Below are 240,761 nucleotides of genomic sequence, written 5' to 3' on the forward strand. Positions count from 1 at the left end.
AGAGATGAGGATGGCTAGCAGTCCTATTATACCATCTTCTGCCGAGCAGCCGTGAGATGTGGATGGCTTGCAGTCCTTCTGCACCGTCTGCTGCCAGCCAAAGATGTAAAAGGTAGATGGAGTGGATCAAAACAAGAAATAGACCAGATTTGTTTTGTACGCATTTGCTTCCCACCCCCGCCCCGTCTAGGGGACTCATTCCTCTAGGTCACACTGCAGTCACTCATAGAGAAGGTGCAGAGAGGTAAATCTAGCCATGTATCAATCAGAGGCCAGACCAATCTGCTTGTTCCAATAAGAACAATTACTTAGGTGCACCATTTCTTATTGGAACCCTCCGTGAAGTCCTGCCTGAAATACTTCTTGATGTAAAGCCAACCCCTTTGTTGATTTTAATTCCCTGTAAGCCATGTCGTCAGTCGCCCCTCCCCCATCAGAGCAACGGCAGACAATCATTCTGTGCCTTTTTTCTGTGCGGACGCCATACCAAGACAACCATGGAGGCTGCTCAGCTCACTTTGGCAATTAGGAGCACATTAAACACCACATGCATTATCCAGCAGTATATGCAGCACCAGAACCTGGCAAAGCGATACCGGGTGAGGAGGTGACGTCAGTGCGGTCACGTGAGTGATCAGGACATGGACACAGATTTCTCTGAAAACATGGGCCCTGCCAATGCATGCATCATGGTGCTAATGGGGCAGGTTCATGCGGTGGAATGCCGATTCTGGGCTCGGGAAACAAGCACAGACTGGTGGGACCGCACAGTGTTGCAGGTCTGGGACGATTCCCAGTGGCTGTGAAACTTTCGCATGCATAAGGGCACTTTCATGGAACTTTGTGACTTGCTTTTTCCTGCCCTGAAGCGCATGAATACCAAGATGAGAGCAGCCCTCACAGTTGAGAAGCGAGTGGCGATAGCCCTGTGGAAGCTTGCAACGCCAGACAGCTACCGGTCAGTTGGGAATCAATTTGGAGTGGGCAAATCTACTGTGGGGGCTGCTGTGATGCAAGTAGCCAATGCAATCAAAGATCTGCTGATATCAAGGGTAGTGACCCTGGGAAACGTGCAGGTCATAGTGGATGGCTTTGCTGCAATGGGATTCCCTAACTGTGGTGGGGACATAGACGGAACCCATAGCCCTATCTTGGCACCAGAGCACCAAGCCAGCGAGTACATAAACCGCAAGGGGTACTTTTCAATAGTGCTGCAAGCTCTGGTGGATCACAAGGGATGTTTCACCAACATGCACGTGGGATGGCCGGGAAAGGTACATGACGCTCGCATCTTCAGGAACTCTGGTCTGTTTCAAAAGCTGCAGGAAGGGACTTTATTCCCAGACCAGAAAATAACTGTTGGGGATGTTGAAATGCCTATATGTATCCTTGGGGACCCAGCCTACCCCTTAATGCCATGGCTCATGAAGCCGTACACAGGCAGCCTGGACAGTAGTCAGGAGCTATTCAACTACAGGCTGAGCAAGTGCAGAATGGCGGTAGAATGTGCATTTGGACGTTTAAAGGCGCACTGGCGCAGTTTACTGACTCGCTTAGACCTCAGCGAAACCAATATTCCCACTGTTATTACTGCTTGCTGTGCGCTCCACAATATCTGTGAGAGTAAGGGGGAGACATTTATGGCGGGGTGGGAGGTTGAGGCAAATCGCCTGGCTGCTGGTTACGCGCAGCCAGACACCAGGGCGGTTAGAAGAGCACAGGAGGGCGTGGTACGCATCAGAGAAGCTTTGAAAACCAGTTTCATGACTGGCCAGGCTACGGTGTGAAAGTTCTGTTTCCTTCTCTTTGATGAAACCCCCGCCCCTTGGTTCACTCTACTTCCCTGTAAGCTAACCACCTTCCCCTCCTCCCTTCGATCACCGCTTGCAGAGGCAATAAAGTCATTGTTGCTACACATTCATGCATTCTTTATTCATTCATCACACAAATAGGGGGATGACTACCAAGATAGCCCAGGAGGGGTGGTGGAGGAGGGAAGGAAAATGCCACACAGCACTTTAAAAGGTTACAACTTTAAAATTTATTGAATGCCAGCCTTCTGTTTTTTGCGCAATCCTCTGTGGTGGAGTGGCTGGTTGGCCAGAGGCCCCCCCACTGCGTTCTTGGGCGTCTGGGTGAGGAGGCTATGGAACTTGGGGAGAAGGGTGGTTGGTTCCACAGGGGCTGTAGCAGCAGTCTGTGCTCCAGCTGCCTTTGCTGCAGCTCAACCATACACTGGAGCATACTGGTTTGATCCTCCAGCAGCCTCAGCATTGAATCCTGCCTCCTCTCATCACGCTGCCGCCACATTTGAGCTTCAGCCTGCCACTTACTCTCTTCAGCCCACCACCTCTCCTCCCGGTCATTCTGTGCTTTCCTGCACTCTGACATTATTTGCCTCCACGCATTCATCTGTGCTCTGTCAGTGTGGGAGGACAGCATGAGCTCAGAGAACATTTTATCACGAGTGTGGTTTTTTTTCTTTTCTAATCTTCACTAGCCTCTGGGAAGGAGAAGATCCTGTGATCATTGAAACACATGCAGCTGGTGGAGGAAAAAAAAGGGACAGAGGTATTTAAAAAGACACAATTTATAAAACAATGGCTACACTCTTTCAGGGTAAACCTTGCTGTTAACATTACATACATAGCACATGTGCTTTCATTACAAGGTCGCATTTTGCCTCCCCCCACCATGTGACTACCCCTTCAACCATCCCTCTTCCCCGTGGCTAACAGCGGGGAACATTTCTGTTCAGCCACAGGCAAACAGCCCAGCAGGAATGGGCACCTCTGAGTGTCCCCTGAAGAAAAGCACTCTATTTCAACCAGGTGACCATGAATGATATCTCACTCTCCTGAAGATAACACAGAGAGATAAAGAACGGATGTTGTTTGAATGCCAGCAAACATACACTGCAATGCTTTGTTCTACAATGAGTCCCGAGTACATGCTACTAGCCTGGAGTGGTAAAGCGTCCTACCATGGAAGACGCAATAAGGCTGCCCTCTCCAGAAACCTTTTGCAAAGGCTTTGGGAGTACATCCAGGAGAGCCGCGAATGCCAGGGCAAATTAATCCTTTCACATGCTTGCTTTTAAACCATGTATAGTATTTTAAATATATGAACAAGAGGCTATGAACAATATGAACAAGAAGCTGCTCGGCAGCTCTCCAACACGAGTTTCTACAAGCCATTACCCTCTGATCCCACTGAGAGTTACCAAAAGCAACTACAGCATTTGCTCAAGAAACTTCCTGAAAAAGCACAAGATCAAATCCGCACAGACACAGCCCTGGAACCCCGACCTGGGATATTCTATCTACTACCCAAGATCCATAAACCTGGAAATCCTGGGCGCCCCATCATCTCAGGCATTGGCACCCTGACAGCAGGATTGTCTGGCTATGTAGACTCCCTCCTCAGGCCCTACGCTACCAGCACTCCCAGCTACCTTCGAGACACCACTGACTTCCTGAGGAAACTTCAATCCGTCGGTGATCTTCCTGATAACACCATCCTGGCCACTATGGATGTAGAAGCCCTCTACACCAACATTCCACACAAAGATGGACTACAAGCCGTCAAGAACACTATCCCCGATAATGTCACGGCTAACCTGGTGGCTGAACTTTGTGACTTTGTCCTTACCCATAACTACTTCACATTTGGGGACAATGTATACCTTCAGATCAGCGGCACTGCTATGGGTACCCGCATGGCCCCACAGTATGCCAACATTTTTATGGCTGATTTAGAACAACGCTTCCTCAGCTCTCGTCCCCTAAAGCCCCTACTCTACTTGCGCTATATTGATGACATCTTCATCATCTGGACCCATGGAAAAGAAGCCCTTGAGGAATTCCACCATGATTTCAACAATTTCCATCCCACCACCAACCTCAGCCTGGTCCAGTCCACACAAGAGATCCACTTCCTGGACACTACAGTGCTAATAAACAATGGTCACATAAACACCACCCTATACCGGAAACCTACTGACCGCTATTCCTACCTGCATGCCTCCAGCTTTCACCCTGACCACACCACACGATCCATCGTCTACAGCCAAGCTCTGCGATACAACCGCATTTGCTCCAACCCCTCAGACAGAGACAAACACCTACAAGATCTCTGTCAAGCTTTCTTACAACTACAATACCCACCTGCTGAAGTAAAGAAACAGATTGATAGAGCCAGAAGAGTTCCCAGAAGTTACCTACTACAGGACAGGCCTAACAAAGAAAATAACAGAACGCCACTAGCCGTCACCTTCAGCCCCCAACTAAAACCCCTCCAACGCATTATTAAGGATCTACAACCTATCCTAAAGGATGACCCAACACTCTCATAAATCTTGGGAGACAGGCCAGTCCTTGCCTACAGACAGCCCCGCAACCTGAAGCAAATACTCACCAACAACCACATACCACACAACAGAACCACTAACCCAGGAACTTATCCTTGCAACAAAGCCCGTTGCCAATTGTGCCCACATATCTATTCAGGGGACACCATCACAGGGCCTAATAACATCAGCCACACTATCAGAGGCTCGTTCACCTGCACATCCACCAATGTGATATATGCCATCATGTGCCAGCAATGCCCCTCTGCCATGTACATTGGTCAAACTGGACAGTCTCTACGTAAAAGAATAAATGGACACAAATCAGATGTCAAGAATTATAACATTCATAAACCAGTCGGAGAACACTTCAATCTCTCTGGTCACGCAATCACAGACATGAAGGTCGCTATCTTAAAACAAAAAAACTTCAAATCCAGACTCCAGCGAGAAACTGCTGAATTGGAATTCATTTGCAAATTGGATACTATTAATTTAGGCTTAAATAGAGACTTGGAGTGGCTAAGTCATTATGCAAGGTAGCCTGTTTCCTCTTGTTTTTTCCTACCCCCCCCCCCCCAGATGTTCTGGTTTAACTTGGATTTAAACTTGGAGAGTGGTCAGTTTGGATGAGCTATTACCAGCAGGAGAGTGAGTTTGTGTGTGTATGGGGGTGGGGGGGATGTGAGAAAACCTGGATTTGTGCAGGAAATAGCCCAACTTGATTGTCATGCACATTGTGTAAAGAGTTGTCACTTTGGATGGGCTATCACCAGCAGGAGAGTGAATTTGTGTGGGGGGATGGAGGGTGAGAAACCTGGATTTGCGCTGGAAATGGCCCACCTGATGATCACTTTAGATAAGCTATTACCAGCAGGACAGTGGGGTGGGAGGAGGTATTGGTTCATATTCTCTGTGTATATATAAAGTCTGCTGCAGTTTCCACGATATGCATCTGATGAAGTGAGCTGTAGCTCACGAAAGCTTATGCTCTAATAAATTGGTTAGTCTCTAAGGTGCCACAAGTACTCCTTTTCTTTTTGTGAATACAGACTAACACGGCTGTTACTCTGAAACCTTAAAAGGTACACTCACTGGAGGTCCTTTCTCCGCCTGCCGGATCCAGGAGGCAGCCTTGGGTTGGTTCGGGGGGTACTGGCTCCAGAGGTCCAGGGTGAGAAACAGTTCCTGGCTGTCGGGAAAACCGTTTCTCTGCTTGCTTGCTGTGAGCTATCTACAACCTCATCATCAATCATCATCATCTTCTTCTTCGTCCCCAAAACCTGCTTCCGTGTTGCCTCCATCTCCATTGAAGGAGTCAAACAACACAGCTGGGGTAGTGGTGGCTGAACCCCCTAAAATGGCATGCAGCTCATCATAGAAGCAGCATGTTTGGGGCTCTGACCCGGAGCGGCCATTCGCCTCTCTGGTTTTCTGGTAGGCTTGCCTCAGCTCCTTAAGTTTCACGCGGCACTGCTTCGGGTCCCTGTTATGGCCTCTGTCCTTCATGCCCTGGGAGATTTTGACAAAGGTTTTGGCATTTCGAAAACTGGAACGGAGTTCTGATAGCACGGATTCCTCTCCCCATACAGCGATCAGATCCCCTCTGCTGATGAGCTCTGCATGGTCACCTGCAGCTTGCCACACTGGCCAAACAGGAAATGAGATTCAAAAGTTCACGGTTCTTTTCCTGTCTACCTGGCCAGTGCATCTGAGTTGAGAGTGCTGTCCAGAGTGGTCACAATGGAGCACTCTGGAATAGCTCCCGGACGCCAATATCGTCGAATTGTGTCCACAGTACCCCAAATTCGACCCGGCAAGGCCCTGGGCTTGACAAGGCCCTGGGCTGGGATGATTTAACTGGGAATTGGTCCTGCTTTGAGCAGGGGGTTGGACTAGATGACCTTCTGGGGTCCCTTCCAACCCTGATATTCTATGATTCTATGATTCTATGATTTAAGTGCTAATCCACTTGTCAGGGGTGGAGTAAGGAAATTGATTTTAAGAGCCCTTTAAGTCGAAAAAAAGAGCTTCATTGTGTGGACGGGTGCAGGTTTACATCGATTTAACGCTGCTAAATTTGACCTAAAGTCCTAGTGTAGACCAGGGCTTAGTTTCCATTACAAGGCTATCAATTTTATATTCTCTCCATTTCTTTTTAAAGGTGGCATAAGAGATGAGGCAGCCTCTGATGAAGGCTTTAAAGCAGGAGTGGGCAAACTTTTTGGTCCGAGGGCCCCATCTGGGTATGGAAATTGTATGGCGGGCCATGAATGCTCACGAAATTGGGGGTTGGGGTGAGGGCTCCAGCTGGTGGTGTGGGCTCTGGGAGCCAGAAATAAGGAGTTCAGGGTGCAGGAGGGGGCTCCAGGCTGGGGCAGGGGACTGGGTTGTGGGTGGGGAGGTGCGGGCTCCAGCTGCGGGCTCTGGGGTGCAGGAGGATGGGACCAAGAGGTTTGGAGGGCATGAGGGGGATCAAGGCTGGGGTTAGGGGTTGGGGCATGGGAGGGGGTCGCGGTGCAGGCTCTGGGCAGTGCTTACCTCAAGCAGCTCCCGGAAGCAGCGGCATGTCCCCACTCCGCCTCCTACATGGAGGCATGGCCAGGCAGCTCTGCACACTGCCCTATCCACAGACACCGCCCCTGCAGCTCCCATTAGCCCCATTTGCTGGCCAATAGGAGCTACGGAGGCAGCACTTGGGGCAGGGGCAGCATGCGAGCCTCCTGGATGCCCCAACACATAGGAGCTGGAGGGGGGACGTGCCACTGCTTCCGGGAGCGGCATGGAGCAAGCCCCTGACCCCATTCCCTGGCAGCAGCTCAAGGGCCAGATGCAGCTCGTAGTTTGCCAACCCCTGCTTTAAAGGCTTCCCAAAGTGTGGCAGCTGATGAAGCGACTGTGGCATTTGTTGTTTGAAAAAAGGTCTAACTCTTCTGTATGGAGTTAACAAATGAGGTACCAAACAGCAGAGAGGTATTTCAACTCCACCTTTTAGTTGCAGATGCATACGCTGGGGGCCTAAAAGACATATGTTTAGGACCATGGTCAGATACAATAGTATCAATGTCACAATTAGTCACTGAATTGATCAAGTCTTGTGACACAAAGAAATAGTCCAATCCTGAATATTTTAAATGAGCTTCAGGTAGTTGAAGGCTGCTATCAAATCCCCTCTCACTCTTCTCTTCTGCAGGCTAAATAACCCCAGTTCCCTCAGCCTCTCCTCCTAAATCATGTGCTCCAGCCCCCTAATCATTTTTGTTGCCCTCCGCTTTGCCCATATCTCCAGAGCCAGTTATCTCATCATACCCTCTGGACTATCTTCTTGCCGTTCTTAACATGGAGCATTACTGGGTATTTAATGAAATGTTTCAAGTCCATCTTTCTGGCCAATTGTTTGCTTGGTTAAAAGCAGCCCTCATTGAACCACATCATGGGCAGACTTTTGAAAGAGTAGTGCTCTCATTACTGGCTCTCCTGATAGCAGCTCGTTTTTCCCCCTCTGGATTTCTGCAATATAAGCTCCTTAGTAGCAAACTTCAGGAACTTCAGAATCAGTGCTCTTGGGCAACCTCCTGGAGCTGGCTTGAGGGCAAGGGCCTGTGTGCCTGTTCTATATCAAAACAAATCTACTGGCAGATCCAGCAACTTAGCTAGCAGTTTAGGGACAAATTCAGAGGGTCTCTCTATTCCCTCAGGGACACCCACAACCCTGATGTTACATCATCGTGAGTGGATTTCTTGATCAGTTAGCTTGGTCTTCACGTTCTTGATATCATTACAGTTCTTCATAAACTGTAATATGTTCTCTTTAAAATCATCTTCCACTCCAGAAATCCTGGGTTCTGCTTCACCCAGCAGCCTGGACAGAGCTTGTTGTGCACTCTGAATCTCAGTCGTGATGGCCTGGTGGGTGGAAACTGTAGATTTAATTTGAAGAGTATTTGTGGCCAATGGCTGTAGTACAGCCATCAGCTGTGCTCCACCAGGCTCATGCACCATTGTGTTTGTAGAAGGGGAGGAGGCAGATCTCTTCTATTTTTTCAGTTCTTTTGGATTCGGCGAGGAAGATGCAGAGCTAGAGGGCACGGTGGGGTTTCTCTAGTCAGTCATATTTCTCAGGGCCGGGTGATGGGGTTTAGGGTACAATGTTTGGGGATTCTCTGTAGGCTGCTTTGGAGCTGAATCAACCTGCATCCACCTTACTCCCAGTGCCCTCTGGTGTCCAGTTTTCTCTTCTCTGAATACCCATCAGTTTGCTGATATTCGGGCACCGAAATGTGGCTGATTGTGGGCAGTGATCTAAACATGGTCTCACAGCACCATCTAGAGTTCCCACTCTTACCACCTCCCTACCTCATGGTGTCTCTGGACACAGAGCCCAAAATTACACCAGCTGATTTGCCTCTGTATTTGTATTGCAGACTCAGATCCATCTATTTTGCTATTCCCATGTTTTTTAGTGTAATAGAATCATAGGACTGGAAGGGACCTTCAGAGGTCATCTAGTCCAGTCTCCAGTACTCATGGCAGGACTAAGTATTATCTAGACCATCCCTGACAGCTGTTTGTCTAACCTGCTTTTAAAAATCTCCAATGATGGAGATTCCACAACCTCCCTAGGCAATTTATTCCAGTGCTTAACCACCCTGACAGGTAGGAAGTTTTTTCTAATGTCCAACTGTTGTATCAACCATGCAAGGTACTAACAAGCTTCAACAGGACTTTATTTTCAAAGTGGAAACCTCTTTACCAAGCTGCTGCTGCTGCACCCTCTGTAGCTTTCTCCCAGCCTCTCAACTCCTCCCCCCTCCTTCCTGTTTCCTGTCCTTTCAGATTCCCAACAGCCAGTGCTCCTAATTCTCATCATTACAAGCAACATCTAAACACCACACCAACCTAAATCTCCCTTGGTGCAATTTAAGTCCATTGCGTCTTGTCCTATCCTCAGAGGTTAAGAAAAAAAAATTCTCCCTCCTCCTTGTAACAACCTTTCATGTACTTGACAACTGTTATGTCCCCGCTCAGTCTCCTCTTTTCCAGACTAAACAAGCACAATTTTTTCAATCTTCCCTCATAGGTCATGTTTTCTACACCTTTAATCATTTTTGTAGCTCTTCTCTGGATTCTCTCCAATTTGTCCACATCCTTCCTGAAATGTGGCACTCAGAACTGTACACAATCCTCCAGTTGAGGCCTAATCAGCGCACAGTAGAGCAGAAGGATTATTATTTGTGTCTTGCTTACAACACTCCTGTTAATACATCCTAGAATGATGTTTGCTTGTTTTGCAACAGCGTTACACTGTTTAGCTTATGGTCCACTATGACATATTTAACTTGTGGTCCACTATGATCTCCCGATCCCTTTATGCAGTACTCTTTGCCAGGCAGTCATTTCCCATTTTGTATGTGTGCAACTGATTTTTCCTTCCTAAGGGGAGTACTTTGCATTCATCCTTATTGAATTTCATCCTATTTACTTCAGACCATTTCTCCAGTTTGTCCAGATCATTTTGAATTTTAATCCTATCCTCCAAAGCACTTGCAACCCCTCCCAGCTTGGTATTGTCTGCAAACTTTATAAGTATACTCTCTATGGCAGTAGTGGGCAACCTGCAGCCCATCAGGGTAATCCCTGTAGCCTGCCGCTTCCTGCAGCTCCCATGGGCTGGGAACAGCGAACCATGGCAACTGGGAGCTATGGGGGGTCGTGCCTGAGGACCGTCAATGTCAGCAAAATGTCTTGCGGCCCGCAATCAGATTACCCTGATTAGCCAAATGTGGCCCATGGGCTGCAGGTTGCCCACCACTGCTCTATACCATTATCTAAATCATTAATGAAGATATTGAACAGAATTGGACCCAGAACTGATCCCTGCGGGACCTCACTCGTTATGTCCTTCCAGCATGACTGTGAACCACTGATAACTACTCTCTGGGAATGGTTTTCCAACCAGTTTTACAGCCACCTTATAGTAGCTCCATCCAGGTTGCATTTCCCTAGTTTGTTTATGAGACAGTCATGCAGGACAGTATCAGAAGCTTTACTAAAGTCAAGATATACCACATCTACAGCTACCCCCATCCACAAGACTTGTTCCTCACTGAGTATCTCCAACCACTTACCTGTATTTTGGATTCTTTTCCCCTAGGTGTGTTAGTTTGTAACTGTCCTCAAATGAAGAAGGAACTGGCCACTTAGGGGTAGAGCTCAGAACAGAACCCCCATTTCTGGTGTGGCCCCTCCCCAAGATATGGCTTAACCTTCCTCCCTCCCTTTTCTCTCCCTCCTGCTTGCTATCACCAATATCTGATGTGGCTTCTCCCCTCTCCTGACGTGGGTCAGCTGCTAGGTCCTTTGCTGCTGCCACTGCCTGTTGCCTCCTCTCAAGTGACTTTGCACTGTGCCAGGGTGGCGTCCCTTGCAAGCTCAGCGATCACACTAACAGATGGCAAGGCGTGTAATGGCCGGTACACGAGGGACAATAAAGTAAATAGCACAAACCCCAGTGATGGGATGACATACCCAGAATAGCAATGAACGGAGCAGGGAATTACTGGGAACAGGAAAATAGGATCTGGGGAAGGCCATGGTTCAGGTTAACTGAAAAGTAATAAACATTTATAAATAAGTCCCACCCCCTAGCACTCACAAACTCCTCCAATCCCACCTCCCTCCCTGGCATTTTCCCCAGGCGGGTGGCATGGCTGGGATGGCATGTCCCGAGATGGAGTGGTGCAGCGCTGTGGCACTGGCCAGCTTAAACAAAAGTTAGAGCTCCGCAAATCCGCTGATATCCGCGGATATCCATGGACCATTTTTGTGAATAGTGGATTGGATGCAGATATAGCCATGCAGAGCTCTACTTACCAGCAGCGCCTGGCCCAGGGTGTCTGGCTCGGGCAGCCCAGGGGGCGGGGGTATGGTTGCCAGGTGTTCAGTTTTGGACTGGAATGCCTGGTCGAAAAGGAACCCCTCTGCCCCGCTGTGAAGCGACACACACTGCTGCTGCCATCACTCGCGAATCCCAGAGAGCAGCATGTGATGTGACGCCCTTTCCCCACAGCCTCTGCTCCCGTGCTGCCCCTTCTCCTCGAGACCCCACCCCCACACCACTCCTTACCCCAAGCCCCACCCTCGCATCACCTCTTCCCTGCAAGATCCCACTCCCCCCACTCACATAAAAGATTCGTAGAGACACATAAAAGATGCCTAGCAGATTGCAGATCGGATGCACATTGATTCTAATGGATGCGAATCGGATGCGAGTCCACATTTTTGTATCCGCACTGGGCTCCAACTATAGTTTCAACCAGTTTGCCCAGTACTGAAGTGAGGCTTACTGGCCTGTAATTGCTGGGGTCACCTCTGGAGCCCTTTTTAAAAACTGGCATCACATTCGCTAGCCTCCAGTCATTTGGTGCAGAAGCTGATTTAAATGATAGGCTACAAACCACACTTAGTAGTTCTGCAATTTCACATTTTGAGTTTCTTCAGAACTCTTGGGTGAATGACGTCTGGGCCTGGTGACATATTGCTGTTTAATTTATCAATTTGTTCCAAAACCTCCTCTAATGACACCTCAATCTGAGACAGTTCCTCAGATCTGTCACCTAAAAAGAATGGCTCAGGTTTGGGAATCTCCCTCACATCTTCGGCCTTAAAGAATTCATTTAGTTTCTCCGCAATGGCCTTATCATCCCTGAGTGCTCCTTTAGCATCTCGATCATCCAGTGGCCCCACTGGTTGTTTAGCAGGCTGCCTGCTTCTGATGGACTTAAAAACATTTTTGCTACTACTTTTTGAGACTTTGGCTAACTGTTCTTCAAGTTCTTTTTTGGCCTTCCTAATTATAACCCTGGTAAAGGTTGATAAATCAGGCTCAAATTCCGCTCACAAATGAGGTATTGGGGAAAGGCAGTGGATGTCAATGGGATGGATAAAATAGTCTCCAATGCAATTCTTTTTCAGCCTGTTTCAATTACAGCATATTTATTTGTAGGACAAGATGAGGTCTGGGGGATAAAAAAGTCTGCAGCCTCCTCAGTGTATTGTACAGGAGTTGGCACATGCCAAGCTAAGCTTCCAAAATGCTACACCGGAAATGAACTACCACACAAATGAACTGAAAGCTTACCCCACTTTTGTCAAAACCAGTCACATCTGAGAACACTGCAGGGTCACTATACCTGGCTGGGGGCCATTACATATTTATTTCTGGTATTACACTTAATTTTGTTAAGTCCCAATTACTTACAAAGCTGGGTTATTTATCTGTCTCTGTTACAGCACAATGAGTTCATTTCTGTATTAATGAATCCAGGACCATAGACAACCAAATTCATTCAAGGTCATTGAGGTGGCTTTTCATGGTCTTTATCGAGGCAAAACACAGAGCTGGTATGGTTTTGGTGCATTTGACCCAAAATTCGTCACTGGAGTTATATCAACGTCCTTGGGTTCAACGAGAGATTTCAAGGTAAAATTCTGCAAAATCGTTGTCAGTAACAAAAATATCTCCATCCGAGCCAGACCCTCTCCCATGCAAATCCGTTTCCCTGCAATGAAAAAGCAATGTTGAGGAGATGCAGGAGATCTTTCTTTGCAACATATGTTAAATATTGTTACAATGAAACCAAACCTCCGGATTAAAGTTAGATGCACAGAGTGATTCAGGGTAATGACATGGAGGATAATGGCCATCTGCCAGAGTTCGGGAAGGTATGGAAGTGTTTGGGGGCTTTAGAAGCCTCTCACAGATTGTTTTAAAGGCTGAGTTCCATATAAAAAGTGGCCTCTTAAAAATCAATATGTGGAGACCGGTGGGCAGATGTGGGGTTTGAGGAACAGTTAATGCAGGTCCCAAGCCAGTTAATATGTTTATGGGGGGAATGACAGTGGTTCTCGAGTGGAAGGTGGAAGTAACAGGTAGGAAGGTGCAGGCATACGGAGTAGTAGGATGGAGAACAGCAAACAGGGTTTTTTAACAGAGTGACGGGATCTTCATTGATGGGAGTAAAGTTGAGAAGTTAAGCAGCCCCTACTGATCTCTCTCCAGGTGACTATGCAGACGACTTCTGCCCTCTTGCATGTTACTCCCTTCAATTTTACTTTTGCATGCACATTCAATCACAATTTGTCCACTGCAGGCCGACACAGACAGACAAAGGAAGGTGTGAAGTTGTCAGGCAGAGCGGAGTGTGAAGTTGTCAGGCAGAGTGTGTTCAATAAGTTAAAAAAAGACACTGGAGACCAACAGATGCTTCACTGTTGTGAGAGGCTCTGCTTTGTGAACGGCCTGAAAAGTCTCTGCACACTACAGTTTGAGAATTCTGTGTTTACTCAAGACAAAGCTAAGAGAGAATTGTCTGGGCCCTGAAACAAACATGGCTTCTTTTACCTGCAGAAAAAGGCATGAAGAAGTCACTCTTCTTAAAGGCACCATTTTCATCCAAGAAATGTCCCGGGTTAAATTGCTCTGGTTTTGGAAATTCCCTGCTGTCATATAGGACCGATTGCAGGACAGGGATTATAGAGGTGCTCTGAATTAGCAAACACAGATAAAGAGAGTTAAAGTGGACACTGTCCACAGCAGAGAAGCGTCCAGAATTCACTGGGCTGGGTAGTGGGACATGTTTTTCTTTCCTTCATTTTCCTGCATCCCCTGGAACCAGAACCAGAAATATTAAAATTCCATGAGAAAAGGGAACCTCACCAAATGGGAGCCCACCTTCAACAAGGAGATCCTGGAATCTTATGAGAAAGGCTCCTCGCATTAGACTGCCAGCCCGATTTCTACATCTAAGAGATTTGGAAAAGTCTGGTTAAGATCCAGAAGTGTTAGGTGCATCTCTCAGCTGCTGTTTGGAAGCATTTGACATTCCCTGGTCTTCATAATTTAGTCATTGCACCAATGGTTTCCACATCACTATTTATAAGAAATAAAATGTATTATTATTATTATTATCATCATAATTTTATTAAAGCTAAAAAGTCCTATACAACTCCCACTAACTCAATTAGCAACCTAGAACATGGTCACTGTGAGTTGTGGTGCACATTAACACATCAGCAGGACTAAATCTTGGTGGAGAGATGAAACCAGCTCAGAAACTGACCTCCCAAAAGAGGCTCCAAAAAGAGGGAAAGCTTTGCACAGCCTGCTTGAAACGTTGAGAACTAACCTTGGAGATAACATATTGTCTGAAACGAGTGTCTCTGGTCACTGCATGTGGGACACCCATCGGGGCAAGGTTAATGAATCTCTGCATCTCATGTATCACAGCATCTGTGTAGGGCATCTGGCTTCGGTCCGCCATGCAGGGGCTTCGGCTTCGGCCAATCACACAGTCAATCTCTTCATGAACTTTTGCTGTCATCAAATGAACAAGGTTAACAATAAAGCTAAAGAACAGGATTCCCATAATTTTGCCCCCATTCTGTCACAGTCAGAAATATACACATCTCAGCAAATACATGTTGGGAATATAACAAGTTATAACAATATAACAGTTAGTTTTGGGTTACTGAAACTATTGTACGTGGTATCTAGGATAAAGTGCCAAAAATGTAATTATTAGGGCAGTGATATGGCTCATGCCTGGTTGTGTACTAAAAGAGAATGCAGTGTGATGTTATTGCCAGAGCATATAACTAACTGCTACGCAAGAGACTGAGGCCTAAAATTTCCCCCCATCAAAGTCAATCATCCACATGACCTTGGAGGAAGCCCATGAGATTGGAATTAGCACTGGATATTAGCTGGGTGTTGATAAATCTCTAACACTTGCCTTTATTTGAGGGGAGGGTGTAGCACTCTGTATCTGAAAGCAGCACCCTGGAACCCCCATATCCACTCCTGTCATAGGATTATGATATATTTCATACACAGCATGCCATGTAAGATATTATATGAAAGGTCATGATCTGCTGAAACCCACTGTTCTGTCCAAATATGTATATCATTAGTGAGTATGAAGTTAGGAGATTTTGCTCTATGGTTGTTACTGAAATATGTTGTACACTTGAGAGTTGGCAACTGCCAGTTCTCCAGTGACAACAAAGGAGGGGATCCACTCCCAGGAGGGTGTTAAACTACCATTAATCAGCGAGGGACTTTTAAACAAGGGATTTACAGTGCTGTAAGAGAGCTGCACAAGCATCACACAATGGGGGATTGCTCCACTCTGTGACTCAGCAAAGCCCACCAGGACATATCTGAGCTAGTGTTTTCCAGGTACATGGACTGCGGATATAAAATAGGGGACAGTGGCTTCATGCTTTTGCCTTTCTCCTCCCCCACCTACACTGGAAGCAAAAACAATGCTGGGAAGACCAAGCCTTGAACTGAGGAGACTGGTCCCAGGCTTAAAGGGGAAGCCTATGTGTTAAGGATTGTAACCTACCTGCAACATCCAGTGGGGTGAGAACAGCTTGATCCAAACACTGGACAGTCTAATGAGGTTCAGGATTTAGACTGCGTGCTTACCTTTTATTTTCTTTTGTAACTCTCTCTGACCTTTTGTGCCTACCACTTATAATGACTTAAAATCTATCTTTCCGTAGTTAATAAACCTCTTTTATACTTTACCTAAAACAGTGTGTTTTGGTTAAAGTGCTTGGGAAATCTCAGTTCAGTTTACAAAGGCTAGTGCATGTCCTCTTCACATCGAGGGAGGGCTGGACTGGGTAATGAACTTACACTGGTCGGGCTTCTGACCACAGCAAGACGGTACAGCTCTGAGGTGCAAGGCTGCGCGTTTGGGAGATTTGCTGGTGCTTTTCTCTGTGTGATTCATGAAAGGCTCAGGGAGCATTCACGCTATGTATCTGCCTGTGGGACTCCACATGCTGTTGTACTCAGCGATAACAGCTCACAAAGGGGGTTGCTGCTTGTCACTAGCAAAGCATTATGAAAGACAGCCCAGGCTGGAACGTTAAGGGAGGATCAATGGTACCCCAGTTCCAGGTTGTATGGTGGGAATCCCATCACAGAGGGGGCCATCTGACAGCCCTGGAATGCGAAGGCTCCTGTTACCCATAGACCAGGCACCTTCTTGTCAGTGGCAGCAGAGGTTTCTCCTGCACAAACACATACACTTTCCCCCAGCCCAGTAGCCTTAACTTGGACTGGAGGTGAGAAAGGAATCCAGTCACAATGTCTTACTCAGGCTGAGGACCCTGTGCTGAGACCGCCCCTGAGGAGGCGGAGTAATGCCAGTTGTGGTGGTGCTTTTCAAATGTGGACACCTGTCTATGCAAATTGAAGTAACACACCCATCCCCAAACACCTCTCAGTTTCACATAAACCAGTGAACAGCTTGCACACAGCGCTAATGTGGGTTACGTCCAGCCCCAGCCAGATTTGGTCTGGTGACTTAAGGGACAGGGGTCTGTATCCATTAGAGATCCCTTGAGCCATGTAATCCCCTCATCTCTCCAAAACTTAAAATTGCGTGTGTCCGTGGGGTACCTTCTATTTCTGGGTATTTCAGAAGAATCAGGAGTCCATGTCTCAGGGTGAGGCTCGATGTCCCTGTTCCAGCAAAGAATAAATCCATTGTGCTTCCTAACAAGTTATCAGTGTTAAATTCTGACTGGCCGTTCTGTCGTTCCTGCAGAGAGAGACTTGTTATAGTTGTTTGATCATTGACTGTAAGTGTGGGATCTATTCATACAGGCCCAAAGTCTCTCATCTTCTACCTGCTCTGTGACCCACTCGGCATCTATATAAAAATCCTTACAGAAAATGGGCCACAGCCCTGGAGATTGCAGTAGCACTGCTGGGGTGTTTTGGGTCATTGCTGTGGAAATATATGGCCTTTTCTATTAGAGGAGAATTGGAGCATTACTTTTACCTGGTTAGTTTCCATCTGTATTTTTAACTGTTATTGATTCCCTTTGCTTTCATAGTTTGTTTGATTGGGCAGCAATAATGCCCTTGAAAACTTTGAACCAGAAAGGAAACCAAATGTTTCTAACCAATTTTTAGCCTTCGAGCCAGAAGGATTGAGTCTGATGTTCCAAAGAAAGTGAGATCCCCATTGAAAAGGCAGATGCCTGGCTACCTGCTGACCGAGAGGTGCAGTGGTAGAACATCGAAGAGGCTGTTGCTGTAAAATATTGCAGGAGATTAGCAGGTGGGGTTTCCAAAGAAGCTGGTAATAGCTTAGGTCTGTGGGTGTCGGCATAGGAAGCCATTAGAAACTGCTTTCTTCTACTAATCCCACTGATGCTAACACAGGCCAGTAAAAATGCTTCTGTCCACCTTGTAAATAAAACCCTTTCAATGGCTAACCTCCAACAGAGCCAGCCTATACATTGCCAAATGCTGTTGATACCTGCATTGGGTGCTCTGTCCTTTTAAGACATGTATACACTGCAATAAAAGACCCACGGCTGGCCTGGGTCAGCTGACTTGGGCTTGTGGGGATCGGGTTGAGGGTTGCTATAATATTGCAGTGTAGACATATGGGCTAGGGCTGCCGCCCGGGCTCTGAAGCCCACAAAGAAGGAACAATCCCAGAGCTTGGGCTGCAGGCCAAGCACCAACATCTACACTGCAATTTTATAACCCTTCAGCCTGAGCCCTTCAAGCCCAAGTCAGCTGACCTGGGCCAGCCATGGCTGTGCTGTGGGTCTTTCATTGCAGTGTGCACATAAGCTTAGATTTGTCTTACTCACTGGTGTAGTCCCATTGGCATCACCGGCACTACTCACACAAATGAGGTGAGCAGGGCTTGCCTTTCAGAATGTAAATCCCAGGGGCAGAGACCAGGTCTGCCTTTGGGTCTTGTACAGAGTGATAAATACCCACGATATGTATAACCCACTCCACAGCAAAGGGAAGGGCGGCTGCCCTCACATACCTGTTCCATTTTGATGAGGAAAGCATCGATGAAGTCTCGAGGGCAGCTGAGATCCAGAGACTCTTCGTGCATCTTCACTCTCTCCAGAACAAATCTTTTAAACTCCTCAGAATTTTTAACTAACTTCTGGTGAGGCCCAGGTATATAATCCATGAGAGTTGGGAAAAAATTGTACAGCTAGAATGATGGAAGGAAAAGCACATCTTGGTTTATCTGGACACACCAAATAATCAATTGACCCAACTGACTCAGTTACAGCAGCACAATACAATACTTTTGTGGCACGTTCCTGTGCAAATGCATTCGAAAGAACGTCTCATGCTTCACTAACTCATTCTACTCAATACACACATATTCCTCACAGAAACTGCAGTGACACTCAGTTCTATTTGCTACAATAATCTCCATTATTTCCAACACAAAAGCATCACCAATACAAACGTGCTGTTCTTGAAAATCACACTCAAGTTCCCAAACCTAGCTCAGATTTTCATAGGCAGAAATAAAACGTAAAAGATATCTGAGTCTTCCTCAGGTTGGAGTCAAGGGGCCAAATCTCTGCTGCTGGAACTCCATTGATTTTGACTGAGTTCAACTGTTGTGCATTTGGTGAGATTTTCAGCAATGGGATGTGTGGGTGGCTGTGTACCAGAAACGAAAAGGAGTTTGCTTTGCAGGTGAGGAATGTGACCACATTCAGGTATCCCATTGTGAATATACTAAGGCATGTGAATTGCAATGATTTGGATGCTAATGTTTTAATTGGCAGTTTCCTTGATTTTTACCAAGAGTGTTGAAAGGGAAAGTCCTTGAGCAAACGTAATTCTGAGGAAATGAAGTGGTTTGTGTGGGAATTTAAATAATCCTTAGAAACAAGTTTGAGGCTGGGATTGGTAATAGCTGCCGCCTTATGAGGAGAACAGGAACATTATGGGAACGAAATAATTATTTAAGGAAAAGTAATAGTGAAAGAAAGAAAGATCTATCCCTTCCCCCATTACAAAGGAGAAGAGTGGAAAAAACCACTGAACACACCTGTCCCAGGAAAGAGCGGAAGAGTTCATTGTTTTCCTCTGTGAGACTAATGAATGCCAGAAACTTCTGATCTTCATAGTCAAACCGGTTCCCAAAGACAATGGAGCAGATGATGTTGGAGACAGCATGGGTGAGAGGGATGGTTGGGTCAAAGGGTCGCTCTGCAACAAAACCAAACCAGAGTCCAATTTTTAATTCAGTATTTTCACCTACAGCATCACATCCATTGATGTTACTGGGAAGTTCTGGATGTCCTGGCCCCAGACCGAGAGTGCAGTCCCGAATATTCATTGGGGAGGGTGAGTTCTGGTGTCACAGTTCCAGGGTGAGCTGGGCTTTAGACCCCTCTCAGCCCCTCTCCAGACCCCACCTCAGGTGACAGGCTGAGTTCCTGCCCTGCTCTGAATGGGAGGAACCCCGCAGTCTAACCACCCTTGCCTGGATAGCTGAGCGGCAGACTTGCTACTTCCCAGCTATATTAGCATGACAGGCTGCTCCCTGTTGGATGCTAGTTTCTGTCTGGGAAGACAATACTTTGCCAATTAACTGAAGCTAAGCTGGGGCTGTTCTCAAACTAACAGCTTCTCCATTATTACCAGTGGCATTCTCTCTGATCATACTTATCTTTGCCATTATTTTATTTCCTCTTGCTGTTCCCCTTTCAGCCTCCTTTTTGCTTAATTCTGTACAGTCAGGCAGGATAATATCACACAGGTAAACTGAGGCGCACAACCTATTTATGAAAAATAACACAGATATTTCCCTCATTCTCCACCTAGGGCTTCCCCAATGCTATCGCTGTAAATTTATATTAAATGATTGTCCCCATTTTGCTGGGAATCAGTTTTCACACTGTCTCCTTTGGTGCTCTCTGCCTGACACACTCTGGTCTGACCAGGGACCATCAGTCCATCTCCGAGTGAGGCCTGCCTGTCTGCCGCGGGCTCTTTACACAGGCCTGACAGACAGTATCCCATTCAGAACAGGATCCTGCATTCAGAGGACTCTGCCTGAGCCATTGCTTGTAGCATCGTCACAAACTCCTGTAATGCAGCAGGGCCTATGCAGTATTCAAGGGAATTGTCTACAAGATTTCACCCCTCTGACTTGAGACCACTTTGCACAGAGAAAACATCCAGAAGCAGCATTTTCTCCATGCAGTGTGTTCTCGCCTCACAGCAGACTCCTGCTCCTGGCCCTCACCCAGGCAGATTTCTTTTGGGTCATTATCTACAGGAGCAGCTGCCCTTGGCTCAGGATACACACGTGGCAACAGCAGTAAAGTGGCTCTCCCTTGTTTCTGAATCACGGGTGGGGAAGGTTCTCCGTGTATTCTCCTCTCATACACACAATTCACCGAGACGGACAGTCAACTTCATTTTAGCCCTTAATGGCATACTGTATATTGCAAGAGGTGGGATGGTCTTGTGGTTAAGGCAGTGGCCTGGGTCTCAGGAAATCTGGATACAATTCCCAGCTCTGCCACAAACTTCCAGGTGTGACCTCGAGCAAGTCGCTTAATCTCTCTGTGTTTCAGTTCCCCATCTCTAAAAGAGAGAAAATAATTCTTCCTTTCTCCACTTTTTCTTCGTCATGTGTATTTAATATGTACGTTGCTTGGGGCAGGGACTGTCTCAAACTGTTTGTTAGCACAACCCATAGGCGAAGGAGCCCCAGTCTTGGCTGGGACCTCTAGAAACGAATAGAACATAAATAAATAAATAATAAAATCATCATCTCCTCTTAGGAAGCACTGTAAATTTACACAGTGATTTCAAACTTTCCTCGGGAGACCATCCCCATGCAATGTAGGAGTCAGACTCGTATCAGACATCTAGCAGAGAAGAAAATCAGAATAAGCAAGCTGTAGGCCTCAGTGTCTTATTAGCCCAACACACGGAAGATAAACTAATCCACTCTAACATGGTTCACTGTGTTAGCTTCTGCCTACTCTGGACAAACATTTTCCATTTGCCCGTTGGCCACAGATCAGAGGGTCGAAAACATGGGAAATAACAGCCAGGAAAAAGGTCATCTCGGGAACTTTTCTCACATATTTTTCCTTTATATTAAACACAGGTTGTTATATGTGCAGCTAATGGCTTGAGTTATAAGGTGTTTGAACCAAAGTTAAGATCACAAAATAAAGGAAGACAGGAGTCTTTAGCTGACTCCTCAGTTTCCGAATTACAAGCAGCAATTCCCCACCGTGTGTTTTTTTGAGCCTTTCCACCAGAAAACAGGCTTCCTCCTGGATCCGTTCCTCAATGCTTTTCTTCCCCATCCCAAAGTTTCTGAGCGTGGTGAGGGCAAATCGGCGAAGCTGCTTCCAACGCTCCCCATTGCTGAATATAATGCCTGGAAAAGGGAGGAGAATAGGAAAGATGGGTGGGGGCAGACTCAATTTGCTAAATTTCTAACCTAGGGAAACATGGGTCATTGAAAGGTTCAACGTCAAGGCAAACATTATTGTATTTGTGTTCTACTGGAGACCCTGGATTACATTTTTTCTGTATGAAACTCAAAATCCCACACGTTAATCTCATTGCTGTTTATAGCAATTATGAACAAGAAAAATAATTCCATTGATTGCCATGCGCAATGGCTATATTTTGTTCAACTCATCCCCTTGATCAATCAAAGCTTCCTTCACAGCCTCCTGTCCATACAGCACCACAACCCGCTGTGAGCCTAAGCATATTGTGAAAACCGGGCCGTACTTTGCACTGAGCTGTAAAAGATTAACACAAAGGACCAATACGTTTTTACTAAATCCACTTAAGAATAAGGAGAGTGGATCTAATTACAAACTGATGGAAGAGCTCTCCTGCCACCAAGGACTACACTCAAAAAGGGATATAAACACCTAGATGAAAAATGTTGCTCCTCAAAACCCTCAGCTAATCCTCTAGGCCAGCAGTTCTCAAAGTCATTTGATCGCGCCCCCCTTCTTTGTGTCTGTAGTCATTTACGGCCACCCCCACCCCCACCCCACAAGTACATATACCGCCCCCCAGCTCTGAAGGCGAAGCAGAGCAGCAGAAGCTGCTGGCTCGGTGCCCAGCTCTGAAGGCAGCACCATGCCAGCAGCAGCACAGAAGTAAGGGTGGCAATGTGAAGTGACATTCATCAATATAGTCCCTAAGACTTAGCGCCACATTGGCACCCTTACTTCTGCGCTGCTACTGTCACCCCAGAGCTAACAGCCAGAACCCCACCTCTTCCCAGTGAGGGATTGGCAGGGGGGCAGGAAGGAGACCCCAAGCCCTGGTGGCAGAGCTCTGGCTGTCAGCCCCGGTGGCGGAGTTCTATCTGTCCCCTTTATCCTTGCCTCCAGGGTGTGCAGGATCCTTTGGCACGAGCCCAGCCACCCAAGACTGACAGCCAGAGCTCTTTAAAAAACAAAACAAACAAAAAAAACCCCACCCAACTCACACCTCCTTTGACCCATTCCCATGCCTCCCTTGTGTGGTCCACCACATGGTTTGAGAACCACAACTTAGTGGGAATGGTACTCACCTAGGATGTGGGAGAGCTGGGTTTAATTCCCCCCCATACCTGATGTAAAGAAGGGATCAAACTGGGTCTCTCCTCTCTTTGGAGAGTGCCCTAAACCACCTCGCTGTGGGTCATTCTGGAGCAGGACTCTCTCCATCTTTCCTGTTGAAGCTGTTCCATTGCATATCAATGAGTGAACAGTCATTGGGAAAGGAACTTGGGTCTCCCACATCCTGGGTGAGTGACCTAGGCCTAACCACTAGGATATAGAGTCAGTCTCACTCTCTCTCTGGAGCAGCTGCCAAGGAAAGGTGAGTCCACCAGAACGCTGGATCTGAGTCCTCCTATAAGGAATTCCCGGAGGCACTTATAAAATCTGTGGCTGGGCATGCACACGGCTACCTCAGTCCTTATGGCCAGCGCCTAACACACGCCTGAGCCCTGTCTGGATCCTCAAATGCAGTGTTGCCCTCCCTCGCTCATCTGCTCTTAAAGCTCACCTAACAGATTAGATCCATACAACATGCACCAGAAGAGGAGGAGGAGGTGCCTCCCCCCTCTCCCGCCCCAATCACTTTTAGTTTAGTGGGAATGCTACTCACTTGAGATGTGGGAGAGCCGGGTTTAATTCTCCCCCATACCTGATGTGAAGAAGGGATCTGAATCCAGGTCTCCCCTCTCTTTGGAGAGTGCCCTAAACCACCACGCTGTGGGTCATTCTGGAAAGGGGCTCTCTGTCTTTCCCGTTGAAGCCATTCCATTGCATATAAATAACTGAATAGTCATTGGGAAAGAAACTTGGGTCTCCCACATCCTGGGTGAGCGACCTAACCACAAGGATACAGAGTTAGTCTCATTCTCTCTGTAGCCCAATGACTATGTTAACTTGACAGAATACAGCAACAGTGTAGGCCGTACCCTTGTTCTGCGAAGAAGGCAAGTATCATTAGATCAGTTTTACAAGTGGGAAACACACAAATAACTTCAGTGGTTTCCCGAGGCGCACACATGGAATCATTTGCAGAGCTGGGACCAGAACCAAAGCCTGCTGTCTGCCAGTTTACTGCTTAACCCACCAGACCACACTCCCCACTGCAGGATAACCTGTACAGGCTGCAGCACAACTGAGAGGGCATAGTCTGGTTTACCTGTGAATATGACACATTATCATAAAAATAACACATTGCCAGGAACAGGTTGTATCTAGCATTCAAGATTACATATTTCTGTGGAAAAAATATTCAACCTTAAACATGAGGAGTTGAGCCACTGCGCAAACCCCAGAAATTTCAGAGTTCTCTTTCCACAGTCTCTGCTTAAAACCCACCTGAGCCAAAGCCCTGGTTAAGGAGAAAGCCCCCTTACCTCATGTATAGACTGGGGCAAGTTCCTCATATTCAGCTGCAGCGTGTTCCCTATGATGGGAAAAGCAACAGGGCCAGGTGGCAGCTTCCCATTTCCAGACACCTTTCTCCATGCTGAAAGGAAAAGAAGGCAAGAGACACAAATCACCAGGAAAACACTTGTTGCTCCCAGAGGTTCCATTGCAGAGTGTAGCAATTATTCCAGGTTCTGGCAGGGGCTTACTTTATACTTCAGCTTTTATATATTGTATGGTGCAAAATTCCAATTGCAAGTGCAAGCAATTAGCCAATAGGGTCTCAGTTCTTCTGGGTCAACAACACTAAGTATGGTCTAAAAAAGGTTACTGGACAACTCCTTTGAATCTTTGTTTGCATATCATCTGTGTTTGCCTCTTGTGTACTCACTGACAGAGCACAAAAATTAATCATTAAGTGAATCCCTCTAAGTCATGTGACTGTTGTACCCGACCCCCAGAGGCTTGGTGCCAGCTGGAACACTACATACATACAGTGGTGATTGCCTTTCATGCTGTTATACGGGCTTTAGACTAAGGCTGGATGAACAGCATACAGTTGAGATAAGTTGGGCTGGTTCGCACCTCCTCCCCTCTTCCCTGCCAGCCCCTCTATGAGCTGGCCTTTCCCCTTGTTGCCCCCCACCCTCATGCCCACTGGATAACCTGAGGCACAGGTGTGAAGGCTGAAGAGTCTAACGTGCCACTGCCTGAGACAGGTGCTAAGTGCCCAGGTGAAGAAACCTGCAACCGCCAGAAGGAGGGGCAGGAGCTGTCACCACCAGGGTCCTTTTCCTGGGGGAGGGCCAGGAGCAGCCCCACAGCACCCCTTGCAGCCCAGGACAGAGAGAATAAAGCCCAGCATTGCCACAGGGCCTGCAGCAGCAGCCATGGAAAGGTGAGTCCACCAGAGCCCTGGATGTGAGACACCTCCCCCCCGTGTTAACCCCAGCTCTGTGGGAGATATTTTCCCACTATCACTGTCCTTTCTGGGTCTCCACCAGCGAGGGCTACTTTAATTTCCTAAGTAATCTCTCCTGGGTGAAATTCACCCCTACTCTAGCTGGCTGGGTGTTCAGATGTGCCCACCATGGTTATGTTGAGTGCAGAGGAGGGTGGGGTGCCACCAGTGGTGGACAGAACTTGAGAGAAACCCTTCTACCAGGAATTCAAGGGGCTGGTTTTGGCCTCTAAAGGCCGAGGTGGTCTGGGCCTTGGTAACACAAGAGTCCCGCCTTTCTCCCTCACTATTCACCTGTGGCTTAGGTCAATGGAGGCTCTGTCTGAAATGCCGTAATATAACTGGGATGGCCTGACAAGGGCCTTCTCTGCGCACCTTTTACTGTCCCAAATGAAGGGACTTCCCTTGGGATACAATTCCACCGTCTTTTCAGAATTGTTGCATGAGATTTAGCCAAAATTTTACTGGGCTCTATTTCTTCTCATGGTTAATCAAGAGCTGCACTCTCTCCTTGATGGTTAACCCTTCAGTTATTTGTAAATCAACATACTAGATTCATCATAATACACAACACAAATAAAGATGGTTACAATAAAGGGAGGGGAGGGGAAACAATATACCTTCGTTAATCACACACCTGTAAAAAGTCAGCGCAACTTGCTTTGAATTTTTCAGGCATTCTGTTTCTGCCACAAGCCAGTCATTCGTTAGCTGCGAGGTCTACCATATCACCGAGTCAAACACCAATATTTGGCTAGGATTAACCTTTCCATTTTTGCAGGATTAGTTTTTAGCAACCAAAGCTGCACATTGGAACCACACCGGGTATCAGGAATATATTCAAGAATGAAACTTGAGGGGGAGGGCTCCAAGTTAGCATCCAATATCAAATTGATCCTTTGGCCCACCTCATACCAGAAATACTTGATACACTGGCACTCCCAAAACATATGAGTGAACACCAAGGGAGTTACATTTCCAACAGCAGTCAGCGTTTGTGAGAGACATTACCATTAGCCTATTTGGGGACCAGTACATTCAAAAAAGTGACTTTTGGTGAATAAACTGTAGTCTCAGGTCTATAGTTGCTTTTTTAACATTAGATACAATTGTATTCCATTGGATTGGATTGTCATGTATCCAAATATTTATTCCAAGCAACTCTCAAATTATCAATCATTGGCAGAGATTTTGGGGCCAGAAAATCATAAAAGGATACCACTGGCCAAGTAAATCCAGGAAGTTTCCTCCAAAATAACAAAAAAATTGGAGGTTCTGGAGCTCCCAAGGCATTCAATCCAAATACATTTGAAGGAAATGTTTTAACTGGAGATCTTTCCATGCTCCAGAGCAGGGCAAGCGAAATTGCTGCTGAAGATCTATACATGGTTTAAACTTATCATTGTGAATTAGGGGCTGCCAAGCTGTCCTGCAGTAGCTCAAGAGTGTGAGTACCAACCTCAGGGCAGGCTGTTAAGAACTAGGGCAGAAATCCCAAATTGACAGAGTTCTCCAACCAAGCATAAACTCCTCAGGCACTGTAACAGCCTAACCATGGAGTCACAGACAGTCCCTCATGGAGTCACAGACAGTCCCTTGGGGTATGCCAATCTATATGGTCACCAAGGTAAGCTTGCCTTTGTGATAGATGGTCCCTCACAACAAGGGACCAGTTAGTTAGGACCACAAGGACCAGTTAGTTACCCTGGATCAGCTGCACCTTTGATCTCACACCAAAGACAACACTTGCAGCCAATCCTATAATAAGTGATCTAAAGATTTATTAGCTAAGAAAAGGAAATGAGAGTTATTTACAAGGTTAAAGCAGGTAAACATACACATGAGTTACAGTAGTCTTAAGTTTCAAAGTAATAGAAGCTTGTACAATAAGGAAGCTCTATATGTCTCTTAGAGCTAACCCAGGCTAAGCACTGGGGATCATTTGCTTGTGTTTAGTAATCCTTGCCCCTCAGAGTCCAAGCGGGATAAAGATACGGTTTCTCCTTGTCAGATATTTTTAGTCTTGTGTCCTCTGATGTTCCACTACGGTCCGCCTGGTGTTGATGGACTTTCTTGGTCAGGCAGGAGAGTTAAGGCAATAGGAAATAAATTGAAAATAGCCCTTTAAGCCTTCAACCCGAATGAAAGAGAAAAAAAAGAAAAGAAAAGCAACTATCATATCAGTATCAACTCGTACCCATCAACATCTTTAGAGCAGCCATATCAGATATCAGAGAGTAGTACATAAATTCCATATGGTTGGATCATTCCATAGGGATCTCCTCTTGTAAGGTAAGTGTGCAGATTTTTGAGGTATTTTTCTGTTTGAAGGGAACTAATTGACACTATCTTCTTGCCATTCTTAACATGGAGCGTTGCTGGGTATTTAATAAAATATTTCAAGTCCATCTTTCTGGCCAATTATTTGCTTGGTTAAAAGCAGCCTTCATTGCAACCACATCATGGGCATAATCTTGAAAGTGTAGTACTCTCATTGCTGGTTCTCCTGATAGGTGGGTGAGGTCAGCTTTTACTGGTAGAAGGCATAAGCTTTCGAGCTACACAGGGCTCTTCCTCAGGTCCAGGGAAGGAAGTGGAGTCTGGGGGCTGTGCAGAAGAAGCCTGGCTTCTCATTGATCCACTGGACTGCTTCAGTAGCTCGCTCCATGCAGGAATCTCCCTACTGTCCCAAGTATGGGTTTCTACTGTCTAGTTCAGGGGTTCTCAAACTGGCGGTCATGACCGCTCATGGGGGTCATGAGCTGTCAGCCCCATGTGGCTGATAGCCCTGAGCCCCCATTAAATTACCCCCTCTCCTGCTTTTCATTTATGGGGTGGGGGAGAACAGTCAAAGGCTTGCTGTGTGAAAGGGGTCACCAATACAAAAAGTTTGAAAGCCACTGGTCTAGCTCCTTCTGTCCTCACCCCCAACCCAACTTGCAGCATGCTGGCAATGGGGTCAGAGGACTCTGGCAGCCATCTTAGACTGCCAACCTCAAGAGATCAAACACCATGAATCAGACACCCAAAACCCACGAGTTTGACACTAAAACTCATGAGATTTTTCTAACAGCTTATACTGTGGGGTGGGTTTTCTGTCTGTCTATTAATTGTTGAATTGCCCCTATCCCTCCCCAGTGTGTGTGTGACCATCACAATCAGTGTTGGGGTGAGGTGATTTTGGCCCTCACTGCAGGAGCACTCACCCCACTTCTGCCTTGCCCCTGCTCAGCAATTAATTCTGCCCCTGCTGGGGGGAGGGGTTGGGACAGATTTGGGTTCAGACCCGTCATCCATTGCATTTGGGAGGCAGTTGGTACATTCCCTGCCTCTCGGCTGGTGACTCAGCTCCGCTCCCTCTTTGCTCGGCTCCTGCACTGCTCTCCCCTCTGTGCACTCTCACAGTGCTGGGATGGGGCTCAGTATTGCCAGGGCCTGGGGAGATGCCAGGCTCAGACAATCACTACTCATCATCCAACCACCATCCAGTATCCAACCATCGTCCAATCACTGCCCATCATGCAACCATTAGCCCAGCCTCCAGAGATCTGGTGAAGGCTTCAGGAACAAACCAACATACGGAAGGAGAGAGCAGGGGTGCTGGAACCATTTTTATAGTGGTGGTGCTGAGAGCCATTGAACCAAACTATAAACCCTGTATAGTATGGAAACCACTTCAAGCCAGGGGGTTCTGCAGCACCCCTAGTTTCAACACCTATGGGAGAAAGAGAGCCTCTGCAACTCCCCAGCCCATCCTATGCATCACACCAGGATCTCCACAGTACTGCATGCTGCAGCCCTACCCTGACATGCTTCGCTTACCTCCAAATGCCCCATCACTGGGGGGAGCAGGCTGGGGGCTTCGTCAGGCCTTTCCCTTCCCCGTGGTGCTTTGGGTGGAGGTAGGCAGGTGCCTAAGCTGTTTTTGCAAGAAAGAGCTTAGGTGACTAAGCTGTCTGACTCCAGGAGAAGGGTCACTGGCAGTGGATCGAAAGCAGAAACAGGTGCGCTTCATTGCGGGTAATACCACCTGGAAAAGGGAGGTGAACAGGAATGAAAGGAGGGAGGCTCAGACGCCGTTTGCCTAATTTCAAGCCCACCCAAATATTGTCGATTCAAAGATTCAACTTGATCTCAAACTTCATTGTACTGATATTCTTCTTGGGTGAGCACATAATGCTTTATGGGAATATGCTTATGCATGTATATAGGACATAACTGGAATATGTTTTATGCTACATATGCCATGTAACATATCTCTGTAAAGGTTATGATCTACTGAATATATTTATCCTATTTGTATGCATGTATCAATTTTGTATTTGGAGTTATGAATATTGACTATGTACTTGTTTAATTTTAATTAGCCTCAGTGAAGCAGTTGGTCAGCTTCCTGAGAAAAGACTATTCTCAGTAAGTGCCCAATCAAGAAACACTTAAGCTAACAATGAACTTGGAGACACCAATCCACATCTGAGCTTTCCCTAGAATGTGGCCTGGCTGGTAAGGAACTCAGTCATGCATGGACATGTGACTTGCCCATGTGACTCCAAAACTCCATCTTGGAGCTGGATTTTGCATAGGAAAGAGGAGAGGGTCTCCACCCACAAGAGAAAGTCTATTCAAGCCCCTGGGAGACCCCTCCATTTTGTCTTCAGATGGCTCAAGATATAGCCTCTCCACCCCCAAAGGATACCTGAAAGAGACTGGAACAAAGGACAGTAACCACAGGGGTCGGAGTGATTGCTGGACCCAGACTAGAAGGAGTCTAGTCTGTAAAAGAAGCTTACTGGAACATCTCTGAGGGTGAGATTTTATGTGTAATCACTTTCTTACTGTATTGGGCATAGACCTGCATGTTTTATTTTATTTTGTTTGGTAATTTACTTTGTTCTGTTTGTTATTACTTCAAACCACTTAAATCCTACTTTTTGTATTTAATAAAATAACTTTTTACTTATTAATTAACCCAGAGTATACATTAATACCTGACGGGGGTGGGGGGGGGAGGCAAACAGCTGTGGATATTTTTCTATCAGTGTTATAGAGGGCGAACAATTTATGAGTTTGCCCTGTATAAGCTTTATACAGGGTAAAAAGGATTTATGTGGGCTTTGGACCCCATCGGGAGTGGGCATCTGAGCGTTGGAGACAGGAACACTTCTTAAGCTGTTTTCAGTTAAGCCTGCAGTTTGTGGGACATTGTTCAGACCCGGGTCTATGTTTGAAACAAGGCAAGCATGTCTGGCACAACCAGGCAGGGTTCTGAAGTCCCAAGCTGGCAAGGAAAGCAGGGGCAGAAGTAGACTTGGGACATCAGTTGGCAGTCCTAAGGGGGTTTCTGTGATCCAACCCGTCACAATGTACACTGTCGTTACTCTGTTTGCCTGATACGTGGATTTACCATGGCATCCTGCACATTAACCTCAGTGCAGTCACAATGTGCAAGAAAAATAATTTCACTAGGACTCCATTAGTTACTATGCCTGACCCCACATCGCAGGGGAGTAACCTAGCCTAGGCTAGGGGTTACAAGGGCAGCCTCCTTCTCCTCCAGCTGGTTTGTGCTCAGCTTGCTCTGAGCACACCTACTGGATTGGGCTCCACAGGAAGATAAGCAGGGACACACCTAACCTCATCTCATTTGAGGAACACGCTGGGGCATAGGCATGAGTTAGGCAGCAGTGTGTATGCCCAGAGGCAGAGACTTGGGCATGTAGGGGACTTTTACAGCAAAAATTGAAGCCCCGAATGAATTTAAGCACTGACAGCATTAAGTGGCAGCCAAGTGGGGATCTGTACATGGCAGTAGTATCTAAAGCCAAGATTTGTGTATCTGTCCGATAATCCATGCTGTAATTGAGGTTCCACTCCCTGACAGCCGTGTCAGAGAGCTAGAGATAGAGGGTCTGTTTACCACTTTCCTCAGCCCATATACCAGCTCTTCAGGAGGCGTATGATAAACCTAACTGGATTCACCTACACTTCATTAAATTCCCTTTGAGCCATTTCTAATAATGCATTAAACAGAATTCTCTTACTGATTTGGAGAATTATCAACTTCAGTTTTAATTTACCGAGAGAAGAATATCCCTACCCAAGGCAGACATCAGTCTTACAAAAGGTGTGTTCATTGTGAAAAGCTTTCCAAAAGAGAGACACAATGGTAGAAATTATAACTGAATTCATCCAGCATTTTATTCATAGATTCATGAATTCCAAGGCAAAAACGGACCATTATGATCATCTAATCTGGCCTCCTGCATAACACAGGCCATAAGGACTTCCCTGAATTAATTTCTGTTTGAACATTAACTGCCTTAACATTAAGTATATTACGTCAACGCTATTACCTTTATCTACCAATCTTTTAATCTCATCACATGAAGTTAGTTTGACAGGATCAATTCTACATAAACGTTGATACACATTAATTCTATTACTCTCCTTTTACTCTTTCATAACTGAGTCCTGTATCAGCTGCTCGTGGGCTTTTTATATATTTAAAGTAAATTTAGTAATTTTGTATTAAACTACCATGGGTTCAGCTCCTGTTGCTACAGTTTCAAGCTCAGAGTGCACACTACCTCTGATGTGTTTCTCAAATTTGGAGACTTTAGGAACATACAGTGTCCCACAGATAGTGACCACAGACAATCACAAGTACAGTTATCTGCACCACATTAAAGCACTAAGTAAAGTTACAATTACCCATGCATAGATACATCCTACAAAAACACATGCAATGACTAAGACCGTAGACATTCTCACTTTCTCAAAGATATTCTAGGGTCCGATGGATCTCTCAGTAGATGATCATTGGTAGAGGAAGGGTTCCTACTGGGGTTTCCCATGGGGTCTTCCATTGGGGTCATTCCATGGGTCACTTTTACCCAACCAGGGAACCTCTTTTTATATTGTATTATGACCACATCTAACATCTTATGCATATGCATGAGGGTTTCAATTTTTTCTTTTCCTTATCTGTACTTCTACACCCCATGAATATTGGGGTCCCTCATTTTTCATAGGTTGCTCTTAGTTCCTCTTAGTCTCATTAGCACCTACACACAACATGGACCCTACGGTCAGGACAGGCCTCTCCATCAGGTGTCTCATGATCTTGGACTGTACCTTACAGTCTATTGCAATCTAGTTTTTTGTAACATTACCTATTGGCACATCCTTTGCATTAATCTTGTGACCTTGATGGCATAGGGTTATCCCTAGGCAACCCACTCACGTCAGGTGTTCTTAAGCCTATGGCCAAGTAGTTAAATCTATTTAGCATACATTGATTATACATGAAATAGCATATGAATTGACCATTGACACCACATAACACAATGATAAATGGATGATAAAATTAACTAATAGACTACATGCTCCACTATCTGGCCTAGGATCAATGTCAGGCTGACAGGTCTATAATTACCTGGGTCAGCCCGTTTACTCTTTTTATTAAATTGGCACAAAATTAATTTTCTTCAGGTCTTCTGGAACTTCGTCAGTGCTCAAAGACTTATTGAAAATCAATATTAACAGTCCAGCAAGTTCCTCAGCTTCTTATTGTCCTGAACTCTGCTGGCCATAGATTTTTCCTTGTGTCCCTTGGCTTTCCTAATGAATATTCTACAATACCTAACTTCCATAAAATGGGAGAGAGAGACAGAGTTAGAACCATGTTGGCTTTTTAACCAGTATAGTCTTCTTCCTGGATTGTGGCTTTTTGGGCATCTAGGAAGGTGTTCTTAAATAATTCCCCCCAATTATCATTCACATTTTTCTGATGTAATTCTTCCTTCCCTCTGATTTGTCTCATCATTGTTATCAGCTTTGTAAAATTGGCCCTATTAAAATACCAAGTATATATATTACTGGTCTGGACTTTCTTCTGATTGCAGATTATAAATGTGATCAAATCATGAGCTATCATTACTTTGTAGTTCTGTGGTCTGTTCTTCATCTCTTAAGATAAAGAATACCCACAGGTTGGTTGCAACACTTTGTGAATTAGGAAACTGTCATCTCTAATATTTAGAAATTCCAAGTAAGTTTTAGTACTGGCAGCCTTAGACTTCCAGCATACATCACTCCAATTGAAGTCCTCCAATGATCATGCAGCTTTTTATCCTCTGTGTTGCGGACAGATGCATAAATAGGTGGTCATCCTGCTCCCTAGTGTGATTTGGTGGGCTGTAGCAGACATCAATTAATACCCCATCTTGTGCTTTCTCTGTTAGGACACTGATCCATAAGCATTCAAGATCATTTTCTTCTGACTCAGAAACAGGTAATGCCTTTTTTTATTATTATTATTAAACATAGTGTGCTACTCCCCCTCCCCTTTTGCCCACTTGATCCTTCCTAGATAGGTTATAGCCATTGATTTTAATATTCCAATTGTGCAAATCATCCCACCAGGGTCCAGTAATACCAACTGATTCAAATTTATGCTCATAAATGAGCAATTCCAATTACTCTTGTTTGCTACCCAGGCTCCTAGCACTTGCCTACAGACAACTCAAGAATTTCTTCTCTTTGTGTTCTTTGGTTTCTTGATCAATTTTGTTCTCAAATCTCAATTTTGTGCTGACTGCTCATATTCCCTCCACCCACCCCGCTTTTGCTACGAGTTTAATTCACTCCTGACTACTCCAGCCAGCCTGTCCCTGATATTGATCCCCCTTCTATGAAGTGGAGGCCATCCAAACTATACAGCCCTCTTTTGTCATGGAAGGTGGACAAACGTTCCACAAAACCAAAACCCTCCACCCTACCCCACCTACCTAGCCAGAGGTTCATATACAAAATCTTCTGCTTTCTTTCACTTGTGGGACAGGCAGGACCTCAGAGAAGACTGCTTGAAAATTCTTCTTGTTCAGCATGCTTCCAAGGGCTTAATGGCAAGGCTTAATGCTCATCTGCTGCATAACCACACAATCAGCTTTTCTTTGCAAGAGACTGATGGCAAGGGGCTCCCCCTGCTCTGCTGAACAAAAAAAAGTGTCCTACAGAAAAAATCCATGTGAAAACTCTGGGCCCAAACTTGAAAGGTTCAGAATATCTCAGTGCCCTCTCACGAAGATCAAAAGATTGTTAAGGGAAGACAAGCCCATTATGATCATCTAGTCTGACCTTTTTTTAAGTCAGTGGTTGAACACAAGCATATATTCTGAATGTGATGGAGAATCCATCCAGTTGTTCCAATGGTTAATTACCTTCCTTGTTCAATATTGAATTTTTCCGATATCAACCTCCTGCTGTTGGATCTTGTATACTTCTGTCTGCTAAATTAAAGAGAAGCCACTTAGATCAGACTTTTTTTCCATGTGAAGGTACCTGTAGTCCACGATCAAGTCACTTCTGGAAAGCTCAATGTTTCTGAGGACTGGGCCACTAGTTTCTTTGCAAAAAAGTAATTTTCTGCCAATTACCTTTTATAGAAATGCTTTATTGCTGCAGTCAATAACCCTGCATATCACAGCACAAATAACCAATTACAGTTTAAGAAACTAATAATAATCCTGCAAGTGGTAATACTGAGAAAGAGATGAACATACAGAAAAGGATACAAAACTATACATTTAAGTTACTAGAAATTTACTAAGTAACTAAAAAAATTCTGCAGAATTGTGAAGTGTCTTGTATAAACTATACAACACATGCCAGTGTAAAGTTGATTAACAGTATACAATTACCTATGTACAAACATTTTATCTAAATACAAGATCAGCTTCAATTTTTAACAATTATCTTCTATACAAAGACAAGTGCTTTCTAGTTTTCGGTTCTTCATTGGAATATACAGATGTTGCAATATTTCAAACTAAATAGTAAAAATAAATCACAAAATAAAAATTCTCCTTTAAAAAAATTATTTTGCATATCTAGGCTAATGCTGTGAAAATCCAGCCAGCAATATCTTTGCTTTTGTATTTGACCCTCAGTGTATCAGAATACTAGAGATGGATCTGAACCAGATTCACAGTTCCAAACACACCTGAACTTGGGGTGGGGAAGAGGGAAGTGTTCACATCCATGGCTTCCTTTCATGGCTAGGCCCATTCTTTACAACGGCCCAAAACAGAAAACTAGGTCTCAACATCCCTTGACTTTAGGAGAATCTGGATCCAGAGCCCACTTTGGAGCAGACTGTGATCCAGCCCAATGCAGTCGTGTAAGGGAGCAAAACTCTACCCCCATGCACAGCCAGTTTAGAGCTTCCCACATCACAGCAAGGATGTGAGAAAGGGCTGCACACCCAGCACTGTCCACCCCAACAGCAGGAGGGTGGGGAGTGGGTGGAGCCAATGCCCAAGTCAAAGGAGCCTAACTAGTGAGGGAGCAGGGAGGGAAATGTAAGGAAGGAGTTTCTCCTTCACAATCCTATCCCAGGGCTCCCCCGGGGGTGTTACATGGCCTACTGCCTTTACAGACTCAGTCAAATTATTTGTGAATTGCCCCGTGTCTACAATGTGCGGAAGGAAAGCCCGGAATTGGAACTCCAGGAATGTTTGGCTCCAGGCCTAGATCCAAAGTTGGCAGCTCAGGCCCATCTCTACTGAATAGAGGGCACCATGTTGTGATGGTGGCAGTTTGTTTCCTTTAAATTTCTCCCCCCATTAAGGGTTAGTTTAGGAGAATCCTGAGACTTCATAGGGGTTTAATACATGAAAATATTTTAAAGATGATCAGCCTTCTCTAATATACATTTATAATTCTAACCTAATGGGTGTTTATGATCCTGCCGCCGTATTGGATATGATGCCGGCGGGAGATTTTCCTTGGCGTAGCCCGACATTTTCTGGACAGGACTTTGGACTGACAAGACACTGGAAAGGGAGCTAGGTGGGGGGGCTTTCCACTAGATCAGAGTGTTTTTATTATGCAGCAGCAATCAACACAATAGTCTATGGATAATGCCGAAGTAGTTAAATTAAGCATATGTCCTCTTTGACTCAAATTCTGCTCTCACTTGCACCTCTGCAACCCCGTTGACTTCAGTGGGGATGAACAGGAGAAAGAGAAAGAGAAGACAATTCTGCCATCATTTTGCTGTTCATTTGGAAGTATGTCATATAAGAGGAGCTTGGAATGTGTATTTTGATGGTAAATGGTCATTATCATGATCCAAATCTAGGGAGAATGACAGGACTCATTAGAACCAGGGTAAAAGCCTTGGGACAGCTGCAACAGATCAACAGAACTTCCTTAATAAGGGTGATAAAGCACCATTCAGACTTGCTTATACCACCAGATGGCACTATGGTAAAGAAGGAAAATGAAGTTTAGGGCTCAGTCGGAAAGAATCAACATGAGAAACAACATCAGGATGCAGAGTAACAGCCGTGTTAGTCTGTATTTGCAAAAAGAAAAGGAGTACTTGTGGCACCTTAGAGACTAACCAATTTATTTGAGCATAAGCTTTCGTGAGCTGCATCCGATAAAGTGAGCTGTAGCTCACGAAAGCTTATGCTCAAATAAATTGGTTAGTCTCTAAGGTGCCACAAGTACTCCTTTTCTTTTTGCGAACATCAGGATGGGTGAAAAACAGTAAGATACAAAGTAAAGGTCCGATTCTGCAGCCCTTACTCTCTTCAGCAGTCCTATTGATTTGAATGGGACTACACAGGATGATTATTTATACCAGTAAGGGTTGAAATATCAGGCCCTAATTCTTCTTATTAAAGAGGAATTGGGGAAAGGCTGTCGATGCCAACTGGATGGCTAACAGTCTCATATGCAATTCTTTTACAGCCTATTTGAATTAGAGAGTATGTATTTGTAAGACAAGATAAATCGGTAGGGTGGGGGACAGGAGTCTTTAGCAGTGTATTGTACAGCAGCTGGCATATGCTAAGCTAAGTTTCCAAAATGCCAAACTAACTCTAGTAATGTTTCTCAAAAGGTCCTGGTCAGATGAAACCGCAGACGGCACCACCCTGGGGATGACTCTGTATGTTAATTTTTAATCCTTGCAGCCTTGCATGCATGAAAATTGAATAAGAATTTGATGAAGACATGTAAGACCTGGTATTTAACCCACCTGAGTTGATTTGCTTAACCTGTTCACCTAACATAAAAAATACCACGTGATCTGGGTTCTAGTGAACAGACCATGGTCAATGCCAGGATGCTGGGAAGAAGGGCGCTCAGAAAGGGGCCCAGATAATTGCACTTTAGAATGCAGCAGACATAGGCAACAGACTGCATGTAAGGGAAGATGAGGACTGCCTAGATGGTAGAAGGGAGGGTTTTCGCCTGCCCTATACTGGCTGAGCATGGAATGTCATGGCTCCCACCACAGCAACAAGTCTATACCAGTGCAGCTTGATAGATTGTCCAGAGGCCCACAATGTTTTAAAGCATCCCAAAACCAGGGTACATGTTATTAACAAAGACCAAGGCCAGTAATCTTGGGGGAAAAAAAAAATGAATGTGCGCGTGCACACACACACATACAAAGGCTTTAGAAACCACTGGTTGATGTCCTCTTAGCATCCTCCCTCCTTTGCCTCAAAAAAAAATCCACAGATTTTTATCAAAAAGATCAAGACAGAAATTATTGTCACGTTTTTAGGGAAATTTCACTGATCTGCAGTTCTTCCCTTCCAGTGTCCAACTATTTTCACTGGGCCAAACCCTTGCTCAGTGGGAGTCTGCCTGAGAAAGGATTGAGTAAACCCTGGATAAAGACCTTGGGATTTGGTCAAATATTCCAACAGGTAAACAGACTTCCTAATGAACTAAGAGGCCCAGTGCAACTCCCATTACTGTCAATAAAAAGATTCCCATTGACTTTATTGGGAGTTGAATTGGACCCGAATGGAGCAAGTCAGCTCTTAAAACTAGGAACCTTGTGCAATACCTTTTAATTATGACTTTTCCATTTCAGTGATGCTGACACTATGGTCTGGTTTAATGAGGTCTGGGATTGAGACAACCTTCACCTTACTCTAGTTGAAAGAATGATTCCCTAAGAAAGCTCATGTACTTTGAAACATTTGGACAACTCTACCCAGCACTCCTCACCCTGACTCCATACATGTTCCTCTTCCCATCAAACTGTTCAGACGGTCAGCCATTCACAAGTTTAACACAAACAAATCAAAATCACTCCGACCAGGGAATATATCAAAATTTGGGCTAAAACAGGAAGGTGGTTTCAACCTCAGCTGTGGAGAGACAGGAGACCCTATGCAATATTTACTCCTTATTAGTTGTTTTCAACACCCCTTCTTCGTGTTGTCAGATTCTTGGGTGATTCACACAGAACACAGCATTAAAGAAGGCAAACCATTTTCAGCTGTATTTTTTTTTTCTAAAGAGCTCACATTTTACCAATACAGTGTCTAAGCCCCTTTGCCAGTGCCTGGAATGACAGTTACATCAGGGATATCTGCAGGTCTATCAACTATGTAATTGATTTAAAACAAACAAAAACAACCACCACCCCCAAAACAGAACACTGAAACCATTACATATTAAAACAAACATTTTACACCCACTACTCTCCATTTACAAGTCACAAGTGCAATATTCTTTGAAAAATTTGCTCCTGAGAGAAACCCCCAAGAAGCAGAGTTTTTAGTGTTATGCTGTGGGTATGCGTTGGAAACCACATTAGATTTTTGTAAGGCAAGAGGTTTAGGACCTAATAGGATGGAAGCGGAGCAAGAGAGAGTATTAAAAAGGGGTATTTTGAAATGAGACATTCTTTCAAGTTTAATTCTCATTGGACACATATATTACAAAATAAAGACTTTAAAAAGTGCTATATGCTTTGTGGGTCCTTTATCGCAATATGTAAAGCATAATCTTATCGCCGCTGCCTATGAGAAATGTTAGTGGCAGTGTTAGCGGTAGATTAGTTTCTAGGTCTCTCATTCCTCTCTCTCAGCTGTTCCTCAGTGTCTGAAGCCATCTTCTCATCAAGGCTTAAATTACCCCACATGCATTCTGGGATAGTTTAGAGCGAGCTGTCTTTTAAAAAGAAGCAAACTCCATGAAGCTGATGATGGTTCACACCGGACTTGCCATACTCTGACGCCTTGCCTCATCCAGTGAAGCCTCCCATGTCTCTTTGTACAGGCCAGTCTGAGAGATGAAACCTCGAGAGATATGGAACCATGATAACATACTGACGGATATGTCAGGGGGACAAAAAAACGTTAAAAAAATGTAATCCGTCAGCGCTAGGCTGTTAGCTGATTTTAAAAAGGTAGAGCAGTTTGCAGTAAACAATGATGCTTTAGATCTTCAGGAACATACAGAGCCCCCACCCTTCCCCAGCCCCCAAAGATCAGACATGAAGGATTTCTGCACCACAGTCTTCAGGCTCCATGTAATGTGAAGAGTTTGTATCCGAATGGTGGATCCCAAGCATTTCTTTATTTTCAACATTTGGCTCCATTAATGCAGGTTTTTCAAAGATACTCTTTTTGCTAGTTTCCGGGCAGTTCTGTACATATATTACTCGGTTATAAGCCTTAAGTCTCTTCCACAGCTGTACATATACTTTGCACTGTACGTACATGAACAGGAGTCCTCCAGTGAAGCCAATAGCCACAACTACCAGCTTAGTCCAAAATGGCCACTCTAGAATCCCTGGAGGAAAGGAAAGGACCACATTAATATTTGTTAGGCTGCACAATATCCTTTAAATGAGAGACACAGAATAGGTCACAATCAGAATCCCAAATGCAACCCCCCCCCCCCTTCAAATTTGATAGGGGATTTGGGTTAAAATCCTTAGCAGTACTGTAAAAGAGCAAACTGATGTGATCACTCCTGAGTTCCTTTATTATTATTGATAAGATGCCATACATGTACAGGGCACTTTACAGAAGAGGTAAGTCAGGTCCCGGACTTGAGCAGCAGATAGTCCAATTCTCAAAGTCCACAGGGTGCAAGCGTGATAGGCAGTTCTCTTTACGAGTACACCATTTTCTGTCACAGGATTCGTTTAATGCATATAGTTCTTGTTATGCCAACAGTTATGTTCTCGTTTTTGAAAGCCTGTCAATTCCAGTTAACAGGTCTGTTCACACCCAACACCCCTGATTTACTCTGTGTACAACCCACTGGGAGTACTGCTCCCTACAGGGTATAACTAGCAGCTCGCGAACAGTTCAGTCTCCTTTATACCTCTTCCTGCCCACTCGATGACCACACCACATACAGATTCACAGGCTTTGAGGCTGAAAGGGATCATCTAGTCAGACCTCGGGCCTAGCACAGGCCAGACAGCTTCACCTAGTAGTCCCTACATCCAGCCCAATAACTTGGAGTGGAACTACAGCATCTCTTTTAGAAAGACACATCTAATCTTGATGTAAATGGTGGAGAATTTACCACATCCCTCGCTGTTACAAACGTGCAGTATTATTTTAGTTTGAATTCGTCCCTAATGAATGTCCGGGCAGTGGATCTTGTTATAGCTTTGTCTGCTGGATTTAGAGACCATTAGTATTGCATACCTTCTCCAGCATAGGTACTATACATATCAAACCTCTCCACTACTGGCTGGTCGGGGCATTGCAGGAAAGGCCATGACATCATGCTCATCCATCCATTTTCAAATTCCATAGAGAATCGGCAATACTGTAACAAATCCATGACCTCCTCAGACGCCACATCTGTCACTGTGCTGCACACACATGACCATTTGGAACTGCTCAGCAGTGGCAGGGGTAGAACTCAGATGCTCTTGCTTGAAAAGCACAGGACCCTGCTACTTGGTTACAAATGCAACCCCATTAGCTGTTAGCAGTGTGGGACCTACGCCACGCAGCTGAGCAGTTCTGATTCTGTCCAACAGAGGCAGTGGTGCGTGAACGCCCACACACATGCACTAGCCAGCTTACTGTAGAAATCATCAGATTGCTCATTTCATTTGAATTCTGAAACGGAGCACAGCATCAAGTACTAAATATTCATACTATTCCTATTTATGCTCATCTACAATATTTATCTAAAATGACCTGAAGGCTATAAATGTTTGAAAGCATACGCCTTTCATAAGCATATTGATCCCTTGCATGAAAAGGCTATGCGCATAGATGATGCTGTCAGATGGAAAAGAGACCAGATGCTTTCATTCAAAGCAGACTCTTTGCCGAACAAAAATCAAGTACAATCAAACTACAACTGAAAATGAAAAATGACAGCAAGTCATGAAAATGTATATTTTGAAGCATGGCTGCACTCTGAAAAGAGACTGTGTAAAAAGGACTGTGGGCTTCCAGGTTTATTGACGCTCAATTATTTCCACAGCAAATGTGCTTTGCTTACAAGTAAAAACATGGGTTATATTTTTGTTTTATTTTTAACTGCTAGCCCTTAAAACGCAACCTCGGATCTAAGAATCAGGCTGGGTTCTTTGTGGTTCATGCATCACCACCAGGAATGAAATTTCAGCAGGACAAATTCTGTCCTTAGTGACAACTGTGTCAACCCATCATGTAACTGACTGGACTTTAATACACAATTCTCTTATTGATGAAAAAGGAGAAGCTGAATCCAGCTCCCTCTCTTTTTAGCTGTGCTAGCTCTCCAAGGCTACGAGGAATAAAAAGCAGGAAACACTTAAGCCTTGTCTACACAGAGGATTTGTACCAGTTTAAAAACAGATTTAGTCGAAGCAGTGCAACTTTGTGTGTGAAAACTTATATTGGTTTAAAACTGGTTAGACTGGATTAGCTCACAGCTATACATTTTACTGGTGCAAACTAAACTGATAAGCCAGGTTTAAATTGATTTCAGAATGTCCACACACAAAGTTGCATTAGTTTAACTAACTTGGTTTTAAATCACACCTTTAGTTAAAATGGTGCAACTTCAGGCCTTATTTTAATGACTGAAGCTGGAGATCTGAACATTTGAAAAAGACATCATCTTGCTCAACAGATCTGTCTCTTTGCATTCAGAGTCACTTAAATAAGAAACAAAATAAAGTAACATACCAGTAGTCTGTCCCTGTTTAATCTCTTCAGCAGTCCTGTCTATAAGGACATACAGAGACCACACGACGCAGGTGATGGCAATGATATGGAATGTTACAGAGCACATGATCTTCCTCCTCTCACTGGCCGTCATCTGCAACTTCTCCCACTAGCAAGAAATCCAGAAGGCAGAGCAAGGGGTTAGAGGTTTGTGGAAGCGAGAGCAGCAGATGAAAGGAACACTAGTGAACACACCTGACAGGCAGAGGCTGCTTTCCTCACAGCACACAGAAGCATTTCTTTTTAGAAGTCATTATGTCAGGTAGTTCCCTCAACCCACTAGTCCATATACCAGGGTGCAAGTTCAAGCAGCAGTGACTGGCACTCCCGATTCTCCCCTGTGACTTTTGGCCCCAATTTTACTCCCATGACTTCAGTGGGAGCAGGAGCACGTCTTAACAATAAATCTCCGTGCTAGGCCTCGGTGCACTGCTGCTCATGCCTTACTTACTTGTACACACTCCAGTGGTGCAGCCGGGCTCGGGCTGATTCAAACCCCAGTTTTGTACAGCCTAAGCAACACTGCCTATTAAGAGTGCCCAACACTCTATGGCTGAATGAGAGGTGGGGAGAACCAGCAGGTACGCCTGGCAAAATGGAAGTTGCTCTGAAAGTTTTGGCACCACTAATATAAAAATGCTATTATAGAAATGAATGGGCAAGCCACTGGTCAGTGTGTGTTACATGCCCGTCTCTGTACCCAACCCAGAGAGGATGGGAGTCTGTTACAGCCCCCAGGTGTATAGCCAGACTTTAGTTCAAGCAGTGGGAACTGATACTTTTAGGTCTAGGTATTCAGTGTGTGTGTACTACACTATTTGATCAAACAATGGAAGTTGCTACCGATGTTTTATATTCAAGTGCATTAATGCGGAACCACATTTCCCCTCTGAATAACTAGAAGAGACAATGAGATGAAGTACCATCTGAAATGCCCAGATTTATGCCGAATACCGAGCCATCAATGGTTCTGTTATAGTCCCATTAGAAACCACAATGTTTTGGCCATTACTAAGTAGGAAGGATGCAGAAAAATTAGACAATTTTACAGACCTTTACCAACTACTGACAATCACTCGAAAAAGGCTTTTATTTTTGATGCATTTGAGAATGGGTCAGGAATTTCAGTCTCATATTCACACTGGACAAACCCTTTTCACACCTTCTCTATGTACACTGTGAGCCACGGTCTCTTCTTCGTTACAGCTATGCAAGCCCACTGTGTTGAATTTGACAATGCATGGATGAATTTGGCCTACAGAGCTTTTTTTAAGAAAAGGAAGAGTAATGCAGTATGAATTCAGTAAGGAAAACCCATAAACCTGATGCATCTAAGAAGTGGAACCAATAACCCAACTTCCACAGGACACACAGGAATGGAGCCTGCTCCATATAAGTGAGTGGAGAATTTGGTCTATGAGTACTTCCAATAGGAGATTCCTTTTGACGAGTCAGGGTTTGATCTTCAGGTCTGCTAGGCATTCTGATCTCAAACTGCAGAGGGAGCCTCCATGTACTCAAACTTTCACTCCATGCATCTGAAGAAGTGAGGTTTTTACCCATGAAAGCTTATGCTCAAATAAATCTGTTAGTCTTTAAGGTGCCACTGGACTCCTTGTCCATGTACTGAGCATCTCTGAAAGTCAGGTTCTAATTTTTACCATGTTGGAACGTTACATTCTTCTTGTTTCAAACGTTTTCCACTGAAACTGCTTTAAGGAGGAAAATTAGGTTTTTGACCAAATGAAATTTTTCACAAAAATGTCTGCTTTCTGCAGAAAATGTTGATGTTTTGTCAAATACCCCAAACATCTGAAAGCTAAAATATTTTACCCAAAACTGGAAATATTTTAATTTGTAAATGCTGCCATGAAGTCTCATAGGAGTTGTAAAAACAACAAGGAGTCCGGTGGCACCTTAAAGACTAACAGATTTATTTGGGCATAAGCTTTCGTGGGTAAAAAAACCACTTCTTCAGATGCATGGAGTGAAAATAGATGCAGGCATGATTATACTCACACATGAAGCGAAGGGAGTTACCTCACAAGTGGAGAACCAGTGTTGACAGGGCCAATTCGATCAGAGTGGATGTAGTCCACTCCCAATAACTGATGAGGAGGAGTCAATTCCAGGAGAGGCAAAGCTGCTTTTGTAGTGAGCCAACCACTCCTAGTCCCTATTCAAGCCCAAATTAATGGTGTTAAATTTACAGTTTGGTTGCCTTATGTTCCCCTTTTTCTCTATAGGTTGAGCTCCCCTGAGGGACCTCATCTTCCATGCTCCATTGTGGTCAGGGACTCCCATGGTGCCCTACCTCTCCCCTCCAAGAGCAGGAGACCATGGTGCATCATGGGAGATGCAGTCCAACCAGGAAGCACAGGCTACAGAAGAGAAAAAGGAGTTTGAGGCTTCCCAACCACAACTTCCATGAGGAGTGGCAGCATTTCCAAATCAAACTATTTTTGTGTTTGACCAAAATATTTCCGTTTCCAAATTCCACCAAAAACCATTTTTTTCCTGCGGAAAACTTAGATGAAAATGATTTTTTATTTCATTTTCATAAAAATTTTCCATGGAAAAAACTCCCATTTTTTGACAAGCTCTACTTCGTAAGCTGGGTTGTTATTTCCTAGCTCTCTCAGAAATCTCAGACTATCTGCTTTACAGACCCAATTCATGACTGCTTTAACTCCACTGGGACTTGAAATTAAACCTGGAATGTTCAGTTTGGTTCTTATGCTACTGGCAAGCACCAAGCCTATGTTTTGGTCTTCTCTTATTCACAGTCCAGCTACAGGTTATTTTCTCCTGATTGACAGGAGACCATACAGGAGGAGTTGAGGATGAGGTGTCAACTTGACTGTAGTTTGACTCAGGAATACTGAGCTTCTGTTTTTAAGGGCTAATTCCATTTTTTCTGTTTGTGTTCCCTCCTCCCCATCCCCCCTGTTTATGGTTCTGTCCCTATTATTTTGGGCATCTGGTTTCTTCATAATAGATTAAATTTTCAGAAATGATGAGTGGATTTTGGATGCCTCCATTTTTGGGTGCCCCATGTGGTATGCCTCACAGGGACCAGATTTTTAGAAAATGCTGAGCATCCACTCAAGGTGTTCCAAATTTGACACCCAAAAAAAATCGAGATGCCCCAAAGCACTAGCCAATTCGTTAATTTAGACTACTGTGTTTTTATCCAAGCCCCCCCACCCTTTTTTTTTGGTCTTCTCTTTGGGGTCCAATATCAGGGATGGCTAAAGCATGACCTGCAGGCCCAGTGGTGCCCAGGAAGTTCCACAGTGCAGCTCACAGCTAACTTCCTCTATAATAAGGAGGCGCAGCAGGCAGAAACGACAGGTCCCAAAATGCAGGTCTCCATCATGATCCAAGAGGTCTCTGTTCAGAACAGCATCATGTCCTGACCTATATATTTTGCAGACTGCATGTCTGTATTAAAGATGAAGGTGGCTGAAATCTGCTCCATTTTCTGCAGATTACTAGTGGCTTTGGGATCCTGGCCAACTACCATTATAGCCCTTGGATGGTTACATTTTGGACTCCCCATGCTAGTGATTTAGGATCCTCTGCTTGATTTTAATCTTTTTTTACTTCTTGTCCCAGATGGAGGTTTCTTTTATTAACCTCAAACATGGGCAGGCACAGCACGATTTGCCAGTGCTAAGAATATTAGTGGTTCCTGTCCAGAAATCCAGGTGGTAAGCATCAACTGCCTTTGAAAGACAGAGGTATTTGGGATAGGAAAATGGATACCAGATACAACAATGGACAGATCTTGTGTTCTTCAGGATCTGTAAGGTAAGTCAGTGGGTGTATAGATGGCAGAAGGTGTTAAATAACAGCTGTTGGTTCTGGCAAGTCAAAGTAGTAAAATGTTACTATGTATGTTCAGTGCAAAAAAAAGAAACAAAAACGTGTTTCTGGGTGAATTTCATTGCACCGTAAATAAGATTTTGGCTTTAAAAAAATCGTTTGCTACATTATTATTTTTTACATAACTGAAGACTTTAATGGAATCATTTTACAAATAAATATGAAAAATACAGAGCCTAAAATTCCCACATTTTCAAGAAAATTCATAAACCATATGGGTAACAGTACAGCAAATTCTGTGCTTTAGAGTGGGCCTCAGCTCTGAAAGGTGACTGTAGAAATGGTAAGTCCTAACAATACAGATCAGCTCCTGGTGTACTTTCAGAGTTACAGCTGCTGACTACAATAAATGTTTCCTCCTTTTTACTTCTGTTAGCCCTGCGGAGCCAACCCAGCCACTGGAGAGGAAAATGGATTCTTTTCTGGCTTGGGCAGCATCAACAGGACTGTCAATTAAGTTCTGACAGCAGATTCTTTATTATTGGTGATGCATGAAACCAGAAAAAATACAGCTTCACTCTCAGATCCCAGGTTGCATTTTCATGTAGAAAATACAGATTTATAAAATTGAACAGACTGGATACGGAATCACAAAGGGATGATAAGCATGGCGTCCCGTTGTGCCATGTTTAAAAAAAAAAAGAGTCACTTTTCCGAGCAGTGCCACACTTTTATAAGGCAAACTATTTCTTTGGAACCAGCCCTTGGACCTACCTTTCGTAGGGGCTTTAATTTGGTCTCCATGATGAACTCATACTTGCAGAGTTCACAACATCGGGTGTCTGAGCTCTTGATCCACTGCTGCAGGCAAGCTTGGTGCACAAAATGAAGACTTCCTGTGCAGTGACAGGGGGTAATCAAGGGGCTCTCGTCATCTCCTTCACAGTGACATATCCTGAATTAGGAGCAAAGCAGCTCATTAGGAGGCAACAGCAGAGACGGGGAAAACCAAAATGAAGTAGAGGAGGCTTTTAAGATTTGTGATCACACACGGTTAACCGGTGCAGATCCCAAACGACATACAGTTCAAACAAAGAAATTTATCAATAAGCAAAACCAACAAATGAAATAAAATATGACACACAATAACTGAGCACAAACACTGCTAACTACACAACTTCTCTCTAGCTCACCAGGCAGACACACAAGATCTGAAAGAGATTTGGTCATGAAAAGAGAAAGAACACGTAAGAAATTACAGCACATCATCTTGTCTACCAGAACAATAGTACTTTACTGAGAGTGGCATTTAAGCAGTATGGACACTTCCCATGGTAGAACATGCTCACAGAGGTGTAAACCTAACTGTGATTTGCAATTAAAAACAAAAACAAAACCACCACCACACACACAAACTCCGAAAGAACATGAAGGGCTGCCTTCTGGGAAGGATTATTCCTAGTAAAAGTTACCAAGAGATAGAATCATAGAATATCAGGGTTGGAAGAGACCTCAGGAGGTCATCTAATCCAACTCCCTGCCCAAAGCAGGACCAATCCCCAATTTTTGCCCCTGATCCCTAAATGGCCCCCTCAAAGATTGAACTCACAACCCTGGGTTTAGTAGGCCAATGCTCAAACCACTGAGCTACCCCTCCCCTCGGACTCAGGCTGCAAAGCTCCAGTCTGCCTCTTGCCAAAGTTGGGAATGTTTAGATCTTCTGCCCCATCTCTACTCATTCACTTTGTAATGGCTGCCAATGACAGTTACAGTAAGGTTCCCCATATTCCCTACTGATTAACCTAGCAGGCACCTCTCCCAATTCGTTGCCACCCCAAAGTACTGCAGTTCCAATTCCACTTCAAGCTCCAGTTAACAGAGACACTTGGTTCTGCATATTGCCAAGCCAGCAGACTGATAATTAGTTTCCTATGAAGTTGTTTTAAAAACTTTGTGAAGAATAACACTGGGGGCACGAATGCAGAGGGCCAATGAGGATGGGTCCAGTATCTTCTGGATCATCCCGCCTACCCACTGTTGAAATCCCTTGCTGAGTTCCTGTGATCCAGCTGCTAGTTCGCACCCTGACTGCTGGATGAGGAGCCAGGTGGTGAAGGTGAGTGAGCTGGCAAGTATCACTGGGGCCCAGGGAAGAGAATCAGCAAGGAGGTGGATTGTGCTGAACAAGGGAGCGGGGTGAGTAGCACTGGGGAGGCAGGTGGTAACAGGGAAGGAGTCAGGAAGCAGGGGGTCCATTATGGGCCTTTGCAGGGCTTGGGTCTGTTGTAGGGGAGGAGAGAGGAGTTGGAGCGGACGGTTGGTATGAGAAGGGGGGCTGTGCCAATTCTCACTATACTGAGTGCCTACCCAAAAGCAGGCTGAGGCAGAGTGACAGACTCCGCACCCTGATGAGGGGGCAGAGCTAGGTAGCTGCCTCTGATGGGGCTTTATATCTTCTGGATCTGGTTAAGATTCTGCAGCTGTACTGTCCATCCAGACCACACCTCACTTGTTTTACCCCACTCGATGGACATGCATCAGGGCCACGTTCTGGCTCATCACTAACACCGAGCCCTTGAATTACACTTTTCACCTGAGGCCCTTTATGAACAGATACATGGAAATGAACAGAAAAGCTTTACAAAAGAATCATACATAAGTTGATCAAATCTGGGAAGCGACGCTTAAATGGCCCATTTTCCAATGACCGTCAGCAAAGCACATTGCTCTTTAAGCTAAGAAAGTTCAGCTTGGCCTTTAATATGTGTAGCTGATTCTCTCAGATATTCCTGGGTTTGGCACCAATAAAACCACCTCGGAACGCGGAGCTGTGAAACAAATTACTTTGGGTTGCAAAGAATCGATTGACTCAAAGGGAAGCTTCCACTCAGCGGACTAATAAAGCATTGGAAAAGCAGCAGGCCTCAAACTGCACATATTAAAGCAAGGTGAGAGAACACAAAGGCAGAGAAAGCAGAGCAGATCACCGCCGAGTATGGGAGGGGGCGGAGGAGGGTGTTCTCTGTAAACCAACCTGCAGGCATCCCCCGACGTGGACAGAGGGGAAAGAGGGGGGAATTTTTCTGACAGGGGAGAAGGGCAGTCTAGGTCACTGTCTTTCTCAACTGAACAGAGTGGTGCCCGCAGCTCTTTTCCTTTCAACCTCACGGAGGCACTGTCCTCAAATACGTCGTCGTCCCCCATGTCATCAGAGCAGAAGCCAGGGCTTTCTACCAGCATGCTGGAGGACTTTGCAGTTTGGAAGTGGCTCGGATAGCTCTCTAGTTCATGGAACTTATGCAGGCTGCTGGCACTTGAGCTGTGGGAGAAGGAGAAGAGGTAGTGCAGCAGCTTTTTGCTTCTTGATGATGTCTCATTGTCCACCTTGTCCTCCAGGAGAGGTATATGCACCGCACAGTGGTTCTTGGCTACTCCCGAAGCGCTCACGTAAGTGGTGGAAAGAGATGGCATGTAGGAGTGCTTAGAATTGCTAAAAGAAGGCCTGAGATTGAGCGATTTCTTCTCTTTCTGATTAAATCTGTTAATCCTTAAACACTGCTCCTGTGGCGGGGTCAGTTTGCTTTCAGAGCACGTTCGCTCCCCATACTTAGAGCCCTCCATGGTGCTCTGTGACTTCTGGTCCATGTCGTTGAGGGACTTGGAGAATTTAAGAGCTCGGGTGGCTTTTGCATTTTTAGCAGACTCGAGCACATGGACCCAATCCTGCCCATGGGAGTTTCTCTTTGATGCCTGTAATGTGTCCTGACAGAGTATTGTCACTGTGACCCCTTGTGTCAGAGAATTCTGGCAGTGAGGATTTTTCAAGACAACAGCAGACTGCACTGGACTGTGATGACAACATTCAGAAAACACTGCACTGGAACTGCATGCAGAACAGTGGAATAAAAGCACAGAAAGTAAGAACAATTATACAAGAGAACACGTATAATCAAAGTGAAGAAACAAGAATTATGGCTAGTGTGGGGATGGTAAACACAGCAAGCAAACAGTAAGTGGATCCCATGGAGCAGCACTAGACAGTATTTGAGAGAAATGAATGGGACATTTAGAATTGGAGCCCTAGATCGCTTACTTCCTGGTGTACATGATTTTTTCATAAACTGGTCTTTGTACAGACCCTATGGCAGCTCTACAAACAACGTATGTTACCTGCAGATGTCCTGATTGGATGGTGTAACAGAAGTCCGAGAGAAGCTATGAGGAGCCGAAATGGAGGTTGGACTGCCAGCCTGCAACAAGAAATCACAGGTCAGCTTTTATGTAGTGCCAGTCTTTAGTATTAAACACAGTTTCTGGGGGCAGGTACTGCATCAGATCCAATGCTCTTGGGTTAGTTGTAGATGTGTGAGGCCTGTGGAGACACATACTGAATGTCAAAGAGCTTAGTTTGAATAATGAGCATACACCATCACAACCCTTGGAAGAGGTCATAATATACCTGGAGCACACCTCTTAACACCAAAATGCAGCCTTCTCTGGGTTGGAACCTGGCAGCTTTTAAACTCTGCAAAGAACAACAGTTCAGGAAATGAAGAATGCCATATTCATTCAAAGGAGGAATTAGACAGGGAGAGAGTATTTACCTAATTAGGATTTAGCTAGCACACAGGAGCTAACACTCCTATTCGAAAATACCACAGGACTTTTAATGACAACAAGAGGCCAAGGCCTTGGCTTTCCAAGAGTCAGACCATCAACAGTTCTGTAACCCAGACACCATACTGGGGCATATGTTCAGAACCAGATCCCAGGGAAGAGCGCCCCATGCTGAAATCAGACCCCTCCCTGATGTGCTCTTTACACTTTGAGGTTTTACATTCTGGGTTTACACTGACAGAGCCTCCCATCTGTGCAGAGGCAAAGCCTGGTGGTGCTTAGCTCGTGGAGACCCGACAAGATCACAGCCTGAAATGGAACAGCTGAAGAATCCAGAGTTCTGCTTACCCAAATGAAAAATAAAGATCATCCATCTGGGCTGAAATAATAGGTTGAATCTCAGGAAAAGCAACAGATTAGACTGTGGAATAATCAACATGAGGAAGTAGCAGCCGCTCCAGTATTTGGTACATTTAAAACTGGAATGGAGAAAAAACTAAACAGAAAAACAGTATGGAGTAATCCTGCCCTGGCAGGGAATAGGAATTGGTGAATATGAAATGTTTCCACCATTCTGAAGTTTCCTGTGAATCTTTAGATGAAGGAATCAGCTATGTGTAACCTCTATATACATGGGTAACCTGTAGGCAGGCTCCCCTATGTTCCATGGCTGAAGAATTTGCTGTGTATTTTCCCCCTTGCTGCAGATTTGTGCTCTAGAGTCCCAACTTTTATTTAAAAATAAAATTATGTTTCTAGCCATTTTCGTTGCAACACAAAGCTTGAAAACCTGAACAGTGCATTGTCATCTGCTGAGTCTACAGGCAGCCCAAAAAAAGAGTTTTGAAAGGAGCTAAATGCCCCATTCATCTCAATACGGTGCTAACTCTGAAACCGAAGGATGACAATTTAAAATGACTGCACTAATGCTTTCATTGCTGAACCTTTAGCAGAAACATCCAGCTAATATGCTTGACCACAGTGCCAGACTGCCTCATATTTCTACATTTCTTCAGCTACCAGATGTCTCAACTGCCCCTTATCCAGCTGCCAAAACTCAAGCTTCCCAATGAAAACTTTTGCAATGCAGTTCTGCAGGGTCAGTGTAAAAATCTTCGGCATAAAAAACTGAAAATGTGGGACTGAGTTAAATACACAGAATTTACTATCAAAATATATAGCACAGGGGCTACTGTACTGAGTGTAATATTCAATTTCATATTTAATTTATTAAAAGTCTCTGTGGTACATTTAAATGAAGTTGCCACAAGGTTTAGGAATTTTGCTGCAGAATTTAGGTTCAGCTTGCCACAGAGTATGCATGACTTTGCTTATAGATAGATGGGTATCCTACCAGAGAGAGTCACCTATAAAATAATAATCACAGAAAACATCAGGCCAAAATCTGTTTGAATTATGTTAAGGGTGTGACAAACTAACTGCATCATCAACAGTGATCAAAGGGGGAAGGATGGTTGGCTTACAGGGAATTAAAATCAACAAAGGGGGTGGATTTTCAGCAAGGAGAAACACACACAACTGTCACACCGTAGCCTGGCCAGTTATGAAACTGGTTTTCAAAGCCTCTCTGATGCGCAGCATGCCTAGCTGTGCTCTTCTAATCTCACTGGTGCCTGGCTGCTCAAAATCGGCCACCAGGAGATTTGCCCCAACCTCCCACCCCGCCGTAAACATCTCTCCCTTACTCTCACAGATATTATGGCACACACAGCAAGCAGCAATAACTATGGGAATGTTGGTTGCGCTGAGCTCTAACCTAGTCAGCAAACAGTGCCAGCGAGCCTTTAAACGTCCAAATGCACATTCTACCACCATTCTGCACTTGCTCAGCCTATAGTTGAACTGCCCCTTACTACTATCCAGGCTGTCTGTGTATAGCTTCATAAGTCATGGGAGCAAGGCGTAGGCTGGGTCCCCAAGGATAACTATTGGCATTTCAACATCCCCAACGGTAACTTTCTGGTCTGGGAAGTAAGTCCGTTCTTGCAGCTGCTCGAACAGCCTTGAGTTCCTAAAGATGTGAGTGCCATCCCACGTTGATGTTGGTGAAACGTCCCTTGTGATCCACCAGTGCTTGCAGCACCATTGAGAAGTACCCCTTGTGGTTTACGTACTGGCTGGCAAGGAGGTCCGGTGCCAAGATAGGGATATGCGTTCCGTCTATTGTCCCACCACAGTTAGGGAACCCCAATGCAGCAAAGCCATCCAGTATGACCTGCACATTTCCCAGAGTCACTACCCTTGATAACAGAACATCAGTGACTGCATTGACTACTTGGATCACAGCAGTCCCCACAGTAGATTTGCCCACTCTAAATTGATTCCCGACTGACCGGTAGCTGTCAGGCATTGCAAGCTTCCACAGGGCCATCGTCACTCGCTTCTCAACTGTCAGGGCAGCTCTCATCTTGGTATTCCTGTGCTTCAGAGTGGGGGAAAGAACTCTCAAAGTTCAAGGAAAGCGGCCTTACGCATGCGAAAGTTTCACAGCCACTGTGAATCATCCCATACCCGCAACATTATGCGGTCCCACCAGCCTGTGCTTGTGTGACGGGCCCAGAATCAGCGTTCCACTGTATCAACCAGTCCCACTGCCACCATGATGTCCCAACTGCCACAGCCCGTGCTTTCTGGAACATCTGTGTCCATGTTCTCCTCACAACATCCTCGTGCTGGCGTCTCTTAGGATAATGCGCGAGGTGTTTACAATGCTCACAACAGCAGTGGCGAGCTGAGCAGGCTCCATACTTGCCATGCTATGGCATCTGCATGGGTAACCCAGGAAAAAAGGCTTGAAACGATGTCTGCCATTGCTTTCACTGAGGGAGGGAGGGGAGACTGATGACATGTACCCAAAATGACCCGTGACAATGTTTTTGCCCCATCAGGCATTGGGAGCTTAACCCAGAATTCCAATGGTCAGCTACCCACAGTGCACCACTCCATGAGTTGATGCTAGCCACGGTATTGAGGATGCACTCCGCTGACTTAATGCGCTTAGTGGGGACATACACAATCAACTGTATAAAATCGATTTCTAAAGATCGACGTCTATAAAATCAATCTAATTTCGTAGTGTAGATATATCCTTAGAAAATCTTAACAGCGTAGCTGCTGCTACTTACTCCAGCTTTAATACATCATAGTATGTCTCTAAGTATTATTAGTTAAAACATGTACAATGGCTGCTAGTGTTTTTCAAAGCATTCTTGACTGTATTAGGTTTTTAGTTATGCTGACATCACAGCACATATCCTACATGTAAAAGACCTCATCACTAACTCCAGTTTTACATGGTTTTACTGCATTGACTTCAGTGCACTTGCTCCTGATGAACACCAGCTTCTACAATCAGATCCAGAGCACCTAGAATGAATACTGGGAATTAAATTAGCAAACTGCTCCATATTGCCATAGCTGTGTACCACAATAACTCAGAAGAAAGGTCAGCACATAGTGAATAGTGTATATCAACATTCCAATCTGATGCAATTCAGCAGGGTCAGTGTGTAATCTCCAGTGTTGTTACTCAGGTAATCACAGTGAGTTTGAACCTGATAATCCCTTGAAGCCCAGTTAGTTCTGGGGTTACTATTAGAAAGAAGCCTGTGATAGCCTGTCATTCTAATTCTTTTTTCTTCTATGAACAATTCTGTTAGCAAAGGAACTCAGCACCATTTTTACAGTAATGGCTGCCCACAGCTAAGTGCTGCACATCTTACCAGTCACATCCCACCCCACCAAACCCAAAACAAAGCCATTTTCTTTGTTGTGCATGATGTAGATCTGGCTATGGCTAAGGAATATTCCTAATTATCTACTCCTCTGAGTAGGTGACTGTGCATACAGTTACTGTCATCCCACTTAAGGCTGTGCTTTGGTAATAGTAATTATCCCTAACTTTAAAGAACAGCTCTTGTCATATTCAAACAAAATGATCAAGTTACTCATTGAAGACACAGATAAAAACAAACCCAGCCCCAGGGTAATTCATCCATTGATTAAAAATGTGGTAGGAAGTAGGTGAAGTTTTTTTCCCACACCTGCCAATGCTGCAATAGTAGGCAAAAATCTTAGTCCTTTTTATTATTTGTGTTACAGTAACACTCAAAGCCTGAATGGAGAATGGGGCCCTAATGTGCTAGGTGCTGTATATATCTATGGATATAGATATAAAGACATTCCTTGCTCTAATCTAAATAGGAAAAATACAGACAAAGAGTTAGGGAAAGGAAGCATCATTACTTCCCTGCTTTAGAGATGAAGAACTGAGGCAAGGAAAGATTAAGCAACACAGAAAGCTACAAAGAAAGTATATGACAGGGCCAAGGATCGAACCCAGCTCCCCTGAATTCCAAGTCAGTGATTATTCACAAAACCTTTAAAAAAAACAAACGAACACTCTGCATTGTGATACTTCTAAACTTCTGAACTCCTGATTGTACGGGACGGGGTGTAGATGGTTTGACCTATTGGTCATGGCTGGGCTGGTGTCCTCAAGGCAAGGATGCCCACGAGGTGGCAGTCAGCAAGCAGGGATCAGATTAATCACTAGAGCCAGGATCAATAGGCAAGAGTCAGGGTCATAGTCAGGCCAGGGTCAGAGCTGGAGATCAAAGGTAGTTACTATGCTGGAATCAGGAGGCAAGAGTCAGGGTCAGGGTCAGACTGGGGCCGGAAACTGGATTTCAGAAAGCAAGGTGAGGTCTGGAGTTGCAGCAAGTCAGAAGTTTGTGTAGTTGCTCAGAAAACTTCCTGGGACATCCTCTATGGTTAAACAGTGAGCATGGCCAACCGAAGGCTGCAGGATGCTCTTGCTCTGGTTCCTCTGGGCAGTATTGCCTGCAGCGCTTAATGGCACTGCATGGCCTCCTGGGGGAACATCAGCTGTCCCACACGCTACAGACCTAGGTACTAGTCCCATGGATCCATACGCTCACTATGGAATCCTTCATGGGCAAAATTCCTATTGAAGCCAACGGGACTTTTGCCTAAATAAGTGCCTCAAGATTTGGCCCCCAGTGTAATATGCCACAGTGATGAGTACAGTAGAAATACAAAGGTTAGACAGATCATCAAAGAAATATTTAGACTCATTATCATCAGGTTTCAAACTTCACAACAATCAACATATTTCTAAATGCCAATGAGCAATTCTAACTCTCTGTTCTAAGAATTACCATGAAACATGCAGCAACTCGTGAGTAAGGAAGGTAGAAGAGGTTTGTGTTAAACCCCAGGGATACATTCATAAGTTATTTGGAGCCACTGCAGAATAAACATAATTGCTTGGCTCAGTCCGGTGCTGTCAACACCTCGCCTTCATAAGCATGAAATGCATTCACAGCTTATTTGAATACAGCAAAACACACAAACAAATTGGCTGAAAACTCTAGTTATGGTTCAAGCCCCAGACACTGATCTGTGTCTTTTCCCAGTGTATCTGTACAGTGCCTAACATGATGGGTACCGATCTTCATGGCCCCACAGTATGCCAACATTTTTATGGCTGACTTAGAACAACGCTTCCTCAGCTCTCGTCCCCTAACGCCCCTACTCTACTTGCGCTATATTGATGACATCTTCATCATCTGGACCCCTGGAAAAGAAGCCCTTGAGGATTTCAACAATTTCCATCCCACCATCAACCTCAGCCTGGTCCAGTCCACACAAGAGATCCACTTCCTGGACACTACAGTGCTATAAACAATGGTCACATAAACACCACCCTATACTGGAAACATACTGACCGCTATTCCTACCTACATGCCTCCAGCTTTCACCCTGACCACACCACATGATCCATCGTCTACAGCCAAGCTCTGTGATACAACCGCATTTGCTCCAACCCCTCAGACAGAGACAAACACCTACAAGATCTCTATCAAGCATTCTTACAGCTACAATACCCACCTGTGGAAGTGAAGAAACAGATTGATGGAGCCAGAAGAGTTCCCAGAAGTCACCTACTACAGGACAGGCCTAACAAAGAAAATAACAGAACGCCACTAGCCATCACCTTCAGCCCCCAACTAAAACCCTTCAATGCATTATTAAGGATCTACAACCTATCCTGAAGGATGACCCAACACTCTCACAAATCTTGGGAGACAGGCCAGTCCTTGCCTACAGACAGCCCCCCAACCTGAAGCAAATATTCACCAGCAACCACATACCACACAACAGAACTACTAACCCAGGAACCTATCCTTGCAACAAAGCCCGTTGCCAACTCTGCCCACCGTGCAAACTGTGCCTAATCACATCAGCCACGCTATCAGAGGCTCGTTCACCTGCACATCCACCAATGTGATATATGCCATCATGTGCCAGCAATGCCCCTCTGCCATGTACACTGGTCAAACTGGACAGTCTCTACGTAAAAGAATAAATGGACACAAATCAGATGTCAAGAATTATAACATTCATAAACCAGTCGGAGAACACTTCAATCTCTCTGGCCACGTGATTACAGACATGAAAGTTGCAATATTACAACAAAAAAAACTTCAAATCCAGACTCCAGCGAGAAACTGTTGAATTGGAATTCATTTGCAAATTGGATACAATTAACTTAGGCTTGAATAGAGACTGGGAGTGGCTAAGTCATTATGCAAGGTAACCTATTTCCCCTTGTTTTTTCCTACCCCCCCCCCCCACCCGACGTTCTTGTTAAACCCTGGATTTGTGCTGGAAATGGCCCACCTTGATTATCATACACATTATAAGGAGAGTGGTCACTTTAGATAAGCTATTACCAGCAGGAGAGTGGGTTTGTGTGTGGGGGGGGGGGTGTGAGAAAACCTGGATTTGTGCTGGAAATGGCCCAACTTGATTATCATACACATTGTAAGGAGAGTGATCACTTTCGATATTAGTGATCACTTTAGCTATTACCAGCAGGAGAGTGGGGTGGGAGGAGGTATTTTTTCTTGCTTTGTGTGTATAAAAAGATCTTCTACACTTTCCACAGTATGCATCCGATGAAGTGAGCTGTACCTCATGAAAGCTTATGCTCAAATAAATTAGTTAGTCTCTAAGGTGCCACAAGTACTCCTTTTTTTTTTTGCGAATACAGACTAACACAGCTGTTACTCTGAGATCTTCAGTTGGTGTCCCTTGGTGCTACTGCAATTAAAAAAGAATAAGGAGAACTCGTGATGCACAGTGTTATACGTCCAAAGACTTCCCCTCCCGTTGCTTGGAGTAGCTAACATAAATACAGGTGGCCTCCAAGTAGACTGGGGCATAGGAGTGCAAGTTGAAAGGTTGTTTTCAAGGGCTCAGATACCATAGTGCTGGATAATACAATAGCAGGATTGAGCATTAAACACAGGGTCCAGTCCTGTAAACCCTTACTATCAGGCATAGGTCCTTTTAACTCTGGTAAGAAGCACTACATCCAGCATGTACTGACGGAAGAGTCTGTACCTGAAATAAATGCCTTGCAGAGATGGAGAATAGTCAAGAACTAAAACAGGAGACCATAGCAGGATAGCGGGAATAACTCAGTCCCACTGCCACAGGAAAATCAGTATCTACTAAGTGTGCTCTGAAGTCATTGCAGTCGTAGTATCTTAGGACTGGACTACACTTAAAATTTAGGTCAACACGAGGGTATAAAAAACCACCCCCGAGTGTCAAAGCTTTACCAACCTAACTCCTGGTGCAGACGCAGCTAAGTAGGCGGAAGTATGCTTCCATGAGTTCAGTGAGATGATGCTCCTACACTGACGGAAAGACCTTTTCCATCAGCGTAGGTTGCATCTACACGTTTTGCTGGCATAGCTACGGTGCCGTAGCTAAGCCAGTATAGTCCCTGTAGTGTAGCCATGGCCTTAGACTATCATTCCTGTCTTTTCAGGGAAGCAGGGCAGGGATTTAGACATCTAATGAAGAAGGAAACACTACATTAAAATAGCAAAAATAAACCGGAAACCTTCAGGGAAGTTAGCTTTACACTGTACTCCTGGCAGTGGTTCTGAAGTAACAGACTTTTCTGGAGTGGGTCACTGGGAGACTATTTTCCACATTTGCTCCTTTCCATACTGTACAATCTACACATCTAAGGCTAAGCACTCTCCTTGAAACTGGAAATCAGGCTGAAGTCAGCTTGCACTCAGGCTTCCCAAAAGGAAACCCTACTGAAGGATTCTGGAGGGAGCTTATTGTTGTGATATCCATTTATAAAGCACTAGGAAGTGGGCCATTTATCTTTCTAAAATCTCCCAGGGCATAAGTCACCATCTTCCCAGGGTATAAGTAACTCCGATTAAAGTCCATGAGAACTACTCATACTCTACAGGAGGAGAATTGGACCCTCTGTCTTTCAAAATACACTTCTTGGATGAGGGAGTATGAAAGGAGAGAGAACTCTACTCTTCCCCTGCTGCTTCCCCCACATTTCCCTTTTGAAGATGCTCTTCCTAGGGGCATAAACAATGAAGTTAATATGGGGAATCCAGTGCCTGAGTGCAGAGCACCAGAGACTGAGGGGATTATTCGACACATGTAAGCGTATTATCACATGGCGCTTGAGCACCAGCTTACATGCCTTTGGGGGGAAAAAAAAAAAAAGAATATACAAACATTTTAATCTTCACATTATAGATTTCTTCCTGCCTGCTTTAGCAGCTACTGTCCCACTAGTTCTAAAAAAACAGGTTTTTTTAAAAAGGCATCCACACATACAAACCCAACACCCACCTTTTTCCAGGGCTCAGGTACTTGAAAAGAATACTTTTGAGTAGCAGTTGTTTTCAGTAAGACTTGGTCATCTGATGGGATATAAGAGAAGCTCAGTGATTGAAAAACCTGGACTGCATTTCTATGGACTAGCATTCATTGAATCCACCAAAGCTTTAGGCAACAGTGCATGTGTGTATTCATATACTTTTCTAAATCTGTTCCAAGCTGATGAACAGCTGAAATGGATTTTAAATTTCATAGCGAGCTTAGGCTACCACTTTGTATCTGCACTGGCTTCCATTCAGCCCGAGAATAAATTTAATACTTTACAGTGTGCCCTTGCTCAAAAGCTAAAGCTGTACAGAGCTTCAGAAAAGACACAGTATTTACATTTTTTAAAGAGCGAACTTTTGATTTCTTTGCTTCCATCCCAGTATTACCATTTTCAAAGATTACCCTTGAAAGGACTATAAAGGAGAGCATCCCCACTGCCTTAAAATTATCCCTCCAGACAAAAGACACAGCACATAGATGACCTGGAGATATTTCCATATATTACATCAGCCATTTCAGGCTACATCAGATACTTCAAAGCGAAACACTATGGTTAATTTGAGGAAAACTGTTTACAGACTAACTTCATTAGTGACCTAATTTAATCGTCTCATTAGTAGAATTCCTTTGTTTGAAGTCAGAAACCCTGAATCGCAAATACAGTAAAAACCTTCCTTGAACTACTGTGCACCATTGACTTTATTTCAGGGTACTAGATATCTGTGTTTAGTAGAAGAGGCTTCCATGAAGTTTAATTACTTTCCTATCTCGCTTGTCTGAAAGGCAGTTATTCATCAAAGGTGGTTTCTAGACAAAGACCTACAACATTGGTTTAATGTAAGATAATGAAATGATCAGAATCTGGCCCACTTATTCTGTATAATTCATAAATAACTCTATTCCAGTTAAAAGAAAAGGAGTACTTGTGGCACCTTAGAGACTAACCAATTTATTTGAGCATAAGCTTTCGTGAGCTACAGCTCACTTCATTGGATGCATACTGTGGAAAGTGTAGAAGATCTTTTTATACACACAAAGCATGAAAAAATACCTCCTCCCACCCCACTCTCCTGCTGGTAATAGCTTATCTAAAGTGATCACTCTCCTTACAATGTGTATGATAATCAAGGTGGGCCATTTCCAGCACAAATCCAGGGTTTAACAAGAACGTCGGCGGGGGGGGTGGGGGGGGAGAGGAAAAAACAAGGGGAAATAGGTTACCTTGCATAATGACTTAGCCACTCCCAGTCTCTATTCAAGCCTAAATTAATTGTATCCAATTTGCAAATGAATTCCAATTCAACAGTTTCTCGCTGGAGTCTGGATTTGAAGTTTTTTTTGTTGTAATATCACAACTTTCATGTCTGTAATCACGTGGCCAGAGAGATTGAAGTGTTCTCCGACTGGTTTATGAATGTTATAATTCTTGACATCTGATTTGTGTCCATTTATTCTTTTACGTAGAGACTGTCCAGTTTGACCAGTGTACATGGCAGAGGGGCATTGCTGGCACATGATGGCATATATCACATTGGTGGATGTGCAGGTGAACAAGCCTCTGATAGTGTGGCTGATGTTATTAGGCCCTGTGATGGTGTCCCCTGAATAGATATGTGGGCACAGTTGGCAACGGGCTTTGTTGCAAGGATAGGTTCCTGGGTTAGTGGTTCTGTTGTGTGGTATGTGGTTGCTGGTGAATATTTGCTTCAGGTTGGGGGGCTGTCTGTCGGTAAGGACTGGCCTGTCTCCCAAGATTTGTGAAAGTGTTAGGTCATCCTTCAGGATAGGTTGTAGATCCTTAATAATGTGTTGGAGGGGTTTTAGTTGGGGGCTGAAGGTGACGGCTAGTGGCGTTCTGTTATTTTCTTTGTTAGGCCTGTCCTGTAGTAGGTGACTTCTGGGAACTCTTCTGGCTCTATCAATCTGTTTCTTCACTTCCGCAGGTGGGTATTGTAGTTGTAAGAATGCTTGACAGAGATCTTGTAGGTGTTTGTCTCTGTCTGAGGGGTTGGAGCAAATGCGGTTGTATCGCAGAGCTTAGTGGAGTTACCTCACACAAACAGCCGTGAGATTGTAATCTGGTCCTCTCTATATTGATTCCTATTACAAATATTCACATCTCATCTTCTAGGTGGCCTAACTAGCTCAATGTGCTCGGAAATGCTGCTAATATTTCATTCAAAACAGAAAAGGAAAGATTCAAGCTAAGATTCACTTTAAGGGATCAGAGCGGATTTCAACGGAATGCTCTAAATCAGTGGTCTCCAACCCTTTTACGCACAAGGTCACTTTTGGAATTTAAGTGCAACCCAAGATCTACCCAACCCCTTCCTTGAGGCCCTGCCCACTTCATCCACCCATCTTTCCGCCGCTCGCTCTTCTCCACCCTCACTCACTTTCGCTGGGCTGGGTCAGAGGGTTGGGGTGCAGGAGTGGGTACAGGGTGCAGGAGGGGATACAGGGTGTTGGCTCCAGGAGAGGCTCAGGGCTGGGGTGCGGGCTCCCGCCAAGCGGCGCTTACCTTGGGCGGTTCCCGGGAAGCGGTGCAGAGAGACTAAGGCTTCCTTCTTGCCCCAGCCCCATGCCGCTCCTGGAAGTGGCGGGCACACCCCTGTGGCTCCTGGGGCCGAGAAACGTGGCTCCGCATGCTGCCCTCCTCGCAGGCACCACCCACGCAGCTCCCATTGGCCGCAGTTCCCCATTCCTGGCCAATGGGAGCTGCGGGGGCAGTGCTTGCAGGCAGGAGTAGCGCGTGGAGATGCCTTCCCTTCCCCATTCCCCAGGGCATGCTGGCCACTTTTGGGAGCAGGGTGGGGTCAGGGCAGGCAGGGAGCCTGCCTTAGCCCTTCTGCACCACTGGACTTTTAGCGGCCGGAGATTACAATCTACCAGTTGATGACCACTGCTCTAAATACTGTACAGAGAAAGCAGAGAGGGGCCTGGACAAAAGCCTCGCCCCCTAGTGGGCAAATGGCTACACAAACCCAAGCATTTCCACATGAGGCTCCTCCCACACCTTGTCCCTTGCTCTCCTTCTGCTGCTCCTGGCAGGGTTCCCTAGCCCAGTGCTCAGCACCCTCTGCTGGCTAGATGCTGATCTGGGACTTTGGCCTCCTGAAAACAACCCACTCCTTTCCCTCCAGCTCAACACAGGAGAGGTGGGCATGGGAGGAGGACGCACAATAAGGTAGCAAGTTTATTATACTGCAGCACGCACCCCTGAAATGGTGAATGGTTTTGAATCAAGGCTTAAGGATAATACCAAGCATAAGTAGCAGGCAGCCAGATCTGGGCCTCAAGAGAACAGTTAGAACTGTGAGCCACTGCAGGAGACGTGCGCATTGTTTCTGTTCACATACATTTCAACATTTGTGGTGACCCAGTGCATAACTGATCAAATGCAATGTTTGCTATTTCAGTTACATGGCTGCTCTAATGCAGCACAGTGTCTGCAAACTCAGAGTGCTACACAAGGGTCAATAAAGGCAGCAAAGCATTTCATAATTTGAATAAATAGGTTTAATCTGCAGCGTTAGTTGGGTTACTATAAAATTTAAAAGCTGTATTTTAAAGAATCAAACATCTGAACAGACTTTTCATACAGGTTAAGCATTCTCTAAGAGTTCCGAGTTTAACATTTTTTTCCAGATTGACAAGGAAATTGCTTACGTCACCCCCCAACATAACACACACACACCCACCCCAAATTTTTCACCATGTAGGACAAGACTGAGGCTTGACTCCATTCTCTGCCTTAGGGTTGGAGGTCTGAGAAGGGGACATACACCTGAAGCCAAGCCCAGAGGGACTGTGCTGGAGGCAAGAACAGTGCTTCTGGGGGCACCAGCATAGTGGAGGCCTGAAAGACCACTGCTATTTTCTTTCATAAGGGGTTGCCCCAAGTGCTCCAATTTGTGCTATCCAAATGCCGCTGCCAGTACCAGAACAAGTGCACAGATCATGCATGGATGATGCAAGGCATGCAAAGATCAATTACTCTAGGTTTAATGCAAAGATGATGTCCAGCTCAGGACACTTATACGCTCAGTGTATGACCTTGTATTGGGGTCAATATGGGCGGCTGATGTGGAGGGATGGTAGAGCCATGTCTCTTGTCTCAGCTGCCTCCATTGCCTTTGTGGAATCTCTATCCTCTCCCTAAGTCAGACTACACTAGCCCTTGCATACCAGGAATGCGAGGACCAAGTTTGTATCGTTTTCCTATGAAGGGATGCCTAGGCACCATCTAGTCCTTTGTGTAAACAGGCGGATGGTTTTACCTATTTTAATAACACCAAAAGTAAGCTACGGTTACACACTCATTAAGGGCCTGATCCTGCATGAATGATGTCAATGAGCCATTGAATCCAATGGCAGCAAGACAAGGCCTTTACTGCACACTATTATAGAGCTGTTTCAATATACATTAATAGATCCAAAGGCCAGAAGGGCCTGCCCTGATCTTCTAGTCTGGTCTCCGGTGTAACACAGGCCATAGGATTTCCCTGAATTAATTCTTGTTTGAACTTGAGCATATATTTTAGAAAAACTTCCAATCTTGATTTAAAAATTGTCAGTGATGAAGAATCCACCACAACCCCTGATAAATTTCAATCATTAATTACCTTCACTGTTAAAAATCAGCTCTTGGAAGTAGGCATGATCACAGCCATTTTACAGATGGGGAAACTGAGGCACAGAGAAGTTACAAGATTTACCCAAGATATCACAGCAAATCAGCAGCAGAACTAGGACTTAAATTAGGTCTCTTCGCTCCCAGTCCCCCACTCTAACCACTAGACCATCCCCAGTCCTTGCAAATGTGATGCAACATCCACTGCTTTCATATTACTAAGGCAGCAATTCTGTAACCCAGTTACTCTTACACAACCAGCAGTCAATCCCACAACAAGCACACACATGAGTAAGTTTACTCAGTAGGATCAGAGTTTTTACAGAATCATACCGTGCATTGTTTGTGCAGTTATCACTTTCCATCGTATCCCTGCATAATATTTAGGCTTGACAAATTTGATTTTTTTTTAAATAACTTTTACAAATACAGATGTTTATTTCTAAGCATTTTTTTCTCCTTTTATTATTTAAATTTTCACAGTGGCGGGGAATTATGGGGGATGTCAGACAATGAGGGGCATCAGACAATTATTGAGTGACAGTAATCGTTGAGATTCAAAAACTTAAAGTTTTATAACTGTTAAAACACAAATAATCAACATCACATGTCAAAGGACACAAAACAAATATCCTTAAATCAAAGTTTGAGAAGGTCTCAGGCAGCAGCTTTCTTGCTTTGTCTATCTTCTACATTTTGATGATCATTGATTGAAATATTTTTTATATTGGTTTGTGTGTGTATGGTGAAATTGATGTTTACTGACATTTACTGATAAAAATGTAATCCTTCCAAGCCTAATAACATTCTTTATCTTTAGCGTTTTCACTTAAATCCACAAGACATCAAATACATCTGGGTGTATCAGCCAAGGCATGGACTAGAATGGAACTGCTTAGAAGCAATACAGAATCAAGTTCTGATCTATTACACCAGTGGTCCCCAAACTTTTTACCTTACACTCCCCGTTACCCCTGTCTGTGCCCCTCCTCACCCCCCGACCCTTAGAGCCAGGGCCGGGAGCAGGGCCGCGGCTCTGGGAGTTGGGGACGCAGACAGGGGGTACAGCCGGGGGGGTCAGGAGTGGAGCAGGGTGGTACTCTCTCCCCACCCTCTTCGGGGGAGCTGGCCTGGGCTCCAGCCACCTCCCCCAACATTCCTCAGCCCCCCCTAGGGGGGCACACCCCACACATTGGGGACCTCTGCATTACACCATGAGTGACTGGTACTGTACAGAGGGACTTCAGGATTAATGATAATAATTTAGAAATCTACAGCCAATGAGGATAAGCTCTTAAATCAGCTGTATATTATTTGACTACCGCACATAGAAAAGCATATTAAAACATTAACAGTTTATGACTAATAAGTTTCCACTAGCCATAAATTAAATGTCACATGCATGAAATGACCTATAAGCATACGAAGGGCCTGATTTACTACTCTGTTACGTCAGTAATTCTACTCACGTAGTTACACTGGTGTAAAACTGATAAATCTGGTTCTAAATGTATAGTGCTCTTTCATCCATAGATCTCAATGTCCTTTAAAAGGGAGGTCAGTATCATTATCCCCATTTTACAGATGGGGAATCTGAGGCACAAGGCAGGGTAATGATTTGTCCAAGGTCACCCAGAAGACCAATGGCAGAAGTGGAAACAGAACCTTGTCTCCTGCATCCCAGTCCTGTGCTCTAGCCACTAGGAAACAATGGCTCCTAAGTACATGCCTAAGGCCTAATACAGTGCCCTTTGCAAGGCCAGACATTAAACTTGGAGTCAGGCCTATAGAATCAAGGCTATTAACGTGGAAAGCAACTTCTCGCGCTCTCAAAATTGCCAAATAAGCTTTTCTTCTGACTTAAGTAAAATTCTATACGCTTCACAATTTTACAAAAGAAAATTTTTTTTATTATAGCAAATCTCTCTCATAAAAGTTGCAATCTTCCGCTTTCTGAATTGTCCATTTGCTAATGAGTGGTGCTCATAACACAGCTCTCTTTGTGAAAATGACAACAGGATTTAGGATCCCACTGATCCCTGTAGCCTTTAGGGACTGATATGGCATTACTAAGGCACCCTAAACTTCCAGTGAAGTCCAAGAGAGTTTGAGAACGTCAAAAGTTCAAGTTTAGATGCTGAAAATACCAAAACATACAGAAAGCTCTATTCAACTGTTAAGATTGCTAAGGACAAATAATGTCCAATTCAAAACCACAAAAGCCATGCAACTATATATTACCATCTCATATATTCACACCCACCCACAATTCCTGGAACAAACACAGTCACCACGGAGACCCCAAGAAAACCTTTACTTTGCTTGGAATTCAAAGAAAACCAGGTCCAGGAACTGAGCACTGATGTGTAAGTAAAAAAAGAAAAACAATGTTTGGTTTCATTTCCGTTAGGTATGTGTCTAGTGCAGGCATCAGCCATTAAATGAATTTAGGTTTAATAGTTAAATAATATAACAAACAATGAAACAAACTGAATACCTGAAATTACAAGTTTGTGGAAATGATAAGTGCTGTGGTATGAACTACCTATTTAGCAATCCTGACAGTACACAGCACCCATTGTTCTATCATTGGGAAAAAATACCTGCTCCTGTGAATAGAAGAGGGCTGAAACCAAAATCCTGAATCCAAACACCCCTGAACTGTGGGGAATTTTGGACCCAGATCTCAACTTTGCAGCTGGCGCCTCTCTCTATTATGAGCAAACCAAAACAACAGACCAGATCACTCCTAAGCTTTGGGGACATTTACACCTGGAATTCAATTTTGCAACTTGGGTCCAGCTCTGCATGCACAACCACAACTGGCAGCTTTTCCAAGTTACCCCATATCTGTTTGTCCCTCTATCTGGGCATGTCGACACTCTGAGCTGGGGGTGTGATTCCCAGATCAAGGAGACAGACTCATGCTACCTCCAATTGAGCTAGCGCACTCGAATAGAGTGTAAACATGGCAGCCTGAGTGGAAGGACAGGCTAGCCACCCCAAGTACGTACACATTTGATACCCTAACTAGCCCTTCCTGCAGTTTGTGTCACAGTGACTACACTATATTTTTAGAGCATTTGCTCTAATAGAGTTAGAGTGAGTATGCATCCTCGAGCTGGGAAATCACACTCCCAGTTCAAAACAAAGGCATATCCTTAGGTGCTGGCAGATGTTCGTGCACCTCTGTACTGATTCAGCTTCCACTGAATTCCATGGCAAAACTCATTTCTGTATTCTGCAACAGGAGCAGTTTTGAGACTTAAGTCTCAAGCACTTGTACAGTATGCATTGATTGCTCTGAATTCAGCAATATATAAAGACCTTCAAAATCAGCCTCTTGCTCACAAACACGTCTAGGGAGAACTTTGCCCCAATGTGAAGACTTTCATACTGCTTTACCACTATTATTAGAACTCTTAACACAGGGCTTAAATTGTGCAGAGGGTATTGTGTAGGCCTTTGGCAATGGACTGAAATCTATCCACAAGTGGCAAAGATATTTTATTGAGCAAAATAAGCTCATGTGCCTGTGGTTTTAAATCTTTATTACTGATGTAAGCAGAGTCTGAATGAGCTCTAGACATGACATCTAGTGATGAGCTGTGGAAGAGGATTTAAGAAGCTGATCTCGTTTGCATGGGCACATGCACCCTGCCTAGGTGCTCAGCATGATGGGATTGCTTGCCCAAATGATCACTTTTGGCTGGTGTTGGATCCCCAGTCTCTTTGTTATTGGGGCAGGAGTAATAAAGGATTGTTATCCTTGTTGATGAGAATCAAGGGCAGCAGAACTGTACTAGGCATTTCCCGCTCAACTAAACAGCACTTGCTAGGCAGGGGGCATGGGTTCCAATGCCCAGTGAGTTGAGAGAGGGTAGGGACAGGTACTTGTACCTGGTGGTGTGGGCCCTGCTTAAGGGTCTTAGGCACCATTTGACCCTTCCATTCCCCACTGTGTAATAAAAGAGTTAATTTAGGCTCAATTGAGAGTCTTGTTACACATCACAGAGCTGAAATCACTGATACTTAGGTCTGAGTATTAGACCTGCTTTGGGACAGTCTCTCTGATGCAAGAGACTGCCGGGTGTGCACCAGCAGTAAGTCTCCCCAGCTAACAGCTGAAATCACTGAGAGCTATGTTAAGTGGTGGGGCCTGAAGCCATCTCGACAATCGGCTGCCAGTGGAGAGGTGTGGCAAGGCGGCCGATGGAGAGGAGCGGAGCCCCGCAGAGCAGTGCGGCGATCAGCCAGCACGGCAGGTGGCGGAGAGGGCCAGAGCAGAGCCCTGCAGAGAAATGTGGCAATAGGGCAGTTGGCAGAGATACGCGGCAAGTGAGTGCCCGGGCAGAGGAGTGAGTGAGGTGCCTTCTTATCCCTCCACCGAGGGTGGGAGGTGAACTCTGCAGATGCACCTCTGAACTCTGAGTCTGCACTGACCAAGGACAGCAACTGTGAGTGGGGTGCAGAGAAGGGACGGGCACATTAAAGGGACTTTTGGTTGCTGGACTTAAGAACCTGAGGGGAAAGGACACCACCCAACTTACTTGGGGGTGGGTCTTTTGCTCATGGTTTATGTTTATGAACCCTGTTTGCGGTGTCTTCCCAAGTTAATGCTGGGTTACTTCCCTCCTTTTATTAAAAGTTTTTGCTAAACTCAGACTCTGTGCTTGCGAAAGGGGAAATATTGTCTCTTAGAGGTGACAACCAGCAGTAAGGGCAACCTATAACATGGATGTAGAGTACTGTGTAATAACTAATTTAAAAAAAATGTATATATGAAGGCCTCAATTGTGATTTCACTATTCCAAATTCCTGTTTTACTCCTGATGTACATAAAACTGTAGAGTATATTGTAATAGTGCTTATCCCAGTTTTTAAAAATTAATTGAAAACTACATCCCTCAAACCAAGTGCCAAACCTAATACTCCCAGGCCCATGATGTGGGACTAAGAACATTTGGAAAAAGAAAACTGTCCACAGGTCATACAAGGGAACATGCAGACCATTAGACATGTGGGGCACGAATGTATGGATGGGTAAAGCAAAACAGCCAGGAAACAGTGTTTGCGACTACTGGGTCATATTCAATCCATGCGTTATGTTTTACCAGGATGATGGGTAAACATCCTCCCCATAAAAAGATAAAAAGCATGGGAATGTGGCAGAGAGAGCCTGGAGCACTGGGTACAAGATCTGAGGCCTGAATCAGAGGCCATGAATTAAAGTTAGACCAAGTATCAAAGTAGATGTTTATAAGTTTATGAATTTGGTAGAGTTGTTGTTAGTGTATTAGGTATTAGATAGTTACATAAATACAGTAGGTGTCAGAGTAGCAGCCGTGTTAGTCTGTATTCGCAAAAAGAAAAGGAGTACTTGTGGCACCTTAGAGACTAACAAATTTATTTGAGCATAAGCTTTCGTGAGCTACAGCTAAAATCTCAGAGTTACGAACACCAGACTTATGAACTGACCAGCCAACCACACTCCTCATTTGGGACCGGCAGTAAGCAATCAGGCAGCAGCAGAAAAAAAAGCAAATACAGTACAGTACTGTGTTAAATGTAAACTACTTCAGAAAAATAAGGGGAAAGTTTAATAAAAAAGATTTGACAAGGTAAGGAAACTTTTTCTGTGCTTGCTTCATTTAAATTAAGATGGTTAAAAGAAGCATTTTTCTTCTACATAGTAGCTTCAAAGCTCTATTAAGTCAATGTTTAGCTGAAAACTTTTGAAAGAACAACCATAACGTTCTCTTCAGATATACGAACAACCTCCATTCCCGAGGTGTTCGAAATGGAGGTTCTACTGTACATTTCAAGGTTAGTACAGATACACCCCAATCTAGTGCAAGATGGTTTGACAGACTGATTAATAGGGATGTTTTGTTCAATGTATCAGGAACAAAGGGAGGTAACAAAGAGATGTCATAAAATACATAAGGTGGTGTGTAGCTGTATATTTCAGTTGTTTGTATCAGCCTATAAATGTCGGGATACTTCACCTTAAGCCTTTGTCCAGCCTAGGGGCAGTAGAAAGTCCTGCTGCTGACTGAGCTGAGTCCACTGTAACGAGCATACATGTGTTAGCGTAACTGTAGACGCTGATCCAGGGAGCAAGTACCGTGCTTCGTTGACAACAAACTTGGCCAATTGCCGTCACCACTGAAGCGTGCCTGTAGTCTTCCTTTAGGAGTAACGTTGAGGTCTGCTAAACTATCTGTTGCACTGTCTACTAATAACATTTACGCTCCAAGGACAGAAGCACTGTGTAGCCTCAACAGCACTATCGTGACAACAACATTCCAGCCTCCCACACTTTACAGCACTGGGTAGCACTATTGAGGTTTGCTGAACCAGCTATGTGTGCAGAGCTGGGACAGTACACAGAAAGAACACACGCATACAAGCCAACTGACAACACCCTGACACTGGGGAGCATGGGGGCACGTGTCATTCACCCAACCCTCGTGAGGGCTATGGAGCTTGCCGCCTTTGTGGGGCTACTTCTTCCTCTGGCCAGGGAGTGGGTGGGCAGGACCACGGACCGAGCAGAGAGCCTTGACTCCAATCCCACAGCCTCAGTTCATTGACCAGCAGAGCTGAGCCAGCATGTTGGGAGGGGACTGCAACCTGCTACTGGTAAAGCCTCTCAGTCATTGCTCCCGCCTTGGTCTGTTCCTCGGGTGGTGCAGTTACATTTCATACCTTATTCAGGGCAGACTGCAAAGTGACAATCTAGTCCTTAGACTGTAAACTCTGTGGGGAAGGGATCATCTCTCCTGCGTCATCTGCAGAGGGCAGAGCATTCAAATATTAAATGGCCACCTACCCGAGCCTCCTGACTCAGTCACATCAGATATATCAAAGGTCTCCACTGAGACTGCCCCTGAGCAGTAGAACAGGAGGAAGAAAACATTGCAAGGAACTGCCCCCCAACTCCACTTGTGTAAGGGCCAATCACAGACATGGTCCTAGTACTGCTTGAATGGCAGGACTCCTCCATCCAACCTATCACTACCAGGGGTATCAGCTACTCCAGTGGGGGAAGGACTGGAGCCTGTCCATCCCAGGAGAAATTCTGGCTGAGTCAGCATGGCCCCTCTGCACTCCCCTAATGCCGTCTGTGGCTTTACCCGCAATCCAGCCCTTTGAGCTGAGATCCCAGATTCTGAAAAGGCTAAAAAGAAATGAAAATACTTTCAGAAGTATTTCATGCATGAGTTTTTTAAACACTATTCCATTATTAGGAACTGTGACAGGTGTAACCCTGTAGTCAGCCCTTGCACGCTATTGTGGTAACCTTTGTATGAGGAATGCTTTGTGAGGTATCATTTGAAAACTCATAATTTGCAGGGCATTAGTGTTCTAGTAAAATATGTGTAGCAACATTGTATGTAAACTTATAAGATTCCACTGTATGATGTCACTAAAACACATTCCAAGTCTGTGGAGTGGCCAAACCAGTTCCTCTGAGACAAAGGGCAAGCTGAAAGAAAAGGAGTACTTGTGGCACCTTAGAGACTAACCAATTTATTTGAGCATGAGCTTTCGTGAGCTACAGCTCACTTCATCAGATGTTTACCGTGGAAACTGCAGCAGACTTTATATACACACAGAAATCATGAAACAATACCTCCTCCCACCCCACTGTCCTGCTGGTAATAGCTTATCTAAAGTGATCAACAGGTGGGCCATTTCCAGCACAAATCCAGGTTTTCTCACCCTCCACCCCCCCACACAAATTCACTCTCCTGCTGGTGCTAGCCCATCCAAAGTGACAACTCTTTACATAATCAAGTCGGGCTATTTCCTGCATAGATCAAGGTTTTCTCACATCCCCCCCACCCCCATACACACACAAACTCACTCTCCTGCTGGTAATAGCTCATCTAAACTGACCATTCTCCAGGTTTAAATCCAAGTTAAACCAGAACATCTGGGGGGGGGGGGTAGGAAAAAGCAAGAGGAAACAGGCTACCTTGCATAATGACTTAGCCACTCCCAGTCTCTATTTAAGCCTAAATTAATAGTATCCAATTTGCAAATGAATTCCAATTCAGCAGTTTCTCGCTGGAGTCTGGATTTGAAGTTTTTTTGTTTTAAGATAGCGACCTTCATGTCTGTGATTGCGTGACCAGAGAGATTGAAGTGTTCTCCGACTGGTTTATGAATGTTATAATTCTTGACATCTGATTTGTGTCCATTTATTCTTTTACGTAGAGACTGTCCAGTTTGACCAATGTACATGGCAGAGGGGCATTGCTGGCACATGATGGCATAGATCACATTGGTGGATGTGCAGGTGAACGAGCCTCTGATAGTGTGGCTGATGTTATTAGGCCCTGTGATGGTGTCCCCTGAATAGATATGTGGGCACAATTGGCAACGGGCTTTGTTGCAAGGATAAGTTCCTGGGTTAGTGGTTCTGTTGTGTGGTATGTGGTTGTTGGTGAGTATTTGGGCAAGCTGACACCTCAGCCAGGTGTAAACAAGGTCAATGGGCCACTACCTGCTAAGTGGCTATTCATTGGCAGGAAGAGAGGCCTGGGCAGAAAATCTACATTTTAGCAAAGAAACAGCAGGGGTTCCTGTCCACACAGTCTACCCGGCGCCATGCTCCCAGCTGGAGATGCTTCTCAAATGGAGGACTGGACTATAAAAAGAAGGGGCAGACACCCCAATGGCCCCCCACCTCCTCCTCCTCTCTCTCTGTCCATTTCACTGCACCAGAAGGAACAAAGGAAGCAGCATTAGACAGAAGAAGGGGTTCTGGCCTAAGAAGTGCAGCCAGTAAGATTGTTGAGAACATGTGGTGAGAAAAACATGGCTTTGAATTTAACGTAGTTTGTTAAATCAGGTTTCAGAGTAGCAGCCGTGTTAGTCTGTATCCGCAAAAAGAACAGGAGTACTTGTGGCACCTTAGAGACTAACAAATGTATTTGAGCATAAGCTTTCGTGGGCTACAAAAGCTTATGCTCAAATAAATTTGTTAGTCTCTAAGGTGCCACAAGTACTCCTGTTCTTTTTGTTAAATCAGGCACTAGTTGTGTTTTATCTCTATTTTTCTTGTAACCATTTCTAACTTTTATACCGCATTACTTGTATTCACTTAAAATCTCTCTCTTTGTAGTTAATAAACTTGTTTTATTGTTTCATCTAATCCAGCATGTTTGAATTGAAGTGTTTGGGAAACTTCAGTTGAGGCAATAAAATTTGTGCATATCATTTCTATTAATAAAATGATGGACTTTATATGAGCTTGTATTGTCCAGGAGAGAGCTGGGCAGTACAAGATGTACATTTCTGGAGAAAATCTGGGACTGGGAGTATGCGGGAGTCACCCTGTAGTATAATTCAGGCTGGTAAATCTTGGGTGTAACTGGCAGGCTGCAAGTGCAAACAGCAACAGCTGGGAGTGACTTACATGCTGGAGGCTGTTTGTGAGCAGTCCAGGAGTGGAGGCAATAGCAGCAAAGCAGTGTAAAGGGCACCCCAGGTTAAGGGCAGGGGTGACCCGGCTGCTCACTAGTCTAGACTGTACCCTGGGTATGTCATAGGAACAGACTATCCACAATTCTAATTTTTAAACAGAGTGCCTTCCTCCATTATAATAAATGCACTTTCTATTGATTACTACAGAATGTATATCCTACATGTTTGAACAAAGAAAACCACACAAATTCAAAATTTACCAAAGACTATAATCCATTGCATACTGTACCTTTGAGATGTTACTGGAACGGCTCATGGAATGTCCCAAAGCCTTCTCATTCTGAAAGAGAACAGAAAAGGATCATTAGAGTGACAGAGAGCTGTTGGATGGAGGTGTTAAACCAGATATTAACAGTAAAATAAACAGATTAAATACCAGAGCAGAAGATATTTATTGGATTTTGCTCCTATTGGAGTCAATTTGAGTTATGCCACCAACTCCTGTGGGAGTATGATTGGGCCCTTTCATCTCTATAATGGCTATATTACCACACAGAACTCAACTAGACAAGACTTGCATGAACTGGGGAATATTAAGATAGTGCCCTCATGTTCTGAGACATTGCAAAGTCATTTTTCTGTACTGCAGTTATTTTGGAAAGGAACCCCACCCCCCTTATCCGCTAAGGAATTATAACCATGACAGGAGAAATCCTACAGTCCTTACTCAGGAAAAGGCTCCCAGTTATGTCACAAAAAACACTGCTGAATAAATCACGTCCATGTCATTTCATAATACAAAATACCACAGAACTGCCTTTTCTCCAGGAACACTGAGAATTACCACACTGGAAACACTATATGTATGCAGTGTTGTTGTAGCTATGCCGGTCTCAGGATATTAGAGAGACGAGGGGGATGAGGTAATATTTTTTATTGGAGCAACTTCCGTTGCAGAGAGAGACAAGCTTTTGAGCTACACGGAGCTGGAAACACCATGACAGCTGGAGTTACAGAAGATCTGCTGATTCCCTTCAGTCATGTAACTGAAATTAATCAGGTGCTGTATTTGTTTCCACAAGTATCCATACAGTTGTATCCACTAGGGAATACATTATGCAGCTTCTTTACCTCCCTCACCTGCCAATCTGACCATTAGGTATTTATATTGTGCTCATCACCATAGTATCTGCACACCTCTGGGTTCCACGCATTCATTCCACTTTCTAAATGTTATGTGATTTAGTCGTGAGTGTGATCGGGCATGTCCGTTTCAATGCCGAGAAACTGCGACAGCTGCTTATCTGGCAAGGAAGTTGCTTGCTTGTTCTGGATGGAATCCAACAGGGAAATTTTTCTTTTAGAAAAATAATAGACATGAAGCCAATCCACAAAGTTAAGATGCAAATCAGGATCCAACTTCCTCAAGCTTTGGGGGTGGTCAGATCTGGTGTTTTGGTTTGAGACTATCCCTCAAATATATGGCACATTTATCAGCCTTTTCCACAACCACTGGTCTGGTGCAAAAGTTGCCAAAAGCGTGCCCTTCTGTTTGACACCTTAGGGACCAAACTGTTTCACTTTCCCTATGTGGCTTTTCACTCCCAAAGAGATACATTTATATTCTACAAAAGGGACTTTGACAGGAAACAGGACACCAGACAGCACTGCTGCTGGCCATTCAGGTGGCTGGGACATTAAATACTGTACCCAAGAGAAAAGGTAAACCTAAATATAGAAATACATAAATCAGGTCAATTTTAGCTACTCACAGATCAGCTGAGACATGAAATCTACATGCATGTTATGGAGGATGCCAGTTGTGATTGGCTACAAGATGACAATTAATGACTAATTACACATCAAGCCAGTGTAAGGTCAGGTTAGTCCCTCAGCAGGTGTGGATTACAGGCCTGCATTAACCCCACACTTTAACACCATCATGCTCCAGGAGGCTTGTTCCATGAGTACAAGCCTAGTGCTGGTCAAAAGCTCGGTGCTGGGAGATGGGAAGGAGGAGCAGGCAACAAGATTTCATCAGCAAGGGCTGAGCTGCTTTTAAATACCAGCAGCTGTTTCTTCCCTCCTTCCATCCAGCTGGGACAATGTGCCAGGGAGACAGCAACTGACTCCTTTTCCATGCTCTCCACAGTCAATGAGACATGCCTGTTTGGCAGGGGAGGAGTTGAGGGAAGCAGTGAGCAGGAAGAGGCAACTGCTTGGTTACCATAGCACTTGCATATACAGAACACAGAATTCAGCTCCCCAAGATCTGCATGTTACTCCATGTAGCAGTTAGAACACCAGGAAGGAGGAGCTATTTCTTTTGCATGGCAATAAACATTCTTACAATGAAGTGCCAATCAGTGAGCCACTGAGATCTTGTAGAAGGCAACTGATGGTCAAATTTAAAATCAGCAGGGGCCAAATTCAGCCCTGGAATAACTGGGCCTAAATCATCATTGACTTCAATGGGAGTTGCATGTGCTGGTTGAATTTGGCTTTACAGTTGGAGAAGTATTTTTATTACATGCAAATTTAGTATTCCTGGAAACTCTGGAACAGGAAGAGGAACAAGCAGCCAATGAGAGAGGACAGACACCAGGGGCATTTGAGAAGTTAACCTTGGATTGTGCTACTGCAAGGAAGCACTGCATTATGTGGCTGGGTATCAAATCTCATCACCACATCAAAAGGAAACGTGACTACAGCAACAGAGAAAGTTCGCTGACACTAGAGATGGCAGAGGAAGGAAGAATGAGGCTGCAAGGTTGGGGGGCACGCTCACAAGCTCTGCTGAAGAGAGAATGGCACAGGCCTGTGATCATGGGGAGAGCTACATAATCTGTGGGGTTACACTCACTTCCCTCTTTAGCGATGGGGTTGGAGGTGAAGTAAAGGAAGATCATGTGGGTTAGGGAGAGAGACTGAGAGGGAGCGTCTGCCTGGGGCACACCATTTATAACTTCACGCAACTGACAGCCTAAAAACTAGGGCTGGGATTTCAAATGCCTTAGAGACAAAAAGAAATGATCAAAGCGCCTTCATGCTAACTCCGTGCTCCCCAACCCTCCCCCAAACACCACTCTTTACCTTCAGCAGGTTCCAAGTTAGGAATCATTACTGAATACACAGGCATGTCTGTGTTAAAAAGAGACAAGGTGGGTCAGGTACTATCTTTTATTGGACCAGCTTCTGTTGGTGAGAGAGACAAGCTTTTGAGTTACCCAGAGCTCTTCTTCAGGTATGTTGAAAAGGACAGGTTGAAATTTAATAAGAATGAATGGGATGAAGCACAGGGACCATATGTGCACAATGTGATAAATGATGCAGAGAAAAATCTGCTCTAACCCACAGCACAGAAACTAAAATTGCTGCTGAATTCCTGGGATTGTGATTTTATCTGCTGGATGCTCTGAGCAGCTGAGACACGGCTGCTCACATTATCTTTATTGATGTATTGTTAGAGAACATACCTATAAAGGGCTTCAACCACTCAGACCAGCCAGTACAATTAGTACTGTGATTTTAAAAGAATCTTGTAATTAAAAAAACCCATGAAACCCTCTTGAATAATTCCTTATGAAATACTGAATGGGAATGTTTATCTTCTTCATATAACATCACTCCCCCGCCACAAAAAAATGTCATTTATGGTATTTCTAGTGCACTCCTCTCCACTACATAGTCACCACACATGCACCTACACCTCCAGTGTTAGCTCTCTAGCACACACTTGCTTTAGTTGGAATATCACTGCAATGCTAGGCTGTCTTGAGATAAGCACGCTGAATCAGAGAGACTTTTGATGCAACTGCTGCACATGTCAGTTTATGTACACACAGAGATCTTTAAACCATCTCAGTGTGTTAGAGTTTGTTTCACGAAGAACAACTTGCTCTTTACCACATGGGGCTTAGCTGAATCACGAATGTTCACATAATGGCTTGGTGAGAAGAAACTCTAGCATGCTCTCCTCCATTTATCAAAAGTGCTGAAAAGATTTTGATCACTAAACATCAACAGAAGCGCCTCTAAATTAGAGATTTCATAACACTAGCTGTGCTGTTTGGTTTTCTTTGCCAAATAAAATGATAAAAATCTTATCATTAAGGAAAAGCACAGCAGTTGCCATTAGAGAGCCGGTGTTTACCACATGGTGGTATACAAAAGAACTGCTGCGTTTCTCCATCATTAAAATAGGAAATAGCTGTGATATCACAGAAATAGCTGTTGGTGAGGGCTGACTTTAAATGGCAACCACTGAGGCTGAGAGAAGAAAATAAACGTTAAGCAGATAATAAAAATTACAAGGGCATCAAAGTAATAAAGTATTGCTCTGTTCCGAGCAAATAAGTCCTCTGATTGTACATTCATCTTTGAATCACAGGAGTTGTTCACAAATTAAAAAGGTCACCAGTGAGAAGACTAAGATGCTATCCAGTTAACATTATCGTGTAGGAAAAAGGCGTTAGAGTGACCTTTTCAGAGCCCTTTCCTCATGCAGCAAGACATGCTCCAGGCTGGTGATTACATCTCTAATGCAGGAAGAGCATTAGGTCAGGCAAATACAGCATCTGCCGATTGTTCACTTTTTTGTACAATTGTACAAATTGTACAATTACCACCCACTAAGGAGCATGCAGTTTTTTTTCTGGTCCAAGTCAGCCCTTCCATGTGGGATAACAGAATCCTGCCTTTTGAAATTCATCCCACTGTATTAAAGCCACTGGGCAGGCACACTTAAAAATCCACATAGTTTAATAGCAGCAAATGCAGCAGGACTTAGTGGAAGCCTCTCTGTAGCCAAAGCCTCCTCTGAGATCTCCACTGGAGATTGGCTCTGGAGGACGGAGACAGAGGAATTAGTGTGCACAGAGAGTACAGCCGCCATTGCCCTGGCTTGCTTCTCTCAGGATGTCCTCACATTCACTTTCCCCATCCCCTTCCCTAATTTAGAAACCTGCTTCCCTACTATTACCTACCATTGCAGCAGCCTTCCTGCCCAACTCCACCTCACTGACTAGCTTCCTTGCTGCTGTCTGCTCTTCCTTCCTACTGCCTTCCTGATCTGCCTCCCTTTGTTGGCTACTCTGGCTCATTTCACTCCATGAATCACAGACTCGGTGCCTTTCTTCCCATTTGCTTGACTCACAAGCCCACTGTCAAAATCAGGGTGTCACAGTATTTTTCAATTTCCCTACTGTAACGAATCCATGGAACGTATACATACACACACGGAAAACCAGGACTAGACCTTTGGTCCCTCAGCTCCCAAACCCCAGCCTTGAATGCTGGAGCCAGAAGATCTCCTGCCACTGATGGCAAAAGTAAGCCCATCACTAGGGGGGCAACTCTTGCTCACTGATACACACAAAGCCAATATGCCACACTGTCCTCTTTCCAAATTCAACCATTTCCTTAGCGCAGCATTAGCAGCTGAGCAGACTAAAGCAACAGGACAAGGTGAGTGAGGTAGTATCTTTTATTGAACCAACTTCTGTTGGGGAGAGAGACAAGCTTTGCAGCTTACACACATTCTTTTTTCAGGTCTAGATGCTTCTTCAGAGCCATTTACGTGGAACAAGTGCTAAGGAAAAAAAAAAAAAGGCAAAACCAAAAACCTCATGGCTCATAAGGATGGCCATACTGGGTCAGACCAAAGGTCCATCTAGCCCAGTATCCTGACTTCTGACAGTGGCCAATGCCAGGTGCCCCAGAGGGAATGAACAGAACAGGTAATCATCAAGTGATCCATCCCCTGTCGCTCATTCCCAGCTTCTGGCAAACAGAGGCTAGGGAAACAATCACTGCCCATCCTGGCTAATAGCCATTGATGGACCTATCCTCCATGAATTTATCTAGTTCTTTTTTGAACTCTGTTATAGTCTTGGCCTTCACAACATCCTCTGGCAAGGAGTTCCACAGGTTAAGGCTCACCTCAACAAGTCTCTAACGGGTACAAAGATGAAGAATAGCATGATAATAATTCAGAAAAGTAATCCATAGCTATGGAGAAGCAAGCATCACCACTCAAACCCCTCAAAAAACAAACAAACAAAAAACAAACACTTAAGAGTCATTTTATGGTAATACCAGTGCCCATCATGATGGGACACCAGCTAATAGAAGCAACAGGCTTGATTCTGCTCTCACACTGGTACTAGGATTGTGTAACTCCATTAACTTCTGTGGAGTTACTCCAGATTTACATGGGTGTGAGTGAAAGGAGAATCAAGCCCATGAAAGGCAGCATTGGTTCCCTGGTTAAGGCTCTGGATGGGGAATCAGGAGTCCTGGGGTCTATTCTTGGCTGAGCTACTAACCTGCTCTCTGTGCCGGTTTCCCCTCCTGCCCTTTGTCTGTCTTGTCTATTTACTGTGTCAGCGCTCTTGAGCTGGATGTGTCTCTCACTGTTTATACATTGCTTTGGACAATGATACAACCTAGGACAACCTGATCCTGGCTGGGGTCTTTAGATGCTATAGTAACACGAAAGTTAATATTATAATAATCAGGCCCATTCCAGCCACGGAGGAGGGATAATTGCAGGGGGCTGCTGTGTGACAACATATACAATAGCAGCAACCACTGCTATACTGCATAACAAGGAACTGCAGAGCTCCCCACATTGTGCTGACTCCCTAGTGCTTGTTCTCAGCAGGCCTGATTCTCTTCAGAATTACACTGACATGAATCAGGAAGTCACGGGAAACACACCTGTGTGAAATCAGTAAGTGAGAGGAGAATGGGATTCAGAGAGCACAAGCACGAAGAGTCTGGTTGCTCCCCATTCGGTGGGCAAGGAGGAGGAAGGAAAGACTTCCTGCACCATCTCCCTATCACAACTATTCCCTGAATGTACCTTACTGTGATTATGTTTCATATCAAGTATTTTCCGGCATTTATTTAAATCTTACATTACAATCTTATAGCTGAACAGCAGAAAACAAGACAATACATGCACATACATCTAATTATCGGATTTAACTGGTGTTGGGGGAAAAGAGATGTGTGCATTATTTTCATCATCATTTTGTCAAAGCCAATGAATTCTCCAATTAAGAGAAAGGTTTCCCAGCATTGCCTGAACTAGGATGTTGTGACTTGATAGAATTCAACATTTTATTACTTCAGCAGAAAATAGCACTTTGCATCATATCTACTGGGCATAGTCTTGCTTTTTCAGTCACTGTATCATCAGAAAGCTCTGATGGGACTAAAGAGCACAGTAGCTGGGTCACAAAACAAGCTGGCTAATATATTACCACCAACAGCTGCTATACCAGAGGGTGGGAGGATGGCCTACTTTGTATCTGTTTGTTTGTTTAAGTTGCCTTGAGGATTGTGGACATCACAGACTTCAGACTGTAATAACCTCCAATCGTTACAGAAAGACCAGGAATAGCAAACAGGAATGGTTTTAGGCCTAAACACCTCACCCCTTCCAGAAATTACTGGGAGAGGGCTGTCTTCCTCTGCCCCAAATTGCTAGCTGGGGGTACGATATTTGTGACAGAGTGGGATATGTCTGTATCAAACTGTGAACTCCATTTTGTTTTGTGACCTCCATTTTTGGACCCTGTCTTCCATTTTGTGTTTGGTGTTGAAAAGCCAACTTAACCTGGACAAGGTCAGTCAATTCCAGACACTGTCCTGCCAGGGAGGGGTTTGGGAGACCTCAGAGAAGACCATCAAGAAGAGAGCTATCAAGGGTCATCATCTCTGAATGACTCAAGCACCGACCCGCCTCAGGGGCACAACTTTTTTTCCCGTGTGCAACTCGCATCAGTGGGATTGGAATTTTCCAGCTGAGGTACAAGGCAAACAGGGTCATAAAATGGATTTAAGGAGATGGCATCTCCACTGCCACATACCAGATGATGAGGCTGCAGAGACACAAGGCATGAGGGACTCTACCTGGCCTAAAATGCTGATCAGCTTTGGACTCGCAGGACAGGTGAGATCAGATCAGGGAGGGGAATCTCAGGACTGTTATTTTACAAAGATCTGTAATCATCTAGTTCTTTCTTGAGAGTAACAGTGTCTGTAGTTAAGAAATCCCTTTACTAACCCTGGGTTCCTTGCTTGCCTGCCATGGCATCCCTGAAGGGGTTAATCATAGAATCATAGAATATCAGGGTTGGAAGGGACCTCAGGAGGTCATCTAGTCCAACCCCCTGCTCAAAGCAGGACCGATCCCCAATTAAATCATCCCAGCCAGGGCTTTGTCAAGCCTGACCTTAAAAAATTCTAAGGAAGGAGACTCCACCACCTCCCTGGGTAACGCATTCCAGTGCTTCACCACCCTCCTAGTGAAGAAGTTTTTCCTAATATCCAACCTAAACCTCCCCCACTGCAACTTGAGACCATTACTCCTTGTCCTGTCATCCGCTACCACTGAGAACAGTCTAGAGCCATCCTCTTTGGAACCCCCTTTCAGGTAGTTGAAAGCAGCTATCAAATCCCCCCTCATTCCTCTCTTCTTCAGACTAAACAATCCCAGTTCCCTCAGCCTCTCCTCATAAGTCATGTGTTCCAGTCCCCTAATAATTTTTGTTGCCCTCTGCTGGACTCTCTCCAATTTTTCCACATCCTTCTTGTAGTGTGGGGCCCAAAACTGGACACAGTACTCCAGATGAGGCCTCATCAATGTCGAATAGAGGGGAACGATCACGTCCCTCGATCTGCTTGCTATGCCCCTACTTATACAGCCCAAAATGCCATTGGCCTTCTTGGCAACAAGGGCACACTGTTGACTCATATCCAGCTTCTCGTCCACTGTAACCCCTAGGTCCTTTTCTGCAGAACTGCTGCCGAGCCATTCAGTCCCTAGCCTGTAGCGGTGCATTGGATTCTTCTGTCCTAAGTGCAGGACTCTGCACTTGTCCTTGTTGAACCTCAGATTTCTTTTGGCCCAATCCTCTAATTTGTCTAGGTCCCTCTGTATCCTATCTCTACCCTCCAGGGTATCTACCACTCCTCCCAGTTTAGTGTCGTCTGCAAACTTGCTGAAGGTGCAATCCACACCATCCTCCAGATCATTTATGAAGATATTGAACAAAACCGGCCCCAGGACCGACCCTTGGGGCACTCTAATCAAGATGTTCAGAGCACCCACAATGAAATGGGAATCTGAGGGAACACACATAAGCCACCAGGGCAGAGGCACTGGTTTTGGGGTGTCAGGTGGCAGGCTGCAGAGCCCCACATCCCAAAGAAGGCTGGCACCTGTGAGTGTGCTTTAGAGACCCAGAGTTAGGAACAGTGACCCGGCTCTGTACAGACCCAACTGGGTTCACTCACAACCAACTGGTGTCAGACCAAGGGGGGAATGGGCCAAGCTGTGACAATGTTGACTTCAATAGGCCCCTATTCACCACAGCTTTGATTTGCATCCCCCTCACCTTCCCAAAACTATAGTTTCCCTTTAGTTTGTGCTGCTCTACTTTACTGCCAGATGGTGCACAGGAATTTCAGATGAATCTGGGTAACCTGCACGCCTCAGCTCCCCCTGAGAAATGGCGAGCCTCTGATCTTTGCCCCCTTTCCTGACTGTTCAGCCCAGAACTAGGCATAAGCTTCCCGCACGCTGCACTGATGCTGCCTGTTCTAAGGATAAATCAAAACTTCAGTTTCCAACATGGCTACAACAACACTGCAAACAGTTTCCAGGATTGTCAATCTGTTACATGTGCCCACATTAAAATTTAAAATGAATGTAGTGATGGTGAAATGTATGTGGCTAGTTTATACAAAGAAACTAAACTGCAAAGACTTTGCATGTGCAAGAAGTTCTATGGATATTCTTATCTCTCTTCTGCCAGACAGCATGCCTAAACTGGGGGCACTTCTTTATGATGCCACACAGAAAATGAATCCTCCCCTCGGGGAACAAAAAGTATGAACTACAAAGGAGATGATCCAAAAATATACTCCTTTATTGCGACAGAATCAATATGCATTAAGCTTACCTGGGTGTTTGGAACAGCACTGCCACTCACAACGTCACGTATTTAACACAGGCAAGAGAGATATAGTGCAGTACAACTCAGTAATTATAGAAGATTGAAAGGACTGACATGTTCTATTTTTTGGAAAGTAATTACATTGAATGTAATTCTCATAGTACACTACACATGTCAACACGCCGAAGCAAGCCACTAAGTGATGCAATAAACTATTTTAAACTTTCACAGTTTTAAAAACCCTCTAGGAAACCAGCAATTTAAAATTCCTCAAGCTGCCAGCAGATGTCGGTAGTTTGTAGCCAGGCCAAACTTTCAAAACATGGCCTCTCCCTGCATGTGCCTAATGTTGCACATGCAGTCTCTGGCAGGTGGACTATTTTGCACGCTACCACCTGTCTCTGTAAAGGATGGAAAATGTGGACACAATTGGTGTATAAATTAAACATGAATGGGATGTGTGCATACAGACCACCAATTTACTATTAAACAGCTAAGATGTGGAATAACCTCACAAGGGAACAGTGGAAGACTATTTGGTTGGGACATTTTAAAACAGACGGGGCAAATTATCTGAAAAATAATAGAAAACAATGCTTGGCAGTGGGATGGACTGTATGCTCTAACAGATCTTTTCTATCATAGATCAAGAATTCGCAAACTTTTTCACATCTTAATAGACAGCATCTAACAGACTACCTTCTCTCCCATTTGTGATTGCATCTGGCCCACGTGCTCACAACATCCCTGCTGCAGCTATATTGCTTACATGCACAACTGATATTGGCAGGTATTTAAGATATTAAACACCATTAAAAAATATGATAAAGCAAATGGAAACAAGAAGAAAGGGTCAGCACTATGTGACCAGACAGTTCTACGAAGACCACCAGCAAGCACTCAGCAGACGACTGCCAATGATCCATGGACCACAGTTTGAGAACATCTGCTCTACATATTAAGGAGACAGTCATTCTGCAGGTCAACAATGAACTACATCAGGACAAAATAAGTGCAAAGTGCTCCTATTCTGATCTGGCAGCATTCTATACCCACTTTGTACTGGTGGTGTCCATTACTATACAATGTGTAGGCCAGGATAAACTGGGTCCAAAGATTCTGTCTTGCACACACAGAAAGGCTGGATTGAGGCCTCTGTGAAAATCTGGCTTGTAATGTTCAGAAGTGTTTTTAAGCACGTTTAACACGTTTCTAGCTCAATAGTTTGGAAAAAAACATCAGTGAGTTAATAAAGGGGACTAATGTTTAAAAAATATCAGAAGACCCACATTGAATTTTTTAAAAATAAACCAAATCCAGTAAAACACTGTTCTTGGGGGAAAGGCAACTAATTTAAGAGAAAATGTAAATCTTCTGTTTTAAAGGGTAATGTAATTAAACTGTAACAAGAACCTACTGAGAAATAAAATTGTTAATAGCAAGAAAACATGAGCAGTGAAGTGAGGAATCTTCATAGAATCACTCTGAATTCCAGGCTAATTAATTATACAGGAAATTCAGGTGTAAAATGAATATTTACCCAAACAAATGAACTTTCTGAAAAACACAGGAAGCCCTGGAATTTAAAGGTGTTTTAAAAAGAGAAATAAATGAAAGGAACTGCCTTGGTAGATGTACAATGCTGATTATCAGCGGGCAGGACAAAGTACCTTGCACTACAGCACTAAGGTAGCAGCAAAAGCAGCACGACTGCACACATGGCGTCAGGTTCCTCTATGGTTGGGCAGAAAGTAGAACTATTGCAACCAGTGATATGGTGTGGCTGCTGGGAGCAAGTGGCTTGTGTTATGCAGGAGGTTGGAAAAGATCATCATAATAGTCAGTTCTGGCCATTAGAGTTATTTGTCTTTTAAATGTGATTTTTTTTCCCTAGGCGCCTGGGGCCTGATTCTGCTCTCACTTCCACCTGTGTAAAATGGGGAGTTTATGTATTGCTGGACAACTGGTGTGGGCAAGATAAGAATCTACGTCCGCAGTGGCAAGAGTTGGTGGGGAAAGAGGAGGTGCTGTCCATCCTGCAGATTATTAAAGACAGTAACAGAGCTGCATCCAAAACTGTGCCCTAGACCTGCCACTGCTTCTGTCCTAACAAGGCACATAACTGGTGATGTATTTCTCAAAACCCATCGCTGCTCTTGCTTTAACAAATCAGCCTGATGAACAGTTAGGTCCATCCACTGATTGTTCTGTGTGTAAAATAGTGATTCTTCATGCATCACTTCCCACTGATATTAATTTATTAATATATTTATTAATTCAATCATCTGATATGGGGTAAAATGGCAAAAGTCCATGTTAACACTAAGGATTTAACATGTGCTCATAAGCGTCTTCCCCCTCTCCCAGTGTACAAAGATTTAGGGATATCCCACACTTCGGGTGCAATCCTTGGAAGGGACAGAGAACCTGTAATTCCTGAGATCTCCCACAGGAATTGCTGGTGCTGAACACTTTCAGGATCATGCCTTTGAATTTTACCCCAGTTATTCTGCAAAGAGTTCTAGGCTACAGTTTGTATGAAAGACTGGCTCAGAAGTGTTACATTGTACAATGGAGAGCAGAGACATGGGCACTGCTGCTCATTCAGGAGGGATGTTTGGAGCCTATTACTCATGTGAGGTGAAATTGTGGTGAATTACAATGTTCCTAACTGTTTGGTTGAAACAGTGATGATAAATATATCTTTATCTGCCTGGCTTTTTGTGTGTTATTTATACTACAGTTGTCAAGGGGAATGACAAAACCAGAGTTCCAGAAATCTTCCATTTTTTAGCTCTTGAATATTGCTCACTAACAGCCAGATTCAGCTTCCAATGAAGTCAACCAAAAGATTTCCACAGAGCTGGATCAGCACTACAGTAGAAACTCAACATCCAGCTTTGATTTAGTTAATAACATCCTGCCTCCATAAAAAGGGTGCCTGCTAATTGAAGTTTGTCACTAGCATGAATGTACATCATGTTCCCACCTTCCCCACTGTATCTTATCTTTTCTTGTGGGGAGATGCTATAGAGACATTTACAAGGATCTTGCCAGGGTAAGCCCTCAGGAGATGGAATTGGTGTAAATTCTGGTACGTTTCCTATTCCCAAGAAAGGAGCAGACAGAAACCAAGGGAAGGCAAATGCTATGCGAATATATGTATCCACACAACCTCTGCACTACCCTGCCTCCAAGACACCAGCTTTGTTTTTGTAGTGTCATTTCCCAGGAAAGCCATTTTAATTTAAACTACGTTGCAGACATGACATTAAGATCAATAAATTCTCAAAAAGAGTATAGTAATACAGAGCAAAGCAAAACACTTCCAGTAAGGCACAGTAGGTAAAACACTGGGGCACATCAGCCTCAGGAGTGCCATTTTGGAGTTTTGTCTCTGTTTGGCAGTAGCCCTTCATTAAAAGAGATCAGGTGTTTCAATGAAATCCTCTGCTCAAAATGCAATGGCAGTCAATAAAGCAAACAAAATGCTAGTGTGAAAAAGGCACAGGGTGGAGATTAATACAGAAAACCAATGGACAGCCTCAACAAGAACCCCGTGTTCAGCTCTGGTTACTCAGTGTAAAATTGTGGCCCCAGTGAGAGTTTTGATATTTATTTCACTGGGGACAGGATTTCACCCTCTCTCTTAAAAAAAAAAAAGATACAGCAAAAAGAGAAGTAGGTTCAGAGACAGATGTGGAGACTGATTAGCATAGAGTGAGGCTGAAGAGACAGCATGTCTAGTTTAGAGAGGAGATATGAAAGAGGTATGTAGCTATGTACATGTAAAAGAGTTAATGTTTTCGGTATACTGCACCCCATGGGTATGTCTACACTGCAATAAAAAACCCACAGCACTGAGTCTCAGAGCTCTGGTTAGCAGACTCAGACTTGCAGGGCTCAGGCTCCGGGGCTATAAAACTGCAGTGTAGACATTCGGGCTTATGCTGTGGCCCAGGCTCTGAGACCCTCCCCTCTTGTGGGGTCTCAGAGCCTGGGCTCCAGCCCAAGCCTGAATGTCTACATTGCAATAGCCTGAGCCCTTTGAGCCGAAAGCCATGTCTACACTAGCATTTGTGTTGGCAAAACTTTTGTCGCTCAAGAGCATGAAAAAAACACCGCCCTGAGCGATATAAGTGTTGCCGGTATAAGATGCTCTCCCGCCGACATAGCTACCGCTGCTCATTGAGCTGGTTTTATGATGTTGACAAGGGAGCTTTCTCCCTTCAGCATAATGCTGCTACACGAGAGCTTACAGCTGTGCTGCTGAGAGCTTGTAAGTGTAGACATGGTCCTAGTCAGCTGACCCAGGCCAGCTACGGCCATGCCACAGGTCTTTTATTGCAGCGGAGACATAACCTCAGTGTATGGAGTTTCCCTGCCTATCTGCAGGGCATGGGTAATTCAAATGGGCTATTACAAAGTGAGTAACATGTACTGACTCTTATTGAGACATTATGGGATGGTTTCCAAAGCACTCGGCATTGGTCTAACTGCTCCCACTGACGTCAATGAGCATTTTAGTAAGCATTTTTGAAAATCTTATCCTATAAAGGAAAATGAATAAACGGAGAAAGAACACATAACTTAACAGTCAACTAAACCGAGAAATATATGCTTTGCTCTTGCATGTGGAAACCATAACACTTGTAGTATAAATGCTCACAAGGGAGACCAAGGGAACATTTTAAAGAAGCTCACATACTGGAATGGACAGCAGCGTAATATTGACACAAAGGCACATGGAAGCCAATGGAGTTGCACTCATTCACACTAGAATGGCCAATGGAACTATCTGCAAATGACCAGTGAATAACTTGAGTGAAGCTCTCACAACAGAGCCACCGGCATGACCACAAAGCACAGTGCTGAAAGCATCTACACCCACCACCACATACAGTGCAGGAGCCTCAGCAGCAATATGCCTGCCCATGCCTGTCGGAGGTCATTTTGGCTAACAAGCCTGACTCAAGCCATCAAATCTGCATCATCACGTATTAGATGTGCAATGAAAGCTATCTTAAACAATCGGTCGGGGGGGGGGGGTCTAACACAACCTGTTTGCTAAAGAGGGATAGTCTTCTGATATAGTTGGAGCAGAAATGTACTCCGACCATTCGGGGATCCTTTGAGACAGACAGTCTCTAAAGACAGGTAGCTGCCTATGGTAAAGGTTTCAGTATATTTGAATGAGCTAAATGGCATTTACTGCTTGATGAGATGAAGAGGAGAATTATAAATATACCGCACCAATCCTAGGAATTACTATATTTTGTACTCAAAACAAAATTCTGAGCCATTTGTTTATTGGAATTGTTGCTTATCCATCTAACTGAAGACATTTTATTTTATTTCCCTTTTAAGCTCTCGTGTTCCAGTTACAGTAAATCTTATTCAGGGTGTTCCTGAAGGATTTTATTTGAGACGTGAATTACCTTGCAAGTACAAATGAAAACTAGCAAAATTAAGCAATTAACTTAGCTGGCCTCCTGTCTAGCTCATTTATTTATATTAAAACACAAACAACTTGCAGCTGTCAGAGTGCTTACTGACCTCTAGGGGAATAGATTTCATTCTTGCAAATAAGTTGACATAGCATTTTCTAAAAAGTATTTCCTAGAGGGAATGGGTTACAAATAAATCCCGTATTCGCAGTAAATCTCCTATCCTTCATTCCCTATAGCTTTTAGCTAGAGCAGTTGTATGTCATATAAAATTGCATCAAAGTATTTTTCAAAATCCAAATATTGTATATTAGTTTATATGATCGGTTATTTAAACTGACTCCAAAAGTCAAGAAAAACAGCCAGATTTGTATAATTCAGTTTAGATCTTTACTACATTCATTGATATACTGTACCATACACAATTATTTTGCTTCTGAATTAGATGATTAAGATTGTAAATTCAGTAACAAAAATCCATAAATATTATAGGGGGAACTGGTAGCATAGTTGGTTGCCTAACAGTTTCCATTACAAAAGATTCTTGGGGCCTCTGAGAAGCTCTAACATCTCCAGGATTTGCCACAGCCTCTTGAAAAGTGACAGGTGGAAAGCTCTTTGGCTTTGTCCCATGAAATTTCACTCAAGTTTTGTTGAGATATAAACTTTTTAAAATCTCCATTTCCCTTATGTCACTTGCAGCAGCACAGAATGCTGTCCTGGGGAGACAGCCAGCCAGTACAAAGGCACCTCAAGCTGGGGTGGGGACTCAGAATTTACCTGAAGGGGACGGTTAGAAAAAGCTGTTAGAGAAGGAGGGAAGGAGAAGAACCTACACGCTGAGCTAGCAGATGAACCAGAGCTGGGGTAGGAGGTGAGGTGAAAAAATAAAAGAACAGGGGAAGAAAAGTAGGGGGCTTGGAAGTGAGAGGAGAAAAGAAGGAAAATAGGAAAGGTTTCAGGTCAGGAGAAGCAGAAACACATAGACCTGGGAATGTGAACAGACACTATTAGAGAAGAGAAGTATTGGTAAATAAAATCTATGGACGTACCAGAATGTATCAAGGAAAAAAACCGAAGGAAATATAACTGGTGAAAATGGGAATTTATCAGAAAGTTGTGAGAGATGAAAACAGATCCTGAAAACAGAGAAGTTCACCCACAAATCCCATAAAGTACATGAACAGAGAGAATAGCTGTGGGAACATCTATTCAAGAAATACAGTTCTAAAGGTGCCTAGTGGACAAGTGAAGGCCCACTAGGTGAAGATAAACTTGGTGAAAAGAGTTACAGCCACAGGAACATTGAATCTAAGGCCTGGCCTAAGGCCTACAAAGTTACGCTGATGTAAGCCGCCTTGTGTCATCCTAGTTGCGCATGGTGCCTACACTTAAATTTGTCTCTAACTGCCTCATTATGCAGACATAGTAACACCAGCTTCCTAAGTGGCATTGAGCCAAGGTTGATGTACAAAGGTCAACACAGCACAAGTGTAGACACTGTGTTACCTACTTTGACGTTGCACTCTATATGATTTTATAAAAATATGCTGATGAGTGTGAATATAATGTAACAGGAATATGCTTCATGCAAAAGGTCTCTTGTAAGGTATCATTACAAAGCTTATAATCTACTGAGTGTGGTCATCCTATTTGTGTAAATGTATCACTCACTCTTGTATCTGAAACTAGAAACATGAAATATAACTCTGAGGTCCTATTGTAGTTATGCAAAGTGTGGGCCATTAATGGTGATTTGGAATCTTAATGGCTCCCATTAACCAGGACAATTGACTATGGATGGCTCTGTTTTACTTGTAAGTCTTCCTGTCTACCTGTGTGCTGGCAAGCAGGTAATGAAGTCTTATAGTGACATGTGATCATGTCACCTAGGGTGACCAGACAGCAAGTGTAAAAAATCGAGATGGGGGTGGGGGGGTAATAGGTGCCTATATAAAAACAAAACAAAAAAACACACACACACAAAACAAAATCGTGACCGTCCCTATAAAATCGGGACTTCTGGTCACCCTAATGCCACCTGAACTGGAATCCATTTTTAACCTGATGCTTTTCCACTGAGAAGGAGGAGGTGGGAACCCAGAGGGACAAAGGATTCCTGCCTTATGCAAAAGATATGTAAGTGGGTGGAACAGAACAAAGGGGGCAGCCGTCATGAGAAATCCCCTAGCTACCACCTGAGCTGGAACAAGGGCAGTACCAGGGGAAAGGATTGCGCCCAGACTAGGAAGGCGTCCAGTCTATGAAAGAAACGTATTGAAACATCTTTGAGGGTGAGATTTTATCTGTATTCAGTCTCTTACTGTATTAGACATAGACTTGCATGTTTTATTTTATTTTATTTGGTAATTCACTTTGCTCTGTCTGTTACTACTTGGAACCACTTAAATCCTACTTTCTGTATTTAATAAAATCACTTTTTACTTATTAATTAATCCAGAGTATGTATTAATATCTGGGAGGGGCAAACAGTTGTGCATCTCTGTCTATCAGTGTTATAGAGGGTGAACAATTTTTGAGTTTACCCTGCATAAGCTTTATACAGGGTAAAACAGATTTATTTGGCGTTTGGACCCCATTGGGAGTTGGGCATCTGAGCGTTAAAGACAGGAACACTTCTTAAGTTGCTTCCAGTTAAGTCTGTAGCTTTGGGACATGTGGTTCAGACCCTGGGTCTATGTTGGAGCAGACTGCCGTGTCTGGCTCAGCAAGACAGGGAGCTGGAGTTCCAAACTGGAAGGGGAAGAAGGGGCAGAAGTAGTCTTGGCACATCAGTTGGCAGTTCCCAAGGGGTTTCTGTGATCCAACCCATCACACCTATGTCAACCCTAACAGTCTTCCAACAGCTGTCCCATAATGACCAACATTGACCACTCTGGTCACAATTGTGACCTCCACTGCCCAGGGTTCATGGAGACTGGAAGATTTCCCTCCCCCCACCACCACGAGCAGCTGTGCTCTCTTTGCCTTTGGTACCTTCAGGAGTGAAATATCAGATCAGCTTACCATTATCTGTGGAGAACGGTGCCAGTATTCAGTGTCCCTGCCCTATACTCAGTTTCCGGCAATGGAGCAATTCCCTGCTGCATCATACTTACCATGGCTTGAGCCAAGAGAGGCACCAGGGACAAGCAGGCCAAAGCAGAAGTGTCAATAAGCATGTCTTGTTTAACACTGGAGGGGAGCAGAAGAAGGAGGGAGCCCTGAATCTTAAGTTTTCCCTTCCTACTATACTGACAATGGTACCTCTGAGTGTTTTATCTGCAGCTGCGGCTATTGTGGAGTTGAGGGATTCCCCCTCCACACCCAGACAACAGACCCAGATAAGGAGGTGAACAAAAAGAGGACAAAGGAGGACAGTCAAAGTAAGCTAAAAGAATGTTTGGAACCATTAGGAAAGGGATAGATAATAAGACAGAAAATATCATATTGCCTTTATATAAATCCATAGTACACCTCACCTTGAATACTGTGTGCAGTTTTGTCACCCATCTCAAAAAAGATATGTTAGAACTGGAAAAGGTACAGAGAAGGACAACAAAAATGATTAGGGATATGGAACAGCTTCCGTATGAGGAAAGATTTAAAAAGACTGGGACTTTTCAGCTTGGAAAAGAGATGACTAAGAGGTGATATGAGAGAGGTCTATAAAATCATAACTGATGTAGAGAAAACAAAGAAGGAAGTGTTATTTACATAACACAAGAATCAAAGATCACCCAATGAAATTAATAGGCAGCAAGTTTGAAACAAATACAAGGAAGTACTTCTTCACACATTGGACAGTCAACCTGTGGAACTCACTGCCAGGGGATATTGTAAAGGCCAAAATTATAAAGGGTTAAAAAAAGAATGGGATAAGTTCATGGAGGACAGGTCCATCTGGTGTACGGCTTCATGAGCCTAGGGAGTAAGGGATAGATTGGATCCCCAAGGATCATTATTGGCATTTCAATATTGCCAATGGTAATCGGCTGGTCGAGACAGATGTCCCTGCTTGTAGCTTTCTGAACAGTCCTGTGTTCTTAAAGATGCAAGTGTCACTCACCTTCCCTAACTATCCAACACTGATGTCAATGAAGCATCCCCAGTGAGCCACCAGCACTTGAATAACCACGGGAATAGTAGCCCTTTCTGCTGATGTACTCTGTGGCAAGATACTCTGGGGCCAAAATAGGGATATTGCTCCATTGCAGTTCAGGAATCAAATAGCTGCAAAGCCATCCACTATGCCCTTCCAGCAGGACTGTGAACCACTGATAACTCTCTGAGAATGATTTTCCAACCAGTTATGCACCCACCTTATAGTAGCTCCATCCAGGTTGTATTACCCTAGTTTGTTTATGAGAAGGTCATGCGAGACACTATCAAAAGCCTTACTAAAGTCAAGAAATATCACATATACCGCTTCCCCCCACCCACAAGGCTTGTTATCCTGTCAAAGAAAGCTATCAGGTTGGTTTCACACAATTTTTTCTTGACAAATCCATGCTGACTGTTATTTATCACCTTATTATCTTCTAGGTGTTTGCAAACTGATTGCTTAATTATTTGCTCCGTTATCTTTCCGGGTACAGAATTTAAGGTGACTCATCTGTAATTCCCCAGGTTGTCCTTATTTCCCTTTTTATAGATGGGCACTGTATTTGCCCTTTTCCAGTCTTCTGGAATGTCTCCTGTCTTCCATGACTTTTCAAAGATAATTGCTAGTAGCTCAAATATCTCTTAAGTCAGCTCCTTGAATATACCAGGATGCATTTCATCAGGCCCTGGTGATTTGAAGACATCTAACTTGTCTAAGTAATTTTGACTTGTTCTTTCCCTATTTTAGGCTCTGATCTGACCTCATTTTCACTGGCATTTACTACGTTAGACATATAGTTTATTATCATAAGTAAGTGAGTACTTGGCAATGTTCTATAGTCTTTATGATCCTGGTACAATATTGGGGTTTTCCCTTACAAAGTTCTAAAAAATTTAAATTATTCCTTTTGTCTTGGTTTGCCTCTACCTCTCATTCCAGTTAGCACAGACTAGACTAGCCGGGTCACTGCACTTGTAACTGTAGTCTGTGCTGAGGAGCTGAAGGTTCACAATTCAAACCCTGCTATAAATGATGGAGGGATTGTTAGGGTTGTACATAAACGAATTTGGTATAAACTTTTTCCTTTAAAAGCCTCTAGGAAATAGTATTTTTTAAAAACCCACACCCTATGTTAAAAAGAAGGGTATTTAGATTTCAAAGTTAAATGCTAAAAAATTATGGTTGCCCATACAACCTTAATTCTGTCCCCAAGTGCATATGCACTGTGGTACAGTCTTTAATTACACAATCACATATTAATTTTTCCACAAGACTCTTGCCTCGTTCAGTACACAGAAATAGATGCATAAGGGAGCAGAATTAAGGTTGCATGGGCAACACTGAATCTGACATTTGCTCGACTTTGCACTTGAACTGTAGACATACTAAATACACACACTCACAGAAATTCCACAAGTGACCTTAACTCTTATTCCATTTTTCCATTCAGCTTCCACCTAATGAGGATAGCCCAAACATATTACAACAGGTTTAGAAACGTTTTCCATCACTGACTGTAGGTGATCATGTAACAGTCTATGCATGTATCATAACTGGCTTTGGCAATTATGGAACTTTAGTGTCAGTTTAGAGCAGATGGAATAAAAGTATGTATCAAGCCTATTTCTAGAAGATGAGGTCTCAGAGCTTTATGAGGAAGACATAAACTGACTTCAGTGGTAGGGTTGCCAGGCGTCTGGTTTTCGATTGGAAGCCAAGTCAAAAAGGGACCCTGATGGCTCTGGTCAGCACCACTGATTGGGCCGTTAAAAGTCTGGTTGGCAGTGCAGCAGGGCTAAATCAGGCTCCCTGCCTGCCCTGGCTCCATGCAGCTCCCGGAAGCAGTGACATGTCCGGCCCCTTGGCACAGGGGCCAAGGAGACTCCATGCGTCGGCCCTGCCCTGAGTGCTGCTCCCACAGCTCCCATTGGCCAGGAACTGCGGCCAATGGGAGCTGCAGGGGTTGCGCCTGCAGGCACAGACATCGTGCACCACTCAGAGCCGCCTTGCTGTGCCTCCACCTAGGGGCTGGGCATGCAGGATGTTTCCGGGAGCAGCGCAGAGCCAAGGCAGGCAGCCTGCCTTATCCCTGCTATGCCGCCGATCAGGAGCCACCTGAGGTAAGTGCCGCCCGGTCGGAGTCTGCAACCTCAGCTGCACCACAGGTCGGAACTCCCTCCCGCACCCAAACTCTCTCCCAGAGCCCGCACCCTGCACCCTCTCCCACACCCCAACTCCCTGCCCTAGCCTTGAGCCCGCTCCCGCACTCCAAACCCCTTGGCCCAGGCCCAGAGCTCCCTCCTGCACTCCAAACCCCTCATCTGCAGCCCCACCCCAGAGCCCACACCCCCAGCCAGATCCCTCACCCCCTTCTGCACCCCAACCCCTGCCCCAACCAGCACTCTGAACCCCTCATTTCTGGCCCCACCCTGGAGCCCACACTCCCAGCTGGAGCCCTCACCTGCTCCTGTACCCGAACCTCCTGCCCCAGCCCAGTGAAAGTGAGTGACGGTGGGGGAGAGCGAGCGACGGAGGGACAGGGGCTGGAGTGAGTGGGGGCAGGGCCTCAGAAAAGGGGCAGGGCAGGGGCGGGGCCTTGGGCAGGGGTGTTCTGTTTTGTGCAATTAAAAAGTTGGCAACCCTATTCAGTGTCCTAACATGCTTACATACCTTGTTGAATCAGGGCCTTAATTCTCTGGAAAGTCTCTTTACTGTGAACTTTGCTTGATCAAAAGGGACACTGACAACTTGTTTAGATCTCCAGATTTACCCCTCTGTTAAAGGGAGGTAACTCCATACAGTCTCTTTGGAGGATAACAGATGATATAATTTATTAAATATGTATTTTCAAAAGACTAACAGCTTCTAAAAATGCCTCAGACAACTAAGGACTAAAAAAAACTTTATTTATATATAAAAATATAAATAAGTTCTCACTCTCCCTAAACTTCAAATGCAAAATTAATCCTCTAGGGATGTCAGATGATTTTATTTAGACCCCAATCCTGAAACTGACCTGGCAGGGAGCCACACTGAAGTCCATGGGCTGCTCAGCAAGGGTGCCAGGACGTGCCTATGTGGATTTCATTGTAGGATTAGAGCCTTTGATAGGAAACCCTTGGGGGCAAGGACAGCCTTTTTAGGATGCGTGTGTATGGTACCTAGCGCAACGTGGCTCTGTCACCCAGTGGGGATTGCAGGTGCTACCAAAATACAAATGCATAATTAATGATTCACCCTGGGTTTAGGGAAGGTAATTATTGGCGCATATACACATTGACAAGACCACTGAAATTATTTAAAGAAGATTAAAGAAATTGGTGCTTTGGAAATATTTTTTTTTAAAAGCCTAAAATCAGGCAAGCGGAACTGCTGATTTGGTCAGCAGAAGAAAAATAAATCGTTATGGAGGCAAAAATTCTCCATGCAGCATTAATTCTTGGGGGGAGGGAGGCAGACACACATTTGTGGAGAGGCCTGTTGGAAGAGATTGATTGTAAAAGGAAACTCAGATAATGTGCAGGCAGTCACTGCAAGATTGGTTAGCTGAGCAAACCGTGTTACTATTCTGGGGTGAGCTGCATGAATAACTGGTCTGTATAATGAGAGAAAAGAAACGGTTAAGCATCCACTTTTGGGCTCAAACCATAAATCCAGATGCCAAACACCCCAATTCTGGGGGCTGCTATGAGTTGGGGTTTTGGTATATATCATTATAAAAGAGCAAGGAGCCATGCGAAGAACGCGAGAGATATCTGTATTATTTTTAATAACTACTGTGTATACCCCTGTCTATGGTTACATCGGCACAACTGCTGGGAGGTGTAATTACCAGCTCAGGTGGATGTACATACATTAGTTCTGCTTTAGCAAGCACCTAAAAATAGCAGTGTGCTTGCAGTGGCATGGATGGCGCCTTGGACTAGCCACTGGAGTACAATCCCCCCCAATCCCCTCGTGACCTCAAGTGGTTAGCCCAAACCGCCATAGCTACGGAGCCATTTTTAGCATGCCAGCTCAAGGAGAGCTAGTGTATGACAGTCTACTGGGCTAGGAATTAACACCTCCCAGTTGCTGTGTAGAGATACCTTTAATGATTACATTCATGCTGTCTGTCTCTTTGGGTACAAAGAATTAACTTAGTCCTGGTGGAGGGGACTAAACTCTTCTGCAGGATGGTAGGCAATGACTAACTCTGTAACTGGTGCTTAATAGACAACAGAGTCAATCCACTCGCCAGAAGTCTACTTCCTACCCCTAATGAGGTGCATAAATGGCAGACGAGGGTCAGGGTGCCAGGACAGCCAAAGGAACTTGGAAATGGATAAAGGATGGCCTGTGAATTCAGAGGGGGAAACAGTGAATGAGGCTCAGACTGAGACAGAGGCTGCAGCGGTGCAGTCTGTCTTGCCCTTCCCCAGTACTGGGGTGCCTGGGACAAATGGGACCTACCTAAACTTGCAAAGAAGGGCTAAAGTTTAGTTAAGATCATACGCATCTGGGCCTTTTGTTGTTTTAACCTTTCCTCTCTATTTCTTATGTTCCAATGGATAAATACTACTTTGTTTTGAAGAGGCTGGTCCATGTCACTGTATTTTACACTGATCACAAGCTCCCTAAGGGAAGTTTATAGCAGGGCCCAGATGGAGCTGCTAAGGACTCATGGTTAAGGATAAGATGATGTCACGGAGGTCACAGAATCTATGACTGCAGCAGCGGAGGGACCCCAGTGCTCCCAGGAACCAAGGGAGGTCCCTGCAGCTCCCAGCTGCTGTGGGCAGCAGTGGGGTCCCAAAGCTCCCAGCCCAGCAGCTAAGCTGCCACAGGCGGTGGGGAGACCCCAGAGCTCTCAGCTGCCGCGGGCAGTGGGGAGACCCTGGTATCCTCAGCTGCACTGGGTGGCAGGGGGACCCCAAAGTTGCAGCCGTGATTGGTGTTGGACCCCCCCTTTCCCATTTTGTCACACTTATTTTTAGTCAATGTCAGGGACAGGTCACGGGGCTTCCATGAATTTTTGTTTATTGCCCGTGATCTGTCTGTGACTTTTACTAAAAATAACCGTGACAAAATCTTAACTTTACTTATGATTGGTGAACAAGGCTTGTGACACAGAGACCCCTTGGCAAAGGATCCCCTGTTCTTTGCAAATAACTCGCATCTCAGACCTGACAAACTCACTACTCCAAAGACACATAGAGCAACAAGTAAGGTATCTACAGAAAGCATGTAACTTGTCATTGCAACATATATGTGCCGGTAATATTTATGGAACAATGTATTTTATACTGAAAGTATGCTATGTGAACTTGGAGTAAAAATTAGGCAACATGTCTCAGTAATGACCCATTCCAGCAAGCGGGAGCTGTAATCCCTCCCTAGTCAGCAGGCGAGGTAATGCAAGGTTCTACTGCCTAGCCTTGCCATAATCCCAGAACAGTCAATGGAAAACCATCAAAGACAAATGCAAACAATCAAAACCACTTGGAGGTGAAAAGAAACATTGCAGCAGGCAGAAAGTTGCCCTGGTTCTGAATAAAGATAAAATAGAGGTGCACTCCTGTCACTTGAAAGGGGTGTGCACAGACAGACTGAATGAGGCGTGGAAAATACAGTTCACCCTGGGACTGTAATAAGCCATTTACACATTTTAGATCTGAATTTTGAATGCCCCAAAACTGGAAGGTGTTTGGATCTAAGATTCTGGTTCGGGCATGGGTCTGTTGGAAACACTGGGGAATCAAGTGAAACCTCCCACTAGAATTCTTGGTTTAGCCGAAGATGAGGGAGGGTGAAGATTCAGCCTTTTATACTGAAAAATTGGCTGGCAGAAATTCTTCCAGTTGCTCTGATGAGAACTCCTGGAAAAAAAAAAAACTTTAAAAAGTTCTTTCATGTTCCAGCTAAAAGCAAGGTAATACAGAAAACTGGTAAGTTATAAAGGTCACTGTTCTAAGTAGCAAAATACTCTCAAACCAGTTTTGTTTTTTTTTTTTTTAGGTTTCAGAGTAACAGCTGTGTTAGTCTGTCTTTGCAAAAAGAAAAGGAGTACTTGTGGCACCTTAGAGACTAACCAATTTATTTGAGCATGAGCTTTCATGAGCTACAGCTCACTTCATCGGATGCATACCGTGGAAACTGCAGAAGACATTATATACACACAGAGACCATGAAACAATACCCCCTCCCACCCCACACAGTGAGTTTATGTGTGTGAGTGCGTGTTCCCCCCGGGGGGGGGGGGGGGGTGTGTGTGTGAGAAAGCCTGGATCTGTGCTGGAAATGACCCACCTTGATTACCATGCACATTGTAGGGAGAGTGGTCACTTTGGATGAGCTATTATCAGCAGGAGAGTGAGTTTGTGTGTGTATGGGGGTGGGGGAGGGTGAGAGAACCTGGATTTATGCTGGAAATGGCCCACCTTGATTACCATGCACATTGTATGGAGAGTGGTCACTTTGGATGAGCTATTACCAGCAGGAGAGTGAGTTTGTGTGTGTATGGGGGTGGGGGAGGGTGAGAGAACCTGGATTTATGCTGGAAATGGCCCACCTTGATTATCATGCACATTGTAGGGAGAGTGGTCACTTTGGATAAGCTATTACCAGCAGGAGAGTGAGTTTGTGTGTGTGGTTTTTGGAGGGGGGTGAGGGAGTGAGAGAACCTGGATTTGTGCTGGAAATGACCCACCTTGATTATCATACACATTGTGAAGAGAGTGGTCACTTTGGATGGGCTATTACCAGCAGGAGAGTGAGTTTGTGTGGGGGGGGGGAGGGTGAGAAAACCTGGATTTGTGCTGGAAATGGCCCAACTTGATGATCACTTTAGATAAGCTATTACCAGCAGGACAGTGGGGTGGGAGGGGGTATTGTTTCATGGTCTCTGTGTATATATAATGTCTTCTGCAGTTTCCACGGTATGCATCCGATGAAGCGAGCTGTAGCTCACGAAAGCTCATGCTCAAATAAATTGGTTAGTCTCTAAGGTGCCACAAGTACTCTTTTTTTTTTTAAAATACACTTTTCTTGCAAAATATTTCAGTCATATCTCTTGCCAGTAACATGGAGGGCAGAATGGATGATCATGAGAAAAGGACAACACAGAGCAGAAAAAACTTTCAAATTTGTGATAGGTAAGGTGAGTACCTTGGGTAACTTGTGCCTAAGTCTGCTATGGTTGAAAGTTTAGAGAACAATGAATGTGAATAATGCTAACTTCTTATATTTCAATAGCACCTTTTGTCCTGAAGGATTCCAAAGCATTGTTCCACCCTGTGAGGAGAAACACAGCAGCTCTTTAGCAATGAATAGCACCGTGCAGCAGTTTAAAACAAAAAAGTGCATGACACTTTATCTAATGTAAATTTATGAGAATATTTTGCATTTACATAGCTGCTTGCATCTAAAGATCTCACAAAAGGTCCCTATAAATATTTAAATATTTGAACCTCACATCAGCCCTCTGAGGTAGAGGCAAGTATCATTATCCCTGTTTGGCAGCTGAAGCAGCAGACGTCAGGAGATCAGGTGATCAGCCCAAGAACACAGAAGGTGAAATGCACCCTGACTGTTACAAGTTCACTACGTGTCTTACACTTTTGCATAGGCTAAGTCTACATTACAAGTACTACAGCTGCACAGCTATGGCACTGTAGCGCCATAGTTTAGATGCTTCCTACATCAACGTAAGGAATTCTTCCATTGACCTAGCCATGTCTACACCAGAGGTAAGGCTGGCTTAGCTATGAAGCCCAGGTATGTGAATTTCTTCACATCCCCGAGTGACGTAGGTAGGTCAGCCTACATTTTAAGTGTAGATGAGGCCATAATGCTGCTTACTGTTGAAGAATTGCCGAGTTTCTCCCCAGGGGTATAGTACTTTGGACAAAAAATGGGACTTCAGTGGTGCATAGGGCTTTGACATGACCTTTGCTCAGGGGTGAATTTCACCCACAGCGAAGCCGTGCTGAAGCTGGGACACGGCCCAGGATTCTCCTTTTATTTTTTCTCGATAGGCAGAACGTTAATGGCCAGGACGCTGGATTTAACACTAATATAATGCACAATGCCAGAGTGTGGGAATTATCTGAACAGGACAAAGGGATCTCAGTAGCTGCTTATGGTAGGCCACTGTCTGGGAAAGACTTTGCATCTTAAGAAGAGCTTCTCCAAGGCAAGCAGAACAGCCTCAGACTTCTCCCATATCTTTCTCTTTATCTCTGATCTCCTGTTTATCTCCATTGTCTGTAAACTCAACCCTGAGCTCTTCTTTGACTCTCATGTCTGCACATCTGCCTATTACCCTCTCCACAGATCTACCCAGTTCCAGTACTGCCTTAGACTATAACTCTGCCACAATTTTTCATCCATCTCCTCTCAACTTGAACACTTACCCCTTTCTCAAGTTCCCGCTCTTCAGTCTTGGGCATGTACAGAAATCTTGCAGCCTAGCTTCTCACATGTATAAATATGATAGTTGGATGATGAGTGGAACTGGAAACTAGGATTACATTGGCGCCCTCAAGGATTGAACTCACAACCCTGGGTTTAGCAGGCCAATGCTCAAACCACTGAGCTCTCCCTCCCGCCATGAGCCAGCCACAGGTTTTTCTTTTAACATACCCAGTTAAACATGTCTTTTTGACAAATAACATAGAGGCAGTGATTCTTTTCTCAGCAAGACAATGAATTAAATAACTCTTCTTGTGAGTTTATTTATACTGGGGAGGCAGGAGGGGGTAAAACCAGTGAAACACAATTTATAGAGATTTGAGAAATCAGAAAAAAAATGTGCCAGCTTTTTGGCACATTGAATGATGGTTTAAGGAATCATCTGCCATTTCCTGGTAGGAGAAGCTTAGATTAACTTTGGTTTGACAGAGACATTTGATGTTATAATTAGGTTGGCCTCGTTCTTGTTTTCTAGTGATTATAAACATCCTAATGCTATTGGGGATGTGTTGTGGAGTGTGTAGCAGTAGTACAAATACCATAGAAAAGCTGCAGCTGTTTGAAACTGCATGTCTCAAGTGGACCCAACCTGAGCCTACTCAAACTCTAGGGAAGTTCCACTTTGGACCCAAAGTTCACAGCTGGACCAAGATGGATCCAAAACAGCAGCACCTGGCTCAAAACCCTTTGAATCTTGGGGAAATTCACATCTGGACCCAAACTCTGCAGCTCAGTACAACTTGAGATCTTTGCAATGGCCCCTTCTCCTCTTGCATCATGTGTTATCAGTAAGGACAGAACTCAGGATTTTGAGCGGCAATGGCATGACCCTCTACCTTCTGGACTAAAGAATAACTCCTTAAGCTATTAGTAGTAGTAGGCTCTGTTCTGTATGTGCCAATCATTAAAAGGAAAAGGATGTGATCACATAAGACTTACTAGCCAGTGTGTTCTGCAAGTCTGAGGGATGCAATTTCATTAGTGGATAATTTAGGAGATTCTAATAAAATTTAGGTTTAAATACTGTAAATAATTATTTACTGGACTTTAAAGATCATGTGGAATGCCATGTGCCTCCCTGCTTGCTGTAAATACGAATACTAGTAATTATTATTGTGCACCAGTACTGACCACAGTCCAAAATCAGGATCAAGGCCTCACTGTGCTATGGGTATGAGATATATGATAAGAGAGTCCTGGCCAAGAGTTTACAGTCTAATTCAAGACGAGATACAAGTGGGTGAAAAACAAATGAAAGGGATGCATGCTAGCTTATTAAATATTTTTAGGAGCAGGCAGGGGAAAATAGTTTTCCCTTTTGTCTCAAATGTATTTAAAAAATGTATAAAATGTATAAAATGAAATCAAATTATATTCTGCCCTGAGTTGGGTTCAACTCTGTCTGCAGTAACTGACCGCTTCAAGAACAGCAGCCTGTGCAGCTCTGAAGTCAGATACAGCCACACTTCACCCCTAGGGATATTGTCACTGGAGGAGCAAGAAGGGAGGGGGTCCTGAAAATGACCGCGGAATGAAAAGATGGGTTAGTTGATTTTACTTGTGGCATAGACAGACGCTGTAGTATGAGAGATTGATCTTGCGGTTAGAGCACAGGACTGGGAGGCAGGTGTTCAGAGTTCTGTTTCCAGATCTGCCTGTACCATTTAAAAAGCGGGAATAATACCGCTTCCCTACCTCTCAAAAGTGCTGAGAGGCTAAATTTGTTCTTGTTCATGAAGCATGGAGGAGAGTCTCAAAACAGGGGGGGTTTCTAAAACTGCAACTGTTATTTTAATTACATTCTCCTGCTACATTACTGCTGTTAAGAGCCCATGTCTCCTCCTTTTTAAATTCTAGCTTTCCAATATTACAGATGCTCTTAGCTTCATTTCAAATGTATCTGTGTTCACCTTGTTTTTCCTCTCAGTGAAAAGTATGTTACATCTCCCCTGGAGTCAAACATGTGAGAAGGGTTCCATTCGTGCTTTAACAAATCAAAAACAGCTGCTACATGGCATACAGAAAATGAAAACTTTTTTTAATAAATGCCAGAAGAGCAAAAGGTGAAGTATGATAATGTGTGCAATGAGAACACCTAGCAAAGCAATATGGCCTGCAACTGTGTAGAGGAAAAAAAACTTTTTGAAAACTGTGGCAGTAAGACCCTTTAAACACAAGCACAAGACATTTGGGGACAGGAAATCTAGGTTCACCTCAAGATGGGAGTTTCATTGGTTTGTGTGTAAATTCTTGTTGCACTCCTTCCAGAATGTTGAATCTTAAACCTCTGAAAACCCAGAAACACAAAGCTTCAGTACCTACCAGCCCTGCCCTGCCACCTTAACTCTGCCCCCTGGAGCTGGCAAGGGATATACTGTATGTTTCAGCTAGGGTGGCCCTATAGTAAGGGACATGAGGAATAACTACAGCCTGGTCTACACTACAGAGTTATATCGACCTAATTATGTCAGGTTTCAGAGTAACAGCCGTGTTAGTCTGTATTCGCAAAAAGAAAAGGAGTACTTGTGGCACCTTAGAGATGAACAAATTTATTTGAGCATAAGCTTTCGTGAGCTACAGCTCACTTCATTGGATGCATTCAGTGGAAAATACAGTGGGGAGATTTATATACATAGAGAACATGAAACAGTGGGTGTTACCATACACACTGTAACCAGAGCGATCACTTAAGGTTAGCTATTACCAGCAGGAGGGGCGTGGGGGGGAACCTTTTGTAGTGATAATCAAGGTGGGCCATTTCCAGCAGTTGACAAGAACATCTGAGTAATTACTGCAGTAGCTGTAACTCGACCTAACATAGGTCGACTTATGTTTGTAGTGTAGGCATGCCCTTAGATGTTCTTATCAACTGCTGGAAATGGCCCACCTCGATTATCACTACAAAAGGTTCCCCCCTCTCCGCTGCTGGTAATAGCTCGCCTTAAGTGATCACTCTGGTTACAGTGTGTATGGCAACACCCATTGTTTCATGTTCTCTATGTATATAAATCTCCCCACTGTATTTTCCACTGAATGCATCCGATGAAGTGAGCTGTAGCTCAGAAAAGCTTATGCTCAAACAAATTTGTTAGTCTCGAAGGTGCCGCAAGTACTCCTTTTCTTTTTGCTAATTATGTCATTTATTACCCTACAGCCTTGCTTCCACCGACATAAGTGCCCCACTATACCAGCATCATAACTCCACCTCCATGAGAGGCACAGGGCTTATGTCAGTGTAGTTAGGGTGACAGTTGCTGTGTAGACACTGTGGATTACTTATATCGGCTGTTGGCTGTCATTATTGTCAATTTAATGGCTTTTATTGTCAATTTCATGTGCTGGAGCCATGGCTCCCCACTGGACTGCTGCTGGGTCTACCTGCTCCAAGCCAGGCTGCTGCCCAGGCTCCCCACTCAGAACCCTGCTGCCGCCTGGGGTCCCGGCTCCTCAGTCCAATCTGGGCTGCCAGCTCCCTACTGGGAGCCTGGCTGCAACCGGCAGAGAGATCCACACCCAGAGCCCTGGCAGCTGCCAAGCTCCTGGCAGGGAGTTGAGAGGTGGGGGGCGGCACCCAGCCTCCTGGAGGGGAACTTGGCTCCCAGTGGGAGGCAAGAGCCCTGGGGCAGCTGGGCTCCTGGCAGGGAGATCTGCACCTGGAGCCCAGGTAGCTGCCGTGAGCCTGGGCTCTCACCCCCCCAAACTGCCCCTCTTAAGTCAGTGGAAGCGCTCCTGATGAGGACATGCACCATCGACAGGAGGACAGTAATGTGGACATGTTACCCCTACTGCACTAATTACTGCAGTAGCTGTAACACTTATGTTTGTAGTGTAGACATGCCCTAAGTAAAGTTCTGTGTTGTATCCATCAGAATTGTGTTCCCCATTTATCTGCATGCATTCTAACTGCTCTTCATAGTGGAAGGTATAGCTGTACTGACTGGTGCAGGGGTTACTTGTAGCAGGCTGTCACAGCTCATACTGCAATATGAAGAAGGGTGCATCTGCACCCAAATGGACCAGGGACACCATGTTTCTATGCTGAGTTATGTCTGTTGGGCAAGCAGAGGAGCACAATAGTCTATTCTTGCTATAGGACATTGCTATTGGGGCATTTAATTCATTGGATGAGGTAACCACGTGTGACAGGCAAGTGTAGGACTCATGGATGTTGAAAGGTACGTTCTGGGGTACTGATCATTGTAGCAGTGGAGATAGGTCTACAAGTTTTGCATCCGTTGTTCTGGCAGGGTCTGGTGCCACCTTTGGTTAGTGTGTCATGGTCTGTGGGTAGTTTACTTCTGATAAGCTTGGAGAGGTTGGGGGTTGTTTGAAGGCCAGAGGAGGGGGAATCAAGAAAGATGACCTATAGATATACCTCGACTGCTACTATAATCAATACATCCCCACAACACACCTTCAAGTGCCATGGGTCCTACAAGTGCCTATCACAACATGTGGCATACCTCATCCAATGAACTAAATGCCCCAACAACTAGGTAGGTAAAACAAGACAATCGCTATGCTCTTGAATGAACTCACGCAGAAAGACAAGACAAAAACACCTTATTACCTGTGGGCGAACACTTTTCAAAAATCCACATGCATCCGATGAAGTGGGTATTCACCCATGAAAACTTATGCTCCAATACGTCTGTTAGTCTATAAGGTGCCACAAGACTCTTTGCCACTTTTCAAAAACAATCACTCTATATCTGACCTCTCAGTTCTCATCCTCAAAGGAAACCTGCACAACGCCTTCAAAATATGTGCCTGAAGGGTTAAATTCATAACTTTGCTAGACACTAAAAATTATGGACTGAACAAACACTCTGAATTTATGGCTTATTACAACAATCTATAACCCATTTAACCCTGCCCCCCCAGGTTTTTTTTGCCTTTCCCCACTATGACGGGAGAGGCGTTAACAGGCCACTTGACCTTGAATAGTCCCCTTGAAATGTGTGTTAACTACTTACACTAAACAATCCGTTCCCTATTATGTTTAGGGTGTCACAGCTACATGCATCTCCCAGATCTGAAGAAGAGCTCTGTATAAGCGCAAAAGCTTGTCTCTCTCTCAACCAGAAGTTGGTCCAATAAAAGATCTCACCTCCCCCATCTATTCTTTAATACCCTGGGAACAACACAGCTACACCACTGCCTACAACATATGGGGATTTGTAACAGTCTAGTGGCATTTGTGACAATGCACCACAGAGCAGAGCAAAGTTCAGGTAATGTTCCAGAGGGAAGTCCTTGAAGAAGGGGCATTTGTTTACCTCTGGCAACTCTCGCCTTGGTTTGTGCATAGCAGGTGAAATGGTCAAGTATAGGCCAGGCATCGCCAGCTGGGGCTCACAAAGTCCACCCTAAATTTGCTTTTGTAGTGAGGACATGGTCTAACAGTTTCTCCGACTGCACCCATATCCTAAGTCTCTACAGAGCTCTGTCTCATGTGAAGGGATAGAGTGCTCCTGGACGGATAGCTGTGTATACGGGGTGGGGGAGGGCATGGCTTAAAGAGGGCAGAGTTAAAGTTGCAAGGTGAGGGCGGTGTGGACCTTAACTCTGTTTCTTGGTTTTCAAAGTGTAGGTGCACTCAGTGTTCTAAAAGGGTAGAAGAAACTGCTGGTCAACCTGAACCCTGTATTAAATCAAGTTTTGGGGCAGTGAATTTTCCTTGTTTTTTGAATGTCCCTGTTTTTAAGAAAATTGAGGTAGTGCAAGGGACAGGATTGTGGGGCACAAGGAGGATTCCTGGCAACACCTCACTGCCAACCAGACACCAGCCCTGCCCCTCTATGGCCCCAGTAGAGCTGGAGGGACCATGTGGAGAAGAGAAGGTGGTGAATGATCAGTTGCTACCTGCAAGGACCATATCTACCAGCTAGAGCAGAGGTGGGCAAACTATGGCCTGCATGCCACAACCTGCCTGCAGGACCGTCCTACCCTGCCCCTGAGCTCCCAGCTGGGGAGGCTAGCCCCCGGCCCCTCCCCTGCAGCGACGCCACCATGCCACCAGTGATCTGGCCGGCCGTTCAGCGCAGGCAGCATAGCTGGCTCCAGCCAGGCAGTGGGGCTGCGAGCTCCTGCTGTTCTGAGTGGCATGGTAAGGGTGCGTGCAGCGGGGGTGGGGGTGGGGTGTTTGAATAAGGGGCAGGAGGTTCCGCGGGGGCACTCAGGAGATAGGGAACGGGGCGGGGGAGGTTTGGAGGTTGGATAGGCGTGGGAGTCCCGGGGGGCCTGTCAGGGGTGTGGATAGGGCAGTCAGGGGACAGGCAGCGGGGGGGGGGGGGGGGAGATTGGATGGGTGTAGGGTCCTGGGGGGGCGGTTAGGGTCGGGGGGTCTTGGGAGGGGGCAGTCAGGGGACAAGGAGCAGGGGGATGGATGGGTCGGGAAGTGGGAGAAGGCGGATGGGGGCAGGGGCCTGGCCACTTGAGGAGGCACAGCCTTCCCTACCCGGCCCTCCATAGAGTTTCACAACGCCGATGTGGCCCTTGGGACAAAAAGTGTGCCCACCCCTCAGCTAGAGGCAGCAAGAGAGAGCAGAGTGGAGCCCTAGTCTTTGCACTTCACTTCAGGGGCTAATGCAGGAGGAAGGGGCTCTACACAAGCCTTGAGGACATAAGAGGACTGCAGAAGTGTCAAGCGGCCTGTTCAGCTCCATGGGATTCTCTCAGGTGGATCAGAACATTCCATGGAGATGAATACAGCCTGTCACCATAGCTCTCAGAGGTGTGAACTGACCCATTCATCTCAGTGGGGGTTCTCATTCCCACTCTCCCAAAGTCTGCCCCAGCTCCTGTGGTACCATACCAATTTTCAAGACAGTGTCACCAGGCATGCGGATTTTTGAGCAATTTGAATATTAAAATAATTTCCTTATTGGGGATGCTGTATCTGATGAGATGTATCTGATGAACCCCTTGACCAAATGACGCCAACATGCCTCACCCCGGTTCTGATGTGGCAAAGCAATATTACAGTGCGGTGGTTACACCACTCTAGCTAAGGTTGCACCAGGATTTCCTAAAGACCTAAAAAGAGTCTCTTTTGTGTTACAGTATCACTTTGAAAATATTTATTGCAATTTGTGGACAGCTTGGTTTTTCTGTTGCAGCTTGTGGGGGGTGAGAATATCATTTGAGGGTTGTTTTAAGTGTTTTAAAAATGGCCATATTACTAAATTTTTTTCCATGTCTAACACTTCCTTTGGCTCCCTATTAACAGAAACAATAGCGCTTTGAGGGGTGAAACTGATAGGTCTGAATAACTTTTGAGACTGTCCAACCAAGCAGGCGGATTTTAGAACACTTAGAAAAATTATCTGTTAAAGAGTAAAGTAGAACCAACCTTAAGTATAATGGGGGGTGGGGGGAAGAGAGAGAGAGCATGCGCGCGCATGTAAGAGCAGCTTGCGGGAAGAGACTGTTCTGATATTATTTCAGCCTGTGAGGATCTATTACTATTATTAACCATTTGAACTGAGGTAGCACTCATTGGCTACTAGCAGGTTTGGGGTCTCGCTGAGCTAGTACTTAGCCCTACCACATAGTGGGGATGTACTTGGGAGTTGGACTGCTCTTAGTTGCATTGTGTTGATGAACGGGTACTTTCCCTGCCTGTTTGGCATCTAATGCTGGGGGGGATTAAAGCCTACCCTACACTTGTGTTTTGCCAACATAGCTATGTCAGGGGGGTGACTTTTTGCTGAAAAGCCACAGTCTAGATGCAATTTATAGAGTAAAGAATAATATATTTGTGCCAGTACAGCTTAAACCAGTTCCCCAAGCAAAAATACCAGCACATGGGACTCTTCTGACAGTATAAACTGCACCTGCACTAGGAGGGTTTGGTGGAATAGTTTTACCACTATGGCTACACCAACAAAACTTTTTAAGTGTAGACAAGGGGTAAATCCCTCTTGACCTTATGGTGGTAAGCAAAATCTTCCAAATGCAATCTGATGCAGTGATCCCTGCCAGAGTCTGCAGACAGCCTGAAACAATAGCTCAAAGAGGTGTGAACTTTTATCACTAGTGTGTTAAGTCTGAAGCCTAAACAGTGGCAGTCAGTCACCAGTTAACTTCTCCATGGCTGATCAAGCATATAAGAAAGAGGGACAGTGATATTATCAAGAGCTGTACAATCTAGACATTACAATTGGGCATAGTATTTGGGACACCACCATTGCTTACTCCCCTCCACCCTTTATGTTAACCTGAGAAATGGGAGGCCAACCAATTAGAAGATAAATCCAACATGATATTCAATTATGTTTTTATGGCGAATGATGGTCAGTGCTCTTATGCTCACCACAGTGGAATGGTGCAGGGCCACAATTACACAAAAGGGCAGCAGTGAAAGCTCTATTTCAGTAATATAGAGATCTTGCTGAAGCCCCTTTGACGCACAGGCAATGTCATGATTTTTAGCAGAATTAGCCCTCTAATCTACAGGGCCAGACCTGGATTTGAAGGCAGACCAGGTGTCTCCATTAGCCCAAGGTGTCACATCTGGCTCTTTGAACTAATCTGACCTATACTGAGACACGTGAACAGTTCTCTGGAGACCACAGTCATTATGTTTCAAGGTCCTAATGCTAACCAGTGACTAGCAATTTAAATTAAAAGATATCAGTATCTCCCAATGACTCAAACCAACATGGTATTTTCTATTAGACAGAGAGAAATTGACAAAATCTAATAATCAGCAGACACCAGATAAAATGACAAAACCTGTTCAAAGGAAACTACCAAGTCAATACAAACATTAAGAAATGACAATACAGCATATAGTAACTACAAAAAGGAAAAGTCTTGGTATTGAGAACAAATATCAAGGTCAACATAACAGAGCTTACAGACAGGCAGCTTTCAAGATTGTTTTCCTATTAAAAAAGGCTAACCTGCGAATTTATTGCAGTTTAGGGAGGGTTGCTTCCTTTTTTATGAACAGAAAAAACCCATCTTGACAGCCTGGCAGGAGGTGTTGGAGACAGTGGAGGAAGACTGAAAAGCAGCTTCTTCTCCTCCTCCCCCACACTTTCCAGATTCCCTGGTTCCTTTTCACTTTTTAAACTACTGAAAGTGAAGGATTTGAGCATCCTCATGATGAGGCAAGTGTTGTTCGAGACTGGCGCTTCAAGGCACTTTGCTAAGGAACATGAGAGTGAAAATGCCTGCACCATCACAGAGGTCCTACTGGATGCAGTGTCCAGGAGCAGATTTCAAAAGCAACTATGGCCCCACCATTCCCAGCTGCAACTCTCCGAGGGCTTCCTAGCTGGGCAGATATTTCTAATTTGGCTTCCTTTCAGAGAAGCTGAATCAGAACCCAGGCTGTTCAAATGTCCCAATAGGTACAAGCCGTCCAGTACTGCCAACCGCAGGTGTATAAAAGACATGAGTTATGTCCCCCTCAAAATCACGAGATAAGCACCCACAATCTCATGACTTTTACGCCTGTTAACAGCCTGCAGGTTTCTGAGCTTAAGAGTCATGTTTTCAAGCCTTTCTCCACAACAGTGAAGGGGAGAAACTTAGTTTAGAAAATGATGAAGTTCTTGTGGAATCGCTTGACTTCAAGAGCTTTAAAGATGACCAAGATATCTCCTGATATCTGCTGGGAGAGCAATACAGCGGTGCATAGACAATCCAGGAAGTTTTTGGAAAGCGTAGGGGACAATTTCCTGGCGCAAGTGCTAGAGGAGCCAACTGGGGGGGGCGCTTTTCTTGACCTGCTGCTCACAAACCGGGTAGAATTAGTGGGGGAAGCAAAAGTGGATGGGAATCTGGGAGGCAGTGACCATGAGTTGGTTGAGTTCAGGATCCTGACACAGGGAAGAAAGGTAAGCAGCAGGATACGGACCCTGGACTTCAGGAAAGCAGACTTCGACTCCCTCAGGGAACGGATGGCCAGGATCCCCTGGGGGACTAACTTGAAGGGGAAAGGAGTCCAGGAGAGCTGGCTGTATTTCAAGGAATCCCTGTTGAGGTTACAGGGACAAACCATCCCAATGAGTCGAAAGAATAGTAAATATGGCAGGCGACCAGCTTGGCTTAATGGTGAAATCCTAGCGGATCTTAAACATAAAAAAGAAGCTTACAAGAAGTGGAAGGTAGGACATATGACCAGGGAAGAGTATAAAAATATTGCTCAGGCTTGCAGGAGTGAAATCAGGAGGGCCAAATCGCACCTGGAGCTGCAGCTAGCCAGAGATGTCAAGAGTAACAAGAAGGGTTTCTTCAGGTATGTTGGCAACAAGAAGAAAGTCAAGGAAAGTGTGGGCCCCTTAATGAATGAGGGAGGCAACCTAGTGACAGAGGATGTGGAAAAAGCTAATGTACTCAATGCTTTTTTTGCCTCTGTTTTCACTAACAAGGTCAGCTCCCAGACTGCTGCGCTGGGCATCACAAAATGGGGAAGAGATGGCCAGCCCTCTGTGGAGATAGAGGTGGTTAGGGACTATTTAGAAAAGCTGGACGTGCACAAGTCCATGGGGCCGGACGAGTTGCATCCGAGAGTGCTGAAGGAATTGGCGGCTGTGATTGCAGAGCCATTGACCATTATCTTTGAAAACTCGTGGCGAACCGGGGAAGTCCCGGATGACTGGAAAAAGGCTAATGTAGTGCCAATCTTTAAAAAAGGGAAGAAGGAGGATCCTGGGAACTACAGGCCAGTCAGCCTCACTTCAGTCCCTGGAAAAATCATGGAGCAGGTCCTCAAAGAATCAATCCTGAAGCACTTGCATGAAAGGAAAGTGATCAGGAACAGCCAGCATGGATTCACCAAGGGAAGGTCATGCCTGACTAATCTAATCGCCTTTTATGATGAGATTACTGGTTCTGTGGATGAAGGGAAAGCAGTGGATGTATTGTTTCTTGACTTTAGCAAAGCTTTTGACATGGTCTCCCACAGTATTCTTGTCAGCAAGTTAAGGAAGTATGGGCTGGATGAATGCACTATAAGGTGGGTAGAAAGCTGGCTAGATTGTCGGGCTCAACGGGTAGTGATCAATGGCTCCATGTCTAGTTGGCAGCCGGTATCAAGTGGAGTACCCCAAGGGTCGGTCCTGGGGCCGGTTTTGTTCAATATCTTCATAAATGATCTGGAGGATGGTGTGGATTGCACTCTCAGCAAATTTGCGGATGATACTAAACTGGGAGGAGTGGTAGATACGCTGGAGGGGAGGGATAGGATACAGAAGGACCTAGACAAATTGGAGGATTGGGCCAAAAGAAATCTGATGAGGTTCAATAAGGATAAGTGCAGGGTCCTGCACTTAGGACGGAAGAACCCAATGCACAGCTACAGACTAGGGACCGAATGGCTAGGCAGCAGTTCTGCGGAAAAGGACCAAGGGGTGACAGTGGATGAGAAGCTGGATATGAGTCAGCAGTGTGCCCTTGTTGCCAAAAAGGCCAATGGCATTTTGGGATGTATAAGTAGGGGCATAGCGAGCAGATCGAGGGACGTGATCGGTCCCCTCTATTCGACATTGGTGAGGCCTCATCTGGAGTACTGTGTCCAGTTTTGGGCCCCACACTTCAAGAAGGATGTGGATAAATTGGAGAGAGTCCAGCGAAGGGCAACCAAAATGATTAGGGGACTGGAACACATGAGTTATGAGGAGAGGCTGAGGGAGCTGGGATTGTTTAGCCTGCAGAAGAGAAGAATGAGGGGGGATTTGATAGCTGCTTTCAACTACCTGAAAGGGGGTTCCAAAGAGGATGGCTCTAGACTGTTCTCAATGGTAGCAGATGACAGAACGAGGAGTAATGGTCTCAAGTTGCAGTGGGGGAGGTTTAGATTGGATATTAGGGAAAACTTTTTCACTAAGAGGGTGGTGAAACACTGGAATGCGTTACCTAGGGAGGTGGTAGAATCTCCTTCCTTAGAGGTTTTTAAGGTCAGGCTTGACAAATCCCTGGCTGGGATGATTTAACTGGGAATTGGTCCTGCTTCGAGCAGGGGGTTGGACTAAATGACCTTCTGGGGTCCCTTCCAACCCTGATATTCTATGATTCTATGATTCTAAGTATCACAAGACTCGCAATAGAAATCACAGGAACTGGCAACATTAACTGGGCTCCTGGAGGAATCTGGGAACTGACAGTTGGGTAGGAGAGATCTACAGACTTTGGCATGCACCCACTGCAGGAAGGGAGCCTGCATGTCAGAGGGAGGCTTTAGAGAGGCTGGTGAGCTAGGGTAACCAACTGTCTAGTTTTGGACCCGAACACCTGGTTGAAAAGGGACCCTGGCAGCTCTAGTCAGCACGGTTCACCAGGCCGTTGAATGTCAGGTTCGCGGCACTGCAGCAGGGCTGGCAGGCTCCCTGCTAGTGCCACGGCACCCGAGTCCGGAAGCAGCCAGCATATCCGGCTCCTAGCCTTAGGGGTTGCCAGGGTGGGGTCCAGGGATGCCCCCCTCCCCCGCCCGCAGAGGCAGCTCCCATTGGTTGGGTCAGGACAGGGGAGGAACTAGTGCCACTCGTGAGAGCTCAGCAAGTGGCTGTTGAGGGGTCGTGTGGTGCGCGCTTCTCCCACTGCTTCCCAGCCCTCTTCTCCTCGTGCTCCTCCTGTGGCTGGGCTCAAGCTGCGGCGCATGCCCTGCTGCGAACCGTGGACTGTCACCCCATTACCCGCACCCAGAAGTTGGAGGTATGTGTATCCCTGTCTCTGAGTACTGGGAATGGGGCTGCACCCACATCCCCCGTCATTGCATCCCTCCCCATCCCAACCCCATCCCTGCACCCCTATTCCCCGTCACTGAATCCCTCCTCATCCTAACCCCGCCATCTCCCCGTCATTGCATCCCCCCTGCACCCCCATCCCCCTATCACTGCACCCCCAAGCCCACGTCACTGCATCCCTCCCCATCCCTCATCATTGCATCCCCCTGCACCCCTCCCCTCCTCACTGCATTCCTCCCAGTCCCAACCCCCCCACATCCCCATCACTGCACCCCCATCCCCATCACTGCATCCCTCTTTGTCCCATCACCCCACAAGCCCCTCCTTCATATCATCCCCCCGGCACCCCCATCAGTGCATCCCTCCCCATCCCAACCCCCCCCCGCACTCCTATCCCCAGTCACTGCATCCCTCCCAGTCCCAACCCTTCCTCTTCCCCTGCAAGGAGTAGCTGGGGATGTGTCAGACCCACCCCCAGAAACCTCCCTCGGAATCAGAAAGCTCAGCATCCTCCCTGCGGGAGGAGTCACTGTATGAGGAGTTGCTTCCCCACTGAACCTCAATCCCTGCACCTGGAGCCCCTCTGCAACCAGACTCCCTGCCCCTAGACCCCCCACCTCTACACCCAGACCACCCCCACTGAGCTCCCTGCACTCTAACTCCCACCCCGATGAGTCCCACCCCCTGCACCACCTTGAGCCCCCACATCCAGACGCCCACCCACTGACCCCCAACTAGCTGCACCTAGACCCCCCATACCCAGACACCCCGCTGAGCCCCAACACCATCACCTGGAAGCCCCTGTAGAGTCCCACTCCCCCTGCACCTGGAACCCCCCCACAACAAGCCTCTGTGCATCCAGACCTGCCCCAGCCACTGAGTTGCCTGCACCCAGATTGTTCCACATAGAACCCTCTCACCCCTCGCCTGGATCCCCCCCACAATGAGCCCCTTCACACTTGGATCGTGCCCGGTTGAGCCTGCCTGCCCCACACCTGGTGCACCTGGCACAGAGGGGCAGGGCCCCAAGATATTTCTTGGGCAGGTCCAGACTTTGTGCTGTGTCAGGGTCGGGTGCAGCCTCACCACTGAGCCCATGTCCCAGGGAAGAGAAGTGATATTCCACCTTCATGCAGCCAGTGGCCTGTGCTCCCACTGCTATGCTGTAGCCTCCACATTTATTTATTGACAAATAAAACATGCAGAGTTTTAATATACTGTGCGCAGAATTTTTAAATTTTCATCGCAAAATTTTTCATTTTTTGGCGCAGAATTCCCCCAGGGGTTATGCATTGTATGTGTGTAAGAGACTGTGTGTCTTTGAGTAGGGAGGTGCATGTATTGCCGCATGTGTGTGTATACCCGCGTGAATAAAATCTCCAGCCTAACTCTTTGACTTTTATTCCTTTTGCTGGCACGCACACACAAAAATTGATGATACAAGTTTTTAAAAGAGAAGGAAACTAAAAGAAATGTATTCTTTCTTAAAAAGTGAATGTTGTTGACTAATAATTGCAGAAGAGCCAATGTATCATATATTTTTCCCCACCTTTGTCTAGCTATATTATAAACTCTTTGTTGCAGACTCTCTTTTTATATGTATGTCCAGCACTGACCACCCTGGAGCCCTGATCTTAGTTGGGGTCTCTAGGCACTAAACAACAATTGTAATAATAAATAACGTGGAAGTACTGAGGAAGTGAGCTGTAGCTCACGAAAGCTTATGCTCTAATAAATTGGTTAGTCTCTAAGGTGCCACAAGTACTCCTTTTCTTTTTGCATGCTAGGTGTGTACACATGAATACACGTTTGTATCTGCATGTAGGCATGGGAGTCAGTTTCTATAGATTTATTTTTACAGGTATCTGGACAAGTATTCATTTCTGTGGTCGTGCTCTGTGGATTTGTAGGTGTGTTTCAGGAGTGGGCTTTTAATGGACCCATTGCAGCTGTGATAATATGTGGACCTAATTCCACACACAAAATTACAATAACTTTAGTGTACAAAAAACAGGGAGCTGGTTATGAAAAAGGGGAAGAGGGGAAGGAAAGAATCATGAAAACCTTTGTGAAATTTCATTTCATTTTTTTTTAAATTACCCTTTTTGACTATTTTGCTGCCAGCTTCAGTGTCCTGTAACAAATAAAACCTGATCTGTCAAAAATATGCCTGTTTGGGCCTTGCAGTAAAAAATGAGCATGTGAAAGAGGATGGGGGAGAGCAAGTGACGGAGCGGGGTGGGAGGGAAATGGAGTGAGCAGAGGCGGGGCAAGGGTTTTCTAAAATAGAAAGATGGCAACTCTGTGTGAGCCCAGAAAGAGAGAGGCTGAGTATCCTCAAATCCCATTGACTTTGTGGAAGTTGAAAGTGCTCAACATCTTGCAGGTTCGAGCCCGAAGAAAGGAATAATGAACTTGGTCACAAAGAGCTGCAAGACCCTTCTTTTCCAGCCCTTTCCAAATGATTAGATTCTGGTTTCCTGGTAGACTGAGAAAGCTGCATGTGTTTGGCTTCCCTTCACTGTTTCATCTTAAGCCTTCTAAGATGCCTCCATGCCATGGTGATCCGCACCAAGTAAATGCTTGTAATAACAACAGCTATTAGCAAGCTCTATGTTATGGTAATAAAAAGGACAGGAAAGTCCCTAATCATGATAGGTGCTCTCATCCACTCATACCTCACTGATGAGAGAGAGGTATCACTTACAAAGGGAAATTAGGTTTCAAATATTAAGCACAGACATGAAAAGGGGTGAGGCAGAGAGAGAGAGATATCGAAAATATCAAACAGGAGAGGATATAAATAGGGCAGTATAAAAACAATTCTCTCAGTTCTTTTTGACTTTGTGATCATTAACATACGGATGGCCCTTTTCGCAGTAATGGAGCTGGTCACGTTCCAGCCAAATTCAACTCAGTTACATTCTGCCTCCCTACATGCTGTAGTTTTGGGCGGATAGTTCTCATTTCCTACCCTAAACTCTTGTGTAATCTTGCTGTGTTCTGTTAAACAGTGGCTGGGTTTCACTCCAGAGGTAGCCATACGTAAAATCTACATAGTCATTGGGTATGCTTCAGGATGAAAGATACTATATAAAACAAAGTATTATTTTAAAAATTTAAAAAGCTTCATAGTTATAGTAATCACAATTACCAGTTGGATGTGGTAAATTACTGGCACATAATGAACTGAGGAATTTCTCAATATATAAAACAGTATTACTAACATGGTGTCGGACAATTTATTTGGTCTTTCAAAGGTCCTGCAACTACTCTTCCTGCAAACCACGAAAAAGCATATTAATCCTTTGACAGAGAAGTGCTGCCACGTGACAATTCATCCGAGCAATTTTTATGTAGTTACAACAGTTGTGCTAATCAAAAGTCACTAATTGCTGACTGGACAGATTAACTTTAATGGATTTAAACTGCACCCACTTATGCCAGTATTGAATCTGGCACTCAGTATTTACCAAGCCAAATCTTTAAGGACCAAAATAGCCATGTGCTGTTGTTTAATGAAAGCTTAAACACAAACAAAACAAACAGCACTGCAGATGAACTATCTTATCTACATTTCAAATACATCTACCATTGAAACTGGTATTTAGGCACCAAACCAGGAGAGATGGCCTAATACTATGCATCGGAGTTCAATGGGAAGGAAGGATGATGTTGTCGGTAAAGTGCTGGCTCTACTCAGGAGATGGTGATTCAACTCACAGATCTCATGTGACCTGGGCAAGTCACTTAATATCTCACTGCACTTCAGTTCTCCCTCTGTAAAAGGGAGATAGCGATACCTTTTCTCCTCCATCATTTGTCTGTCTTCTCTATTTAGACTGTAAGCTCTTTGGGGCAGGGACTATCTCCAGCTGCATGTACACATGGCACATAGCAAAATGGGGCTCCAATATTGGTTGAGGCCTCTAGGTGCTATTGTAATACAAAATTCATAAATAACGGCAACAGGTCACCCCATAACATAAATATACTGGAAAAATAAGAATGGTAGGTGAACATGAACATCAGTTATTGATGGATATTAATATTTGAAAATTATTAAAAGGCAACCCAGGACTGTAGTGATGTTTGCCTGTTTGCTCAATATTGGTACCTCTGGAGTGTTCCTGAGGCAGTGAGAATTGGCTACATGGATTCTAGATAGGTACTGCAAAAAAATCACGATTAAATTTCTACTAGTTGCTTAAAAGCAATGCTAACAAGAAAGGCACCTCTGAAGATTACAGGGAGAGCTATAAATGTGATAAAAAGTGAGCAAAGAATGAATGACTTGCAAAGTGCAGTTTGAGGCTATGGCCATATGAGAAATAGTTCATTGAGAGCATGGTAACAAATTCCAAATCTAATTCTTTGAAGCCATTAAAGCAAAAGCAATGCTGCTGGAAAGCCAAAAGCCCCCAGCCTCTTAAAGGAGGTAGCAAAAATATTCCTCACCATTCCTCATATTTCTGACCATCAGCCTGATAAGGCTAATTGCTTGTCTTTTACCTAGAATGATCCAAGAAGAAGGGTCATAAAGTGGAGCTGAACAGGGAAATAACCTCTATTCAAAAACTTGTGAAGCCTTGTGATAAAATCCTGCAAGACTATAATGTCATAGAGACTGAAATCAAGGCAGGCAGGCATCAAGGGGTAGCCATGTTAATTTGTATCCACAAAAACAACAAGGAGTCCAGTGGCACCTTAAAGACTAACAGATTTATTTGGGCATAAGCTTTCGTGGGAGGTTTGCCCAAAGAATTGAATTTGGCAAAGAAAAGTGAAAAGGCACAAGCGAAGACCAAAGGGCAGAGTGTAAAATATCCCTGGACAAAACCACAAAGTGGTAAGAATCTATTTAATCAGGAATTTCTCCAGCCAAGATCTCAGATTTAGAAAGAAATGTAAAGCACAGCAATGTAAGATAGCTCTCTGTGGCCCTGACCATGGAAACTGCATTAGTGTAGAAAAGGAAGACAGTTTTGTACTAGGCAGGGTAATTTATCTAAAGACCTGCACCTTTGCCTCCTCTAAATGCACTGTGAAAGTGCATGAGGGTTTCAACAGGCACAAATAAATAAAGTATAATAAACATCACTTCTACTGCACCCTTAAATGCATTTAAAACCCAACTATCATCCCACAGAAACTGAGTTTCCTAGGAAATAGAATTAGAAGGGACCTCCTGGTCACCAAGTCTAGTTCCCTGTTTCTGCAAGCAACCCCACTCACAAAGTTGCCAAGCACCATCTTAAAAACTAGTTAGATTGTTTGCCCCCACTCATTTGATAGTTAGATATCTTCTTTTAATTTCTAGCCTAAATGTATTCATTTGGCAGTTTATACCCATTTTGTTCTTGTGCCAACATTGTCCTTTAGCTTAAACAGCTCTTCTCCCTCCTTGGTTTTTACCCCCCAGTGTATTTACAGAGAGCAATCAGATCCCAGCCCTGCCTGCACTTTGCTAGCACAGTGGTTAGAAAAACACCACCATTTTACTGGCAAACTGAGCAGATTTACTCTAGAAATCATTGACACACAGTAAACATGGAGCCCTACTATGCTATTTTCACCAAGTCACTTTTCAGAGCAGAACTTCACTTTTAAGCTGCAGCCCCATAACAGGCAGTGTAATCAAGGTGACGAAGGCATGAATAACTGTAGCACAGACTACACCTAGGAGAGAAAGATGAGCCCATTTCACCAAGCATAGCTAGGAAAAATGCTCTTCAATCAGGTTAGGAACACAAATGCCAAACCAGAAACTTCAGTACCAAGCACCATGCACGCTACATCAATCGACGAGGCTGACAACGGCTACGTCTACCCTAGCACTTTTGTCGGTAAAACTTTTGTCTGTCAGAGGTATGAAAAAACATGCCCCTGACGTAAGTTACACGGACAGAAGTGCAGGTGTGGACAGTGCCATGTCAGCGGGAAATGCTCTCTTGCTGCCGTAACTACTGCTGCTTGTTGGGTGGTGGTTTAATTATGCCGACGGATGAGCCCTCTGGAGCCCTTCAGCATAGAGCCGCTACACAGGAGACTTGTGGTCTTGCAGCTGAAGCAGTACAGTTGTGCCGCTGTTAGATCTCTAGTGTAGACATTGCCATAGTCACTCTCATTTCGGCCAGCTGCTTATGCCAGTTACCTCACTCTCGTTATTAACTTGCATTTAGGCATTAGATCAGTGAACCAGGTGTGAAACTAAGTCTCTTTACAACAGTCTAGGGAATTAGCTCTGCAAACTCCCAAGTGTAGCACCAAGGAAGGTGAGTGCAAACAAAGGGACTTATTCAATATTTTTATTACAGTAGCGCTCTGAGGCCCCATTGGGTTAGCCACTGTTAAAACATATAAAAAGGTAACAAAAACCCTGTCACTTGTCTGATGGATGTGCCATAATCGGAGACTCCCTTAAAAACAAAAAAAAGTCTAAACTTCATGAGTAGAAAAGCTCTCTATATCCCAAAGGGGAGAAGAGTCAAAGCCTATAGGAAGTCCAGGAGGGCCCTTCGTATAGCTAGATAGTAATAATATCCTCTCTAACACACAATTTCAATTCAGCCACACTACCATGCTCAGTGCGCACAAAGAACAGGGAAAAAAATCACACTGCAAAATACAACTGTTATTGTTATTAGGACTATAAATATGACACAAAATTTCATCAGTGCAGATTGTATAGTTGATTACTTTAAAGCCATAATGCAAAGAAGTAGGTGTGTGTATTTAAATAAGAAATTTTGAATGTGTAATTAACTACATTTCTTTCTTGTCTGTTATGATCGTAATTTTAAACATTATTATAATTATTAAATACTGCAGTGCTGGAAAGTCTGTGTTCAGATTGTACGCTGCACTGTGATTTTCAATTCTTCTGTGTGTGTACTGTTGTATTCTTTTCATAGTTGGACAATAGTTCTCGCTTCTTTGGTCCCCCCACAAAGAAACCCAATGCCCAGGTCTGGAGAAGTTTACACAGCTACAGGTTGATATTTCTAATTAAAACTTGAGTGGGGTCCCTTGAACCCTCTCCTAAATGAGTTGAAGAATTACCTTTTGTTGTGGACATAACAGATGCCTAAGGAGCTAGTTACTTCTCGGGACAAAGAAGCACTTCTCACAGCTGATCCAAGTCATGGTGCAACTCCCAAATGCCATTCACTACTCTCTCCTTCCAGTGAGACGCCTCAATATCCCTCCTCTATCCACCCACCCTTCTCTGGTCATGGCTACCTGACCAACTCCAACATTTTACTGCACTTGCTAGAAGTCGCTTCTAGATTGAGAGTTTTAAGCCTTTACCCCCAATCAAGTCATGCCATACAACCTCCCTTATTAACCACACATCAACCACAGCTGCCCGTTCTTCCCCATTCTACCCGTCACTGCCACACACCAACTTACCAGTCACTGGCAAGTGAAACACCCCCTATCAAAAAACTCACCCCCAGTCATGACACCCCAAAGATCTCCCCACTCTGTCTCTGCAATATGAGCCCTTTCCACCCCCAATTCTTCTGACCAGACTCCCGGCCCAGAACAAGACCTCAGGCCATACTGGGCAAAAGGCAGGGTTCATTAACAGAAATCATAGAATCATAGAATCTCAGGGTTGGAAGGGACCTCAGAGGTCATCTAGTCCAACCCCCTGCTCAAAGCAGGGCCAATCCCCAATTTTTGCCCCATCCCTAAATGGCCCCCTCAAGGATTGAACTCACAACCCTGGGTTTAGCAGGCCAATGCTCAAACCACTGAGCTATCCCTCCCCCCACACCCTCTAGCCGAGTTTTATTTTTTTCCCCAGTGGTTTTAGGAGCCTATACCTGAAAATAACCTCATTTATACTTTGCTATAGTCAGACAAATGTCATTGTTATACAGACAGATCCAGTTTACGATGCTCATTTCAGTATTGCTTTTCATATGGAGCTGAAATATGAAATGTTTATTTTGTATTCCTGTCCAAACTCAATAGGAATCTTTATATTCAGCTCCAAAGTGGTAATGTGATAGATAAACCAGGTTATCACATTAATTTCATCACCGCAGCTCTTGGGAAATTCACCTCAGTTTGAACTCAAAATGAAAAGTATCATTTCCCAACACTATTTTGGTTCAGTCTCAGTTAAAGGTGACCTGAAGAAAGGGGGAAGAAAATTAGACTTGTGCCCTTTTTTCCCCCCTGCTTTTAAAAATATCAGGTAACAAGTCTCATCTTTCTTGGTTTTGCTAAAGAGGGCTTTGATCAAATCGCAATCTGCATATTTCTCAGCCCTTAACTGAAAGGGTGAATGTGGGGAATCTTTAACAAAGACATCTTCCCTCCCACTTGCTTCTCAGGCATTTGGTTTTTTATTTGTTATTTTGCTTAACACCTATTTTATTTCACAGAGTTTTGAACAGCTTGAATACAAATTATTACCCCTCTCCATTAAACAGATTTTACTATCTCTGATGTCACAATCCTACCAGGTATTCAGTGCCTTGTGTACACCAGGAATTGCAGGGAATTCTGCTATCACTGGCGTAGCTCTCGCATGGTAGCATGGTCACAGGTGTTTTTATCACTCTGTCATCTAGATGTACTCTGAAGGGGGCTACAGGAAACAGTGATAAAAACGCCAGGAGCCAGCGCTTCCACCATTGCTGTACAGGTGGTATGATAACAGTGGGAGAATTCCCTAAAATTCTCGGAGTACATAAATCTCATTTGACTATAGAGACTATTGGTAAAAAAAAAAAAAAAAAATGGACAGATAAGACCTGAATTTCTATTGTAAAAAAGCAAACAAAACACACTGGGTTTTTGGAAGAACCACCATTCAGACCTTCCTTTGTACATCATTCATAGCGAACCAATCACAAAAGTCCAGAAACCCCAATTTCCTCCCTCCATACCTCACTGTGGAAATCACATTAATTTGAGTGACCTCAGCTCCAGTAAGTGTTGAAATGTTAAATAAAAGCATTTCAGATTTTATTTACAGCAGTTCAAGGCCCTCGTCTCCTTCAGTTAGCTCACTAAAGTCAATGGAGTTGTACTAGGGATGAATTTTGCCACACAGTGTTAGATAAATCAGTTTCAAGCACCATATTTTGTTACAGAATGCATATTCCAACATACATTTTATAACAATGTGTTAATCTCACTTAGATACATATTTATGACCGGTATTGACACATCTCTAAAATACAAAGGACAGATCAGATATCAGTACGATTATTTCATTTGATCCACAAGAACTTTAAAAGCATGAAGTACAGCAAACAATAGCTGGAAGTGACCATTTCTGATGGTCAAAAATCCTGCAATTATCATGTGTCATACAATTTATATCTCAACCTACTCAAAATCTGAATTGGAAAAAAAATAGAATATGGTATTTCAAAGTCACCTCTATGTATACATACAAATTATACTTATGTGAATGTATCATCTTGGAAAGAAGCAGACTGGCATTCAATGTATGTTCAAGCTTCAGCAAAAACATGTGATTATTAATCTTCTCCATGGGATTTTCCATAAATCTGACAATTTCTGCTTCCACCAGTAATGCTTATTTACTAAACCCTGGATTGGATTTAAAGCTTAAAAAAAAAAAAAAAAAGTGCCTATGCATCAGAACACACCATTTTGTTCCAATTGTCTAACAGACTCTTAATCTTTGCTATTTCACATTGGGTTTTCCGGCAGCCCACTGTAGCTTTTCTTCCCCCCCTTTAAAACCAGCAACAAAGTTAACAGCTAGGGACAGCATCCATACTAAACAAGACACACAAAGCAAATGACAATATTCGAACGTACTTGCCAAATGAAATCACATCAGTGTCTCTCTGTCACACACAGAGCAATGCAAATAATGTTCAGAAATAGAACAAAGACCCTTTGTTATTGTTCCATGAGGTTTTGTAAATCTCCTTCTCTATCTTATGCTGAACTCTTCACTCAGCATTAGAACATGGATCTAGCAGAAAATGAACATGACTTAAAATAGATTCTGCCAGCATTCTGGAGATGCATCATTGGAAATTGGGGTTTTCCACACTCGCTCATTCAGTTATATTTTAGCAGGATCTTCTCAATGTTACCCCCACATTTTTAAATATTGATAAAAGTGCTAATACAGTTTCAGCGTATTTTAGCATTAACATATGAAAGTTAGAAGGCAGCATGTTCTCTCTCTCTCAGGATTACTGACTTATGAAGGAGAGAATGCTAGCACAAATTGGAAATGGAGTATTTTTAAAAAAATCCAGTTACCTTGTTCAATTCTAATAACGAATCACACAGAAAGGGATTGTTGGAGCAGCTTGCTAATGAGGAGTCTCAACAGTAGGCCGTCTTGATAGACTGCCTTACTTTACACAAAGATTTGTTCTGCAAAGCTTAATGCCATCCTTACAGCGAACTATAAGCCAAGATACTCTGCTGACAAGGCAGTTTCCTACCTGAAGCTTCATTTCCCAGCACGAATGCATATGTGTATCCTTAGTGTGGCTTCTCCTTCTTGCATGACTCCTGCTATCCAGACTAAAGAGAGGGGAGCTGTGGAAGCACAGCTGCTGACTGCCCTACATTTGCCTGCAGATGAAGAGAAAGAGTTGGTACTGCACTTGCCTGGGCTTGTTTAAGCCCCCTAAGTATAACACGAATGTTGCTCAAACCGGACTAACTACTTCCTCCAGCTGATCCCAATGAAAAACGCCTGTGATAAATAACGCATGAGAACTCCCAAGAACATGCTTCATTCCTTCCAGCAGCTGATCTTCATCTCCCCCTACCAAAACCAGCAGTTTGTAGTGTAAAAATCCTTAGCAAGTCTTGTGAGGTGAATCATATAAAATCTCCCAGAGTCCAATGAGCAGAGTGACTAACATATAGGAAAGAAAATCACGAAAGGAAGCAAGGTTGTTTGTTTTTAAATGACCTCTTCAGATGCACAGAGCCACAAAGATACAGTCAGAAGAGATCATGTTTAGCACTGAGCCCTACAACCAGATTATACAATCCTAGTAAATGTACACCGTGAATCTGTAGTTTGTTTATCATCACCTTGGGGTGGTGGGTTAGGGAAACCACAAAGATCTCAACATTGAGGATGGATGTAAATAACATGGGTTATAGAAAGCAAACAATTATGCAAACCACAGTAAAATACAATAGAAGAGGAGGAAGAGGAGTGGGGAAATATGTTCTCTGGCTGGTAAGTTAATTGACCATTAGAAAGCAGGAACAGATTGTTTAGAGGAATTTAAGGGAGGGGGAAGAATCTCACTGTCCCCTCCCCCACACTGACAAACAACCAACCAAATTAACAGGCTTCTTCTCTGGGCACAGAGTTCAGATGTCTTGGCATAACTTTGAGAACTACTGCAGTACTATCCCTTGTTTTAGGGCTTTAAGGACCTTGTTTCAGAAGGGAGGAAGCACAACTACATGTGCAAATTTAAGGCTAATCTTCATGTGCTGTATTTGCAGGCATGATTAGCGTGGTGGCATGTTGAACAATACCTATTGTTATCTGCAATATTTCAAATCTGTTCCTTGCAATGACTTTGCTCTGACTTGGTTATACCACAAACAATTTGGTCTCTAATTGGTCCATCTGTTAACTGTTCAAATTCACATGACGTAGCTTTATTAAGCAGGTCTGTACACAAGAGTCCATGTTCTCACCTGGCAGGTAGTTTCTTGTAAAGAAAAGGTGGCTTTAGTATTATGATTTATTATTTGTACTGTGATAGCACCTCGGTGCCACAGGCATGGATCAGAGCTCTACTGTACTAGGCACTGTAAAAACAGAACAAAAAGGTGGTCCCTGCCCCAAAGAGCTACCAGTGTCAGTATACGATGAATGCGACAGAGCACGGGGAAACAGTCAGCACAATAAGCAGGACTCACAGCACACCCGCTGCCGAGCTGCTATCAATTTTTGACAGCATCAAAGCACAGGACATTTTTGCAGGGATCATGGAAGTCTCAGAATTTTTGAATGACTTTAGCTAGCCATGTGCAGGCCCTGTCATGCTCCCACTGGAATAGATCATTGATCTCCAGGGCCTCCGCAGCTGCTGCATGTAGCAGTGTGGGAGCATTCTCTCCAGTTTCTCTTCACTACCACTTGCTTCCAGGAAGATCTGACATTGCCGCAGCACATCCATTCCATCCCCAGTTCTCTTCTACACTGAGCGGTTCAAGTGGCGTCATTCCCTTTTTTACCAAAGATTTCTTTTATATGCAAATAGGCTTTAGTCACCGGACTGGTCATTCTGCTTTAAGAAAAATGCCCCGTCTCACAAGACTCACAATAAAAACTGTGAAAGCTGCAAGACTGGCGTCATGCATAAAATCATTTGCAAACACAACTGTAGTAACTGCATGCAAATTAAATGTGCAGCTGCATGCACATTTTTGCATAAAGCCCTACAGTTCTTCACTTTTAAAAATCTGGCCCTAACTGTCCTTTTCTCCATCCCTCTCTTGCTACTCCTATTTTACTAACAGGAACACAAAGGTTTAGGCTATGTACTGGTGCACTGTGCCGTTGTAAATTCTCTAGTATAGCTGCTCTAAGCTGATAGGAGAGAGCTCTCCCATCAATTTAATTAATCCACCCCTAACGAACAACGGCAGCTATGTCGGCAGGAGAAGCTCTCCTGCTGACCTAGCACTGTCCACACTGCTGCTTAGGTCGATGTAACTTATGTCACTCCAGGGGGTGGTTTAGTCACACCCCTGAGCGACACAAAAGTTACACTGACATAAGGGGTAGGGTAGACTTTGCCTTACACTAGAGGGAAAGGATCTGGGGCCAGCAAGAGCTGTCCGATCTAAGTTAGTGTGCCCCATCAATCCATTCTTTCCTCAAAGGTATGCCACTTTCTTCTACATTATATATAGTGTGATAAGTGTTAGTGCAGCATAGACATAGGTAAGACTGCTCAAGATTAAAAACCTCTCCCTTTTCAAGAAGGAAGCCAACAGAAATACACATCGTTAGTTGGAGGAAAAAAGAAAAGAAAAGAAAAGGTCTGGAGTGCTCAGATATTACTATATCAAAGGCCGTTTAAGTAGGGGATTACTGCCCAAAAAACATTTAGATTATTTTCAAGATATTGCAATATCTGAAATATGGCATTTAAAGTTTTCTAAGAAACAAGGTCACTTATACTAATTTCCGTCTGTCAGAGTTCATGCAATATTCTCAGGCAATGCGGCACTACTCTGAAAAGCGACTAACAATGGCATCGCCGGGTAACATACTTACTGCGTCTTAATGGTCCCAGATCAAATTTGCTTAGTTTACAAGTAAAATAGGTTTTCTCTGAATGTCAGTCCTGCGAACTCCATCTGAGACCCAAAAGACCAGCTCTATTTTTTGGTGCATGCATCACCACCAGTAATACACATTCCATATACTATAATTCTGCCCTCTGTTATTCCTGTGCAACTACATGGTCTTCAATTTGGTTCTGCAACTGGAATTTTATTAACAAGTCTGTTGATAAGGTATGAGCAAGAATCAAATCCAGCTTCCCCTCCCAGAACTGTGTTGGTCTGCGGAGCTAACAGGGGTGACAAGAACTATACAAAGGTGTTTGTTATAAGAATGCAGAGCTGTGAATTAATATATAGGGGGACAGATCTGTTGATTAAGATGCCATTTTATATAGTTTCTTTAAATATCTTCATTGGCAAATCTGTTATCCCCCTTTGGATACATGAGTGTTTCACGTCAATGGCTATGGGGTCTATTTTTCCTTCTATATATACACTTTTATGTTTAAGAGGTGTGCACAAGCATCAAATGGAGAACATACATTCAGTTTAAATGGACCCTGTAGCAAGAGAAACAAAGGGCTCTATTACCAGTCCTTAAGTCAATTAAACTCCCACTGCTATCACTGGCCTCTTGCCTGCACAAGGATTGTGGCATTAGGCCCATTATGTTCTACAACAGGAATGTAACCGTTCCATGAGAAACAAACCAGAACACATGTTGATGCAAGCATGGGAGTAATTAAATATTGTTCACAATTTATTTGTTCTTCATTGGTTATTTCAATTAAAAACATGGCTAATGAGAGTTTTATAGTATATTTGGCCCCTTAGAAAGGAACCTCCATGAAGAATTCATGAGTAATGAAATATCTTTATAAAAGATAAGGAGGGCCATTTCTTTCTGAAGGATTCCTTTAAACCAGTGGTCCCCAAAACTGTGAGGCACAACCAGAGGAATGTTTGGGGATAGGCGGGGCCCAGACCAGGGCCACCCAGACCTGCTCTGCCCCCAGCTCTGCTTTACCTCTGCCCCGACCCCAGTTGCAGCTCCAAGCTCAGCCATGGCCCCCGGCTTGCGGCCCCAGACTCCAGCCCAACTCCCCAGCCCCCACTCCCAGCCCCCGCTCCTGACCGCAGCTCTTGGTCCCGGCTCCTGACTGTGCCTTCCAGGGGGCACGAACCGAGGGTTGGGTAGCTGAGTGGGAGCAACTGAAAATTTTTGGAACCACTGCTTTAAATTAACTCAGGGTTTCCAACTCTCATAATTTGATTATGAGCCTTGCGATATTTTGGCATTTTCCTTAAAGCCCCTGTACCTGAACAATATGATTACTTAAGAATCTGAACTTTCTTTTAAAAAAAAAAAAAGTAAGTTTATAGCTCTCCTGGTTGCAGGAAAAAAATCTTGGAAACAGAACACTAATGTGTCTAAACCCAGAAGTTAAATAAAAGGAACCCCAAAGTTATCACTTTAAAAAGATTTCAGGATGTTAAAGTCAACCTCATGATTTTTGAGGGCATCCTTTATGTTGTTTGAATGCTTGGGGTTAGCAGTACTGGTAACTCCTTTGGCTTGAAAATAAAACATTACATTTATTTTCTTAATTCAAAAGAGAATAGTCCTCAAATTGCCAAGTAAGTGATCTTTTAAAATTAACAGCAGCTCTATAGCATCACCACATGCCTGAAGATTTATAGCGTTGCCACTGTAAGCAGAAAGATACAGCAGAAACATCAGTTTGGCAAAACGACCCTACATAGCAAAACTGTCTTTCATTCATGTGCAGTTATTAGGTGAGACATAAAATACTGTGTGCAGCATTATGCTAGGGCCAGGCTGAATCATTTTTGTTAAATACTGATACCACTGGCCAGCCAGTTAATTTTACAGTCAAACCTTGTACAGCCTCTATCTCATTTTTGAATAACTGCAGTCTCCTGGGGAAATTCTTCACTAGGCCATCTGCTCATTTCGCACAAATCACAGTTTCAGACCTTATGAAAAATTCTGTGCTACCAATCATAACTCTCTGATGTTTATGCTAAACACTGTAACAGAACCTGAAACCTGCAGTATGAGGAGGTTAATTAACATCTGACTGGTAAAACATTTTTAAATATTGGTGGTAAAATGGGTCACTTCCTTGCATCTTAGCTAATGGACTCAAGTAATGTAACTATTTATGCTCTTCATTTGTCATAGGTCAGAAAATCATAGGTATAACAGTCCAAATTAAGGAGCAACATGATTAACGTGCTTTCATTATGGAGCAATCTAGACCTAATTTGCCTGGAGGTGCTGTGATCTCACCTCGAATACTGTCAGTCATTTCAAAGGAAATTCTGGGCGTTTCATTATTAGTTATTGTCAAAATGAAGACTGTAAATAGAGAGCAGTGAAAATGGTCAGGAGCTGGAGGGAAGGACTTGTGAGGAAAGACTGAAAAAGTACAACTTGACTAAGGGGGACAAAATAACAGTTACAGCTGGGTGAAATTTTCTGGACAAATAGATTATTCACTGAAAATGCAGTTTTGGATCAACCAACACTATTTGCAGATAGGGGTCAAATTCAGCAAATACTTTTGTCTGGGGAAAAATAATGAAGGGGGGGGGGAAGGTTGAAAAATTTTGACATTTTCATTTTGAAATGTTTGTTTTTTAAAGAGGAAAAATATGCCCAAAACAAAGTGAAACGAAAAGAAAAAGTAAGTTTTAGGCAACACTCAATTTTTTAAAATTTTTTTTATTCAGCCACCAAATGGGGAGGAGGGGATCAATTATTTACTCAGTTCTAGTAACAGTCCACAAATATTTGAAAGGTTTAAATCGAAAGGAGGGAAAGGAATTGTTTTGGATAGTACAGAGGGGTATAACAGGATGAAATGAAGAGAAGGTAACATGATGTATCGGGAAGAATTTCTTGACAGTGAAATATTCTAGGCTATGAAACAGTCTCCCAGAGAAAGTGATGGAAGCCATATTGCTTGAGACTTTTTAAAAACAGACGGGGAAAAGGCACTAGAAAGTGTACTGTAAAGATGGAACGTGGAGAATTATGGCAAGCAGGGAAGGGACTGCAGGAGCTATGAAATTCCTTGCTTCAACCCCTAACTTCTATGATTTAATGCAAAATTTTGCATAAGGAAATGGAGGCTATCTAGATAAGGAGTTATTTAAACTCCCAGTTCGCATGCTGGGCTGCTTGCTACAGCTTTTGGGACTTATGGACACATTTAGATTCTGCAGACTGTGACAAAGTACAGAAACTCCATACCAGGAGCACTGGAAGTTCCCTAGAAGTGGGGATGCCACCAACCAACACTGCCCCGTCACACGAACAATGAGCTTTTATTTGTTTAAATGAAGTTTCTAACGCTTGTGATTGCAAAGATAACCTTCCCAATGCAAATCAACCTTGGGCTGCCATACCCAGAAATGGCATCTCTATGTGACTTGTGAATGGCCCCAAATGTTAAAGGGACACAGGTTGATTTGTATAAAGTCAGTTTTCTGAGAAAGGACCTTTTAAAACAGTATGTTGTGGATTTGCTATCAGCTTCCCTGTTTACATGCAGAAGGATGTTTTGGACAGGCTTGACAACAATACCTCCAATGACTGGCCCACCTCTCACTATTATTATTTATGTTGCATTGGCTCCTAATGGGCCCATTCGCCTATCAGAGCCCTGTTGCACCAAGCACACAAAGAACATAGAGATAGCTCGTGCCCCAAAGAACTTATAATGTAAGATGGGAGGCAAGAAGTGGATACAACAGAGGAAGAAGAAGAACACAAGTGGACAGTTAGGGCATGACTACACTTGCCATTTAAAGTGGAAAAAGTCCCTTTATTGTGCAAAAACCATGGACACATCTACACTTGCCATTGACTTTTTGCAGTGAGACTCAGAAGTTTCACCGCAAAAAGAAAACCACCTCCACGAGAGGCGTACAGTTCTTATCGGTGATGCTTTTGCGGTGATGTGCAAGTGAAGACACGTTCTTCCGGTTTATGGAGCTTTTAGCCTCTGCAGAATAACCCACAATGCCTAGGTGACCACTCTGGCAAGCAGCTCTGATGCTAGGTAAACAGACATCCACCCCTTCCCCCTGTAAAGCCCCATGGATCTTTGAAACTCCCTTTCCTGTTTTCTTGGCAAGTGCTCACTTATCATCTGGCCAGGTGACAATGCCTGCTCCGCAGAGCAAATGATCCCCAGCTTAGAGCAATGCTGAGCAACTAGCGCTGATCAGTGTTTGGGGAGAGGAGGCTGTGCAGGGACCCAGGATGCCCGGTGATCACTCCCTCCCCACTTCGCCTATTGATAAAGGGGAGAGAGCTGCACTGTGGGATAGCTGCCCTCAGTGTGCTGCTCTCATCCTGATGGAAGTGTTACAAATGTAAACACTCTCGGACACCTGTGGAAGTGAGTACACAAACCAGTGCTTTTCTTTCACTGGTTCACTATCACTGTTGAAACTGACAGTGCAAAAACTCTGCAAGTGTAGACATAGCCTTAGATGACTAGCATCACCCTTCTTTCTGTGCACGCACCTATTCACTGCCTGCTCAGTTTCAGCTCTGCTGCTATTATTGGATAAATAATAAAACCACAAAACGTTAAATTCTGCAAAGGGTACGAACCATCAACTCAAACACTGACTACATCCAAAATGCTGTCAATGCACAAAACAAACAGAAAAAAGGAGATGTTTTTCTCTAATCTTTTTCAGCTGTAGTAATGGTAAGAAGTTGCTTGTAAACCATAGCAGGTAAAACAATTGCAAATTGAAGTGTGATTTCAACTCTGAAGACAACTGATGGCAATTTAATATATGATCAGGTGTGTAAAGTGGGTGCTTAATTTCATCACCATAAGACTGGCCATACAAGGTCAGATCAATCCTTATTGAGGTTACAGGGACAAACCATCCCGATGTGTAGAAAGAATAGTAAATATGGCAGGTGACCAGCTTGGCTTAACAGTGAAATCCTTGCTGATCTTAAACACAAAAAAGAAGCTTACAAGAAGTGGAAGATTGGACAAATGACCAGGGAGGAGTATAAAAATATTGCTCAGGCATGTAGGAGTGAAATCAGGAAGGCCAAATCACACTTGGACTTGCAGCTAGCAAGAGATGTTAAGAGTAACAAGAAGGGTTTCTTCAGGTATGTTAGCAACAAGAAGAAAGTCAAGGAAAGCGTGGGCCCCTTCCTGAATGAGGGAGGCAACCTAGTGACATAGGATGTGGAAAAAGCTAACGTACTCAATGCTTTTTTTGCCTCTGTGTTCATGAACAAGGTCAGCTCCCAGACTACTGCACTGGGCAGCACAGCATGGGGAGGACATGACCAGCACTCTGTGGAGAAAGAAGTGGTTCGGGACTATTTAGAAAAGCTGGATGAGCACAAGTCCATGGGGCCGGATGCGCTACATTCGAGAGTGCTGAAGGAGTTGGCGGATGTGATTGCAGAGCCATTGGCCATTATCTTTGAAAACTCATGGCGATCGGGGGAGGACCCGGACGACTGAAAAAAGACTAATGAAGTGCCCATCTTGGAGGATCTGGGGCACTACAGGCCAGTCAGCCTCACCTCAGTTCCTGGAAAAATCATGGAGCAGGTCCTCAAGGAATCGATTCTGAAGCACTTAGAGGAGAGGAAAGTGATCAGGGACAGTCAGCATGGATTCACCAAGGGCAAGTCATGCCTGACTAATCTAATTGCCTTCTATGATGAGATAACTGGCTCTGTGGATGAGGGGAAAGCAGTGGACGTGTTGTTCCTTGACTTTAGCAAAGCTTTTGACACAGTCTCCCACAGTATTCTTGCCAGCAAGTTAAAGTGGTATGGGTTGGATGAATGGACTATAAGGTGGATAGAAAGCTGGCTAGATTGTCAGGCTCAACGGGTAGTGATCAATAGCTCCATGTCTAGTTGGCAGCCGGTATCAAGCGGCGTGCCCCAAGGGTCGGTCATGGGGCCGGTTTTCTTCAATATCTTCATTAATGATCTGGAGGATGGCGTGGATTGCACCCTCAGCAAGTTTGCAGATGACATTAAACTGGGAGGAGAGGTAGATATGCTGGAGGGTAGGGATAGGATACAGAGGGCCCTAGACAAATTAGAGGATTGGTGCAAAAGAAATCTGATGAGGTTCAACAAGGACAAGTGCAGAGTCCTGCACTTAGGACGGAAGAATCCCATGCACAGCTACAGACTAGGGACTGAATAGCTAGGCAGCAGTTCTGCAGAAAAGGACCTTGGGGTTACAGTGGACGAGAAGCTGGATATGAGTCAACAGTGTGCCCTTGTTGCCAAGAGGGCCAATGGCATTTTGGGCTGTATAAGTAGGGGCACTGCCAGCAGATCGAAGGACGTGATTGTTCCCCTCTATTCGACATTGGTGAGGCCTCATCTGGAGTACTGTGTCCAGTTTTGGGCCCCACACTACAAGAAGGATGTGGAAAAATTGGAGAGAGTCCAGCGGAGGGCAACAAAAATGATTAGGGGACTGGAACACATGATTTATGAGGAGAGGCTGAGGGAACTGGGATTATTTAGGCTGCGGAAGAGAAGAATGAGGGGGGATTTGATAGCTGCTTTCAACTACCTGAAAGGGGGTTCCAAAGAGGATGGATCTAAACTGTTCTCAGTGGCAGCAGATGGCAGAACGAGGAGTAATGGTCTCAAGTTGCAGTGGGGGAGGTTTAGGTTGGATATTAGGAAAAACTTTTTCACTAAGAGGGTGGTGAAGTACTGGAATACGTTACCTAGGGAGATGGTGGAATCTCCTTCCTTAGAGGTTTTTAAGATCAGGTTTGACAAAGCCCTGGCTGGGATGATTTGTTGGGGATTGTTCCTGCTTTGGAGCAGGGGGTTGGACTAGATGACTTCCTGAGCCCCCTTCCAACTCTGATATTCTATGATACTATGATTCAATGGTCTAGCCCCGTTATTCTGTCTTCCAACAGTGGCCAGTGCCAGCTGTTTCTGAGAAAAATAAACAGAACAGGGCAATTATCCAGTGATCAGTTTCCTATTGTCAAGTCCCAGCATCTGGCAGTCAGAGGCTTAGGGACACCGAGAGCATGGGGTTGTCTCTCTGACCATCTTGGCTAATAGCCATTGATGGACCTACCCTCCATGAACTTATCTAATTCTTTTTTGAACCCAGTTACATTTTAGCCTTCACAACATCTCCTGGCAATGAGTTCCACAGGTTGACTGTGTTTTGTGTGAAGTATGTATTATGTTTGTTTTAAACCTGCTGCCTATTAATTTCATCAGGTGGCCCCTGGTTCTTCTGTAATGTGAAGGGGTAAACAACATTTATTCATTCACTTTCTCCATACCATTCATGATTTTATAGACCTCTATCATATCCCCCCTTAGTCATCTCTTTTCCAAACTAAAAAGTCTGGGACTGTTCAATCCCTCTTCATATGGAAGTGGTTTCATACCCCGATCACTTTTGTTGCCCTTCTCAGTACCGTTTCCAATGGTAACATATCTGTTTTGAGATGTGATGATCAGAACTTCACACAATATTCAAGGTGTGGGTGTACCCTGGATTTATATAATGGCATTATGATATTTACTGTCTTATTATCTAGTCCTTTCCTAGTGATTCTTAATATTCTGTTAGCTGTTTCAACCGCTGCTACACACTGAACAGATGTTTTCAGAGAACTATCCACAATGACTCCAAGATCTCTTTGTGGAGTGGTAATAATTAATTTAGATCCCATCAGTTTTTGTGAGATCACTTTGTAACTCTTTGCAGTCTACTTTGGACTTAACTATCTTGGATAATTTTCTATGTCTGCAAACTTTACCAATTCTGTTTACCCCTTTTTCCATAGTATTTACGAACATGTTGAACAGCACCGGTCCAAGTTCAGATCCTTGGAGGATCTCACTGCTTACCTCATTCTCTTCTGAAAACTATTTATTCCTACCCTTTGTTTCCTATCTTTTAACCAGTTCCTGATACAGGAGAGGACCTTCTCTCTTATATTCCATGACTGCCTACTTTGCTTAAGTATGCAGCGTAGTTGTAGCCATGTTGGTCCCATGACTATAGAGAGACAAGGTGGGTGAGGCAATATCTTTTATTGGACCAACTTCTGTTTGTGGGAGAGACAAGCTTTCGAGCTTACAGAGAGCTCTTCTCCAGGTCTGGGAAACATACTCATACTATGTCTATACTAGCACTTTTGTTGGTAAAATTTCTGTAGATCAGGGGTGTGAAAAAAAACAACCCACCACACCGCGGACCGATATAAGTTTCACCGATAAAAGCACTGGCGTGGCTAATGCTAGGTCAGTGGGAGATGCTTTCCTGCCAACATACCTACCACCACTCGTTCACGGTGGCTTAATTATTCCAACGGGAGAGCTCTCTCCCATCGGCATAAAGCAGCTACATAGGAGACCTTACAGCAGCGCAGCTGCAGCGGTACAGCTGTGCCACCGTAAGGTCTCTAGTGTAGACATAGCCTCAGAGTGTCACAGCTAAACACAAGGTGGCACACATTATTTAGCATAAAGTAGCTAACATATATTTCAAGGGACCGTTCAAGATGAAATGGCTGTTTAACACCCCTCCAGTCATAGGGAGGAAAGGAAGGGGGTTGGGGGTAGACTACAGCAGTTAGGTGGTTTATTAGTGGGTTATAGGTTTATTACAACAATCCATAACAGCCATAAATCCAGTGTCTCTATTCAGTCCATGATTGTTAATGTCTAGCAAACTAATGAATTTAAGCTCCCAAAGTTGTCTTTTGAGAATGCTGTACAGATTTTCTTTGCTTAAGAGTGTGTGGTTAGGGACTTTGTCAAAGGCTTTCAGAAAGTCCACGTACACTATCCACTGGATCACCTTTGCCTGCATTTGTTGACCTGCTCAAAGAATTCTAATAGATTGGTGAAGCATGATTTCCCTTTACAAAAGCTGTGTTGACTCTTCAAATTCTGACTAACAAATAGTGTTAAACTATGTGTCTGATCATTCTGTTCTTTACTATAGTTTCAACCAATTTGCCTGGTACTGAAGTTAGGCTTGCTGGCTTGTAATTGCCAGGATTGCCTCTGGAGCCTTTAAAAAAAAAAAGAAGAAGTCAGCATTACATTAACTATGCTCCAGTCATCACACAGAGAGGCTCGTTTAAGCAAAAGGTTACATACCACAGTTAGTAGTTCTGCAATTTCATATTTGAGAACTCCTGGGCGCATACCATCTCATCCTGGCGACTACTACCATTTAATGTATCAATTTGTTCCAAAACCACCTCCACTGATACCTCAATCTGGGATAATTTCTCAGATTTGTCACAGAAAAAGAACAGCTCAGGTGTGGGAATCTCCCACACATCCTCTACCGTGAAGACCAATGCAAAGAATTAATTTAGCTTTTCTGCAAGTCTTTTCTTCCTTGATTGCTCCTTTAACGCCTTGATTGCCCAGTTCACTCATTTAAATTACTGAATAGAGCATGTAAACCAGCAGGACAGTGGGGTGGGAGGAGGTATTGTTTCATATTCTCTGTATATATATATAAAGTCTGCTGCAGTTTCCACTGTATGCATCCGATGAAGTGAGCTGTAGCTCACGAAAGCTCATGCTCAAATAAATTGGTTAGTCTCTAAGGTGCCACAAGTACTCCTTTTCTTCATGTAAACTATGTAACTGCATGTCCAAATGGCATAATAACCGTGGGGCAAATATAGTTTCCTTCGTCGTTACTGCTCACATCCACTGGTTTGGATCCTTGTTCTGCATTTTGGCCTCAGAAAATGTGTCAGAGTTCTGAAGATTCCACTTAAATACCACACTACAGACTGCATTTGCAGGACCTAGATGGACCACTCCCTCCTGAATGTGGGTAAAAAGAAGGAAAAGGAACTATGCTACAAAGCAGAACTGAAGTGGTTCTTTAGAATTGAAAAATAAAAAACATGATCACATCCAAAATTAACAGCAGGAAATGAACCCAGTCTTAAGACATGAACAAATACATTTTAAGAGGAATGCACTAACTGGAGATTGGATAATCCAAACTTCACAGATGCCTCTATCTTTACAATGGACTGAGCCAAAACTGTGGTGAAGTTTGAATCTGAAAGTACAGACATTATAGGCCTAACTGAAAACCTAATGAAGTCAGTAGAAAGACTCCTATTACTTGGATTACATCCTAGCAGCTCTCACTCACCTCAAAAATCAAAGTCACCATGATTGTTAATTGTTGTTGTTATTGTTGTAGGCCTCTTAGTGCCAGGATTCCAGAGGATGTAGAGTTTCTGCTACAACAGGGCTGTCCCTAGCTGTTCTGGGGCCCCACGCAGCCCCCTTCCCCCCCCAGGCCTCTGCTGGGGGTGGCTGGCCCCAGGCCTCCACGGGGGGCAGGAGGGCTGGCTGGCTTGGGAGACGGGGAAACACCCCCCCAGTACTCACTGGCGGTGCGGCTGGGGCTGGGTCTCTGCACTTCCGCTGACGGTGAGTGCAGGCCCCAGCCCTGCTGGCTGCTGCAGAGCTCAGGGGAGCGGGGGCGGGGACAGGGCCGGTGCAACCACCAGGCAAACTAGGCAGCCACCTAGGGCGCCAAGTGGTTGGGGGTGGCCAAAAGCATGCTCCAGGGAGGCGGTGGAGCGGAGGTGAGCTCGGGCAGGGGGGTCCGGGGAAGGCAGGGGAACCGCTCCCAGCCCAGCTCACCTCTGCTCCGTCTCCTCCCCTAAGCACGCCTCGCCCCTCTGCTTCTCTCCCTCCCAGGCTTGCGGTGCCAAACTGCTGATTGGCGCCGCAAGCCTGGGAGGCAGGAGAAGTGGAGTGGCGGCGGCGTGCTCGGGGAGGAGGTGGAGCAGAGGTGAGCTGGGGCAGGGAGCTGCTGCATGGCTCCCTGGGCAGGGGAGAGAGGGAGGGGGGAGCGGCGGCAGCGGGGAGCTGCTGTACGGCTCCCCGGGCCGGAGGGGTAGGGGGGGCAGCGGCGAGCTGCCACAGGGCTCCTGGGGGTGGGGGGGCGGCCACAAGGTGGAAGTTTCGCCTAGGGTGCAAAACATCCTTGCTCCGGCCCTGGGCGGGGCAGGGGCGGTGAAGAGCCAGACCAGGGGCTGGAGCAGTACACACCTGTGCAGGGCACCAGGAAATTTGGTGCCCCAAATTTCCTGGTGCCCTGTGCAGCTGCGTGCTTTGCGTATGGGTAGGGACGGCCCTGTGCTACAAAGTCCAAAATGAAGTTTCCGCCTCGTCTATTCGTCATTTTTCTGCTGACAGCTTTTCAGCTGCCTTTGTAAGTGTAAAACTAGTAGAAAGGCAAGGACTGCTTTTAAAAACAAAAAAAGACCTGTGCCCCTCCTCCCACAACCTGTACACTGAGGGGAGAAAAAAGGTGGTTTGTACTTTTTATTTTTTTTTGCTTGTTTTCTGATTTTTAGTCAAGGAAAACAGGTTTCTACTCAAATTTTAAAATATTTTAACATTAGAAATGAAGGCCTTGTCTAGCCTGTTTTTCCTTGGAAAAACTCTGGGCGACTGGAGAAAGCAGTAAGTTTATGACATCAGCGACATTTTTCAGAGGCAAAACCATTTTTATTCATTTATTTTTATTTTATTTAAAAACCTTTTTGTGTGTGTGTGTGTGGCATTTTACAGCCTATTTAATTCAGAGGTCTGAATTAACAGCTGGGGCAAAAGTTCTCATTGTTAATATTAAACATTCATCTTCAATTAAGGGAGGAGCACATTCATATTTGAGACCTCTACCTAGTCCTCCAGTAACACCAGGGAACACCTGTACTTGGCATTCCTAATGTTTTTTAAAGTATTATATGTATAAAAAGGAAACCATCAAGCAGTCTAATTTCCCTACTTAGGTATATCGACGTAGTTATTTACCAAAGGATTGCTATGCCCTCTGCAGCAATTCTCAGGGTAGCCTGTGTGTCCTACAATGTATTTGTGACTCTGGTCTCTTGCTCGTTGATTCACGAATTATGGACAGCTCTGATCAGGAGACCTCAGTGCCCTCCCCATCCAGGATCTTAGAATCTTCATAGTTACTTATGGCCCATAAAATTGCAGGGATTCAATTGTTATGGAGTATATAGAGCTGCAACTAGTGTTATCCCCTGGCCAGTATTTGACTGGCCTGGCCGGTTTTATTATGGATTTGCCAGCTGCCAGAAAAATAATTTAATTTTCTGGGTTTTTTTTACGTGGGTCTAAAGATTTGCATCATCATCACAATGCACTGGGATATCTAATAGCAAAAGTTTGTGTCCACCTAAAAATGCTGCAGTGTTCCCAATTCCAGTTTAAGCGATAACAGATCAAAACCATTGACAATACAGCAGTGGTCTGCCCATCAACATAGAAGCACAGCACGCATGTATGAGAGAGGGTTTGAGTCACGCAAGAGTGAGGAGATGCGAGATATTTTCAATTTTAGCTATATGTGGTCTCTCTCTAGATACTGTAAGTGGCTGTTGAAGCAAGAAGGTTGCAGAGTTGCCTTTTGGTTGGGGTTGTGACGGGCTTCTCTGGTGGGAGGAGTGCCAGTTTTTTTGCATTTCAAAGGTGGTAACTACTGCTCTGATAATACAGTCCACCCCTTCCCTGCTGTCACACCCTAAAAACTAGAAGTTAAGTGTCAGGATCTCAGAAAAGGATGTAGAGTCTCTGCTACAAAGTCCAAAATGAAGAAAGCTTCCTCCACAGGCAGTCTACCCTTCATTTCTCTGCTGACAGCTTTTCAACTGCCTTTGTAATTAAATCATGTTACTGCAGCATGGGCAGTATCTCCTGTACTAGGCATGGGGAATACCACAGTAATATTATAGTTATCAAAAGGTAGCACTGGAAAAATTGTAAGGGTGACCATTGTAAGCAAGCAGACAGTTTGCTTAGATACAGAATCCAGTTTAGGCCAGCTCAGAAAGGTAATAATTCACCGACTTGCTTGTTTTTCTCTCCTCTTCCTCCCTTTACTGAGAAGCAAAGAGTGATTTCTTTTTTAAGAGAATGCATGTAAGCTAGATTCACTGTAGGCAGCAAGGCAGAAATGAAAGGGACTTAATCTTCTTTTACTAAATTCCAATCTGTTACCCCTGTGTAAAGCCATCCATCGCAACAGGATTGCATAAGTGTTACTGACAGTCTACAGAACCCTCCTTACTTGTGGCCAAGTGCAAGGAGAGAACCAAGCATGATATTTGGAGCACAGGCTAAGCTTGCTGGGATGGCATTAAAAAAAACAACAACAACAAAACAACATATCTTTGTGTAGTAAACACAGCACATTTCATAGGGAGAACAAACATGAAGCCCCACAGTTCCATTTTTTGCAGAATCACTTTTCAGAGAGGAAAAGCACTCAAGTGGCTTGTTTCTTATCTGCATCTATAATTTACTAGCTTAAAAAGTCAAAAGAACATTTTAGGGAACTGCATGGTCTTCTCAGAACAGTAATTTTAAACAACCAGAAAACATCAGTTCTTAACAGATGGGCTCATGCTGCAAAATTCAGATTCTGAAAACTCCAAAGTTCAATATTTTACTTGCCCCATTTGCAGAATTGAGACCCAAGTATCAAATGTCCCAGAAACAATGTGTGTGTTTGGATCTACAAGTTTGGGATGTGCCATGCTCTAGTTTAAACACATTTAGCCTGATACCTAATGCTACTAATTGCACAAGTTTTCTTCCCCCTGTCCTTCCCAACTATATTTTTGTACATGAAACAGAAGAATTACACATTGCCATGATGCCAAAGGATAGGCAAAGCTCGGATACTGGATACTCCGAACGGTATAAAAATGCATACAACTATTCAAATGCAAGATTAAATCACAGAGCTGGGCCAACCTGAATGCACGGTTATACACTACAACACTCTTTCGCCTCTTACAAATCCGTAAAGGAATGGTTTACTAAGTGCTGTGTGGCTAAAAATCTCTAGGCAGAAGTATGAGGGTGATACGCTGCTGGTTTCGTTCACCCGGTAACAGGTGATGAATCACTGACACAGACCTGCTGGGCCAATTGGAAAAATCATTGTGGTTGTAAATAGGTCAGAAGTAGAGTACATTAACAGAGATGGAGGAGGGGAGCAGGTTGTTTTTGTGTGTACGTTAGAAGGTGAGAGAGCGACCACAGACTTCTCTCATTGAGAAGAGACCTGACAAGAAGGCTGTGATACTTACTGCAGTAAATCACTATTTGTTCAATAAATTGATGGCCTTGAGAATCCAGATCAGTTTCTCTCCGATCAATAGCCTTGAGCCTTGCATCATTGTGACTTTCTCACATTAGCCAAAGAGACCTACACACAGCTCCTGTCAATGCCAGTCAAGGATGCTGGTGCTCTCTGGTTAGGGAAAGGACTGCTGAAGAGCCATGCGCCTCCCTGTCTCCAGGAGTTGAGGGCACTGCCTTCTGCACTGCTCCAAGCCCTTGCGGCCTGTGGAGCTCTGGGTCCAAACTCTGACACCTCCCGCCCTCCCCACATCATGTGGCAATGTGGATACACTGCCAGCTCCTCCAGTGTATTATCTCATCCTCACTGTCCCTGCACATGTCCTGGGTTTGCCACCAGCAGGACTTCATCAAATGGGTTTGGTATATTACTATTCAATATTCATATTGCAGTGGGTCTTAGTCAGGTCATGGCATAACTGTGCTAGACAATGTACAAACATAACAATTGACAGGTACAGTCACATGGTGATTTTATGACAGAAAATCAACACAAACTAACATCTTTGTGTCCCAACATGATGATGTTGCACCATGTTGCAGAGTTATCACACTGACAGTTCCTAACGAAAAGAGCCTAGGAGAGTCTCTGAGGATGCCCTAAAATCTAGTAAGAAACTGAAATATTTCAAACAATTAATGATTTTGTATTCATCAGAAACAAGCATGAAGATTTTCAGATCAAGAAGAAAGAGCATGGTTTGTATAAAATACAGTGAGAACCAAACAAGTTCACACTGTGAGAATCCACAAATCCTTAAAGCCAGCCTTCTCCAAGCAGACCCACTAGTTTCTTCATTCATGTTTCTGATGTCAGGTGGCAATATGCTTAGCCATTCAACTCTTACCCTGCAAGATTACCTTCTAGCCCACTGTTCAAATATTGTTCATTATACAGTGAAGTGCAGGGTTTTTTTTGTGTGTGTGAGAGTTAATCTATTTGCAGATTCTCAATTTAATAATTAGCAGTGGGCTTCCCCATTTATTAGTGTGAATTAGCAAGGTTCTGCTGCACTGCAGTTTTAAAGCAGCCCTGCATTTCGCTAGCTTTAGACATTCAGTAACGGAAGAGTTGTTTGGTTTTTGTTTATTGTCCCAGGTGGAAGGACATCCTTAAGGTCCTAGACTTCAGTGAAACTCTCTTACAGTATACACTTAGCTGTGCTGTATAGGTCAGATCTGTCTACTGTGAATCAAAGCTTCACTGGAGTCTTCAAACTGAATCTCTACAAGCGTTAGAGAGCATTCTTTCAGCTTTGATCAGGAGTGCAAAGGAGCAAAGATCCAGATGTTGGAATGATTAGGATAGGACGCCCATGAATCACTACCATAACTGGTTTTGTAGACAATAAGTCTTGTCAAAGAAACCTGATTTCAATTTGTGATGAGATTACAAGTTTGATTGGTACAGGTAACTAGATGTAATGTACTTAGATTTTGTAAGATGTTTGACTTAGTACTGCACAGCATTCTGATTAAAAAATTGGCAGCATATAATATCAACCGAGTTACACGTTAAGTGGATTAAGAACTAGCTAACTGACAGATCTGAGAAAGTAGTTGTCAGTCGGGAATCGACAATGAACGGGGGTGTTTTTAGCAGGGTTCCACGGGGAACTGTACTAAGCCTGAAACTATTCAACATTTTCATCAATGATGTGGAAGTAAATATATAATCACTGCTGATAAAATTGGTAGATAACACAAAGATTGGCGGAGTGGTAAAATAATGATAACTGAGCAGTCATAGAGAGTAATCTGGATCACTTGGTGATCTGGGACCATTCAAACAAAATGCGTTTTCATACAGCCAAATGCCAACTTCTTCATCTAGGAACAAGGAATGCAGGCTATACCTACAGAATGTGGGGAACTGTATCCTGGAAAGCAAGAACTCTGAAAAGTATTTAGGGGTCAGAGCGGACAAGCAACTGAATATGAGCTGCCAATGTGATGCTGTGGCAAAAAGAGCTACTGTTATCCTTAGGTTTCAGAGTAACAGCTGTGTTAGTCTGTATTTGCAAAAAGAAAAGGAGTACTTGTGGCACCTTAGAGACTAACCAATTTATTTGAGCATAAGCTTTCGTGAGCTACAGCTCACTTCATCGTGAGCTCACGAAAGCTTATGCTCAAATAAATTGGTTAGTCTCTAAGGTGCCACAAGTACTCCTTTTCTTTTTGTTATCCTTAGATGCATAAACAGTGAGTAGGAGCAGGGAACTGATTTTACCTCTGTATATGGCACTGATGAGACCAATACTGGAATAGTGCTGTGGAGAATGAGGGAGCTCTCTCTACTATTTTTTATTAATGATATATACACCTCAATTTACCTAGCTGATATTATTCTGTGTGTCTGAATGGAGTTACCACAAAAGAAGGCTGCTAGGGGGCAACACACAGGAAATACAATGGAACAATGATGGATATTAAGTGCGTCCAGCATGAATACCAAGGTCCTTAAGGAAACAGTGGGGGAGCCCTTAATTTGAAAATGCCCACGTACCTAGCTTCAGCCTGATTAGCAGGTTTATTTTTTTTTCCTAGGCTTGAGCCTAAGATCAAGGGGAAACTAAACCATTAAAAAATCCTACCTAGAGAGAAAAGGGGATGGGGAGTCAGCAGTCATTACTGTCAGTGAGTCTCTATTACCAAGGTGAATGGTAAAGACTCCATCTCTTAATGTTTCAAATCAAGACACTTTGGATGGAATGGTTTAGTCAGAATCGAGTTACTGGGCTCAATACAGACTTGTAATTTCATGGCCAATGTTACACAGGTCAGACTACGTGATCTAATGGTCTATTCTGGCCTTAAACACTATGAATTTATGGAGGAGGAGCCTTTTAGGCAAAACTCTCCCCTCACCCTAGATCTTGGCCGAGACTCACTGTGGGGATAGTGTATGGAAAGCTTGAATGCTACTGCTTGTGTGCAGCAGACAACAGTTTATAGGGTTATCAATCCATTACTATTCTGGATGGCTAAAACCATGTGAATTTTTTAAAATTTACAATGCAGATTATATGTAAATAGTTCTCTCTTCTGCCAGGATCGACTTGCATTATCAACATGCATCATCGTATGAGCAAACAATGTACATACAGCACCGAGCACTTTGTACCAACACAAGCCCAATACCCACTGGTTTTCAAATTAATCCCAAAAAAGAACAGACTTTGTTCTATTTTCTACTGTAAATAATCTAATTTAAAAACACCCCAACCGCCACCCAACAAAGGAACAAAATGAAAATAAAATAGGCTACCAGTATGTACTCATAATGGCCCTAATTTGCAGAAGTGGCACTACTACTGGATGTCTCGCTAATTTACCTAATTTAAGTCGCCTGTGACTTGATTGTCAAAAGGTGATTAACATCCATAATTCCCATATGAACATCAGGCCCTTACTGTCTCAAGCTGCACACCCAAAAAGTGAGGCATCCAATCTCAAGGGACACTTGAAAATCTCAGCCAATGGATATTTTAATAAATCTAGTGCCTGATGCTGATCAGCAGCCAAAGGGAGAGGGGAAAAAAGGAAGCTATGTTGCAGCATTTAAAGAGCAATGAACTAATTTAACTGCTGTACCAGTAATAGCTTGCTTAGGGAACTCAAGATGCAAAATCAGTGAACGTTTCACTTGGATGCATACAAGCCAAACCTGCAATCATTACCCAAATAATGTACTTTCAGGCATCTGAGTTACAGTAAACATGTCTTAAAAGGGCTGAAAAGGGATTTTTCCGATGTTATGGGGTCAGCCAAATGATTTCAGTTGTTTGTTTTGGCCTCAGCTTTATAGAAAACTGTGAACATCTGTATAAACCACTTGCCGAGGGCAACACACTAGATTGTGCAACTAAAACCAAAGTAACCAGCTTCAATGTCAGCTATCTTTTGGAAACATAGCTACTGTAGAGGTAGAGGGGAAGGAGGATGAAAAACTTTGCCTGCAACTGATTGCTTGGGGGGTTTGCATCCACTGATGCATTCGAATGGATTTCCTGCTCTGAGACCTTCCATTCAAGTAGAGGTACCAATACATGTTGATTTTCATGATGTTCCTTGCTCCAAGTTAAAGGGCAGAAATTGATCAGTTAACATTTAAAAATGTTTGCCGTGTTGTCGAAACCCCCAAACAATGCTGACAGTGCACGATTTTAAAATGGGTGGTGTCAGGGCTCCTTTCTCCAAATCCCAGAATAAAATGTTTCGTTAGAATTCAGCCTGCCACCAATCCACAACAATGAGATTTTAAAAACAGCACAAGGTAAGGAAAAAACAGTAGAAAAAATAAAGCTGAAGAGAGATGCTGACTAATTTTAAGTGCCTAAATTGGCTCTATGGCAAAACTCACCATCAACGGAAGCAGGGAAGGTTGAAATTATATTAACTAGAGATTGTATTATGTATCTTCGAGTAGCTAACTAGCTCAGATATCATGGTGATCGGAACCACAGAAACACCCATACATAATTAACAATATAGCTACGCTGTAACTTTCATAGGCATTCTCCAGTGTCACACACAAAGTAGCCATCAACCTACAATAATCTTTGGTGTCACTTGAATGGGATGCAGGGCACACCATAACAGGAAGGCAAAAACTGCTTAGCTGTCATGAAGCACAAAGCTTTAAGATCTTCATTCTGGCTCCTCAAAAAGGGGAGGTGCAGGCCTTCAAAAAAAGGCATCTTCTTCCAGTAGAAATTCTCTCTACCCATCCAAAAGATGCCAAGTCATCTGCTAAACATGAGTTCGAAGGGCAACACTGTGGTGAAAAGGGCTAATGTGATCCTTGGATATATACACAGATGAATCTCAAGTAGGATGGGGGAGGTTGGATTACCTCTGCCTTTGGCAATGGTGGGACCACTGCTGGAATACTGTGTACAGTTCTGGTGTCCACAATTCAAGAAGGATGTTGATAAACTGGAGACTGCTCAGAGAAGAGCTACAAGAAGGATTAAAGGATTGGAAAGCATGTCTTACAGTGAAAGTCAAGCAGCTCAATCTATTTAGCTTATCAAAGAGAAAATTAAGGACTGACTTGATCACAGTCTGTAAGTATCTACACGGGGAATAGAAATTTGATAATAGAGTGCTTTTCAATCTAGCAGAGAAAGGGCAATGACAAGAACCAATGGCTGGAAGTTGCAACTAGACACATTCAGACTGGAAATAAGTCATAATTTAACAACAGTGAGGGCAATTAACCTTTAGAACAATTTACCAAAGGTAGTGGTAGATTCTCCATCACTGGAAATTTTTAAATCAAGGTTGAATGTTTTGCTAAAAGATACGCTCTAGCACAAGCACAGTTATTGGATTTGAAGCAGGAATTAATACAAGAAAATCCTGCAACTTATGTTATACAGGAGGTCAGACTAGACGAGCCCAACAGTCCCTATGGGCCTTACTATCTAGGAATCTCCCCCATCTGAGATGGAGGGAAAAAAATCCAGGGTGGGTGACCTTCTACAGCAAACGATAATCTGTAGCCACCTTTCTGATAAGTGCTGACACTGGATGTAAGACTACCTTTTCTTTATCAAAGACTAAAAGTAAAGAGAAGCAGGAGAGGGATGCTACTCTTCTGGCTGACATGACAGTCACTAGAACAACAACTTTCAAGGACAAATAGCAGAGTGATGTGTTGGCTAAAAAAAAAGCCTCGCTCACAGAGTCTCTTAAAATTATATTACAGATCTGTACCATGGTAAATCAAGTCCTTAATCCTTGCATTGCTGCCTGCTCTAAGGAAGTGATCAGACAACTAATTGGAAACACAAAGCTACAACCAGCTGAAGAAAGGCCAACCACCAGGTTATGAAGGACTTCCATGACAAAATGAATTAAGAGGAGAAATGGTCCATGTCTTACAGTCAATGTTAAATGCTTTAGATCCCGCATGCATTCACCATATCAAAACCTTCTCTTGATAGCTCACAGTTCTCCATCAACTCTGGCTCACGAGCCAGTTCAGTTGTTCAAGCAACATGTAAGGCAGTGGTCATTGGTAAGGCTATGTTTTAGTTGCGGGTATTTTTAGTAAAAAAAGTCATGGACTGGTCATGGCCCATGACCTGTTCATGACTTTTACTAAAAATACCCGTGACTAAAACTTGCGGGGGGGAGAGGGGAGTGCTGCCTTGGGGCCCTGCAGGTGCTGGGGGAGGGGGGATGCAGGGGGGGAGAGGGGCGCACGAGCAGCAGCACATGACCCGGGACCTCTGCTGGTGTTGTGGGCAGTTTGGCAGGGCCGGCAGGCTCCCTAGCTGGCTCTGTGCCTCCCTCCCCTCCCCCAAGCAGCAGTGTTTGGGTATGGGAGGGGCCAGGGGATTGGGGCACAGGACGGGGTGAGACAGACTCTGGGCGGTGCTTACCTAGGGGGCTCCACGGAAGCAGCAACATCCCCCTCATTCAGCTACTAGGCAGAAGTATGGCCAGGCAGCTCCGTGCGCCACCTCCACAGCTCCCATTGGCTGGGAGGTGGCCCTACCCCCTCCACACCCAAACTCTGCTGTGGGGGCGGGGCGCTGGCCCAGGAGTTCTCCAGCAGTGGCCAATGCACCTGGCACAGTGGCTCCCTGTACAGCCCCAGAGCCAGGCGCACTGGCCTCTGCAAAAGTCACAGAAAGTCACGGATTCCGTGACTTCTGTGACCGCTGTGACAAACTCGCAGACTTAGTCATTAGTAAGTTTATTAGTGAGCCCTGAGAATGTCTGTGACATTCCTCTAGTTGCAACCTGCACTGCTAAACTGCTGTGTCCCTGTAGCTCTCTAGCCTGGGGTGCCTTTTATACTGCTTTGCTAATGAACAGCAACCCCTCCAGGTTTTGCTCACTCACAGCCACTAGCAGCTCACTCCCAGCTGAATATGCGAATGCTCTTCCAGCCATCTATGTGTAGATACAGGGAGATGTCTGCATATCCTGAAGTCCCAGCCTTGCCCCCCAGAAATGTGCATATTGTACTATTCAGTAGCCCAGTGGACAGTACAAGCTCATATATAATCCACCATTCCAACAATAGGTGATGAATATACACTAGCCCAGTTGACCTGAGTAGAGATTTCCCAAACATTGGTTTAGCTAAAACAATAAAACAAGTTTTTTAACTAGAGAAAGATAGATTTTGTGTGGTTATAAGTGGTAAGACATAAAAAGTTAGAATTTGTTACAAAAGAAATAAAAAGATAAAATCACAAGCTAATGCCTAAACTTTACCAAGCGAAATAAGATTTGAAGCAAACATCATTGTGATGACACCAGTTACTTCAGGCAATTCACGGTTCACAGGCTGGAGTGCCCTTCAACCTGGGATCATTCCTCTTAGTTCAGTGTTCTTCAGGTATTCACCTTATTTCTCTGTGCTCAGAACAACAATGGAGAAGAGACTAGAGGCATTTTCCTCCCCTTCTTTATACCCCAACCCTCGTGTGCTGGAAAAATCCTTGCTGGGTCATGTGGGCAGGCAGTTCCATGGCATACGTGAGCTCCAACAGGTCTTTCAGAAGAATTGTAAATTTTTTGTTTACAACTCCCCTGCTAGTGAATTTCCGATTAAGCAGATAATGGCTCTTTAGCACTTTGCTGGCATGCCAGCGTGTCTTTGTCTCCGAGGAATTGGTTTATGGGTGTTACCCAGAATTACAACATATATCAGTCACAATCATACAGCAAAAATCTCATAATTTCACATGCACTGTTATTACACACATTCCAACGGGATAATGATGATATTCAGCATATTATGAGTTTTCAAATAATACTTCACAAGATATACTTTGTACAAAATATAACCATATAAAAATGGTGAACATGAAGTACTAGGTGTCACATGGGGTACAGGGTGTCAAAATATCCCAAGAAGTCTGAAAGCCATGAGAATAGGCTGAGAGGTTTTTCGCAGGAGTGGGTGGGTGAGATTCTGTGGCCTGCGTTATGCAGGAGGTCGGACTAGATGATCATAATGGTCCCTTCTGATCTTAGTATCTATGAATCTACTTGTCCCTCCTGATTTATTCCAGATCTCGATGAATGAGGACAGAGCTTAGGTTGACGATCCTGCTAACAGATGCTATTCTATTTGTATTTCCTAAGCACCAATAGCATGTCCAGATTTGTTTACAATCTAAAAGACAAACACAGAATCATAGAAGTATAGAACTGGAAAGGACCTCAATAGATCTGCAGACAAGGCAGCACTGGGAGACTCAGAGAACAACTAGTAATGTGGTTTGTTTGTAAAGGTGGGAGGGAGATGGTGATATGTTGCTGCAGGATGCAGAGTGTGTACCCTTATGGAAGAAACAGATTCCTCAGGAGGGAAGTTACACTGGGTGGGCCCCCAGTTTCAATTAGATCCTCTAGGAACTCTCTAAAGTAAAACAAACAACAACAATGTTGTTCCAAGTGAAGGGGCAGCATGGACAAAAGCATGGAGATAAGAGTGGGACTAGAAACTAAAGCTTACGTTTGGAGACCAGGATACCTACAGCATTACAGCCTCACCTTGCCGTTCTCCATCCTTAAAAGGTCCTTTGCAGGGAGACCCGTGTTGTCAAAGAGAATCAAGAACAGCTGGGAGTAGGAGTCTGAGTCATTCATTCCACTGTGCAACTGCTGAGAGCAATGCACGTGAAAAGGTTTATAACCAAGCCGTCTGATTTTGTGACTACATAACCATTGTTGTGAGTGCTTTCTCAGCATGACTAGTCCAAGAGCTCTCACTTAGGTTATGCTGATGTGCCTCCAACATAAAAGGGTTTAGCTCCTACTCATCTCCCCAGCCAAATGTGCATTGTCGTCACAAGATGGTTCCTGCAGTGTACCTCTCCAGCTAAGATTGCCTCTCTTTCTTACTAGCTGAGTGATGGCTGTGCAAACTCGGGACTGACCTCATCTTCTAATTGACTTATATGGAAGATGGCTATACCTTGCAAGCTCATGAACTACACACTTACAAGTGCATCTGAACAACAATACCATGATCCAAGAGCTTCCTCCACATCATCTGTATCAGCGGTCTGATCTCTGGAATAACTACAATACTATGCACAGTTGTTAACACTTTTCATCTGAGGATCTCAACCACTTCACATCTATTAATTTTAACAACCACTATGATGCAATTATGTATTTTTATCCCCACTGCATAGATAGGGAAATTGAGGCACAAGGGGATTAAATGACAACGTATTCAAAGTCTCACTATGAGCGAGTAACAAAAGCTAGTAAAAGAACCTACCAGTCTTAAATCTCAGTCTTGTCCTCTAAATCACTAGACAGCATTTTTTCCAAATGTTAAAATGACAGAAAGTTAACTAAATGTGAACAGAAATGTGCTACACCTCTGATCTAAAGAGTCCAACATGCTGGCCATTAAAAAATCCTTACCTTTTTCCAATGATGTGTCTGAACAGGAGAATTAAAAAATAAGCAGCAGCAGCAGAAGCACCCTTCTTACTTGTGTACAAAAAGTTGTATGCCATCTAAGATTTCATCTCTTCCCAGAAGAGTGTAAATACAGCTTTTAGGATTCTACTGTCAAACAACTAAAAAAACCTTCCACATGAGATTCACAGCACTCAGTTTTCCAAGATAGGGAAAACCTGTGGGGAGAGATAGTTCAGTGGTTTGAGCATTGGCCTTGTCATAAATATAAAGGGAAGGGTAAACCCCTTTGAAATCCCTCCTGGCCAGGGGAAAGCTCCTCTCACCTGTAAAGGGTTAAGAAGCTAAAGGTAACCTCGCTGGCACCTGACCAAAATGACCAATGAGGAGACAAGATACTTTCAAAAGCTGGGAGGAGGGAGAGAAACAAAGGGTCTGTGTCTGTCTGTAGTCGTCTTGGCCAGGGACAGAACAGGAATGGAGTCTTAGAACTTTTAGTAAGTAATCTAGCTAGGTATGTGTTAGATTATGATTTCTTTAAATGGCTGAGAAAAGAATTGTGCTGAATAGAATAACTATTTCTGTCTGTGTATCTTTTTTGTAACTTAAGGTTTTGCCTAGAGGGGTTCTCTATGTTTTTGAATCTAATTACCCTGTAAGATATCTACCATCCTGATTTTACAGGGGGGATTTCTTTATTTCTATTTACTTCTATTTTTTATTAAAAGTCTTCTTGTAAAACACTGAATGCTTTTTCATTGTTCTCAGATCCAAGGGTTTGGGTCTGTGGTCACCTATGCAAATTGGTGAGGCTTTTTATCCAACATTTCCCAGGAAAGGGGGGGTGCAAGTGTTGGGAGGATTGTTCATTGTTCTTAAGATCCAAGGGTCTGGGTCTGTAGTCACCTAGGCAAATTGGTGAGGCTTTTTACCAAACCTTGTCCAGGAAGTGGGGTGCAAGGTTTTGGGAAGTATTTTGGGAGGAAGGACGCGTCCAAACAGCTCTTCCCCAGTAACCAGTATTAGTTTGGTGGTGGTAGCGGCCAGTCCAAGGATAACGGGGGTAATATTTTGTACCTTGGGGAAGTTTTGACCTAAGCTGGTAAAGATAAGCTTAGGAGGGTTTTCATGCAGGTCCCCACATCTGTACCCTAGAGTTCAGAGTGGGGGAGGAACTGTGACAGGCCTGCTAAACCCAGGGTTGTGAGCTCAATCCTTGAGGGGGCCATTTAGGGATCTGGGGCAAAAATTGGGGATTGGTCCTGCTTTGAGCAGGCTGTTGGACTAGATGACCTCCTGAGATGCCTTCCAACCCTGATATTCTATGATTCTAAGATGTCCAGTGATATACAGCATGTACCTGGGAGCAGAAAGGCATTTTAAAATTCAGATTATCCTTTGGGGCAATTAGGACACACTGAAAATTTGTGCTCTAAGATCCATCCTTAGTACCTATTAATGTAAGATATACAAAGGGTTAAGATGTGCACCCCCAATTGTTACTTGCTGCCCTTTCTGCTCAACTTTAGCAGTGAATAGTTTTACAGACTGTATGCGATGAAACAGGCTGGCACAAAGTCAGGAGAATAAAGACAGTATTTCAACCCTAGCTTTCAGTGTTTTCAGTTTATAATACAGTCCCGACTGAAAAATATTGTGACGGGGCAAGGCCAGATGGCTATACAAAAGTAGTGGAAGATAGATATATTAGCTCCAGGCTAAACAAATCCATGGTACCAGGATAAGTGAAATGGCAGCTGCTCCAGGTCAATTAAGACACCTGGGGCCAATTAAGAACTTTCCAGAAGGCAGGGAGAATGCTAGGTTGATTGGGACAGCTGAAGCCAATCAGGGGCCAGCTGAAACTAGTTAAAAGCCTCCCAGTCAGTGAAGTGGGTGTGTGTGTGTCAGGAGCTGTGGGAGGAAGTTGTGCTGTTGGAGAGACTGAGTAGTACACACCATATCAGGCACAAGGAAGGAGGCCCTGAGGTAAGGGTGAAGTGGAGCTTGAGGAAGTGGGGGCTGCTGTGGGGGAAGTAGCCCAGGGAATTGTACTTGTCATGTTTCGAAAAGGTCAGCTACCGTAGCTGATACTATTAGGGTCCCTGGACTGGAGCCCGGAGTAGAGGGTGGGCCCGGGCTCGGGCTCCTCCCTCCCCCCCCCCCCGACTTTGCCCCGTGCTTAATCACTGAGACTGGGAGACAACAGAGACCGTGCAAGGAAGGATAACTTCTCCTCACCTCCCTTGCTGGCTTATGATGAAAATGGCTCAGTAGACTGTGACCCTTGTCTCTAGAGAGGATCACAGTGAGCCTCTGAATCTAGTGAAATCTGCCAGGAAACGCGGGACCCACGGACGCAAGGACAGAGCTTTGTCATAATATACACACACAGAATGTTACAATATCTAATATACATATAGTTACACATAAAAACTAAAAATAAAATCTATTCATTACATGATGAGTTGCTATTTTCCCCACCCACAGGACCCTGCCTTGTTCAGTGCACAGAACTGATGCTTAGGGGGCAGAATTAAGGTTAAACTGACAATTGTAAATCCAGCATTTCCTAATTTTTCAGTACTTAACTTTACAACCTAAAAGAACATTATTTTAAACAGTTTTTGTGCATGTCTGAATACATATCTGCAGAAACTCGCACACAAAATGTGCAGTTAACACACGGGTTAAACCAAAAAACAACACTGCTAACATTCAGCTACAACTATAATTCTGCTGTACACAACAATCTCTCATAGGCCCATAAAGATGCATTGCAGAACACACAAAATACAAACTTGCAATTACAAAAGTAAAGTCCACATTCACTGAAATCAGTGTTGCTGTGCCAATTTACAGCAAGAGAACTTGGCCATATATAAATCAGATCCTTCTTTGAAGAGATACCATATGCCAGCTTTCCCTTTATCTTTCTAAATGTCAGTTTTCAGCTCCTGACTCATAGAAAATGAAACTTTGAACTGCAGGCACTGACAGCACCTAACAGACCTTTATACTCTTTGCTTAACAAGGAAAAAGTCCTTTGACTTGTAGCAGTCATATGTAAGTTTTTTTTTTTTTTTTTTTTTTTAAATAGTACAGTGGCACTGCCTGCTACCAAAGAGATAGTAGCAGACATGGGACTATCACTTTTGGGACTGGTGACAAGTAAATAGATCCCAAAGGTAGACTTTGTTTCTAGGTGTGAGGATGCTGTGCTCATGTGGCTGTATGCATAACAGCTTTGCACAGCGTAGAACTGTGCAAAGAATGGAGCAAGGTATTCTTAAGAGAGTGTTCCATTTTCCTTGCAAGGTTCCCTCATAACTGGTGTAAAACCCAACCAGAATTAAATTATGAGCAGAAAGAAATTTTAAGTCCACCCACAACATTTCAGAGGTTTGTGAGCTCTCAAAAGGACACCATCAACTTGAAATCTAGTCACTTTTCAAAAATGAGTTTCAGGTCCCCGAGTCATATGCCACTGAGCCTTGCTGACAGATTTTTGTAGTTTACTGTGCTTTTAAAATGTTTTTTTTCCTTCCTCTTACAGTGTGAATTACACAAACAACAGAAGAAACTGATTAACTGATCACAGAGAGTGACTCAGTCTATGGCAGCACTTTGTCATAAATGCACAAAGCAAACAAACCAGGGCAGAAAAAATTCCCCTCTAATCTCTTTCACTTACAGGAATCTTATGCTTACCATACAACAGTAGGTAAGCATGAAGCAGTATTATTTTCAAGCTGATGGCTTCCTTTTAATGAACATTTAGCCTAGTACAGGGGTTCTCATGACAAATTTTTGATGGCCTCAGATTGCAGCCCCCAACTTTTGCTGGTGGGTGCTCTGATAATTTTTCCTAAAATACTTAAGAAACTTTAGGAAAAACAAATAAATATGCACATCCAAATCACTGGAATTTATTTATTGCAAGCTACTGTTGCCTATCCATACACCTCCCCATCCAGGACTTAATTTGTCCCCGGGATTGCCAGGGCTAAGTAAGTCTGCTGTGAAAAGTGATATTCATATGTTTGTTAATATTTTTCACAGCCTCCCAGCAAGCTTAGAATCATAGAATCATAGAATATCAGGGTTGGAAGGGACCTCAGGAGGTCATCTAGTCCAACCCCTGCTCAAAGCAGGACCAATCCCCAATTAAATCATCCCAGCCAGGGCTTTGTCAAGCCTGACCTTAAAAACTTCTAAGGAAGGAGATTCCACACCCCCCCCCCCCCCAGGTAACGCATTCCAGTGTTTCACCACCCTCCTAGTGAAAAAGTTTTTCCTAATATCCAACCTAAATCTCCCCCACTGCAACTTGAGACCATTACTCCTTGTCCTGTCCTCCTCTACCTCTGAGAATAGTCTAGAACCATCCTCTCTGGAACCACCTCTCAGGTAGTTGAAAGCAGCTATCAAATCCAGGCTCATTCTTCTCTTCTGCAGACTAAACAATCCCAGTTCCCTCAGCCTCTCCTCATAAGTCATGTGTTCCAGACCCCTAATCATTTTTGTTGCCCTTCGCTGGACTCTCTCCAATTTATCCAAATCCTTCTTGAAGTGTGGGGCCCAAAACTGGACACAGTACTCCAGATGAGGCCTCACCAATGTCGAATAGAGGGGAACGATCACGTCCCTCGATCTGCTCGCTATGCCCCTACTTATACATCCCAAAATGCCATTGGCCTTCTTGGCAACAAGGGCACACTGCTGACTCATATCCAGCTTCTCGTCCACTGTCACCCCTAGGTCCTTTTCCGCAGAACTGCTGCCGAGCCATTCGGTCCCTAGTCTGTAGCTGTGCATTGGGTTCTTCTGTCCTAAGTGCAGGACCCTGCACTTATCCTTGTTGAACCTCATCAGATTTCTTTGGCCCAATCCTCCAATTTGTCTAGGTCCCTCTGTATCCTATCCCTGCCCTCCAGTGCATCTACCACTCCTCCTAGTTTAGTATCATCCGCAAATTTGCTGAGTGCGCAATCCACACCATCCTCCAGATCATTTATGAAGACCTTGAACAAAACTGGCCCTAGGACCGACCCCAGGGGCACTCACTTGACACCGGCTGCCAACTAGACATGGAGCCATTGATCACTACCTGTTGAGCCCGACAATCTAGCCAACTTTCTGCCCACCATATAGTGCATTCATCCAGCCCATACTTCTTTAACTTGCTGACAAGAATACTGTGGGAGACAGTGTCAAAAGCTTTGCTAAAGTCAAGAAACAATACATCCACTGCTTTCCCTTCATCCACAGAACCAGTAATCTCATCATAGAAGGCGAGTAGATTAGTCAGGCATGACCTTCCCTTGGTGAATCCATGCTGACTGTTCCTGATCACTTTCCTCTCATGTAAGTGCTTCAGGATTGATTCTTTGAGGACCTGCTCCATGATTTTTCCAGGGACTGAGGTGAGGCTGACTGGCCTGTAGTTCCCAGGATCCTCCTTCTTACTTTTTTAAAGATTGGCACTACATTAGCCTTTTTCCAGTCATCTGGGACTTCCCCCGTTCGCCAAGAGTTTTCAAAGATAATGGCCAATGGCTCTGCAATCACAGCCGCCAATTCCTTCAGCACTCTCGGATGCAACTCATCCGGCCCCATGGACTTGTGCACGTCCAGCTTTTCTAAATAGTCCCTAACCACCTCTTTCTCCACAGAGGGCTGGTCAACTACTCCCCATGTTGTGATGCCCAGCGCAGCAGTCTGGGAGCTGACCTTGTTAGTGAAGAGCTTCTAAGTCTGCTGTGAAAAGTGAAATTAACAAATATACAAGTTTCAGAGTAACAGCTGTGTTAGTCTGTGTTCGCAAAAAGAAAAGGAGTACTTGTGGCTCCTTAGAGACTAACCAATTTATTTGAGCATAAGCTTTTGTGAGCTACAGGTTCTCTCTCCCTCCCCCCCCCCAAACACACAAACCCACTCACAAACAGGAGAGTGGGTTTGTTGGGGGGGGGGGGAGGAGAAAATCTGGATTTGTGCTGGAAATGGCCCACCTTGATTATCATACACATTATAAGGAGAGTGATCACTTTACATAAGCTATTACCAGCAGGAGAGTGGGGTGGGGGGAGAGAAGAGAAAACCTTTTGTAGTGATAAACACCCATTTTTTCATGATTTGTGTGTATAAAAAGAAACATCTTCTGTATTTTCCACAGTATGCATCTGATGAAGTGAGCTGTAGCTCACGAAAGCTTATGCTCAAATAAATTGGTTAATCTCTAAGGTGTCACAAGTACTCCTTTTCTTTTTGCAAACATACAAGTATCACTTTTCACAGCAGACTTACTTAGCCTGGGGACAAATTAAGCCCTGGATGGGGAGGTGGATGGATAGGCAGCAGTGGCCGGGGTGAAGGAGGTAGCGGGGAGCCAGAGCCGGAGCCTGAAGCCCAGGGATGGGGCCAGAGCCTGAAGCACCACGATCAGGGCTCAGGGACGGAGTGCAAAGCCTGAAGCCCCATGGCCAGAGCCTGCCACCCCAAGGCCGAAGCCTTAGCCCCACCCCACCCGGGAAGTTGGGGAAACTCACAGGCTGCCTGCTCTTCCAGCATTGTGCCCCAGGTGTCTCCAGAGAGGGGCAAGGCCCAACCCCTGCTGGCAGCCCCAGCAACCAACACCAAGGCAGCACATCCAGAAGCAACAGGAAGGGGGAGGGGCAGCTGCTTTGCCCCCCAATCACTGCCCATGAGGCTGTGGCCACAAGAAAAGCCCTGGGTGGCCACATGCAGCCACAGTGGCAGCATTTGAGAAATGCTGGACTAGTGGCTGATAAAACCATTGCAAAGCTTGTCTAGTTAGGGCCTGGGTGGAACCCCACTAACTTCAATGGGGCTCTCATGAGCATAGGGGTGTGTCCACAGGCAGCTCACTGCAGGGCCTAAAAAACCTTAAAAAATTGGCAATGGTACTTCATAAAATATAAGCCAAAATGATTTGTATAATTTAACGGATCCATATTGTAACACACCTGCGTGTGTGCATGCGTGTATGTAGGTGCACGCTTCTGCGTGTCTCAATAGACTGAAGTGTTGCTGTAGCTAAGTAGCATCACAGTTTCCATAATAGAACAGTATTTTTCCAGGGTATGTAACTCAGCTAAGTGTGTTTCAGTTTGTTCAAGTAAAGTGCATTTCTCTTTAACATGAGATAGAGAAGATTATGAGTTAATAAGCAAGAGAGGCAGCTTGCAGCTCCAATTTAATGCAACAGCTACAGGTCAGAGACCCTAGCACAGACAAGTAATTAACTACACTTTCTGGGTCTCAAGGCACTAGAGCAAAGGATCCAGAAAAAAGCAGCAGATGAAATAAAAATAAAGACCACGTACAAACGAGTCTGATCACATGAAAACATCAATAGCGGAGACTGAGGCCTTTTCCATACGTAACAGTTGCTGCATCAATTGTCATTAGGTTTTGTAATTATTACTGATAAAAATGGACTCTTCAGTCTTTTCTCCTTCAAATCCTCTTCAAAACCCGCTTCCTTCAGCTTGCCTTCCATAATTCATCTCCACCTAGAATCCATCTGCTCACTTCCTCCCTCCCCATCCAGTATACAATTCAAGATAAACACAAAGCAGGATGAAAAGGAGTACTTGTGGCAACTTAGAGACTAACCAATTTATTAGAGCATAAGCTTTCGTGAGCTACAGCTCACTTCCTCAGATGCATATCGTGGAAACTGCAGCAGGCTTTATATATACACAGAGAATATGAAACAATACCTCCTCCCACCCCACTGTCCTGAGCTGTAGCTCACGAAAGCTTATGCTCTAATAAATTGGTTAGTCTCTAAGGTGCCACAAGTCCTCCTTTTCTTTTTGCGAATACAGACTAACACGGCTGTTACTCTGAAACAAAGCAGAATAAAATTATTCTATGTGAATCTTTTGTAGATAATGCTTATGCCAGAGCAGTTTTCCATCTCCCTGTTTTCTGTGGTCTCCTCTCTTCCTTAGTCTGCTGTCATTCTTGTTGGGTTTCTGGCAAGCAGAGTGGGCTAATGATTAAAATCCAAGATTGGGACTCTAGAGGCCTGGTTTCTAATCCAGTTCTAACTCAGAAGACAGTATTAAATTAGGAAGGTCACTTAACCATTCTTTGCTTTACATTTCCTCGTCTTCAAAATAGGAGTAACACTTACCTAACCGCCCAGGGAGGTGTGAGACTCAAATCAGTTAGGCCCTGATCCCGCAATCAAATCCCTGTAAGTGGACCTTTGACTACAGTACAGTTCTGCACCAGTACTAGGATCTGCCCCTGCAGACCTGACTGCAGAATCAGCAGGTACAGATACACAGGGATTAAAGACCCACAGTATGGCCTAGGTCAGCTAATTTGGGTTTGCAGGGCTCAGGCTCCAGGGCTAAAAATTACTGTGTAGACATTCAGGCTTGGGCTGGAGTCCAAGCTATGGGACCTCCACCCTTGCAGGATCCCAGAGCTCAGACTCCAGACCGAGCCTGAACGTCTACACAGTGACTTTTCAGCTAAAAGCGTGAGCCCCATGAGCCAGTCAGCTGACCTGAGCCAGCTGCAGGTTTTTTATCCCTGTGTAGACATATCCAGGGTGTTTGTGATGCCTTGGATCTGTTGAGATCTGTTCACAGAAAGTTATAAGGAAGTGCTAAGTACCACTGTCTAATTCAGATGTCAAGGCAGACACTTGAACTGCGAAGCACCACGTCCATCATTGGTTTGATATGAACAATAATAAAAAGAGTCATAATAAAAAAAAGCAAATAAAAGAGTTGTAATCAGGAAACTTGAAGACAAAAGAATAGGTATCATGGTCAGTGCCTTAGTGAAGCTTGTGGTCCTGTGAACGTATGTTGGAGGGAAGGAGACTCTTTCTTGTTAGTCACTTTTCCTTTGCTAGTCAGTCCTCTGCATTGGTATGTTTACCTGCTATTCAAGCTAAATATAATCTGAGTAGGAGTAAGTCAGACACACAAAAAATGTATCAGTCAAAGTCAGCCCAATTTGAAATATGAAAATCTAATGTGAAATATGAATACCAAATATGAAAATACCAGGTTCTTGCAAATTCCACAGATACAGACAAATCTTACGGATTACCACATTATGACTGCATGAGTACAATTCAGAAAGCTGCTACAATCATCTCAATCCCTGAGCAGTTTCTAAAACTTTGTTTCCTAGGTCACGTATGATAATGCAGAGATTTCAGAAAATGAAACATTTTTCCATCTGATAACCATATATGTCCATGTTCAGGTGCCACCAACCCAGACTGACAGGTTGTCTTTGTTGACTGGTCTGACAGGATAAATGCCTGTGTTGGGGTATACAAACCCCACACTGGGCCGAAGGTGTTAAAAGGCACAGGTAGCACCACCTCTCCAGGTCTGCCAAGCATGCTCTGATTGGAGGAGCAGGTTACAAGGACGTCAGAAGTCAAAGCAGAGGGGGACAGACAGGCTGCAGGAGAGAAGAAGCCTTCTCCAGGAAATCAGACAGAAAGTGGAGCCTAAGAGGGCACCACAGAGCAAGTAAGGTCCACAGGCAGTGCCTTCGCCAACTACCCCCCCCCCCTTTGAGAAGAGAAGATTACTCACCATGTGCACGAACTGCAGTTCTTCTAGATGTGTCCCTCTGTGGGTGCTCCACTTCAAATTACTTCAGGCATGCATGTGTCTCTCGAGCCCTTGATCAGAGATTTTCTGTTAGCGGAGTCCATTTGGCCCATGCATGCACGCTATACAACCTCATGCTGCACTCTGAGGGCATAGGATTGCACAGGTGAACTGCCCTCAGTTCCTTCTCTATCTGCATGGCCAACAACAACAATCTGAAGCAGAGAGGAAAGAAAGTAGGTCGAGGAACATCCCTAGGGACACACACCACGAAGAACCACAGTTACAGCACAAGATGAGTAATCTTTTCTTCTTCTTCTTCAAGTAGAGTCCCTATGGGTGCTCCACTTCAGATGACTCCCGAGCCGTATCCTCACAGGAAGGAGGGAGCTTCGGAAATAAGTCTGAGACTGAAGACAGTACAGCAGAACCAAGTGCCTCATCAGACCTGATGCCATGGATCAAGGCATAGTGTTTAGAAAATGTATGCACTGAAGCCCATGGAGCAGCTGTGCACATCTCAGATGCTAGAATGTTTTTGAGTAATGCTGTGGAAGTTTCTTGTGATCTGGTAGAGTGCTGTAATCCTTTGGGGGGAGGTAAGGCATCAGCTGCGTCATAGCAAACAATAATACATTAATAGATCCATCTCAACAGTCTCTGTGAATCACAGACGTGTAAGACTGGAAGGACTCTCAAGAGGTCACCTAGTCCAGTCCGCTGCACTCAAGGCACGACGAAGCAATAACTAGAACATTCCTGAAAGGTGCTGTCTGACCTGTTCTTAAAAGCCTCCAATGATGGACATTCCTCAGCCTCCCTAGGCAATTTATTCTAGTGCTTAACCACCCTGACACTTAGTTTTTCCTCATGTCCAACCTAAACCTCCCTGGCTGCAATTTAAGCCCATTGCACTTCCTGTCTTATCCTCACAGGTTTAGGAGAACAATTTTTCTACTCTCTTCCTCATAACAACCTTTTATGTACTTAAAAACTGTTATATCCTCCTCTCCAGATTAAACAAAGCCAATTTTTTCCTTTTTCCTCAGAGGTCATGTTTTTTCTAGACCTTTTATCATTTTTGTTGCTCTTCTCTGGAGCACCAATTTGTCCACATCTTTCCTGAAACGTGGTGTCCAGTTCTGGGCACCACACTCCACTGGAGGCCTAATCAGTGTGCCGCAGAGCTGAAGAATGACTTCTTGTGTCTTGATTACAACGCTACTGCTAATACATCCCAGAATGATGTCTGCTTTTTTGCAACAGTGTGACACTGTTGACTCATATTTAGCTTGTGATCCACTATAACCCCAGATCCCTTTCCACAGTACTCCTTCCCAGGCAGTCATTTCCCATTTTGTATGCATGCAATTGACTGTTCCTTCCTAAATGGAGTACTTTCATTTGTCCTTATTGAACTTCATCCTATTTACTTCAGACCATTTCTCCAGATCATTGTGAATTGTAATCCTATCCTTTAGAACACTTGCAACCCTTCCCAGCTTGGTATCATCTGCAAACTTTATAAGTGTACTCTCTATGCCTCGGCCAGGTCAGTACTATGAAGATAACCCTGGCATTGTCTGCCTGATCTTGTTCATCACTCTTGGAATTAGTGGGGTTAGCGGGAATGCATAGAATAGGCCCTTTGTCCAAGGAACGAGAAAGGCATCTCCCAATGAGAGGTGACCTAGGCCTCCCCTTGAGCAGAATAAGGAGCACTTCCTGTTGCAGGATGGGATGAATAGGTCTACCTGTGGAAGTCCCCACCTCTGGAATATCCCACAAAAGATTTAAGAGTGTAACTCCAATTCCCAGTCTTTGGAAAAGCACCCATTCAGTGTATCGGCTACAACATTCTGGACTCCAGGAAGGTAAAACAGCCAAGATCTGAATCCAATGGTTTATACACCAGTTCTATAACTTTAGAGCTTCAGCACACAGGGAGGGGGATCTTGCTCCTCCCTATTAGTTGCTACAGAACATGCAGGCCACATTGTCCACCATGAGTCTGATCGATTTACCCTTAATTTGTGACTGCCCGAAGTTTTAACAAGAGGATAGGGAGACCGCTTTCCTGAGGTGACCATCTGCCCTGAGTTGTGAGTGTGTTGAGGTGTGCTTCCCCACCCCACCAGTGATGTGTCTGTTGACACAGTTATTGTTGGAACTGGGGAGATGAAAGGAAAGCCCACACAGACTCTGTGTTTAACTTTCCAGCAATCCAGGGAGTTCTTCACTTGGAGGGGGGTCCATATTCTGTTTGTCCAAACTGTCCCTGGTTGAAGAATAGTTCCTTCTGAACCAGTCGTAAAAGCAGCCGAGGCGTAATCTTGCATGCTTGGTCACAAAGTGCAAGTTACTATATGATCCAGGAGCTGCAAACAGTTCCTTACTGCAGTACATAGACTTCTCTGAATTGTCCTGACCAGATTCGACAAAGTTATGAATCTGTCTGTGGGAAGAAAGGCCCTGGCTGTCAACGAGTCCAAATATGCCCCTATGAATTGTATTCCCTGTATAAGGGCTAACTTGGACTTCTTTGTATTTAGCTGGAGAGCCAACTCCTAGAAGAAAGAGCTGTCTGGATGGAAGTTAGTGTTGCTCTGTAAGATCAGCCCTTGGGTAGCCAGTCATCATGGGAATGGGATACAGAAAGACTAAAACTGCATGCAGCAGTGGAACAGGGTGGAAAATGCTGTGGTACTGGGAAGCACTGGTAATCCAAAGACTGGGGTCTTGGTACAAGAGAGTCCATTCAGTACCTATAAGCAGTGGGGATTCCGGCTTGTCTAACATTGACTAGTCTCTGGCGTAATGGAATTCCTGCAGTACCGAGTGGGTCAGTAACAACGTGCCAGTTGATCTGGGTGGCACTGGAGTGCATAGGCTCGAGGGCCGAAGATGCATGCCTCGATTTTGTTGGTACCGACAAAGCCCAGTGAGAAGGCATCATTGATAAGTTTGAAATAGATGGCTGCGATCTGCAGATGGAAGGTATCTGGGCCCTGCCAGCACCATGCATCTCTGAAGTTCTCGGATATCTCCCTGCTCCACTGGTACTGGAGGAAGAGTCTTCTGCCTCCACAGTACTGAGTCAAGAGGTCAGAACTTCTGACCCCGTAGAATTAGCAGGAGATTGGGACTTCTTGGGAGCTGGTTCCTTGCGGTGGAAGTTTGAGCTCCTCTTCTTGGAGCATTCCCTGAGTCCTTTGAGATCTTCCCCCTTTTAGGTGAGACCTTAGCTGCGGCTGAAGGAGCACTGGATCTCCAGACACAGATATATGGGGTTAGAGGGGGTCTCCTGACCTGACTCAGGAGCAGATTGAAGGGAAAATTCCATCAGCAGCAGCTTCAGTTTGGTCTCCCAGTTTTCCCAACTCTAGATTTTAGAGCCAGGCAAAAGTTACATTTTTGGGAGATATGAGATTCTTCCAAGCAATTTACACATTTAGATTGGGTGTCAATGATTGGGATAGCCTCCTGACTAGTGAGGAAGCGTTTAAAACCTGGTGAGGCATGCATGCATGCCCAGCCAGGCCAAATAAGCTCCCCAGAAAACATGGGGGAGAAAAAAGGGGGAGAGGAAAAAACTGAAAACTTTCACTACCATCTCACTAATTCTGTGCTAACAACTAACACTAATTAGAACATTAAAACTAACTAAAACAACAACAACAAAACACGTTGAAGCGTGCATAAGGCAGACATACTAGATCTCTCTACTATCTTGGCTTGTGACAGAAGGAACTGCGGGCAATTTGCCTGTCCAGCCTTATATACCCTTGGTTCGTATAGAGCACATGCACGGGCTGAACGGACACTGCTGATGAAGAATCTATGATCAAGGGCTTAAGAAACGCATGCACACCTGAAATAACTTGAAGCGGAGCACCCATAGGGACACTACTCGAAGAAATATCATCAGGTCCTGCAGGACCTTGCTCCTTTGGACTCTTTCCATTAAGCGATTGACTGTATGGATTATAGGGGCTGTCAAGGTTCCTTCCCCACTCTGAACTCTAGGGTACAGATGTGGGGACCTGCATGAAAACCCACTAAGCTTATTTTTACCAGCTTAGGTTAAAACTTTCCCAAGGTACAAACTATTTTACCTTTTGCCCTTGGACTTTATTGCTGCCACCACCAAGCGTCTAACAAATATATAACAGGGAAAGAGCCCTCTTGGAAACGTCTTTCCGCCCCAAATCCTCCCAAACCAAACACCCCCTTTCCTGGGGAAGGCTTGATAAAAATCCTCACCAATTTGCATAGGTGAACACAGACCCAAACCCTTGGATCTTAAGGACAATGAAAAAGCAATCAGGTTCTTAAAAGAAGAATTTTAATTGAAGAAAAAGTAAAAGAATCACCTCTGTAAAATCAGGATGGTAAATACCTTACAGGGTAATTAGATTCAAAACATAGAGAATCCCTCTAGGCAAAACCTTAAGTTACAAAAAGACACAAAAACAGGAATATACATTCCATTCAGCACAACTTATTTTATCAGCCATTTAAACAAAACAGAATCTAATGCATATCTAACTAAATTGCTTATTAGCCCTTTACAGGAGTTCTATGCATTCCTGCTCTGGTCCCGGCAAAAGCAACACACAGACAGACAAACCCTTTGTCGCCCCCGCCCCCCTCCAGATTTGAAAGTATCTTGTCTCCTCATTGGTCATTTTGGTCAGGTGCCAGAGAGTTTCTCTTAGGGTTTTGCCTCTGGCCAGGAGGGATTTTATAGCACTGTATAGAGAAAGGTGGTTACCCTTCCCTTTATATTTATGACAGGGGCCATGCCCCAAACTGAAGAGACATAGGTAGGAAGTAAGTAGCCCGGGGCAGCAGACTTAGACTCACTGCAGGGAGGATCCGGCTATTGGTTGCTCTGCACAGGGCCATGGGCTGGGCCCCAGTGGAGATAGGAGGAGCCAGGCCTCGCTACCATACCCTCTTAAGGGCAAAGCCTAGATGCAGGTGGCGAGGAGAAGGTTCCTGGCTTAGGGTCAGGAAGAGGCACTTACCACCCTGAAACAGAGGCAAGGTCTCAAAAGTAGGGTGTGCTAATCACTATGCCGCCCAGCCCTCTGAGCACCCTATCACAGTGTCCAATCATTACTCTTCAAATTTGCCCAATTTCTGCCCTCTCACTCTCTCTCCAGTTAATATATTCCAAAGCAAAACTGGTATTTAAAATACATTATGCTGCAGTGTGGCTGAGTGGATAGAGCACAGGACTGGGACTCAGAAGACTAGGGTTTTATTCCCAGCTCTGCCATTGGCCTGCTGGGTAACCTTGGACAACTTACTTCACCTTCGTGCCTGGGTTTCCCCATATGTAAAATGAGGATACTCATACTTACCTCCTTTTAAAGCATTTTGCAATCTACTGATTAAAAGCACTATATAAGAGCTAAATGTTATTACTGTATCATCGTCATGGGATGGTTCTGTATTTTTAAGTCTTAGGCTTAGGTCATAATAGCTACTTCTAAGGTTTTGGCAGCAGGTAAGCCAGCCTGCTTCCCAGCAGGTTCCCACAGGGTACTCAGATATGACGGATTCTTATGACCTGTATCCTTGGTCTAAAAGGGAACAAATAAACCAACCAACAAAAATACCCTATGGAAGCCCCAGCATTAGCACATCTAAGCATGGAAACACTCTAAACACCATATCTAACTAGTGAGCAGGGAATCTCAAAAGGTTTACAGACTGTATGCTTATCTGAATCATTGGAGAACCTAATCGTGACATGAGAGACAGAAAAAATAAAAAACAAACAAAAAAACAAATCCCCTCACCAAAGAAATCCAACAAACTTTTTTCTAACCTGGACCCCTTGAGACATGTTCAGTCAATCATAGAAACAGAACCAATACCATGTGATTGGTTGTGACCAATCACAACCAATCTATTCAGCTCAAAATTTAACAGAGAATGCAAATAAATAAATAAAAGCCCATCCCATTTTTGCACCTTGAAAAGGATTTAGAGTTTTTTAAAAACTGCTCCCCAGATTGCACGGATTTCAACAATTTGAAAATACATTTTGACATAAAATAACTCTCATGACAAACACCTGACCCAGTTCAACATAGTCTTGAAAAAGTCCTACTACTGATTTTTCTTCTAAAACTAAAATCTGACTTCCCAGAAGGACATGGTAGAACGCTAAAATCAGACTATATAACTGGATATAAATGAAAAGGCCATGGGACAGTGTTTCTCAAAATTGTGATGGGCAAAAGACTGCTAAGCGAGAAGAAATGTATGCAGTGTAGTTGTAGCCATATTTAGCAAGATCTACACAGTGAACGTAAAAATTCACATAATAATCATTACACCATACCTTTCATCTAGAGGAACTGGCTCACAGCATGCTTTATAGATTATATGTCATTCACCATCTTCTATCTTCAGCTGTTGAGCAATGTTTCTAGGGCTCTTGAATAACAACTCCACCCCAGAGAAGGCTGTTTCAAATGTACACGGAGGTGTTTGAGATTTTATGACAAACATGTCAGTGCAGCATACAACTGCCCGCAGTGTTACTTATCAGTTCAGGACAGATGGTCATCTTCTCAGAACTGAGGGGGATTTACAATGTAATTACAAGGTACAATGTAATTACTTAAGCTGAAATATGGCCAGCACAAAGAAGGTTACACCTTTGCTTTTGTGCTAAGTGCCATGGGATCTTTGAAGACCTCAATTGCTCAGGTGTTTAATTTTGCATCTCATCTGAAAGATGAGCTTCCAACAGTTCAATATCTCTTACCCCATACTTGGCCACAAAACTTAGACTGAAAAGAAAGAGTATTACTGTCCATCCAGTTAGCAACACCATTTCCAGCAAGATTTCCTTGGCAGTCTCCCATACAAGTATGGACTAGGCCCACCCTTGTTTCACTCATGAGGTCAGAAGAGCTCACAGCTCAGGATGTTATGGTTATGAAATTACTTGCAGATGCTCAATTTAAGTTATAAATGTACCTAAAAGAACCCTCTGCACACTACTAAGTAAAATGTGATCAGCTGAAATGGGCAAACTGTGAAGGAAAAGCTTCAGTGACAGATTTTCCCTTCCCTTTTCTGATTCTGCTTCCAAGGCAATCATTTTGTCAATAGTTGTCAGATATCATTTTCCTTTCCAAAATTAAAAAAAAGTCATAAAATTGTCTCTGAATACAAGAGAACCTTGGTTGGAATTTTCAAAAAGGAACAAAGATCCTTAAAACAAGAAAATGGGTATTACCTGGGGAACTTCATCTATAGTAGCGACATTTTGAAGTACGGGTGCAAATAGGTGTACAACAGTCCACTTCAGCTAGTGAGGAGGGAAAAAACAAACAGAGCAACATCTCAACCACACCTCAGCAGCAAGATTGCAATTCCTAAACTCTAACCCACGTCTACATAGCTGAATAATTCTGGATATGTTAAAACAACTACTTGCCATTACCGATTTCATACAGGTTTTATAGCACCTTATGAACAATGTAGTGACCATTCCTCAACTCAGGTCAGTAGGATTCTATTCCAACTGAGAGATCAGTAAGAAGCTAATGATGTTTACTAATAGCCCTTAAAGCTAATAGCTCATTTCAGTTAAACATGAGAGTAATAATCTCTTTATGGCCTTTCCTGTCTTTCCTGTAAAAATAGCTGAAGTTTAACAGAAAAGACTATTGTGAAATAGTTTTCAATTAAATTAAATCTTGACAATCACATTAACATGCATCTACTCAACTCCCCAGTAATGTATTCAATATACATTACTGACTTCTAAGGATTTAAATCAGAAATGTTGGACACAAGCCTTTTACCAGCCTTTCAACAAACTCTGTAAAAGGAAGTTTTGCCACTAACTTCACCAGTTGCAGGCCTTGAATCCACATTTACAGAGGAACTACACTTTAGCCAGTTCCAAAAAAAACCTTCTGTAAAGATCCAGAGGGATCTCGCTCTGCTTTCCACCACCCATGGAGTTCTAACTCCAAAGCATTAGCCCAAAAAACTCACCCTATGACAAGGGAAGTTATTATTTTATTTTGAAAGTTAAACAAGCACTGAGCTGGAGTAACAAAACCACATCTTGACCTTGAGTACCAATAGCAGGATACAGGAAGTTGGGAAATTTCCAACTTGAAATGTTTCCTTCAGCATTTATATGGATAATTAAGGAAATCTACATTTATATTAGCTAGGAGAACACTATCAGGGTATAAGCCAAACACTAACTACCAGGGGTTTGGAAGAGGCGTCCATTAAAGGCATGCTAGTGCATAATTACAGGGTTTGAGTTACGAAGCCTAGAGTCTCTTTCTTTCCTCTGCAGTGGTTCACAGAATCCCTGTTTTAAAGAAACAGATTTTCTCCAGACTAACTTTAATATCACATGCTCTAGTAACTCACCAATAAGAGAAAAAGTAATCAACCCTTCTGACTAAATAGCATCAAGAAAATGTATAGAAGGAGCTTTCTTAATATGGAAGTAGCAGAGCCTGCTGCCAAAGGGGAAAAACAGGTTTAGAAACAGACCTGGGACTCTCACTCCTGGGACTGCAAAAGGATAAACAGATCCCACAAGTAGGCACCAGGCATGATTGCAGCTAATTCGTATGACCCACACTGGAGGGTCATCAACTCATACTTAGTGCTTGTTTGCTAGGGAGTAAAACAGACTCCTTATCTTCCAGGTTGGAGAGTGTGATGTTACCACATGGAATAGGCTGATTCCATACAGAAGAGGAATGGAGCGAAAAAGTATTCCAAAATGAAGGAGACCACAGATCAACCACTTACAGCTAAAACTGGAAGAAACACCATGTGCTACAGGCAGCAAATGTGAGACTCTAGTAAACCTCCTAGGAGAGGATGTTCCACAACCAAGCAGGACTAGCTTCCAGCCTGGACCTTCAGACAGAAAGCAGACTCACGCCACCCAACCTGCCCCCAAATGCTTGCTGAGATACAAACCATAAGGGTTAAAATCTGTTGATTTTTTTTTTAAAAAGAGATGTTATTAAGCATGTAGGGCAAAATTCAGAGGCAACAAACTATGGGTAAGTTACCCATACTGACTTAGATAATTAATATTTATTTACGGGCTAAGTAGATGTAATTCATACAGCAAAGTGATAGAAGGGGGCAGAGGGGTTGTAGCCGGAGAGCATAAGAAGATAGCCACGGCTTTCTTTGTTCCATCCTTTCTTACACTCTCTTGCTGGTTGCTCTTCCTGCTACAACCCTGCCCTTCTAAACCTTTACCATGTAAATTATGCCCACATAACCCATTTGTAATTTACATCTCATCAGAATTTGGCCTTTCCTGAACTTTTAATCCTAACCTGTGAAATTTCCCTCTCCTGGGTTTGTTCCATTATATGAATATTCTTTTGATCTGTTTTTTGGACAGTAAAAGTTTAAAAACATCTAGGTATGCTTTGAAATTTGTAGATGACCCAAAATGCAACATACGGTACATTTTTGACTATTATATTGATACGTAATAAAATCTTTGGCTTGGATGGAGGCACAGTAAGACTAAATAGAATTGTTGTGTATGGCACAAGGACATAATATGCTAGAAAAGAAAGACTGTCAAGTGGTTCAGTCATTAGAATCCAATCAATCAGTCTCCTACTTTTTTGGTGTTATGTTTCACTCTACACAAAGAAAAACAGATGCTTTAAGTCTTCTTTTCCCTCAGATCACAACAAGAAAACAATCAAGAACAAAAGTAAAGTCTCCAGGAGAGTGCCTAGGGTGTGTCTCTCCCCACTGTAATAGTCCATTCTGTGCAGAGTACAATATCGCTGCCAGTCAATGCCAAAAGCAGAGCCCATGAAAATTTAAAGATGAAGTACACAAGAGTCAAAACACTCACTTAACTGCATACCCATCATACTATTTAGCGCAAAAAATGAACAGCAGCAGAAGCTATCACACTACAACCTCACTAATAATACCATCACACCCTGCACACAATACACCCTGCTGTCTTTAATTCTTATGCAGAATGGATGGCTGAAATTTGTATTTTGCTGACGTTAGACCACAGCGATCCCCAGTCTTGTGCGGCTGATTGTTTAAATGATTAATACAACAATAAAGGAACAAAGGGGCCAGGAATTCCTTGTGCAGTCAATACTCACAATATTCATGGAAATTTTGGTGCAGAAAGTACACAGAATGAGGCCCCATGTGGTAATTTGATGAAGAACTGTTATTAGTCAGAAAGGGTTGGGATAATTTCCTATGAAAACAAGGTTCTGACATTACCTGTTCCTCTCTCTCTTTTTCTTTGGTCTTGCTCCTAGAGACTCTGGAAGAGGTGACATCCCGAGCTGGAATTACAGAGATCTGATGCAGTGGCATGTTCATTACACCGTCCTGTTTGGTCCTCTCATTTAAAGGAAGGAGTCTTTGATGCAGGACTCATTTAGTGCCATTGCTGGGCGTTACACCTAAAGAAAGAATGAAAAGCGTTAGCATTGTTTGAAATTCAATTATTCTGATTATTATTTAACCACACAAGTTAAACAACAAATCAGACTAACACTTCATATCTGCTCTTTGGATAACAGAACAGAAGTAAGCTTTCACACACTGGCTGGAGCAGGAATTGAAACTCGGAGGCAGACATGTTCACACCTAGGACAGAGATTCCAATCCACACCCAGGATGGAGAGGGAACTGGGGTTATGGAGCTTTTCATGGGCAATCTTAATTCTGGCATTTCCTAACTTTTGAGTGCCTTACTTGGCTATCTTAATAATGTTGCCCAGTCTCCTTGCTGAGCCAGAACCAGTTTCTGCTTCTTACTCCCCCCTACTCTAATCTGGCTCCCAATCCCAGTCTCCTCCCTCTGGCTCCTTATCCAATCTAAATCCCAACTCAGGCTCCTTGTCCCAGTCTCCCCCTCTTCCCAGCTCCTTGTTCTAGTCTCTTCACTCAGCAGTCTCAGTTCTCCCATCACCCCTTGCTCCTTGTCAGATCTGTCTCCCATTCTCCTCCCCATCAGGTTCCTAGTCCCAGTCTCTTGGTCCAGCCAGTCCCCAGTTTCCCCCCACCCCTCTTCCTAGCTCCTCAGCTGATCTCAGTATTTCCCCTCCCAGACAACTGGCTCCCAGTCATTCCCCATTTCCCTCTCCAAATTTCAAGTCCTTGCTCCAAAGAAAGGGGGTTAAATCAGCTTAACTGCATGTCTCCGGGGTGTGGATATTTCACACCCCTGAGTAACTTTTCAGTGTAGTGCAGCCCTAAACATGCAAAGTTTTAGCCCACAATGTGGAAATAGGATGTTATGACAAACTGTTATGCAGACTTAACTATAATGAATGCAGCTGTGAATAGCAATTAAGGTGCTCTGACACTATGGTGATGAGTGAATGCTGTATACAGAATAGAACTGAGCAAGTTGGTGGCCTCTGTCCAGTTCCCAATGGACATAGCACCACAATTGCTACCAAAGAGATCAAAACAGGAATGACTCAGAGACTAAACTACCTTTCCCCACTACCTGAGGTAGTCACTCCAGATCAGGGAAAGGAAGTTTGCACTGTCACTGATTGTGTTGCACTTGCTGTGTCGATATGAAAGCAGGATTTCCATTTCCAGGGCTCTACTGTAATTCCTGTGCTAGAGCTGCTCAAAACATACCAATTCTTTTTCATAGGAAATTACAAACAAAATTATCCTGGAAATTTCCCCATGAAGATATTTCTAGCTTTTGCATTGAAAAAAAAAACAAAAACAAACAATTGAAAATTTATACTTATCTAGATAGGTTTTTAAAAACCAATTGGGGGGTGTTGGTAAACATTTTCAGTGTCTGAGAAAAGCCAAGTAGGTGAGGGAATAGCTTTTATTATTGGTGGAAGAGACACGCTTTGAAGTTTACACAGAGCTCTTCTTCAGTTTTAGTTTTCTCATCAGAACCACACCCCAAGAAAACATTGACCAACAAGAAAAGACTCTATTGGTCAAAAAGCCATTTTTAAGTTAAATTTTTTAAAGATTATATACTTCAAAACAGCTCTGTCCAACACCTTTCATGTCCACAAAGAAACAAAAATGATACATTTATACAGAAGTGAGCTTTGTAACTTCTCTTGGCATTTGTAGAAATAATATTCATACATTAGCAGTGGGAAGAAATCTCTTGAAAGAAGAGTCAAACACAAGAATACTATGAAGCATGGGGATTGCTATTTTTATTACAGTAGTGCCTAGCACCCTGAGCCACCAATCAGAAACCCATTGTGTTAGGTACTGTACACACATACATCCTTCTTTCACTAGCATAACTTTCAACCAAAACAAAGAGTTATCAGTATTACAAGTAGACAATCAAGAGAGCAATAGTTTGCCTCGTGTTTAAGATTCCAGAAACACATATTGCGAAATTAGCAATATTGATCTGAAAAGCAAAAAGTAATTAGCAACACCTTTTATTAGATTAGCAAGTTTCTATTAAATGAAAAATTTAGAAATACTTCAGGTCACAGAGTGTTTAGTTTGAACCTACCCTGCAACAAATTAAGCACAATGGTATTTAAAGGAAGGGATTAGAGAGGAATTAACACAACAGGGGCTGCATTAAATAAGACTACATGAATCAAGATATATTATGGAAACAAAAGAAAACTACAACTTTGGGTTTGTTTTTTTTAAAACTCTGTGACAGCTGAAAATGGAGGTGTGCAGATAGGGGTCCAATATATTATAGAGCTCATCCACATGGAAGTGGTATAACCCAGTATTCAGTATCTTTGCTTAACACATATTGTACAAATATATTAAGTAATAATGTTTAATTGAACATTTTAAAGAAAGGCCAGGCTTCCAAGGACTTCTAATTCTGCATAGGACTGATTCTGTTCCCATTAAAGTTAGTTGGAGCTTTGCCACTGACTAGAATGGGAGCAGGATCTGCCTTTAACCCTCACAATGTCAATGAAGGTAGTTAACTACTGCTGCATACTTTTGTAGCTCTTTTCAGCTGTAAATCCCCAGGCACTATATAAAGGGGTTGATGTCCTCAATATCCTCATTTTACAGATGGAGAAACTGAGGTACAGAAAATGAAGAGACTTAACCAAGGTCATACAAAAAGCCAGTAGCAGAGCCAGGAATAGAACCCGAGTTTCTTGTGGTCTATCTGCTGGATCATTCTGCCTGCCCACATATGGGGCCAAGTTGACCTCAATGGAGATACAGGTATACACCAGTGTGGGGATCTGGCCCATAGCATATATAGAAGAATACTAACAATTATAAGGCATATCAAAACCACTGAAGATAATGCATGCATAGCATTTAGATGTCAAGCATGTGGAAAAGAAAAAAAAGTATCCTCTATGTTTATTCCTCTCAGATGAATGAAGAGCAAATTTTTCAGACGGGTTATTTCCTTCGTTGTAGAGGGTTTGGGGAGAAGATGAGTGCATGTGGGACTTATCAGTAATAGTTAATCCAAGTCAGAGCACAAATAAAATGTGACGCATGCCCACGTGTCCGACACAAACCTGTTTAGCCTCATTTTCCAAAAGGTATCGCCAGATGATAAAAGCCGGACAGTATATAACCACAGGAGGAGCGAGACAAGACTATCAAACTGCGGTAAACAAACTAAGAGTGGAAGTTACTTTTCCCAAGTGCACAAAGGAAATGAAGCATAATAGTTGATCTACTAATGAAAATATGTACAGTAAATTGCCCTCCCTATGCTATTAATGCTGAGGATTAGAGGGGGATCAGTGCTGTGCCCATCTCTAAAGTTAGAGCAGGCAGCATGTAGAGTACAGATAGTGCCCAGCTAGCATGGGTATAAATAGCAATGTAGATGGTGAGGCATGATTTAGGTGGGTAGAGTAGAGTGCCCTACACGCCTGCACCCCCAGGATATATATATCCTATAGGGGCTCTCTCCATGCAGTGCCTCCCTGGTCAACACTGCTATTTTTAGCAGTGTAGTGTCCCTCTGCTGGAGCTTTTCTCCCACACAATGAAAGGCTCTAGCAGCTCCCCTCCTGCCAGGGTCTCCTCCTCCTCCCCACTATTCACTGCTGTCAGAGCCTTCTATTGCAGAGTGTAGCAACACACGGGCACCGCAATGACAAGTGTGGATATAGCCTGCCTTTCCTAGCGGCATGTAGCTACTTGTGCATTGCCTGTTCTCTACATCATAAGAGTATCAGGGTTGGAAGGGACCTCAGGAGGTCATCCGGTCCAATCCCCTGCTCAAAGCAGGACCAATCCCCAACAATCCCCCTTATCATGATAAGTGTAGACATAGCCTAAGGGGGAGCCTGCAATTTACAGGCTGTTGAGCCTTATGGCTACACTGGGAACAACAGGTTTCAGAGTAACAGCCGTGTTAGTCTGTATTCGCAAAAAGAAAAGGAGAACTTGTGGCACCTTAGAGACTAATCAATTTATTTGAGCATAAGCTTTCGTGAGCTACAGCTCACTTCATCGGATGCATGCTATGGAAAGTGTAGAAGATCTTATTATATACACACAAAAAGCATGAAAAAATACCTCCTCCCACCCCACTCTCCTGCTGGTAATAGCTTATCCAAAGTGACCACTCTCCTTACATTGTGTATGATAATCAAGGTGGGCCATTTCCAGCACAAATCCAGGTTTTCTCACTCCAACCCCTCAGACAGAGACAAACACCTACAAGATCTCTATCAAGCATTCTTACAACTACAATACCCACCTGCTGAAGTGAAGAAACAGATTGATAGAGCCAGAAGAGTTCCCAGAAGTCACCTATTACAGGACAAGTCTAACAAAGAAAACAACAGAACGCCACTAGCCGTCACCTTCAGCCCCCAACTAAAACCCCTCCAACGCATTATTAAGGATCTACAACCTATCCTGAAGGATGACCCAACACTCTCACAAATCTTGGGAGACAGGCCAGTCCTTGCCTACAGACAGCCCCCCAACCTGAATCAAATACTCACCAGCAACCACATATCACACAACAGAACCACTAACCCAGGAACCTATCCTTGAAACAAAGCCCGTTGCCAACTGTGCCCACATAGCTATTCAGGGGACACCATCATAGGGCCTAATCACATCAGCCACACTATCAGAGGCTCGTTCACCTGCATATCCACCAATGTGATATATGCCATCATGTGCCAGCAATGCCCCTCTGCCATGTACATTGGTCAAACTGGACAGTCTCTACGTAAAAGAATAAATGGACACAAATCAGATGTCAAGAATTATAACATTCATAAACCAGTCGGAGAACACTTCACTCTCTCTGGTCACGCGATTACAGACATAAAAGTCGCTATTTGACAACAAAAAAACTTCAAATCTAGACTTCAACGAGAAACTGCTGAATTGGAATTCATTTGCAAATTGGATACAATTAACTTAGGCTTGAATAGAGACTGGGAGTGGCTTAGTCATTATGCAAGGTAGCCTATTTCCCCTTGTTTTTTCCTAACACACACCCCCCCCGCGCCGACGTTCTTGTTAAACCCTGGATTTGTGCTGGAAATGGCCTACCTTGATTATCATACACAATGTAAGGAGAGTGGTCACTTTGGATAAGCTATTACCAGCAGGAGAGTGGGGTGGGAGGAGGTATTTTTTCATGCTTTTTGTGTGTATATAATAAGATCTTCTACACTTTCCACAGCATGCATCCGATGAAGTGAGCTGTAGCTCACGAAAGCTTATGCTCAAATAAATTGGTTAGTCTCTAAGGTGCCACAAGTACTCCTTTTCTTTTTGCGAATACAGACTAACACGGCTGTTATGCCCAAATAAATTGGTTTCAGAGTAAGCTTTCGTGAGCTACAGCTCACTTCATCGGATGCATACCTTGGAAAGTGTAGAAGATCTTTTTATATACACACAAAGCATGAAAAAATACCTCCTCCCACCCCACTCTCCTGCTGGTAATAGCTTATCTAAAGTGACCACTCTCCTCACAATGTGTATGATAATCAAGGTGGGCCACTTCCAGCACAAATCCAGGTTTTCTCACCCCTCCACCCCCCACAAACTCACTCTCCTGCTGGCAATAGCTTATCCAAAGTGACCACTCTCCTTACGTTGTGCATGACGGAAGTGGCCCACCTTGATTATCATACACATTGTGGGGAGAGTGGTCACTTTGGATAAGCTATTACCAGCAGGAGAGTGGGGTGGGAGGAGGTATTTTTTCATGCTTTGTGTGTATATAAAAAGATCTTCTACACTTTCCAAGGTATGCATCCAATGAAGTGAGCTGTAGCTCATGAAAGCTTATGCTCAAATAAATTGGTTAGTCTCTAAGGTGCCACAAGTCCTCCTTTTCTTACTGGGACCAACAGAAGAGTTAAAAAGCACCTCGTTTCTGTCAGGTTGTATTAAACAAGCCAGACCTGCTTCTCTATAGGCAGATAATACTTCTATGACAGCTTGTGTTAGAATTCTTCAAAAGAGTTAAACTAGTAGTCCTAATCCAATTAGATTATCAGAAAGTATACAATACGGTCTCACCCTCATGAGGCTGCTAAGGAAACCTAGTAGCTGCTGTGTGAGAGATAAAAGCTTATCATGGATTACAGGCATGGCTAGAAAACCATAGAAATATCAAACAGCTCCAAACTGGTAGGTCAAACTATACGTTCTCCTAGGACTCAGTGCTGGGGTCACTATTTTATCCTCAGGATGACATATCACTAGCTCTACTGCAATAATTAAATGATAAACTTACTAGAAGTGATCAATTGACTTGTATACAAAGTACAGACACTCGACGCTAGTAGAAAGGCAACACCGCCTGATGGAAAATGTGATCTCAATCCAGCTCCAAATGCACGGATGTCCACATGAAATCAAACAATCCAAATTCCTACCCTCACAGCTGGCACCAATGTGGCCCCTTTGGTGGCAGCCTCATTAGAGAAGTCAAGGGCTGAAGAGGCCATGGGTACTGGACTGCAATTCTCACCCCAGAGGCAATTCCTCCAGGTCATGGATGAGGCACACTGCCAGGACTGTGACTGGGGAAGCTTGAATTTCCACTGCCCATTCTGTACTCATTATGGCTTTGTCTACACTGGAGTCTGTTCTAAAAATTCCCACCATTGAAGCTGCAACAGTCAATGGTGCAATTGCTACCAGAGAGAGCATGCCAGCAACTGTCAGGGTTTCAACAGCACTGGAGTGAAATCCTGATTCCACTAAAGTCCATGGGAATTTTGCCATTGACTTCAGTGGAACCAAGACCTGCTCTGAGCAAGGTAGACAAAACAGTTGTTAAAATATCAGCAGTCATCTGGATCTTTATCCACATTACTGCTCCAATTAGGCTACCACTGGTAGAACTACACTAGCGATAGCAATGAGGAGAAATTTTAGGGAAGAGAGAATACCATAGATGCAGCCACCGTGTAATGACAGCAGCCTTCACTCATGGGTGCAAGAGTGAGAATCTATTACAATAATGCATACATCAGTGTTCTACAACCTGTGGGACCTCACAGATGGACACAATAAATCCCTGCTTCAAATACTGCTGGCTAGCGTGCGTGCATTTGGGACATTAGCTCCTCTTTCTAGCAGTGCTTCTGCACATGTGCTTTAACAATCTGTACGCAAAAAGGAGGGAAGCTGAAGCAGGAGCAGCAGTGAGGCTGCCTTTAAGAGTCTCTTAGGCCAAATCACTTAACTTCTCTGTCCCTCGGTTTCTCCGTCTACAAAATGGGGATAACATGGACTTATCTCATGAATCATCTGAGAGGTATGTCATAAGAAAAGCTTATAACTAAATAGACTTTCAGGCTCTGCTGGTTTTCCCCCAATTTCAGGGTTCTCTCCCCTGTTGATCTGAAGTGCTAGTTTGAAGGCCGAGTTCCTTTTTGCCAGGCATCCCTTCACAGGCCTGGGTGAGTATAGTACTTCAAACAGACCATGGCTTCCTTTCTAGAGGTGTGTTAACTAATGAGATCCAGGTTGAGGCAAAGATGTACAATGTAAACTAAGCTCTCTGAATAGGCAATTTAAATAATACAAACAAAATACCACCACGTTCCCCTACTACTTGACATATTTTCATTGATGGCATTGACACTGTAGTGGCATTGTCAGCAGATTTACACAGATACTTCCAATTTAAAGGCACACTGGTCAAAATGGGGGGGGAGGGGTGTAATATATATGTATATTTTTAAACTGCTCTTACAGTGAAGGTTCACAGAAATATTTTCAGTACTGCTTTTCTCTTGAATTCAAATGGAAGAAAAAAAAAAACCTTTTAATTCCAAAGGAAATACTTTTTCCACATGATGCACAACTGGCCTGTGGAATTCATTGCCACAACATATCATTGAGGTCAAGAGCTTAGCAGGATTAAAAATAAAGGGCCAGGCTTTACAAAAGTAAGCATTAAAAACAATTTTAAAACCTTAATTTTGTAACAGCTGTAAACCACCATGTTTCAGGACATGACTGCTTCCACCTAAGCAGGGATTAGGAAGAAATTTCTCCTATGCGGAGGTTATTCCATAATTGACTACTGCAGGGTTTGTTGCACCTTCCTTCAGCACACCTAGCACTGGCCACCATTGGTGCAGCATACTGCTCTAGATGGATTACTGGTCTGATTTGGTATGGCAATTCTTACGTTTATTTGTTGGAAATAATCCCATTCTCCTGCAGTGTTTGCAATCTGATTATTGCAGCACTGTGCTCCTGCATGAAAATGTGACAGTGAATGTGACTTGAAACGTGTCAAATTTCATTTTTTAAAAAAGCATAAATTGTAGTAAGTAAATTAGACTTAAAAAAACCTGTTTGAATAATTTAATGTGTTGCATAACAAAAGTAAGGAAAGATATAATGTGATTTATTTTATTTTAGGTGACAGTGTTCCTCTAATGCATTCAGTGACATCGCCATGGGAAGTGATCTTGCCAAATTTCACCGGCTAAGCAGGACGAATCCTGGTCAATACTTGGATGGGAGACCCCCCAGGAGGTCCCCAGCCTGCTAAAGAATTAGGTGGAGGATTCAGCAACTGGCATCCCTCCCTCCAAGCCCTGGTCTACACTGGGGTGGTGGGGGAGAGAGAGACCTAAAATACGCAACTTCAGCTACTGGAATAGCATAGCTGAAGTCAGTGTATAGTAGGTCGACCTACCAGGCCGTGAGGACGGTGGCGAGTCGACCGCTGCTGCTCCCCTGTCAACTCCGCTTCCGCCTATTGCGAGCTGGAGTTCCGGAGTCCACGGGGAGTGCGTTTGGGGAAGACCTGCCCAAAGTCAGAAGTGAATCAATCTGTCAACAAAGTGTTAGGTGGCATTGTTTTTGTGAAGGTGTTGATGTGAAATCTTAAACACTTGTGAATGTTAGGAGTCCCTCTGACATTTTCCAGAAGAACAGAGTGACCTGGCCATGTTCCTGCTTGGGTTGTTACTTTGCTTACTACTTCGCAGTTTCAACTGAATAAGATATCTGTCTTCTTTCTGTAGGCTACAAATGTAGGCGTCAATAATCTTTTCTGGAGATAACAGATGTGCATTCTCAAAAAGAGGATCTTGCATCTACATTTTATTTTGTTTTACTGTAGCTTAATCAGTATTTTGTTAGCAGCACAGTTAAAGGCATATTATCAAAGCTCATGGGCTCATCATCCAGTTGCAAACATGAAAACTAAACCTATTTTCTATTCCAGAAGTTTAAAATTAGGGAAAAAAAAGAACACACTTTTCTCTCTCTCCTTACCCCACCCTACCTATGTTGGTGTTTCCATTTATTGTAAATGGCCAAGAGCCGAGTGATCCAGATTCTGTTCTCAGATTCGGTGGTGCAAAACTGGAGCAGTGCCACAGAAGTTTGTGGCGTTAATCTGGATTTACACCACTTTAACAGAGCACATAAACTTTCATAGTGTACTAGTTCAGTAGAAACTTTGCAGCTTGTTGATATTAATTTTTCCTCAGTTCCCCCTTTTTTCCCCCACTTGCTACTAGCCTAAAAATAAAAGTTTTCTTGCAAGAATGTTAATGTTTTCTTTGAACAATTTTATGGAGCAATTAGGAACAATGAAGTCAACTCTGCCACTATTATATGGGTATGGACTACATGTCATATAGAGATAAATATATATAGTAGATATCGAGACGCTAGAGAACTCACTAAAGAGGTCTGCCAACCTAAATAATTCTATTCAAAGCTGGAGTATTATTGTGTTAGACAAAACAGTTTGTTAGAAAAGAATACTGCTTATCCATTTGCACTATAGCATTGAAAAACTATGGGTCCATATCTCAGAGCACTCAGCTCCACCTGATTTCAACCTCATAGAATCAGGCTCTGTGTTTGCTTAAACAACAGTCCCCATCAAATCAGTTGTTCAGAGTCATTAAGGCCTAGTTTGTTAACATTCAACGGAAAACAAATGCCAATTCTCTGTGTTTTAATAACAAAGAAATAAAGGAGCCATTATGGTCCCTTAGGTTTACACATTATTTGTTTTATAAAATCACTAATTGCAACTGTATTATATAATGAACAGAACAGTGATCGTTATTGAGATTCCTGTGGTATCCATCATGTACAGCTTTTTAGAATACTAAAAATGATCTCAGAAAAATAACCTGGTACAAGCAAAAGGAAATTCAGAGGTAAGGTTCAAATTCCATTCTCAGCAGACCTTGCTGTATCAGGAATTCCTAACAGACACTCAGAGTGAGTCTTAAACAGAATAATGTTCCAACACTCACATAAACATTTTGGTTTTTATGCCAGTCAGCAGCTCTCTACCTGCTCCACATGATTTTAGAATCCATCTTCAAAGGGCACTTCTTGCTCCATCACCTGGACACCCAGCACTGCATCTCCACTTTTCATCAAACTTACTTGGTCAGTGCGTTAAATGCTCCTGAATAAGGGACACATGAATTATGCAAAATCTGTTCTAAGTTGCTCTGAACAGGGTGTAATGTTTGTGACAGGCTGGATCACAACCTTGGGGCTGCCAACTGATGTGCCAAGACTACTTCTGCCCCTGCCATCCCGGGACTCCAGAACCCTGCCTCGTTGTACCAGACACGCTTGCCAGCCACAAACACAGATCCAGGTCTGAACCACGTCCCACAAACTGCAAGCTTAACTGAAATCAGCTTAAGAAGTGTTCCTGTCTTTAACACTCAGATGCCCAACTCCCAATGGGGTCCAACCCCAAATAAATCCATTTTACCCTGTATAAAGCTTATACAGGATAAGCTCATAAATAGTTCACCCTCTATAACACGGATAGAGAGATATACACAGCTGTTTGCCCCCTCCCTCCCCCCCCAGGTATTAATGCATACTCTGGGGTACATAATACATGATTTATTAAATACAAAAAGTAGGATTTTAGTGGTTCCAAGTGATGACAGAGAGCAAAGTGAATTACCAATCAAAATAAAATAAAACACGCAAGCCTATGCCTAGTACAGCAAGAAAACTGAGGAGAGATAAAACCTCAACCTCAGAGGTGTTCCAGTAAGCTTCCTTTTGGAGACTAGTCTCCTTCTAGTTTGGGTCCAGCAATCACTCACACCCCCCTGTAGTTACTGTCCTTTGTCCCAGTTTCTTTCAGGTATCCTTGGGGTTGGAGAGGCTCTCTTGAGCCAGCTGAAGACAAAATGGAGGGGTCTCCCAGCGGCTTAAATAGACTCTCTCTTGTGGTTGCAGACCCCCTCCTCTCTCCTATGCAAAGTCCAGCTCCAAGATGGAGTTTTGGAGTCACATGGGCAAGTCACATGTCCATGCATGACTCGGTTTTTACAGGCAGCAGCCATTGTTCACATGCTACCTTGAACGTCCTCAGGTAGACTTCTTATGTGGATTGGAACCTTCCAAGATCCATTGTCCATTAAGTGTTTCTTGATTGGGCATTTAACTTGCACACTGCTCTCCAAAGAAGCTGACCAAATGCCTTACTAAAACCTACTTAAAATCAAACCGGTATACAGCCAACATTCATAACTTCAAATACAAAAATGATACATGCATACAAATAGGAGGAATGTATTCAGTAGATTATAACCTTTACAGAGATGTTACATGGCACGTATACATAAAACATATTCCAATTATGGTCATATATACATTCATCAGCATATTCCCATAAAGCATTATGGGGTGCAACGTCACAATGTTACCGCACAAAATAAGCTGCGGACATATCACTCTGATACTGGCAGCTCTTGAGCTAAGCAGGGTTGGGCCTTACCAGTATTTGATACGTTCCACCAAGGAACACACAGCTACTCTTCCTTTCTGAGTTAGTACTGAACCAATGTCCCAGTGCAAAGTTAGGGGGTGAAATTTAAAACCCAAGGTCCTGACAACTCAATCAATTATGATCTCATGGTGCATTTAAGAGAAGAGATATTAACAACTGCATCCTAACCAAACCAATTTCTAACTCAAGTAATTACCCTTGACCTCACTGTACCCCAACCCCATGAATGGAGATTGTTTTCTCCTTTATTGCATATCCTAATCTGTTGTTTAGTGGTATTCTACACTGTTTAATGGCTGCTACGTTCCCCATCACAGAGGTGGCTGCTGTTCAGTGGTGGTGGGTGATGTGATTCTCTGTGTACCCCTTCCTTGTTTAACGAGGAAAGAATAAAGCTTGATTAGTGTGCATGCAGATTGTCAAGTGAAAGGCGGTAGAGAGGGGCGGACTATCACTTTCATATTTATATACACACACAACACTTGATCAGCAATGTTTTGGCAAAACAAGCTTCAGAATAGCTACTAAAACCTCAGCACTGAACTTTGTAGGATTAAACAAAATCCCTCCACGTTATTTTCGATGCACTTTCACAAGAGCATTTTTAGATGTTATTTTAAAATAAATACTTCACAGTTTATCCAGTGAATGTAAATCAATCAAATACTCATGTCATGCAAGAGCTCAACAGGGTGGATAACAGAGGCAAATCCTGCCATTGAAATCAAGGGGCTGCGCGCAGGAACTGGGAGCAGGCTTGGCCCATACACTTTAGAGAAGCTGTCTTTTAAACCAGTTGATTATAGCGGTCTTCACTAAATAATGCCTTTTTAAATAATGTAACTGCAGCATTCACTCTATTCCTTATTCCAGTTACAGGGGATTTTGTGAATATTGTGGTATAATGTTATCTACCTACAAAGGCACAATAGGAAAGATTTTAATGGTGACCACTGTAGATTATCCTTTTTTATTACTACCTGTTAACTTATTGTTTAAGGGAGAGGGAGGAATTACCTTGTGAAGGGGGGGGGGTGGAGCTGATGAATAAGAGGGGGAGCAAGGGGAGCTGCTGAACATGTGGGGTGGGCAGGTGGCTCCAGGCTGGGATGGAGCACCCCGGTAGTTTCAACTGCCTTTCCTATAGCAGTTCTTGGGCCGTTGGTGCTCCCAGGTGGCAGTGCCCTGTCCCATCCTTCACACCCCTGTCGGCCTGCATATGTGTTCCTGCCCCTCCCTGGGCCGGGTATCAGGACCTATGGTGGATGGAAAGAGAGACTGGGGAGTCCTGCCAGCTTTCTGACAACTGGTCTGATTTAATGTGCCGCAATGGTGACTCCAGCCCTTTCTCTGGGTTCCACTCTTGTCTCCATCCCCTGTGTATGCATGCAACTGGGAACATAGCCGGATTCTGCTCTCGTTTCCATGAGAACAGTGGGGAAGAAAAACACAGATCCATCCCCACATCAATATTTCCACTGGTGGGGAACTAGTGTCCTTTCTCCTCCCGCTGAGTTCCACTGCCACAGATTACTGAAGTCTGCTGTCTTTTGTAATAAATATATTGCCAAAGAAGGATTCACAACAAATAATGCAAAGCTTTAAAGTTGGGGGTCAGGGTAGCAGTAATCCCAGTAACCCAACTGTTCTCCCCCTACATTCTATTTTCCCTGAGAGACACCCACTACCAAAGGCTCAGACCTTTGCTCCTGCACATACAGATTGCTCAGCCCTGATAGCAGAAACTAGCAAGAGTTCTGTGGTCAGTTCAACTTGCCTTCAGTGTCATCCAGACTTAATTAAGCTTGTAGCTTTCTGAATCCTTTCCAATTTTCAACATCATTTTGAAAGTATTGACACCAGAGCTGGACACTGTACTCCAGCGGTGGTCTAATTATTGCTACATACAGAGGTAATCCCTACTTGATATCCCTTTGTTTATAGTACATTCAAGGATCATATTAGCCCTCCTAGCCCCTACAGCAATGCATTGGGACCTCGTGTTCAGATGGTTATCTACCATGACCCTCCAAAGCCCCTTTCAGAGTCACTACTTTCCAGGATACAGTTCCCCATCCTGTATGTATGGCCTATGTTCTTTGCTCCTAGGTGTATGACCTCACATTTGTAAAAACATGTTTTATTGCACCCAGTTTACCAAACAATCCAGACTGATCTGGATCAGTGACCTGTCATTATTTACCACCCCACCAATGACACTGTCATTATTTACCACACTACCAATCTTTGTATAATCTGCAAACTTCATCAACAACGATTTCATATTTTCTTCCAGATCGTTGGTAAAAATATTGAATGATATTGGGCAGAGAACTGATCCCTGTGGGACTCCACTAACAGCTCCAGGTACAGCTGGAGATCAGCCAGTTTATAATCCATTTAATATGTGCCATATTGATTCTATATAGTGCTCATTCTTTAATCAGATTGTTGTGCAATGCTAACTCTTGCAGAAGTCTATTATGCCAACACAGTTACTTTTATCAAGCAAACTTCTAACCAGGTCATAGAATGATATGAAGTTTGATTGACAAGGCCTAGTTTCCATGAAGCTATGTTGATTGCCATTAATTATGTCTCCATTTGCTTGAATCCCATGTCACCCGTTTCAAGCTGCTCAGGATCAACATGCTACCATATAACCTGTGTTCTATTAACAGCTTTCTATTTGGTTTAACAAGAAATACTGGGGTATTCTTGAGCCTTGGTTCACAATAAATACATAAAAGATCAATAGGACAAGCTAGTGCCAGTCACTGCCACACAGGGGGCAATGGGAATTAGGGGCTCAAGCATCCAGGCCTGATGGTGTGGGAAGCCTCTTACATTGTTCTCAAGCAGGACCTTCCAGCTGACACTGACTGGGGGGGCAAAGGGAGGTGGATGAAAGTTTGTGGGAAGTGACATGAAACATCATTCCAAGTCATAATCAAGCAAATGCCCAGGATGGGAGAGGTTGCTCAAAGCACTTTGGCTGTGGCTGAATAAAACCAAAGCAAATAAATGCAGGGCTGCAAAGGAGAAAGAGGAACTGGGTCAATACACACTGCGGGTGTGCACTCAGTCATTCGGGGGGGTTGGGCAGAGAGAGCGAGCACACATGCAAAGAGAGAGGATGATTCCCCTATAAGTTGTCACAGTCCAACTAAATAATATTTCTTCTTTCAGGAATAGAAACAAAGGACAGGAAAGAGAACTTTTAGAGCCCTCACTATAGTGAAAAGGACCTCAGAACACCTCAACCAAAAGTGCTCATTTCCCTTCTAAATTATCAAATTTGTCACCTCGGGAAGAGACTCTGCAACTTTAAATACAATTTCCTTTAACCAAAGGATTCAAGGTGGGAAAGTCCCTGGCCAGCAATACTTATAGACTAGTAAAGGAAATTTGCATGCAAGCTTCTGACTCGACATAGGAGACCACATGATACAGCACAGCAACGTCTACGTATAGTTTTAACTTATTTCCCCTTCTCCACCATAATCTGTGAAGAGTTAAATGAAAACTGTGTAACCCAGAGGAAAATAGCTCTGGGTGTTTGCTCTACACTGATCTTACAAAACTAATGAAGAATTTTAAAACAAATGCATCCATTTACACAGAAAACTGAAAGTTTGTGTTTTTTAAACACAGTGTAAATATTTATAACAGAACATACTGACAAGACAAACAATCTCATTATTGTTTAAATGCCAACAGTTCACATTCTATATTGTACACAGCTAACAATGATGTATTTTTAGGAAAATACTCTGCTACATCACTTACGCTTATTACAACAGGTGATAATGTTTGTTAAAGCTACTTACAAACAACAGGAGCCTAAGCAACCTTCTTTACAAATTTTCAAATGCTAACAGGCTTAAATATTTCCCCAAAGCAGGGGTAAGGAGAATATGCCATTGTTTGAACAATTTTATAGCCTACTTTTGAGAAGCATGAAATTCTAACATGTCTCCCCATCTCCAGGCAAACAGGAAATTTCCAAAATTACATGTCTGAGGTAAATCATGCAAAAGTCTTTAAGCTGAAATAGGCTGTGTATTTAAATCAAAGGCACCTTTCTACACATTTAGATTACTACCTACATTTTTGTAAATCTAAAGAAATTCTAGATTTTGTCATCACAATAAGCCTTAAAATTCATGTGATGAACTAGCTACAAATTACATTATTTGAATTGACATAATATTACAACTGGACATGTCTGAGTCAAGTCTTTTCAAAGGTTCAAATGTACAGCAAAAGGGGAAAGGGCATCAGGACTCCTAGGTTCTATTTCTGGCTCTACCACAAACATACTATATGACTCTGGGCAAGTTGCTCTTTGTGTCTCAATTTCCCCATCTGTAAACTGGGCTGATTCTTATCTACCTTTTAAAAGAAATTTGACATCCTTGTACAGATGGATTTGCAGGCGTTTCCATTTATAAATGGGCATTTACCAGAAATTAACACATCACAATCCCTGAGGTCACGGTTACTTCCTAGTTTAAGTACAGGGAAATACCGACGGGGGTGGTGGGGAGAAGCAACATTAAAGTGCTGCCACAGCAGTGCTTTAACATCACTACCCCTTCCTCCTCGGCCCCCGTCAGCTGCCCTGCCAGTACGGACCCTACCAGCAGTGCTGCCAACAGGGGGAGGCAGAAGGGGCAATGACGTTAAAGCACTGTCGTTGCCCCTTCCCAAGGCCTGGCGATTTAAAAGGGCCTGGGGCTCCCGGGCACTGCCGCTACCGCAGCAGTGGCTGGAGACACAGACCCTTTTAAATCGCTACCGGAGCCCCAGGCGGCAGGGGCCAGGCAGTGCAGATGGGCTAGCTGGGGGAGACTGACCGCCCCCCAGCCCCACCCCAGCCCCACCCCTTCTGCCTGATGCCCCGGCCCCCATACTGATAAGAATTTATTATAACTTTCAGCCCTGGAAATACCACAGTGTGTCAGATATCACAAAGTGGTGGTAACTGTTGGTGAAGGTCATTTGAATGGTGAGTGCTGTACACTGCTTGTTCCTTTGTTCTCTAGTGTTGTAGTTTTTAACTTTTACCATTCCGAGACACCACCCAGGACCTCCCATCCATCTACCTGGTATCTAACTGGAACACCCCCACCTCCATTTGTTTAACAACATGAGAAGTGCAGGGTGATCATTAGAGCAGAGATTCTTGTGAATGGAATTGGAAATGCTCAGTTGTATAGGACCTCTGAAGCACAACTAAGACATGCTAATTAACAATTTTAAAACCCACTTAGCACTCATTATAGACAGACAGTCTGGTTTAAAATTTGAGCTGGTTGTGATTCCATAGGGCAGCTCACTGGATCTCTCTGTGCCTCAGTCCCTGCCCAGTCTTATCTTTTTTAGACTGTAACCTCTTCAGGGCAGAATACTCATAGCAGAAAATGTGGAAATGGCAGAAGTGCTACTACAAAGATTTTTTTGTTTCAGTTTTCACCAAAAATTTTAGTAGTGACTGGACCTTTAACATAATGAATGCCAATGAAAATGAGGTAGGATCAGAGGCTATAATAGGGAAAGAGCAAGTTAAAAATTACTCAGACAAGTTAAATGCCTTCAAGTCAGCAGGGCCTGAAAAAATGCATCCTAGAATACTCAAAGAGCTGACTGAGGAGATATCTGAGCCATTAGCAATTATCTTCTAAAAGTCATGGAAGATGGGTGAGACTCCAGAAGACTGGAAAAGGACAATTATCGTGCCAATCTATAAAAAGGGGAATAAGGACAGCCTGAGGAATTACAGACCAGTCAGTTTAACTTCAGTAACCTGAAAGATAATGAATCAAATAATTAAGCAATCAATTTGCAGACACCTAGAAGGTAATAAGGTGATAAGTAACAGTCAGCTTGGCAAAAAGAAAAGGAGTACTTGTGGCACCTTAGAGACTAAACAATTTATTTGAGCATGAGCTTTCGTGAGCTACAGCTCACTTCATCGGATGAAGTGAGCTGTAGCTCACGAAAGCTCATGCTCAAATAAATTGGTTAGTCTCTAAGGTGCCACAAGTACTCCTTTTCTTTTTGCAAAGACAGACTAACACAGCTGTTACTCTGAAACCAGTCAGCTTGGATTTGTCAAGAACAAATGGAGTCATACCAACTTACCAGCTTTCTTTGACAGGGTAACAAGCCTTGAGGATAGGGTGGAAGTGGTAGATATGGTATAACTTGACTTTAGTAAGGTTTTTTATACTGTTTCGCATGACCTTCTCATAAACAAACTATGGAAATACAACCTAGACGGAGCTACTATAAAGTGGGTGCGCAATTGTTTGGAAAACAGTTCCCAGAGAGTCGTTATCAGTGGCTCACAGTGAAGCTGGAAGGGCATATCAAGTGGGGTCCCGAAGGGATCAGTTCTGGGTCTGTTCAATGTCTTCATCCATGATTTAGATAATGGCATAGAGACTATACTTATAAAGTTTGTGGACAATACCAAGCTTGGGGGAGGGGTTTGAAAGCACTTTGGAGGACAGGATTAAAATTAAAAATGATTTGAACAAACTGGAGAAATGGTCTGAAGTAAACAGAATGAAATTCAATAGGGACAAATGCAAAGTACTCCACTTAGGAAGGAACAAAAAGTTGCACACAAACAAAATGGGAAATGACTGCCTAGGAAGGAGTACTGCAGAAAGGGATCTGGTGGTCATAGTGGATCACAAGCTAAATATGAGTCAACAGTGTAACATTGTTTTATTAAAAAAAAATCAAATCTAATTCTGGGATGTATTAGCAGGAGCGTTGTAAGCAAGAGAAGAGAAGAAAAGTAATTCTTCCACTCTACTCTGCGCTCATTAGGCCTTAACAGGAGTATTGTGTCCATTTCTGGGTGCCACATTTCAGGAAAGTTGTGGACAAACTGGAGAAAGTCCAGAGAAGAGCGACAAAAATGATTAAAGGTCTAGAAAACATGACCTATGAGGGAAGATTGAAAAATTGGGTTTGTTTAATAGAGAAGAGAAGATGGGGGGGACATGACACATGACATGATGATAGTTTTTAAGTACCTAAAAGGTTGCTACAAGGAGGAGAGAGAATAATTGTTCTCCTTAACCTCTGAGGACAGGACAAGAAGCAATGGGCTTAAAATACAGCAAGGGCAGTTTTGTTTGGATATTAGGAAAAACTTCCTAACTGTCCGGGTAGTTAAGCACTGGAATAAATTGCCTAGGGAGGTTGTGGAATCTCCATCATTGGGGATTTTTAAGAGCAGGTTAGACGAACAACTGTCAGGGATGGTCTAGATAATGCTTAGTCCTGCCATGATTGCAGGGGACTGGACTAGAAGACTTGCCGAGGTCCCTTCCAGTCCTACCATTCTATATATGTGCAACACATAGCAAAATGAAACCCTAATCTTGTTTGGGGCCTCCTCAAGTATGTGAATGTAATACAAATAGTGAAAAATACCTACAGGTATCTTAAGTGCTTCCTAATACCATCCATAGCCATGTAAGTAATTGCTGTAGTTGCCACAGGGAGCAGATGTGACTGACGAAATGAGAGGTGATGTCTCTTGTGAATCCCACCGTTAAGATGTGGTCCGTGCTATGAGGAGTTTAATAATCCCTGTGCTGTACTATTATTCTTCAAAGGGAACGCTCTATAAAGCCCTCATCCAGAGTTCAGTTTCCAAGGGTGCCATGAAAAAAATTATTTCCCTAGAGCTCCATATCATACGTAGTCCCAACAAACTCAAGCCTGATTTGAAGCCTATGTAGTAAGAAAGAAAGATAAACAAAACCTGTATGATTTCTTCCTCTCTCAAGTGTTCCTGCTGTATTTTTTAATACCAGGCACCCAAAAGCACAGAGATCTAGACAAACAGCCAATGCTTTCCTCAGGCCAGCCCCACAAATGAACACTGACACCACCCCGTACCAACAGTGACTACATACTGACACCTCAGCACAAACACATTTCCTTTCATTACTCAGTTATTCCTCCGAGTAAGAGAAGGGAAACATTCATGTCATTTTCATTCTCCCCTTTACTCTCTACAACTGTGCTTCTATGCTAGGAGAAAATAAGAAACTGACATGACTGAGCCTCATAGACAAAGCATTCCTTACTCAAATCTACAATGAACCTATTCATGTCCACGGTACCTAAAATAACTACTGCCTGCGACAATGAAACTGGTCTGCGGCTCTGTACACATGTTAGTTTACGCCTTTATACATTTCCAAGAGAGGCCTGTGTTCACTTAAATTCTTCTCACCCCTCACCTTTTTAGCTTAATTCTCAGCCTTGCTGCAGCAAGCCATACTTCACAGTGCGTGATATGGTTGATCCCTGCTGGACTTCAGCTACTTAGGGTTTCAAAATACAGTACAACTCAGCAAACAAATATTTCTCAGAGCTCACAGAAAACCCCTTCGGCAGGCTAGGCCTTTGTACAGAGATAATAGATAGGCTTCCTTAAACTTCAGCCATAACACTAACAATACCAACCATATACACCAATAAAAATATATCAGGGATTTAGAGAAATACTATAGAACTGTGAGAGTGCCTATGTACCTATGTGTACACCCACCCACACATGCTTATATACTTTAGGTCCAAGTCCATCAAAAATCATTCACACGCTATATCACCAAAATCTAGAAACCCATTTCCCTACTGCTTAGGTGCCTGACAGTTTTTAGCAAGTCAGACCCTGAAGTAAAGGCCTTTCTGAAGTTAGACACACATCCACTGGTACCCAGGATAACTTCCAGCAACCCCTCACAGTAGGTCATTAGAGCGCAATGTTTTGTCAGACAACCAAGTTCAGAAAAAAGGTTGTAACAGAAAGAAAGCTCCAGTGGTGGAGTGGATTTTTGGTTGCTACTGTGCATCCACAGGGCAGTTAAGGAAGACTAATGGGAAATTTTACAGACAGGCAAAGTTTGGAAAGGAGACAGGATCATGACCATGCCACTGACATGGACTGGAACAACACATTTTGAAAAGCTATTACCTTTAAAAATAGCCTTCCGCCTCCTCCCTTAATAGATGCAGTTTGCTTCAAAGTAGCCTGGACAAGAGCCAGTGAAGTGAGCCAAGTGCTCAATAAGTCCCAAGATAGGAAGCATTCTGGATCAAGTGATCACAATATTATGAAAATCGGAAATATTTGTGAGGGTAAGACCAATACACTTTAAGAAATCATTTGATTTTACAGGAGAGAGAAATGCTCCAAAACATTTTTTAAACCAAATTCTGTTAACTGTGGGGGAAAGTGTCGCCTGAAAACCCTCTTTGTGTCTGCCAGAACTTTTACAATGATAGCATCCAAGACTGCAGCAGAAAAATACATTCCCTGGGACCCATGCCTGAAGTGCCCAGGAAATGCACTTTTGTAGGGCAGCAAACAATACCACATGCACTCATTCTTACAGCAGAACAACCTGTTAAAAATTAGCATAGACATGCAATGCCGTGCACAGCATAAATTCGTACCTGGACTAGACAGACAGAAGCAATGTGGAGATAAAGTTAAAGGTTAATCTTTTTTTTTATTTTATTTTAAATGGGAAATATTGATTTAAAATTGATAATCAACAACTTGATTGTCTGGTGTTACAGAACCAAACTAAAAGTTCCCAGTGAAATGACTACCAATTACTTTTGCTGTGCACGGTTATGACAGCTAGGATGTTTCACTCCAGAGATGTGCTATACACAGTTATTTTCTGTGCTCCTGCAATGTAAAAATGACCAAAAATTGATCTTTTGGGTTTGTTTCTGCATGTAAAATCATTTTCTCCCAGCATCATGGGAAAAATCCAGGGTGCTACAGGAAGTGGTGTTTATACTTTAGTAGGTGGCATTCTTCCCTTGAAGTCATTACTAGGGCCCTACCATTTTGATCATTTTGGTCCATTTTGATCAGTTTCACAGTCATGGGGTTTTAAAAATCGTAAATTTCATGATTTCAGCTATTTAAATCTAAAATTTCACAGTGTTGTAATTGTAGGGGTCCTAAACCAAAAAAGAGTTGGGGGGGAGTCACAAGGTTATTATGGGGTGGGGTTGCAATACTTCTACCCTTACTTCTGCTCTGCTGTGGGCAGCAGCACTGCCTTCAGAGCTGGGCAGCTGGAGAGCAATGGCTGCTGGCCAGGAGCCCAGCTCTGAAGGCAGAATGGCCACCTACAGCAGTGCAGAAGTAAGGATGGCATGGTATGGTATGGCCACCCTTATTTCTGCACTGCTGTCTTCAGAGCTGGGCCTTTGGTCAGTAGCTGCCATTCTCCAGCCGCCAAGCTCCGACGGCAGCAGCGCAGAAGTAAGGCTGGCATTGTATGATATTGCCAGCCTTACTTCTGCGCTGCTGCTAGCGAGGCGCTGCCTTCAGAGCTGGGTGACCGGCCAACAGCCGCCACTTTCTGGCCACCCAGCTCTGAAGACAGCACAGAAGTAAGGGTGGCAATACCACAAGCCCACTAAAATAACCTTGCGACTCCCCTGCAACTCCCTTTTGGTCAGGGCCTCCAATTTGAGAAATGCTGGGCTCCCCCATGAAATATGGTCTTTTGCGTGCTTTTACCCTATACTATACAGATTTCATTGGGGGGGGTGGGAGGGGAGGGACACACCAGATTTCATGAGCCACGATGCGTTTTTCAAGGCCGTGAATTTGGTAGGGCCCTAGTCGTGACTGTGCCCGCCATGGTACCAGGGAGTACTGTGCTACTAGATGTGCTGACATAAAACCGCTGTCTTGGAAGACATTATTGTATTTTATAGGCAAACATGCTGTTCAGTGATTGGCATTGTGTGCCTCTTGATGTGACATGGTGACATGAAAGCCTCTAGGCTGAGACGTGCAATATTCCTGCAAAATTCTATTAGACAGAAAGTGGTAGGAAACAATTCTCTGTAATGCACATCTCCTAACATTTCCTGCAAGGTCTTGTGGCATCTCCACATTGCAGCGACTTTGACAGCTTCCTATGTGTATCAATAAGGATAATAACTATGACCTTACATTTATATATCACCCTTCACACAAATAAACTTTGGGTCCTACAAGGTGCTAAACATCTCCAATGGCAGGGTTCCCTTCTCTCTGATACTGAAAGGTAACCACCTCTGAAGTAAAACAAGACAGCTGTTTAAAATCAGCACAAAACACTGCACAACAGCTTAAGGCAGGAAGTGAAGAAAAAAAAAAAACACTATGGCCATATAAACAGTAGGGAATTTGTTTTGTAAAGGAATACAGAATTTAAATTACTCAATTTTGAAATCATGTCCAGGACACTAAGGTTAACAACAACATGATTCTTGCAACCACAAAAAATGCCAGGGAATTTTATTGAGCACAAGTGACCAGGGATGTGGTTTTACATCTCACCCGAATGTAAGGGGACTGTTGCCCCCTTACTAATATTTAGTGGAGGTGTTTTGGTTGGCTAGCTCCCAGTACTAAAAGGGGAAGGGTCTATGGGAAACCAGGACCCTGAGACTGATAGTCCTCAGGAACAATGGGGAGAGGCCAATGCTCCAGGTCAGCCTGAATGACAGGGCAGGCAGGCTAATCAGAGAGTCAGGAGGCCAGGAAGGTCCCGTCCTCCCTGTGAGCTGGATTTGCCTGGGTCAGACAGAGTGGGGCCAAGCTAAGGAGAAAGCAGGGGCCAGAGCTGAGCTGGGGAACAGAGCTGTGCCAGATCCAGAGGGGCCAGAAAAGCAGCCCAGAGAGAGCAGACCCTGTCCTGGGAGCAGAGCTGCAGCCCCAAAGCCAGAGGCACAGCTCAGAGAGAGCAGACTTGCCCTGAGAGCAGAGCTGCAGCAACCAGAGCCAGAGGGGCCAGAAAAGCAGCCCAGGAAGCAGGTCAGTGCTCGGAGCAGAGTCACAGAAGCAGCCTGCAGAGCAGACCTGTCCTGGGAGCAGAGCTGTAGCAACCAGAGGCAGAGGGGCCAAAGAAGCAGCCCAGGGAGCTGGAGGCAGAGCAGCAGCAGTGCTGAGACCGAGTGGTGGAGCTGGGGCTGGAGCAGTCCGGAGCTGGGTGCGGTGAGCAGCTGGGGAGAGCGAGGGGGACCCTGGGCAGTGGGCCCAGCACAGGGAGACGCCTCAGCCAAGAGGCTCTGCAGGCCAGGCTTGGATCGTAACCCCAACAGGGCAGGGGCAACACAGGGAAGAAGGGTCCTACCACTTGGAGCCCGAGAGCGTGTGGCCACCACCAGAGCAAGTGTCCAACCCACAGCATCCCTGCAGCACAGCCAGGGCCTGAGAAGGAAGCCTGGGACTTACAAGGAACAGACTGTGAACTGCCCTGACATTCCAAAGACACTGTTTGTGATGTTCCCTGCCACAGAGCGGGGTGATGTGTTTCCTTTAACTTTTTCCTATTCTTTTTAAAATTAATTGTTGATTAAATAACTTGCATTTGCTTTAAATTGTATGTAATGGTCAGTGGGTCAGAGAAGTGCCCAGTGCAGAGAGAGTACCCTGGAGTGGGGACACCCTAGCCCCTGCCCTAGGTGACCACAGCAGGGTTGGGGGTCAAGCCCCCCAGGAATCCTGGGCCCAGCCTTGTTGGGGTTATGAGGACTCTGCCAGACAGAAGAGTGGAAGGGGAGTTCTCAAGGGCAGGGAGGCCACTGGATAAAGGAAGTGGGAGCGAGGACTCAGATCCTTTTGCTAGCCCATTTCACCGGGATAGTGCAGGAGCCAGGAACGTTCCCCACAATAGCAGGACTATTCCCCTGCTTACACAAATCACAGCACTCCTTTAGCACTCTTTAGAACTGGGCACTCACTCAGCAGAATGCCATCAACACCACTTCTTACAGCACCTGTTTTCTCCCTGGAGGTTTCCCTTCCAAGTATTGATCCAGCCGACCCTGCTTAGCATATGAGATGAAATGAGTTCAGAGTGGGAGGTAGTACGGCTATCAGTTAATGCTTATAAATAGGGGTAAATGGTGGAAATATAACCTGGATTATTTTTAGTATTTTGCTAGTTGAACAAAAGAAGCGGACACTTATAAAATACCCATCACAGTTCCTTATACCATACTATAGACATCCAGGTTCAAATGCAACCTCTAGAATCCTGCTCTTCAAAGTAGCAGCCAACATCACATACATCTATCAACCATCTTTGGGGGGAGCAGAGAAGAGAAAAGAGCAAGTAACCATTTTTCAGCTGATAGGGGACTTTGCAAGGCTCCTGAGTTTCTCTCATCACAGCTCTCTCAAAACCTGGAAGCAGCGAGAGGAGATAAAAAGTGTCTGTCTGGAATGGGAAAATCTTATAAAGCATACAGCTGCAGGAACACCCCCACTCCATACACTGCAATGAAGATGGTTACAACTCTTGAAGTAATCAGCATCCCTGACAGCTGTCAGACTGAAACGGTATCTTTTCTTGGAGGAAGCTTGGAAGGGCTCATGATAGCACACCGCACCATTTTCTAAGTCTCCTTTTATTGCCCTCTCTCAGGTAAGGTGATCGGGGACAGTGCACAAATGTGAGCTCATTTGGTGACTATTTGGTAGATTCCAGCAGAGAAAACAGCAAAGAAATATGGAAGAGAACAAGTCTGACTTAGGGCTTGATCAGGAAATGTGCCGAGTTCCCTCAACTTGCCATGTCTACAAAGATTGTTGAGGGTTTTCAGCACCTCACATGATAGGTCACAACCTTAACTTTGTCATTTTCCCCACTTGAGTGCTGTACCATGCAACCTTAATCTTAATATAGCTTTTTTAAGGACTTTCCCATTTTGTGACCTCTAACCTCTTTTGATTTGCAAAAAAGCTAATACATGCAAATTACACAATCTTGAATAACTTGGCTGGAAAACACTAAAATGCAGTTTCCCCACACACTGTGGGATGTCCACAGGGGAGATAACATCTCCAGTAACAGCCTTGGGAGCTGCAGGGCTCCTAAGGTGCATAAGAGCAGGGCTCTTTCCCCACTCACCTGACAAAGTATGCATTAACCAGCATAGGCCATCATATCTTACAAGGGCTGTAGGGACAGAAATTTTATTAGCTGAAGTTTGCTTCTTTCTATTCACAAATTGTCAAAGAAGATATTACATTCTTCTCTAATTTATTCTTTATTTTGAATAATTTCTGTGACCAATAATTTTCTTGATCTTTAGGTTTGGTAAAGATCACTTTGTTACAGAAAGTCACAGAAAGAAACACAGGTGAAACAAATTTGTTTGGAAAATTTGCAAAAATAATGCAGATCTTAATTACTGCACTATTTGCCAGGCTCTATCCACAGGAATTTGGGAGAAATACCTTTGCCCGTTTGATCTTGTGATGGCAATAAGCCATCCTGGACAGTATGTTGGAAGAAGCAGAACCTGAAGAAGAGCTCTGTGTAACCTTGAAAGCCTGTCTCTTTCACCAACAGAAATTGCCCCCAATCTACCTTGTCTCTCTAGTATGTTGGAAGGACAGTCAGATCTGGAAGGACTGCCTGGGGGAAGACAGGTCAAAAGGAATGGTAGGATGCTAGCCTGGAACTCAGGAGACCGGGATCCAGCTCCTTGCTCTGCAAAAGACTTTGTGAGATCTTGGGGAAGGCACTTAGGCATTGTGACACTGAAGATTGCAAAGCCTAACTTTTAGGTGCCTAGAAAAATCACAGGAACAACACCGGGATCCACAAAGCCTGAGTTAAGCACTGAGGCTCTTATGCAATGAATGGGGAGAGACAGGCACCCTAGAACATGTTTCACAAAAGCCAGCATGCTAGGTGGGGAGCCGGGTCAGCTAGCCAATGGGAGATGCCAACAAGAGTGGTGCATGGTAAACCCTGCCCCTCTCTTGGAGATAGGCACCTAAGTCCAGGCTGCAGGGAGGTGCCTATCTCCACTAGTGATCCCCAAGCTGGGGGATGACAGGTGCTCCTCCGCTTAAGTCGCATGTGGGGCCTGATCTGGCAGGCATGCTCAGAGGCTACTTAACTCCACAAAGCAGCCCCAGGGAAGATGGGGAGGAGGAGGAGGAAGGTGAAGATGCCGCCCTCCCTTATAACTTTAGCCCAATGATTAGGATACTCACCCAGGATGTGGGAGACCTTGGTAAGGAGAAGAGATCTGAACAGGGATTGCCATCTTTCAGGTATGTGCCCTAACCACTGGGTTATAGAGAGATTTTAACTCTTTCTCTGGCCCAGTTTAATTAAATAATTGAATAACATTAAGTAGAACAACTTCAACAGGGGAGACTGAGGGAGCCCCACATCAGAATATCCCACAGCCCAAGGGTTAGAGCACTCACTTGACAGGTGGCAGATCCCTGTTCAGATCTCTTCTCCACATCAGGCAGACATGGGAACTTGAACCTATGGTCTCCCACATCCTGCGTTAGTACCCTAACCCCTGCGCTAGAGGCTTTGTGGAGTTAAGTGGTCTCTAAGCGTGCCTACTGGATCAGGCCCCATGCAGCTCTAGGCCTGTCATCACCCCAGGGCTTAGGTGGGATATAGGCACTCAGGCACCTAGAGTGGGGCAGTAGTGAGCAAGCCCAGAGACAAAAACATAGGCTCCTACAGAACTTTCAGTGCAAAACCATTGGTGTTGAGCAAGTGTAGGCACCCACAAGTTAGGCAGCAGCTGAGAGAGAGAGTTTTGTGGGTCACAATGGCACCTAAAAACAGGACTTAGGCACCTAAATAGATTTATAGATCCCACCCTCAGTCTCTGCATGCCTCAGGTCCCCATCTATAAAATGGAAATTGTAGCAGGGCACTTCCCAACTCACATGGGTATTGTGAGGATAAACACATTAAAGGCTGCGAGGTGCTAACAGTTGTGAGTAGCCATAGAATTACTTAAGATTGTCATGTTTCAGAGTAGCAGCCGTGTTAGTCTGTATTCGCAAAAAGAAAAGGAGTTCTTGTGGCACCTTAGAGACTAACCAATTTATTTGAGCATGAGCTTTCGTGAGCTACAGCTCACTTCATCGGATGCATTCAGTGGTCAAGAGTAGGTAGCAGAATTCACACAAACCGATCAAGTCAACCCAGCAACAGGCAGGGAGAAAAGAAGAGGGACCACAGGTAGGCCTGATAGATGCTGACAGAGTGGGAAGTGGAAGCCTGTGGAATTACACCTGGAATTAAATTGATCCAGCATGTGAACTTCTTAGAATATAGTCCATCTTTTCATTAATTTCTCTGATCCTTAATTTAAGGAGAAGCAGCAACTACAACTTCACTGTTCTGTTCCATTATTTGATGTGATTTGGAAGAAGGTTGATGGACTTTTTTACTGTGCTTTAACAGACAGTCATAACTACCTGGGTCTCATGTGGATCATCACCCACAGTTACCGCTCGCCATGTAATGTATAACGCTAACTAGTGCTATGTCACCATCATTCTCAGATCATTTGTAACAAAATAAATTCATACTAAGAGCTGCTAAAACAATTATAAAAAGCTCTGAGGCATGAAAAGAAATAAGATCTTTCACTGCACTACAGTGTTAACACACTGCATAAAAACATTAATGCAGTTAGAGGGTTGAAAGTTTATCCCACATTTATTGGCTTCAGTTTTGTTATGCTGGGAGCAACAGATATTTTTACCCACTGTGTTCAAACCACATAAGCTGCTTTTTGAATAGCCTTTAGAACTGAACTGACCTAATGAAGAGACTAATGTAAAGTTTACCTACTTCATTCTTTTTCCTTCTAGTTAATCAACAACTTTTTAAAAACAGTCTACTGTACTAACACAATTACCACTTTGTGCCCATCTGTTGTGCCTTCTATCAAAGGATCTCAGAGTAGTTTACAGTCAAAATCAACACCCTTGGAAGGCAGCTACTGTCTGGGCTATGGGCAAAGAGAGGTTAAGTAACTTTGTCCAGTGAGTCTGTGACACATCTTGGAATAAAACCCAGATCTCCTATCTCCCAGCCCAATGTTTTAGCCACTAAGGAACCATCATTCCTCTACTTTTAGAGCTAAGCAACAATTTTTGCAAGCTGACTGGATTTAGCTCTGTGCATATGTATATATAACTTGGAACAAGAAAACGCTATTCCAATTCCACAACAGATTACTATGTCTTTATAATGTCCTAGATAGTCAAAGTATTTTCCTGCTCAGGTTTGGTAAATGCTGTTCATCTTCACATAGAACCTGCCCTCAATCAGTAGCTGCGTCTTCACCATGCAAGCCCCGAGGAAAGCAGTCCTGTTTTGATGCAAAACTGCAGGGGAAACTAGTTATATATCCTGGAAGGTTAGGCTTCCAAACAAAGTCATACAACAAGTCAAACAGCTGGTGGATTTCCAAGAGGCATTGGCACCCCAAGGAAAAAGACTGGCTACTTAACACATCCATTTTTCATAGTCAGTTTGCACCCCAAGTAAATTATTACCTGATGCCACTTTTGCTGTACTGATTTTATTAAAGACTTTTGCTTTCCTTTACTGAAAAAGCACTGCCAACTCTCTTTCTACCTAGCCCAGCACTTACCCTCCAAATAGCCAAAAGTATGTTTCAAAGACTGATAGTTCACAGGAGACAGATGGAGCGCTGCTGGTGAACAAGGCCAACAAGGCAGTTATGGCATTGTAAATGGGAGGAGAGGAGCCATCAAAGGAATCTCCTACTACAGAGAGGCCCAAGCTATGAAAATATTTCAGAACCCCTGTACTGAAAAGCACCTGCTTATTTCCATCCATCTTTCTTCAGATAAGAGTATTAGAATACAGTAATACATTTAGATCTTTCCATTCACCTTACCCTTGTGACTGATGATTTTGTAGTTACAAGGGATTATAACAGGGGACAGACTAGCCTCACACTGATTCACCCTCCATAACACGTTGCGCTTTTACAACTAGAAATAGAGAGATCAAAGAGATTATTCCTCTGTCCTGGGTGACCCAAGGAGCCAGTGACAGTGAAAGCAGATATAAATAGTCCTCCTAGCAACTCCCTCAGCTTGCTACAGGACCGGTTTCTGTTTCAAGGAGGCTTTTTCACTGACTGTCTTGTCTCCTTAAGTGGTGATGACAAATTTAAGTAAAATAAAGATTCCCTGTTGTAAATATAACATGTATGAGGAAGAGGATCTCCATCATCACTGTCAGTATTGCCAATATACTGAAATAAATCCTCCCCCCACCCATCTCCCATTAAACAGCAAACAGGAAGTAAAAGTTAACACACTTGGAGTCTAATCTGCTCTTGGGTTTTGCTTACTCCTGCCTATATGACTCAAACTCACTCAACAGCTGAAATTCTACCCTGAAAAAATTAACCAGACATGCGTTGCTTAAAGCCTCCCGGTGCACTGCGAAGCAAATTCTGGTCTCAGTGACATCGGGGCAACTCTCATTGTCTGCCAGGGCTGCACCTTAGGGGACGTCTACATTACTACAGTTGCTACAGCAGCACAGCTACAGTAGTGCAGCTGTGCCACTACAGACTGGACACTTCTGATAGCAAGGAAAGGGGATTTTCCACCAACGTCGTTTGAGAGGCAGTAACTACGTCAACAAGTCATTTTTCCCATTGTTGCCGGCACCCAGTGCCGAGAGGCAAAACAACAGCAAGGGTTGGTTCACTACTACTATGCTTTACCCAATAATTATAACGGGGTGGAGAAGCAGAAAAGTTTATTTGAAGCTTTAAAAAGGTACAGGGAGAATAGAATCTCAAACCCTGTACACAGAGCAGGAAGTTACACAGGCTTTTATATATGCTTTTTTTAGCATACTTATTTAATAGCAAGCTGCCCGAAGTATCCATATAGTCAGTCAATTTAGTTACCAGCTAGTTTTTTTGGTTTTTGTATTATTTGTTAAACTATACATAAAGCTGCTTTATTTAGCTTTTTTTTTTTTTTTTTTAATATTTGCCCTGTTTGGCCTTGTTTAGTTTTAGGCAGTCTGATTCTGCAACATATTGTTGCAGATCCTTAGCATAACTGCTGTGAGTGCCTCCAGGCGGGGGGGCCAAGGTCACTTGGGCCTAGTACGCAGAGCTGCTGCGAGTGCCTCCAGGTGGGGGGGGGGGCAAGGACACCTGGGCCTAGTGCGAGGGGGGTTTATCGACACTCGTGGTCTTCCATCCCCTCGAGTTACCTAGTGGCCATGCCCCAGTGTTTCCAACAACTTCCTTTTTTGAGAACACTTAGCAGCCTTGGCTTTGAGTTTTTTTATTTGGGCTATTTATTTTTTTACAATAGGATTTTGCATAAGCACTTTGTGATAGCCCTGAAGAGAATGACTTATTAACTTTTGCAAAAGGGCCTTGACACATGATACTGCACAGCATAATATCATTAATACAAGCAATACAGGAAAGAGAAATTTTAGTAACAGGCTAAATAAACCACTAAGTCAAGACGACAAACCCCAGCCTGAAAACAAGGTTTGCAACCAATTGCTCTTTGGGGCAGTATAGGCAACCTGTGCTCCGGCATGGGCCTTAGCCTGTACCACCTCTTTATAGATTTTATAACTGCTATCATTTACAGATACACAACATCGGGGCCCGACGAGGGCACAAACCCCTCCTTGGGATGCCAAGAGATAGTTCAAAGCCAGCCTGTTTTGGAGGGAAAACATTCTGAGCTGCTGTACCTTTTTATTTAAAGTTTTTATTGCTGACCCTAAATTATTAACTAAGTCCTCTAATAACTCTAGGGCAACTTTTTCAAGTACCATTTGCAGCCTTACAGTATAGTGGGCTATCATGCTATGGCTGGCCTGGAAAACAGTGGCGCTATTTTCAGTACAGAGCACCCTACAAGCTTCTCGGTTGTGAGGGAATTTTTCATATTGCCCTCCAATGCCATAGTCAGTCACCGCAGGGTCTTTTTTTGTGACTTAACAGAGGTGTTTCGGGCATTTTTAATATTTTTTTGGGCAGTGTGGCAGTTATTGACAGATGAGGAACTCCATGAGCTATATAATAGCTACCTGTCCAGTTGGCTGGCAGCACCTTGTAAGCCTTTTGGCCACATACAAAATAGTGACCCTGTAGGGCACAATAAGGACTGTTTTTTAAAAAAAAACAGCCTTAAATATCCCAGAAATTCCCTTAAACAGTTTATATGCTTTTAAGGGGGCATCCCATTCTCCTAATTGGGTACAAGTGGGGACGTTTTTAATTGTGCTGTTTAAATTACACTTGCCATAGGGACCATTACAAACCCACCATTGGCTTGCTACATTGGAGATATTAACTGGACAGCAAGTTATATTTCCAAACCCTTACAAACATTAAATTTAACTTTGCAACTTCCTGTCCCTATCTCTATTACACAGATGAGGAAATTGAGGCATAAAATGCTTAAGTGATTTGCCTAGGGTCTGTGACAGAGCCAGGAACAGAACAGATGTCTCCTGATTCCAGTCACATACCTTGACCCTAAGTTCATCTTTCATCCCATTATCAAAGCAAGGTCCCAATCTTACAATGTGCTGAGTAATCTCAGCTCTAGGTCAACAGAGCATGTGTCACAATAAATCTGCAAGTGAGTTTTGTACATATTTTTATAAGTAATATTAGAATTGTTCTATAGTAGTGGGCTGAGGGACATACTGGCTGCCACTTCCAGCAGCTCCTTTCAGCCTGGAGCAGCGAACCATGGCCACTGGGAGCCGCGATCGGCCGAACCTGTGGACGCGACAGGTAAACAAACTGGCCGGGCCCACCAGAGGCTTTCCCTGCACAAGTGGCAGAACAAGTTTGGGAACCACTGTTCTATAGGAATATTTACCATACTGGATCAGACCAGAGGTTCACCTCCAGTATCCTGTCTCTGGCAGCGGCTAGCTCAAGCTGCTTCAGAGGAAGAAGTCCTGCAGTACTAGACGGTTATGGGATAACCTACTCCCAGGGAAAGTTCTCTCCCCACTAGTTGCAAGTTGGCTCATACCCCAACATGAGGGTCTATATTACTTCCAAAACGTTTTTTTTAAATTTACCATTGTTAATCTGAATGGCTTAGAGCAGAGGACTCATTTACTTGGCTCATGCCTGAATTTGAGAAAAATCCCATCCCACACAGAAGTGGGATAGTCACAGACCTATATCTGAATGCAAATTACTTATTACAATCCAATCTGACCCATTTTATCTTGTAGCTAGGTGTCACCAAGAAAGAATAATAGACCTTATGTGGCTCAGACCTTAGTATAAACAGAGCCATTAAGGAAACTAGGAGAACCATTAAAGAGGTGGGAGGAAATAGCAGCTGTGAAACCAAGACATGGGTAATTACTTTGGGTTAGAACAGAAGGGCTTTGTTATGAAACTTTCTTCAATACACAAACCCACAAGGCAAGGGGCAGGTTTGGAGGGAGATGGTTCTCATAAACACCTTACATGGAATTATCTACAAATTCTGGGGAACTAACCAAAGGAAGTATGAGAAAGGAGCAGAGCTATTTTTCTTGGCACTGAAGGCTTGTCTACACTACCAGCCGGATCAACAGGCAGCAATCGATCCAGCAGGGGTTGATTTATCGTGTCTACTATAGACGCGATAAATCGACTGCCAATCGCTCTAGCGTCGACTCCGGTACTCCAGCTCAATGAGAAGCGCAAGGGGAATCAACGGAAAAGCACCTCTGTCGACACACCGCAGTGAAGACACTACGGTAAGTACATTTAAGTATGTCAACTTCAGCTGTATTCACGTAACTTAGATCGATCCTCCCCCCGCCCCCGATAGTGTAGGCCAGCCATGAGTTTCAGAAGAGGATGAGCAGTTAAAATGTCTCTGAGGCCAGAGAGATCACATTTAAGAAGACAGGGCAGGTTTCTATGACGCTGTTTCATAGGATTTGGTATGCCTTATCCCATATTTCCTTTTTTGTTAGTTAAGAGTGCTCTAGGCAAGTGGTTCTCAAAGCCAGTCCGCCGCATGTTCAGGGAAAGCCCCTGGCGGGCCAGACTGGTTTGTTTACCTGCCGTGTCCGCAGGTTCGGCCCATCGCGGCTCCCAGTGGCCGCGGTTTGCCGCTCCAGGCCAATGGGGGCTGCGGGAAGTGGCACGGGCCAAGGTTCTGGCCGCCCTTCCCGAAGCCCCTATTGGCCTGGAGCGGCGAACCGCGGCCAACGGGAGCCGCGATGGGCCGAACCTGCGGATGTGGCAGGTAAACAAACCGGTCCGGTCTGGCCCGCCAAGGGCTTTCCCTGAACAAGCAGTGGACCGGCTTTGAGAACCACTGCTTTAGGCTATAAAACCTTTGTGCGGGAATAGAGGTGAAGACTGTTAAGACACCTAACTCCCAACAAAAGTCTATGGAAGTTAAGTGCCTAAACCTTTGAAAAGAAAAAAACCTACTTCCAACTTCCTTTTATTGTTTCCTCTGTTTTCGCCATTGTCCTGTTATGTATATTAGCCAGATAAAGACTAAAATAGGGTAAGCAAGCAGGAACAGTGGATAGTACAAGAGCGGTTACCCCTTTATAATGTGTAAAGAGGAGCATTTGCTGTGTTCCAGCATGGCCCCACAGGCTTACAGATTCATGGGATGAATATAGCCTTTTGAAACATAGCACTGTCCAAAGTGTTATTCAATAAAACTCTTATTTAATTACTCTAGCTGGGGTCAAAAGCAGCTTGCTCCAGCCTCCCTATGTAGTCCCATATCAGCAACTATCTCCTATTGCATGGAATCTTCTCCCTTCCTGTGAAGGCTAACTATTGTCTTTTCCAGAACAGCAGTGCTCTGGAGGGAACATATCCACACCAGGAAATCTCTGGCTGTGATATGCAGAATGAGGCAGCAGTATGCCTTGCTGCATGAGCCTCCTGCCCAACCAGCAGAAAGGAAAATATCCTCCCATGTGCACCCCAAAAGCAGTAAGACCTTCAGCTCCATTTTCAGCCACAATAACTACCAGCTCCCAGAAGCTCTGAACCAGAAGGCACCTTTATCAACATGGAGGTGCAAACTTTCACCTACACATCCCTTCCACTCTGCAGGGCAGGCTAACAGCAGTGTTTTACAGAACAAGGGGTCCTGGTGCATGTCTACGGCTCTTAGACACTATGATAATACAAATAATAAGTAACAACATCAAAAGATCTTTACACCTGAACAGTTTACTTCAGTTTCCTGTTCTTCCCTATGTGCCCATCATCACTGGTCACAGTACCAATGATTAAAGGGCACAGTTCATATCCTGTTAATTCTCCATTAACATTTGTGAATGGTGGAGGAGTTATTCATTCAAAGAGTTACATCCATAATGGCAAAGCCCTTGGTATTTCCTGGCAAATCTGTGAAGAGCACAGCTACAAATTTAGGATGTAGTAATCTGTTAGAGCCACTGAATTTAACCCCCATAGAGACACTTCACTCTCTCTACACCTGGCAGAAGTAGTCTTGGAACATGAGGATTTTCTAGCCTTTGAAAACTAGTTGTCCTTTTTGACACAGTTTCAACAATTTTGACTTTGTATAGCTGTGCAATGAGTTCTCAGAGCTTATTTTCTATTTTCAGGCACTGATATCCTGCACAGTAAAATCTTTTCTTGTCAATATTCTTACTGTAGACAAGGCCACAAACATTGTCAGCCTTGCACTCCTCCAGACCTCTTTCTAGTTGCACAAGACCCTTCCAGACTAACTACTTGCATAGTGTTGATGCTTGGCTCCAGGACGCAGTGTTGCTGTCATATCCTAGACTGAATTCAAGTTCTCTCCTCTCTCCTTTAAGCCCTTCCTTCCAACATCTCACTCTCCACCTCCTCTCTCAAGCTCCCTGTGGCTTATCTCCTATGTGATTATACAGTTGTCTTGTTATATAAACTTACTATCCTTGGTAGTTTAGAATTAAGACACCTGTTATACAATGTCTAAACTGCAAACGATCCTACATTTCACTCTTAAAGGAATCAGTTTTAAATCAGTAAATGTCAATAATCCTTTGACTTTTCCCCTGCACTTGAAACCCACTGCAAAGAGGAAAGATGAAATGCTGCACTTGAGGACAACCAATAAAATGTTCTTGTTGTCCTTTCTATCTGGCAACTAGTTCCTAAAGTTATGAAAAATGATCATGTTATAACTGTTATAAATCTCAGTTTACACTGAATAAATATTATCCAAGATTTATGTTCTTTATTTCCTGCTAATGCAAATATTCAACATGTGGTTCTCCTCTGAAAAGCAACTGTGTAAAAAATGACACCTTCCTACCCAACTGATTGCTCCTGGTTTGTATTCAGTCATATTTATACCTTCAATTATAACACTGAACTTGAGATAGCAAGGATGATTTTGCAGGGAAGGCAGTTACAGGTGGGGGAGAAATCCTTGTACTCGTAAACTTAGCACAGCTGATATATATAGAGAGAATAAACATGAAACCAACATTTTTCCAAGCAGAACCTGTGTATCGATGGAAACAAAATACTAGGAATTATAAACCTCTATATTAACCACTGAAACTCAGAAAAATAAAAATCAAGTCCTTATGTCCTGGCCCTGATTCTGCACTGACTTAGGCCCTATGTGACTGTCATACAGGGGATAAGTCAGCACAAAATTTGACCCCATAATTGCCAATTATACTTACACATGAATAATTTCACTATTTCCTTAGCAAAACGAGAGCTGACGTGCCAAGATGTGAAAGTTAATAGCAAGCAAGCTGTCCCATAGACTCAGGCTGTAAATAAAGCACAAGCTACAACTAGTGTCATATTCAGCTCAACAGCAGAAACAATGAGCATCTTATATGAGCCCATGTTGGATCATAATCAAAGTGTTAATAACTTTGCAGCCAAAACAATCAAGAGTCAAATGGGCTTCATTTGGTTAATAGTGTATTTCCCTGGCTCCGTCTGAGTTAGGAGACGGAAATGCATTCTTGCATAGGCTGCTGACAGCGGGGATAGGGCTGTCTCCCTCCCCCCGGAGCTGCCTGTTGCTTGCAACAATAACCTTCCCCACCCCCACGATTCAGCTGATATGCACATTACCTGTGGAAGGATACTCCCTCCCTCCCATCACACCACCGAGACTGGGAGGGATAGATACCCCTTTAAACTGACTGTTACTATGAGTGGGAAGCACCCCCAAGCAGTCAGACTTTTATGGGAAAGAGATGTGAATCATCTGATTCTAAATGAAGGAAGGGCCAATGCCACTTGAAAATTTGTAGCTCTTTGGGGAGAGCTCCCAAGTCCCTTCCCCTACCCAATCCTGTGGGGTGGAGAGAGATACCCAGGCTTTTCAGGGGAATTGGGGCTGGGATCCCTTGGCCCTTTTAATGAATTGGGGGGTGGGATTCCGTGAACCTTTCCTGACCCTTTAGGGAATGAGTGGATCCACCAACACCTTAGAGGAATTGGGGGTGGGGCGCCCTGTCCCTTTAGGGGAATTGGGGCTGGGAGCCATGCCGCCTCTGAGGGTGCCTATGTGCTGTACTACCCCTGCCTGTCCCCCCTCGGGTGGGATCCAGACACTTGCTCCCCGGAACCACTGGGGACACCCCTCCTCGGCCGGTGCGGGTCCCAGCCGCTCCCCATGGAGGTGATGACCCCCAAACCTCTTGCCCTTTGACGGGGGGATACCAGCCTCTTCCCCTGTCCAGCGGGGTGGAGCTGTGGGGGGATCCCCAGCAGCCCCTCGGCTCCAAGGGGCCCCCATGGCGGGGGCAGGGCGGGGGCCGAGCCCGCAATTACCTCGCTGCTCCGCACTGGGCCCAGGCCGGCTGCTACCCATGGCCGCGGCGGGCTGCTCCTGCGGGGGGCTGCGCGGCTCCTGCCGGCCGGAACGGACCCGGACTCTCAGCTCCTGCCCGGCTCCTGTTTACACAGGAAAGCCCAGCTGTCTGTCAGCGCGCCGCCCTGCCCCCGCCGCCATGGCCGGGGGCGGGGCGGGGCGGGGCCGGCTGGGCCTGCAGGGGCCGCGGCGCCGGGAGCTTGGAGCGCGGCAGGCCGAGCCTCGGGGCGGGGACGCGGCGCCCTCAGGCCCCTGGCACTCTGGTTGGTGATAGGAGCCCGGTGCTTGGGTGCCCGTGAACCCCTGCAATCTGTCTTGCCCCCTGTGAAAGTCGCGGTGCCCCTAGGCTGCTGCACGCCAGTGGGAGGGTCCACGCCTCCCCCCAAGGCCCCCTCATAACCCTGGCAGGGGATGTGGAGCCCCAAGGCTGCTCGCCTCTGTGAGGAGGCTGGTGTGCTGGGCTGAAGTATGCCCACTGTGCCCCGAGCACCCCCACCCCTGCATGCCACTCGAGGACTGTGGGTGGAGGCTGCAGCATGCACCTGCGGTGGAAGACCTGGTATCTTGAGGCCACCGTGCACCCCATGGGCAGAGATCTTGTACACTGATGCCAGCATGCGAGTATCATATTCCCAGGCCACCATGGCCAATCGAGGGGGAAGATATTGCAACCTGAGGCCACCATGCCCTTGGCAAGTGGGGACATTTGTGCACTTGGACCCCCCCGGGGGCATGTCACACCCTTGAGCAGCAAGTGACTGGCAGAGAACAGCTCTGCAGTCGTCATCACCACATAAAGTTGCATCACCATCTAATCTCAGACATTCAGTTTACCTGGGAAGAAGGTTTTCTCACCATTTTACAGGTAAGGAAGCTGATGCACAGAGAGAGAAAGAAAGACGTATCTATGATGGCACAGTGAGTCAGGTGCAAAGCCACTAAGAGAACCCAGGTATACTGACCCTGGTCTCACGCCTGCTTCTGTATTCATGTAGCCTCACCATCTTCCCTGAACCATTCTCCCTAGGGTGACCAGATGTCCTGATTTTATAGGGACAGTCCCAATATTCAGGGCTTTGTCTTATATAGGCTCCTATTATCCCCCCAACCCCCATCCCGATTTTTCACACTGGCTATCTGGTCACCATATCCCCCCCTTCCCCGCCCGCCCACCCGCCTCAAAAAAAGGCTCTTAATTCAAGATATGGGTCAGGCCTATATAAATCACATCACCCACTCCCGTAGCTCTCGCTGTTCTAATGCAAGCATAAAAACAATTACACATAACCTTTTTGCAACACCTGAAAGATGTATAACTATATTGAATAGGGTTGTGACTTTTTTACTGGTATAACCCCTAGCGTGGATGTAGTTATGCTAGTATAAAAGTGCTTTATACTGTAAGGTATGTCTACACTACCCACTTGAAAGCACAGCCACGGCCGTGCTGTGACATGGGCAGTGTAAACATGCTTTATCGCCAGGGGAGAGCTCTCCCGGTGATAAAAAAAAAAAAAACCCTCCGAATGAGAATTCCTGGCGATAAAGCGCTGTCTATACTGGCACTTTTCAGCGCTAAAACTTTTGTCGCTCAGGAGGGTGTTTTTTCACACCCCGAACAACTGAAGTTTTAGCGCTGAAAGTGGCAGTGTAGACACAGTTATTCCCTTCTTATACAGGAATAGTTATACTGATATAAAGCATGTTTAGACTGATAAAACTGCATCCACACTGGAAGCTGGAGTTTAGCAGTTTAACTATACTAGTATAGTTACAGTGATACAATTTTCTAGTGTAGACAAGGTGTAAAAGAGTTAGGCATCCAACTCCCCAGATGGAAACGTAGTAAAGAATATAGCCAATATTCTTGTGTCATCATTTGCTCTTTTGTGATAGGTTAACTATTTATATCATATAACTGTAGGCTTGAATTTTGTAAATGCATAAAAGTAATCAAAGAGGTTGCAGGATGAAAGGCTATGGAGATAATGGGCAATACATAGAGCCAAAGGAAGAAAGAGATAGAGAGATAGATGTAAGAGGAAGAAAAGGTGGAAATATGTATTCAAGAAAATAATCTTATGAAAGATCCTTGGTGCAATAAAATTGCACCATAATGTTATTTGTGGCTGCTGCTAGACCTGTCGTAATTTCTAGTTTTCATTCCATAAATGGTAAATACTTGTTCCAGAGGGCCAGAGCTGTTCACACAGGTTTTCTGAGATATGTTTGGAATACGTGAGTCTTTGTAAAATAAGGCTGAAGTGAGAATAACGGGAAATTAAAATGATGTAAGGAGGGAGGGAGAGAGAGTTCATTCCTCTGCCCAGCAATGAGAAATTTTATCGCAAGACTTGAGAATAAGTGAAAAAGAACCTGAAGAAAGATGACAACCTTTAAAGCAGACTTAGCAAAACAAAAAGAGGGGGGACCTCTGATACAATGTGAGAGTTCTCTGAGCGTGGTCCAAGTTTTCTGTAATCTGTATCGTGAGTCTGCATTTTTGATGTCAGTAATCTACAGGAATACAAAACAATTACACGCGCCCAATGCAGGATGGAGGGAAATGATGCTAAAATGAATGACAACGTTAGTGAGGCACGCCTCCCAGAGGTATGCCTGCCAAAAGGTATCTGTTTCCTGGTGTGGAGTGTGATAACCCCTTTATGCTAGCAACACTTCACAATAGATTTTTAGAAAAGAAACCGAAGAATAACTTCTCCAGCTGAACTTCAGGCGGAGGGCAAGTTGGAATTCCAGTTAGAATGTGGCCAGGATAACAGAATTAACAATGTTCCTAACTTTTGTGAAAAGCACTGGGTATCTTTAATGACCACAAGGGGTCAAGAGCTTGGTTTTGAAAAATGACACTGCTAGCATCACAGGGCTGCTTATCTCCAGGGTGGGGCACTGCTTCCGTACTGATACAGAAGGGAAGGTGGCACCTGCTGGATTCAGCAGCACTATTTCCTGCAGCTCCCTATGTTTCTATGGAGATGTGTTGGACTCCTCATTCAGTTATTAACTAGGCTCAGCCCTGCTTGGGTTGTAGTCAAAGTATTTTCCACTACTGGATATAGTATAGAGATTATAATAATCGTGTGTTATTTGGAGGCAGTGTGATATCATTGGGCTTCTGCTTTTGCTTATTTATTTTGTTTATTTCATATTTTTAGCAACTTTTAAGTTTATACAGATGTCAAATCTCTATATTATACATTACTCGCTACAGCAGGGAAAATTACAATGAGATTACTCATTATGGCAGTATATAATATATGCAACATTGCATAGTAGTATATAATGTAATAAAAAGCAGTACTAGTGGCACCTTAGAGACTAACCAATTTATTTGAGCATAAGCTTTCGTGAGCTACAGCTCACTTCATTGGCTGCATCCACTGTAGCTCACAAAAGTTTATACTCAAATAAATTGGTTAGTCTCTAAGGTGCCACTAGTACTCCTTTTTTTTTTTTTTTTTTTTTTGCGAATACAGACTAACACGGCTGCTACTCTGAAACCTGTCATAATGCAATGAGTAATCCCTTTGTAATTTTCCCAAGTGTGCTTTAATATAGTAGTGTTTCAAACAGCACTATGCTAAAGAGCATTAGGGAACTTTTAGTGCAAGCCAGCAGGGTCTGTGTGGACCAATTCACGTGCAACACATCAGTGCACTTTAGAAATCACACCCCTGTAGTAAACATTGCTGCTCCATGTAGATAAATCAAGCCCTTAGATATAAGCAACATTTATGTAAATATACATTTCTTTCTCTCTCTCTCTTTTTTTTAATTGGGGGTGTTTCATCAGTTAAAACTGAAAATCAGAAGCCCTAAAGGTATAATGGATAGGTACTAGATTTAGAGGAGACCTAGGTTCTATTCCCAGCATGACCACTGACTTGCTGTGTGACTTTGGGAAGTTTCTGTACCTCTGTTTCCCCTCCTATTCTTTGGTTTCTAGATTGTAAGCAATCTGCCACAGAGGCAGTTTCTCACTACAGCTATGTACTGTGCTTAGCACAATAGGCCCTGTAAGTGGTTGTCACATCACCCCATATTGTCAGAGCTTTGCATTGCAGGGGTTTGCACGTCTGTCTTTGTGCATGCTTCAACCCTCCCAGTGAGAAGCATCTATTTCAGAACCCTTTCATCATAACAATAGTTCATTGTTATGTCCAAAGCATCTCAACAAATCAGCCCTTCCTCTGGACTTGTGTTCATTTCCCCCCTTTCTCAGCTACCCTGGAGTCTTCTGCCCATCTCTGCTATTGAGAGGGAGTTTTCCTGAGGGGTGTCTTTTCCTGCAGACTCTGGTTCTGCCCCCTCATAGAAATCTCACTGTGGTTCATCCCCAGATTGAGCTCTCTCTTTTTTATGAGGCCCAAGTGTCCATTAAGTTATCAACTGACCCCTCTTCCTCCTGCCCCCTCTGGCTGTGAAGCCACTAATTAATTATGGCACAGGTGCAATAGATGTGGCTAACTGGCTTTAAACCCTTTCTAGCCCATGATGGAGTTTTGCCCCAATCTCAGCAGGGGCCTCTAGGTGCTGTTGGAATATAAACAATAATAGTTATGCAGAAATAAAGTTTCACACACTAATAATTTTCCGAAACAAAATTAAATGCACATCAGAAACCAGACTACAACGTACAACTGACCAACATTTAAGCCTAAAATGAAGGAAGCTGCAATAAGCTATTGATATGCCTGACCATGCTGATGGAAAGGGTCCATTATCCCACTCACTTTCCCCTTGTCTCATATGTTTTGTGAAGGTTTAAATGAATGAAAAGTAAAAGAGATCTAAACTGCACCAATGAAGACCAGGTTGGAAATGCCTCAAAACTGTTTCCAAAACAAAAACAGGTTTATTATCAAAGAACAGAGATCCGAGTGATAGTAAAAATGATGGAAACAAGTGGTTACATAAAAAACAAAATTATAATATGCTTTCTAGAGACTAAACTAACAAGTTAATCAGTCTAAAGACATTTCTTACCTAAGGTTCTCCACAACATTTCCAATCAAGCTTGGTTGAGACTCCTTTTTTGTAAAAAGAAAGGGAGTACTTGTGGCACGAAAGCTTATGCTCTAATAAATTTGTTAGTCTCTACGGTGCCACAAGTATCCGTAAAAAGAAAAGGAGTACAGACTAACATGGCTGCTACTCTGAAACCTTTATTGTAAAGCAAACTTGCTATCTATTTACATCCCAAGTGAAAGGTCCCAGAGATGACTTCTTTGCCCCCAAATAGAGCAAAGAAGAGTATCTTTGAAGAGTATCACAAGATAAGGGGCTTTCCCTAGTCCCCCTCCCGCTGTTCTCATCTTGTTAGTTTCTGAAATTCTTACAATCCTTCATTTGCATTTGGTTCAGACTGGTTCACCCATTGTGAATGAGACAATACTCAATTTACATGTAAAGGAGGGGTGGGCAAACTGCCACATCTGGGTGGGGAAATTGCATGCAGGGCAATGAATGTAGGTCTGGTGCAGGAGATTGGGGTGCGGGAGGGAGTGCGGGGTATAGGAGGGGGTGTGGTGTGCAGGAAGGAGCTCAGGCAAGGGTTGGGGTGCAGGAGGGGTGTGGGGTGCAGGAGGGGCTCAGGGCAGGGGATTGCAGTGCAGGAGGGGTGCGGCAGGGGGCTCAAGACAGGGGATTAGGGGGATCAGGGCAGGAGGTTGGGATGCAGGGAGGGGTTCGGGGTGCAGGCTCCGGCCTGGCACCGCTTACGTGGAGTGGCTCCGGGGTGGCAGCGGCGCGCAACAGGGCTAAGGTGGGCTTCTTGCCTGCCCTTCCCCTGCACCGCTCCCAGAAGCGGCTGGCACCACATCCCTGCAGCCCTTGGGGGTGGGGTGGGGGGGCAGAGGGCTCCACATGCTGCCCTCACCTGTGGGTACCTCCCCCGCAGCTCCCATTGGTCGCAGTTCCCGGCCAAGGGGCGCTTCAGGGGAGGTACCTGCAGGCGAGAGCAGCACGCAGAGCCCTCTGTCCACCCCACACCCCCTCCGGGGTTGCAGGGATGTGGTGCCAGCAGCTTCTGGGAGCGGCACGGGGTCAGGGCAGGCAAGAAGCCTGCCTTAGCCTCACGGCGCCATGGGCTAGTAATCCCGCAGGCCGGATCCAAAGCCCTGATGGGCGGGATCTGGCCTGCAGGCTGTAGTTTGCCTACCCCTGATGTAAAGAGATAGATGATAAACATCTCTTGGCTGACAGAAAACCTGTTTGTCACCTGTGCGGGTGACCAACCCCCAGATACAGAAATTAAGAGTATATTTTCAATCTCTATGCATAACTCTTGTATAATATCTGTATGTACATTTCACAATGATACTGATGACCAGTGTGACACTGGCCTGTATTTGAGACATCACATGATGTCAATTTTTTGTGAATTACAATGTACATACCAGACTCAGGAGATTCCTGTAACCCCTAGGCCCCCCTCTCCATGCCCCTTGCCAGCTGGCACTGAGAGGTTCCTGGGTCAAAAATGACCTCTTCCTCTTTCTGCTAACCAGGGGCTACACCCACTTGGGTTTAATACAGGCCTAGGCCACACTGATCTGTGCATTCTTCATCTCTAAGTGTGGTAATTATAACCACTCTATGTAAAAATGAAACCAGATGCTCAATAAATTCTGGCAGGTGCAGCATGCCGCAACAGCTTGTCTGCTGACCAACACTAGTTAGAAAATGCCTTCACCAAGCATTCTCATCATTGCCATGGCCATGCATCAAATACAGGATCATGTTAAATACATGTTAAATACATCTCATCTTTGGCTGAGATGCTCAAATGGAGTTAGGGCACCCATGGGCAGCATGTGAACCACCCAATGGGGGAGTCTAGCCCCTGGTTCCACCCCTTCTGCCCAAGGCCCTGCCCCTCCCCTACTGGAGCCCAGAAACCCCCGCCCCACTGCAATCACCCGAGCATCCCCAACCCCGGGACGCCCGAGTGCCAGGTGAACAGCGTGGCCCCAGCCGTGAAGCGCTGGGCAGGTGGCACAGTCCCAGCGCTGGGTAGGCAGGCAGCGGCACGAGCACTGGGCCCAGCTGCCCCAAGTCCCAACCACAAGCTGCCCTAACTCAGGTGGGGGGGGAAAAAGCAGGAAGCCGGAGGGGACCTGGGGGCAGAGCGTGGGCAGGGCCATGCCAGGTTGTTTGGGGAGGCTTAGCCTCCCCCAGCTTGCGATACCTGCTGCCCATGAGGGCACCTAAGTACCTTTGAGGATGTGGGCCTTAGGAGCCAATGAATGTCAGTGGGACTTAGTCACCAAAGCCACTTAAGTGCTTTTGAAAAATTTCCCCCCAATCTTCATTTTCACTCCAAAAGCTCTCAATGGGCTGGGCCCCACCTACCTCAGACACCTGCTCTTCTTCTGCAACCAAGAGCACCGGTGGTAGCTGCCATCTTCAGGAACACTAGAACTCTCGCCAGTGGAGGTGACACTAATGGGAGATAGAATCAGGGTTCTCTGCAACAGTTCCACAGCTGAGAATGACAACTTTGATTGACTTCAGGACAAAGTGCAAGCTCTATGTCTTTGCTAGTGCTTTCCCATTAATTAGACAACTAATTTTTTTTAAAAAATCTGCTTGTGCCCAGAATGGAGGAAGCAAAGAAAATCTAGATAACTGTCTCCCGTTCTTGGAAAGTGAGAAGAGATGAATGAATTTAAGTTTAGGGGGTAAGCTGTTCCTATGGACATATTACATATTATAAGGTGCTCAAATAGATCAGTATATTGCTACTAACTTGAACCATTGTTGGCAATCTCAGTAGGGAGTATATGGAGACATGGCCTACTTCACTCTGCTAAGTGGGTACTTCCAGCTCCAGGTTGAGGAAGATGCTTATATACCAAGGTGATGAGGGTCTAAGAAATAGCTGTGATGGCTAGATTTGATAGATAAAGATATTGATGAGGGGGTGGGTGAAGCTTACCTTGGTACCCTCCGTCCTGTATCTGTGCTGTGGGTAGGTAGACATGGCCCTCAGGGCTACCAGTCAGACATGTTTCACCAACAGTAAATACTAATTTTTGTTAAATGGAGATGATAGAAATTTCTGTCCCCAGAGTGAGACCCTAATATTGCTTAGAAGCAGCATGGACTCTCTCAGTGCACTTACAGAAGAACCTCAGAGTTACGAACACCAGAGTTACAAACTGACCAGTCAACCACACACCTCATTTGGAACTAGAAGTATGCAATTAGGCAGCAGCAGCAGAGACTCCCCCCCTCCCACCACAAAAAAAGCAAATACAGTACAGTACTGTGTTAAACTACTACAAAAATAAAGGGAAAGCAGCATTTTTTCTTCTGCACAGCAAAGTTTCAAAGCTGTATTAAGTCAATGTTCAGTTGTAAACTTTTGAAAGAACAACCATAACATTTTGTTCAGACTTACAAACATTAAGAGAGTTATGAACAGCCTCCATTCCCGAGGTGTTCGTAACACTGAGGGTCTACTGTACTAGACACTTTTCAAAACCCTTAAACCCCCACAAGCATAGAAGTGACAGAGCCAAAATCATGTCAGAAAAGTGCACCATGTTGAAATGCCGCATTGCCCACTATGAGTAATTTATATTAGCCAGCCCCTTATATTGAGCTAAGTATCACTCATTCTCCCCATATAAAAGAGTATTCTGCAGTACTGGACCCAGAGCCTATATGCTTCCATAGTGATACTGCAATGTTTTAGGTGATCATTTTAGAATTCTGCAGTGTTTCTGGATAGCAAGGTTATTTTAGCAGGCCTTAATAAATTCAGTGTTTTAGTGTTATTTGCATTAATATCACCACATTTTTAATGGGCTGGACCAGTTTCATCCCACGTTAGGTGGGAGGTTGCTCTCTTAGGACATTGTGTGGCAGAACGGTGATGCAACTTCATGCACCAGAATGTGCAACATTGGATCATTTGGCTTCAAAAGACAGCTGTAATGAGCTCCCTGACAAAGTGCAGTGAGTTCTGAATACGCATGCACAAATCATCCCCATCATCTCTAATTATATAAAAATGCAGCAAAGGAAAATTTAGGCCATATTGCAGTATGATCTATTAAGCTGAGAAGCCTCATCACCGAGGACATTTAAAACTGGACACAGCCCTTGTGAATGGGATCATTCATTTCTCTCTCACTCGTTCTGTGTAGAGAAAGGACAAGGTGAGTGCCTAAGATTTTTTATTCTCTAATTTCTCTTGGTTTCAGCTCAGTTTCCCTCCTCCCTTCCACCTGCATTTCCTGTGCTGGGTGTTTTCCCATCTGTTCATTCTCCCATGTGTGCATCACTAGCAGTAGACTGAAAGTGACTAAGCCTTGGTCTACACTAAGAGTTGAGGTCGAACTAAGCAGCGTTAAATCGATTGAATCCTGCACCCGTCCACATGATGAAGCCCTTTTTTTCAACTTAAAGGGCTCTTAGAATCGATTTCCTTACTCCACCCCCGAAAAGGGGATTAGCGCTGAAATCGACCTTGCCGGGTCGAATTTGGGGTACTGTGGACACAATTAGACGGTATTGGCCTCCGGGAGCTATCCCAGAGTGCTCCATTGTGACCGCTCTGGACAGCACTCTCAACTCAGATGCACTGGCCAGGTAGCCAGGAAAAGGCCTGCGAACTTTTGAATTTCATTTCCTGTTTGGCCAGCGTGGCAAGCAGCAGGTGATTGCAGAGCTCATCAGCAGAGGTGACCATGATGGAGTCCCAGAATTGCAAAAGAGCTCCAGCATGGACCGAACAGGAGGTGCGGGATCTGATTGCTGTATGGGGAGAGGAATCCGTGCTATCAGAACTCCATTCCAGTTTTCGAAATGCCAAAACATTTGTCAAAATCTCCCAGGGCATGAAGGACAGAGGCCATAACAGGGACCCGAAGCAGTGCCACGTAAAACATAAGGAGGTGAGGCAAGCCTACCAGAAAACCAGAGAGGCAAACGGCCACTCCAGGTAAGAGCCCCAAACATGCCGCTTCTATGATGAGCTGCATGCCATTTTAGAGGGTTCAGCCACCACTACCCGAGCCGTGTTGTTTGACTGCTTCAATGGAGATGGAGGCAGATGGAGATGGAAGCAGGTTTTGGGGACGAGGAAGATGATGATGATGAGGTTGTAGATAGCTCACAGCAAGCAAGTGGAGAAACTGGTTTTCCCGACAGCCAGGAACTGTTTCTCACCCTGGACCTGGAGCCAGTACCCCCCGAACCAACCCAAGGCTGCCTCCTGGACCCACCAGGTGCAGAAGGGACCTCTGGTGAGTGTAGCTTTTAAAATACTATACATGGTTTAAAAGCAAGCATGTTTAATGATTAATTTGCCCTGGCATTCGTGGCTCTTCTGGATGTACTCCCAAAGCCTTTGCAAAAGGTTTCTGGGGTGGGCAGCCTTATTCCATCCACCATGGTAGGACACTTTACCACTCCAGGCCAGTAGCACGTACTCAGGAGTCATTGTAGAACAAAGCATTGCAGTGTATGTTTGCTGGCATTCAAACAACATCCGTTCTTTATCTCTCTCTGTGTTATCCTCAGGAGAGTGATATCATTCATGGTCACCTGGTTGAAATAGGGTGCTTTTCTTAAGGGGACATTCAGAGGTGCCTGTTCCTGCTGAGCTGTTTGCCTGTGGCTGAACAGAAATATTTCCCGTTGTTAGCCACAGGGAGGGATGAGGGGCTAGCCACGCAGAGTGGGGAGGCAAAATGCAATCTTGGAACGAAAGCACATGTGCTATGTATGTATTGTTAACAGCAAGATTTACCGTGAAGGAGGGTACCCATTGTTCTATAAAATGTCTTTTTAAATACCACTGTCCCTTTTTTTTTCTCCACCAGCTGTATGTGTTTCAAGGATCACAGGATCTTCTCCTTCCCAGAGGCTAGTGAATATTAGAAGGTGCAAAAAATGCATTCGCGATGAAATGTTCTCTGAGCTCATGCTGTCCTCCCACACTGACAGAGCACAGACGAATGCGTGGAGGCAGACAATGTCAGAGTGCAGGAAAGCACAAAATGACCGTGAAGAGAGGTGACGGGCTGAAGAGATTAAGTGGTGGGCTGAAGCTGAAAGGTGGTGGCAGTGTGATGAGAGGAGGCAGGATTCAATGCTGAGGCTGCTGGATGATCAAACTGATATGCTCCAGCATGTGGTTGAGCTGCAGGAAAGGCAGCTGGTGCACAGACAGCCGCTACAGCCCCTGTGTAACCAACCATCCTCCTCCCCAAGTTCCATAGCCTCCTCACCCAGACGCCCAAGCACGCGGTGGGGGGGCCTCCAGACACTCCACCCCAGAGGATTGTCCAAGCAACAGAAGGCTGGCACTCAATAAGTTTTAAAGTTTTAAACTTTTGAAGTACTGTGTGGCCTTGTCCTTCCCTCCTCCACCACCCCTCTTGGGCTACCTTGGTAGTTATCCCCCTATTTGTGTGATGAATTAATAAAGAATGCATGAATGTGAAGCAACAATGACTTTATTGCCTCTACAAGCGATGATCGAAGGGAGGACGGAAGGGTGGTTAGCTTACGGGGAAGTAGAGCGAACCAAGGGGCGGGGGGTTTCATCAAGGAGAAACAAACAGAACTTTCACACCGTAGCCTGGCCAGTCATGAAGCTGGTTTTCAAAGCTCCTCTGATGTTCACCGTGCCCTCCTATGCTCTTCTAACCGCCCTGGTGTCTGGCTGCGCGTAACCAGCGGCCAGGCGATTTGCCTCAACCTCCCACCCCGCCATAAATGTCTCCCCCTTACTCTCACAGATATTGTGGAGCGCACAGCAAGTAGTTATAACAGTGGGAATATTAGTTTCGTTGAGGTCTAACCGACCTCAGTAAACTGCGCCAGCGTGCCTTTAAACATGCAAATGCACATTCGACCACCATTCTGCACTTGCTCAGCCAGTAGTTGAACGGCTCCTGACTACTGTCCAGGGTGCCTGTGTATGGCTTCACGAGTCATGGCATTAAGGGGTAGGCTGGGTCCCCAAGGATAACTATAGGCATTTCAACATCCCTAACAGTTATTTTCTGGTCTGGGAATAAAGTCCCTTCCTGCAGCTTTTGAAACAGACCAGAGTTTCTGAAGATGCGAGCGTCATGTACCTTTCCTGGCCATCCCACGTTGATGTTGGTGAAACGTCCCTTATGATCCACCAGTGCTTGCAGCACTATTGAAAAGTACCCTTTGCGGTTTATGTATTCGCCGGCTTGGTGGTCTGGTGCTAAGATAGGGATATGGGGTCCGTCTATGGCCCCACCACAGTTAGGGAATCCCATTGCAGCAAAGCCATCCACTATGACCTGCACATTTCCCAGGGTCTCTACCCTTGATATCAGCAGATCTTTGATTGCGTGGGCTACTTGCATCACAGCAGCCCCCACAGTAGATTTGCCCACTCTAAATTGATTCCCGACTTATTGATTCCCGGTAGCTGTCTGGCGTTGCAAGCTTCCACAGGGCTATCGCCACTCGCTTCTCAACTGTGAGGGCTGCTCTCATCTTGGTATTCTTGCACCTCAGGGCAAGGGAAAGCAAGTCAAAAAATTCCATGAATGTGCCCTTACGCATGTGAAAGTTTTGCAACCACTGGGAATCGTCCCAGACCTGCAACACTGTGCAGTCCCACCAGTCTGCGCTTGTTTCCCGAGCCCAGAATCGGCGTTCCACCTCATGAACCATTAGCACCATGATGCCCACATTGCCAGGGCCCATGCTTTGAGAGACATCTGTGTCCATGTCCTGATCACTCTCGTCACCGCGCTGACGTCGCCTCCTCGCCCGGTTTCACTTCGCCAGGTTCTGGTGCTACATATACTGCTGGATAATGCGTGTGGTGTTTAATATGCTCCTAATTGCACAAGTGATCTGAGCGGGCTCCATGCTTGCTGTGGTATGGTGTCTGCACAGAAACTTGCGGAACGATTGTCTGCCGTTGCTCTGATGGAGGGAGGGGCGACTGCCGACATGGCTTACAGGGTTGGTTTACAGGGAATTGAAATCAACAAAGGGGGTGGCTTTGCGAGAAACAGAATGGCCCCCTCAAGGATAGAACTCAAAACCTCAAGGATAGAACTCAAAACTGGATTTAGGAAGCCGTGATTTCACAGAGGGAGGGAAGAGAAAATGAATACAAAACAAATCTGGTCTATTTCTTGTTTTGATCCACTTCATCTATCTTTATACATCTTGCTGGCAGCAGACTGTGCAGTACAACCGCTAGCCATTGTCATCTCCTGGGTGCTCAGCAGAAGACGGTGCAATATGACTGCTGGCCATCGTCTTCTGCTGGCTGCAGATTAAAAGACAGCGTGCTGCCGGTCGGACTGAATCGCCATGAGACAAAACTTAAAAGGGAAATGACTTGGCTGAATCACTCCCACGTTTGCCCAAGTGCTCCGACCTCATCGAGGTCGGTTAAAAGAGCACCTTGGACTACGTCAATGACGGCTACCAGTCATACTGCACTGTCTGCTGCCAAAAGGCAATAAACTGCTGCTGTGTAGCAATGCAGTACCACGTCTACCAGCACCCAGGAGACATACGGTGACGGTGAGCTGAGTGGGCTCCATGCTTGCTGTGGTATGGCGTCCGCACAGGTAACTCAAGAAAAAAGGTGCAAAACGATTGTCTGCCCTTGCTTGCACGGAAGGAGGGAGGGAAGAGGGGCCTGACGATATGTACCCAGAACCACCTGCGACAATGTTTTAGCCCCATCAGGCACTGGGATTTCTACCCAGAATTCAAATGGCGGCAGAGACTGCGGGAACTGTGGGATAGCTACCCACAGTGCAACGCTCTGGAAGTCGATGGTTGCCTCGGTACTGTGGACACACTCTGCCGACTACATGCAATTAGAGCATTTGTGTGGGGACACACACAATCAACTGTATAAAAATGCTTTCTACAAAACCGACTTCTATAAATTCGACCTAATTTCATAGTGTAGACATACCCTAAAATGCTGTTTTCTGAAGCCCTCTGTGTCTTGCTGTGTGTGAGCACATCAGAGAGCAGGATTCATGCCCTCCTGAAGTGCTGCTCTGCTTCTTGTTGCTCAACATGAGATCAGCTTGGTACAGGGGGCCAGGGGGTCATGCCTCCCCCCCTCAATGTTTTACGAGCCATAAGGGTGAGTGATGGGGGGTGGAGAGGAGCAAGTGGGAGGCAGGATGTTGGGGGGAAGAGGCAGCATGGGAGCAAGGCCTCGGGGGCAGAGGCAGTTTGGAAGTGGGGTCTTCGTAGAAGGAGCGGTGCGAGGGCGGAGGCTCAGGGGATGGGTGGCGGGGCCATGGTTCGGGTGCCTGTGGGGCACCTCCCCCCATTTTTAGGGCACTTCCACAACTGTTGGCTTGGCCTCTGGGAGAGGAAGGGGGAGAAGGGAACATGCAGGGGAGAAGAAAGGAATCAGTGTGGCGACAAGTAGGGAACGGGCATGTCCTGCCCGGCCCAGATTCTGATTCATATAAAAATGGCTTCTGGTTCTGTTAGGAAAAGAAAAATGACTAACCTTTACAGTAACTGGTGTTGAGATGCGCTGTCCACATGGATTCCTTTCGGGTTGTACAAATACTGTACCCCGATCCATGTGCTTGAGAGATTGGGGTACAGTATTTGGTCCAGCAGTGGCCGCTGAGACTGAATATCCTCATGTTCCCATACAAAGAACGTAAAGGGTTCAGTGGGCCCAAATGCCATTCAGTTTCTTCACCAGTACAGAATCTAGGTGTTATAGGAGACTGGTATAGTGGGGAATGAAGGCAGGGCATGGAATACATATGCACAGCACACCTGAAAGTACTCCAGGTACTGTAAAGGTAACTTTTCTTTTAGTGCTTGACCATATAGATGTTCCACTTTTGGTGACGTACAAGCAGTCAAGTGCTATAAGACGGTGGCTGTTAAAACAATCAGACTTTGATGACTGAACTTCACATAACAGCTTTGCAGCGGTCTGAAATGGGTAAAGCTTCCTTTAAAGGGAAGCTGCAGCAGCTGACTGAGCTCTATTGGAATGTGTCCTGATCTGAGCTGGGGGGATCAAAACTAGCTATGATCATAACAGATTTTAATACATCCTGATACCCGTTTGGATAGTGGGATTGTTGGCCCTTCATTCCTTCAGCAAATGCTATCAACAATTTGGGGAAGTCCTGAAAGGTTTGGTCTTTTTCAAATGAAAGGCTAAGGCCCTGCAAATATCTACTGCAGGGGTAGTCAATATATAGATTGCAGGGCAAAGCCGGACAACCACATGCTTTTGAATGGACCCCAAAATCTTTTTATTTACTTATTATTTTCTCTGGAGCCTGGACCTTGACTATACCTTGACGAAGACATTTGGATCTTGACAAAAAATAATTGACTACCCGTGATCTAAGATGTGCAGCTTAGCCTCTCCCAATTACTATGTGATTTAGAAGAAAATGTTGGTAAATGAGTCATCTGGTTTAAATGGAAGGCCACAACTACCTTGGGGAAGAAATTGTGATGGGGTCCGAGCGATACCTCATATCTATGGAATATAGTATGGGGATGTCCCTCCATAAGAACCTGTACGTCACCCAATTCTTCTAGCTGATGTAATTACTACCAAAGAAAGAGTTTTAATAGACAAGTGCAATGGAGAAGAGGTTACGAGGCATTTATTGGGGCCCTCATTGAACCTGCCAGAACCACACTAATGTCCTAAGGTGGGAGTGTGGGGGAAGGATTCCTTTCATAGCCCTGGTCTACACTAGGACTTTAGGTCGAATTTAGCAGCATTAAATCGATGTAAACCTGCACCCGTCCACACGATGAAGCCCTTTATTTCGACTTAAAGGGCTCTTAAAATCAATTTCCTTACTCCACCCCTGACAAGTGGATTAGCGCTTAAATCGGCCTTTCTGGGTCGAATTTGGGGTACTGTGGACACAATTCGACGGTATTGGCCTCCGGGAGCTATCCCAGAGTGCTCCATTGTGACCGCTCTGGACAGCACTCTCAACTCAGATGCACTGGCCAGGTAGACAGGAAAAGAACTGCGAACTTTTGAATCTCATTTCCTGTTTGGCCAGCATGGCAAGCTGCAGGTGACCATGCAGAGCTCATCAGCAAAGGTGACCATGATGGAGTCCCAGAATCGCAAAAGAGCTCCAGCATGGACTGAACGGGAGGTACGGGATCTGATCGCTGTATGGGGAGAGGAATCCGTGCCATCAGAACTCCGTTCCAGTTTTCGAAATGCCAAAACTTTTGTCAAAATCTCCCAGGGCATGAAGGACAGAGGCCATAAGAGGGACCCGAACCAGTGCTGTGTGAAACTGAAGGAGCTGAGGCAAGCCTACCAGAAAACCAGAGAGGCGAATGGCCGCTCCGGGTTAGAGCCCCAAACATGCCGCTTCTATGACGAGCTGCATGCCATTTTAGGGGGTTCAGCCACCACTACCCCAGCCATGTTTTTTGACTCCTTCAATGGAGATGGAGGCAACACAGAGGCAGGTTTTGGGAACGAAGAAGATGATGATGATGAGGTTGTAGATAGCTCACAGCAAGCAGGCGGAGAAACCGCTTTTCCCGACAGCCAGGAACTGTTTCTCACCCTGGATCTGGAGCCAGTACCCCCTGAACCCACCCACGGCTGCCTCCTGGACCCGGCAGGCGGAGAAGGGACCTCCGGTGAGTGTACCTTTTAAAATACTATACATGGTTTAAAAGCAAGCATGTGAAAGGATTAATTTGCCTTGGCATTCGTGGCTCTCCTGGATGTACTCCCAAAGCCTTTGCAAAAGGTTTCTGGGGAGGGCAGCCTTATTGCGTCCTTCATGGTAGGACACTTTACCACTCCAGGCCAGTAACATGTACTCGGGAATCATTATACAACAAAGCATTGCAGTGTATGTTTGCTAGCGTTCAAACAACACCCATTCCTTATCTCTCTGTGTTATCCTCAGGAGAGTGAGATATCATTCATGGGCACCTGGTTGAAATAGGGTGCTTTTCTTCAGGGGATACTCAGAGGAGCCCGTTCCTGCTGGGCTGTTTGCCTGTGACTGAACAGAAATGTTCCCCGCTGTTAGCCACGGGGAGGGTTGAGGGGGTAGCCACGCGGTGGGGGGAGGCAAAATGCAACCTTGTAATGAAAGCACATGTGCTATGTATGTAATGTTAACAGCAAGGTTTACCCTGAAAGAGTGTAACCACTGTTTTATAAAATGTCTCTTTTTAAATACTGCTGTCCCTTTTTTTTTCTCCACCAGCTGCATGTGTTTCAACGATCACAGGATCTTCTCCTTCCCAGAGGCTAGTGAAGATTAGAAAGAAAAAAAAACGCACTTGTGATGAAATGTTCTCTGAGCTCATGCTGTCCTCCCACACTGACAGAGCACAGACGAATGCGTGGAGGCAAATAATGTCAGAGTGTAGGAAAGCACAAAATGACTGGGAGGAGAGGTGGGGGGCTGAAGAGAGGGCTGAAGCTCAAATGTGGTGGCAGCGTGATGAGAGGAGGCAGGATTCAATGCTGAGGCTGCTGGAGGACCAAACCAGGACACTCCAGTGTATGGTTGAGCTGCAGCAAAGGCAGCTGGAGCACAGACGGCCACTGCAGCCCCTGTGTAACCAACCGCCCTCCTCCTCAAGTTCCATAGACTCCACACCCAGCCCCCAAGAATGCGGTGGGGAGGCCACCGGCCAACCAGTCACTCTGCCACAGAGGATTGCCCAAAAAAAAGAAGGCTGGCATTCAATAAATTTTAAAGTTTTAAACTTTTAAAGTGCTGTGTGGCATTTTCCTTTCCTCCTCCACCGCCCCTCCTGGGCTACCTTGGTAGTCATCCCCCTATTTGTGTGATGCATGAATGTGAAGCAACAATGACTTTATTGCCTCTGCAAGCAATGATCGAAGGGAGGAGGGGAGGGTGGTTAGCTTACAGGGAAGTAGAGTGAACCAAGGGCCCGGGGTTTCATCAAGGAGAAACAAACAGAACTTTCACACCGTAGCCTGGCCAGTCATGAAACTGGTTTTCAAAGCTTCTCTGATGCGTACCGCGCCCTCCTGTGCTTTTCTAACTGCCCTGGTGTCTGGCTGCGCGTAACCAGCAGCCAGGCGATTTGCCTCAACCTCCCACCCCACCATAAACGTCTCCCCTTTACTCTCACAGATATTGTGGAGCGCACAGCAAGCAGTAATAACAGTGGGAATATTGGTTTCGCTGAGATCTAAGCGAGTCGATAAACTGCGCCAGCGCGCTTTTAAACGTCCAAATGCACATTCTACCACCATTCTGCACTTGCTCAGCCTGTAGTTGAACAGCTCCTGACTACTGTCCAGGATGCCTGTGTATGGCTTCATGAGCCATGGCATTAAGCGGTAGGCTGGGTCCCCAAGGATACATATAGGCATTTCAACATCCCCAACCGTTATTTTCTGGTCTGGGAATAAAGTCCCTTCCTGCAGCTTTTGAAACAGACCAGAGTTCCTGAAGATGCGAGCGTCATCTACCTTTCCCGGCCATCCCATGTTGATGTTGGTGAAACATCCCTTGTGATCCACCAGAGCTTGCAGCGCTATTGAAAAGTACCCCTTGCAGTTTATGTATTCGCCGGCTTGGTGCTCCGGTGCCAAGATAGGGATATGGGTTCCGTCTATGGCCCCACCACAGTTAGGGAATCCCATTGCAGCAAAGCCATCCACTATGACCTGCACATTTCCCAGGGTCACTACCCTTGATATCAGCAGATCTTTGATTGCGTGGGCTACTTGCATCACAGCAGCCCCCACAGTAGATTTGCCCACTCCAAATTGATTCCCAACTGACCGGTAGCTGTCTGGCGTTGCAAGCTTCCACAGGGCTATCGCCACTCGCTTCTCAACTGTGAGGGCTGCTCTCATCTTGGTATTCATGCGCTTCAGGGCAGGGGAAAGCAAGTCACAAAGTTCCATGAAAGTGCCCTTACGCATGCGAAAGTTTCGCAGCCACTGGGAATCGTCCCAGACCTGCAACACTATGCAGTCCCACCAGTCTGTGCTTGTTTCCTGAGCCCAGAATGGGCGTTCCACAGCATGATCCTGCCCCATTAGCACCATGATGCATGCATTGGCAGGGCCTATGCTTTCAGAGAAATCTGTGTCCATGTCCTGATCACTCACGTGACCGCGCTGACGTCGCCTCCTCGCCCGGTATCGCTCTGCCAGGTTCTGGTGCTGCATATACTGCTGGATAATGCGTGTGGTGTTTAATGTGCTCCTAATTGCCAAAGCGAGCTGAGCGGCCTCCATGCTTGCCTTGGTATGGCGTCCGCACAGAAAAAAGGCACGGTACGATTGTCTGCCATTGCTCTGACAGAGGAAGGGGCAACTGACGACACGACTTACAGGGTTGGCTTCAGGGAGCTAAAATCAACAAAGGGGATGGCTTTACATCAAGGAGTATTTCAGGCAGGACTTCACGGAGGATTCCAATAAGAAATGGTGCACCTAAGTTATTGTTCTTATGGAACAAGGAGGTTAGTCTGGCCTCTGATTGATACATGGCTAGATTTACCTCGCAGCACCTTCTCTGTGAGTGACTGCAGTGTGACCTAGAGGAATGAGTCCTCTAGACGGGGGGGGGGGGGGAAGCAAAGAGGACAAAACAAATCTAGTCTATTTCTTGTTTTGATCCACTCCATCTATCTTTTACATCTTTGGCTGGCAGCAGATGTTGCAGAAGGACTGCATGCCATCCACATCTCATGGCTGCTAGCAATCCTTATCGCCTGCCTGCTCATCATAAGACGGTTCAATAGGACTGATTGCAGGACTAAAGAGAATGACCTGGTCAAGTCACTCCAAATTTAGTCCCTGCGCCCATGTCTGCCCAGGCGCTCCTGGCTGACGTGGCCAGGAGCACCTCGGACATGACGATGACAGCTACCAGTAGTACTGTACCGTCTGCTGCCACAAGGCAAGGAGTTGATGCTGCTGTGTAGCAATGCAGTACCACATCTGCCAGCAGACATAGGGTGATGGTTACCTGAGCGGGCTGCATGCTTGCTGTGGTATGGCGTCTGCACAGGTAACTCAGGAAAAAAGGCGCGAAACGATTGTCTGCCCTTGCTTTCATGGAGGGAGGGAGGGAACGGGGGCCTGACGATATGTACCCAGAACCACCCGCGACAATATTTTAGCCCCATCAGGCATTGGGATCTCAACCTAGAATTCCAATGGGCAGCGGAGACTGCGGGAACTGTGGGATAGCTACCCACAGTGCAATGTTCCGGAAGTCGACTCTAGCCTCGGTACTGTGGAAGCACTCCGCCGAGTTAATGCACTTAGAGCATTTTCTGTGGGGACACACACATTCGAATATATAAAACCGATTTCTAAAAAAACAACTTCTATAAATTCGACCTAATTCCATAGTGTAGATATACCCATAGAAAAAATCTGGATAAGGCCCTTAAAGGCCATAGCAGGGTAGGAAATGACTCTGTACCTTTCTGTGGAAGGGTGGTATGCAGAAATGGCTGCCTGGTGCAACCCAACAGAACTCCCCAAACTCCTTAGAGAAAGGTGAGTAGTCCAAGATAGGAGGGATCTGGGCTTCAACAGGATGTAATTAATGTCCTTCACATCAAAGTCCAAATCTTTTCCACTTACCAGCATAAGTTTGTCTGGTGGAATTTCTGCTACTTTGGGTCAAATGTTGTGGACATTGGAGGAGCATGTTCTCTCTATGCCTGACATGCAGCCAGAAGCCAAGCACTGAAGTGGAGGGAGGCTGGATTTGAAAGTACAGTGACTCTATTTTGTGTAATATTAAGTCTAGTAGTAGGGGTAAGGATCTTGCAGGATGACTCACTTACAATATCAACTCTAGGTACCAAAACTGCCTCACCCAGGTGGGAGCTATCATGACGACCCTGGCAATTCTTGCCTGATCTTTCAGAGTACCTTCGGAATGACAGGTGTTGGTCAGTAAGCATACATCAATCTTGAGGACAAATGAATGAAAAATGTGTCTGATAGAGATCCTTGGTTTATACCCCCCTCTGGAGCAGAAACGGAGACACTTGCCGTTCTTGTCTGTCACAAACATATCTATTGATGGATGACCCCATTCCTGAAAAACATGATGGATAACAGAGTCCTTGATTATCCACACATGGTCGGATGAAAAAGGTGTGCTAGAGATTCTGTAGACATGGGAGATGAATCGCCATGAAAGCGGGTGCCAGATGTTCCATTGTTCATCTGCCTCTTGACATGCCCCCCTGGACTGTTAGGTCAGACATGTTGAATGAATAAGTCCATGCTTGAATCAATGGTAGTAAAGTAGCACACGCTTTGAGAACTACTTTGAGCTTCAATACATTTGTACATAGTTAAGACTCCTCTTGAGTCCATATACCTTGTGCCTGATGATGGTCCAGGGGCACTCCCCATCCCGGAAGGGATACATCTGTACCACAAGCCTTAGTTGGGAGGCATGGAGAAAAGCATATTCTCCTGCACACCCAGTTGGGGTTTTTCCAACAATTTAGTGATGTGAGAATGTTGAGGGATTAGCAGAGGCATGTCCACATGGTGCCTATGCAGCATAGAATCATAGGGACCTTGAGAGGTCATCTAGTTCAGTCCCCTGCACTCATGGCAAGACTAAGTATTATAGACCATCCATGAAGGGTGTCTGTCTAACCTACACTTAAGCTCTAAAGATGGAGATTCCACAACTTCCCTAGGCAATTTATTCCAGTGCTTAACCATCCTGACAGTTAGGAAGTTTTTCCTAATGGCCAACCTAAACCGCCCTTTCTGCAATTTAAATCCATTGCTTCTTGTCCAGTCCTCAGAGGTTATAGAGGACAATTTTGCTCCCTCCTCCTTGTAACCACCTTTTATATACTTTAAAACAGCCCCTCTCTGTCTTTTCTCCAATGAAACAAACCCAATTTTTAAAATCTTCCCTCATAGGTCATGTTTTCTAGACCTTTAATTATTTTTGTTGCTTTTCCCTGGACTTTCTGCAATTTGACCACATTTTTCCTGAAATGTGGTGCCCAGAACTGGACACAATACTCCAGTTGAGGCCTAATCAGCACAAAGTAGATCGAAAGAGTTACTTGTCTTGTTTACAACACTCCTGCTAATACATCCCAGAATGACGTTTGCTCTTTTTTTTTTTTTTTTTGTGCAACAGTGTTACACTGTTGACTCAAATTTAGTTTGTGATCCACTATGACCCCCAGATTTCTTTCCACAATACTCCTTCCTAGGCAGTCTTTCCCCATTTTATATGTGTGCAACTGATTGTTCCTTCCTAAGTGGAGTACTTTGCATTTGTCCTTATTGAATTTTATCCTATTTACTTTAGACCATTTCTCCAGTTTGTTCAGATCATTTTGAATTTTAATCCTACCCTCCAAAGCACGTTCAACCCCTCCCAGTTTGGTATTGTCTGCAAACTTTATAAATGTATGCTCTATACCATTATCTAAAAGATATTGAACAGAACTGGACCCAGAACTGATCCCTGAGGGACTCCACTTGATATGCCCCTCCAGCTTGACTACGAACCACTGATAACTACTCCCTGGGAACGGTTATGCACCCACCTTATAGTAGCTCCATCTAGGTTATATGCTGACTTCAGTCAGCTCAGCATGCAGCGTAGGTGCAACCCGGCATGCCGCATGATGAACACGCAAGAGGCCAGGTGCCCAAGCAGACTTAAACAACCCTTTACAGTAGTGTGATGATGCTTTTGAACAGAGAAGATGTGTAACTGTTTTTAGCATAAGGGGCATAATTTAAAGGTTCTGGTGGTGTGCAGCAAGGTTCAGGGCAGGGCATATAAACCCTGGCAGAAATCGGGGGGACGTGTGACCATGCATGCCTTCCCCTCCACGTGTTGCCTCTGCTTTTGGAGATGATTGATAAGGTTGGACATGGCCTCCAATCTCTCTTGAAGTAGATAAGCTTTTGCTGTCATGGAGTCTAATACTACCCTCTGATGTCTATCTATGTAGGTGTTAACTAGGACTTTTCTTTGTTAATCCTTAAACTGACGTCAAGAAAAAGTTGGAGAATGCAGTAAAGTGACCTTCTCCCTGTTGAGACTATTTCTCTCAGATGAGCTGGTTGAGCTGGTCATCCAGATATGGGTAAATTATTACTCCGTCTTCTCAGATGGAGTTCAATGACTGCTAGATCCTTGGTGATGAAGCCTCTTGGCACTGTAGAGAGACCAAAGGGTAGGTGCTGTATTGGCAGTAGCTCTGTCCCACCCAGAATCTCATGTACTTCCTGTATGCCAGATGTAGGAGATATGGAAATAGGCATTCTTTGGTGGAAGCTACAAACCAGTTATTTGGCTCTAGAGATGGAATTATGGAGGCTAGGTTCACCATGCTGAACTTGAAGTGGTAGATGAAAATGTTGGTCCCCCTCAAATTCAGAACTGGGTGCCATCTCCTCCACACTTTTCTTCCGTATTAGGAAGAAATTGGAGAAGAAACCCATTACCTTCTACTGAAGCAGAACATCTCTTATTGCCCACTTCTTGATGTAACAGTGAGAGGAGGTCCCTGGAAAGGGATGGGGAAGGGAATGGGAAGAGACACAGTATAGAACTGAATGGAGTATACAACTGAGATTCTCTGTAGGAACCAGCAGTCTGTTAGAGTCCATGACTCCTTAAAAAAAATGAAAAAAGTGGCAAAGAGTCCTGTGGCACCTTATAGACTAACAGACATATTGGAACATAGCTTTCGTGGGTGAATACCCACTTTGCTAGATTCATGGGATCCAGACTAACACGGCTACTCCTCTGATACTAAAAAACTGAAGACAATTCCCAAATGGTGGTGTAGGAAGGGTCTAGATACGATAGATGGATTATAGTACAACTCCTGACCAACATGTTTGGATGCAGATGCAAAGTGGGATGAAGTGATGACCAAGGAAAAAGTCTCCTTTTTGGAAACTGCTACCTTTCTCTGAGGGGCTGCAAGGTTCTCTTGTGGAAGAATGTATGGGGTGGTGATCTCTGTTTGGAGTAAGTATGAGGTCTTCCTGGTTTTCTCTTAATAGTGTATAAACCTCACAACAATGCAGTGTGGCCCATGACTCCTTCAACAAGTAAAGAGCCTCATTAGTGTTCACGCTAAAATTATCTGGGCTCTCAAAAGGAAGCTGCTCCATGATTGTCTGCACTTCTCTCCAGATGCCAGAACTATAGAGCCAGGTTACCCTTCTCATAACAGCTGGATGCAATGTCAGTAGCATTCAGAGCCAGCTGGAAGGATGTCCTAGTAATTAATTAACAGCCCTTCTGCAATTGAAGATTTAAAACTCCTCTTTTCCTGAGGGCATTTATTAATAAAGTCTGAAATTTTATAGTAGTTCAAAGAATCATAACGGACCAATAACACCTCAAAGTTTGTAATTCAGAATTGCAGGGTGGCAGATCCAAACAAATAGAGCCATTTTGGTTCCTTTTCTCCCAGAATCATTCTTAGCTGCAGCTGCTTTTCTCATTAGCTGCCACAACAACCAAGCAAGCAAGGTACAGGGTATGTGTACAGGTACAACTCTTGGGTGGATGGCACCTGGAACCTTTTATGTTGCTTTTGTCAGCATGTATGTTTGGCAGGCTCCTCACTGATGGAAGTGCCACGCACCCAGGCACAGACACATAGAGAATGACCAAAGGTTTATGTGGAGTCTCTTGTACATCTTCTGTCAGTATCTGAAGGGAATCAGCTATACTCTCTTGTAGTCCTCTGGGAGAGATGGTGTAGAATGGACCACCACCACATCTGGGACAAGGATGACAGCCATAGGTTTGCTGGAGCCTCAGCCAGAGGCTGCTTCTCCCCAAAAAAGTCCTCATGGAGCTCAGATGCATGCACTGCAAGCTGATACCCCCTTGGTCTTGGCGTGGAGTAGGATGTGGTGTGAAGGTATGATGCCTTGGCTGGTGTGGACCCCAGGAGTTTCAATAAAGCCATATTGGGTTTTTTCCTTTATAACATTCCGAGGTCCACAGGGAAGAGTAACGGCATATGCTACCCTCATGCTCCCCGTGAGGGCCATGAATGAAGTCCTTGTTTCCCTCTCAGGCTCTGAAAAGCCACATGGAGGGGCTCTCAAAGAATAAGTACGAGACATTCCCCACTGGTGAGAGTCAGAAGATGGAAACGAGCATTCCAGATCTAAGGGAGGGGCTACTGAAGCAGGGCAATCGGCCCTGGGGAGGCACTTGGTGCCAGTGAAGCAGGGGATATCGGTACCATGGAAAGGATGTTTAGGCCTGTGTACAGCTCAGAAAATTCCAGCTCTTCTAACACCTGAAGATCCCTTGGCACTGCAGGCTTTCCTAGTACTGAGAGGGGTGGTGCTATAAACCTCAGTTGAGGTTTTCCCAGTCAGGGAAAAAACAAAAACAAACAAACATCGGGGTTGATGGTGCCAGCTGCCTAGTACTGGCACACATTTTGCAGAAGGATCAAGGAAAGCATCAAGGAAATCAATTAGCATCAAGGAAATCAATGTTCTGGGGGACTGGTCCTGTAATAGCCAGTGCCAAAGTGCTGGCTGCTGAAGGAACACCCGAAGCTCTGGTCTCAGTACTGGAGGGAGCTCGCTTTGAATCCTGAGACAGTACTGGAGTCCCGGTACTGCGCTCCCTCAGAGCTCCGACGGTACCCAGTTTGGGCTGTGGAATCTCCTTAGAATGTGAGTGATGAGGTGATGTGGACCACTTCTTATTGGGAATCCTGTTGGGTATCTGCCCAACTTTTCCAGGGGAGTGATACTTCTTTTTCTCTATAAAGACTTTGTTTTAAGAGTCTTACTGGAATCCAAAACTGGTATGACCTTCGAAGATGGAATTCTCAAGGGCTTTTATGGCCCAAGGTGGAAGTGTCTGGGAGGGGGTCTGCCCTGCCTTGGGTTGGAGGCCAACAGCATGAAGTGGTCTCTCAAACAATTGAAATGCACCGCCCTAGCTTTTAAAGTCCTTTTAGAAAAGGACTCACACACCGAGCATCTGTGGGGAATATGGGCTTTCCTAAGACAAAACAGGCATCTGGTGATCCTATCATTAATAAGTATCACCACCTGGCAAGAGGGACAATACTTAAAGCTGGGTGGGTTATGATGTTTTACCCCTAAGTCCCAGCACTGTGAAGAAGATCCCAGTCAGGGAAAAACTTCCCCAAAACTATTAACTAGTTAAAAAAAAATTGCAATAGGTGCCTACCCAACTAGCAAACACTAATATGTACACAGTTCAGCTAACCACCCTATCTAACACCAATATATACACAGTGCAGCTATCTATCTAGCACTAAAGTGTGTGCAATTCACGATAGTGGATTAAGAAAAAAGGATGTCTCTTGAGTTGGACACCAAGGAACTCCACCTAGCCATCATGAGCAGTGAGAAGGCACTGAGTGGCGATTGGCCCATTGCACCCGTTAGGTCCTCAGTTAGGTGCACAAGGATATTCAGGATGCAGGTGAGTAGACACTGGACTCTAATCCCAACTTTGTAGTTATGTGTGCACCAAGAGTGGGCTACATATGGTCAGGCACTCAAAGAAGAACTGCAATTTTTTGTTGTCTGTTGCTCAGATAATGACTGAGAATGTGGGGGCTGTTTACGCCCTCAACACTGCAGAATTTTTATCAGTAGACCGTAGAGCCCTGAGACATTATTCTATCACGACTAATAGACACTTAGGATTTCTGAAGCTCTTCCTATGTGGGGATACCAAAGCCTTTGCCTCTCATTGGTTCGTAAGGACTGAAGATCACTTGTAAGGTAGTATTTACCCGCATTTCACACTGTAAACTGAAGCCCAACAAGGGAAAATGATGCGCCTCCAAAATCAGCCTGTGGCAGAGCATAACCCGATCACCTCTTCATCTAGACTGGAAAAAGCACTGGATCCATCCTGCACTGTCAGGACATGGACTGGATGAGCTGTCATGTACGCCTGTACCATCTCTGTCTTCTATGACTTTGTGATTCAGACTATTTAGATGTGTGCCGTTAAATTACTCAGCAGCCTCTCCCTTCTCTGCCCTAAAACGCTTAAACACTACAGGAGAGTCTAGCTCTGTTGTGACTTTCCCCTAATGGTCAAACTCTACAGTGGACTTCAATGATTTGCAGAGTACATCCCCAGCATAGCTAGACTCTGAAGCTCAGCTGCAATACCACGCAGTATGCACAAAGTATGCATCTTGTGGTCTTCCTGGTGGGCCAAGACAGAGTCTCCTCCTGGCTGCACTCGTAAGAACTGAGCTGAGCTGTCTCAGCTGTCTGGCTTCTTTGCAGAGCTTTGCCACATTCTGCCCTCACAAAACCCCTGCTAACATTAATTTATTTCTTGTATAAAAACAACAAATGGGCTACAGTAGTCTTGAGCATTCCTGTGGCACTTTCCATCTGACAGTCTCTTTGTGGTTGTGTTCAGTAATGCTTAAAAGCCCTGAGATCAGAGCCCTATTGTACAAATCTGTAAGTGACAGTCCCTGACCTGAAGGGACAAGATCTAAATAGACAAGATAGACATGAGGTAGGGAGAACTGAGTCAGAGAAAGGAGTCTTTACATGGATATTGCTGAAGTGGCAGGGGAGGGGGTTCTAAAAGGGTGATGAGAATGAAGGAGGACATGGAAAATCTCCTACATGAGGAGAGATTGAAAAGACTTGGGTTGTTACCTTAGAAAAGTGATGAATGACAGGGGATGTGAAAAAAAGTACCTAAAACAATGAATAGACTAGAGCAGGGAGATCCTGTCTCCTAACACAAGAACAAGGCAACATTCAGTGAAACGAAAAGGTGGGAAATACATTTCCACATGTGTAACTTAACTATGGAACTCATTGCCAGAGGAAGTCATTGAAGTCAAGAACTGGTCAAGATTTAAAAAAAAAAGGGAACAGGAATATCCAGTAATAATTAACAACAAAAATTTTGGGAGGGACATTAAACCCTTCGGAGTTTAGACTAATCTCTAAGGATTAGAGATCAAGATGAGACCTAATGTTGGGGGCAAATTATCCCACTTCTGCGACTGGGGGGTTCTTATACCTTCCTCTAAACCATCTGGTGCTACCCATTGCTGGCAGATGGGATACTGGACTAGATGGACCTCAGATTTGATCCAGGCTGGCAATTCCTATGTCCCTATGGAGATAAGTTTCCCAAGGTGATGGTAAGGCTGAGAAGACAACCCAGTTCTCAGTCCTGTGCCTCCATCTCGAGACCATCCTGCTGTTCCCAATAATATTTTATGACTCCCCTATATCTTGCACAGCAGTGATCACACTATGGGGTTTCGCAAATAGTGTAGCCCAAATAAGATCACTGTACTTGAGGCATTACAATGAGGAGTTCCAGTGAGTATTTGACTTGGAAGCCTAGACTGGGTCCATTTAAAATAAAGCTAAGATCCACTTTTTCATCAAACAATTTCAAAAGCAGTTAAAAAGAATAAAGACAGCCTGAGCACATGTGCATGTGTTTAGTGGAGGGGAACAAGGAAGAATTGCCCCTTTATTCTAAAATCATGGTGTTTTGTTTAAAAAGAGGAGGGGGGGGCAGGAAAAAAAAAAGGATGTTTGAAACCCTGGATTCTTCCTTTTAGTCACCTTTGCATCTAGCTTCCAACCCATTAATCCCCTTAATCAAATCCCAATCAGTTCAAATTGTTTTGGTGATTAGGTATTGTTTTAAATTTCTGATTCTATGCAGAGCATCTAATTACATCAAGTATTCATTGTGTGCAGTTGTGATTCGAGTGTATAATCCCAATGCAATGGTGTGTAATAGTGCAATGCTGAGGCCTGTCTTAAGGAGAGGATTAGAAAATAGATTTGAAAGGTGGCCCAGGAGTATATTTTAAAATATTTTCCTTTCATTGTAAAGCTCCTTTAGTCGTAACATCATAGCTTCATAGATTCCAAGTCCAGAAGGGACATATTTTTCTAAAAGATCTGCTCTAGGAATTATTTGGGGTGAGATCTCTAGCCTGTGTTATGCAGCAGGTCAGACTATCTGATCACAACTGTCTCTTCTGGCCTCAATCTGTGGATCTTTTAGAAAAAACATCCAGTCTTGATTTAATAATTGTCAGTAATAGATAATCAACCACAACCTGTTGTAAATGGTTCCAATGATTAATTACTCTCCCCGTTTACAATTTATGCCTTATTTCCAGTCTGAATTAGTCTACTTTCAACTTCGGCTGTTAGCTCGTGGTATAACTTTTTCCTTTCACCAGGAGGACAGGAATAAGGAGAATATTGTGATTAAAAGGCACTGAAGTAGATTTGGGTGATCTGGCCTCAATTCCCAGCTCTGCTAGTCTCCATATAAAGTTAAGGAAGTCTCCATGCAAAATTAACCTGTTCTCCAGCTATAAAATGGGGATAACAATATTTCCTTTATCTTGTCTGTTTAGATTGTAAACTCTTTGGGGCAGGGAGTGTCTCTCGTGTGTGCTTATACAGCACCTAGAGCAATGGAAGTGCTGGGCAGCATTGTAATACTAATAGTTGTTAGATGGTGAGTAGAAGCAACTCATATTAAGGCAGCCTATCACTTTCCATTATAAAACATTCCTGCAACCATTTTGTTTTTTTTAAGAAACTCTCACACCTGCACAGTTTGTAGAAGGACTTCGAAATTTGGCAGAGGAATTGTCCTGATGTCAGGGAGGTGCCTTTTGCTGGCTTCATGTACATCTGTTCAGATCTGACCAATTTATAAGCAGTCAAAAACCACCATTTCCTAGATGTAGTGTATAGCTCATTATTGGCAGCATGCAAACCTCCTCCCTAGAAGTGCATATGCACCACTCCCTGCTGTTTCATTTCAGCAATTTCACACAAAAGGCAAACTCCAGATGGGCCACAAACAAATGGATCCTCCTCCTCGTCCTGCTAAAGCACTCCCACATCAAAATATGTTTTGGTTTAGGGCACTACTCAGGGAACCAACAAACCAGGAGATTCACTTCTACTGACTGATGCTAATAATTTTGAGGAGTCCGGTGGCACCTTAAAGGCTAACAGATTTATTTGGGCATAAGCTTTTGTAGATAAAAAATTTCTTCAGATGCATCTGAAGTGAGTTTTTTACCCACGAAAGCTTATGCCCAAATAAATCTGTTAGTCTTTAAGGTGCCACCAGACTCCTCAGTTTTTGTGGATACAGCCTAACATGGCTACCCCTCTGATATTTGATGCTAATAATTTTACCATACCTTCCATACCTCTTATTAAGTGAGACCACATTTCCAGTAGGAGATTGCACAAGCTGAGAATTGAACACTTATCTCTATCCAAATATCCATTTAGCTAGACTGCCAAGATACTACGCAAGGGTGGGGTGCTAAGGTAAGAGAACACTTTAAGAAAACTGGTTACTGGTAGGACTTCACAGGAACACTCCTACGGACAACGGTGGGGGTTGACAGGAGAGGGCTAGACCCACAGAAAGCTAGTGGAGAACCCTTTGTTGAACCCACTGTGGAAGAACTCTAGTACAGAGGGGATATCCTGCCTGAGATCCCATGAGTCTTCCACCAAAAGGAAAAGATAGATCACACCCTATAGTAAGCAGAGGAATGAAGGAGCACAATGAAGATCTGCTCTCTGAAAATGGAGCAGTGGGCTACCTTTGTTAATAAGGCTGGAATACGAGTAAAGGAATCTGCACTTCTCTGCTGAGGTGGTGCAGAACAGCAAAGCCACTAGCCTTAAGTCAGGCCATACATAACAGCAACAGCGCAAGCACTGCTAGGAACAGACCAATCTGCAATGTCCGGAGGGTGCACTTTGCTCTAGTTTATCCCTACATCTGCTCTCATGTCGGTGACATCACTGACATCTAGCGGCCTTTGCTGTCACACAACCATCTAGATGATTTCCCACAGGCCCAGGATAGGAACTCAGTGCTTGGCTGTTGTAGTACAAACAGTGCTTAATTTGTAATGAAAGAGCTGTCGGGGTTCAAGCAATTAGCTGCCAGGGCTGCAGCCAATTTTTTTTTTTTTTTTTTTTAAAACACTTTCATAACCGATGCAGCAAGCCCAGAGGTGCCAGGACTCTGAACTGCTGGGCTCAACCCTGGAAAGCCCGTCACAAATTAAGCACCAAGCACAAGCCACATTATCGGACAAGCAGTTACACCTTTTCTAGTGCAATGGGTACCTTAAGTACCCCCGACTGGCTGTATAGAAACGTGCACAGACTTTCACTTCTACAGTTCAGCACTGAGCAAACAGTGCTACAATTGACGCTTTAGAGATACACATCACTCAAAGAGATGCATGCAATCAACCCTTTGAGTCCTCCTGCCAAATGAACATTCTTTCCTGGGATTCAGGTTTACTCAACACCGCATAACTGGTGTCAAACATATTCTAGAAACTGAAGCAAGGGGCTGCAGCTAAGAGAATTTTCCATTGTAAAAAGTGAAGAGTTATAATTCTGCACCAGAAACAAATTCTATCACCAATAGATCCCAGTGGTTCCCTCCCGCAGGGCACTCATTTCGCAAGACACTGCCTAAGTTCGCCTCTTTGTGAAACAGGTTACACTGACTTCTGTCACGTTTTTGGTTTCTGTGACTGTCTTTAAATTAGCCCTTTGACAACACTAGAGAAGTTGCATTCCTTGTGTCCCTGCTGCCCACATTCCAGCCAGTGAAAGAGCACCTTACATCCATACACAAGGGCTTCATGCAATTATTGGAGGCAACAATTCGCATAACTCACCCTGAAACTGAACTGCAGTAATCCAAGTTGGTGCAGGCTCACTCATCTGTGCCAGTGCATGCAATCAGCTCCCTCAGCCAGAAAAACCTCCTCCTCTGATCAGCCGAGTCTCCTCTGCTTCCCTACAATTTTCCCTTCAAACTTTAGCACAATTCAGAATGAGCTCAATCAATGTCGGTGTAAGACGGCCCAGCAAGCATCTAAACTGCCTCACTCGTCATGGCACAAGCAGGTCTAAGTCACGTCCACAGCAGTCAGCACTCTCCGTTCTGAGGGTTGAGAATGCCAGGTAAGGAAACAAACCCTTTGATTCTTCACCGTGGATAAAGGAGGTTGGAAAGGTTTGTGTGTGTGTGTGTTTTACATTAACAATTCAAGTCT

The 240,761-nt window shown here is 44.4% G+C and overlaps 2 protein-coding genes and 1 long non-coding RNA gene across 11 annotated transcripts; 1 reads left to right on the top strand and 2 right to left on the bottom strand.

Moving 5' to 3' along the window:
- Nucleotides 1–12,311: 12,311 nt before the first annotated feature.
- Nucleotides 12,312–24,474, bottom strand: LOC140914643 (cytochrome P450 2H2-like). Of its 4 annotated transcripts, none has more exons than XM_073352996.1 (9): nt 24,340–24,474; nt 24,118–24,230; nt 21,463–21,612; nt 19,255–19,415; nt 18,220–18,396; nt 16,824–16,965; nt 14,536–14,723; nt 13,752–13,893; nt 12,312–12,909 (listed from the first exon to the last, which is right to left on the bottom strand). In XM_073352996.1, exons 3-9 carry the CDS (start codon nt 21,536–21,538, stop codon nt 12,728–12,730), a joined length of 1,068 nt encoding a protein of 355 aa, XP_073209097.1. In that variant the 5' UTR covers nt 21,539–21,612; nt 24,118–24,230; nt 24,340–24,474; the 3' UTR covers nt 12,312–12,727. The 4 variants fall into 4 exon arrangements, with proteins under 4 accessions (XP_073209097.1, XP_073209099.1, XP_073209098.1 ...); XM_073352998.1 differs by lacking the exon at nt 24,340–24,474 and adding an exon at nt 21,861–21,985 and having other exon boundaries at nt 21,463–21,662; nt 24,118–24,317; XM_073352997.1 differs by lacking the exons at nt 24,118–24,230; nt 24,340–24,474 and adding an exon at nt 23,394–23,508.
- Nucleotides 24,475–36,627: 12,153 nt separating this feature from the next.
- Nucleotides 36,628–208,746, bottom strand: MARCHF8 (membrane associated ring-CH-type finger 8). Of its 6 annotated transcripts, XM_073353000.1 has the most exons (10): nt 208,565–208,746; nt 181,417–181,534; nt 170,908–171,092; nt 167,879–167,950; nt 73,666–73,716; nt 50,096–50,175; nt 48,960–49,808; nt 46,700–46,880; nt 42,059–42,206; nt 36,628–39,701 (listed from the first exon to the last, which is right to left on the bottom strand). In XM_073353000.1, exons 3-10 carry the CDS (start codon nt 171,007–171,009, stop codon nt 39,397–39,399), a joined length of 1,788 nt encoding a protein of 595 aa, XP_073209101.1. In that variant the 5' UTR covers nt 171,010–171,092; nt 181,417–181,534; nt 208,565–208,746; the 3' UTR covers nt 36,628–39,396. The 6 variants fall into 6 exon arrangements, with proteins under 6 accessions (XP_073209101.1, XP_073209100.1, XP_073209102.1 ...); XM_073352999.1 differs by lacking the exon at nt 181,417–181,534; XM_073353001.1 differs by lacking the exons at nt 167,879–167,950; nt 181,417–181,534.
- A 16,309-nt stretch (nt 208,747–225,055) lies between these two features.
- LOC140915305 (uncharacterized) lies at nt 225,056–226,375 on the top strand. Its single transcript, XR_012160129.1, has 2 exons — nt 225,056–225,278; nt 225,860–226,375. It is a non-coding gene; the product is annotated as an uncharacterized lncRNA (long non-coding RNA).
- Nucleotides 226,376–240,761: the final 14,386 nt, after the last annotated feature.

Source organism: Lepidochelys kempii, chromosome 7, assembly GCF_965140265.1.
Source record: "Lepidochelys kempii isolate rLepKem1 chromosome 7, rLepKem1.hap2, whole genome shotgun sequence".
In the NCBI taxonomy this organism is placed as follows: domain Eukaryota; kingdom Metazoa; phylum Chordata; order Testudines; family Cheloniidae; genus Lepidochelys; species Lepidochelys kempii.

Bases quoted from the DNA above. Each gene is read 5' to 3' on its own strand.
- LOC140914643 (XM_073352998.1), bottom strand. From the start codon at position 24,297: ATGGAACCTCTGGGAGCAACAAGTGTTTTCCTGGTGATTTGTGTCTCT. The intron at 19,416-21,462 runs GTGGGGAATTGC...GTTTTGTTGCAG, and splicing joins AAGGCTCAAAAAAACACACG to AGCGACCCTTTGACCCAACC. The intron at 18,397-19,254 runs GTGTGTTCAGTG...CCATCATTCTAG, and splicing joins TCCGCTCTTTCCTGGGACAG to CTGTACAATTTTTTCCCAAC.
- MARCHF8 (XM_073352999.1), bottom strand. From the start codon at position 171,009: ATGAACATGCCACTGCATCAGATCTCTGTAATTCCAGCTCGGGATGTC. The intron at 50,176-73,665 runs GTACAGTATGCA...TTCTTGTTGCAG, and splicing joins GTTCCAGTAACATCTCAAAG to GCTGGCAGTCCAACCTCCAT. The intron at 42,207-46,699 runs GTAGGTCCAAGG...ATTTCTTGCTAG, and splicing joins AATTAAAGCCCCTACGAAAG to TGGGAGAAGTTGCAGATGAC.